The 288,358-nt window shown below is 36.1% G+C and overlaps 8 protein-coding genes and 2 long non-coding RNA genes across 20 annotated transcripts; 7 read left to right on the forward strand and 3 right to left on the reverse strand.

Moving 5' to 3' along the window:
- The first annotated feature begins 22,664 nt into the window (after positions 1-22,664).
- Positions 22,665-26,008, forward strand: LOC149936632 (uncharacterized). 5 transcript variants are annotated; one of them, XM_090154161.1, is made up of 9 exons: positions 22,665-22,731; positions 23,067-23,239; positions 23,302-23,374; positions 23,437-23,676; positions 23,912-24,089; positions 24,155-25,330; positions 25,397-25,452; positions 25,520-25,571; positions 25,789-26,008. In XM_090154161.1, exons 2-9 carry the CDS (start codon positions 23,079-23,081, stop codon positions 25,968-25,970), a joined length of 2,118 nt encoding a protein of 705 aa, XP_090010287.1. In that variant the 5' UTR covers positions 22,665-22,731; positions 23,067-23,078; the 3' UTR covers positions 25,971-26,008. The 5 variants fall into 5 exon arrangements, with proteins under 5 accessions (XP_090010287.1, XP_090010290.1, XP_090010288.1 ...); XM_090154164.1 differs by having other exon boundaries at positions 22,672-22,685; XM_090154162.1 differs by having other exon boundaries at positions 22,684-22,731; positions 23,064-23,239.
- Positions 26,009-33,040: 7,032 nt separating this feature from the next.
- Positions 33,041-175,838, forward strand: LOC149936633 (uncharacterized). The gene is made up of 17 exons (XM_090154649.1): positions 33,041-33,056; positions 52,932-53,143; positions 58,652-58,858; positions 60,347-60,464; positions 107,299-107,408; positions 114,076-114,133; positions 148,226-149,201; positions 152,279-152,660; positions 157,563-157,818; positions 159,045-159,259; positions 161,108-161,329; positions 161,885-162,046; positions 162,827-162,907; positions 164,519-164,718; positions 166,941-167,314; positions 172,237-172,439; positions 173,905-175,838. Exons 2-17 carry the CDS (start codon positions 53,075-53,077, stop codon positions 174,205-174,207), a joined length of 3,936 nt encoding a protein of 1,311 aa, XP_090010775.1. The 5' UTR covers positions 33,041-33,056; positions 52,932-53,074; the 3' UTR covers positions 174,208-175,838.
- LOC149936634 (uncharacterized) lies at positions 138,685-138,939 on the forward strand. Its single transcript, XR_016472368.1, has 3 exons — positions 138,685-138,738; positions 138,783-138,824; positions 138,906-138,939. It is a non-coding gene; the product is annotated as an uncharacterized LOC149936634 (long non-coding RNA).
- Positions 175,839-181,723: 5,885 nt separating the features above from the next.
- Positions 181,724-201,475, forward strand: LOC149936635 (adipocyte plasma membrane-associated protein-like). 2 transcript variants are annotated; one of them, XM_090181529.1, is made up of 8 exons: positions 182,022-182,213; positions 183,342-183,457; positions 183,972-184,049; positions 185,438-185,545; positions 185,611-185,785; positions 199,758-199,892; positions 200,311-200,575; positions 201,241-201,475. In XM_090181529.1, exons 1-8 carry the CDS (start codon positions 182,110-182,112, stop codon positions 201,439-201,441), a joined length of 1,182 nt encoding a protein of 393 aa, XP_090037655.1. In that variant the 5' UTR covers positions 182,022-182,109; the 3' UTR covers positions 201,442-201,475. The 2 variants fall into 2 exon arrangements, with proteins under 2 accessions (XP_090037656.1, XP_090037655.1); XM_090181530.1 differs by lacking the exon at positions 199,758-199,892 and having other exon boundaries at positions 181,724-182,213.
- Positions 201,476-208,511: 7,036 nt separating this feature from the next.
- Positions 208,512-211,150, forward strand: Marcal1 (SWI/SNF-related matrix-associated actin-dependent regulator of chromatin subfamily A-like protein 1). Of its 4 annotated transcripts, none has more exons than XM_090181506.1 (4): positions 208,512-208,876; positions 208,931-209,526; positions 209,605-209,728; positions 209,926-211,150. In XM_090181506.1, exons 1-4 carry the CDS (start codon positions 208,678-208,680, stop codon positions 211,098-211,100), a joined length of 2,094 nt encoding a protein of 697 aa, XP_090037632.1. In that variant the 5' UTR covers positions 208,512-208,677; the 3' UTR covers positions 211,101-211,150. The 4 variants fall into 4 exon arrangements, with proteins under 4 accessions (XP_090037632.1, XP_090037633.1, XP_090037634.1 ...); XM_090181507.1 differs by having other exon boundaries at positions 208,512-208,849; positions 208,910-209,526; XM_090181508.1 differs by having other exon boundaries at positions 208,512-208,849.
- A 58-nt stretch (positions 211,151-211,208) lies between these two features.
- On the reverse strand, positions 211,209-213,994 carry LOC149936637 (DNA polymerase lambda-like). Of its 3 annotated transcripts, XM_090181511.1 has the most exons (7): positions 213,646-213,744; positions 213,437-213,566; positions 213,197-213,379; positions 212,827-213,135; positions 211,823-211,991; positions 211,504-211,763; positions 211,209-211,440 (listed from the first exon to the last, which is right to left on the reverse strand). In XM_090181511.1, exons 3-7 carry the CDS (start codon positions 213,290-213,292, stop codon positions 211,333-211,335), a joined length of 942 nt encoding a protein of 313 aa, XP_090037637.1. In that variant the 5' UTR covers positions 213,293-213,379; positions 213,437-213,566; positions 213,646-213,744; the 3' UTR covers positions 211,209-211,332. The 3 variants fall into 3 exon arrangements, with proteins under 3 accessions (XP_090037637.1, XP_090037636.1, XP_090037635.1); XM_090181510.1 differs by having other exon boundaries at positions 211,516-211,763; positions 213,437-213,994; XM_090181509.1 differs by having other exon boundaries at positions 213,437-213,989.
- Positions 213,995-219,305: 5,311 nt separating this feature from the next.
- On the forward strand, positions 219,306-220,808 carry LOC149936638 (uncharacterized). Its single transcript, XM_090180974.1, has 6 exons — positions 219,306-219,418; positions 219,554-219,784; positions 219,852-219,947; positions 220,016-220,113; positions 220,177-220,444; positions 220,515-220,808. Exons 1-6 carry the CDS (start codon positions 219,362-219,364, stop codon positions 220,662-220,664), a joined length of 900 nt encoding a protein of 299 aa, XP_090037100.1. The 5' UTR covers positions 219,306-219,361; the 3' UTR covers positions 220,665-220,808.
- Positions 220,809-232,732: 11,924 nt separating this feature from the next.
- On the forward strand, positions 232,733-234,615 carry LOC149936639 (uncharacterized). The gene is made up of 5 exons (XM_090153709.1): positions 232,733-232,948; positions 233,533-233,628; positions 233,736-233,833; positions 233,896-234,163; positions 234,221-234,615. The coding sequence occupies exons 1-5, from the start codon at positions 232,733-232,735 to the stop codon at positions 234,368-234,370; spliced, it is 828 nt and encodes a 275-aa protein (XP_090009835.1). The 3' UTR covers positions 234,371-234,615.
- Positions 234,616-272,052: 37,437 nt separating this feature from the next.
- LOC149936640 (uncharacterized) lies at positions 272,053-281,824 on the reverse strand. Its single transcript, XM_090153710.1, has 5 exons — positions 281,753-281,824; positions 281,589-281,700; positions 281,354-281,496; positions 281,153-281,294; positions 272,053-272,081 (listed from the first exon to the last, which is right to left on the reverse strand). The coding sequence occupies exons 2-5, from the start codon at positions 281,638-281,640 to the stop codon at positions 272,053-272,055; spliced, it is 366 nt and encodes a 121-aa protein (XP_090009836.1). The 5' UTR covers positions 281,641-281,700; positions 281,753-281,824.
- An 895-nt stretch (positions 281,825-282,719) lies between these two features.
- LOC149936641 (uncharacterized) lies at positions 282,720-283,324 on the reverse strand. Its single transcript, XR_016472367.1, has 4 exons — positions 283,307-283,324; positions 283,104-283,251; positions 282,915-283,053; positions 282,720-282,860 (listed from the first exon to the last, which is right to left on the reverse strand). It is a non-coding gene; the product is annotated as an uncharacterized LOC149936641 (long non-coding RNA).
- Positions 283,325-288,358: the final 5,034 nt, after the last annotated feature.

The following is a 288,358-nucleotide window of genomic DNA, read 5'->3' on the forward strand; positions in this document are numbered from 1 at the left end:
CGACGGGATACAAACGTTGCGGGAGCACACGCAACGTTGCAGAGGGTACGTGTGAACGCGGCTTCAGTACCATGTCGATACTTCCTTACTTTTGATGGCTGCTAAAGTATTTATAAATGGGAAATATTTTACAAAATAAAATTTATTTATCCCAACACGTTTTACGACAACTGTCGCAACTTTTCGTTTGATTGATGTAAAAAGTAGAATGATAAAAAATGTATATAATTTGAGTTAAACACTGGTCTAATATTTTGGTAAATATTATTTTTGTGAACCTTGATTAGAGATTAGCCTTTTTGACCTGCTGTGACTGAAGTTTACTTAAAGCCAGGTTCACATTTACCCCTTAAAATAGCTTTGTTTTAGATAACTAGTTTTAAAAACCAGCGTGAGAAATCACTTCGTGTTGATTCGGGCAGAGCTGCCAGTTGGGCTCTTTTACAGCCCAATTGGGCTTCTTTTTATGTCTACTTGCGGGAAAAAATGAATTGGGCTGTTGGGCTGTGTTTTGGGCTACTTTCAGAGGTTTTCGATAATATACACTAAAATCGGTAGGATACCGATTTCTTTCAAATTAATACGCTTTAAAGCAATATTAATCTCAATATATGTACAATTTTTCTTCAAAAATTCGATTAATTTGTACTTAAAAAAATATTTCGAATAATAAAAATTGGAGTTTCTATAAACTTTCCCATGATACTTGAAACTATAACATCACGCAAACACCAATATTTTGAAAAGCGCGCCTTTTAAAAAATTAACTATCGCCAAATTGGGCTAGAATTTGGGCTTGTTTACAAAATAAGGCCTATTTATAATTGGGCTGGAAATTGGGCTCCTTTGAAGAGTTGTTTGGCGGTAAATTAAAATTATATCTGGCAGCTCTGGATTCGGGAAGCAACTCGTCCAAGTCGGTTCGCTTAGAATCGCTTTCAAAACGACGAGGCGGGGAAGTAAAATTGCTTGTATTTTGAAAAATTATGGGAATAAAATTCTAAATATTGTCAAATAATATTATTGTTTGTATAGTTAACATGATTAACTAATTGTTTTGGGATACATTCTAGTATTTTTAAAATTCTGGTCATAATTTGAAATGAAGTTAAGCCTTGGCTATAAGCGAACCGGAGTGAAGCGATTTCGCACGTGTGAACCACGAATTATCGTCGGCGTTCAAAACTGGCATTCAAACCGACCTAAGCTGGGTTTTAAGCTCTAGTGTGACCGTGGATTTTGTGTCTGACCAGTTCGAGATAGGTTGATTCAATTGACTAAGCTTTTAAATGTAAATAAACCATTGTGCTCTCATAATTCACTGACGCTACGATCCTGAAGAATTCTGCGACCACAAGCGAGTTTAAAGGGAATATAACCTGCAAAGCAATCTTTCAATTTTTCAAATTACCCTGTACAGTGGCGCCAAATATTTTTAAAGCCAAAGCTGCAAACGTTGATGTTCCACACAGTGGCGTAGCGTGTGCCATTGTCGCCCGGGGCGGAATCACAATTCCAAGGAGGATAGGAAGAGAGGCGAAGTAGAAGGGATGAACGAGCCAAAATCATCCTTGTAAAAAGGGGCAATTGTGCCGCCCTTCTAATGGTGGCGCCCGGGGCGGTCCGCCCCTTCACCCCCCTCGCTACGCCACTGGTTTAACACCAAATACCTGAGGTTATATTCCCTTTAAAAAAATGTATTTATTTATAATTAGGGCTAATGCCGAGATAATGTTTTGCCTTGATTTCAATGCCCCTCCCCCAAAATAAATCCAATAAAATTATTTTAGAAATCTTGAAATCAACTTGAAAATCACGAAATTTGGGAGATATTCAGTTCCAAAATCTCAAAATCAACCTACAAAACCAGAAATCAACGCAAAAATAGCTCTATGAAATCTCAAAATCAGTTTCTGATCTCTGAAATAACTTTGAGATTCAAATTCCTGTACGCAAAATTTACCCTCTAGTGCCAGATGGAAATTCACCAGGATTCCAGCGGATCATCCAAAACTTCTCCCTAAGTATTAACGTAAGTGTATAATATTAGTCCATAAGTGTGACACTTCCTATTCTTTACAAGCAAAGCTTTTACTGAGAGCTATGCACAAGACAGACTGCGTTACGGGCTTCGTATTCGTTTTGCGTCCGCTTGCTCCCGCGTCACACGTAGCCTTCGACAGCGCCTCGATAGCAGCCTTGGAAATAAGGTATTTTATTTAACTGGTCATTATGACCAGTGTCCCCCTAGCTTATGAATTATTGAACTGGTCTCATATAAAATGTTCTAATGTCATTTTATAAGCCTAAAAAAACCTATACATGTTTAGAAGTTAGATTATGTTGGTAACATTAATTTTAAACGTATTCAAAATAGTTAACTTTATTTTATGAGTATTACAAGAATAATACTATATAGTACTATCTCATATAAGACTACTGCCATAGCCTAGAAGACCCTCGGGAAAGCGAGACTAGAGGATTTCAAGTTTGAGGCTTTGAGGCCAGAGGGCGCTTCGACAGTTTGACTCATTCGAGGGATGCGAGCGAGGTACTCTGCAATGCCTCGACGTGCGACGGTAGTACGCGGTACATAGAAATATGGTGAATATGGAAATCAAAATTGATAGAAACTTTGAATTAATAAACTGGTCATCTCCTATTATTTGATATTATTTCGAATTAATAAACTGGACACGGTGACCAGTGACCCTCCAAATTTTGAATAAATAAACTGGTCTGAGCAATTAATAAACTGGTCTTTGACCACCTGACCACCGTTATTTCCAAGGGTGCTCGATAGGGGGAGATTTTCTTCTTGTGATGACGTCACTCCGTTACTAGCTCTCAGTAAAATATTTCCCAAAGTGACAAACTTATGAAATAATATTATAGACTTATAGTATTAATAAATACATTTGTGGTTCATGATTTTAAGATTAATTAAAGGTGCCCGCAACAATTCAGCCAGTTGTACTTTTTCGGGCAAATATTTGACTAAACTTTCTGTACATCATTTACATATTTCACCTACTTTTTTTTAACTATTAACCAGCTAGGCTAATACCCAAGGCACCACCTTAAGTGCAAGTCACCGAGTGACTTTTAATGCCTTTAAACAGGTGTGCCTTGTAGTTGGCTTATTTTACTAATAGCCACTTTATAATAGAGCCTGCAAACCGAAAATCAGTTGTAAATCGGTGTTTGCTTGATTTTTGTTTAAACATCGTATTAAATTGGGGAAAAAACAGGCATACTTCTCAACTCACCCTCTACAACTCCTTCAAATTTTTGCATAACCTTTTGAAACAACCTGTATATTAGCAAAAATTCCGAAACTTTAGAAACTGTCGTCTAATACATAATCCAAATTAAATGTAGTGTAACTACAAAATTTCGTCTACTACAGACGCATTCACATATTGCCTACAGGGAAATATGCAAAAAGGGGCGAAATCCACCCGAGGTACCTTCCTATTTAATAATGTTTGAGGTAGATGGCGACCCTATAAAGATTATGAAAAATAAACTTTTTTTAAAAAGTTATTAATTAATTACTAAATTATAGTACTTTAAATCCATATTAAATTTTTGTAATTTAAATTAACGATTAATTTTAACAGTAGTTAGCACTCTCCGCCATAGATGACACTATAATACAATTTTAAACTATCCAATCAGAGAAGATAATTTTGTATTTTAAATCTCAACGAAACCGTTCTCCACTAAAAACTGAAAACTTTCAACCAATCGTTGAAAATCAAAATTATGACGTCATGTTGCTATCAGAGCGCCATCTACTAACAAATAACGCCATCACTACGTTACCTTGGATGAATTTTACCCCTTTAAAGTCGTCTTTGCCCGTTAAAAATTGTAATTCGATCTATGGCATTTTTTTTATGGTAGGTGATATTTCTAGTATGTTTTGACTAATCTAGGCAGTGTGGTTCCATTAATTTTCTTTGACATATCGAAGTCATTTGGACATCTACATTTAAGATAAATAAATAAGTTTGGAAAGTCCAAAGCTCGGGTTACTAATGAGCCAACTTGCGTCGTTTCTGAGTATATATATATATATGTTTAATTGGGAACCATCTCAGAAATATTCTCATCTTTGTATCACGTAAAATAATATGATATCTTGTTTGCTAACATTACTCGAGTTCTGTATCCAATTTTTGTACTATTATTAGTTCTTAAAATAACGTTTTTTTGTAATTCAGCGGTCGTGTCACATTTCTGATATTTTTGGTCTTTCTTGAAGAAGCTCGGGTATAACAAAGATTCACTAACCCCAAGAATGTATTGGGGTTAACAGAGAATGTGCAGCTTCAACTATAGCCTTTGTGTTCATGATTCAATTAAGTTTTATTCAGTTTTAACTGAATTTGTATGTAGTTGTAAATAATTTTTAATTTATATTTTTCATTGGTAAATAGTGTTTTATAATGCTATCTGTAAATACTTTCCTAGTTTTTATTTGTCGTTTGCCCCCGCGAATCGAAATAATGTTACAAAAGGGATTTGTATTTTTAAAGGGACAATAAATATTCATTCGTACACGAACATTCCGTTTTTTTTTAAAGCAAAAATAAACTACGCTTGCTGAACTTGTTTTTATGTAGTTCATTCATCACGAAATTTCTGTGGTAGAGCGCTTGATCGTCGGTTGTCTGTACGATAATGGCGGCTTGGATTAACAATAGTAGTGCCTACCTGGATATATCACTTGGAAAAAACCTGACCAGCAAATGACTGTTGCGACAGCAGCGCCGCTTCGGCGAAGTTAGCGGAGAATTTCCGAAACTCCCGTAACACGTAGCCTTCTACAAGGCAGAACCCGTAACAAACACTTAGGAAATGCACGCGGAATGCTAGAGTGATATATCCCGGTAGGCACTACTATTATTAATCCAAGATGGCGGCGCCCAGTAAACGTTTCTAAAAAGAGTGTTAAGCTTCGCTTGCTGAACTGGTTTTTATGTAGCTCATTCGTCACGAAATACGTAGAAGTTCAGTTCAGTTTATGCTTAAAAACAGGGCGCCTCGTTGAATTTACTCATGTCCTGGGCTTTCCGCAGTAAAACGTCATCGATACGTCACCCGTGACGCAACAGCAACATCAAAACAAGAAGGCCAATGTTATTTTATTTAGAAAGCCCTATTCTTGTCGCCTTTACGCACCCCAGGTGTCTTCATGACGTCACTGATTTGATTTTAAAGTTCTAGGTTGTCTTCTGCCGGTCACCCTTTAAATTTACTTTCCTTCAAAACAAATAACCTGGTGGTAGGCCAACGTGTTCTGCGGTTGGCCTACCACCAGGGTATTTGTTTGGAAGGAAAGTAAACTTAAAGGGTGATAGGCAGAAGACAACCTAGGCCTTTAAAAGCACAATTTATTGCGATAATTGTGGACGCCTTAACGCAGCCCATGTCTTCGTTGCTCAACTATGTCGTGACGTCACCCAAAGCTAAGAATGGTAGCAACCTGGATTTAGAAATCTTAAAATACAAAGGGATTGATTAATAGCTCTATTGTTTAATATATAAATTTCAGCTATTAACGTAATCAGTAAAATAATGAAGAAAATTAGCGTTCGATAACATCCTGCGGATTCTTACCAAGAACGTATTCAGGTTACCGAGTACGAACGAGTCAATTCGCTTAAGCCACGGTCACACTAGAGCTTAAAACCCTGTTTAGTTCGGTTTGAATGCCAGTTTTGAACGCCGACGATAATTCGTGGTTCACACGTGCGAAATCGCTTCACTCCGGTTCGCTTATAGCCAAGTCTTAACGTCATTTCAAATTATGACGAGAATTTTTAAAATACTAAAATGTCTCCCAAGCCAATTAGTTTATCATGTCTACTATACATACGGTAATATTATTTGACATTATTTAGAATTTTATTTCCATTATTGCGTTACGTAATTTGAGAATGGTCACTTGGATAGATATTGTGCGTTACGTAATTTGAGAATGGTCACTTGGATGGATATTTTACGTTACCTAATTTGAGAATGGTCTTTTGGATAGATATTGTGCGTTGCGTAATTTGAGAATGGTCTTTTGGATAGATTTTGTGCGTTACGTAATTTGAGAATGGTCTTTTGGATAGATTTTGTGCGTTACCTAATTTGAGAATGGTCTTTTGGATAGATTTTGTGCGTTACGTAATTTGAGAATGGTCACTTGGATGGATATTTTACGTTACCTAATTTGAGAATGGTCTTTTGGATAGATTTTGTGCGTTACGTAATTTGAGAATGGTCTTTTGGATAGATTTTGTGCGTTACCTAATTTGAGAATGGTCTTTTGGATAGATTTTGTGCGTTACGTAATTTGAGAATGGTCACTTGGATGGATATTTTACGTTACCTAATTTGAGAATGGTCTTTTGGATAGATTTTGTGCGTTACGTAATTTGAGAATGGTCACTTGGATGGATATTTTACGTTACCTAATTTGAGAATGGTCTTTTGGATAGATTTTGTGCGTTACGTAATTTGAGAATGGTCTTTTGGATAGATTTTGTGCGTTACCTAATTTGAGAATGGTCTTTTGGATAGATTTTGCGCGTTACGTAATTTGAGAATGGTCACTCGGATAGAATATTTTTGACTTAATGTAATCTATGAACGACCCATAGTAGGTCTTTCTAGTCGGAAGGAAAACCTTAACGTTCTCACTAACTCGCGTACGTTCTTGGTCTCGCTGAACGCAGCCTGGAGCGAGTAAATTTCTGAAGTAAGGAAGTACGTTTTGGCTCATTTTTCGTTTTCCTCTCACGTAGATATTTTCTGCCGGTCGCTCCAAACGACCGGGAAAAAGAAAAGGGAAAAACTGAACCGCGTGGTGGCGCTACTTAATGGGCCACTCGCTTCTAGCCCATGAACGGCAGGTTTCCTCCATCGCTCTTGGGATTTCTAAAAATCCGCGGTTTTCCCGGCAGGAAAAATTCTGCCGCCAACGCTTCATTCTTGATGAAGGAACTACTTTTTCCTTCTCGCTCTTCCCGGCGCGTCTTCCTTTTTAGTCCTCCGCCACCAGATATGGCGCAGGAATTATACTCCGATAAAGAGACAAATTCAATTTTGTTGACAACATTCTCAAAGGTACAGCTGTCTTTGGATGTCTGTCAATCAATCTATAGCGACTGAAGGTATAAAAAAGATTTTGCTCTTCGTATTCGTCGTTGCCTGTTCTGGGAATTTGAACCCCTTTGATGCAGAATCAATAATATTTAGAATTATATTAAAATTAATTTAAAATTCAGAATTATATTAATATTAAATTAAAATTCAGAATTATATTAATATTAAATTAAAATGCAGAATTATATTAAAACTAAATTAAAAGTCAGAATTATATTAAAATTAAATTAAAAGTCAGAATTATATTAAAATTAAATTAAAAGTCAGAATTATATTAAAATTAAATTAAAATTCAGAATAATATTAAAACTAAATTAAAATTCAGAATTATATTAAAATTAAATTAAAATGCAGAATTATATTAAAATTAAATTAAATTGCAGAATTATATTAAAATTAAATTAAAATTCAGAATAATATTAAAACTAAATTAAAATTCAGAATTATATTAAAATTAAATTAAAATGCAGAATTATATTAAAATTAAATTAAATTGCAGAATTATATTAAAATTAAATTAAAATTCAGAATAATATTAAAACTAAATTAAAATTCAGAATTATATTAAAATTAAATTAAAATGCAGAATTATATTAAAATTAAATTAAATTGCAGAATTATATTAAAATTAAATTAAAATTCAGAATTATATTAAAACTAAATTAAAATTCAGAATTATATTAAAATTAAATTAAAATTCAGAATTATATTAAAATTAAATTAAAATTCAGAATTATATTAAAATTAAATTAAAATTCAGAATTATATTAAAATTAAATTAAAATTCAGAATTATATTAAAATTAAATTAAAATTCAGAATTATATTAAAATTAAATTAAAATTCAGAATTATATTAAAATTAAATTAAAATTCAGAATTATATTAAAATTAAATTAAAATTCAGAATTATATTAAAATTAAATTAAAATTCAGAATTATATTAAAATTAAATTAAAATTCAGAATTATATTAAAATTAAATTAAAATTCAGAATTATATTAAAATTAAATTAAAATTCAGAATTATATTAAAATTAAATTAAAATTCAGAATTATATTAAAATTAAATTAAAATTCAGAATTATATTAAAATTAAATTAAAATTCAGAATTATATTAAAATTAAATTAAAATTCAGAATTATATTAAAATTAAATTAAAATTCAGAATTATATTAAAATTAAATTAAAATTCAGAATTATATTAAAATTAAATTAAAATTCAGAATTATATTAAAATTAAATTAAAATTCAGAATTATATTAAAATTAAATTAAAATTCAGAATTATATTAAAATTAAATTAAATTAAAAAGGGATAATTTTTTATATTAAATGCATATTAAATTAATAAAATTAAAAATTAAATGAACATTAAATTAATTAACTTAAAATTAAATGAACAGTAAATTAATTAAATTAAAAATTTAATGAACAGTAAATTAATTAAATTAAAAATTTAATGAACAGTAAATTAATTAAATTAAGAATTAAATGAACATTAAATTTAGTAATTGAAATTTATAATAAGAGTACTTATTATTAAATTTATGATAAAAGTATTATTAATTTTATAATAAAAGTATTATTAAATTTATGATAAAAGTATTATTAATTTTATAATAAAAGTATTATTAAATTTATAATAAAAGTATTATTAAATTAATTAAACTAAATTTAGAAAAAAATAATACTTAATTAAGTAAATTAAATTGAGAATAAAAAGTAAAATTAAATTTATAATAAAAATTAAAACTAAATTAAGTAAATAAAATTGAGAATAAAAAGTAAAATTAAATTTATAATAAAATTAAAACTAAATTAAATAAATTAAATTTAGAATAGAAACTAATATTTAATTAATTATAATTAAATTTAGAATTAAATTTAATATTAAATTAATTAAATTAAATTTATTATAAAAATAAATATTAAATTAATTACATTAAACTTAGAATAATTCTCGGCAAATGTTCGGTTTCCAGAATGCAAATGGCGGCTTAAGCGCCGGACTATATTTCGGCTCTTAGCAATTTGTTTTCGCCATTACTGGTGCAGCCGTCGTACCGCGGATGAATATGGATGTAGCTCAATTTGTAGAAGGAGCGGGCCCTGTGAAATCCAAACAAAAGAAACTGCATCCGAGCATCCCCGCGAAAAAAGAAAAGTTTGGAGATACGTGATATTTTTACACAATGGCGCGACGAAAGGCGCAATGCATCAAAGTTTAAGCGAGACCCCAGCCATAATAAGTACCTTTGTGCGTGACAGCGCCATCTTTTATTAGCGGCGAATTCAAGAATTTCGAAGTCGCGCTCCTAATTATCATTCCCCAGAGAACTAAATAGTCTATTGGTGTTTATTTTTGTCGTTTTCCTAATTAGTATCTTTGCATATCATACCGAAGTCAGTCAAGACTTACACTTTATTCCGCCTCGAAATCCAAGGACAACAATCTCAAGGGACTAGCCACTTTCACGGATAAGAAGAAGATTTCGTTCATTCAGGATTAACTTAGCGACCCCTCAGTCGGTATAACAGCGTTACGTCAAAACTTGGAGACAGAAATAGTAAACCTCAAAGTGTACCGAATGACCTTGCTTTAAAATACGGCCATCTATATTAAATAGGCCTTTCTATAGACTCTTAAACGCGCCTCCCCAATCGACCGCCATTACCTTACAGTCTACGGGGAGGGTGATGAAAAAACAGGTTTGGGAGGGATGAAATTTCTGTGGTAGAGCGCTTGATCGTCGGTTGTCTGTACGATAATGGCGGCTTGGATTAACAATAGTAGTGCCTACCTGGATATATCACTTGGAAAAAACCTGACCAGCAAATGACTGTTGCGACAGCAGCGCCGCTTCGGCGAAGTTAGCGGAGAATTTCCGAAACTCCCATAACACGTAGCCTTCTACAAGGCAGAACCCGTAACAAACACTTAGGAAATGCACGCGGAATGCTAGAGTGATATATCCCGGTAGGCACTACTATTATTAATCCAAGATGGCGGCGCCCAGTAAACGTTTCTAAAAAGAGTGTTAAGCTTCGCTTGCTGAACTGGTTTTTATGTAGCTCATTCGTCACGAAATACGTAGAAGTTCAGTTCAGTTTATACTAAAAAACAGGGTGCCCCGTTGAATTTACCCTTATGTCCATGGCATTTCGTAGAAAAACGTAATCGATACGTCACCCGTGACGTAGCAGCAACATCAAAACAAGAAGGCCAATGTTACTTTATAAAAGGCCTATTGTTTGATCTCTGAGAAATCTAGATAGGTAGCGGCTAAAGCAGACGCTATTAGTTTTTCCTTATCGGTATTCCTAAATTTGACTTTATTAATAAAGATACTTGCATTTTAATATAATTTTGGCATCGTTTGCTTATATTTTGGTAAGTTTATTTAAGAAAAAACGTTCTTATGATATTTTAATTTGTCTGTAGCAGACGCTAGATCATAGGCGCAACCTAGACTCGTCTAAATTTTAGCAATACATTAACTGATGTATTGTTGGTTAAATTTTCGTGTTGTTCTGTTTGACATACCTATTGAAAAACGTATTTACAACGTTTATATGTATTTGAATTTATACAAAATATTGTAAAAAGTGCATAAGAAACCTCTTCATCATGAATTATAGGACGTCAAATAATTTCTATATATTATAAAAATGTAAAAATTTATATTAAATTTTTATTGACATTATAGAGATAAAGGTTATTTTCTATAGGATTCCGAATACACTTCTAAAGGATTCCGAATACACTTCTAAAGGATTCCGAATACACTTCTAAAGGATTCCGAATACACTTCTAAAGGATTCCGAATACACTTCTAAAGGATTCCGAATACACTTCTAAAGGATGTATATATTTTTGGTTTTTATTACAATCGCATTAGGGGATAACTACTGTTCATTTACTTCTGCTTAAAATACATTTATATTTAGTAAGAGACAGCTAACAGAAGTGTGTCGCTATCTGCTGTTGCGTAACAACCTGAAGCCTTTAATAACCGAAGACTTTTCGACACCTTTCAAATTTTGGTGTTGTTTTTCTCTCTCAGAAACAATTGTACTAAGCTACCTAAGTTCCTAAACTAAGTAACTCAACTTTCCGTTATTTGTTCCTTTAGACATTTATTTAAAACAGTATTTAAACCTACTTAAAATATTGTCAATTTATTTTCAAAATTATTAACTTTTTATCAATATTAAAAAGTATCGCGCAATAAAACCTTAAATGAATATTTAAATGTTTTTTTTTTAATTTATTTATTTTTGCTCTTACGATACGTTAGTTTCAAAACCAAGTAAATCGACTTAAGTTTTACGAAGAGTACTTTCAATCTTCATTTATTATAAATTACATATTTTCAAAATTAAATTTTTTTACTCAATTTTAAAACAAATATCGCGTAATTCATTATCTTTGTATTTAATATTTTTATCTTATTTAATTTCTACGCTACGTTAGTTCTAAAATCAAGTAAAATGACTTACTGGTATTTGTTCTTTTTATTACTTTTTAAAACAGAGCATTTCAACTTTCATTTACACAACACAAAAAATTATAATATTTTATACAAAAATAATAAATAAAAATATTTCAAATATATTTTCAAAATTATGATTTTTTTTATCAATTTTAAGCCAAGTAGTCTATAGCCAAAATATATTTTCAAAATTATGATTATTTTTTATCAATTTTAAACCAAATCGACTTTAAAAAATCATAAAGTGCCTTCATTTATACAAAACAATATTTACAATATGGCTCATACATTTTCAAAAGCATCGCGTAATACTATTTTTAATATTATTATTATTATTACCGTTAACCTCTGCAAGTATTTAATTAAGGGGAAACCGAAGAACTCGGGGGAAACCCCTTGAACCAGTGGGGAGAGAACTTGCAAACTCAACGCTGAAGGAGTGGTTCCGAGTTTAAAAATAATTAGCGTGTTATTTTCGAAATTTCACGTTTGTGAGATACCTGATTTTGTAACTGAGATAGAGCCAATTCCTCCCCTCCGTGATTGCATCCCCCGGGCGGATAACCTATCGAGTTAAATGAACCAATGGCGAAGGCTGGTGGCGAATACTAAACCCCGCCCATGGCGTGTGCGCCGCGGAAAAGCAGCCTCCTAGCATGCGGGAGCTGTGGCCGCGAGGCAGACCTGTTTATGTCCGACGGCAGCTGAGCCCAATACGACGAGGCCCGGCGCACGCGGAAAGAATATTTTTTTATCTGTATAAATATTTGCTTGTCTTAATTCGTGATAAATTATTACTTAAGCCTTGTCTCTTGTATTTGTTGAGTCAGAGACTGGCGTTTGTAGCATCCAGGTTAATAGAATATAAATGTAGAGCCAATGTAGAGTTCTTATTACAACAGCTGTTTCCTTGGCGTTTTGAAATATTCCCTCGAAACACGTACATTCGCGATAGACCCTCCTGAAAGCTTGTAGGATGTAGACGTAGTTTTGTTGCGTACGTCCTGCGCTGAACTTGTCTATTTTGTAGATGATTAAGGGATTTTATTAATCTATGCTATCATAAGTAACATAATCGGCATAAGTATGACAGTTCCTATTGTTTCAACGCTAATTTTTTAACCGAACCTATTATCTACACTGACCCACACGCCGAGCTCTGACTTCTATATTTCTATATCCCTATTTTAGACACTAGGGCAGGGCCGTATTAAGGAGTGTACCATGGCACAGGGGCCCCCGAGGGTAGGAGCCCCCATTTTCGAAATAAATGTTTCTATTGGAATTTTATGTTTATAACCACAATGGAGTTAATAGAGTAAAAAAGTAAGGTTTGGCATTTTTTAGGGGCCACAAATTCTGATTTCCAATAGTGTTAATCCGGCCCGGCACTAGGGGGCTCTGTGCTGAATGAAATCTTGATTGTGCAATAACTGTGAAAATCAGTTCTTTGATAATCTAGGCTATTGGTCATACTTATGATTATTATGTTACTTATGATGCTATCAATAAAATATAATTTAAAAATAAGTAAGTACGCCTACTCAGTTTAATTTCTATATTTTAGATCGTTAGTTGGGAATATATTTTGAGCCGTGGTTTGCTGGGAAAAGTGTACATTTTAGTGTCTTCTTCTCGCGTAAGACGTGTCTTATCAACTTCTGATGTAACCAATTATTTACTATTGATACCGCAGTACGAATTAAAATGTTTTTTTTTAATCCAATTTAACATACATATTTCTTATGATTAAAAAATTAACGAAATTTGGTTTAAAACTATCAATGTTTTTTTATAAGTAATACCTTAAGTTATTAAGAGTACCATGGTTTTAAAGGTAACGACTCTAGATTTTTCTCGTTAATTAAAATAAATTAAATCATTCAATTTTGTTTATTTAAGTAGATATTCTTTATCGATTAATAGCTCTTTTTCTGTCTAATTGATGGGTATTTTGCACCTATCGGTTATTTCATTGAATGTTAATTAAATTTAATTACTATTTCGTTTGCGTTGAATTGGAATTCTTACAGAATAGTTTTGAAATTTTTTTCAAAGTTATGCATTGAAATGTAATTTAAACCAACTTGCTATATTACCAATTAATAAACATCTTAACAGTATTCTTAAGTTTTTTCGTGTAAATTGGAATTTTAAATTAGGCCTTTTTCGAAATATATTTTAGACTATAAATATCGTTAATTTTAAGTCACGAAACAGCATTCTCCCATTGATTCGCCCTCGATTCTCGCCTTTGGAAAGTTCGTCCCTATTTTTGACCTAAAAAGTCCCTCTTTTTAAACTAGGGATGTCGTGCGGGTAAACTCCCTTTCCAGGCGAAACGCCTATTAAAAGAAACTTTCGGGGATACGCCTTTCGAGGAAGCACGAAGCAACTAGCCGTATATTTAGTCGCTAAGCCTAGTTCGTGCCTTGGTCTCAAAGTTTGTAAACTTCACTGAGATATAGATTTTCCGTTTCAAACTATTACGTTTATGTAGGAAATGTCGCTCTGACCAAAGTATGTAAACTCGACGATATTTTGTTGACGTTTTGGCTCGCGTGTAATTATTGATCTGCAAAATTAAGTAGGTCCGGAGATTCGCTAGTCACGATTTGACCTTTACCGAAATGCAACGAAAACCACCGAACAGCGTTTTTGACACTAGCGAAAGGGTAAAGGATACGCCGTTAAACTCCCACCAAAAATAGCAGCGGGTTTATTTCAGCGCCGTCTACATTTCTTTCCTTCTCTCCCATTTTTGCGCGTCGCCATTCCAGCGATACCGCTACTTTGGATGGTTGAACTTGACCACGTGACGTGTTCCCGATTTCCCCCTTTCGTTTCCTAAATGGCTGGCTCGCTGCCAACGATTTTTTTTTCGCCTCTTCTTTCGCTGCTCCGTCAGTAGGCGGGGGGGAGGGTTGTAGGAAGAGGGGAAACGGCTGAGTCACCCACGCGATCGAGTCGCTATGGCAACCGCCCGTGTCGACTTGAGGGAGGGAAACCGTGACGCGTTCGTCTTCGGCCTCCCCCACTCTCCACCCCCCTCGGGCGGGTTTCGGCATCTCACGAGCTTCCCGATTGTAGCTCGCGCGTATGTATTTGAGAAGGGCTTCTTGGCTCTGGGCCAATTCGTGACGTCACTTAGTAACCGCGTCGTCTTTTCTCAGACACGGCTGAAGCTGTAATGTGGCGGAAGCCCGGGTTGTTCCCATTCATAGGATACCCCTAAGCTTCGCTTCACTAGAGGGGGTGTACCAATGCTCGCTGGTGTCCGCGTACGAGTGCAGACTATTTGGACCGGCGGCCACCGTGGATAAAAATTGAGCCGGGGGAAGGGGGGGGGGGGCGGAGTGGGTGTGAGGAAAAAGTAATACCGGTTTTTTAACATATACAACTCACGATGGAATGCAATTTTTTTGTTATTGCAAATTTTTACTTTCTCGATGTGTTGAGAAAGATTATAATGGCACCTACCAAAAGATTTTTAGATGCTAAATATTATTAGGTTTGGAATGCGTATTATATTATTAGCTTTGAAATGCGTATTATATTATTCGATTTTATACTATATTAGATTATTTGATTTTATACTTTATTATATTATTGATATTTATATAGAATAGAATAGAATAGAATTTTAATGTTCACCAAAACAGTACAAATTTGCACCAACAAGTTGGTGAACGTGCGTTCAGTCATGACAGATATACCACAACACTACAAATGAGAACTAAAATTAAAATTACATAATTTTCCAGGCTCAAAAATAGCACTGGCTTTGTCGTCAAGGGTAACAGCATTATATTAAGGTCTAAAAAAAAAAATAATAAAATTTTACTACAAATTGTAAATCATTTCACGTCGTAGTTCTGAGACAGGCTGACCGTCAATAATGATAACAATACGTTTCAATAGACGATTGAAATATAAAAGTAAATTTAATTAAAAAAAAAAAAATAAAAAGTAATAAAAAATGTTCAATTCTAGAACCACAATGTTAAATATCGATAGCCTTAGAAAGGGCTATTTTGCTATTAGTTAGTTTACAATTGGAAAACAAGTTGACATTTGAACCATAAGTATTAAAGTTATTCATTAGACGGTTGATTATTTTACTATTAGATTTAGAAGTATAAAATAGATTGGGCTGTCTAGAAGGTCTTTTAGGACAATTAAAATTTAATAGCTGTAATATTTCGGAACAATCTATTCTCTGATTAGAAATACGGTGTATAAATTTTATGTCCGTTTTTATTTGTAGAGAGGGTATGGTATCAAGTTTTAGTACTTTAAGGACTTCGTCGAAGGTAAGGTTTGCGCAGCTCTTGTTTAGGGTTTTGTAAAAATAGGTAAATTTTTTTTGTACAGAGTGTAAAATTGTTAAGGTAGACGGACATGCGCTAAGGTAAATTAATGAACCATATAAAATTGTTGGAACTACTAAACTTTTATATAGCGTTAAAAAACATTTTGGTGAGACTAATTGCTTAGATATACGATAGGACGCGCACAGTAGTTGGTTACCTTTAATTTTTGACTGCCGGATATGGTTATTGAACAGTAATTTACTCTCAAAATGCATACCAAGATCTTTGACGTTTGACTCTCTTTTCAGTGTTATACCATTAAGACTATAAGGAAAAAGTATGGGGTTTGTTTTTTGGGTGTAAGTGACTACGACGGTTTTCTCTTCGTTAATGGGTATATTATTTTCGGTACACCATGTGTTTAAATTTAGGAGGTCATTCTGTAAAGCGAGACAGTCAGAAAGATATTTAATTGTGATTGCCAATTTGTGGTCGTCAGCCAACTGAAAAACCTTGGAAAGCTTTATAAGAGGCGGTATGTCAGAGGTATATATATTAAAAAGTAAAGGGCCCAACGAAGATCCCTGGGGTATACCACAATTTACACTAAAACACACATCCGTAACATCTCCATTGACCTTTATATAGTTTACTCTATTACTTAAATAGTCGAGAAACCAGTCTATAAGTGAACCAGAAAGCCCATAATTTACTAGTTTATTTATTAGTCGAGGGTGAGAAACCCTGTCAAAGGCTTTTGATAAGTCTATGTAAATAGTGTCCACTTGGCCGCGGTTGTTTACCACCGGATCAATATAGTTCACAAAAGAGACAAGGTTCGTGTCGACGGCGCGGCCCTTCACGAAACCATGTTGTGTTTCGGGAATATGGATTTTGAACCAATTATAAAAATGTTTTTGGGTAATAAAATCAAAGACCATAGCGCAAGCATTTAGGACAGTAATAGGACGGTAATTACTCGGGTCGCCTCTAAAACCCTTTTTATAGATTGGGGAAATAATACCAGTTTTCCAAGCGTTAGGGAATATTCCAAATTTTAGAGATATGTTAAAAATATACTTTAGAGGTACGATAAGTAGGTCTTTACAACCCTTAAGTAAAAAGTTCGGTATGCCGTCGCTTCCCGACGTTGTCGTCGGTTTCAGTTTCCTTATCGCTTCGGTGATATCGCCCTCCGTAATTATCAATTTAAAAATGTTGTCGATTACCGCGCTCTCATGTTTAATCGTGACAGTGGGACCGGAATTGTCACTAGCCACGTTATAATATTAATAATATTATATTATTGCGTGAATATTATATATTATTTCGTCACTTTTCGTGCATTTTATATATTATTGCGTGAATATTATATATTATTGCGTGAATATTATATATTATTGCGTTAATATTATATATTATTGCGTGAATATTATATATTATTGCGTGAATATTATATTATTTCGTGAATATTATATATTAATTCGTGAATATTATATATTATTTCGTGAATATTATATATTATTGAGTGAATATTATATTACATTATATTATATTATATTACATTATATTACATTATATTATATTATATTACATTTTATTATATTATATTACATTATATTGCATTTATTGACATTTATATATTATATTACTTTATTCTGCATTTATTGACATTTATATATTATATTGCGTTTATTGACATTTATAATATATAAATGTCAATAAAAGCAATAATATAATATATAAATGTCAATAAGCGCAATAATATAATATGTAAATGTCAATAAACGCAATAATATAATATATAAATGTCAATAAATGCAATATAATGTAATGAAATGAAATGAAATATTTATTTTTACGTGCATAACAACAGTGCAAATTACACCAGCAAGGTTACACACAGAGGATGAAATATATATACAATGGTTAAATACACTTTTCTAAAGAAATATACATCATGAATGATGCTTGAATAAAACATATTTACACACTTTAAAATTTCGATGAAGAATTATAGTTGGTAAAAAAAATGTTACAAGTGTTCAAATAAAATAACAGTTTTGATAAAGAAATATACAAAATAGAAAAATGAATAATGTGAGAATCGTAGTATAATATGATTAATTGTTTTCTGTAAGTTTCAAAATTTCGGAAATTTGACAGCTAAAAATGTCTAACGTATCAGAGTAGTGGTTACAGGTGTTCTGCATCCGTAGAATAGGAGAAATTATGGGGTCTTTAGAGAATGTAATTTTTTGTCGGGTAATATGATTGGGGACGTGAAACATTAAAGAACTAGTTAAATCTATACATTGTAAATTTGATATGGTTTTTTTTAAAAACAAGAGTTCACGTTTTCTTAAAAAAAATAAAACGGTATCCATGCTCAATATAATATAATATAATGTAATATAATATTCACTCAAGAATATATAATATTCACGAAATAATGTATAATATTCACGAATTAATATATAATATTCACTCAATAATATATAATATTCACGCATTAAAAGCAATAATATAATATATAAATGTCAATAAACGCAATAATATAATATATATTTTATTCTATTATATATTATATTATATATTATATTATTGCCATTTAACATTATATTATATTGTTCGTATTTTTATTAATTATATTGGTGCCATTTAATATAATATTATACTGTTGGCATTTAACATTATATCATATTATTGTCATTTGTATTATACATGTATTAAAATATAACACTGCGTTCTTATTTGTATAGCATCGTATTGAAAAATCAGAGACAACCTGTGTAGATACATGTTACAAGCTAAGTGACGTTAGCAGTATTAACAGTTCTATACTTATATCAAAGGGAATATATATTTTATACTTCTGATATTAATTCGGAACCGAAACGAGCCGAGGTGGCGCCTGCTATAGTCAAATTTGATAAAAATGCCCGAATCTGGGCGTGGTGGTAATTGCTCTGTGTTACCATGGAGGAAACACAGAACAGTTTAAAATTATAATAAAATACAAAGATGAACCTTTTCTAGCTTATATTTCGTAATTTTCGTTCATCATAATCATCAGCGTCTGCTAATAGGTATCGACGGCAACCAAAAGAGAGCGTAGCGATAGCTTTCGGTCGCAAATAACCTATGAATCTAAAGTTAGGTGTGTAGAAATCGAACCATAATAAATTTAAAAAAAAACACACTGAAATACATAAAATAATTGTGATAAATTACTGGAAGTTATTTCGAAAATCATTTAGGGCCTTTTAAAGGCAGGTATGTAAGCCTGCAAGACCAAAACACCTACGTAGAAAGGTAATTTTGAAATTGGTCAATAAACCCCCTAATAAAACATCTTCAAGGAAATCGCCAAGAAGTAAGGTTTCCGAGAGCTAGGACCTGCAAATTATGGTTTATATACTTAATCAAAACAACCTATGCAGTTGAATTACAAAGAAAAATTAGCATGTCAATTTACATTGAAAAATGTACGTTTTTCAAAACCAGTATAGACGCTTCAATAAAACATCATCAAGGAAATTGCCAAGAAGTAATATTTCCGAGAGCCAGAATCTGAAAGTTACTGTTTATATAATGCTTGTTGAAATAATGGAAACTTTTCACTTGTACGGTATGTAAAAAGTGTTTCCTTTTAACCAGATAGCTTTTGTTTGACATATTAAGGCTTAGCAAAAACACGGCGTTCTGTTTACAGGTGAAAAGTTTCCATTATTTCAAAAAGTACTATATAAACAGTAACTTGAAGATGTTTTATTGAAGCGCATGGTTTTATTTGGTAAACACTGGATGACGGGGTTGCCATATATTTTGGACGTGAAATAAATTCGAGCTAAAAAGGCAATGGCAACCCTGTTAAAATAGCGTCTGCTTCATGAGCTTCGGAATAAAGACCATTAAGCCTAGTTTCCATGTTATTTCTTTCATTTGCGTAAAAAAATATTGTAAGTAGCACAGTGCTGTTGAAAAACACACTATTACGCGCTCTAGGGGAAACTAAGGCTTAAGCTCAGTTGCATTTAAACGCTGATTACGTTGCGTAATAAATTATCACTTATCAGCTCTCTCGGAGATATCGCGGGTAACAATATAAGAGGTTAATAAACAATAGTTGTGGCCTAACCCTTGTATCTCACCTCGAAAAAAATATAAAGTGCGATAAAAGCACACTGAAGTGGCGGTAAATTTTGCGTCACTTTCCAATTGAACGCCTTATCCGACGCAATTTTTAATCAACTTACTTGAAAGTAGCGGTATTAATAAAGATACATTTTGGTTGCCACTGTATTTGCAAACGCTTTAGTTATCCCTCTATCGGGAAAAATCGCGAAGCCATGTTTAAAAATGACGTTAGCTACGCCACCTTACAGCTTCTAACGAAATCATTATTTCGATTAAAGAAACAGGCGCAAAAAAGGTGTTGCGTATTAATGCCCAAATGAGGCGCTAGAACGTGCGGCTAAACGTAGCAACGGTTCACAATTTTTCATTGGTCAAAATCCTTGCGCCAGCCAACCATAGTTTACAACCAAAATACCTTAGCATTAATATAGTAACCTAATTTAATCTAACCTGACCTAAATTAAAAAAAAATTGAGCGTCTCAAAAAGATGACGTAATCCGCAGCCAATGAGAATCGGTGTCACAATAGACGCTTAAATAAATCATCCTCCAAGGAAATCGCCAAGAAGTAATATTTCCGAGAGCCAGGACCCGCAAGTTATTGTTTATATAGTGCTTGTTGATATAAGGCAAACGTTTCACCTGTAAACAGAACGTCGTGTTTTTGCCAAGCCTTAATATGTCAAAAAAGCAATACCTGGTTAAAAGGGAACACTTGTAGCTGCCGTAAAGGTGAAAAATTTACATTAATTTAACAAGCACTAGATAAACTTTGACTTTTAAGTGATTAAATATGATTTGCACACCTGATTACTTAAGTGACTACCTCCTCGGTTTTTGGGGAGTCAAAACAAGAGTATTAGCGACCAAAAACTATCGCTACGCCCCCTTTGGTTCGTCATTGAAACCTAGATAGGTAACGGCTGAATTAGACGTTATTAGTTTTTCCTCATCATTATTCGTAAATTTGAATTATAAATACGTTTGCTTATATTTTGATAAGATTATTTCAGAAAAAAACGTTATTTCGCCGCTAGCTATCTAGGTTTTAATGGCGAGCCATAGGGGGCGTACCGATAGTTTTCGGTCGCGAAACATCGCCTACCGATTTTTAAATTGAATGTTCGAAAGCTGTCTGCTCATTCAAAATTATCACTGTAGTAAAGTTGACAGTTTCAGTGTAGAAATATTTAAATCGAAAAGTCGTCTGCTATTTTCTCACACATTTAGTTGACAGATTTTTACATGGACGTCATTTCAAGATTTTTAGGAGAGGGCAGAAATTGTGTGTCCGGTGGGCTGGGAAAATAGGTTTTTTAAAAGGCAAATTTAATATTTTTTTGTATTTTTAATCGATATAGCTATTGCATAATTGCAATAATAACATTCAAGACAAAACAATGAATACATGAAATTAAACAGGGCGTTTCTAATGTAGTTATAAGAACATTTATTTGTAAACGTTTTTAGCTCGTAAAAATTCAGGGGGCCAATGCCCCCCCCCCTGCCCCACCCAGATGACGTCCCTGAGTATTTACGCAAATTACAATATTTTTGTAAGCTTGAAGCCTATAGAGTTTTATTGAAAATTAAACGCCAAAAGAACTGTTGTTACCAAGCTCTCCTCACCCCAAATAGAGCCTTTGAGACGTCACACCTTTTTTGAATGATTCTTGTTTTTATTGTGGTTAGAATAGAAGTCATTTTGGCATTCACGCCGACTTAAAATGGCCGCGTAACCATGGTAACGAGACGCATTTATTATCCGCGATGAAATTTTTGCAAGTTCCTTTCTTGGTCGGTGTAAAAGTGCGAGGTCTTCGCTCTTGGGCGCTTTATAAATAGTCCTTATTTGCTAGCGAGCCCAATCGCGATTCCGTAAACGTGTGCAACAACCATAGTCTCCCTCATCAACGGAGGTGGAGTTTGGTAGTTGTAATGAGCGACTAGCCTAAGTTTGGGACGTGATTTGGCAGCTAAAGAGGCAATCTTCCAGAAGGTTTTTTTTTTCCTTTCCCGAGATAAATATCGCCTTATGTTCAGTCACATGAAATGAAAATAAAGGCTCAAAGTCACGTTCCAAACATTTTATGGCACTTTTTAAAAGAGAGGGACATACTGATTTTAGGAGAAAATATATTTTTGGAACCACTATAGCAGCCTTTCAGACAGAAATATTTGTTTTTATAGCAGCCGTTGAAAATTAAACAAGCTTAACGAAACTCATTTTATGTAGCATTGATGCATTGGCAAACCGTACTATATTTTCCCGCTGTTTTGTGTACATTATTTAAGAATTTTAGTGGTTTCCGGTGAATCAATCATCGAATAAACGTATTTTACGTATATTACTTTATCGTTACGTCTTTTTCTTTGAATTTTATTTTAGTTTTGCTGGTGGGTTCGTATTTATGATGGATAACCCGGATTTGAAATTTGTCCTTTTTATGCATAAAATAGTACACGTTAGCGCTAAGAGATGGCGGAGCATTCGTCGAAACTTCTTTTTTTAAAACACAAACACGGTATTTTATTCAACTTTCAGTTATCTCGAGAGACTTCATTTATCAAATTTGTATTTGGGACCAGTTCTCGGACTAGTTGCCAGTGGCTTTAATAAGGTCTATGGGGGGCCAGCACGTGAAACTTGTTTTGGGGCACTTTATCCAGAATTTTTAGAGGCCCTTATTCTTTGGGACATGTATTTCACTATTTACGTCACGGGATTGTAGATTTTTAATAAACAACTGATTTAAATAATAATCGTACAGATAGCTCGCTTTTTTTTTGAATAAAACAATCTTATTTCCAGGGCTATTTCAAAATAACTTATACTTGAAGCAGACGATGTTAAGGCGGATAATTTTAAAAACACGTCTTGTTGTTTGCTTTATATCTAGTTTATATCACATTGGTTTACTGTTTTTAATTAAACTATACATATTTTTGAAAGAAGGAATGAAAGAAAATGAGTTTGGTTGATCTGGACTTCGCGAGGCAAACTTTAAAAGAGGCGGCAGAGTGGAGAGCCAAAATTAAGAATGAATATCGGTATGCCTTCAAATTTGAATATCGAGTACCATACACCCAAGAACTTTATGATGCCATTGATACCATAGGAAAGGATGAGTAAGTAATTTAGTGTACAGTTACGTTATTATTTGACTAATGAAATAACCTTTCATTAACAGAGTTTTGATGGAAAAAGCTAGAATCCAACAGGTAGTTCGTGAGAGTATTGAATCTGCTGAACCAGAAATTGACGTATAACATAAAATAGGCCCCACAATCTCTGTTATAATGATAAGTAAAATATATAATTTCAGGAGATGGTTAGAGAAAAGCTGAAGTGGGACAGTTATCCATTTGATATGTCCGACCCCTTGGAGTCAGCTAAAGCTATTGTAAAAAGAATGAAACCATGGTTGCCAAGAGTGGCCTCTTTACCATCTAGAAGGGTAGCATTGGAAAGCAAAAATAAAGAAACTCAAAAAGAAGTAACAGCAGAAAAGCTTTCCAAGAATATTACCATTAAACCGAAAGTCAAAAGCCTGTCTCAATTAATGGTAAATAAATTATTATTTAAATGTTAATTCTGTACGAAACTGTTTTAGTATGCACCTTATCAGGCCTCAAAATATACCATGTCTGTTACTATTTCTGTAAATATGTCCCTATGTTATTTTTTCTTCCAAAACATAACATATTTTGAGCTAATAACATTAACAATATAAGGAGATAGATATTTATCCCATAAAGATATAATTTAGCATATTTTTAATATTATAATACGCCATGTAGGAAACCGAGGTTAAAACTCCGAAATACGACATGATACAGGCTCAATGTCAATCAGTATTTGAAACTAAACACCATGATGCAGCTGTACAAACACTAGAACCTGTTAAAGAAAAAATTGTGATACCGACATTGCGACGACCCAATCGTCCTTTAAAAGAAAATTTTCAACGTAAAACTGGTAACCAAACTTTATCATCGCTGCAAAATTTATCATGGAATTTAATTGAACTTATATTTTCTTAGCAATTGCGTTATCTTCACCTGTTCAACTAATAGCTGCGCCTGATGTTTTCAGAGATTCAACTTCTACTGTTAACGTAACGCAAATCAAACCAGCCCAAACAAACAGAACAATTCGAAGGAATGTAGCAGTTGTAAATATTATAAAAGAGGAATATCATCCTAAACAGCTTTCGGTTCAGACTCTCCCTAGTGTTAGTATCGAGTCCAAATCTAGTCAGCCAAGACGCTCAGAGAAAAATGTGGAACTTTACATCGAAAAATCTGCGGAAAATGACTCTTCGTTCACTTCTTCTCCATCAAAGAATGAGCCCGTGCCCAAAATTACCCAAAAAGACCAAATTATACCTGCTAAAACTGAAACGTCTCATTCAACTACTCAAACTCTTCGTGATATGAAAAACGCTTCAACTTCGGTTCAAGAAAACGATACTGATTCGATTGCCTCCGTTAAACCACCCGTTGATTCCACAACAATCAGACAATTACTACATCAACTAATTACAAGTCTTAAAGATGACGTGAATGATGCTACTATTCGAAGGAGAAGCTTGGAAATTAAAGATGAAAGTTCCGTAGTTCCGAAACTAATAGCGCAGCCAACAACCACTGAATCTCGAGGAATGTTAACTGATACTTCCGAAACAAAATCTCAACTTGTATCGATGGAAGTTGAAACCAGGTCCCAGGGTGTTACCACGAATGAGAAATATTCAAAAACTCAACAAGTTCAAGTTGAAATGGATCCTAAACAGTTCAAAGATGCCTCAACTCTCGCTGAAGATTTGAAGGAGATGAAAGATGTCTCCATTCCTGCCAAAGACTTTGACCAGAGAGAAAATAAAGAAATGGCTGTTCAAGTTTCTGGAAACGGCATTTCCAATGCTCCCAATCCGACAATTGTCAAAATATTGCAAGACAAAGCAACGGAGATGGATCTTGAAGATTCTTCGGAAAGTAGCGACTCTTCGGAAGTTAAAATTAGCAGTCGGGAGGTTGGAATTCAAGTATCATCGAGTGGAACAAATTTGTCTGTGTCTAATGAGGGTTCATCTTCGGCACCGGCTTCCAGCGGAACTACTACAACTTCATCGTCAACCTCAACTTCTAATTTTTCCTCTGATGAACCCATATCGGAAGGAGAAATTATTTTTAAAAGACCCTATCTTTTCCTGCCCAGTGAGAACATATTTTTAAATTTAAAAAAATTTAAATTATTATATTAATTTTTATATTATCTGTCAGGAAAAAATCAATCTGCATCTCAAAAGCACTCGGAGCTTAGTGTAACGGAAGAATATGTAAATATAATTTGTCAATTTATTATATTTGGAAATAAAACATTATTTAATATTTGTTTAACGATAGGATGAAGAGGAACTGTCAGATTGTAATAGTGAGGGTGAAACTGATATTAATGGTAAGTTTTTATTAATTTCTCACTCCACTAATCTCAAAACAGATAGCGCTAAATAATAGGTTAAATCGATATGTTTATTTTCATAGATGATGCTTAATAATAAGTTAAATCGATATATTTATTTTCATATATGGCGCTAAGTAATAGGTTAAATCGATGTTTATTTTCATAGATGGCGCTAAATAATGGGTTAAATCGATATGTTTCTTTTCTTCAGATTTAAATAGTCCCTTGGATTTGAGACGATTAGAATCGGCTCAAAGTGTGGGTGAAGTAGTTATGGCAATGGCTGGAAGTCCTGACGAAATGATTAATCAGGAATTATTAGTATCTGTATCACCAATTCAAGCGATAGATGGCGACAGCAGCTCTTCCTCTGGAGAAATAACACGTCAATAATACTAACAAAAGAAAATTATGTACATTGTATATGATAAATAAATTTTATTCTGCTTATTCAAGATTGTACATAAGGTTTTCATAAATTCGTTGGTTGAGAAAGATTAAATAATTTATATTAAAATAAGCTTTAGAAATAACAGCTCACATTCTTCAGTTTACATAAACAGCACGTTTCAAGGGTACATTCCTTTCAAAACATTAAAAATGCACTGTAGCTGAACCAGATGGCAATTTGAATAAAAACATTGCTATACATAAAATATTTATAAAAGAGGAGCTAACTTTTTGATTGCTCAAAATATTCATTGTTCCGTTTTAATTATTGAAAACTTGGTTAGTAAAAAGTATTCCTATATATTTTATAATAAGTAAAATACTTTTTAAAACTTATTAATAAATGTTTCGAGTTTGAAACGTGGGTCAATCGATAATAAAAATATTTTAAGTTTTTCAACCTCCAGATGGCGCTGCACTCAGATTTTATTTTGAAAAGTATAGGAGCATGGCAGTGGTGGACGATGTTAGCGTTCAAGGTTCTTTGGGACCTAAATACATTTTTGGTATTATTTTTAACATTTAATACCAAGAATAGGATCCCAATTAATTATTTTAAAATATCATTGTTCATTTGAGCTTTATGCTTTATGCTTTATGGTTAAAAGGGCTGTTAACCTGACTTGAGCGAAAGCGATTTCTTTGGGAAAGAGAGAACTATTATTTTTTTTCCGCGTCCGATAATCATCTGGGTAATTGTTGGGTCCTTTGTCAACTCAGGCGAAACGGCGATTTCCTGCCTTTGTTTTATTCTTCAACCCAGACATTCCTTTAAGACAATTTAACAAATTCTCCCTTCAGGCGATTCCAATGAGTTTATATTTTTAACGAACCAAAAAACGGTTTCGAACACCTTTAAGGATGTAAATCTTTTTAATTCGTACATAACCCTCATTTGCGTGGTAGTAGAGAAACTTAATTGTATCTTTAGCTATATGAAAGTTAAGTGAGGAAAAATTGTTAATTTTAAAGCCACTGAAATTTCTATAAATAGATCTTTACCGAAAATAATTATCTAATGAAGGGAGACGATAATGAATGAGATGTGGTATTTTGGTGGTGGTTGCAACACGATAAAAAATTATATTTTTTTAAGGTCTTAACATAAGTAACAAAATATTTTTAAGTAAGACACTCAAAGATTTCCAAGAGGGATTACTACAAATTACTTCCTGCCAAATTACGCAGGTTAGCTTGATGGCGATAAATACGAAAATAACTACAGGTCTTCAGAATGTAATAATTCCCAAATGTATGTTTCGATTCAATATTTTATTATTATTTGGCTAAAGTAAGCGTTATTTTTAATTTTAAAAGCGTATTCAATTTTATCTAAGCCTTGGTAATTGATTCGTTAAAAGGGTTGGCGGCGCAAATACTAGTAACGACTAGGTATTGAACCAATGAGATATCGAGCTGATTTGATTTTTTTGGGCGAAGGAACTTATCGAGCATGAGGGAGATTTCAACATATTCATCCCTAAGTAGAACCATAAGTAACATCAGAAGTCTATAATATTGTTCCATAAGTTTGTCACTTTGTGGAATATTTTACTGAGAGCAGTAACGAGGTGACGTCATCACCAGAAAAAAATCTCCCCCTAGCGAAGCGTTAACAAGCGGACGCAAAACGGCGACGAAGCCCGTAATGCAGTCTGTCTTGCGAGTAGCTCTCAGTAAAGCTTTTGCGTTTGAAGAATTGGAAGTGTCACACTTATGTTATAATATTATATACTTATGGTAACTCGGAATGATTTCGGTTAGTGATAGACTGATTGGGCTATAAAAACGATAAAAACGCGTTCAAGTCTCAAATTTCAAAATAACTAACTAATGTAATCGTAAATTCAAATCTCAATTGCTTTGTATATAATTAAAGAAGTTAGCATTATGAGAATAGGAAGTGTCATACTTATTTATTATATTACTTATGCTTTTATCCGTTACAGCGAACAGGTTAAGAAAGGCGCCTTTTAAGACGCTGAACAGTTTCTGTGTTAGTGGTTTTCTTATATGCAGAATAGATCTAGGCTTTTAAAAGATCGTATTTCTGGGTGCATCTCGGGTTACCATCTCCTTACACCCCCGCGCGAAGAGGGGTAGGGGTCGGGGGGTTTGTTTTTTCGGACCTCGGATGGAGAAGTTATTAGTGGAATCTCCGAGTCCTGTTTTCCCGGGTTCCCTCGGCAGAATTCACCACAGTCTGGACTGGCGGCAGATATTTGATCCTCTGCAGAGAGAGTTTCGGCTCGACGCGCACTTTGGGTCCAGTGGCCCGGGGCTTCATTTCACCGCGAAATATCTTGTTAAAAAGGACACTTTTGTGGAAAGTGGAGCAGTTTTTGGAACCCCTTTATCGCAACAGTTTCGACTTTTGGGAGCCATATTCTTATCGTGAATTTTACGATGCTTCGCTAGTGCCATCTCTCAGGTATGGTTCACTTTATCAATCTATTGCTGTTGGAACTAGGACCCCGAAAGTGGTCCCAGGCTCCCGTTAAAAGCCGTTATTACCATTATCATAAGTAAGGTATTACCATTATCATAAGTAAGGTATTACCATTATATTACCATTATCATAAGTAAGGTATTACCATTATCATAAGTAAGGTATTACCATTATCATAAGTAAGGTATTACCATTATCATAAGTAAGGTATTACCATTATCATAAGTAAGGTATTACCATTATCATAAGTAAGGTATGACCATTATCATAAGTAAGGGATTACCATTATCATAAGTAAGGTATTACCATTATCATAAGTAAGGTATTACCATTATCACAAGTAAGGTATTACCATTATCATAAGTAAGGTATTACCATTATCATAAGTAAGGGATTACCATTATCATAAGTAAGGGATTACCATTATCATAAGTAAGGGATTACCATTATCATAAGTAAGGGATTACCATTATCATAAGTAAGGTATTACCATTATCATAAGTAAGGTATTACCATTATCATAAGTAAGGTATTACCATTATCATAAGTAAGGTATTACCATTATCATAAGTAAGGTATTACCATTATCATAAGTAAGGTTATTACCATTATCATAAGGGATTACCATTATCATAAGTAAGGTATTACCATTATCATAAGTAAGGTATTACCATTATCATAAGTAAGGTATTACCATTATCATAAGTAAGGTATTACCATTATCATAAGTAAGGTATTACCATTATCATAAGTAAGGTATTACCATTATCATAAGTAAGGGATTACCATTATCATAAGTAAGGTATTACCATTATCATAAGTAAGGTATTACCATTATCATAAGTAAGGTATTTCCATTATCATAAGTAAGGTATTACCATTATCATAAGTAAGGTATTACCATTATCATAAGTAAGGGATTACCATTATCATAAGTAAGGTATTACCATTATCATAAGTAAGGTATTACTATAAGTATGACACTTCCTATTTTTTTAATTCTAATTTTCTCTGATCGAACCTTCTATTCTCCATCTCGGGAATATTTAGACACCAGGGGACCCTGTAATTATTTAAAAATGATTGTGGAATTTTTTTTCTAATAGTCTTACTTAGGATAATATTGCTTATGCCATTATTAATATTTTCATAAGGAACATAATAAGCCTATATATAACACAGAACGTTTTCGGGTAATAATAATCCTGAAGATTAGGTAGATAAATTTATAATAGTCAATTTTATGTTATGATTTAATAATCAATATTTTGCCAAAGTAAACGCTAATATAACTGTTGAAAGCGTTTCAATTTTCCATTAGGCTTTGGCTTATCGGTCATATAGGCTGTTCGCGACGATTTTTCTGGCATCGTTACCTGGCACTTCCAAAGACTAGTAAAAGCTCGCGGATAGTTCTCAGTCCTTATCCAAGTAATGATTTCTATGGGGATTGGAGAAACTGACTTCCGCTGCGTCATAAAGTCTACTGTTACGTCATCTTCACACGCTAGGGGAAGCGCATTTTTACCCAATGATTTACTCAATCGATCTATAGGAAGGGTCATACTTATTCGTGTTATGTTACTTGTGCTATTACGAATTCGGATGCCTGGCTTCTCCAAACGCGTTGCATGAGTAGAACCATAAGTCTACAATATTATGTTTTTATAAGTTTGTCACTTTGAAGAATATTTTACTGAGATCTAGTAACGAAATGACGTCATCACAAGAAGAAAATATCCCCTAGCGAGGCGCTGTCAAAGGCTACGTGTGACGCGGACGCATGAGAGCTAGTAACGGAGTAACGTCATCACAAGATGAAAATATCCCCCAAGCGAGGCTCTGTCAAAGGCTACATGTGACGCGTGCGGCGAAGCCCGTAATGCAGTCTGTCTTGTGAATAGCTCTCAGTAAAACCTTTACATGTAAAGGATAGTAAGTGTCACACTTAGTAATAATATTATACACTTATGGTAGAACCCTTTATCGCTACAGTTTCAAGAATTCTGAGTCCAAATTTATCGGTGATATATTTGGCAACGCGACACGGCGATCGTTTTAAGGTCAAAGGGCACATTCAGGCTGTGCCCGTTCTTGTCGGGGCACGGGGGAAGTAGCTTCGACGGGTTACTTCCACCTTGCCATAATACCTTCCCCCCCGCCCGTGTCCACTGACATTCTTTAGTACGAATGAGAAGGTGTTCCCAATCCAGCCTCGGGATAGGCGCTCTGTGGGTCTACCTGAGCCCCGGGGCCCTCAATCAGGAATATAGGTCCTTTTCAAAAACTTCCACTTCCTCGCTAAAATTTGCCAGAGATTCGGAACTGCGCTACGGGTGCGGGGATAGGGGCTACGTTGATGTCTGTCAGTTAACTTTATTTTCGGAAGATGCAATTTTTACAAAACGTTATCTCAATCTTCTGATAATAGAGTAATATCGGCGTGACGTATGTCGACGTCGTCCATACTTTTTCCTACAGATAAGAAATTGCCATAAAAATGGCGGCCATAGCTCAAAGTTACAGCGCGATACTATAAAATTAAGTTAAATTAACAAACGCGTAGAACTTTATGACAATGTTATTTTTAAAATAAAATACATATATAAATCATTTATGAGGACAATACTATATTTTTAACATGTCTTTAATTTAATTTAACAAAAATAAATTAAAATTATTCGTCAAAATAATGATGGTGTTTTATTTGGGGGGCAGATCACTCCACTTTCGGGTACATACTTATTCGGATTAAATCTGATTCAATGTCGTGTTAATCGAGGTTAAACTTTGAAATCCAATTTAATCACGATATAATCTTTTAATCTTTTTAATATTGATTTAATCACGATATAATCTTTTAATCTTTTTAATATTGATTTAATCCCAAGTTAATCAGCTTAATCGTGATTTAATCGGCTTAATCTTGATTTAATCGGTTTAATCGTGATTTAATCAGCTTAATCACGATTTAATCGGCTTAATCTCGATTTAATCAGCTTAATCTCGATTTAATCAGCTTAATCGTGATTTAATCAGCTTAATCTTGATTTAATCAGCTTAATCGCGATTTAATCAGCTTAGTCACTAACTCGATTTAATAGTGATTTAATCCTGATTTAATCGTGATTTAATCCATTTAATAATCTTATCATTTTTTAATCGGATTTAATCGAACAAGGGTGCAAACTTAAAGTGAACTGCCCCTCGGTTTTATTTTAAATTTAATAATATAAATAAGGTCGTATATTGATCACGTTTCGTTCATGGTAGATTAAGTAACATTGTAATAAGTGTGAAGTGTTGAATTTTTGGCAACGCTATGACCTTATAATTCACTACAAGGATGGATAAAACTCTCCGTGAACTATTTCAAGTCTTTTTACAGAGCAGCCAAGGCCTATTGAATATTTGAAATGCTTTCTGAAGTACGAAAATAACCCTTTCTTTGGCAAAGTAATGAATTATAGAATCGGAACATGAAACTATGGCAGTTACCCAGCGATGGCCTAAAATTGATTATAGTAAACAATAGTTTCGTTTGTGAAAGTACTTATTTTCGAATTTGTATTGATGACGCGAAAATCAAGCGCCATCTGCTTAGAAGAGCTCTAGCTCGGTCACGCCACTAGCGGCGATTCATTATTCTTAAATCCTCATTGAATGATTTCAATGCTCTTGGAAATAAATCCTGTCTAATTAAGACTTCGCGTGTAATTTAGAAAAGCTTTATATAGTTTTTAGGTGACGTTATCAGAATGTCAGTGTCACCCTTAGCGTTGGTGCGATACGTAATTACTGGCGTCTTGGCCGGAATGTTGCAATGAGGAAGAGTGGTTTCGCGTCTCCATCCACGCGACGCCACATTCCTCGTTTATCCACCGCTTCCCCGTCACGGCCCGTCCGTAAAAGTTCCCCAAAACACACCGTCGGCTGGTTCTTCCAGCACACACAACCACTCTCAGGTCGGGGGCACGCCAACGGGGGAGGGCGGTTAATATAGCGAATGAATGGGGGGTTTCAAGACGGAGAAAAATTTCCCAGCTCGTTGCTGAACCGTGGAATCTCGCCAGAGAACCTGAGATTTGATTTTTGAATGGCAACAGCGGCAGAAGGGGAAATGAAGATTGCCTTCTCAACCTGCGCGCCATACAGCCAAGGCTTAGAAATCCACCGGCCCTCGGCGTGCGTGTGACGCGACTGAAGACTGGCCATTTGTGCCTCAGTTGCCCGTTTCCCGGGGAACGAACTAAAGCTCTGTTTTTTTTGCGTCGTCTGTGTGCGGGAGCATGTGAATTCCCCGTAGACGGTCGTGTTTTTGTTACAAGCCAGGTACTTTCGCTGTTGGCATATGCCTGACGACGTTCCCGAGAAACTAGTGGAGGAATTATTGGCCCGAGAACTTTAACAGAAGCCAGGTTACCGTAGGGATTTGCGCTGCCAAGATCGTTCTTTACGAAAGGAATTTTCGCGTCTGTTAGTCGTTATTGCTAACATTGTTTATTGGCGTGTGTTTTTGTACGTGTCATGCATTTTCTGAAGGATATATCGTAGCAATTTCGTTGGAACCACTGTCTTTTGTAAGTTGCCCATGTTTTTGTTACTTAATTAGTATCATTCCAATTAATAATTAAGTTGTTTATATAAAGAAATCCACATTTTAGTTAGTCAGTTAAAAGTTTTTAACTAACCCAAGCTTCTATAAAATAAAGCTTAGTTTAATTAATTAAACACAATTCTTATATTAAACTGTGTAAAATGTGAGTAGTCTACACTCTAATTATAGCTTGAAGGATGAACCTACTGTAGCGGTAATTTTGGGATTCTTGATTATTGAAGCGTATTTCTGGGAGGCATTGTAGATGGCTAAGTGTTCCTGTTAATAACGTCTTGTGCTTAACCCATTGTTAATGGTTGTTACCTAAGACCGTGAACACATATTCATAGCTTAAATGTCCGGGAATTAGATTGAGTGGCTTACAATTCATGGAAATATCTGTGAATTAGATTGATGTCAAAAAGGTCAGTTTAAATATCAGGGAATTAGATTGACACCAAGAACGTCAGTTTAAATATCAGGGAACTAGATTGACACCAAGAACGTCAGTTTAAATATCAGGGAATTAGGTTGATGTCAAGAACGTCAGTTTAAATATCAGGGAATTAGGTTGATGTCAAGAACGTCAGTTTAAATATGAGAAAATTAGATTGACACCAAGAACGTCAGTTTAAATATTAGGGAATTAGGTTGATGTCAAGAACGCCAGTTTAAATATCAGATAATATGATTGATGTCAAATGGTCAGTTTAAATATCAGAGAATAAGATTGATGTCAAATGGTCAGTTTAAATATCAAATAATTATATTGATGTCAAGAACGTCAGTTTAAATACCAGGGAACTAGATTGACACCAAGAAGGTCAGTTTAAATATCAGGGAACTAGATTGACATCAAGAACGTCAGTTTAAATATCAGAGAATAAGATTGATGTCAAATGGTCAGTTTAAATATCAAATAATTATATTGATGTCAAATGGTCAGTTTAAATACCAAATAATTATATTGATGTCAAGAACGTCAGTTTAAATATCAGGGAACTAGATTGACACCAAGAAGGTCAGTTTAAATATCAGGGAACTAGATTGATACCAAGATGGTCAGTTTAAATATCAGGGAATTAGATTGACACCAAGAAGGTCAGTTTAAATATTAGGGAATTAGATTGACATCAAGAACGTCAGTTTAAATATCAGGGAATTAGGTTGATGTCAAGAACGTCAGTTTAAATATCAGAGAATAAGATTGATGTCAAATGGTCAGTTTAAATATCAAATAATTATATTGATGTCAAGAACGTCAGTTTAAATATCAGGGAACTAGATTGATACCAAGAAGGTCAGTTTAAATATCAGGGAATTAGATTGACACCAAGAAGGCCAGTTTAAATATTAGGGAATTAGATTGACATCAAGAACGTCAGTTTAAATATCAGGGAACTAGATTGATACCAAGAAGGTCAGTTTAAATATCAGGGAATTAGATTGACACCAAGAAGGCCAGTTTAAATATCAGGGAATTAGATTGACACCAAGAAGGCCAGTTTAAATATCAGGGAATTAGGTTGATGTCAAGAACGTCAGTTTAAATATCAGAGAATAAGATTGATGTCAAATGGTCAGTTTAAATATCAGGGAACTAGATTGACACCAAGAAGGTCAGTTTAAATATCAGGGAACTAGATTGACATCAAGAACGTCAGTTTAAATATCAGGGAATTAGGTTGATGTCAAGAACGTCAGTTTAAATATCAGGGAACTAGATTGATACCAAGAAGGTCAGTTTAAATATCAGGGAATTAGATTGATGTCAAGAACGTCAGTTTAAATATTAGGGAATTAGATTGACATCAAGAACGTCAGTTTAAATATCAGGGAATTAGGTTGATGTCAAGAACGTCAGTTTAAATATCAGAGAATAAGATTGATGTCAAATGGTCAGTTTAAATATCAAATAGTTATATTGATGTCAAATGGTCAGTTTAAATATCAAATGATTATATTGATGTCAAGAACGTCAGTTTAAATATCAGGGAACTAGATTGACACCAAGAACGTCAGTTTAAATATCAGATAATTATATTGATGTCAAGAACGTCAGTTTAAGTATCAGATAATTAGATTGTTGTCAAATGGTCAGTTTAAATATCAGAGAATTAGATTGATGTCAAGAACGTCAGTTTAGATATCATGGAATTAGATTGATGTCCAGAAGGCCAGTTTAAATATCAGATAATTTGATTGTTGTCAAAGGGTCAGTTTAAATATCAAATAATTAGGTTGTTGTCAAGAACGTCAGTTTAAATATCAGGGAATTAGATTGATGTCAAGAGTTACCATCAGTTTAAATATAAAATAATTATGTTGATGTCAAGAACGTCAGTATAAATGTTAAATAATTATGTTGATGTCAAAAACGCCAGTTTAAATATCAAATAATTATGTTGATGTCATGAACGTCAGTTTAAATATTCGATAATTAGATTGATGTCAAAAATGTCACGGGAATTAGAAATATGTAGTGTACATTATGGATATTTTTAGGGCTGTGATTATTATGAGCATAGGCTTCGAGAGTGAAATATAGCAGACGACATTAGGATTTTTATATATCTGGCTAAAAATTTCAGCGGTTTTTAATGAGATAAATTGATTGAGCACACGACTTGCCTATATTCATTTTGAAACTGCGAGCATTCATTATGCCTTTAAAAAGGCAGTGAAAAATTAAACCGAGAACATGGCAATATCAGGGAAATCGTTTTGCTGGGTGTTGAATGAACCCTAGGCTAATAATGGCAGGGAAAGCTCAACTAATTTAAATTTAAATTTAACTGAAGAACGTTTGGAAGTTGATCTTTTTAATATAAATTAAAAGTTGTCTATATAATTTTAGATTTATAAAAACCTGATAATTGGAATTCGAAAATATTTCGGCAATCTGGTTTTCGCCTCTTTTGATAATAAATAATATCATATATCTATTATTACGTTCCTTGGGTGTCTGTTAAACCTGGGGACAGAAATGTAAAATTTCTTAAAATAATTTCTTAATCTGTGAAATTCAAAATAATCGAATTAATTGTCTTATAAAATCAAAAGTAAATTAGAAATAGTAATTTCAAATCAAAAATAATCCGAAAATCTAAAGTAATCGAAAATAATTATGCAAAAAAGTCGAATATAATATTAAGAAATCGAAAATAATCGAAGTGAATCTGACAAAATCAAAATTAATCGAAATAAATCAGGCAAATCAAAAATAATCCGAAAATCTAAAGTAATCGAAAATAATTTTGCAAAAAAGTCGAATATAATATTAAGAAATCGAAAATAATCGAAGTGAATCTGACAAAATCAAAATTAATCGAAATAAATCTGGCAAAATCAAAATTAATCGAAGTAATTTTGTTAAAATCAAAATTAATCGAAATAAATCTGGCAAACAAAAATTATAAAAAATAATGTGGTATAAAAAATCAAAAATATTATTTAAAAATCAGAAATAATCGAAAATAATCTTAGTACATCATAAACCATCGAAATGAATTTTGAAAATTAAAAATAATCTAAAAAAATGTGGCAAAATCGAAAATAATCGAAAATAATGTGGCGAAATCAAAAATAATCGAAAATAATGTGGCAAAATGGAAAATAATCTTTCAAAATTAAATATTCCATAAAGAAATCCATAAAATTCGGCCAAACGTATTAATTAAAGATAATTTTAATAATCCTAAATCAATTATAATTAAAAGAAATCTGGGAAATCTTTGGTAGTTGGTAAAAAATACTTGAAATCATTTCTTCGACAAAAGAAACCTTGAAATCTTTTATAAAATTTTAAAAATTTAAGATTTTTTTTTGAAATTTTGAGAAACTGCTCTCGACAATAATTTAACGCGTGGTAAATAACTGGCACACTTACGCGAAAGATAATTATGAACTTAAGATATCATGGCAAGCGTTGCCCGCATTCTTAATAGCGCAATTTGGCGACCTTTGATTCTTTAGACCACGTAATGGCGGCTCTCCCATTGAGTTCCCGAGCGCCACGATTAGGGTCAGCCAAGTATCCGACCTCAGGCCCCAGTAATGGCCGAGTCGCTTGTGTAGATTTACCGTAATTTCGTTCGCCCTGAAACGTTGTTAATGAATGGGAAAACCTCGAAATTATGTCCTAGAAAAAGATAATACGAAAGCATTGTGTTTTTGGCCCCTCGTCGACCCGTGTTTACTTTTATCATTCGTGTGAATATTTTTAATGCTCCGAACGTTTCGAGAAAAAAGGTTTTCGAGCGCAACCAAGTCGAAAGATATTTGAACCGCCACCACGGTCCTACGACCTCCCTGCGGAGGTTAAATCATTTTTCCCGCGAAAAAGTACCGGATATCAACCTCTTTTTTTTCGACGCTACTCGACTAATGCGCGCGCATTGTACGGGGTTGTCATGGGGTATGGAAATTGCTTTAGTCCCATTCGACCGAAATCCCATTCGACCGAAGGCGGTTTTTGAGGTGTCCCATTCGACCGAATTCCGCCGAAACGTGCGGTTTTTATGTGTCCCATTCGACCGAACGCTGCTATATAAATTGGCTTTTGCTATGTTTTCAATTTAGTTACTGAAGTCGTTTGCAATGGAGCGGATAGCTAATAAAGGAGGGTATTTATACATCAATAATAAGCCATTTTAATATCTTTGTACTATGCATTTATTTGAAAATAAAATGGAATGAGCATGAATTATATTTTTATCTTCACCTAGTCAAGAAAAGTAACTGAACCAAAACTGAAATAGTAAACTTAACCAACTCTAACCTAACCTGACCTAACCTAACCTGACCTAACCTAACCTAAACATGGATCTTCGATAGTACATACCTTATAAATAAAATACCAAATCACCCCGCCAATTGGGCTACATTTTAAAATTCTTTCGGTCGAATGGGATTCGGTCGAATGGGATTTCGGTCGAATGGGAATAAACGATGGAAATTAGGAACAAATTGGGGTTTGTCAGGGAATATGAAGAATTTTTAAAAGTCAAAGTTAGGGTATTTGAAAATAGGTTTAAAAGTCAGTGGAAAGTCTGAGAATTTGTAGAAAAAAGGCTAAAATGTCAGGGAATATTAAGAATTTGTAAAATTCAAAGTTATGGAATTTGAAAATAGGTTTAAAAGTCAGTGGAGAGTCTGAGAATTTGTAGAAAAAAGGCTAAAATGTCAGGAAATATTAAGAATTTTTAGAAGTTAAAGTTAGGGAATTTGAAAATAGGTTTAAAAGTCAGTGGAAAGTCTGTGAATTTGTAGAAAAAAAGGCAAAACTGTCAGGGAACATTAAGAATTTGTAAAATTCAAAGTTAGGGAATTTGAAAATAGGTTTTAAAATCAGTGGAAAGCCGGATAATTTAAAGAATAAAAAGGCTAAAATGTCAGGGAATATTAAGAATTTGTAAAAGTTAAAGTTAGGGAATTTGAAAATAGGTTTAAAAGTCAGTGGAGAGTCTGAGAATTTGTAGAAAATAGGTTAAAATGTCAGGGAATATTAAGAATTTGTAAAAGTTAAGGGGAATTTGAAAGTAGGTCTAGAAATGGTTAAGAAATTTTAAGGATTTGTCAAGTCATTGAAAGGTTGGAAAATCAATTTAAATTTTCTTAATAAATCAACAAAATATTTATTTCAACAATGGGATTTTTCTTGGTCATGGTATATATAATATAATAGAAATAAATGATTTACGACAAATTCTCATGACTTTAATTGCTTGTAAAAGGAGCAAAATACAATAAAAACACGACGCGTTTCAAAGCGATGCTTCTTCGTCAGGTGTAGATACTATTATGAGTGTAACAATTCCCGTACAGCCACTACCCCATAAGGTTAGTTGAGAATAGTCTTGAACGGTCTAACACTTTAACTTGTAAAAACAAACCCAACTCTGTAAATAAACATTATATTTCCTTCCCGTACAGAAAAAATGATAGTGAAAAATTAGAACTTAAATTAAAAGATAAAAATATACAGGTTGTTCATAAAACAAACCCAACACTAAAAAAATTTCTGTAAAAATAAAACTAACAAGTTGGCAAGCCAAAATATACCTCTCCTCGGTAGAATTGTCCCTAGTGGTATTAATTTCTCGAGATAACCCTTAAAGATATATCTCCGCAATTTAGAGTTATTTGTTAAAAATATTAACCCATTTCTATCCCGCCCGGTATAAAATTTTAATTATAATTAAAATAATTGAGACGAAACGACCAATTTTAATTTATTCAGAATATCATAAGTTAAGTAGTTACAACAGTACGTTAGACGTACTATAACAATGCACAATTGAATTAAACCCTTTTACAGAACAAGTTTATCAGTTAAATATAATACGACGCAAATTTTAATGAAAGAAATATCTACAGAGGCTTTTTGGAATTACTGGCTTACGAAATACTTGCCGCATCTTTAACGCTCATTTTATTTCAACACTCGCCCTTGATGAAGATACCGTAGATATCTGGTAGTGGACGACTCGTTCACTTCCTGTTGACGTTATGACGCATACCACATGAAAAAGACCAATGCCGTCCAATTTCCAATATCATATAATGACTCGCACACCCAAGAAATCGTAGATATCCAAATATCCACACCAAATGTATTTACAAGAAGCAAAAACCTTACCATCAACAAAGCACAGAGAGCCACTTGACTAACCGCCAGCTTTTAAAGCAATTAACGTTAAATTATCTCCTTTGAATTAACAGAACTATATATAGGTCGTTAAGAAAGTGGACTACCCACAGGGTCTACCCTTTAACCCTCTAATCTCGGCTGACTGCGCTAAAACAAGATTTAACCTTTAAAAAATACCAGATTAGGCCTTCATAAATTCATTAATAAAAAAAGACTTTATTACCTATTATGCTTACGATGCCTGTCTTAATTTCAGTGAATCTAAGCAGCTATCGGTGGTTCTGTGGTAGAGCGCTCGACTGCCAAGCCGAATGGTCTGGGTTCGAAACCTGGGTGGCGCATTTGTTTTTAATCAATAGAGAAACGCTAAATTAGAATTTCTTCGATGCAATAATTTCAATTTCAATTCTATTTCAATTAAACCAAAATTTCGTACTCTATTAAATACGCTTCCGATAAAGCTGAAGGTCTAATTTTCAATAAGGCGTAACAAGTGTCGGTGGTTCTGTGGTAGAACGTCCGCCTGTCTATCAGGAGGTCTCGGGTTCAAATCCCGCCCGATGCGATCGCAAATTGATACTAAGACGAATACCGTGTACAACTGGTGGAAACCCTGCCATTGAACGTTGAGAGGTAGCATTACACTCAGCACTCGGTCCGTCCCAAAGTCATTAAGAAGAAGTTGGAGAGAAAACGCCCATATAAACACAACAGACTCAACATGCACATCCATCAGAACACAAACACAACAAATTCAACACTCACAACCTACGCATAAACATTACAAAAACGTAATACACCAAACCGTCACGACGGTGAGCGAAAAAACACCATCCAAACCAAACCGCAAAAGCGTCCGTTAACGCTCACCGTCACACGGTGGTTTTGCCAACCCTTTGAGAAACTGCGTACGCAGTGATTACACTTTGCACCGAAAATGCGAACGCGTTCGCAGTCCTGACAGACAGACACACCCACAGACCCACCCACAGACCCACAGACAGACACGGTCGTTGTAAAAACAACATAAATGCTAATAACAATAAAAATAAGCCTGCTGGCGTTGTTTATCAAATTCCTTGCAATAATTGTAGAGGTCGGCGTTCGATTAACTTTTATCCATGGATAAAATAAGTTCGGCGATATTTAAATAATATTTATTTAAATAACCAATATTTGAATAATAATTGTAAAATGTTTAAATAATCGAAAGTGGATAAGCCTATTATTTAAACAAAACAAACAATTATTTGAATAAATACCATTTTAATTCAAATAAATAGTTGGTTGCGTAAAAAACATAATTAAATAAGTTAAAATTATATTCTTTTTACCAACTTTTGTTAAATAAATTGGAAATTTTGTGGATAATGAATAAACAATTCCGAGCACTAAATAATTTTAACCAATGAACTGCAGTTTTATTGCCGTAAATATGCCGAAAGCTTATTTATTAAAAAATATGGCCAACTAAATTTAGAACCGGGGGGATTCAGCGATAACTTGTGGGTGGACATTGTATAATCACTTTTTTAGTTTTTTCCAATTGTTTGTTTATTATTAATTTTAATTTTTGAACTTTGAGACGCTAGTGCTATAATGAATTGTTACACTCATAATAGTATCTACACCTGACGAAGAAGCATCGCTTTGAAACGCGTCGTGTTTTTATTGTATTTTGCTCCTTTTACAAGCAATTAAAGTCATGAGAATTTGTCGTAAATCATTTATTTCTATTATAAAATATTTATTTATTTTATTTATTTATTTTTATTGTAATTGTTTTTTTTGGATTCCTAAATATTTTATGCAACTTGGAACTTCGCCTTGAAGGTCTATCGGCCGATTACCGCTTACCGGTTTAATTAAATAAATAAATGTATTTTAGTTTCCCCAAACGTTGTTGGTCTTTTTGATAAATATTTTATGCATCTTTTGTTGAAAAATCGATTAATATTTTACGTGGAGTGGTAATGTAATCCAACCCGAGAATGATTGGGTAAAAGCTAGAGTTCTTAAATTACGGTAATTTAGGAAATCAGTAAATTACGCGGTAATTTACCGCGTAATTTACCATGTTGCGGTAAATTACCGTAATTGTTTTTTTACAATTAAAACAAGGAATAAAAAGAAGAAACCGTTTGTTGCTCAAAATATTTCTGAATAACTAGGTCTACTCTCTTTTTTTTAACCAATAAAACTTTATTTACTTATTTAAATGATATGAAATTATAGAAAGAATACTATATTATTTCGCTAGACTACTTCGAAGTAACGCTAAACCAACGCTGATGCTCGGAATAACCAAGTAAAAATAAAACTAACATTTTAGCAGACGACAGATGAATCATTAATGTGATTTTTCTTAAACAGGGCTGGACATAAGTATTCTTCCTATTAAACGTATCAAACTATTCTAACACGACCTTCGACTCCTTGGAAATTCGCAACCAAAACGAATCTAGGTGGCGCAGCGGTGCCTAGCTCTTCGAGTTAGTGCGTTACGCCTATGACCTAGTGTTTGCTGGAGTGAAATTACATTATTAAACGATGCAAAAAAACACTAAAACGCGAATAACGTTAGGTTTTGAGTTTTGTAAACTTGTGGGACGTATTTTAGGTACATTTTAGCCCGAAAGATCAAAGAAAATTGAGAAAGTGAAACACGAGTACGATGGTAACTTACCACAGTAAATTACCACAGTAAATTACCCTGGTAATTACCAGGGTAATTACCATTTTCGTAATTTACCTGAGAAAATTGTAAATTACTGTTACCAGGGTAATTTACCGCGTAAATTACCACAGTAAATTACCCTGGTAATTACCAGGGTAATTACCATTTTCGTAATTTACCTGAGAAAATTGTAAATTACTGTTACCAGGGTAATTTACCGCGTAAATTACCACAGTAAATTACCCTGGTAATTACCAGGGTAATTACCATTTTCGTAATTTACCTGAGAAAATTGTAAATTACTGTTACCAGGGTAATTTACCGCGTAAATTACCACAGTAAATTACCACAGTAAATTACCCTGGTAATTACCAGGGTAATTACCATTTTCGTAATTTACCTGAGAAAATTGTAAATTACTGTTACCAGGGTAATTACCATTTTCGTAATTTACCTGAGAAAATTGTAAATTACTGTTACCAGAATTACCGATTCGTATCTCTAGTAAAAGCGCTAAAAATTGTTTCAACAAAATACAAAATACGCACGTTTTTTATCGCGGGATACGAAATTGATTGTCAATTTTATTGAAAACCATTTTACAAGAATTTGTCAAGTCCTAGAAACATATACAAAGCTGGAAATATCAGGAAATTACATGGCTGACACTTCAACTATCTATTATAAATTTAGCGAACGCTTTGTTTGCTCACAATTGGCCGCATTCCAGTTGGAAAAGAGCAGGTAAATTCCGATTAGGCTTATACAAGAACGTATTTAGGTTACCGAACACTTACGTTCCGACCCGTTTAGATAAGCAAGACGTACTATCATAAGTCTATGATATATTCCATAAGTGTGTCAGTTAATCTAAATAATTAATGTGTGGATTTTATTTTCATATTTTATCTTGACACTATAGTTAAATGTGTACACTATTTTGCTATTTAAAAAGAATTAACTTAATTAAATTATAAATTAATGTTGCACGTTTTCTACAAATATTAAAGAAAATGTTCTTACGATCGATACTAGGTGGTGCTTTTCAATATGCATAAATTATATGACGTTTCTCGAACTAGGCTCTATAGACCGATTTACAATTTGCTTACAGGGAACCAAACATTTAGAGAGAAGCCCTTAAAGGCTGGATTTTAATGATTTTATTTATACTAGATGGCGCTAATTTACACCTTTTGCAAGGAAGAGAATCAATACTCATTTTAACAATAAACAGAAAAATAATATTTTACTCTGTTTTTATATAAAATAAAACTCGTACGTCCTTCCTACCCCATAAATATGTTCTCGGTTTATCCAATTGTATTAGAAATATTTAAGTGGGTCTGAAAACTTGACTCGTACGTCCTTCATACCCCATAAATACGTTCTCGGTTTATCCCGTTGTATTAGAAATATTTAAGTTGGTCTGAAAACTAGACTCGTACGTCCTTCATACCCCATAAATACGTTCTCGGTTTATCCCGTTGTATTAGAAATATTTAAGTTGGTCTGAAAACTAGACTCGTACGTCCTTCATACCCCATAAATACGTTCTCGGTTTATCCCGTTGTATTAGAAATATTTGAGTGCGTCTGAAAACTAGACTCGTACGTCCTTCATACCCCATAAATACGTTCTCGGTTTATCCCGTTGTATTAGAAATATTTAGGTTGGTCTGAAAACTAGACTCGTACGTCCTTCATACCCCATAAATATGTTCTCGGTTTATCCCGTTGTATTAGAAATATTTAAGTTGGTCTGAAAACTAGACTCGTACGTCCTTCATACCCCATAAATACGTTCTCGGTTTATCCCGTTGTATTAGAAATATTTAAGTTGGTCTGAAAACTAGACTCGTCCGTCCTTCATACCTGATAAATACGTTCTCGGTTTATCCAGTGATATTAGATATATTTAAGTGGTTACGTCCTTCATACTCCATAAATACGTTCTCGGTTTATCCAGTTGATTTAGAAATATTTGAAGGCGCTTAAAATATAGATGGCGTGAAGAAAGGAATACGTTTCTGTAAAGTGTGGGAATTCGCTGACTTAATAAAGCGTGTTTGAGAAGAGATCAGAGTTGCGAAATTGAATAGCGTGGGAGAGATGAGCCACTGCCTCCTCCGCCGACGTTCACTGGGTCACCTGTATTTCGAATCCCCAACGTCAGTCGACTGCACCGTCGAGCGAGAGAGCGTGGGTGCGGTCTGCGTCGTGAAATGTAGCCCCCTTTTCGACGATGTCCGCTATAACAATTCCGAGCATGTTCTGGGAGTGGGAGCGTCAAGAAACAGGCGAGATTCTTGCATAATTATGACGCGGGCATCCGCCGATGTTCCTTTTGAGTCACCGTCTTTATTTTTACCTTTTTATATAGGTAGGTTTCGGGAAAAGTACCTGTATTTTATTTTGAAGCTTTTGTTAAATTTAGAAGCTTGCCACTCGAAATGGAGGTAATAAATGAAAATGAGGCGTCTGTTGTAGGTGGGGTGGCGAAGTGGTTAGCATTTTCGCCTCGCAGCGAGAAGAGCCGGGTTTCGATACCAGCTTCTGGCACTTCTCCTTCCGCGTTGAGTTGGCAAGTTATCTCCCTACTCGGTGAAGGTGTTTTCCCCCGAGATATTCGGTTTCCACTTCCTATCATAACTTGTAGAGGTAAATGTTAATAGTGAGTGTAAGGAGCTGTTGGCCCGCGTGGCATGGAGGGCCACCCGTTTAAAGGCATTATAAGTCGCTAGATGACTTGGGCCTAAGGTGGTACCTTGGGTATTAGCCTACCTGATTATTATTAGTTAAGAATGAAATTAATATTAAATTAAAGTTTAGAATGAAATTAATAATAAATTAAAGTTCAGAATGAAATTAATAATAAATTAAAGTTTAGAATGAAATTATTATTAATTAAAGTGAATAATTAAATTATTATTAATTAAAGTTAAGAATTAAATTAATATTAATTAAAGTTAAGAATGAAAACTTGTCGAGGTTAACGGTAATAGTAGGGAGCTGTTGGCATGAAGGGCTTGTCACCACCCTCCTCGCATTGTAACCCGGCCACCTGAATTAATGGCTTGAAAAATCGCTTGATGACTTAGGCCTAGCTGATTATTATTATTACAATACGCCTACTTTTTATATTACTGTCGAGATTCTATTGATAATATTTTAAAATGGTGTACCAACAGAATGGTTATGTCCAGATGATTTTTAAGTGGAGTAATTCCACATTGGTGGTTTTATTTACACAGGGTACCAAGTCACGCTTGGGATTAGTTAATTTCACCTCCTTTTCTACACCACTGATATCACACGAAAGCGTGTATTATTAACAATTAATAAACTATCTTGATACTAATAGTTTAATTAAGTGATTTTTTAAAAAAATCATTGAATTAAATCACGTATTTTACTCCAATGTATTTACGATAATGTACGAAAATAGGTTCTTTAAAAATTTAAATTCAGAGAAAATGCAATTAAATTTAATAAAGATTAATAAAAATAATAGTTTACGTTATCGCTGCTCTCAAATTATTTATCAATTATCAAGAAAACAGTCATAAAACTTTAAAAAATCAATAAAATCAAAAAATCAATTAAAATCAATAAAAATACAATTTAAATCAAATAATCCGATTTAAAAAAAATCAATAAAATGAACAACCCTATCCTTATAAATAAAGATTGAGTAATCCGTATCAAGAATATATTTGTTTCAATCGCGTTGAACCAACGAGTTGATTTGAATGACACAACAATACATTTAATTATTTCTTTAAATAAATTTAAAAAGTATTTTAATTATAGATTTAAATAAATTTAAAAAGTATTTTAATTATAGATTTAAATAAATTTAAAAAGTATTTTAATTATAGATTTAAATAAATTTAAAAGTTGTTTTAATTATAGATTTAAAAAAAATTAAAAAGTATTTTAATTATAGATTTAAAAAACTTAAAAAGTATTTTAATTATATATTTAAAAAAATTTAAAAAGTATTTTAATTATAGATTTAAAAAAATTTAAAAAGTATTTTAATTATAGATTTAAAAAATTTTAATGTATTTTTGTTAAATTATAATAGGTTTTTTAGATTCATGTCTATCGTAACTAAAATTAAATTCATTTTAACTAAAATTTAAGTATTAATAGTTATTCGGTTACGCCACCGAAAACCGAAATATCCAGGTGGAAAAAAGTAGGAAAAAGAATTGAAAATACCCGCTTGGACTAGTCAATGTGGTCAGTGTGGCAAATAAGTACCGATTTATTTAACCCCAAATTTTCAAGAAATTGAATATCTGCATAAATATGTCAGATTTCGAGTATTTATTTTTGATTCGTGCTTTCTACCTAAATGTAGTCTATTGTTATATTTTAAAACTATTGCTTAGAATATTAAATTTTCGCAACTTGTTGCGAAAATAAATATGAAATATACGACCTTTTGTTCGTCGACAAGAGGTGATCAAACACTTTTTAGGACCTCCTGTGGATATCTCAGATACTTCTAGATTTATAAAAAAAATAAATATCCAACTTTCTATAAGGAAAACGCAAAAATATATAAACTCACGATTTCGAAATCTTTCATCAAAGCGGAAATGTCAAAATTCCCCGAAATTCGAACGGAAATTGCGTCAAATTTAAAAAATAAACATATTCAATTATCCTTTTAAGATATTTCCCTCAATTCCAATGGCCCAGTTTGAAAATTACTGAAGATAGCAGTGTATCGAATTTCATTTGAGTAGATTATAAATTCTGTGCCAAGTAATTTATTTAGTAGAATTTAAGAAATAAATCTATAATTTTTAAACCTGATATGTTCAATTATCTTTCCCAAGATATTTCTCTCAATTCCAATGTCCTAGTTCGAAAATGGCTAAAAATAACGGTATATCGAGTTTTTATTGAGTATTTCTGAAATCCTGTACAAAGTTATTCATTTAGTCGATTGGAAAAAAATAATTGTTATATTGAAACCTGTTTGACCTTGAAATTAGTTAATTGTTTTTTCATTTCGGTATATCTCTTTGATTCCGTATCTCCGTTTGCCAGAGGAGGAATTTTCAACCTTTCTCGATGCAAAGATCATTAGTCGACTCAACTTCTATAGAAAGGCCTCCTTTTCAAATTCCCTGTTAAGAAATGATGTCGTTTCGCTTCCGGTCAAATATGTCGAAAATGTCACTTACGAAACCTCCGGTTACGAAGTTTCTTTGTTACACCAAATTATTTAATGTCTTGATTACCAAAAATGACGGAACACCTTTCCTCAGAATTTTTCAATTGCTTGATGGTTTTTTAAATATAAACTTAAAATTCCTACATTTATAATTAATCGAAATTTGGACAAAATTTTAATAATCCGAAATCACTTCATTTAAATCTTTAAAGTCAAAATTTTTCAAAGTCAAATTTTTCCATTTAACATTTGACACAGCTGAAATAGTTTGCCAAAATAAATATTTTTTTCGATTTATATAATCCAAAAATACTTTTATATTTACAATTTTCCAATTGTCTGAATTCACTCGATTTTTTAAAACAAATTCTTAAAAAGTTTGAATTTTTACATTTATAGGTTCTCAAAAGCATTTGTGACTAAGTTTAACTAATCTTAAACCGCTCAAGATTAACTGTTATTTCAATCAAACTGATTCTTTTACACAACTGGATTTAAATCTACCAAACCGCATTACTCAATCGTTACTCAATATTTAGTTTTAGGTTTTTAGTTACTATACATATAAAACTAAAAAATTTCTAAATTAAATAAAATATTCATTAAATCAGGGTTCATACAAAACGTGGAAAAGTTAGGGAATTTTATAAAGTTTCCAAAAGGTCAGGGAAAAGTCAAGGAATTTGAAAATGGACCATAAAAGTAAGGTAATTTTAAAATGACCCCAAAAAAATTAGGCAAAAGTTTTGAAAGAAAATATTTTTCAAGATTTTTACCCCCACCATTCATTTATTCTACATAAATGGTCTGGGAAAATTTGTCAATTTGGTCAGCGAAAACCTGGAAATGTCAGGGAATTTAATTCCGGAAATTTTGTACGAACCTTATAAATCTTTAAAAATTCAAAATGATTCAAGATCTTACCGGTTCGCTTGTGCATATAAATTAAAATAAAAAAATAATATAACCGCTATTACACAATTAAAAATTTATTTATTCACACAACAGCTGTTTCGGGACGGCTTTCGTCCATAAATTAAAAATCAAAATATATTTGTTAATTAAATAAATCAATAAACATTGAAGGTGAATTGCGTTAAAATATTAATCATGGTTTTTTGAAAGAATTGTGGATTTTATTTAAAGAAAGTACACGGCGAAATTTACTTAAGTTAAACACTTTATTTAATAATGCGATGTACGATTAATTTAATTAATTTATTAAACCACCTGTGGACTGCATTGAGAAGATTTATTAAAAATGTGAATAATGAAAAAGGTAAAAAAATCTAAACCCTAAACAAATTTGAAGACCTATTGGTACGATTTTAGGTTTGTTTGATCGAAGGTTCTTTTTATCGAAGGTTCATTTGATCGAATAGTGGTTTAAGCACTTTTTGGAGGAAGTGGGAGGTGAAGTGGAACTCGCGAAGAAAGCTATGTGCGTTCAGACGGAACTAAGAAGTCGGCGGCCCAAATTTTCCTTTTTTGTCGAAATACGTCATTACTTCTTGCGCTAGGTTAGGTTAGGTTAGGTTAAATCTGATCTATTCCGAATAGTTTGTGGTAGACCGAAGAGTTCTTACTGTCTTCCACACATAGAACTGTCTAATCATTTAAATAATACCTCTTCATTTGCCTACTTCACCTTCTAGATTACAATGGCGGGTTTAGTAGTTTCATCCTAATAGTATTTTCGTTCATTTGGCGTTCGATCATTTGAAATTTCATCAAACATACCCAAATCATTGATTAGGGCTTAAAGTCCTAGGATTTCTTCTGCCAGTTTTCCTTGGAAGGTTTCTTCCCGCCGCGCAAATATCCTGGTGGTAGGCCAACCGCAGAACACGTTGGCCTACCACCAGGATATTTGCGCGGCGGGAAGAAAACTTTAAGGGAGAACTGGCAGAAGAAATGCTAGGCCTTAAACTTTTTTATCCCTTTTTCATTGTGGACTATTAAACTTATTCGCGTTTTCAATCATGACTGTAATTGTGTCAGGGGGGTGTGGCTTACTGTTAGAGCATGAGGTGGACTTGGAGCAACGCTCAAAAGGGTCTCAAAATAGTCATTCCACCAAAGAATAAATGCATTCTTGGCGAGGGCGTGTAGTGTTATTAAGGTGCCGGGACAAAGATGATGGATTCTCTGTAAAAAAAAAAATTATGTCTTTTGAAAATGTCCAACCACGCGTAAAAAAAACAAAATGAGAATTTTTTTTTAAAAGCGAAATATTTTCGAAAGTGAATACCTTTGTTCGGTTCTTCCTTTTCATGTCTTCGGGGAATGCATTGGGTTTACAATAGGGGCCTAATCTTCGCTCTGCCGAAGGATGTGGGTAATTATTAAAAATTTTAATTGATTGAATGTCTCCGCAAATTGGGTTATTTTTTAGCAATTATGAAGGAATGGGTTTTGAAGGTTGGAGTGGGTAGATTTCGTCATAGTTATAAATATTTTTGTTTTAATAAAATGGGATGAGTTTACGAAACTGCAATATTTTAACGTAAGACATTTTCGGGGAGAAAAATTACTAGTTTACATAAGAATCACGTAGTTGATAATTATAATAAGCAGACGATTTGTTGGAAAATTTAGCAGCTTTAGAAGTTTTATATAAAAATACATTTCTAATTCCAAGATGGATGTATGCAGGAATATTTAAAAAATTTGCTTATCGTTTATTTACACCGATTTCTTGAGTTTCATTAAGATCAATTTAGCCGTTTGTACCAAATTTAACCTCTAACTCCAGTGTATATCTCGAACGGCTTGGCGTACAGAGTTAATTTCGTAGGTATAAGAGAAATAAAATTAATATTTCATTAAATTTCGTTATTTCTCCGACGGTTTTAAATGTTTGACCCTTAAATCCTTAAAAAGCCATATGTTTATTTAACGAATCTAGCGCCAATCACCCTAGCTGGTGGGCAAAATAAAATAACTAAATTTTATTTTTAAAGATTTATATCAATCAATAAGTTTTAAAGGTATTATTTTGAATTCTTGATTAATTAATTTTTAAATATTTAAAAATTTTCCCCAATTTTTCGTTTCTTAAGTATTCGAATGATACGATGATAATTTGAATTTGTATAAACATATCTGACAGTTGCGTATCTGAATTTAACTCCAGTACGGATCATTTTCAGTTTGCATTGTTCGAATATTTTTGTCTGGTCTTATTTCAATTTCCATATTTAATTTATAATTTCTCTTAAATAATTGCGTTGACAGTTCCAAAGACTAGTAACAAAGTGCGTAGACAGTTCTAAAGACTAGTAACAAAGTGCGTTAGAGTCTAACGCACTTTGTTACTAGTCTTTGGAACTGTCTAACGCACTTTGTTACTAGTCTTTCGAACTGTCTAACGCACTTTGTTACTAGTCTTTGGAACTGTCTAACGCACTTTGTTACTAGTCTTTCGAACTGTCTAACGCACTTTGTTACTAGTCTTTGGAACTGTCTACGCATTTTGTTACTAGTCTTTGGAACTGTCTACGCATTTGGTGACTAGTCTTTGGAACTGTCTAACGGTTAGACAGTTCCAAAGACTAGAAACAAAATGCGTATAATTTTTAACCATTAGCCACTTTATGATTTGTATGGCCATTGAAGAATCAGAATATCATTAAAAAAATTGAGTTGTAAAAATAGGAATTGTCATACTTATTCTCATGACGCTTTACTTTTGCTAAAACAAACAGGCGATAAAAATGGTCGTTCTCAATAGCCCCGGAAATTTTCGAAATGTAAAATCCATCGTGATTGCTTTGTTATACCCCGGAGACAAGATAAGGATAAACAAATTTTAAATGAACACTTAAAAAGTGCCGAGATCGTTGGGAAATTATGTCCCTCCGGTTTCGAATTTAAATTTCGTCAAGTGCCCTTATCTTAACCGGTTCCACTCCCGGATTTGTCAAACGCCCTGTTCGACCATTACACATTTCCTACTCGCTTTAATTATGGATTTAATATCAAATTATAGTAAACACGGGCTAACATTTGTGTGCTTAAGGTTAAACTTTATAAATGTTTAGTAACATTTTCTGACACCAGATGGAGTAGGCATACTCTGAATTTTCACTTAATTTTTCTGCCACTCGAGGCGCTCGAAAATGTAAACATTTTCGGGTAAAGTGGGATAGGCGACGGCACAAAATTCGACCTAGACTCGATTAAATGATTCAATTTAAAGGGTGAAAAATTAGCGGTTATATTTTTTAAATCATCTTAAACACTTTTCCAGAGTCGAGATCTATTAATTAATTAATTTAGTTAAAGTAGGTTTTCGCCGGAAATCATTTGTGGTAATTTACTACTGTTATCTAGGATGATAATACTATAATTCTACTAAATTTTCAATCTATAGTTAGGAGGAATAATTTATTTTTTACAGATTAATTCCGTTTAACCCTTCGAATATTTAGTAACATTTTCTGCTACCAGATGGAGATAGCATCCCCCTCAGTATTGCGCTTTATTGACTCGAGTGAGGCCCAAATAAATAGTATCTTTAATCCATTCATAAGTAATTATAATATAATTAAATAATAAAGTGTTGTTACGGTGTTTAGATGCGTTGAAACTGTAATGTGATCTAGAAAAACTATTTTAAATAAATTTTATAAAATTAATAAAAGGTCTAATTTGTAAATGCAATCGGAATCGATTTTAAAAGATTACATACTTAGCTAAAACCTGGTATTTTTCTCATGCCATTATATTAAATAATGTTTGGTTTGGAATTGGATTTTCAAGTTTTGGTATTTTTCTTATGCCATTCTATTAAAATATCAATTAAAATTGTCAAAATGCTTGATTTGGAGTTGGTTGTTAAAGTTTCATATTAAAACTTCAACTAGAGCGTTAGTCAAACACGCTCTAAACAAATTTGCGAATGCAAATATTGGTTTTGCCTTACAAAACTATTCTATTAAACACCCTTAGAAAAAACTCCTTAGAAGGATTTTGAAACCCATTTTCCATTTCCCAATTCTTGCAAAATATAACGATTCATCATGACTGCGCTTCTAGAATTAAATTTCAATAAATATTCAAGGAATTTGAAAGTTCACCCCACAATATTTTCTCTAATTTTAATATTTGGTACCGCTAGCTATTAGGTTACTTAGATACAATTCATATCAGGAAATAAAACTAACCTTGTAAACGAATTGATGATAAATTGCTAACGATTTAAATACGATCCCAAAGAACCCGGCATATTTGCTAGTTGAAAAATGAGAAGCTTATTTTGGGGTGCTGGTTATTTTATCCCTGTTTAACGAAGCATTACGGGAATGTGACTAACTTTTTTCTCTCCTTGGCAGTGTTTATTGAAGTTGGTTGAAAGTCCCGACCGTGGATCCGGGGGTGCTCCGGTTACGCAGACCGCCAACTAGCGGGAAGACCAATTGAGGTTCGGTTCTCTTCCACGAAGGGTCGCTTGTCGTTGGTCGCGCCTGGCTTGGCGATGATTGACGTCCCACACCACGCTCCGACGGACGCCGTTGCCTCCGTTCCCGCCAAACGCACCGCCACGGTAAGTTACCGCAAGAACCTCTCTAGGGTTACTGAGAACCTACCAGTCAGTGTTGCCAGATTGTGAGAAATTTCCCATAATAATTGTGGAAATTTTTGCGGTCCATTTTGGCTCTGTGGCACTGACAAGGAGACTACCCGAGGTGTTTATCTCCAATTTTGTTCAAACTCGGGTGGTAAGTAGACCTTCGTGTAACTTGAAAATCCCTAAAAGGGTGGACAAGATTGGACTTTAGTTTTGCCATGGCAACCAAAAATGTTTTTCACAACTTAAAAACTGATTACTCGTATTTACTCAATATGTGTATATTTACTCATATTTACCAAAATTGACGTATATTGGTTCAAATGTACCAGATTTAGCCATGATCTGAATTATGTATCTAATTGATGAACTTTTAATAGATAAAATTAGTTTTTAAGTTGTAAAAAACCTTTTTGGTTGCCATGGCAAAACGAAAGCCCATTCTTGTCCACCCTTTTAGGGGTTTTCAAGTTACACGAAGGTCTACCTAAAGCCACTTAGAAATGGACCCGATTAATTAAATTAAATTTTACTTATTTATCTGAGACTCAGACGAACAGTTTCTTTGTTTAATTAAACCCAAAAAGAGTTTTACGTAAAACTAACAAGGAGAGTACCCGAGGTGTTTATTGCCGATTTAGTTCAAAGTCGGCCGTAATGTGGACCTATATGAGATATGAAATTTCCCAAAAGGAGACGTTGCACTACCCATTCGATTTGCCATGGCAACCGAAAATGTTACTATATTTTCGTCTAATTCGCTTTTCAATTTCCTATTTTTTTCCATAATTCGCCTTTAAATTACCTATTTTTTCCATAATTCGCCTTTAAATTACCTATTTTTTCCATAATTCGCCTTTAAATTTCTACACCGAAACCCACCTCCATTGTCTAGGCCACTACGTTTCACGATATATCTTTGAAAACTTTGTTGACCAACGACGGTGGCCAGAAAACTTAACTCTGCTACCAAAACATCCCGCTATATAGGGGAAAAAACCTTGCGTCACCTGACCCAAATTAGTCAGTTGAAATAACGCAATCCTCAGCCTTTGCCTTCACTGCCAACTGGAATTCGCGGGTGGGAGAAATACGAGCGCTCGAGAAAAGCATTTCTGATTCGATCCAGAACACTAATTCGAGGCGAGTGCCGACAGACAGCCAGCAGCCCTCTTATTTTCTCCCCCCCCCCCGCCTCCCCCCGAACCACCCCCACGTGCGGTGCGGTGCGGTTTAAAGACGGCAGTAAATATTTACTGGGCGACATTTTAACGATGAAAGCGCAAATTTGTCACGACATTTTTCATTTGAGCTGGTGACAGCCGTGACAACATTTACTATAATTGTTATTTACGTCTCCCATTCCCGGAGATTTAACTGGCTAATCACGGCAGTTTTCGTGTTTTCGCGTAACCAAAGCCGTTTCCCTATAAATGCTATCGCAAGTAACGTAATAACGTAGAAGTATGACAATTGGACTTTTCAATTTACGTTGAACATAAGTAACATAATTATAATAAATATGATCCCTAATTTTACAATAACAAACATTTATTTTATTATTTGAATTTGATCCCTAATTTTATCTTAATTAACATTTATTTTATTATTTGAATTTGATCCCTAATTTTACCATAACTAACGTAATATACGTAAGTTACATATATTTTTATATTTGCACTTGATCCTTAATATCACCATAAGTAACACAATAACAATAAGTATGACACTTAAAATTATTTTAATGCATTTTTTCCAAACCTTTTTCGATACTTTACATTCTCGTCCAGCTCCCACTTGGACTTGCAGAGATTCACGCGCCATCTATTATCAGAAAAGATAAACTAAATCTAATTTTTCTCCAGTTTCTACAAAACCTAAGCAATATCTCTGTTTTCTAGAAACTTTCTTTAATGGCGTATTGAAATAGCGGCACCCGGTAGTGACTTAATGTTTACCATTTGAGACCAAGGCCTAGCGAAATTTTAATCGCTTCCAAAATGCAAAACTCTTATTTTGGAAAACTAAAGATGGATTACTGAGTTATTAAGTTATATGGAATTGATTTTTAAATACACTCACTTCGTTTCTAGAGATAATATTTGTTGTGTGCAGTTTCTCAACCTTCACTTGGCGATTTAAATTTCGGTATCATAAAATTGCTAAATATATTTGTATATTTTATGTTACAACAGTATTTACGCTTGTTTTTTCTAATTTGAACCATTCTCCTAATCCTAATGGTTCTCGAGATAATTTTGAATGACCTTGAACTAATGTTTCAAGGTCATCATAAATTACAAATTTCGAACTACCAAACTCAGTTTAGAGTTTCACGACAATTTTGATCTATTAGATCTGGTAGTATTCGATTTATAAGCCGTTAAATGTCGTGTCTTGAGTAGAATACCACACATGACCTTATGGTTTTTGGTCTAACATTTCTCGGCTTCCCATTGGTCAAATTAGATGGAGTCAAAGCTGTTTAGACTTAAAATTAAACGTAGAACACATTTGTAATTGGAACCATTCTTATAATCCTAATGGTTCTCGAGATAAAATTTTAATGACCTTGAAGACCTGGTTCAAGGTCATTGAAATTTTCATTGTCATTTGTCCCCCTGTACCCTCTATGTAACCTGCAAATTTCAAATTCTTACCTAAAACACATTTTGAGTAATTGGCTCTGTATCGTTTTTTAGTTAACACCCTGTATTACTGATAATAGTATTTAGTATGGGTCACACTTGTAATTAGGTTATATTACTTATGATAGTATTTAATATGAAATACTGAAAGCAACACTCTAATCGCTGTTCGTTTGACCTGCTTATAATTTTCATTTTCCCAAATTCCTGACTCACGATAATCTGAAGAGTGGGTCGGAATTGACCGACTGTACAAGATTGATCGACGTTTCAATTTCGTTTCTTATTTGTTGACAATTCGATTTCAATGAACTCGTATTGGGTTACTCCTACGCTAGTACCAAGAACATATTTAGGTTACTGAGGACGTACGACTCGTTTGCAGAAACAAGTATTACCTAGGCCTGACTGAAAATCGCAATTTTAGGTGAATCAGTAACGCTATCTGTCGTGCAATTGTTTTAATATATTTTTCTTGATAATTGATAATCTATTTACGTTGAATTAAATTAATTAAATGGTTAAATCGAGCTTTTTTGGGGTGATCGAACTAAATTAATATTTAAATTAAATTATTAATTAATTAATTAATTACCCGCATTTTCTGGAAATTAAAAGATAACGTTCTTACGTAGATGGCGCTAAGCAATTGAGAAAATTGAGAGAAAAATTTAGGTAGCGGGTATGGAAGTTAAACTCGTACGTTCTCATTAAATTGAATACGTTCTCGGTGGAAAAAGTTACTGCCTATTTTAACCTAGTTTTCGTATAGCTTTTATCAAAATTTTAGAATGATTTTTGTCAACATTTGGCGGGTGATTTCGCCTTCATCCTGGCAGTTAATTAAACTCGAAATTTGGTTCCTTTTTTCCTGTCTTTGACAGCGCAACGGAAATTGAGTCAACTCGTACTTTTTTCAACCAAAAAGAAGCTTGCTGTACTTGCTTGTTCTTTAAGAGATGTTTATAATATAATATACGTAACTTAATTGTCATAAATATGACACGAAATTACATCGGTTTATGACAGTTAACGTAGAGCGGGATTCTTGGAACCGGAAACTCGTCACTCCTTCAAATTTGAAAACAGTAACTTTCCAAGGCGAGTCTTTTTAACCATCAATTATATTTGGAAATTCAACAAGTCTTCTTTATTATTTTTTTTACTTTTGAATTTTCAATTAGCTTTGGCCCAGACAATTTTTGGGATTACCTCCGCAGGTAAATAAGATTGCAGACATAAAAGTGAGGGAAATAAGAATGTCGACAGAAATGGGAGGGAAATATCAGGGAAAATAAGATTGCCGACAAAAAATCGAGGGAAATATCAGATAAATAAGATTTTCAACAGAAAAGTGAGGGAAATATCAGGGAAAATAAGATTGTCGACAGAAAATTGAGGGAAATATCAGGGAAAATTAGATTATTGACAGAAAAGCGAGGGATTTATCAGGGAAAAAAGATTGTCGGCCGAAAACCGAGGGAAATATCAGGGAAATATAATTGCCGACATAAAAGCGACGGAAATATAATTGCCGACATAAAAGTGAGGGAAATAAGATTGTGGACAGAAAAACGAGGGAATAGATTGTCGACAGAAAAGCGAGGGAAATACCAGGGAAATAACATTGTTGACAGAAAAGCGAGAGAAGTATCAGGGAAATTTCAGTTTTTAGTAAAATCAGGGAAATCAGGGAAATTTCAGTTTTTAGTAAAAATCAGGGAAATTTCAGTTTTTAGTAAAAATCAGGGAAATTAAGGAAATTTACGAGGGTTCGTATCGTTGTACTTAAAGAGTACAAATTTACACCAATAAAGTTTTCTTATTAAAGACTTAGTTTTTTATTGAGGTTACCTTTAAACATTGGATGCTCTTGCCTTTGAAAAGCCAGGGAAATATCAATTAAAACACCTGGAAGTATCATTGGAAAAAAATCAGGGGAATATCAGTGGAAAATTCTAGAAATATTAAGGGAAAAACGTTTAAATATCAGTGGGAAAACGTGGAAATATCAGTGGAAAATCCAAGAAATATTAATGGATAGACGTTTAAATATCAGTGGAAAAACCTGGAAATATCATTAGAAAACCTGGAAACATATATGAAAAAACGTAGAAAATCAGGAAAAATCAATGGAAAACGTGAAAATATCAGTAGAAAACCTGAAAATAACAGTGGAAAATCGTTGAAATAACACTGGAAAGCCTGGAAATATCAATAGAAAACCTGGATATCAGTAGAAAAACGTGGAAATATCAGTAGAAAACCTGAAAAAAATCAATGGAAAAACGTGGCAATATCAATAGTTGTACGAATTGAGCATTACGAAGTGTAATCTTGCACGTTCATGTTCCACGAATTAATACTTTCTAGCAAACTGCCGAATTGGTGGTATCGAAGCGGTGATTTGGGAGAGCGTCTGTCCGGCACCCTGCTAGTCGTGACTGCCATTGTTGGGGCAACGAGGGGCGTCAACTGTTGCTTGCGAAACATCTCCGCGCGCTTAACATTCCTTCCAAAATCATCTTTTAATATTCTACGACGCTACTCGAATCGTGAACTCTCCACCATTAGGCCTTAGTCGATTCGACTAAGTCATGTGAAAGTAATGTTAAATCCGAAAAAAAAGGGTTAAATTCGCGATGGCCCCCCTTTTTCGGCGTGGTTTTTGACCAAAAGATGGGCACGAGAAATACTCGTCATGGAAAATGAAAGCGCGTATTTTCTATCCTACCAAACTTGTAATCTCGACATTTTAAAAGTGATGGTTGTGTTTTTAACGTCGTTTTTATTAGTAGGATGTTTTTTTTAATAGTATTTTTCATCCCGTTTTTAGGTGGATCCGTGGGACGACCCGAGAAGTTTGACTAGTTTTCAAACTTTTTCGGGCGCTTGGCATGGCAGGTCGTCTTCGGATCAAGAAATATTCGCCCGAAGAGTGGCCGCGAACAACAACGCCAACCAGAAACTTCGGAACGGTGGCGACGGAAGTTTGCCCAACAGCGATTGCTCGTCGGACTCATCCGTAGATGGCGCCACTGAGGTGAGAAATCTCTTTTCAATTCCGGGAATTCTTACGCGGTTTTTTGTCGATCGAACGGAAGCACCACTCTTAAAATGTTCGACACCTTACGACAAGTGATCAAATATGGTGGCGCCATCATTTGGCCGTTAATGTAAACTTCTAAGGTGCTTTTTAATTGTAAATAATTCGTTAAATATTTAATATTTGAGTTAAATATGAGTTAAATATGGATTTAATAAGATTATTCACAGCTATTATTCGTAATAATTCGTAAAACACTTAATATTTTAACTAATTAATAATTTACGAAGCACCTTCAAAGTTTGTAGAAGTAATCAACAGATGTCGCATCAACGTGTTCTGCTGTTAGCCTACCACCAGGGTATTTGTTTGGAAGGAAAGTAAATTTAAAGGATGAAAGGCAGAAAAAAACCAAGGCCTTTAACCATTAAAAATCCTATACGCGTTTTAGAGGGGTTCAAATACCATTTCATGGAGATAAAATCGAATATCAAATCTTAGCTTTGTAGACGTATCAACGAATAGTTTGGTCGAATATTTTTGAATGAAGAAACAGGGCCAGTTAACCGATAGCACTTCGAGTACCGTAAATTTGACGTATTTGGTTTTACCGTTTTAGTTTTATGTTTACTTGGCAGGTCTAGAAAATTCAAAAACACGCCAAGGCTTACACATCAGTTTCAAATACCAAATAGTTTCTGCCAACCTTTTCAACTATTTGATTAAAGACCGAATACATAGTTATTCGGTTTACTCTGTCTTTCACTGATAGTTGGCTGCTTGCATAGCACACGTGTCTTGCAGCGAGCCAACGTCCAGTGGAAGACAGAGTAAACCCAATGTAATCGACCTTTAAGTAAAATTAATATTGATTCAATTTGGTAATCAATTATTCGTTTTGGTATTCGAATAATCGATTTGATATTAGAATTGGTATTCAAAATATTAAATTTTTTATTCGAATAATAAATTTGGTATTCGAATAATAATTTTGGTATTCGAATAATAATTTTGGTATTCGAATAATAAATTTGGTATGGTATTCGAAAATTACATTTAGTATTCAAATATTAAATTTGGTATTCAAATAATAAATATGGTATTCAAAAAATAAAATTTGGTATTCGAAAATTAAATTCGGTATTCGAATATTAAATTTGGTATTCGAATGTTAAATTTGGTATTCGAATATTCGTGTTGGTATTCGAATATTCATTTTGGTAATCGAATATAAAAACAATCAACTACGCACACAGGCCTAATTCAACTAGTGACTTGTGAAGCCAATTACCAGGGGCCGGGCTACAATGCGTAAGAGGGTGGTGTCCAAGCACTTCAAGTCACACGAAAAAACAGATCCCTACACTTACTATTACCGTTAACCTTAACCTTTGGTATTCGAATATAATTATTTGGTGTAATCAAATACTACGGCCTTTCTCCGAAGAGCTCTAAACGTTTCCCCCTTTGGTATTTATATCTTAGGACGAGGAACTTTTAAAAATTCGGATAAATTTGTCGTCGGATGATCGGAGGTTCGGCTTTTCGGTGGTGGGAGGCTGCGAGGAAGGCATTTCGCCCCGCATTGATTTCATCACCAAAGGTAATCCATCATTTTGCATTTTCCTTTCTAATCATCTTAAAGGTAGTTCCATTAAGTTAAGCAGCTTGAATAGGCCTAATAAATAGGAAGGGGAGACGATGAAAAATTTCCTTTTAGGATTTGTTCGGGCTAGAATTGATGGTTGCCCCCCTCCCCCCGAGATTGGTTAACCCTTTCACGCGAACAGGGAAGAATGGAACAAGTTGCCCTAAGGCCAAATATAGTTCGGCGCTTAAGTCGCCATTTACAATCGTGAATACACATTTGGCGAGAAAGGCACGGAACAATATTTTAATATTAATATTAATTTAATTTAATTTAATATTAATTTCATTCTTAACTTTAATTTATTTATTATAAATTTCATTCTTAACTTTAATTTATTATTAATTTCCTTTAATTTATTATTAATTTCCTTTAATTTATTATTAATTTCCTTTAATTTATTATTAATTTCCTTTAATTTATTATTAATTTCCTTTAATTTATTATTAATTTCCTTTAATTTATTATTAATTTCATTCTTAACTTGAATTTAATATTAATTTTGTTCTTATCTTTAATTAAATATTAATTTTGTTCTTATCTTTAATTAAATATTAATTTCATTTTTAACTTTAATTTATTACTAGTTTCATTTTTAACTTCAATTGAATATTAATTTCATTCTTAACGTTAATATAATATTAATTTCACTCTTAACATTAATATAATATTAATTTCATTCTTAACGTGAATACAATATTAATTTCATTCTTAACTTAAATTTAATATTATTTTCATTAACGTTAATATAATATTAATGTCATTCTTAACGTTAATATAATATTAATTTCATTCTTAACGTGAATATAATATTAATTTCATTCTTAACGTGAATACAATATTAATTTCATTCTTAACGTTATTATAATATTAATTTCATTCTTAACGTTATTATAATATTAATTTCATTCTTAACGTTATTATAATATTAATTTCATTCTTAACGTTATTATAATATTAATTTCATTCTTAACGTGAATACAATATTAATTTCATTCTTAACGTGAATACAATATTAATTTCATTCTTTACGTTAATATAATATTAATTTCATTCTTTACGCTAATATAATATTATTTTTATTATTAACGTTAATAACATATTAATTTAATTCTTAACTTCATTTCAATACTACGCTTTTAAGATTATTATATAGAGTAGTATCACCTCGTAGCTTTGGCGCGTTTTTTTCTCTATAGGAAAAAGCATGGGTGACGTTGCGTGATGTAGCACTGATACTACTCTATAGAAGGATCCATAATCCTGGAACAGACAGCGACGAAGCCCTCTATATACTCTCCTTCTATACCCTGAGAGGCAGCTCGCCGATATTGAAAGGCCCCTCTACCTTTGGCTATGGTGTCAACCAAAACGGAACTTATGATGTTTGTCCCATTATAACTTCTGCGCCACATATGATGCTCCGCACTGAAAACGTACTATAAAAAAATACTAAAGCGTGCAGGATAAAAAGCTTTCACGCAATAATAGGGTAGAAAGAGGTTTTTGTCACCAAGGCTTATGCCTAGATGCTTTGTCGAGGCTTAGGTGACGTTTCAAAGAGATAGCTTCGAAACACGCGAACTTTACCCCACTCTGTTTCCTTGTCGGGCTTTCGCGGAGCTATAGAATGGCCAAACCTCCATCCAGAACGAGATAAGAAGCAATCATTTTTGCCAGTCAACTCGCATAAAAAGTTTTTACCCTTTTATGAATTGCCCGGTCTCTGTCGGTCGCTCTTATTGGTTTTTCATTTTACCCCTTTCGTACTCCGCCGCCATCCTAGATCCCGCCCGATCTATATTCCGATAAAAGAACAAAGGGTGTAGAGGGCTTTGTCACTTCGTCGCTGTCTGTTCTAGGAATATGGTCCCCCTCTGTCCGGTGGGGCTGGAGCTTAATCTTCAAAGCGCAATTCATTAATTAAATTAACATTTCCTTAAAAGTAAAAATGAAATTAACCTTACATTAAATGCAAGAATGAAATTAACATTAAATTAAAATTAAGAATGAAATTAATATTAAATTAAAATTTAAGAATTAAATGAAATTAATATTAAATTAAAATTAAGAATGAAATTAATATTAAATTAAAATTTAAGAATGAAATGAAATTAATATTAAATTAAAATTAAGAATGAAATGAAATTAATATTAAATAAAAATTAAGAAATAAATGAAATTAATATTAAATAAAAATTAAGAAATAAATGAAATTAATATTAAATAAAAATTAAGAATTAAATGAAATTAATATTAAGCTAAAATTAAGAATTAAATGAAATTAATATTAAGCTAAAATTAAGAATTAAATGAAATTAATATTAAGTTAAAATTAAGAATTAAATTAATATTAAATTAATATGAAGAATTAAATTAATATTAAATTAAAATTAATAATTAAATTAATATTAAACAAAAATTAATAATTAAATTAATATTAAATTAAAATTAAGAATTAAATAAATATTAAATTAAAATTAAGAATCATATGAATATTAAATTAAAGTAAAGAAATAAATGATTATTAAATTAAATAAATTTAGAATGATATGAATATTATTTTTAAACTAATTAAAATTATAATTATAATTATAATTATAGATTTAGAATTATTAATATTAATTTAAATGAATATGAAAATATTGTTACCGTGCCCATTCGTTCGGGCTTAGGAATCTAGATAGCGCTGTAGGCATCGGACTTAATTTTCCTTTTTGGCAACTTGTTTTACCGCTTCGTGGTGGGCAGACACTATAAACGGTATCGACCCCCCCGCGTTGGAGGCGGGTGAGAGATAAGAGCTATAACGCCCTCTGTTGATTTGGTAATGAAGTGTCAGCCAGGGACTAATATTTTCTACCACGGAACAAGAGGCGCTTTAGGTCTTGGCCCTTTTCATAAATCAAGGGCCAACTCTGCCTGAATGCCGTTCTCTGTCACAGTTATATCGCTTTCCATCGAACCACAATAAACGTGGTGCGTAGTTCACATTTTGCTCACAACCATCGCCGCCTTTCGACCTCATTAATGTGAAAGCTGAACCGCTGAAATTTCAGTCTAGAAACATTTAAAGCAACTGTCGGCTCTATCATTGCCACCGCTATTATGAAAAGGCCCCTGTTATTAGAGATGGCCATGAATCTATCCGATTCTTCGAAAAAAAGTGACTTTAATGGAGAGCGTGGTGCCATCTATTAATGCCAAGGGAAGCAAAAATTCAAAATAGCCAAACTATAACGTCGTCAGAGAGCCATTGTAGACTATTATATTTAGACAACTTATACTCTATTTAGAGGGCTTTAACCTAAAGTAAATATACCGTGTAAAAATATTGTTTATAATTGCGGTAATTTATGTTGTTGACCAATTTACAAACGATCCAATCAACCCGAGGGGTACCCATAAGTACAGCCTTTTTGATTTCGACGCTAGCGACATCTATTGAAAAAAGAGCTACTTGACACAATTCTACGAGTAACTGATACGGAAGTGACAGCTAGCAGACAACACGTGTTTTCTGGATGCGCTACGTTATAGCGCCATCTTTCCACCAAAAGTAAAAAATGGCACATGACTACCACTCCACGTTACCCTAGGGCTATCAACATTATTAGGCCTAATCTACCGTGTTGTTTTTTAGAAATACTAATTTTGGTCACCGATAGATAGGGTCTTCTGTTAGCTGTCTATTCCGTGTTCTTCCCCGTATGCCGCGTATTGGTATCTATGCAATTTCATATATCTAGGGACAGTACTTGCGAGAAAGTTAGGCTAGGCTTAGTTCATTAAATTTTTCAAGTTTAGAAATGAAATGGATTCCAGTGAATTTGATAAAATAAAACCTCAGCGATACGCGGCTTACTGGTTATTTTTACTTCACACAATGGTTAATTGCAATTACTTAAACTTTTAAAGAACCAATTTATAAAATAAAATGTTTAAAACTTACTAAGATTAATCATTTAACCGACAACAACGGCGCCATTTTGTCAAAATTGAACGTGAACGCTCCAGCTTCTCTACGAAATTACGTCGGAAATCGACTTCAGCGACACCAAGTTGGTCCACCTTGAACTAAAACTAACCCGTGATTTTCCTATTCCCAGTATTACAGCGTCCTTTTTAAAGCCTAAACAGTAGGATTATCATTTCGGTAATAGTTCCCATCGACTCTTACAGATGGCGACACCGTCATAAACTATCTATTTTTGTTATTCTTACGTGTAGATGATTCCGCGAGAAATTCCACGCGAATTTTTGAAACGAATTTAAAAAAATATTTAACCGACATTCCACGAGAGGCGGGTTAATATTTTGGAGTTTGGTCGAGCCGTATCAAAAATCAAAATACTGGATTCTCGTAAACAAGTCAGGCCACATACTTCAAATTCTGCTTCCAATATTTTTTGTTGATTCTCCACATTCATTCACTCGCGCTCCAAGGTACAGGGTGCTTGGAATTCCGCTGAACGAAAAATATCATTTTCCCTTTTTGGACTCTTAGCATACACTGGGCGATATAATGCTTCCAATGGCCATCTGATCAGATTATTCAGGTCATAATTATCAGATATGAGATCAGGTTTAAATTTTATACTTTCCTCCCACAGCAATCTGAACTCCAATTGTATCTGAGCATCCCAAATAACCGACCTGAACTAATCAGTTTATTTAGTTCATAATTCTCAGACATCAGATCAGGTTTAAATTTTATACTTCCCTCCCACAACAATCTGATCTTAAATGGTATCTGAGCATCCCAAATAACCGACCTGAACTAATCAGTTTATTTAGTTCATAATTATCAGATATCAGATCAGGTTTATCTTTTATACTTCCCTACCACAACAATCTCATCTCAAATTGTATCTGATGCATTATCCCATATATCTGACCGGAACTGATTAGTTGAATTAGGTCATAATTCTCAGATATCAGATTAGGTTTAAATTCTATTTATCTCCCACAGCAATCTAATCTCAAATTGTATCTGATTCATTATCGCAAATAGCCGACCTGAACTGATCAGTTTATTTAGGTCATAATTATCAGATATCAGATCAAGTTTAAATGTTATACTTCCCTGCCACAGCAATCTGATCTCAAATTGTATCTGATTCATTATCCCAAATCAGTTTCTTTAGTTCATAATTCTAAGATATCAGATCAGGTTTTTTTATATTGCCCTCCCACAGCAGTCTGATCTCAAATTGTATCTCATTCATTATCCCATATATCTGACCTGAACTGATCAGTTTATTTAGGTCATAATTATCAGATATTAGATAAAGTTTATCTTTTATATTGCCATCCCAAACGAATCTGATCTCAATTTGTGTCCGATTTATTATCCTAGATAACAGACCTGAACTGATCAGTTTATTTAGTTCATAATTATCAGATATCAGATCACTTTTAAATTTTATACTTCCCACCCACAGAAATCTGATCTCAAATTGTATCTGATTCATTATCTCAAATAGCCGACCTGAACTGACCTGCCATAATTAATCTCACCAGATTCAGTTTAAAAAGCAAATCAAAATAAATTAATTAAAATATTACAATTAATTCGGGTTTAAACCAATAGGTTTGTATTTTGATCAACTAATCTGATAATATCTGAGCGTAAATGCAGATAATCTGATATCTGATACAAAGTAATAATTTCTTCGGATCAGATTACTGTTATCAGAGAATCGGTTGTAAGCACTAACATAATACACATAAGTATTAATTAACTTATTTACCTTTAATTAACCTTGGACAAATAAACTACAGAACTGGAATCTGGATTGCACGTTTAGTTCTTTAGAGTAGCGTCGCTTGTAGCGCCATGGTGTCTAATATTGGAAAGATTTTCACACAAATCCCTTGCGCCAAATAAAAGCAAATATCTTTAGCTCGAAGTTTTTACACGCGTGCTCGGTATTTGGGTGGAAAAGTTTCGAGATTCTGTCGGCAGGGGCGGGCGATGCCTTTTGGAGAGTATAATTTTTGTTTGTTGTTCTGGTCCGGTAATTTATTTGTCCAAGATATATCCCAAAACCACATAAACTAGAACTTCGGCCATCCAATTTTTTTGACAGCTGATGCGAACATTTACTTCACTTTGATCTTAGCCTAACGATGAACAAGCTTATTATTAGATTTCAAATAATTATTTTGTACAAAGTCATATATTTTGTAAAAACAAAATTTAATTTTTACTTTTTAGGATAAATTAGTTTTTACAAAAATATTTCAAGTATACTATGATAACAAAAAACACGGTAAATAGTATTTCTATCAGTGGAAAATTTCACGGAACGTTACAAAACCATTATTTCACGTCAGACTGAGTATTTGATTTTGTAAATCATTGACGGCAATTTATTTTTACCATTATTTACCATATTTAACACTTTTTACATTTTAGGCCATATGGTTTTTTAACACAGATTAAAATTTATTTTTGTATATTAATTTATTATTTACGGTATTTACCATTTTTCGCATTTTTACCATAACATTTCTTACCATTATTTACCACACATTGTTTTAAATTTAATTTTGTAAATAATTTATGGTAATTAATTATTTAGCATTCTCTACCGTATTTACCACTTTTTTACATTTTATCCCGTATTTTTTAACCATTATTTACCACACATTTAATTAAATTCAATTTTGTAAATAATTGATTATTTACCATTACTTACCACGCATTTAATTAAATTCAATATTGTAAATAATTTATTATTTACCATTACTTAAATTACTTTTACTTAAATTCAATATTGTAAATAATTGATTATTTACCATTACTTAAATTACTTTTACTTAAATTCAATATTGTAAATAATTGATTATTTACCATTATTTACCTTACTTTTACTTAAATTCAATATTGTGAATAATTTATTATTTACCATTACTTACCTTACTTTTACTTAAATTCAATTTTGTAAATAATTGATTATTTACCATTACTTACCACACATTTAATTAAATTCAATATTGTAAATTATTTATTATTTACTAATTTGTACCATTATCTATTGCATTTAGAACGTTTTTCTTTTATTACTATTTTTTATACCAATTTGAAACACAGATATGCAACAAATTCTTTAATTTCCTCGTGTAGATATTAGACGTGATCTTATTGTCAAACATTTTATCTTCGAAGCATCACTTGGTATATGTAAGTATTTTTCATCGCGTGCACGATTCTTTTTTATTGTTGGGGGGCATAATCCGGTTCCGAATTCCCCGCCCCTACTTGATCATAATGGTCGAGTTTAAGTATCGTGTTCCAGACTTTCTATATTATTCGTGCCGTATATCATTTCCCAGTTTTAGTCTCGCCTCTAAATATATCTCCACGCGAAACTATTTATTTAACCCAAGTGTAGTCGTTGTCGTTGTCGTCATCATTGGCGTCAGGCTCTACGAGAAATAGACCGATCTGCAGTTGACGAGGGAGAAGAGGTAACGCCATTAAAGGCCGATTTTTAAATACTCGGCGTTTTACCAGATGGCGCCAGCGGTCTTAGATTTACAAAAATCGTAAAAAAAATTATTATTTTTTGTGTTCTTTTTCCTTAGTCCAACTTGGTTTATAGTTTTACATAAAACCTTTTCGCCAAATATTTACAACTGGCGCCATCTACCATGTATAAAAAATTAAAATCGAACCTCTAATGTCTTCGTTCTAAATGTTTGTTTTCCTGCAAGCAATTTGTGAAACGACCTATTGCCCTAAAAAGGGGTAATTTTCTGAGGTCTTTTAGTAAGTGGTGGATTTTGGGTACATTTAAACCCCATCCAGCCATACAGCCCACAACAGTAACTATTTCGCGATATCCCTTTTTCTAAGGTAAGTGTATTCATTTTTACCTTTGGACGTAGTGACGAGACATGTAGTATGGTATAGGTCACCGTCATTGCTATAAATCTTCGCATTGCATCTGTTGGCTTAAACTTGGGTTGAAGCAACTGTCGGCTATATCATTGCCACCTGTATTATGAAAAGGCCCCTGTTATTAGAGATGGCCGTGAATCTATTCAATCCTTCGAAAAATAGTGACTTTACTGGAGAGCGTGGTGCCATCTATTAATGGATCCGGAAGCTATAATTCAACATAAACGATAACGTCGTCAGAGAACCATTAAGTATTATACTCTACGTAGTGGACTTTAACCTTAATTAATCCCATATAAAATATATTGTTGAAAATTACTATAATTTAAGTTAATGTCAATTTTAAAAACGAGCCAATCAGCCTTGGGTTAAAATGTAGCTTAAAGCAAGCGGCAGCTCGACGTGAAGTAACTCTTTTTTCAATAGATGTCGCTAGCGTCGAAATAAAAAAGGCGGTACTTATAGGTACCTCTCGCGTTGATTGGATCGTTTGTAAATTGGTCTAAACATGAATTACAGAAATTATAAACAATTTTTTTACATGGGATTTATAGTTTAGGTTCAAGCCCACTAAATAGAGTATAAGTTGTCTATCAATAATACTCTACAATTAAATAGTTCTCTGACGACGTTATCATTTGGCTATTTTGAATTTTAGCTTCCTTTGCCATTAATAGATGGCACCACGCTCTCCACTAAAGTCGCTATTTTTCGAAGAATCTGATAGATTCATGGCCATCTCTAATAACAGGGGCCTTTTCGTAATACAGGTGGCCATGGAAGAGCCGGCAGTTGCTTTCGACGCCAGCGACATCTGTTGAAAAATGAGCTACTTCACGTTGAGCCGACACTTGCTTTAAGATTGATATGGTAATTTCATCTTAGGTCTAATATCAATTTGGGCATTTGGAGACCCAGAAAATTGGGCATTATTTTTTTCTGAAACCGTTCTCTGACGGGAAATGTAATTTGTTATTTTTGAAACCGCTAGGCTGAGAAATGTAAATAAAATATCGATATAAATAACATTTTTAATCCCGATTATTGACGGGTCAGCGCAACAAATATAATACGAGTGGGCCGTCTTGTTCAAGTCGCGTTTTCAGAGGCACATAGGGTCGATATCATTCTGGCTAGAATTGTAAGGGCGCGATAGCGGGAGAGGGTCATTGTCAGGGTTGGCAGGCCATTACGCAACTACGTCCGGCGAATACGAACGGCAGACAGTCGCGCATTCCCAAGCGTCCGCGCCTCTCCAAACGATAGTGACCTCTCACGCTGGTCATTTCCCGTACTTGGCCATTCACTTTTGCAGGCTCTTGCCCGCGCGGACATTCGCGATTGTCCCTAGCGTGGACGCTAGACGCCACTAGACTAGAGGAAGGCGCCACTGTCAAGAGACACTGTCTTCGTCTCCGCGGCGAATTTAATGGTTCTACGTGATGCAAATTCTCCTTCCATTTACGAGTCGAGTTGCGGAATGTGATTGAAGCGTAATGGAGCCAACCTTTGAATAATCATCAGAGCGCCTCGTTTTGTGACCCTCGGCGGTGTTGTCGCGATATCATTGTGCTGTGATTAAGGTAATTGGGAGTTTAACCTCACGCGATGGACATATTGAGGGTAAAACCGGGCTCCTGCGGATTAGGGAAAACTTTTAAAGACCTCAAACAAAACCAGGGGAAAGTGATTTAAACCGATTTATCTAAATATTTTGGTGATTTCCACTAATTTCTCTAAATATTTCGGTGATTTCCACTAATTTACCTAAATGTTTCGGTGATTTCCACTAATTAATCTAAATTTTTCGATGATTTCCATAAATTTATCTAAATATTTCGGAGATTTCCACTAATTTATCTAAATTTTCGGTGATTTCCATTATTGTATCTAAATATTTCGGTGATTTCCACTAATTAATCTAAATTTTTCGATGATTTCCATTAATTTATCTAAATATTTCGGAGATTTCCACTAATTTATCTAAATTTTCGGTGATTTCCATTATTGTATCTAAATATTTCGGTGATTTCCACTAATTTATCTAAATATTTTGGTGATTTCCACTATTGTATCTAAATATTTCGGTGATTTCCATTAATTTATCTAAATATTTCGGAGATTTCCACTAATTTATCTAAATTTTCGGTGATTTCCATTATTGTATCTAAATATTTCGGTGATTTCCATTAATATATCTAAATATTTCTGTGATTTCCTTTATTATCTCTAAATATTTCGGAGATTTCCATTAATATATCTAAATATTTCGGAGATTTCCATTAAATTATCTAAATATTTCGGAGATTTCCATTAATTTATCTAAATATTTCGGAGATTTCCATTAATTTATCTAAATATTTCGGAGATTTCCATTAATTTCTCTAAATATGTCGGAGATTTCCATTAAATTATCTAAATATTTCGGAGATTTCCATTAATTTATCTAAATATTTCGGAGATTTCCATTAATTTATCTAAATATTTCGGAGATTTCCATTAATTTCTTTAAATATTTCGGAGATTTCCACTAATTTCCCTAAATATTTCGGTGATTTCCATTAATTTCTCTAAATATGTCGGAGATTTCCATTAATTTATCTAAATATTTCGGAGATTTCCATTAATTTATCTAAATATTTCGGAGATTTCCATTAATTTCTCTAAATATGTCGGAGATTTCCATTAATTTATCTAAATATTTCGGAGATTTCCATTAATTTATCTAAATATTTCGGAGATTTCCATTAATTTATCTAAATATTTCGGAGATTTCCATTAATTTATCTAAATATTTCGGAGATTTCCATTAATTTATCTAAATATGTCGGAGATTTCCATTAAATTATCTAAATATTTCGGAGATTTCCATTAATTTATCTAAATATTTCGGAGATTTCCATTAATTTATCTAAATATTTCGGAGATTTCCATTAATTTCTTTAAATATTTCGGAGATTTCCACTAATTTCCCTAAATATTTCGGTGATTTCCATTAATTTTTCTAAATATTTCAGTGATTTCCATTAATTTATCTAAATATTTCGGAGATTTCCATTAATTTCTCTAAATATTTCGGAGATTTCCACTAATTTCCCTAAATATTTCGGTGATTTCCATTAATTTTTCTAAATATTTCAGTGATTTCCATTAATTTATCTAAATATTTCGGTGATTTCCATTAATTTCTCTAAATATTTCGGAGATTTCCATTAATTTATCTAAATATTTCGGAGATTTCCATTAATTTATCTAAATATTTCGGAGATTTCCATTAATTTCTTTAAATATTTCGGAGATTTCCACTAATTTCCCTAAATATTTCGGTGATTTCCATTAATTTTTCTAAATATTTCAGTGATTTCCATTAATTTATCTAAATATTTCGGAGATTTCCATTAATTTCTCTAAATATTTCGGAGATTTCCACTAATTTCCCTAAATATTTCGGTGATTTCCATTAATTTTTCTAAATATTTCAGTGATTTCCATTAATTTATCTAAATATTTCGGTGATTTCCATTAATTTCTCTAAATATTTCGGAGATTTCCATTAATTTATCTAAATATTTCGGAGATTTCCATTAATTTATCTAAATATTTCGGAGATTTCCATTAATTTCTTTAAATATTTCGGAGATTTCCACTAATTTCCCTAAATATTTCGGAGATTTCCATTAATTTATCTAAATATTTCGGAGATTTCCATTAATTTATCTAAATATTTCGGAGATTTCCATTAATTTCTTTAAATATTTCGGAGATTTCCACTAATTTCCCTAAATATTTCGGTGATTTCCATTAATTTTTCTAAATATTTCAGTGATTTCCATTAATTTATCTAAATATTTCGGAGATTTCCATTAATTTATCTAAATATTTCGGTGATTTCCATTAATTTTTCTAAATATTTCGGTGATTTCCATTAATTTATCTAAATATTTCGGTGATTTCCATTAATTTATCTAAATATTTCGGAGATTTCCATTAATTTCTTTAAATATTTCGGAGATTTCCACTAATTTCCCTAATAGACCGGGAGCTAGCGACGAAACCCTCACGTCATAGTCTATAAAAATATTTACCAGTATATACTAAAGATATTATAACAAGGTTTAAAAAAAGGTTTGTCTTACTTAGCGGACCGGGGGCGTACGCCCCTGTCACCCATTTCAGCAGCGCTACTTTCTGCCCTATTTAATCCCACAAGATATATGCAGCTTTCTTTCTTTAAATTGTAGGTGCGAATCCCCAAAATAACATGCAAAATAATAAGATATAAATTTCAGGGGCTATCACAATTTAAGATAACTGTTTTTAAATTAATTTGTTGACAAAATTTATCCCATAAAATATATACGCAATTTTTTTTTTTTAAATGCTCGTCTGGACATCCGGAATAAGAAACACAAGAGTAAGACAAAAATTTCGGGGAATTAAGTGCTTTAAGACAAGTATTTTACCACCATGTACCGAAATTTTAAATATAACCTAATACCACAGCCAAAGGCAGTAAACGTTGAGTAGAGGGAAAGTGAGGGTGTGGCATCGATCCCGGGTTCGGGTTTGGGTTCGGGATCGAAATCCGGGATTTAAGGGATGAAATGGGGGTAAAATCATCGAAAAGTCAATGTATTTAAGGTATTTCTCGCGACGATTTGTTTTCCCGTATATCAACATATTGTGTCCAGGCCAACTTATTCATTTATCTACGCTTATCTCGAAAGATACTTGAACGTATATCTTATCGCGTTTTATCGTACGGAATAAGTTGAAATGATGTAAAAATTGATAACCTAGGCGGCGCGTGCGCAGATTACCCCGGGGGACGCGGTTAATTTGAATTGAAGTGTTTTGACGTCATTGAATATTCGTTGTTAAAGTAGAATGGAAATATTTTTTAACTTCATTTTAATATCATTGTAGTACGCTTGGCACTTGAACCAATCTCACGAGTATTTCTTAAAACGAATATCTCGATCGCGTTTTATCGTACGAAATAAGTGGAAATTATGTAAGTTGTATGATTAATAACCTAGGCAGGAAGATAGCGCGCGCGTGCGTGGATTACCTGGGAGGCGCGGATTGCACGGGCGCGCGGTTAATTTGAATTTAAAACATGGATTCCCTCTCCGAAATAATTCATATACCCAAAATTGGACCGCAAGTTTTTCTTTTTAGGGGAATCTCTATGGGAGTTTAACATTACTATAAAGCTAATAGGTCCAGTTTGGGGTACGTTTGGTCCGAAATGGGGTACATAGGGCCAAAAATGTTGACTTTGGTCGTTTTAAGGGTACTTTTGGTAATTTGGTCCATTTTTGGGTACATCAGAAAAGCAGTTGGAAAAACGAAGAGCCTATTTTTTCCACCCATCTCCAAACTCCAAAAATGTATTGCTTTAATTTATTTATCCCTTCCGTAGGTATAAAATAAGATAAAAACCACTTACCTATATTTTAATTACGGTAAATTAAAAATACTTAATTAGTGTACTAAGTTACGTTTAAAAGAACCTTTTGTAACAATTCCAATATGTAAATATAGGTAAGAGACAAGGCTACCATCTATAGAAGCGTTTTACAGTTCATTTAAAAATATATATATATTTTTTTTAAATCATCATCTCGTTCGTAATTGCCTTTCTATCTCTTCAATTTTAAAAGTATCCTAATGAATTCTATATTTTTAACATTAACAAGTCTCCAAATTATACCAACTTTTAACCAATTTTCCCCAATTGTACTAATTTTTAACATAATCTCCCAAATTATTCTAATTTTACCATAAGCCAACTTAATTTCAAAACTATTGTCTATTTATGAAAATTGAGTTTTGTACGTATTTTGAATTGTTTCATTTTTATCCATAAAATGGGTGATTTGTAGGAAATTTATATTATTTTTATTGGCTTTACAATATTTCAAGTTAATTTATAAAATTTATAAATGAGTTTAATTAAATTAATAATTAAGTTTCGTTCGTATATTGAATCGGTATTTATTTATAATATTTTTTTTTCACCTAGATTAATTTTTTTATCCCCCACACTCTCGATCTAGCTCCCTACTATACGTGTCCATTTATAATATCAAAATTGAACCGTCATGAATAATCCATATAAACGTAAAAGACGCGGGCGTCTTGAAGTCCAAGTTTCGTTTCCACTGAAATAGAAACAACAAGAGGAAAGGGTCTTTCTGGTGACCTAACATTTAACATTGCTGGACGTTTTATATTTATTGTGTTCTGTTACTTATAGTCATATGGATTTCCATTCATTCGAGGAAGTTAGTGAAATAGTGGAAGAGTATAATAGGACGTGGTTAGATATGCAAGAAATAAAAGAACATTTGGACGAAATAAAAAAAAGCATTTAAAAAAGTGGGAATTGAAGTTAGAAGAAGCTTGTCAAAGGGAAATTGTACTGAGAAATAAAGTTAAAGATATAAAAACAAATACAATTGGATTGAAAATATTGCAAGATAGTTGGAAGGGAGCAGAGAAGTAAAGGGATAATATTGTATGTCATTTATTGGCTTAAGACCTGTTAAATAAAATATGAAATAAAATAAAATATAAAATAAAATATGAAATAAAATAAAATATTTCCCGGGGGACGCGGTTAATTTAAATTTAAGAGTGTTTTGACGTCATGGAATATTCATTGTTAAAGTGGAATGGAAATATTTTTAAACTTCATTTTATTATGTCGAGTGATTCAATAATTTAAAGAGATAAACTGTTATATAAGACGCGTGTGGCATTGGGTAGTGGGGGTTTTTCCGGGAACTTTCCCGCATACGAGCGCGTTTACCGCGTATATTTCCGTATAAGGGCGTTTTCCGCGTAGTTTTTAAGCGAATGAGCACGTTTTTCGACACCGGCGCGTTTTCGCGTAGTTTTCTGCATTGGGGATCTTGTTTCTTGGTATGTTGATGAAAACTCAGAAAAATTTGAGATATACTAATAAAATATTACTCTGATTGACGGGAATTCTCGTCACTGCTTATCGAATGTATAACACCTTTTAAGGAAAATAAATTTTTGAGCCAAGGCTGCCATCTTTAGAAGCGTTTTACAGTTCATTGAAAAATCTTTTTTTTTTAAATCATCATCTCGTTCGTAATTGCCTTTCTATCTCTTCAATTTTAAAAGTATCCTAATTAATTCTATATTTTTTACATTAACAAGTCTCCAAATTATACCAACTTTTAACCAATTTTCCCCAATTGTACTAATTTTTAACAGAATTTCCTAAATTATTCTAATTTTTACCATAAGCCAACTTAATTTCCAAACTATTGTCTTTTTATGAAAATTGAGTTTTGTACGTATTTGGAATCGTTTCATTTTTTTTATCCCTAAAATGGGTGATTTATAGGAAATTTATATTATTTTTATTGGCTTTACGATATTTCAAGTTAATTTATAAAATTTATAAATGAGTTTAATGAAATTAATAATTAAGTTAAGCTGAACGTTTTATATTTATTGTGTTCTGTTACTTATAGTCATATGGATTTCCATTCATTCGAGGAAGTTAGTGAAATAGTGGAAGAGTATAATAGGACGTGGTTAGATATACAAGAAATAAAAGAGCATTTGGACGAAATGGAGAAGCATTTAAAAAAGTGGGAATTGAAGTTAGAAGAAGCTTGTCAAAAGGAAATTGTACTGAGAAATAAAGTTAAAGATATAAAACCAAATACAATTGGTTTGAAAATACTGCAAGATAGTTGGAAGGGAGCAGAGAAGTAAAGGTAATAATATTGTATATCATTGATTGGCTTAAGACCTGTTATATAAAATATAAAATAAAATATGAAATAAAATAAAATATAAAATAAAATATGAAATAAAATAAAATATAACATAAAATGAAATAAAATAAAAAAAAATATAAAAATATAAAAATATTAAAATTACTAATTTTTAACAGAATTTACTAAATTATTCTAATTTTTGTCATAAGTCAACTTAATTTTAAAACTATTGTCTATTTACGAAAATTGAGTTTTGTAGATATTTTGAATAGTTTCATTTTTATCCCTGGTTAAAAGTTATTATAATTGGGGATATTTTGTTAAAAGTTAGTATAATTTGCGAGATTCTTTTTAAAAAAACTGCATAGTTTTGGTTATTTTCAAACAAAAATAGAAAATTAAAGCCTGCTTTTTGATTTTGGATACCTCGGAGCTTAATAACAACGCTAATCACTTGCATATTGTAAAAAACAGTAACCTGAGATTAGAATTAAAATTTGCCAAACCGTTACCGGAGCCGATTTCCATTCTAATTTACGCTGAGTTTCTTTAAGTATTTTTTCAATCCTTATACCTATATTTACATATTGGAATTGTTAGAAAAGGTTCTTTTAAACGTAACTTAGTACATTAATTTATTTTGGAAGTCCAAAACGTATTAAGAGCCCTTCAAAGTACTATAAAAGGATTTAATTTACAAACTAAATTAATATTTTCTTCAAACTTTCAATTCGTTATAATTTGAATTTAAATGAAAACATCATGGATTATAGATGCGTAATCTACTATTAGACCGAACGGATTAAAAAATACTTAAAGTAAGTGGTTTTACTGATAAACTCTAAAGGGTATCTTAGATTATTGTTTTTAATTTTATTCAAGTTCAAAACGTATAAAGAGTCCTTCAAAGTACTATAAAAGGATTTAATTTACAAACTAAATTAATATTTTCTTCAAACTTTCAATTCGTTATAATTTGAATTTAAATGTAAACATCATGGATTGTAGGTGCGTAATCTACTATTAGACCGAACGGATTTATCCATTTGAAAGAGTCCCTCTTTTGATACCTGCAAAGTATTGAACGATTCTATCTTATTGATTAAAATAGGTCTTAAAATCATATCTATTAGTACAATTACAACATTTGAGAAAGACGCTTTTCCCATTGTGAAAGTGGAATCCAAAATAAGAATCACTTCAATTTAAACGCACTTTCAATTTCAATATAGACTATTTTACCATTCTCGAGTATTTCTTTTTTCTTTAAAAGCTGAATAAATATTAGAAACGACATCAGTGATCAAATAATTGTTTCCGAGTATGACAGACGATTTATGATATTAAAGAGTCATTTTTCAAAAGTAAGATTGTTTTCGGGTATTTTTTAAAGCTAGCTTAGAAATTACATTATTTTTTATATTTAATTATTTAGTTGTAATGTTAAAGTTTGGTGATGTTGTTAATTCTTAATTAATGGTAGCCTTCACTATAAACTATTATAAGAATTATATATGAATTTATAACCACGCGTGTATTTACCACTAGTGAATGCAATATCTGTCGAAGAATTGAAGAAAGACGGAATCACGTCATTATTAAGAACTGGTAGCTACTTCTGTATATATTGTGACGGTTCAGTTTTTCATTTTCCAACTGACGGAGGGTTAGCATGGTACTGTGACGGATACTCAATCTGTTTGAAGTATCGTAAAGCTGTTTATTTCCATCTAAAAGAATTTTGAGTATAAGAATTCCACCAGGTGTATTAAAAGCATTACCACGCATATATTTGTGTTTAAATTGTGATATGTTAGGGACAAAGAGAGCAGCCAGTTCGTCATATTGCGAAGTAACTGGGGGATGTTGTGTATTTCCAAAAATTAAAAAAAAAAAAAAGTATGCGTGTTTTTCTAGTATTTTTTCACCTATATTTACGTATTGAAATCTATTTTAACGTATTGAACGTAGAGTCAGAGGCTTTTGCAGTATTTTACTACCTATATTTACATTTTAGAAAGCTATTTAAACGTATTGAACGTAAAGAGTATATATTTGTATATCGGAATGTAATTTAACGTATTCGTATACCCATTTGAAATGAGCTAGTCGAGACCTTTTTTATTTTCATTAACCATATCACACAAAATATAACAAACGTAACAATGGATTGAGCAAAAATCTGCTTACTAATACAATGGCTAGGAATTAGAATTAGCAAGAGTTAAAATAACTAATTTACAATCGCTTACTAGAAAATGATAAAAAAACTTTTTTTTGCATGAAAATGTGTACATTTAAATACAAAACAAAACAATTTTTTATATTTATTGATAAATAATTCAAATTAGATTATAAAATAAATTAGTTTCATTTTGTAATAACAATCGTACAATCTCTGGATACTATCGAAGCTATGTAAAAATATTATTAAAATGTTTAATTAATCGATAGTTTTTTTTTAAATCAATATACCTACTTTATAATATTGTCCTACCACCATATGTATCAACGCTATTCTAAAATAAATCATTTAACATATAGTTATTCTAAAATAAACCATTAAATTAAAATTTAAACTTCTAAATAAAACAATACTTTACCTGGACGTATACTATTTTGCTATTAGATCCACCTATAATCTATAATATAAATTAATCATTTATAAAACCTTTAATTATTTTCATATAAAATATATTATAAGTAAATTACCGCATTGTTGATGTTTAATGATTCACCTTTTTTCGAAGATAAACAAATATAATCTCTTGATGCACCGTAATCAGTCGGTTTTTGTTTATGATTTTTAATTATCTGAATACTGCTTACTGGTGAATCATCTTTTGGATTTTCCAAGTTAATATCTTGATGCATTTTCTTTACATTGGATTCAATAGATTCATTATTACTTCCTATTATCTAAATATAAATAAAATAATTACTTAGTAACTATATAATATAAATACAAAACTATTTTATTTATATAGATTAACGAATCTGTAATAGATGAAGGTGTATCAATTTCTCCAGATAAAGATCGAAGATTATTCGATGCCATTTCACTATAGAAATAATAACTAATATTTAGCTATACTATGAACCTTAGTGTATAATTTCTTTATTCTTTATATTTTATTTTGAAATATATCAAAACTTTTTTAAAACTTTTTATAAGTTATTCACATTTTTTCTATTTTTTTTTACCACAATTAGATATAATATATAATAAGAAATGTTAACGATGTTTATCAAATCCCCCAACACCCGCAAATCAATTCCGATGGATTTATGTAATTTACTTTTTATTATATTTATATATATATATTTTTTAATTTAATAAATTAATTTATAAAATAAACGATTAACCCTTTGTCAGCAGACACAGGAAATGAACAATTCCTATAAAATACATACATTAAGACAAAGTTAAGAATTATCACCGAGTATTCCTACTTACATTTTAAGATTCCTCGGAGTCACTTCCAATATAATACAGATGGTGAACTTTCGAAATCTGGTCTAACTATTTTACGGTTTTCCCTTTTTATACTCTGAAATTATTGATCTTCGATATATTATTTATTAAAATGGGGTTTAAAATTAATTCCATTCTACGTATACGCATTTTGAAGTGTATCGCGTTACGTATATAGGAATTTATCCGGTCCTCATACGGAATCACGTGTACAATTACAATACTTGAGAACGATACGTTTCTCATACTTAAACTTGAAATATTCGTTTAAAAAAATACTCGTGATATAGATTCAAGTGCCAAGCATATTTAAGTACTACAATGATATTAAAATGAAGTTTAAAAATGTTTCCATTCTACTTTAACAACGAATATTCAATGACGTCAAAACACTCTTAAATTCAAATTAACCGCGTCCTCCGGTATTTTATTTTGAAATATATCAAAACCTTTTCAAAACTTTTTAGAAGTTATTTACATTTTTTTTTACCACAATTAGATAAAAATTATTTTTATAAAGCATTATAACGTACGTACCCTCGTCCAATAAGAAATGTTAACGATGTTTATCAAATCCCCGAACACCCGCAAATCAATTCCGATGGATTTATGTAATTTACTTTTTATTATATTTATATATATATATATTTTAATTTAATAAATTAATTTATAAAATAAACGATTAACCCTTTGTCAGCAGACACAGGAAATGAACAATTCCTATAAAATACATACATTAAGACAAAGTTAAGAATTATCACCGAGTATTCCTACTTACATTTTATTTTATTTCATATTTTATTTTATTTCATATTTTATTTCATATTTTATTTTATATTTTATATAACAGGTCTTAAGCCAATAAATGACATACAATATTATCCCTTTACTTCTCTGCTCCCTTCCAACTATCTTGCAATATTTTCAATCCAATTGTATTTGTTTTTATATCTTTAACTTTATTTCTCAGTACAATTTCCCTTTGACAAGCTTCTTCTAACTTCAATTCCCACTTTTTTAAATGCTTTTTTTTATTTCGTCCAAATGTTCTTTTATTTCTTGCATATCTAACCACGTCCTATTATACTCTTCCACTATTTCACTAACTTCCTCGAATGAATGGAAATCCATATGACTATAAGTAACAGAACACAATAAATATAAAACGTCCAGCAATGTTAAATGTTAGGTCACCAGAAAGACCCTTTCCTCTTGTTGTTTCTATTTCAGTGGAAACGAAACTTGGACTTCAAGACACCCGCGTCTTTTACGTTTATATGGATTATTCATGACGGTTCAATTTTGATATTATAAATCGACACGTATAGTAGGGAGCTAGATCGAGAGTGTGGGGGCATTTATAAATTTTATAAATTAACTTGAAATATCGTAAAGCCAATAAAAATAATATAAATTTCCTACAAATCACCCATTTTAAGGATAAAAATGAAACGATTCAAAATACGTACAAAACTCAATTTTCATAAATAGACAATAGTTTTGAAATTAAGTTGGCTTATGGTAAAATTAGAATAATTTAGGAAATTATGTTAAAAATTAGTACAATTGGGGAAAATTGGTTAAAAGTTGGTATAATTTGGAGACTTGTTAATGTTAAAAATATAGAATTAATTAGGATACTTTTAAAATTGAAGAGATAGAAAGGCAATTACGAACGAGATAATGATTTAAAAAAAAAATAGATTTTTAAATGAACTGTAAAACGCTTCTATAGATGGTAGCCTTGTCTCTTACTGGACCTATTAGCTTTATTGTAATGTTAAACTCCCATAGAGATTCCCCTAAAAAGAAAAACTTGCGGTCCAATTTTGGGTATATGAATTATTTCGGAGAGGGAATCCATGTTTTAAATTCAAATTAACCGCGCGCCCGGGCAATCCGCGCCTCCCAGGTAATCCGCGCACGCGCGCGCTATCTTCCTGCCTAGGTTATTAATCATACAACTTACATAATTTCCACTTATTTCGTACGATAAAACGCGATCGAGATATTCGTTTTAAGAAATACTCGTGAGATTGGTTCAAGTGCCAAGCGTACTACAATGATATTAAAATGAAGTTAAAAAATATTTCCATTCTACTTTAACAACGAATATTCAAAGACGTCAAAACACTCTTAAATTCAAATTAACCGCGTCCCCGGGGTAATCTGCGCACGCGTCGCCTAGGTTATCAATTTTTACATCATTTCAACTTATTCCGTACGATAAAACGCGATAAGATATACGTTCAAGTATCTTTCGAGATAAGCGTAGATAAATGAACAAGTTGGCCTGGACACAATATGTTGATATACGGGAAAACAAATCGTCGCGAGAAATACCTTAAATACATTGACTTTTCGATGATTTTACCCCCATTTCATCCCTTAAATCCCGGATTTCGATCCCGAACCCAAACCCGAACCCGGGATCGATGCCACACCCTCACTTTCCTTCTACTACGTTGATTTCGCTTTACAGTTAAAACCTGTTCCAGGATTTTTCACCAAACATTTAAGTTTCATTATTTTAATTTATAATTAAATTATGGTAAATTAATAGTTAAATTACTTTAATGCAAATTACAGTTCAATTATGGAAAGATAATTTTTTAAAGTTGCCTAATAACCCCTAACCACAATTTTTCAATGACTAGACACATTATATTGGAACCAAAAATATTTTATTTAGTAAAGAAAATTAGTCATAATCTGATTCGTCAGAGTCCGAATGTAGCAATTGTTCGGTTTCTTCTTCGTCCCGGTCGTCTGTTAAGCACTCTTCTAAAGTTGGAGGCGCACACGGACCTTCAAACCAAAGTGGTTTCAATCCTTCATTATCGGTATTTTCCCAACCACAATCGGTAGGAAACAAGGGAGAAACAGGATTAGGTTTTTCTGGATTGTTCCAAATCCTGCAGATGTAGTTGCATCTTTTCACTTTTTCCTTCAAAACCTTTCTACATGGCGGAAAGCAGCTAGCCTCAGCGGTTTGTATTTTATCGAATGGTTTTAAAACATTCTTCGGAGCGTATAGGCGTTGAAAAACATTAACACGAGCTTCATTTACTGAATCGCAACGTCGTTCTCCGTAGATTAAGCAAACGAACTTTTCAATTTTACTCATAACCGAATCTTGAACTTCTATTTCGTTTCCAAGAGAGCTAAACGCTTGCTGGATGTCAGGGTGCTTTTCAAGAAGACTGAGAGGTCGTATCTTTCCTCTGCGCGCAAAAGAAGCCGTGTAATCACATCCTGTAAATACATGGAACCCTGGAAGTGATTTGCATAAAGCTGATCCCATTTTCTTAGCTATTAGTGTTAAATCGACAAATCTCCGATTATTTTTAACACCAACATCCATCCATACTGCAACTTCAGGATTTATGGGATGCAAATTCCCCAGAAAAATCACTATGACATCAGTGTCTGATGAACGCACCACTAAGTTTCCCGTTTGGTCTTTACAAAAGTGGGAAAAGTGGAAAAACATTCTAGAATCTGCTTCTTCGTGTTTACAAAGCAAATCATTTCTGAGTACATTTCCTTGCCAACTATATTCGTAACAAAGTTCATCAAATGCAGCGTGTAAAACTCGATTCCTTAGAGTTTCACGATGTTTTTCTAATTTCCAATCTTCAACTAAGAACTTAATGAACTCTTCTTTGAAACTATCGTTTTGAAAGGCTTTTTGTAAATCTTTCGGACGCTGTTGATCTGGGCCTCTTATAACGTATGTGGCCATATTTTCTTGATTAGAATTCCATCTTCTTTTACGTCTTTCGTAATCTTTTATCGAAGGGCTTTTATAAGTATCGAATACTATTGTAACTGCTGACGACCCCAAACTGCACAGCCGTATCAAAATACTTGCTGATAAATCTCCGAAAGTCAGTGGTAGGTTTAGAGGAAGACAATGAAGGAAAAACATGCCATCAACTATCGTTAAATCAACATGTGTAGGGCCTTCAGATTCAACTCGCTTTTCTAGGGAATGCAAAAGCTGCGATTTGTCAGTTTTTTTAAGTGAGCCATCGAGATGCGCTAATGACAATGGTATAGGTGAGAGAGGGTACTGTAAAATGACTGAGATATCAAGGTTCTGCTTTAGCGATAAACAGCACATTCGACCGAAAATACCACTTGTCATCTTCACTTCCAGAACTCGATCTTTGCTTCGACATTTAGCCAATATTCCCTCCGATGCGAAGTTCAAAACCTTTTGACGCTTGATGGGTTTTTCAAACCGCGAGGGAGATAATTCACATTCACGTTGAAAATCAAGACGTAGTTTTTGACCCATGTTTCTTACATTGAGTAAATAATCTTTGGTATTGGAAGAAGCTGCTTTTCCAGTGCAAATGTTATAAAGATTATCGTCTACCACGTCTAAACCGAATGGGTTAATAGCCGAGTCTGCAAATTTTAAAATATTTTTTAGATCTTTAGTATCCTTCAAAATTCTAGACGATCGTAGTTCTGAAGTCACGTCTTCTTTGTTATTTAACCCAACCATTTCTTTAGCTGTGTTAACAATTTTGGATCTTGTGCTTCTTGTGATTGTCCATCGCAATCTAGCTGAAAACGAATTGGTGAACGAGGCTATCCCGGTTAATCTACTGGCCGCGTCTCTATTGACAGTCTGTTCCAAAGTTTGATCTGTAGGAGTTCCTGAGAACGGAACATTAGTACGTTTCACAGAGAGACCACCACTTTTAAACATTTCTTTAAGTCCTGGATGCGTTTCATCAATGTTTAACAGATTGCAATAATACCGTACCATCCATCTTGCGTAGTTGTGGTGATTAGTAGCAAAGAAAAGGTTGGTCATCTGAGGTAGACAGTACGTGAACAATTCGACATCTGCCAATCTGACAGCTCGTGACATTTTTAGGTACAATTTAACTGAGCCGTCGACCCATGCTTTCCGGTTCTTGTTTCATTACTAAACTCTTGGTATTGCAGGAAAAACGTTTTGATAGCTGGCTCTAAATTTTCATCCAGAGGATTAGCCGAGCGAGTGAAACTATCTTGTAGATAATGACTTAGTTCATCTGGAACTTCGTGCATAGAAGCGAATTGACGGATATGTAAAATTTCGAGCGCAGCGGCCAGGATTGGATGCAGTCTTTTTGCACGATTGAAATGACGACCCGACTGAAAGCCTTTTAATGATCCTTCGGCAAGAACGCCAGTTTCGGTTAAATAATGCGACAGACCAGACTCTTCCATTAATTTTCCAATAGAAGAAAAATATGCCATAAATAAATGGAAAGCTCCGAAATTAATGAAGAGGTTTTCAAAACGTGGTGATTCCATTTCTTGAATTTGGCTGGCAGGCTTTGCAATTGCTAAATCGTAAGTTACCAGTCCGTACTGCTGATCACACTCTTCAGTTATGGCTTTGGTGACTTTTAACGTTTCTAATACCATCTGAGGATTCGTGGATGTTTCGTCGTAATTTTTTAAATAGCACACTGTTTGTAACGGCCTTGAGTCAACAACGGTGGCCGAATTATAGCCAATCCACATAGGTATGTTATTTAGTTCAAAGGACAAGGATAATACCCACAGAAGATCTCTTCTTTCGGCCTCCAAATACGTAGGTGGTGCTTCTATTTCCTTAAAGTTGAAAGTCTTGTTGTCCATTTTGGGTCGCTTGCGGTACGGCTCCAGAACGGTTTCCTTCGTCTGAAATTTCCTCTTTCTTTTCGCCTCAACTGATTTAGAGAGGCTGGTCCTGGAGCACGTTCAAGACGCTCGACTTCGTCTTCACATTTATTTTGAAAACAAATTCCAACGGTTTCATGAAGCGTACCTCTTCCGGAAAGGGTTTCAGTCAGTTCGTCGTAATTGTCGAATACGGTACACGTAATTAGATCGTTTTTCGATATTAAGCCCCTAGGCATGTATGAGGTCGATTCGGAGATATCAGTCGCTAACTGAGTCTCAAATTCTTCGGCACGATTATAATTCAAAACGTGACCATGTCTGTTAAGTAACTCCATGATCTTTTTGCTTCCAGTCATACTTTTTACCGCCAAACCAAGAGTAACATGTTTAGATGGTAAAATCCGGCCTTTTGATACGGTAAATAGCGTATCTTGCGCTAGTGCCTGAATTCTAGTTAGGTATTTTGGGGACGGTTTACCATAAGGTCCAGCGACTAATGCTTCAAAAAACGTAATTGCTAAAGGTGGCGGATCACCGTCTCCTTGTAGAAGCTGCTCTAACGTGTAAGAATCAGGCAATTCCTTTTTCTCCATCTGTAAAATTGCCCTTCGTATCATGTATCCTGCTTTTCTAACTAAATTTCCAGGGTTAGAGGATTTAAGTTTCTCACGCAATGAGATAATTGCCGATTCCGAAACTATTTCTTGACTGTATATAATACTTTGTTTTGGCTTTGAGGAGTCAATTACAATTTTACCCGAGAAGCGCTTAAGAAGTTTATCTATAAGATGTTGAAGCTGGTACTGACCGTTGTAAGGTTCATCGTTAAATTCTTCTTGTAGAAGCGAAATATAAAGAGAGTGTAATTCGTTTGCTGAAATTACACCCTTTTCGTCAATTACTTCTCTTTGTACTTGGTCTACAAGAAAGGAAAATACTTTCTGATGGGTTTTTCGAGATTCGTGCCAATTTGAAGTACCATACTTGGGATCAGTTTTCTTTTCATGGGCAATTTTGGCGCGTTTTGAGTACGAAGCGTGACAGTAAGGATGGTAACATACTTCTGACGCTACAAAGTCGCGGTCACCGACAAATGTAAGCAAATTGTGATCATTGAGTTTATTTGCTGCTTCACGTATGGATAATTCCAAGCATTTAGTGCAACACTGAATCAATGGTTGTTTCTTGTAGTTAACTTTCTTGTTAAGTTTCCTGCAATAAACACAAACTCGCGGCAAAACTCTATCACCATTGATACTTTCTTGGAAATCGTTATTGTTTTTTTCCCTGGATGAACGTTTGTGAGATACTAAGGGGTTTTTCTTACTGTTGCCTTTGTTTATTACCGCACTGGTGGAAATCGCGGTAAAGTTTTTGTAACAATGGTAATGGTAACCATGTTTGGTGTTGGCAACTTCCGGAAGAATCTCTAGTATCTTTTTATACTTGGAGCTTTTCTGCTTCTGACGAATTGAGGCACAGTTTTTAACTTTTTCATAAGATGTTGTTGTAAACTTGAGCACTTTTTCTTTTTCCGAATTATTTCCGATATGTAAAATGCAAACACACTCTTCCTGGTCACTACCGAGTTTTTCGAGAACCTGCTCCATTAATTAAACTATATTTTCATACTATTTAAAAATATTGAACATAGCTACATGGAAAAGAAAAACTATCTAGCTTGCTGCTGCAGTTGCTCGAATAACTTCCCAGAATAAACTGCCGTCCGCTACAAAAGGCGATTCAAAATTTTGGAATGTGGGAAAACCACGTGCAATCGATGCCCATTGTCCAGCGGTTTCTTAGAATAAAGGAGAGGTCTTCTTTCGAAATAAGCCCTTCTGGTATTTTCCAAAGAGTGAAGAGATAGATAGATAACCTATGGGTTCCCGCGTGCTGTCAATTGAGAGTGAAATGCATTGTATATTGAAATGGTAAATTTCGGTACATGGTGGTAAAATACTTGTCTTAAAGCACTTAATTCCCCGAAATTTTTGTCTTACTCTTGTGTTTCTTATTCCGGATGTCCAGACGAGCATTTTAAAAAAAAAATTGCGTATATATTTTATGGGATAAATTTTGTCAACAAATTAATTTAAAAACAGTTATCTTAAATTGTGATAGCCCCTGAAATTTATATCTTATTATTTTGCATGTTATTTTGGGGATTCGCACCTACAATTTAAAGAAAGAAAGCTGCATATATCTTGTGGGATTAAATAGGGCAGAAAGTAGCGCTGCTGAAATGGGTGACAGGGGCGTACGCCCCCGGTCCGCTAAGTAAGACAAACCTTTTTTTAAACCTTGTTATAATATCTTTAGTATATACTGGTAAATATTTTTATAGACTATGACGTGAGGGTTTCGTCGCTAGCTCCCGGTCTATAAATATTTCGGTGATTTCCATTAATTTTTCTAAATATTTCAGTGATTTCCATTAATTTTTCTAAATATTTCAGTGATTTCCATTAATTTATCTAAATATTTCGGTGATTTCCATTAATTTTTCTAAATATTTCAGTGATTTCCATTAATTTATCTAAATATTTCGGTGATTTCCATTAATTTCTCTAAATATTTCGGAGATTTCCATTAATTTATCTAAATATTTCGGAGATTTCCATTAATTTATCTAAATATTTCGGAGATTTCCATTAATTTCTTTAAATATTTCGGAGATTTCCACTAATTTCCCTAAATATTTCGGTGATTTCCATTAATTTCTCTAAATATTTCGGAGATTTCCATTAATTTATCTAAATATTTCGGAGATTTCCATTAATTTATCTAAATATTTTGGGGATTTAAAGCTGATTTCTATAATTTTTTTCTGTAATTTAAAAAAAATTGTGATTTGCACATGATTTCTCACAATTTTTCGGTGATTTCTTTCAATAATTTACAGTGATTGTCTTAATTATTTTAATGCCCTATTTTCAAATATAAAAGGTTGAAACCGTTCCACTGTTGAAATTTCTGAATCTATTTATCGTTTAAAACTACGTCTTGTAGACCTGGTAACCGAAACAACGCCTCCCTTACATGATGGGCTAGCTTCAATCAGAACACCACCTTGGATTAATTATAGTATTTCCTACCTGGAAAAAACCTGACCAGCAAATGGCTTTTGCGACAGCAGCGCCGCTTCGGCGAAGTTAACGGATAATTTCCGAAACTCCCGTAACACGTAGCCTTCTACAAGACAGAACCCGTAACAAACACTTGGCAAATGCACGCGGAACGATAGAGTGATATATCCAGGTAGGCACTACTATTGTTAATCCAAGCCACCACATTATGAAAGACCCGCACTTCGTGAGTTTTTGCCAAGCACGGACCATTTGTAAATAACGCGTGGATAATTACCGTAAATTCGTTTCGACTGGTCAGCTTGTTTTTGAGATAGTGCCGTCAAGCCTATGGACGAATACACTAGCTCTCTTTAGGAGGAGAGCTGGTGGAGCATCGTGGAATTGGGGGGAAAACAGTAAACAAGAAGACCACGTTTCCTGAGCATTCGAAGGCCCATAACTTGGACTTTAGTAGAATCTTCTTTTAAACGAATCATCTATGCATGGGCCAAATAATGATAAATCCAGGACATGACTCTGGTACCTTCATGCGTACTAAATCGGCCGTCCACTAAAAGACACAGGCGGCTATTTTAGTAGGGGGGAAAAGGAGGAAAAATAATAAAAAATTGGGGGCAAAATCAAGCAAGTTTCCGGTTTCCCGAACGCCATCTAGTGATAACTGAGTCGGAATTCGCCCCTCATTTTTTGATAAATTTTAACGATTCTAGGAAAGTATATGTTTAATATTATATAATTATATATATTATACTAATTATGAACTTAGTACGAATAAAAATAAGTACTTACTTTAATAACCACACTATATATGATAACTGTGAATAAATATTCCAGGATATTTACTACGACGACCACGTGTATTATTTTTGAAAACTGTCCCTAAAACATTTGCCCCCAAAATGACGTAGGTCCGCTATCGCGCGTTTTTCCCAATAGGGGGCAATAGTGGTCGGGTGTTAGCGCTGTTGGACGGGTTTTTCGCATAGAGTCATGTCCTGGATTTATCATTATTTGACCCATGATCTATGCTACTAACAAGGAGAGTACTCGAGGTGTTTATTGCCGATTTTGTTCAAAGTCGGCCGTAATGTAGACCTATATGAGAAATGAAATTTCCCAAAAGGAGAAGTTACACTACCCATTCGATTTGCTATGGCATCCGAAAATGTTTTATACATAATTTTATATTTTATTATTTTTCATTTGTAACAAACAAATAAATAAATAAGTGAAAATTAATAAATAAGTTCAAAAGTGTATTATTGATAACTATTAATTAGATTATTTTCAACTTATTATCTTTTCAAAAGGCCCATTTTCTTTATTAGCCACTATTTTCCGCTATTTGCCAATTAGCCACTTATTTTTTTTTAATAATAATAATAATGTATGAGCGATTTGCGAACTATCCTAACTTTTAAAATCGCGCAATTTAGGCTTAGGTCTCTTATAACTGGAACGCGCCGCTCGTGCAAAACATATTTTTTGCGTCTTCAGCAGCGCGCGCTTTTACGTTGTTTTTCTGTCCCACCGACTTATCACCAGGTGTCGCGGCGGACGCGTGCTTTTCGATTTCCCCAAATTTCTTTATTTTATTAAAAATTAACCACTCAATATGTTTTGATGCGGTTTTCGCCATAAATTTTAGTTTTTCATGGGCTATAGGGCTATCTAACTGGTTAAAGCTTGACCGTTCCCCTTTAAACTGATTTGTTAATAATTAGTTCCTTACATATTTTTAATTTTTAATTTAATTTTTTTTAAGAAGGTTCTGACAATTCTTTTAAAGTGAGTCAGGTTTGGCAAATCAGTTAGTCCCAGAGAGTTAAAATAGTTAATACCATCATAATAAATAGATTTTAACTTGATCTGGGTATGAGAAGGTGTAATACTTATACGTATTTGCCACTGGTCTGGACAAAATCCAAAAACCTGGCTTTTTAGGAACATCAAATCAAATCAACTTATATCAAATCAATCAATATATATTTGGAATTTTTACTTCAATTTGACCAACATTCGAAAGTTGAATTTGAATTCGCTCTTACTTTGTTGTTGAAAGTTTTAATCTTTTTCATAATAGTTGTAAAAACAAATTTACAATATTTCAGGGGGGGGGGGGGGTTGACAAACACAGGTGTTGTCCCCTAGTAGGAAATTTAGGACAATTCAACATGTGTTTACAACAATATTAAAACATTTTAGATTATATTAATTATATAAAACCAATAACTCTAAAACTCGGCAGAAAAAGACTACAATGTTAGAGCATAGGGATTACAAAGTTAAATCTTGAGTAAATTTTTAAGTTTTAACTGAACCCACTTGATAGGACCGTTTTGATCAGAGGGTGTGTTGTCAGGACCTTGTTCGCCTTACGATTCCCGGAAGGTAAGCCACGCCCCTCCACCTTTCCTCGTACAATCTTTCCCCTCTAATGGCGGTAAAGGGAGAAGACAAATATATTCTTGATATAACCATAAGTAACATAATATTAATAAAAGTGGGGTGGCAGCAAGAGGAGCCGGGTTCGATCCCAGTTTGTAGCACTTAGGAGCAACAAACACAAGGAGAACGCAGCTAGCCTTTAATCACGCTAACGAAGGGTTGTGTACGAATTTCATTGGACGAGCGTCACGAGCCTTTACGCTGAACGTTTTACGGGCGGGGGGGGGGGGAGACAATTTCGAATTTTCCCCTTCCGACGGCAGCAGGCGCTAAAGCGTCTAGCCAATGAAAAACGTACACAAGAAAATCCACGACTTTTGACGGGTTGCGTTCTCCTTGTGTGGGGTGTTGTGTTTGTGGCACTGGGTGGAAAATCCCAACTACTCCTTCTGCGTAGAGTTTACAAGTTCTCTCCTCACTGGGTAAAGGTGTTTTCCCTGAGTTCTTCGGTTTCCCTTGTCCAAAAAACGTATTGAGGTTAAAGGTAATAGTTAGTGTAGGGATCTGTTGGCTCGCGTGGCATGAAGGGCTGACCACCACCCTCATACGCATTGCCTTGGGCCTAAGGTGGTGCCTTGGGCCTAAGGTGGTGCCTTGGGTATTAGCCTTGCTGATTATTATTATTATTATTATTATTATTATTATTATTAATAAATAATCCTCTCCTCCCCCCACTACGATAAATAAAAAAATCTAAAAAAATATAACCATAATTTCCCGATATTTATTAGTGTCATACTTATGAGTTTTATGTTACTTGTGATATAACTTTATACTTTTAACATATGTAAATAATCCTCCCCTACGATAAATAATAAAATTAAAAAGTATAACCATCATCACCCGATATTTATTAGTGTCATACTTATGAGTTTTATGTTACTTATGATATAACTGTATACCTTTAACACACAGAAACAAACCTCCCCTTCGCCCCACTACGAGAAATAAAATAATGTAAAAAAAATATAACCGTCATTGACCGATATCTATCAGTGTCATACTTATAAATACTATGTTACTTATGATACAACTCTATACTATTAACCTCTATATAACAAAAAAAAACCTCCCCCTCCTTCCCCCTACTACAGGGGGGGGGGCGAAATAGGAAACACTTCTCGAAATTCACACTCTAAAAACTAAAAATCTAAAAGAAGAAGAATCCTTTATAGATGCGAAGAGAAACGGAGTTTTTCATCCAAATTTTTTATTTCGACGCGTACTTCAAACTCTCGGTTTTCCAGCGGCGTTCTCACGTTAACCCGTAACTTCCGTGCCCGTTCTGGTATCGCCTAATGAAGGAGAAACGTCAAGCTAACCGAGTTATGCCCCGCAAAAGGGGGTTAGTGCCGCGGAGATAAGGTACGCCGGGGAAAAAGGCAAAATATCCGGATTGGAAGAGGAGAGAGAGGATGGGGAGAAGTTGCTCGCTTTCGTCAATCGATTCGCGCGCGCCGGCCCGAGCGGCTCGAACTGATGCAATTTTCGATCCACGCTCCCTCTAGAAAAAAGCCCAGTTCCTGTCGACAGCGAAGAGACGATGCCTTCGTACACCTTGCGGAACCGAGGCTTACGGGACGCGCGATAAAGTTCGAACTTGATCGTCCTTTTTTGGGAATAAAAGTGACTCTTTCGGGCCCCACCCCTTTCAAACCCCATCCCTTGCCCCCGAATGGAAAGACCACGAAGTTAGCGAGGCGTTAAACCAAGGCATTTCTTGGCGCAAAGCGTCCGCTATAACTGACGCGAAATTTTATTATATTTATTCAATAGCGAGAAAATGTCTAAAACGCGCTTAGCATTATTCCAAGGACACTTTTAAAAACATTTTTGGGTTTAGTTTTCGGCTCTCACCGGTGGTTTATTTTCGGCCCCCTCCGCATCGGCTGTTCTCTCCATCCGCCAGCCACCCTGAAGCTCATCCCGGCCCCCCCGTTGCCAAGGGAGAAGCTCCTCGGAGAGCGCGAGAACAGTGCAGTGTGGAGGAATGGCTCGCCTTCCGAAATGCGCGTATCATGGCGGGCTCGGAACTCTCGGAGCGGCCGCCGACCGCCGCGATGGACCGTCAGTGCCGCGCCGCCGACTTCCCGCGATGAAATCGTTCCGCCCGCGATACCACGATGAAATACTACGTTAGCTTCTCCTGATATTCGTGCTTTTTTAGTAAAATTCTGGGACAATTTGGCGCTCTCATTATCTCGAAACGGTGCTAGGGCTGGAAAGGGTCTCGAGCGGGGATGGAAGATGCCTCGCCGCTAAAAATTGAACGGTGGCGCGCGCAAGGCCTAACTTTCGACTCATCCCCACCGATGTGTATATAAACTTTCATTATTCATTTTTTAATCGGATGAAAATCTTTTAATTAAACGAAATATATATACGTTGAAATAAATCGAAAATTGGTGCTAAATTTTTAACGATAGAAATAGTTATATCGCGAAGAAAGAAATATATAACTTTTTAACTGCCATGAAAGTGTCTTTATATTTTAACCGAACGTTTTTTTGGATATTTGACCTATTAAAATTTATCGACTCGATAACGGTACTGCATCGAAAGATTTATTAACAAAAAAATAATAAATATCTTCGAAGACTTTCGCCAAAAAAGAGATAATGGTTGATTTGGGTGGATACGTGATCATATTGGTCGAAACCAACGACAAGAAAATCAAGTTGTATGGTGAGTTTTTTTTGCGTCTTCGAGTCGCTGTTACACTTTCGTATATTTTTCGTACGTGATTTTGCGCTGGCCGTTTCTCTTTTATAGCACCCTATCAGTTTTTTAACGCAATCGATAGATAGAAGCTGTTAAATCCAGTTTGTTTTTAGTAAGAAGGGGGGATATTTTTAGGGCTAGCTACTGACTGTGGCTAGTAGATCATTTTTAATTTCACGTACAAGCCTTGCACCCAGAAAATAAAATATTTTTCAACGGCTTGGCTCCGTTTTCAGAAATAGCAGAGCAAAAACGCCGTATTTGACTTTGACGTGAAGAATTATATTGATATCTGTAGAGTCGCGAAAGGATTTGATGGGCGGTAACGGATTACCGCGCCTATGCAAAAGGTTGATTCGATTTTAATAGCGCGTGAATTTTCTATTTACGTTATTGATTACCCCCGTATTCATCTTTCATCGTCAATTTATACCACGTTTCAACAACCAATCAATATTTGATCGCTGAGCAATATTACGCCAATTACGTCACCTATTTATAGTATTATTTTGAGAATGTCTATTTTGCGTCAAAATTTAGAAATTTCTATGCACTATTATCGTTACGCACCTACACAAACACACGTAATACTAATACACTTACACTAACAATTTTTTTCATTAACGCGCTTACACTAATATACTTACAGTAACACACCTGCACTAACGTACATACACTAACATCTTTACACTAACGCACTTACGCACACTAACACGTTTTTACATTAACAAACTTACACTAACATGTTTCTATACTAATGCACTTACACTAACTCGTTTTTACACTAACGACACTTACACTAACACCTTTTTACACTAATGCACTTACACTAACACGTTTTTATATTAATGCACTTACACTAACACGTTTTTATACTAATGCACTTACACTAACACGTTTTTATACTAATGCACTTACACTAACACGTATTTATACTAATGAACTTACACTAACACGTTTATATACTAATGCACTTACACTAACACGTTTTTATACTAACGACACTTACACTTAAGTTTTTACACTAACGAAATAACGAGACTTACACGCTTACACTAACGAAATAACGAGACTTACACACTTACACTAAAGGAATAACGAGACTTACACACTTACACTAACGTTTTTACACTTAAGAACACGCAAACTTACACAAACTTATTTACACTTAAGAACTCGCACACTTACACTAAACGAAACTTACACTAACGCACTCGCACTCGCACACTTACCCTAACACGTTTTTACACTAACACACTCACACACTTAAACTAACTCTAACCACACTAACTCTCATATTTCTTATAAAGTGCGTATAAAAATACACGAATTTATTTCAAAATCAGATCCTATAGTATTTCGAAATTCCACTTACGAAAAGTATTATAAAACTAATTATTTTATTACGTTTGAAAATATTCCCAAATCAAGTTTTCAATCTCACTTAATACCATTAACTTTCATTAAATACCATCAACGAAGAAGAAAAAAAACTGGTTATTCTCAGGAAATTCCAGTGATCCAAAATAATACGTTTCAGCGCTGTACCTCCGCCCAAGTGGCTTCCACCAAGAATTGCATTTATTTATACCGCAGACAGAATGACTGTCCGTGTCAAGGAACCAATGGGATACCGTGCTGATTTGATTGACACTTAAGGGGAAGGGCGTATTAGCAGACCGAGTCGGGTGGATTCGCGTTCTCTTTCTTTAGAAATAAATACATTATGTCAGCCTTCGTACACGACCTGGAAAACCTGGAAAAGGGAATTTGAAAATGATTCCAAAAGGTCAGGGAAAAATGAGGGAATTTGAAAATGATTCCAAAGGGTCAGGGAATTTGAAAATGGTTGCAAAAGGTCAGGGAAAAATGAGGGAATTTGAAAATGATTCCAAAAGGTCAGGGAAAAGTCTGGGAATTTGAAAATGGTTGCAAAAGGTCAGGGAAAAATGAGGAAATTTGAAAATGATTCCAAAGGGTCAGAGAAAAGTCAGGGAATTTGAAAATAATTCCAAAAGTCCAGAGAAAAGTCAAGTAATTTTAAAATAGTCCAAAAAAGTAAGAGAATTTTAAAATGACCCAAAAAAAATCAGGCAAATATATTTTTGAAAAATACATAATAAATATTTTTAAAGAGTTTACCTCAAACCATTCATTTATTCTGCAAAAATTGTCTGGGAAAATTTGTCAATTTGGTCAGCGAAAACCTGGAAATGTCAGGGAATTTAATTCCGGACATTTTGTATGTGTTCCACGAAAAACATTTTATCGTGAAAATCTGAACTAAATCTATATGGTATTCGAGCAACTATTGAAAGAAAGTTTGTCCCCAGGGGGTATGTAGAATTTTGTCATCCCAAAATTCCGATATCCACACGCGTGAAACCTGTTGAACCACTCCGAAACCGTCCCGATAATAGCGGGCTGCTATCTGTTTTTAGGGTGGGACAAGCGGACCACTTTTCTGTTTTACCTATCTTATCATTACGCGAAGCCGGAGAGAGGACGAACGCACCAAGTTATCCTGGCAGTAAGTCAGGCTTTGAAACGACACCATCCTCTCCCTCGGGCCGCGCTGTCAGGATGACTGGTGTCAATTACCTCCTCTCCTCGACGACTCCCCGCTGTCTGAGAGAGACGGATCCGACGTTAGCTGACGCCCTCGCGAAGCTACGGGGTTAGGTCGAGTCTGCGGTGTGGTCAGCTACGCCCAAGATGTCGGCTTATTAAGCGGCTGACGATTGCGGCGTCAAGGACGGCTTACGTCTTTGGTAAAAGTTTTCGAATAGCTTAAGTTGAAAGTCTCGATTAATTGGGGGGTCTTTAAGATTGTCTTGTTTCTTGAGTATTCCTTTCCATTTCTTTGACCCGAAACAAATGTTGGTTAACTTGTCGGGATGCCTAATATGGAATGGCTTATTTTAAGAGAACATTGTGTCTAAGATAGGTTTGGAGGTTGTCAAAAAATTATTTTATTCCTTTGAAATATTTAAATTTATCTAAAGAGTTGTAAAGAGATTCTCGGAATCGGTAGACATACCAAGAACGTGTTTAGGTTAACGAGAAAGTACTTGTTTAAAAATAAACTACTTAGGGCAATCTGAAAATCGTCATTTAAATTGAATCAGTAAGGCCATCTGTCGGTGATTTTGCTTTAAAATTATTTTTTTATTTGACACGAATGTTAGAGGTTGCGCGTATTTTGAAAATAATTGGCTGGTCGCCGATGCCACCGAAATCTGGGTTGAAAACCACGCTTGTTTATATGAAAATCGTCAGGGCAAACCAGGGTTGGCTGATTTATAACAAATTGATTTAAATCAAGTGATTTTTGAAAAAAAATCGTTGATTTAAATCACACAATGTATTTCAATGGGGGAATAAAAATTTGCAATAAATAGGTTCTTATAAAAAATTAATTACGTAGAAAATGTGAGCAAACTAAAATATTAAATAGTAATTAAATTTAATTAAGATTTAATTTAATTCAAGATTAGCTAACTGATTAAGGTAAAATTTCCGGTAATTATACAATGAAAGAGCCATAAATTGTATAAAAATCAATAAATTCAATAAAATTAAATAAATTTGATTTGTATAAAAAAAAATCGATTGATTGGATTTTTATTAAAAAATGAAAAAAGTGCCAAATCTGGGGCAAACGCTTAGACTTTCTACGTATAATCTCCGAATTTAATTAATTAAATGATTAAATTCAGCTTTATTTAAAGTTGAACTAACTAAATCAATACTTCTATATCTAATTATAAATTATAATAATAATTTTTACTACAGTAACGCCATCTGTTTTAGGACTTGTTTTAAAATATTTTTCTGGACTCAATAATTTAGAATCTACGAACTAATTTTCTATTTATGGTGAATTAAAGTAATGAAATATTTAAATTCCGTTTTTTATTAGAGTGGCACGAACTAAATTAAAAGTTAAATTTAACGTTCCCGTAATTAATAATACTTATTTTCTCGAAAGATAAATGACTTAAATGCTCTTACGGCCTATAATAAATGGCGAGATACAATTGGTAAAAATGGAAGTTCATTCCGTTTAAGCTTAGATAGCAGATCATACTATGGACCAAGAATCTAAGGGTACTCACTGTTCAGGCTTTTTTAAAGCACGCCTTAATTCTGGGAATAAATCACGGGTAATTTTAGTTCAATGTAGACAACTTGGCGTCGCTGAACTAGGTTGGCAAAAACCCGGCTAAAACAGGTTTTTGCCGGGACATGTGGGAAAAACTGGTAAAAACCGAAAAAAAGTGGAAAAAACTCTTTTCATGCTAAATTAATCATTGATATATCTATTAAGTGACTAATTTGGTCATTGCAAATAGGAGAGATGAAAAAAGGCCAGAAGAAGAGTGAATAGAATAGAAGAATATACTGCTTTTATTATTCATTTTTTTTAATTTTTCCACTAGAGGTGGATTTTCCACGCGGTTTTTAAAAGGAAAACAATAGGTGCGAAAAACCGCGGAAAAATCTAGTTTTTCCACCCTTGGCAAAATTGTGCCAAGCTGAAGTCGATTTCCGGCGTAGACCTTTTATTTTTGAAATTGGTTCTTTAAAAGTTTTATTAATTGCAATTAACCATTGTGTGAAGTAAAAATAACCAGTAAGCCTTCCGATTTAGACTACACCTACCGTGTCAAAATATCGGGAACAGCGAGTCCCCCTTAGATTCTTGGTCCATGATCGAGGGGCAGGTCACTTCCTTGATTAACGACGCACCCCTCAAAAGATTAAATCCGATTTAATCGTGATTATTTTGATTAAATTCAATTTAAACACAGTTAAGTTGATTAAATCACGTTTAATCATGATTACAATGTTTAAATCTGATTTAATAATGATTAAATGATTAAGTCTGTTTAAAATGATTAAATCTGATTAAAATGATTAAATCTGTTTAAAATGATTAAATCCTGATTAAAAAATTATATCGTGATTAGTATGATTAAATCGTACTTTAGTTTTGATTTTAATGATAAATTATCGATTCGACCGATTATATTGATTAAATCGTGGTTAAAATGATTAAATCTAATTAAAAAGATTAGATCATGATTAGAATGATTAAATCTCGTTTCATTGATTAAATCCTGATTAAAAGATTAGATCATGATTAGAATGATTAAATCTCGTTTAAATCTTGATTAGATTTTCTAATCTTGATTAGATTTTTTAATCTTGATTACCCTGATTTAATCACGATTACCCTGATTCAATCATTTTACTATGATTAAGACGCACCCAAAATGGAAGTGACCTGCCCCTCGTCCATGATCCTACTAGCGGGTCTGAAAGGTAGACGTGTACTCTCTCGGCAACATAAATACGTTCTCGGAGGCGGCACTTAGAGACCTTCTCCATTACGGCCAGCATGCTTCCCTAGATGATGGCTTCCCAACATCTCTTTTTCTCGCAGCGCTGTCTTTTAGAGAAAATTATTTCCTCCCGCCCAATGTTTTCCCACTGAAAAGTAAACAAAAAAGTGACGATACGCAGAGGCCGTCTTTTGTTTACAAGAGAGCGAAGTAGTTTTTTTTATTTTTAAATTTCTTTCAAATAATCTTCATAAACCACTGCAAATGGTAGAATTTTAGATGAAGCTAGGAAGAAGCGTATCTTACTCTTACATTCACAGAATTATATAGTTCATAAAGTCACTACCTGGTTAGTGCTCGGATTTCGATTAATTTTTATCCATGAATAAAATAAGCTCGGCGATATTTAAATAATATTTATTTAAATAACTAATAGTTGAATAAAAATTGTAAAATGTTTAAATAATCGAAAGTGAATAAGCCTATTATTTAAATAAAACAAACAATTATTTAAATAAATACCACTTTTATTCAAATAAATGCTTGGTTGCGTAAAAAACATAATTAAATAAGTTAAAATGATATTCTTTTTACCAACGTTTTTTTAAATAAAACGGAAAATTTGTGGATAATGAATAAACAATTCCGAGCACTATACCTGGTGGCGCCATTCCAATACGCTATTTCAGTAGTCATTGTTGCGTCATCCACGCTAGGCCTAATTTCGAAAAAAAAACATCGAGAAGAAATCTAATTTCAGAAATTATGGTTCGCAAATCCTCTACGTGGTGGCGCTACTTCAGTATTTATTATGACGCCATCTCCAGGAGGATTTAGAAAGCAGATATTATTAGAAAATTACACACTTAAGTGTTTCTCTTTCTGATGATAGATGGCGTGTCAGTCACACAGCTTGTAAATACCGTATTCCAAAAGTTGCGTTTTAAATTGTGAAATGGTTAGTTGATTGAAATCAAATTCATTTAAATAAAAGTAAGTAAGTTTTTTTAAATGTACTTCAATTTAACAATAATGGATGTACTTCAATTTAACAATAATGGATGTACTTCAATTTAACAATAATGGATGTACTTCAATTTAACAATAATGGAAATGATAATATTAGTTTCTACAATATTTTAATAACACGGTGGCGCCATCTACTTTTGGAAGAATGAAATAATTTGAATTTAAATTCCTTCTTTCCGTTTCTCGATTAGCTTTCGAGAAACCGATGCAGATGGCGCCAAACTAAATTCTGAAGTGGTGTTTTCCAATTAAAATAAAATATAAGATAAGTAAATTTAAAATTTAATTAGATTAAAATAATTTTTTCTTTGCATTTATAAAATAATTAAATTCAAAATATAGATTTAAATAAAAAACATCTCATTTTAATAAATGAAATAATGTCAGCCCTTATGAGTCTTAACAAGATCAAATTAGGTGTCGGAGAACGTACGAGTCTACCATCCATTCTCGCTAGCGAAACTAAGAACCTTTCTCAATCGAACAGCTACCATTTTCTCAATTTTACAGCGCAATCTAGTAGAGGTCGTTAGTTTACCTTTAGTTCACAGTTTACCTTTAATTGGAGATTTTTTTAGTTTTGAGATTTGACGCAAAATTTACAAATCTTGGTAAAAACATTTTTTTTTGTAAATTCCAATTTGTGGTCCAATTAGCCCAAGAGTCCATGGCAAAATAAGCATGTGATAAGGTACTTTGTTCAGATTTGAAGGTTAATTTAGCGATATTTGGTAAGAGCACGTTGAGACCAATCGAATGATACCAATATCAGGTCATATAAATTTTCAAGGTCACCGGAAGTGACGGCACGTGGTTCATATTTCCGGAAAGCCCCCACTTTGACCCGTAAGACAAACAGTTCGTTGTTACAAATCACTAACCTAATTAAAAAATACCTTGACCCATCGTGTACCTTATCACATGCTTATTTTGTCATGGGCTCTTGAACTAAATCCATGAGTCCAATCTCCTATTTGTAAAATAAACCAACCGTAGTTGGTTAAAAATATACTAGTTATTCAATCCACATTTCGGTCATAGTAAACGAAACTTTTTTAATTCCACGAGCCTTGGTAAAGTTTTAAACATTTTACAATTTTAATAAATACATTGTGTGATCCCCCCCCCCAAACAAACAAAATACAGGCAACAACACTGTTTTTTAAACAAAACGTGTTTTATTTGTATTGGTTAATAAATACAGCAAGAACATTAATAACCACTGTCTTCAACATACCGTTAAATCTACTTGTATCGAAACCGAATGTCCTTGTGGTTGTTCAGAGAAATCTAGAACATAAATCCTGGGTTATCCATCGGTTCAATCTAACCGTAACGCCAAGAAACTGCACCCTGCCCCCGCCCTCGATAGCTCTAATCAACGTCTTAAGAGCGAGGCTTAGAAGATCCCTGGACGGTAACTGGTAAAAAGCTCCGTCACAAATTTCGCTCATCAAAAGAGGATTTGGAGATGATCTGGCGAAATTCCGGGCGTGCTTTCTTTCGACCAGAAGACCCTGACTTGGAACAAAAGATTAGATAGCAAGGATATCCCCCCATCCGGCTTAGTACCCTGGACAAAAAATACAACTCCCCAATTTCGTCTGCCGTTGAAGAAAAGCCCAGATTTCTTTGGCCTACACTCTGGGCGAACTCTTCTTTGGTCCGGTTCAAATCTCTTCGTTTTTGTCCGAACCTATACTTTGATTTTTTCCGCCGGTGATGAAAAATATTAAAAATGTGCAATCTTTTTCGAGACTTTTCCCCTTTGCACCCAATCCCCCACTTGCTCTAAACATTCGATCGTATAAACATATTTATTCTGAATATATACAAAAAATACTTTAGTTTAAATTTTGTTCACAAGTGTCGCCACCTACCGACCCAGTGTGAAATTAAATTGTGAAAGCTGTCTGATATTCAAAATTATCTTTGTACAACAGTTGAGTTTCAGCATGTAAACATTCATATTCAATAGTCGTTTGTTCTCAGGTGTCGCCACCTACCGATCCAGTTTGAAATTAAATGGTTGAAAACTGTCTGCCTAATCAAAATTATCTCTGTACAACAGTTGAGTTTTAGCATATAAATATTGATATTCAAACGTCGTATGCTATTTTCCATACATTTACTGAGTTAAAAAATGGTTCCTTGTTGTAAATATTTTAACCATATAATGAAAAGGCTGACCATATTTTGGCTTTTGGTTGCGACTATTTCGTAAAAAACCTCGAATTTTATGTTGATAACTTAACCTCTTAAAATTGAATAACTCTGATTTTACATTGATATCTCAACCTCCGAAAATTGATAACTCTGATTTTACGTTGACATCTTAACCTCTTAAAACTGAAAAACCCTGATTTTACATTGGTGATTTTACATTGGTAACTCTACCTTCTAAAATTGAATAACCCTGATTTTACCTTCTAAAATTGAATAACCCTGATTTTACCTTCTAAAATTGAATAACCCTGATTTTACCTTCTAAAATTGAATAACCCTGATTTTACCTTCTAAAATTGAATAACCCTGATTTTACCTTCTAAAATTGAATAACCCTGATTTTACCTTCTAAAATTGAATAACCCTGATTTTACCTTCTAAAATTGAATAACCCTGATTTTACCTTCTAAAATTGAATAACCCTGATTTTACCTTCTAAAATTGAATAACCCTGATTTTACCTTCTAAAATTGAATAACCCTGATTTTACCTTCTAAAATTGAATAACCCTGATTTTTCATTGGTAACTCAACCTCTTAAAATTTAATAACTCAGATTTTACATTAATAACTGAACCTCCGAAAATTTAATAACTCTGATTTTACGTTGATTTATCAACCTTCTAAAATCGAATAACTATGATTTTACATTAATAACTGAACCTCCGAAAAATTAATAACTCTGATTTTACGTTGATTTATCAACCTCCGAAAATCGAATAACTCTGATGTTACGTTGATAACTTAACCTCCGAAAATCGAATAACTCTGATTTTACGTTGACGCAAAAATCTCTCTTACGGTTAAGCCAATGTTTTTGCAACTTTTAAAAATAAGCCCTTATTTCTAGTGCCGCTTTTAGCCTAAGAGGCATGGACTAGTCTTTAGCGAACTGCTGAATCGTCTTTCTTGAAGTCTATTGTTCCATCTTGGATTAGGAATATTCTTACTTCCACGATTTTTTTTCCGTCTCGCATAGTTCGCAGCCGATCCTAAGCGTTACCTAGCAACGGCAGGTTTATTGGTGCAAGCTTAATTGCGAAACTAAAGATCTCGTATTTCCGACGCATAGCCAACTTTCCATGGAAACGTCATTCCACCCGCCCTTATCGAAAGCATGCTTTGTGGCGAAAGTTCGTCTGCTCTCATTGTTTATGACACTCTTTAACGCATGCTATCGCCATCTATGTTTATGACTGGAAAGCAGATATCTTAACGCTACGAAATATTGAGAGCAGGGTTGCCACGGGTCAGGGAAAGGTCGGTTAATTTTAAAATAGTCTTTAAAAGTCAGGGAAAGGTCGGGGAATTTTAAAATAGTCTTTAAAAGTCAGGGAAAGGTCGGGGAATTTTAGAATAGGCTTTAAAAGTCAGGGAAAGGTCGGGGAATTTTAAAATAGGCTTTAAAAGTCAGGGAAAGGTCGGGGAATTTTAAAATAGGCTTTAAAAGTCAGGGAAAGGTCGGGGAATTTTAGAATAGGCTTTAAAAGTCAGGGAAAGGTCGGGGAATTTTAAAATAGGCTTTAAAAGTCAGGGAAAGGTCGGGGAATTTTAAAATAGTCTTTAAAAGTCAGGGAAAGGTCGGGGAATTTTAGAATAGTCTTTAAAAGTCAGGGAAAGGTCGGGGAATTTTAAAATAGGCTTTAAAAGTCAGGGAAAGGTCGGGGAATGTGAAAATGGGCCTTTAAAAGTCAGGGAAAGGTCGGGGAATTTGAAAATGGGCCTTTAAAGTCAGGGAAAGGTCGGGGAATTTTAAAATGCCCCCATGGTCAGGGAAAGGTCTAGTAATTTGAAAGTGGCCCACAAAGGTCAGTGAAAGGTTTTTCACATTTTTGTTGACGGATATTAAGGCAGATGGCGCGATTTTCCCTAAGCTCGAAGCCTATTCTTTGTAACGTGAATGAACTGAATGAATTCATGCCAGTAAGCATATTTTTAAACCAAGTCCTATTTAAGACCAATCTAAAACGTGACAAACCGCACCGCCCATTTTTGGCTTGCCCAACTTATTTAACTCTTCTATAGTTGTTCCCCTTTTTAATTTCGCCCCCGGTCCATTTTCCGAGTCTGGAGATGGAGAACGCCTTTTATCGCTTTCAACCCTGGCCGATAGAGGGCGACACTGCTCACGTACAATCTCGCCAGAAAGCGAAAAAACTCTAGCCCTCTCCAAGCTTCCAATAATCTTCGATTTCCCATAACAATGGCCCGTTGCCGGGGGTCTTTTATTGTTCCAATTTTCGGGGATACTTTTGCCCTCCGACACCCCCTCCTCCTTCCACCCCCCCCCCCGATGAGTTATGGACATTTTATTAACCGTGCCGCTTTTAGGGTAGTTTTTTTTCTGAGGTGGGGAACGGGTGTTAAGCATATTATCAGTGCTACAAAAATACCACTTTTTTAAATATTATTTCGCTTAACCTGGGAAATAACTTCCAATATTTACAAATAGTAAACGTTTGTTCAATTTTGCTTAACAAGCGTAAATGTTAGTTTTTGTTGTTCAATTACCGTAAATAACGGTAAATATTGGTCAATAGTAAATAACGGTAAATATTGGTCAATAGTAAATAACGGTAAATATTGGTCAATAGTAAATACCGGTAAATATTGGTCAATAGTAAATACCGGTAAATATTGGTCAATAGTAAATAACGGTAAATATTGGTCAATAGTAAATAACGGTAAATATTGGTCAATAGTAAATAACGGTAAATATTGGTCAATAGTAAATAACGGTAAGTATTGGTCAATAGTAAATTACGGTAAATATTGGTCAATAGTAAATAACGGTAAATATTGGTCAATAGTAAATAACGGTAAATATTGGTCAATAGTAAATAACGGTAAATATTGGTCAATAGTAAATAACGGTAAATATTGGTCAATAGTAAATAACGGTAAATATTGGTCAATAGTAAATAACGGTAAATATTGGACAATAGTAAATAATGGTAAATATTGGTCAATAGTAAAAAACGGTAAATATTGGTCAATTATAAATAACGGTAAATATTAGTCAATAGTAAATACCGGTAGATATTGGTCATATTGGTCAACATTGACAATACTGGTCAATAATCCTAAATAACGCAAAATATTGGTCAATGATCGTAAATAACGGCAATTATTGGTAAATAATTATAAATATTGGCAAATAACAATAAATATGGGTAAATAATAGTAAATATTGATAAATGACGAAAAATAACGGTAGATTATGGTAAATATTGGTAAATAATGATTAATATTTTATTACATCAAGAAAATCATTTTAAGTTTTTAAAGATAATATAAAACCATCAAGAGTAGCAAAGCTTCCTTCAATACTCACTGGTGGCGCAACACTCTAGAACGAAGTAGAATATCCTATTGCGAGCGTATATCTCCCAACGATATTTGTAGCACTTCGCAACAGGATGGCAGATATGAATGTATTTCTTAATTCTAGACTGTCGCGCCACCAGTGAGTATTGACGGAAGCTTCACCTTCCCTGCTAGGGTTATACTCCCTTTAAATATTTCCATTTCAAAACATTATGTTACGATATTTGTTCGGGTGGGGTGGGGGGGGGGGGGGGTGGGAGTGGCGCATAAGCTATTGTACAAACCGTTCCTCTTGTGTTCCCCCTGGCTACGCCACTGAGTCACTGGTACGTCTTGCTTCAAATTTATTTATTTTTTAAATAAATGGTGATAATGAAATATTTACCAATATCAACCGTATTTTAAACTTTTTGAATTTTATTTATGCCATTTCCAAGAATTGATCTATTTATATATATAAAAATAGATCAATTCTTGCCATTACGTTATTTACCAATTTTTACCACACAATTTACCAATTTACCATCTGTTAGGTACCACTTCGGGACATTACATTTTTCTTTTTATTATTTTTTTCGACAAAGTTTTCAAAATATCGAGAGCATACTTTTATTTTGTTGACACGGACTATTTACTCTTGTCGTCATTTTATTTACTTTTTATTGCCCTATCTGTTAACACCGTTTTTTGTCACTAGAAAAAAAAGTGAAGCTTCCGCGTGACGTCGCCATAATTGAATGCCTTGTTTAGTAACGTGTTTTGCCGTTAGATGGGGGGAGTGTCGCCCTGAATTGATTAGTTGTGATAAACTCAAATCTGACTTACGAATAAAAACGGTACAGTTTCAAACAAAATACTGTTTAGGAAATGTATTTCAAATAAAATAGTAAACACTGTTTAAGTGTTTCAAGCAAAATACTATTTAGGAAATGCATATCATATAAAATACTAAATACTCTTTTTGAACAGTATTTAAAGTTCAATACTAAATACACTTTAAGAACAGTATTTATAGCAAATATTAAATAATATTTAGGAAAATTATTTTAAATTTAATACTAAATATTCTTTAGAAAAATTATATAAATTAAAATAATACAGTTCAAAAGAGTATTTAGTATTTGAAATCAAATTAAAAATTCCATAAAAGTATTTGAAATCAAATTAAAAATTCCATAAAAGTATTTGAAATCAAATTAAAAATTCCATAAAATAGTTGTATTTCAAATAATATTAAAATAAAATACGAAATTCCCTAAAAATATTTCAAATTCATATTTAAAATATTCAAAACAATTAAAATACTAGCCCAATGATTCCTACTTTAGATCAGGAACAAACATTTTTACAGTAACCGCCCTAAATCCACTGATTTCTATCAATATTTCGTGGTGTAGTGTAAGTAGAGTAAAATTATAAACCGAATAATTTGTAGCAAAAAGCGTACTCTTTTTATGTAGAAGCGAGCAAATAATTTCCGCCTAACATTTTAGTGACGAGTTTTCCAACTGCGGACGGTAAATATTTGATAATAGCGAAATCGTCCACCTCGAATGACTGCGCCGCGCATTCGTGAAATTCTGTAAATTATTGACGCGTATCGCGACAATGACATTGAAAAAGTAGAAATAATCCAAAACGAATGACTCGAATCCGCCAACGCGCGCTCAAATTCCGCGATGACATAATCGAATTTGGTCGCTTCTTTTTCGCGGCCATAATTTCCTATTTTATTTGGAGCGTGTAATCCAATTCTGACGACGTTTATTTCATTAGGGTCGCCGGCTGATCGGGCTGACCTGGAGGTGGGAGACGAGATTCTAGAGGTCAACGGAAGGTCGCTAGAGAACTGTACGCACACGGAAGTCATAGCGCACATTCACCAGGTAAACATCTATATTTTATATTTGCATTTCATCCCTAATTTCATCATAAGTAACTTAATTACGTAAGTAACCTCTATTTCTATATTTCCATTTGATCCCTAATTTCATCATAAGTAACGGAATATCCATAAGTAAGATAATATACATAAGTTAAAGTAACATAATTTACATTTATGGTGATATTTGCATTTGATCCCTATTTCTAACATAAGTAACTTAATTACTTAAGTAACCTCTATTTCTATATTTCCATTTGTTCCCTATTTCTAACATAAGTAACTTAATTACTTAAGTAACCTCTATTTCTATATTTCCATTTGATCCCTATTTTTAACATAAGTAACTTAATTACTTAAGTAACCTCATTTCGATATTTCCATTTGATCTCTATTTTTAACATAAATAACTTAATTACTTAAGTAACCTCTATTTCTATATTTCCATATGATCCCTAATTTCATCATAAGTCACATAATATCCATAAGTAACATATACATAAGTAAGTTAAAGTAACATAATTAACATTTATGTTTATATTTTCATTTGATCCCTATTTTTAACATAAGTAACTTAATTTCGTAAGTAACCTCTATTTTTATATTTCCATTTGATCCCTAACGTAATATCCATAAATAACCTTTGTTTACATAATATACATAAGTAACATCGATTTTAATATTGGCATTTGATGCCAAATTTCATCTTAAGTAACATAAATTACTATAAGTATGACACCTCCAATCGTCTTAATGCCAATTTTCTTACCGAACCTTTTTTCGACACTGACACTCTCATTTGATTCCGACTTGTACTCTCAACCGATCTGAATAGTATTTATTATTCGGTCCTTGGCAGGCTTGGTATAGAACCAGCCATACCGGTATAGCCACCTGGTTAATACCGGTATAGCCACCTGGTTAAAACTGGTTATAGCCACTTGAAAAAAATCCAGATTTTTTTGGATTAAAAAAAATGACAATATGAATATTTTAGTGAAATAATAGTTTTTATATAGAAATTTAGTTTATTTTTTGTTTCATATTTAGAAACTGGTTTACCTTTACCAGTTTTTCGGTAGGTTTAAAGTTCCAAAGTTCACGGTCTCGCTTCTGTCATACACAAAAACTAGGGGGAATTTCCCGAGGAAATCAAAAGAATTCAGTTATTTTATATAGTTATTTCGCTTTATTTGTTTAGTTTCTTATTTATAAGTAAAAGGTACTGTTTATATTTTAGCCGGTTATAACCGAATAAAACCGGTTATAGCCAATTAAAACCACTGGTCTGAATTTTTTCAATACAATGCGTAGGAGGGTGGTGGCAAGCCCTTCATGCCACGCGAGCCAACAGCTCCCTACATTAGCTATTACCGTTAACCTCGACAAGTTTTCATGGCAGGGGAGACCGAAGAGCTCGGGGGAAAGCCCCTTCAACCAGTGGGGAGAGAATTTGCAAACTCAACGCGGAAGGAGTAATTCCGAGTTTTCACCCAGTGCCACAAGTTGGGATCGAACTCGGCTCCTCTTGCTGCGAGGTGAAAGTGCTAACCACTCCATGTTACTTATGATATTAATAATAAAGCTGACGATACCATAGTAATAATTTATATATTTATATAGAACAGACTATCGTTAAATAGCGTCGAGAGTATAGGAAGTGTCATACTTATAGCTGTTATGTTACGTGTGATAGTTCTAATAAAACTGCCACGTCCATAGACGGGAGAGTTCCCAGTAATATTTATTTGTTTATAATTGTATTTATATATTTATAATTGTATTTATATATTTATGTAGAGCAGACTATCGGTTAAAAATAGCGTCGAGAGAATAGGAAGTGCTTACTAAAAAATGTTATGTTACTTATGATATTACTAATATTTTTTATTTATGTAAATTGGCCTATTTCGATATGACTAGACTTTACCCCATCACCAGCGCGTAATGCAACAATCAAATTTGGTTTTCGTTAAAGCATAATGATGCAAATCCCGCTAACGCCCTGTTAGAAATATTTAAATTAGGGTGTAAATCGTTTTCGGCGAGTTTTCGCAACTTTTTTCTCCCGTTGAAAATATTTCTTTTGCAAAATAACTTTTTCCCACAATACGCTTCCTGCATTATTTACAACGCTTATATAAATTCCGCATAAACCTCTACCGGTTCTAATAACTTCCGTTTGGTTTTACAATAAAAGGACATCGCACTTCTTCTATGGGATTTGGCTTTCGACAGATTTTTCTGAAATTGAAACATAATGTTAAGCTTGATCAAAGGAGCAAAATTGTTCATTGCCATTTTCCCCTAGCTCCTATAGTTTGTCCAGTATCAGCGCTCAAAAGTGGACAAAACTTAGTATAGTCCTTTTGTTGTAAGAAGTTCCGGCGATCAATTAGCGTTCTACTTTCGCGCGTCGCTAGTCCTGGCTCACTATCAATAGAGTTTTCTTGCGGTGCTTTACAAAAAACAGAGCGTCGGATTTGGTTACTTTCTGATCACACGATGAATGAACTCAATAAATAATTAAATATTGAGTTTTAACTGTCGTTTGACCGTGACTTTAGACGACTGTGTGACTAAAATCGATAAATAAGTGTTTGATATGTTGTGATGTGACTGTTTTTTTCCTATCAGCGAGTGTAGAATGGGGGATTCATCGAAACGGTTAATCATATATATTCTGATTTCTTAAGTATTTATTTTATGTTATGTTTTCTTTTATTATTGCTCAAAAAATATTGAACAATAAATTATTCCACGTACGAAAATTCATCGAATAATAAGTTGCGAGAAAATAAATAATGAAGTAGAGGTGTAAAAGTTTTGGCAAGAAAACTTTATTGATAGTGAGCCCGGACTAGCGACGCGCGAACGTAATACGCTAACCGATGGGCCGTGACTCCTTTTAACAAATAGACTATACTAAGTTTTGTCCACCTTTGAGCGCTGATACTGGACAAACTATAGGAGCTAGGGAAAATTGGCGATGGACAATTTTGCTCCTTTTATCAAGCTTAACAACATGTTGCAATTTCAGAAAAATCTGTCGAAAGCCAAATCCCGTAGAAGAAGTGCGATGTCCTTTCAATAAATATTGCCCGGAACCTGAGTCTAATTATCTGTTCATTGTTTATTTGCCAATTTTATTCTGGAATGAAAAATTGAATATTATATCTATATAAGTCCATTATTATCATTATATTACATTTGGTCATAAGGCCGTTATGATATATGAAATTCATTATATTATATTATATCTGAAGTCCAAAATCTTATATACGAAGTCCATAAATCCCTTACATTATTCCATAAGTAGGTCTTTTTGGGACATATTTTACTTTGATAAATCTTATATCTGAACTCCAACATCTTATATCTGAAGTCCAAAATCGTGTATCTGAAGTCCAAAATATTATAACTTAAGTCCAAAATATTATAACTTAAGTCCAAAATATTATAACTTAAGTCCAAAATATTATAACTTAAGTCCAAAATATTATAACTTAAGTCCAAAATATTATAACTTAAGTCCAAAATATTATAACTTAAGTCCAAAATATTATAACTTAAGTCCAAAATATTATATCCGAAGTCCATAAATCCTTTATATTATTCCATAAGTCTAACACATTATTCCATAAGGACATTACATTTTCCATAAGTATGTCTATTTGGAACATATTTTACTCTGAGATATACACGGTGTGACGTCATCACAAGAAGTAACGCGCCATCTAGCGAGGCTTTGCTAAAGCCTATTCGAGACGCGTCAGCGATTCATAGGCCATAGAGAAAAGGACAAGCAAATCTAGCTTTGACATGGCTTTGAAATGTATCTCAAGGCTCTAAAGTGTACTTAAGACGAGGCCCGATAACAGAGTGGGAAGCCGATGCAAATTACCGTGGCCAGTGCAGCTTATACTTACATTTTACCGGGGCCCGGGCCCGCTCTCGATGGCCCTGGATATGACTTAAATAATACCATTACCCATCTAAAGTACCCCCGAGACTGTGTCGCAAATAGCTCTCAGTGAAACCTTTTCGTCAGCGTCATACTTATGAAAACGATATTATGGACTTATGATTATATACTTTTGACAGTAACAAAATAAACCAATATAAAAAATGCATTAGAAACTCGAGTTTAGTAACCTTCGTTAAGCTGGAAATTATGGTTCCTTTCTACGGCATATTTTCGAAGCCGCCTAACTACATTTCACGGTGGTTCCCCCCCCCTCCTCGCTAGAAGATCTCCCATGCCAGGCACCCTTGTCAATTGTATACGCAATATTATCTACGGGACAGGTTGAAGGAAATTGTATTTCCCCCCCTTTCGTCCCTACCCCACCCCCCAAATGCCACCCGCCTTTTCCTCCCGAAAACGTAACTTTTTTATTGCCAGTTGACTCATAATAGACTCGTCCGCGATTTATACGCCGACATAGGATAGGTATGGTCGGAAAAAATGCGCCTAGGATAGTAGCAAATTTTAGTAGGAATTCCACCATAGTATCTTATTTGCTGTCGTCACAAAAAGAGCAGTATCCAGATGATCGTTTTTCTATGGATAATGAACAGAGTTGGCAAGATAAAACCTTTTTCGAATATAATATATTTACCACTGGTAAATATTGGTTAATAACTGTACATATGGGTAAATAACTGTAAATATTGATAAATAACTGTACATATTGGTAAATAACCGTAAATATTGGTAAATAACCGTAGATATTGGTAAATAACCGTAGATATTGGTAAATAACCGTAGATATTGGTAAATAACCGTAGATATTGGTAAATAACCGTAGATATTGGTAAATAACCGTAAATATTGGTAAATAACCGTAAATATTGGTAAATAACCGTAGATATTGGTAAATAACCGTAAATATTGGTAAATAACCGTAAATATTGGTAAATAACCGTAGATATTGGTAAATAACCGTAAATATTGGTAAATAACCGTAGATATTGGTAAATAACCGTAAATATTGGTAAATAACCGTAAATATTGGTAAATAACCGTAGATATTGGTAAATAACCGTAAATATTGGTAAATAACCGTAAATATTGGTAAATAACTATAAATATTGATAAATAACTAAAAATATTGGTAAAAAACTGTAAATATTAGTAAATAACTGTAACAGCAAGAGGAGCCGGGTTCGATCCCAACTTGTGGCACTGGGTGAAAATTCGGAACAACTCCTTCTGCATTGAGTTTGCAAGTTCTCTCCTCACTGGTCAAACGGGTTTTCCCCGAGCTCTTCGGTTTCCCCTTCCATAAAAACTTGTTGAGGTTAACGGTAATAGTTAGTGTAGGGAGCTGTTGGCTCGCGTGGCTTGCAGGGCTTGCCAACACCCTCCTACGCATTGTAACCCGGCCACCTGAGTTGAAGGCTTTAAAAGTCACTCGATGACTTAGGCCTAAGGTGGTGCCTTGGGTATTAGCCTAGCTGATTATTATTATTATATTGTTAGATAACTGTAAATATTGTTAAATAACTGTACATAATGGTAAATAATTGTACATAATGGTAAATAATTGTACATAATGGTAAATAACTGTACGTATTAGTAAATAACTGTACGTATTAGTAAATAACTGTACATAATGGTAAATAACTGTACGTATTAGTAAATAACTGTACGTATTAGTAAATAACTGTACGTATTGATCAATAACTGTAAATATTGGTAGATAACTGTACTTATTGGTAATAACTGTAAATATTGGTAATTAACTGTAAATATTGGTACATATTTAAAAAATAATTTTTAGACTGAGAAAAACGTTGAAAAAAGTTTCTAAATATTATTTACATTACAAAACCATTATGTGACGTCACAATGAGTAACCGGAGAATTTCGATTTAAATTATTTTTCTAAATAAACAATTAGTTCTAAATTATTATTTACCATTATTTACCTTATTTGCAACTTCTATCATTTTTACCGAAACCACATAATTTACCACCTGTTAAATGCCATTTAGATAAACTGCTAATTTTTTTAATATTTAAAATTTTTAACATATTTTTAGAAAAGTATAATTATTAAATGATTTGTTAGTTTTTTTGGTCCTACAACAAATAAGTAATATTCTAAATTTCTCAATTTGCATTCTAACTTGAAAGTGTGTCTCGAAATCTTCAAATCGGCCAAGTTTTTAAAAATTTCAAATGAATAACTATGGGGGCCATTTTCCCAGTGTGATAAATATAATTAACGATTTAGCTGGTATGGAAATTGATTAGGGGCGGTTAGATTCAGATTTCCCCCTCGGGACGCGAACGGGAGCGTCGTCATTTTGATCGTCTCGGCGAAACACGGGTTACCATGACGACCGGATGCTATCCCCGAGAGGCGGTAGTTTTTGCTAGTAGGATAGTAGGTTTCGCTCCGGGCGGCCGAGCAGACTCGCGTAACGAGTTTGGCGCTGGAAGAAGGTAAAAATATTCCGTCAGCTTTTCGCTCGGCGGCTTCATCGGTGCTGCGCGCGCTCAAGGCGTAAAATCTCGACTCGCGATTCCCGCTAACGGCGCGTGTTTTTGCGCGATCGAGTTAGAAAATTATTCGTGATTTTATTTAAACTCGGTTTCGATACGAAATAAACCAGGATACAATTGTGATCTTTTTGTGTGTTTTTTTCTTCCGTTATCACAGTGTATACGGTCTCGGACTATCTGCTTACGAGTCAAAAGAAAACCAGGCAGCAAGCTAGGTAAGTGTGTTCGTTTCTTTACCTACTTATTACTCAAATTCTTCGTAAAAAACCCGCGTTTTTAGGCCTCGGTTGCCACAAAACGCGTCGTTTAAAGTTTAACGTTGGAAACGGGGACGAATTCTTCATAAATTATAGCGTAATTGTTGGCAGCGCTTTTTTTTTCATTGTAATCTTATCCACATACCTGTTATCTTGTCATCGACAAGACGCGTAGAGTTATCGAAAGATCAAAGTATTATTATTGACGTTGCGAGTTTGTTAAATAGCTCAATTTTTATTGGGCTATGGTTTTATTGGGGGCGATGATTTTAAATGTCGTACCATGTAAAATTTCAATTTTATATCACTGACAGAAGGGCTTTAAATGTAAAATTTCAGTATTCACGCTGTTTAAAAATTTAATTCGTAATGACATTTTAAATTTCAATTTAAACAAACCTTTTAAAGTTAGTGATAAATTTACGCAGCAAAGTATAAATTTTGGTATCAGTTTTTAAAATGTTAGGAGTTGAATTTCGAAACAGCGTTATGGTAAACCACTTTGGGATTAAATTTCAAAATAAATATTTTAAAATTATTGATAAATTTACGCAGCGAGTTATCCTACGTTAAGTCATAAATTTTGGTATCATTTTCAAAAATATTAAGCGTTGAATTTCCAAACAGCGTTATGGTAAACCGGAAACTTTGGGATTAAATTTCAAATTAAATATATTTTAAAATTATTGATAAATTTACGCAGCAAGTTATCGTACGTTGTCATAAATTTTGGTATCATTTTTAAAATGTTAAGCGTTAAATTTCTAAACAGCGTTATGGTAAACCGGAAACTTTGGATTAAATTTCAATTTAAACAAATACATTTTAAAATATTTATGTAAAAGTACCCTTGGCATTTCAATGAAACTCAAACAAAACAAATTGGAAATACCCTCCCCCCCCTGACATTCTATATAAACCAAAACAATACAAATTGAACTTTTATATCTGGCGAATCAGACGTATCAAGGTAATAGGCGAGATTCCTAGAATCGCGAACGTTTTTATTGGCTTTGAAAGAAGGGTTTTCGTGGTATTCCATTTCTTGAAAGGTGACACACACGAGTTGAGCTCGCTCGAAAGGAAACTGGAAAGTGCTGCCATCGCGAACCGAAGGAATCCACCTTTCCCAGAGTTTCCGAAGGTAAGGTGGACCCCCTCCCGCTGCGAACCCAAAACTTGTTTCGCGAGAGACTCGATTTTTTTGGTGCCTAACCTCCTCCCAATTTTGTGGCTTTTTTCTGCTCCTCCCCACCGCGCGACTTTTTACGTCAAAAGAAAATACCAAAGATAGATTATAATCTGTCGACGAGAATGCGGTAGTTTTCTATTTACATGTTTAATGCAATGAACTTACGAGTGTTTTCCCCCGAAATATTTCATCTTTATTTCAGGGCTCCCAGGAATCTTATAATTCCTTTAAAATCCTATGTTTTCAAAAATGTCCTATAACATCCTATATTTTTAGCAAAATCCCCAAAAAGTCTTATAAAATCCAATAATTTTTGATATTTTGCCCATTTTCAAATCCGGCCACTCAGTTAAATTGCTAGATTTAGTTATATGATAATTTCTTATACAAAGTCATTCTAGTCTGTACTTTTGTTTCTGTTAACATGGTTAGCTAATGGTATATTTATGTGATAAAATGGTTAAATAGTTTCTATTTTTTAATCGAAAATCAAATTTGTTTCACTAAATATAGATTTGGTTTTTAAATGCATAAAGTTAGTAAATGAAAAAGCATAAAATCCTATAATTTTGAAAAATAGTCCGATAAAATCCTATAATTTTGAAAAATAGTCCGATAAAATCCTATAATTTTGAAAAATAGTCCGATAAAATCCTATAATTTTGAAAAATAGTCCGATAAAATCCTATAATTTTGAAAAATAGTCCGATAAAATCCTATAATTTTGAAAAATAGTCCGATAAAATCCTATAATTTTGAAAAATAGTCCGATAAAATCCTATAATTTTGAAAAATAGTCCGATAAAATCCTATAATTTTGAAAAATAGTCCGATAAAATCCTATAATTTTGAAAAATAGTCCGATAAAATCCTATAATTTTGAAAAATAGTCCGATGAAATCCTATAATTTTGAAAAATAGTCCGATGAAATCCTATAATTTTGAAAAATAGTCCGATGAAATCCTATAATTTTGAAAAATAGTCCGATGAAATCCTATAATTTTGAAAAATAGTCCGATGAAATCCTATAATTTTGAAAAATAGTCCGATGAAATCCTATAATTTTGAAAAATAGTCCGATGAAATCCTATAATTTTGAAAAATAGTCCGATGAAATCCTATAATTTTGAAAAATAGTCCGATGAAATCCTATAATTTTGAAAAATAGTCCGATGAAATCCTATAATTTTGAAAAATAGTCCGATGAAATCCTATAATTTTGAAAAATAGTCCGATGAAATCCTATAATTTTGAAAAATAGTCCGATGAAATCCTATAATTTTTAATATTTGGCCCGTTTTCAAATCCAGCCTATAAGACTATAGCCATAAAAAGTCAGGGAAAATCTCTTAAAATTGTCAGGGAAAACAGGGAATTTGAATCTATAAATTTTGTGGCAACCCGGTTTACCAAGATTGTTCCAAATTGAATTTTTTTTGTTTACAGAAAAAGTACTACTTAGGCCTGAATGGAATTCGGAATTAAAACTATCGACATGGATCGGAAACATGTTTTAAAATATTTTGACCGTCGAAATTCTTCTTCATCGGCTATTTCTAACGTTTATTCTTTTAAGAAGGGACGGATATTAAAAATGATTAAATCGTTAAATTTATCTTAATTTAATTATACGCTGTTTTACGATATATTAACGAAAATGTATTTTTATTAAATAACAAGGACTGCGCTATCTGAAGAACAAAATTGGCCCTCTTAGAGAATTTATGAAAGGTTTCTATTGGCGAGATAATCTTTGGACACGCTACAAGAACCGCTAGGTAGTCATGTACGTTCTCAATAACCCAAATAAGTGCTTGGTAGAGGGATTGTTAGACGGTTGTCGCATTTTCTATGGTTTCATCCAATAGTTCTTTTTATAAAATAACCTTAGCTAAGCCATCTTGTTGAAATGTTGCCTCCCCGCTTCAGCTGTGGATCCGTTTTCTCTCCCACTAAAGAGTTTATGAACTCATTCTTAGGCATTGGCTGAACTATTCCAGGGCAACATTTCAACAAGCTGGGCAAGCGTAAAGACATTTTATAAAAATCAACTATTGTAGGGCCCCGACTCAAATAGGACGTTAAATGTAATTTTAAATAATTCACAAACTTGACCCTCAGCGTTGCTTTAGATAACCTTTTTAAAATCGCAATGTACCGATAACGGGCTTAGCCACGAACATTTTGTTTCAAACCTTATCTATTGTTAAATGTAAAACCGTAAGTTTATAATTATTTTGCATAAGTGGAACAGTTGGTTATCTACCTCATGTTGAATTTTACACTAACAATGGGAGTACCCGAGGTGTTTATTGCCGATTTTGTTCAAAGTCGGGCGTAATGTAGACTTATAGGAGTTATGAAATTTCCCAAAAGGAGACGTTGCACTACCCATTCGATTTGCCATGGCAACCGAAAATGTTTTTGACCTACAAATGTTAAATTTTTTTTTTAAATCACGAAATGGGTAATTTATACCACATTTAGGTAAATTTCATCAAGTTTGGAACATTTTTGGGGGTAAAATTGTAACAATTTTTGGGCAAAATTTTGTTTTAAGTGGTCAAAAACATTTTCGGTTGCCATAGCAAATCGAATGATTAGTGCAACGTCTCCTTTTGGGAAATTTCATATCTCATATAGGTCTACATTACGCCCGACTTTGAACAAAATCGAAAATAAACACCTCGGGTACTCCCCTCTTGTAAGATCCATCAAGAATGTATTGAAGTGACTAAGAATATTGGACCACAGGATTCTGATTCCCATCCTCGCAGCCTTTGTAGCTTAAATTCTACATTCTTGGATCCATTTATAGAATAACCACAAATTTGTGGTGGAGTTCGCACTCGGTGATAATTGTTTTTATTAATAAAACCTTTTTGGTTCTGAAGCCAATTTTCGATGACTTGACTGTAAAAATTTGTTACGAATTATTATCACTATTAGGCGCTTATCATTTTGATTATGACGTCAATTGTAAGTCACTCCACCCATTAGTAATTATTACAACTAACACACTTATGGCAATATTTATGAACTTATGGTAAAAGATAGTAGGCTCTATCACGCTTGTAGGTAGGTACCACCGTTATCTGAAATACGTAAAATATATCTTGATCGGTGTTTTCATGACTGCCTTTTTAATTAAGATTGCTTCGATAACAAAATCATTGGAAGTAATTTCCGTCCAAAATTCTTCCATATTTATTAGCGGCAAAACCGTAACTAGAGGTTGGCCTTGGGGAGAGTGGAGAGTTACCGCCTATTGTTAGGGCGAGTCGAGGCTTTTATTTCGGGTGCTCCAAAAAGCCTTTCGATTTTCATCGACCGTGAACTAACATCTTCAATGTAGGTCTAAGCAAATAAAAAACCATAATAGTAAATAACGTTCTTAGTTTTTTTTTGAGAAAATTCTGATAACTTAGAATTGAAAATTATTAAATGGTAATATGAAATCAAATTAATTTATTCATTTATATCATTTAAATTAATATAAATGAAATTAATTTATTCATTTATATCATTTAAATTAATATAAATGAAATTAATTTATTCTTTTATATCATTTAAATTAATATAAATGAAATTAATTTATTCATTATATCATTTAAATTAATATAAATGAAATTAATTTATTCTTTTATATCATTTAAATTAATATAAATGAAATTAATTTATTCATTATATCATTTAAATTAATATAAATGAAATTAATTTATTCATTATATCATTTAAATTAATATAAATGAAATTAATTTATTCATTATATCATTTAAATTAATATAAATGAAATTAATTTAATATGGTTTTAAATCATTTAAATTAATATGAAATCAAATGAAGTAATATTTAATTAATATTAATATGAAATCAAATGAAGTAATATTTAATTTATAATAATATGAAATCAAATGAGGTAATATTTAATTAATATTAATATGAAATCAAATGAAGTAATATTTAATTTATAATAATATGAAATCAAATGAGGTAATATTTAAATAATTTATATTAATATGAAATTGAAATTTATAATGCAAATCAATGAATGTATGAAATCCAATTAAATTTAATAAAGTTTTATTTAAATTTTAGGATAGGTTATCGTGTTTCTCTAAAACAAATTATCTATATATGATTTAAAAAGACTTAAATTGTCCAAAATCATTTAAAATACTGGACGGAAATCGGAATCAATTTTAACTCGTTTTTGCTAAAGAGTAAACCAAAAATCAGTTCTTTAATATTTAACCAGTAATGGTAATTTTTTCAAATTTAATATACAGCTCGCAAACCGCTCTCTATCATAATCAACCCTGATAAAACGGGTTTACTGATAGCTCATCCCTTCGTACTTATATCAATTTGTTACTTATGGACGTATACTAATAATAGTTTGAGGGCATATTACGAAATCAATTTAATTATCTTTTGACAACCCCTCTTGGGTTGCCTGTCCCGCGAAATGAACAATAGAAATATTTTAAGTACCTGTATGCCGGTGATCTTTGACTCGAACGTTTTTTCCATTTTCACAATGCGTGCGCGTAACCTGTTCAGTTATATTTCTGCGTAAAACCCGCCACAGGGGTCGCTGTCTCCTCGTATTTGCAATCTCATTATTCCTTTTTAAGTTGTTCTTCATTTGGCCTTCCTCTCCTTTCAAAACCAATTTCATTGTTTAAGAGACAACCTTTTTTGAAGCCGTTAATTTTTTTGGACAAATTTCTTCCCTCCTGATTACACGTATTTAAACGGCCGGGTCATTTGGTAGCGCTGATTACGCGACAGGTGGATGCGTAATACCAGAAGTTAATAAACAGTCTACCGCAGTACGTATAACAATTAATATGAATAATCAGCTAGGCTAATACCCAAGGCACCACGAACACGTCTACCACAGGTCTACAGTACGTATAACAATTAATAATAATCAGCTAGGCTAATAATTATCAGCTCGGCTAATAATTATCAGCTAGGCTAATACCCAAGGCACCACCTTAGGCCCAAGTCATCTACTGACTTTTATTGCCTTTTTAAACAGGTGGCCGGGTTACAATGCGTAGGAGAGTGGTGGCAAGCACTTAATGCCACGCGACCCAACAGATCCTTACAATAACTATTACCTTTAACCTCTAAAAGTTTTTATGGGAACGGGGAAACCGATGTACTCCGGGGAAAACCCCTTTAACCAGTATGGAGAATGAGAAATTCTTTGTCTTGTTCAACTTGTTAAAACGTTCCACGCGCTCCTTAATATTTTTATTTAATTTTAGGAAGCACGCGCGAAATCTCTCGAGCCCGCTTACGCTAAAATATCAAGACGCGCGTGGAACATTTTAACAAGTTGAACAAGACGTAGGGTTTATGCATTGACTAATTAACACAGGGACACTCCGAAAGACCCTTGGTAAATGCTCTTCCTCTTTTTATCCCCCCAACAGAATTTTACTCGGGTCAAAACATCACAAGAAGGAAACGGCTACCGCCATCTAGGAGTTTTCAATATAACTTCTGAATTTTGAAAAATATAGCAGACGGTTCTAACTTCTATCTCAGTTTTTACAACGGTCTTTTTTTGCCGCGACAATACGTTTTATGATAGTTTTTAGCATTAGATTATATTTTTATTGGGAAAAATGAAAAAAACTCTGTTTAAATAAATCGTGTAAAAGTGAATCAAGATACAGCAGTAAACAGCATATAAGTGGATATTTTTATACCATTCCCTAAACCAAAATTCTGAAATTGATAGCGATACAAAAGCTGTTTATTAAGCCTTGGTAAACACTTATCAGAAACAAAATCGACATCCAATTCTTTTTCTCCCTTATAAAGTTGAGAAATGAATATCGTTTCGTAAGTTAATGAAGAAAAATTCATTGTTAATTAGTCCATGGTTTATGCTGGCGACTATTGAAAAGTATAAAATGTTTTTACCCGCATCACGAAGTTAAGCTTTTTAGAACTTTATTGGCACGTGGACTTAATCGACTCCAGCGCTCTCAATCTTCAGTAAATTTAGCTAGTGACGTAGAAAAAACATTTACACGTGAACTCTCGTATTTTATAGAAACAAACTAAATTAAAAGTTAATTGAATTAATGATAACTTAAGTATATTATAATATAATATCGCTCAATGCAATGCAATTATCAAATTGTCAAATATAAGGCCATTTATATTAAATATAAAAATCTATAAAAATCCGATTAATACAGGGTTGCCACGGTACCTGGAATTCCTGGAAAAGTCGGGGAATTTTAAAAAATTAGACTTAAAATCAGGCAAAAGTCAGGGAATTTAATTTCGGTTGCAAATAGGAAACTTTTACTAAAATATAGGTTACAAAATACAAAATCTGGGCTCAAAATAAGTCAGGGAAAATCTTCGGATATGGTCAGGGAAAACATTGAAAAGTCCGGGAAGTTCATTGTGAAAAAACTGTGGCAACCCTGTAATATGAAATCGATTTTTTCCCCCAGTAAAAAATTAAGTCTTAAAATCAGGGAAAAGTCAGGGAATTTAATTTCGGTTGCAAATAGGAAACTTTTACTAAAATATAGGTTAAAAAATACAAAATCTTGGCTCAAAATAAGTCAGGGAAAATCTTCGGATATGGTCAGGGAAAACATTGAAAAGTCCGGGAAGTTCATTGTGTAAAAACTGTGGCAACCCTGTAATATGAAATCGATTTTTTCCCCCAGTTTTTAGAAAGTATTGTAAATATGAGATATTTTATGAACTTCTGGTTCTACACTTCGTGCGTATTTACTGATTGAATTTTAAATTGTTTCCAGAACTGTTCACGAAAGCCCAAAGGGATACCACAAAAAAACCATTAATTTCTTTTAAGACGTTTGGCCCATTTTACGTGTACTTTTTAAACGCTAAGAGTTCAAACGTACCAAATGAAATTTCAAAAGGTCTTGTTTTAAATACGTATACCTCTAAACGGAATATTAACACGTTTATTTCGTGTGGAACAACATCGCTTAATTTTCCGCCACTCGCGGCGCTAAAATCGTATTGTATGATAGCCAAAAAAAGCTAATTTTTCGGATAAAGTGGGATACGCGAAATTAGCCTTAGACTTAACTCAACGATTCCATTTAAATTAATTAACGGTTATATTATTTTAAATCAACTTCCACTTTTCCAAAGTTTAAATCTATTAATTAATTTATTTAAAATTGCAATAATTCTTCGAAAACTTTAGATTTTCGCCCGCAATCATTTGACTAAAATCTCTCCACTCCATCTGTAGAAAACTCCTGTACGGTGGTATTTTCCTACTATTATCTAGGATGGTGCTACCATAGTTCTACTAAATTTCCAATCGGCCTGGGAGGAAGATTTATTTAATCCAGATTCACCCGGAAGTTATATTATCTTTAAAGTGACGCCGTATTGACTAGAGTAATGCCTTAATAAATTATAAACTTATTTCAATTCGTATTTAAATAATAGGTGTTCGAAATGTTGAAACTAATAAATATTATACAAATTTCAGCTAGGCTAATACCCTTTGGCCTTTGCACCACCTTAGGCCCAAGTCATCTAGTGACTTATAATGCCTTTAAAAAGCTGACCGGGTTACAATGCGTACAATAATTTTTATTTAATAATTAAGGGTTTAAATTGGAAATGCAATCTGAATGGACTATACGTTATTACCTATTTTTCAAAATAAGACTAATCCTATCCATTTATCCTTACGCCATTCTCATAAAAAATGAATTTAAAAATTGGACAAATAAATGGTTTCCAGTGGGCTTAACCAATATCTAGATGGTTAAAGAATAAATTGCTTCGAACAAATTCGAGAATACATCACGGTTTTATCGCCAAAAAACAAGAAACGTACACAGGGTTTCCCCTTAAACCATCTAATTCTTTCCGTCGCTTTTAATTTCGTTATCTGATCGTTACACTGAGGTCAATTCCGAATTTGACTCTCATTTGAAATATATTAGATAAAAACACATTTCCGATGGAACGAGTTTTTATTTTTCCCCATCGCGCCCTCAAACGGTGTAAAAGTTCGGCTCATTTGACATTTGATTATCCGGTAATAAATAAGCATCCTTTCATTGAATTGATGTTGCCTCAGCCTCCAAATCTTCTTTCTCCGAAAAAGCTACTTTTCCGTATTTCTTTTTCGTGTCGAATCTAAGCCCATCGTGTTCGGAATCTAATTACGTTTCCTTTCCGGGGCATTGAGTATCCTTTACTCGACCCGAACTTCCGCTTCTTATCACGAACAAACTTTACCTCCCATCTCGACTTAGATTAACAAGGTTAACTGATGTTACGTTTGACGCCCCGACAGAGTTGCCAGATGAATTATAATTATCGTACACTACGATAATTTAGAGACGATTTTTTGGCTATACGATAATTACAACGGTGTTGCAATAAAAAGCTATTTAAATTATTTATGAAAATGAGCTAGGGTTTCTATAGCAATACCAATTTAGAGCAAACTAAATTATAAGTATTAATCAAATTTAATTCGGATTCTTTTAAATGGTATTTTTATTGATCAATTGGCAGGGCTCCCAGAGTTCCTATAATTCCTATAATTCCTATAAATTCCTATAATTTCAATATTCTCCTATAATTTCCTATTTTCTCAAGATTTTTCCTATAAATTCCTATTTTTTCGAAATTTTCTAGTTTTTCTATAGCTATATCCAGAAATTCCTATAATTTTAAAAATAATGTATTAGAAAACAACCTTAACGTTTGGGAAAAATTTGTTTTCTAAATAGAGCTTAGCTCTGGCTTAGGTCCGGTGTTCCCGAAACTCTCAACGATTGGGCTCCCAGAGTTCCTATAAATTAATATAATTTCAATATACTCCTATAAATTACTATTTTTTCATAAATGTTCCTATAAATTCCTATTTTTTGGCTAAAAATGTTCCTATAATTCCTATATTTTCTATGAAATTTCCTATAATTCCTATATTTTCTATGAAATGTTCCTATAATTCCTATATTTTCTATGAAATGTTCCTATAATTCCTATATTTTCTATGAAATGTTCCTATAATTCCTATATTTTCTATGAAATTTCCTATATTTTCTATGAAATGTTCCTATAATTCCTATATTTTCTATGAAATTTCCTATAATTCCTATATTTTCTATGAAATTTCCTATAATTCCTATATTTTCTATGAAATGTTCCTATAATTCCTATATTTTCTATGAAATTTCCTATAATTCCTATATTTTCTATGAAATGTTCCTATAATTCCTATATTTTCTATGAAATGTTCCTATAATTCCTATATTTTCTATGAAATGTTCCTATAATTCCTATATTTTCTATGAAATGTTCCTATAATTCCTATATTTTCTATGAAATTTCCTATAATTCCTATATTTTCTATGAAATGTTCCTATAATTCCTATATTTTCTATGAAATGTTCCTATAATTCCTATATTTTCTATGAAATTTCCTATAATTCCTATATTTTCTATGAAATGTTCCTATAATTCCTATATTTTCTATGAAATGTTCCTATAATTCCTATATTTTCTATGAAATTTCCTATAATTCCTATAATATTTAAAGAAAAATCGCTGTGAGCCCTGAATTGGTCAAAAAAGGGGCATAGGTTTTAAAAATTAATAAAACCGATTTAAATCAAATTTAACGCCAATATTCCCGAGAAAATGCACATTTACCGACTAATTTTAAGCGTACGATATTTTGATGAACTCGATAATTTTCGGGCCTTTGTACGATAATCTGATTTTCAGTGCCTGGCAACTCTCCTCATTCGCAAACGTTCCAGAACCCACCAGCAGGGCGGCGCTGGCGGAGCCTTCCCATTAAAATCCAGGCTCATTTCATTATTCCATTTGCTTATCTAATTCCCAACCCCCGCTTAATATAAAAAATAAATTATTGTCAGAGACATCTAGCGGTACGAGAATCGGTTGACGGTGGTACTAACCTGACAATGTACCCAAAGGTTTGGATAGCCGCTCTTAATACCTTACGGGTGCTAAGTAACTTTGTCGTGTAATTTTATTTTGTCGCGGTCGGTCCGACCTAATCAACGAAAAAGTAATTATCACCCTCTTAATATTGGGTTTCGATCGAAAGTGAAATGACCTCGGTAGCCACCTGAAAGTTGCTTTCAAAAGTGGGTTCGATACGCGTGCCACTATCAATGTAGTTTTAGGTAACGTAACGCGTGCCTGGCGCTTAAGATATCTCTACAGGGGCTTGATAATTATTCATGAAACGGCAGTGGAGGTGTTAATCGAGTTTAGGGCAGTTTTACTGCCAAATGAGGAGATCATTATGCGTCGCAATTGATAAAAGTAGACTTTTTTACGTTGACAGAATTGAAATTTCTTCCATTAGTAATACAGAATTAAAATAAATATATAGAATTAAAATAAATATATTTATTTTATGTATATATTAAATAAAACGTTTTGGCGTAAAAAGAGCACAATTTAGTCTTATAACAGGCGAAAAGAAACGACCTATAGTTTTCTACGCGTGTCATCATAATTCGGACATAGTTCTATGACATTTTATAATTATTTTTATCCTATTTTGGTTAACATCTACAATAAATATATTTACTTTGTTCGTAATAAGGTACAGATTTTTCCTAAAAAAAGACTTCAATATTTTGACGTTCTATATTATATCGAGCTGTTTAGGCGAAGTGGGGTGGCGGAGTGGTTAGCACTTTCGCCTCGCAGCAAGAGGAGCCGGGTTCGATCCCAGCTTGTGGCACTGGGTGAAAACTCGGAACAACTCCTTCTGCGTTGAGTTTGCAAGTTCTCTCCCCACTGGTTTAAGGGGTTTTCCCCCGAGCTCTTCGGTTTCCCCTTCCATAAAAAACTTGTTGAGGTTAACGGTAATAGTTAGTGTAGGTAGCTGTTGGCTCGATCTCGTGGCATGCAGGGCTTGCCACCACCCTCCTACGCATTGTAACCCGGCCACCTGAATTAAGGGCTTCAAAAGTCGCATGATGACTTAGGCCTAAGGTGGTGCCTTGGGTATTAGCCTAGCTGATTATTATTATTATTATTATTAAGTCCGTGAAACCATCAGGCTAAGCCCACTCTGAGTAACGCATACGGAGAACGTTAATACGCCTAATAAAACTACGTTTACAATACTAAAGTTAAGCCCAAGCTTAGTGACGCGTAGGGAAGAACTTGTAGAGGACAGTCTGCGCCAAATAAGACTACGTTTACATTATTCAAGTTAAGCCCAAGCTTAGTAACGCGTAGGGAAGAACTTGTAGAGGACACAGTCTGCGCCAAATAATACTACGTTTGCAATCCTCCACGTTTTCTCTACGCGTTTAGGAGGCCGGGCTTAAACTGACTATTATTAATGGTTCGTAAATATCTATAGTGTTTTGAAGAAAAATATTTGGGTGGGATGAAACGCACTCTTGACGTCACAAGCTCCCGGGGGAGGAAGAGAGTGAAAAGATTGGCTGTTTGGGAGCTCCAACTCGACATCTTATGACGTAGAACCAGAGATAATGGGTACGTTCAGTCGGTAACGCAAATCTGGGAAAAATCGGTGTTTGCTTGATGTTTGCTTGTCGTCATAGTGACGTAGAAAGTTACTGAACGGTGTTATTTCTAGTCAGCGCTGTTTTTAAAGATGGCGGCTATAAATGTTACGGGGCCCGAAATCGGAGGAAGCGAAAAATATTACTTTCAATAATTAATGAGTTGGTAAATGATGAAATTGATGACGACAATATTCTTTATTGTCGCAACGATCAGTCTTTTATTAAAACAGCGAACACGCCCATTGCAGCAGTTGAGGCATTCCAATTAAATGATATGCCTTGGACCAAACCAGGAGAATTGGTGATTAAAACTATAGTTGTATAATTTTTACTCCTCCGCCAGCTAAACTGTAAACACGGACGCGTTTGACTTCAAGACACCACAAAAATCTTCTCTAAGAGATGGGTTTTTTGCTGAGCAACGGATGCTCATCCTGACGTCAAATCGGAAACGCGAAAAACCGTACAGTAACAAAATGTGGGCATCGGTTACTCGTCGACGTTTTTGATCAGCGTAGTGCTCGGAATTGTTTATTCATTATCCACAAATTTTCCGATTTATTTAAAAAACGTTGGTAAAAAGAATATCATTTTAACTGATTTATGTTTTTTTACGCAACCAAGCATTTATTTGAATAATTGTTAGTTTTATTTAAATAATAGACTTATTCACTTTCGATTATTCTAATATTTTACATTTTTTATTCAACTATTGGTTATTTAAATAAATATTATTTAAATATCGCCGAGCTTATTTTATTCGTGGATAAAAATTAATCGAAATCCGAGCACTAGATCAGCGTTATTGAACGTACGCAATATCTCTGGTAGATCGCGTCTGCGCAGCTGGTTACGTTAAACGACTCCTCCCCGTGGCGACTATCGCAATAAATTCCGTTCTCCGAGTGTTTGCGGCTCTCCGACTGCAATTTTATAATTAAAAGAGAAAGTTCTCATTTTTCTCGTTCTTAGTGCTCGCTTTAATGAACCTTTTTAATTATAATTTTCGTCATTAAGATCGCACGCTCTTAGAAATGCTTTCCTTCCAGCTTCTTATTGGGCTCTCTCTGCGGAGGAATGTGGCCGACTTATTATACCAACATTGAAAATGGTACATTTCGTTATGGGCATACTCTGCTCATTTTAGAGCCAGTCTGAGAGTTTCTAGTCAGAATGAGCGGGACATTTTAAAATTTATTGAGAGTAACTGTTTGCAGTGATGGGCACCGCTCCTCTCATTGTGAGCGCTTTTATTATTGTAAGCGAAATTGAGCGGCAAAATGATTTTTTCAAAGAGCGCGGAAAGTAAATTAGAGGAGCCCTAATTTCATCGCCCTAAAAAGAGCGAAAAGAGGAGCGCCTATTTTACCGCTCAAAAATGCGTGAGCGTGAGCGGATATTAGGCTAGCGAGTGCGAGTGGTGAGTGAGCTCAGCGTCTCTTTGACGAAAATGCCCAACACAGCCGGTTTTATGAAAAGAACTTAATCTTTTATATCTAACGAGTTGAGCGCGATAAAAGCTCTAACTGCAATCAATTAGAAATTGAGCAAATGAGGGAGCGGGCGCTCTCTTTAGAAAAATGAGCGAAGGAACGACTGAGCCCGTGGTAAACTAACTCAATCGGAGTGGGGTATGATACACGACCATTATCTTAACCATTCTTTATAAACATGAGCGGTTTGTGAGCTGAGCGTGGATTTAGAAAAAAATGCCCATTACTAGGGCGAAATATAGAATAGAGTAAGGACATTTTCACAAATGCATCCATTAATGAAACGCCTTTTATAATAAGCGCCAAAGTGTGTAGTTAATGAGTAGCTTTGGCGCTGTAAATTTGCATCTATTATCAATCTATTTAAGCGACCATTAAAGTCAGAAGCCGTTCGTGGAAGATCTACGGGCCCTTTAAGACACGGTTGGCCGCCATTGTCCAGCGGAGAATTTGGCCTCATCGGTAATGCGGCTAATTTTCAACGTTTCATCCAAATGGCGTTACCGTTACTTTAGTCTACTCTAAAGAGGCACTCTTGCTCGGAAATTTTAAGTGCCTTCATTATCTGGATAGAACTCAAAATGGTCGAAGTCTTATAACGACCGAAATTTGCTTATATAACGTCATTTATTCTTGAGTTGATCTATATTTAGACCACAATATTTTTAAAATTTTATATTTTAATGGCCTAGGTTGTCTTCTGCCTGTCACCGTTTAAATTTACTTTCCTTCCAAACAAATACCCTGGTCGGGACCTGATGATGTGGCCGAAGGGGCAAGAGTCGTCGTTTTAAAAATAAAAACTTTTTATTGTACAAGAAGTGGATGTTGTTGTTTTTAAGTTATCTTATGTACAAGTGTCATTATTAATTTTAAATTGTAAAATTACCCCAAAAAATCAGGAAAATATATTTTTATAAGTAAATTTTTTTCAAGATATTACCTCAATGGTCAGGGAAAATTTGGAAATTTGGTCAGGGAAAACCTGTAAATATTAGGGAATTTAATTCCGGAAATTTTGTACGAACCCTGATTTATTAAAAAAAAACAACAAAAATATTTGCCATCTTCGACTTATATCCCGAGGAGATGTTTAAAAATTAATTAAAACGACTACAGATAAGTTTTTTAAATGACATGCATGTATTTTCTCGATAAAAATCAAACCACCCTTTATATTGGCAATATTCGACGTTTTTCGTCGCCGATGTCACCCCGCGACGGGGGCTATACAAGAATACCAACGTCCCCAATTTTGGTTGTTGGATCGCGAGAACAGCAAGAAGAAAGCAATCTGAACTGAAGCGTGCTTTTCTCTCAGAAACGTGCTCGACATCGAAATACTTCTCTTTCATTTTTTCACTTTCCCCCCATTTCCACGCAGAAGTTGAGCCCTCTATTTTTTTGTCGAATTCTGATATACCCTTCAATGCCTTTTCTGGCTGCGAACAACGCATTTTATTTCTAAGGGACGAAATTCGAAAGTTTTCTCCACTTTAATAACTTATTTTTCCGGAACTTTTCCATTCTGTCGGGGGAGAATACTTTTAACAAGGACGTCTGTGTTGCGGAAATAATTTCGTATTTCAATATTATTTATTGCTTCAGAAACGTTTCAGTCTGAAAACAGGGAAAAGTCGAGGAATTTGAAAGTATCTTGACAGCCTGAAGTTCCAGTATAAATTGAAATCATCATATCACAATTTATTCCAATTTTATGAATAATGGGACAGTGAACGTATTTCAATCTCGAGTTTTGGCGGAAAACAGTTCGCGATGGACGTTAATGCAAATTCGTTTTGGTCGCGTCTCTGAATTCAAATTAGGTATACAGGTGTCTGAAATTTCTTGAATATTAAAATATGATTTTGGTACTAGATCGATCCAGTTCCTCTACTTGGAATGCTTATCCTGGCGTATCGCGTATGGTAAGATCACTCTGACGGCTTTGGTCCCGCCTACGAGATAAAAAATCCCCTCTGCGCGCGCTCCCCTCTCACGTTGTTGATCGTTAAGTTAACATAGTGACGTCAAAAAAACCGTCAGCCACATCGAAACGAAAATCTGCCGCGATAAGCATTCCAAGTAGACGTATGGATTCCTGTCCAATTCCATTTGTTGGCGTGGCTGGTGTAGAACAAATACTACACTTTAATCTGAGTCAAATTAAATTAGGGTTGCCACTAGTCAGGGTATTTAATAATGAGCCTAAAAAGTCTGGAAAAGTCTGGGAATTTAAAATTAGGCCTAAAAACTGCGGAATTTTCAAAATTGGTGAAAAAAAAACTAAATTTAATTTATCGTGAAACGTTTTGGAACGGAATTTTACTATAGTTCAGTGACAAATTTTGTGATAAATTTAGTTCCTTGAAATTTCTGGTAATTTTTTAACGTGGCAATAAACGTTTTTTGTTTAAAATATAACATTTAAACTAAAATATTAGTTATGGTCTGGGAAAGTCAGGGAATTTGAATTCTGCATTTTATTTAGTTTAGTACACGAAAATCCAATTAAGAGCTTATCGCTTTGACCTTTACGTGACTGGTATAAACTGCTCAGGCTCATTCGTCGTTCAGCATTGGTGACTGGATTTTGTCTCAAATGTGATCTTGGAAATCTAATCTTGGAGATTTTTATAGTATAATTTTAACGTTGATTTTCGTATTTTTGTCCCGAATTTAAGGTTATAGGATTGATCCCCCCTGATATTGGGATTTTAGAATCGATTTTCCTCCCTGATATTGGGGTTTTAGGATCGATTTTCCTCCCTGATATTGGGGTTTTAGGATCGATTTTCCTCCCTGATATTGGGGTTTTAGGATCGATTTTCCTCCCTGATATTGGGGTTTTAGGATCGATTTTTCACTCTGATATTGGGGTTTTAGGATCGATTTTTCACTCTGATATTGGGGTTTTAGGATCGATTTTCCTCCCTGATATTGGGGTTTTAGGATCGATTTTCCTCCGTGATATTGGGGTTTTAGGATCGATTTTTCACTCTGATATTGGGGTTTTAGGATCGATTTTTCACTCTGATATTGGGGTTTTAGGATCGATTTTCCTCCCTTATATTGGGGTTTTAGGATTGATTATTGCCCTGACTTTGGGAATTTAGAGTTATTTTCGCCCGAATATTGGCATTTCGCAAGTGGTTTTCGAAATCTTCTTTTTCTGTAAAGTGTACGGGATTCTGATGGATTTCACAACCATTGCTCATTTGAAAGTATGATTGGAGCCTGTCTCCATGATTCAAGCGGAATGTGACCAAATAAGCATTGCTTCCGTCTAAAAGGTGTCGTCATAACCAGGCGGATGAACCGCGAGATGACTCTGCATAATTGGATGGCAAAAGAGGCCTTTGACTCGAAAGATAAACAGACTCGGGCGTTATAATAGTATCATAAGTTACATAAACAGACTAAGTATGAAAATAAACCTAAATTTATCCCATTGAGTGTTTCAGTAAATTATAATAATTTTATAATAATAAATGTTAATGTGTAAATTGTTGTAGAAATTACGGCACACCCAAAAAGGTAAGCGCCTCTAGTGAGAAAACACGCAACTTGAAAACAAATTTTAACGCCATTACCTCGGTGACACCAATAATTAAATTTTTTTCAAGAAAGTTATTATCCCTCAGTAAAAATACTAAGTTTTCATTTCTCCCGTAAAACCAACTTCGTGGTCCGACCCTGCAGTAGTAAAGGTCAGTGTTGCCAATGTTCTAAAGTTGAAATTCCCATTGCTGTATAGTAAATTTCCCATGAATTCCCACACCCAAATTTAACCCTGCCCCCAAAGAAAACCAACGTATAATATGGCATAATTTAAAAAAAAATGGAAAATGGAACTTCTTAAAATTAAATTTTATTGAAATTAGAAATATAACAACCAAAATGTTTCAAAATTGTAAAATCCCAAGGTTCACGAAAATACACGGCTCTAGATAATCTTGAGCTTTCTATTGATAGTCAAATTAAAAAAAAACCTACGATAAATACCCGAAAACATGAAAATTTCCACAAAATCAACGTTTTTGAAAAAAAAATCTTTCCCACAGAGCCAAAATGGACCCCAAAAATTCCCACAATATGGGACGTTTCCCGCAATCTGGCAACACTGTGCCTCGTGTTAACTACTTGTATAAACTCTCATTGAAACCGTTATTATAGTTGTCAAATACCCTTGACTGTCTCCGGTTAGACGATATATCGTCAATGTCCAAGTTTTGCGAATTTCGGAACCACCTGTGGTTAACCTCCGCTAACATTCCAACGCTTTAACCATCGTTAACTACGCGTACACGTATACGTTCCATCTGGGAACTCTTATTCTTCTTTTTTTTTTGTAACTCACCGGTCGGCTACCTCAATTTGCAGCTATTTCCCAAAACTGAGTTTTGTCGTATCCGGCGAAATGCGTTTTTCAGTTCCTTCTTTAATAAAAGCTAGCTTCTCACTCGACGGAAAATACGACCGAAAACTCGCAACGGAAAACGTCAAGCGGAAAATTGTTTCCCATTCAATTTTATTATTTAATAGCGAATGTGATTACTTATGACATCGGTTTTCCTGGAATAGTTTCCTTATTTGAGTAACTGTTTTGGTTTGAAGATGGGCTATTTGTTTTGTTAAATAGGTAATCACTAAAAATCTGTTCAATTTAGACACTTAATTATTTTAAGAAAATTATTTAAAATAGTGGTTCTAAATCATTTAGCAATCGTTGTGGACTCTTTTCATAATATTTATTAGTTTCAACACTTCGATACACTAACAACTTTTTATTATTATTATTATTATTATTATTTTGTATTATTTAATTAGCTTATTTGATAGCTGTGATAGGAATGAACTAAAAGACTACATAGCAAATTTTAACTCTCCTATTTATAGACTGTTTGTGCCATACTCTAGCAAGTCCTTATCAGGAGCGTCACGAAATATGTTAAATTCGGAGGGGAGAAGCCCTATATTAATTTTGCCACTGCAGGGTTCCCATCGATAATACAATTTGAAATGGTCTTATAAAATCCTATAATTTAATTTGTATTCTATATTTCCTATATTTTCGGCATATTGGTAGATTTACATACCAAAAAGAAATATATTTAGTCATTTCTCGGAAAACACACGCCTTAAAACTATATTCTATTAGTTCTATTATATTTCTATATTTTAACCCTATAAAACTCTTCAAATGTGTAATTTAATTTAGTCCTAGAAATTCCTTTTTTTTTAGCACTTAACCTTATATTATAAAGTGGGTAAAAATGTCGAGGGAGACACTTTCCCCTTACTCCATCTGGTGTCCAAAAACGTTACGTCATCAAATATTATCGTCGCTAATTTAGCAAGCAGTGTGAACGCGACTTACCGAATTGACGGTTGCATCCTATATTTCCAAATGCAACGGTGTGTTACCTTTCGGGGGAGGATGTCCCAAAAGTAGGACCACTTTTCCGGTGTCCGGAATAACGCGCCCATAGAAGCGATCTTTTTTTCAGACAGGGAATTTGGTTGTGTTTATTTCGGGTGTATTTATTCTTCGCGGTTGGCTGACTTCCTTCCGTGGGCCAATTTCCCGTCCAGCCCGTTTCTTTATTGGCGCCGAAAAACTAATAAAAAATAATCAATATAGAAAATATTTTGACTTATGTAAAGAAGGGGTTAAAAGTGAAAAATACGTTTTCTCAGGCTTGAAGGCTCCAGGATTTCATTTAAGTGAAAATTCTTTTAAAGAAGAAATAGTTCGATATAAGGGTGGACTCTTTGTTTATACATGAAAGTCTTACGCGGATCGAGAAATGCGTATTTCCAAAGCCCAACTACAGGCCGGGTTGACACACATCAGCGGAATCAGGGAATTTAAAAATAGGCCTACAAAGTCGGGGAATTTTAAGAATTTGTAAACATTGAGGGAAAAGTCGGGGAATTTTAAGAATTGGTAAACATTGAGGGAAAAGTCGGGGAATTTTAAGAATTTGTAAACATTGAGGGAAAAGTCGGGGAATTTTAAGAATTGGTAAACATTGAGGGAAAAGTCGGGGAATTTTAAGAATTGGTAAACATTGAGGGAAAAGTCGGGGAATTTTAAGAATTTGTAAACATTGAGGGAAAAGTCGGGGAATTTTAAGAATTTGTAAACATTGAGGGAAAAGTCGGGTAATTTTAAGAATTTGTAAACATTGAGGGAAAAGTCGGGGAATTAAATTTTATCTTGACGCAATAGTTGTATGAACCCTGACTTAAATAATAATATTTTGACTAACGATGGCGAGACTCTTATTGAAACGGACCAAATACAAGATTTATGAAAATATGAGCCTTGAATAAATATGTGGCGCGTAATGGAATGGAAACTTGAGGTAATCAGTGTCACGTCCAGAACCGCTTCTCGGGTAAATCCTCCAAATGTTTATCGACTTCGGTGACACCCTTTCCTGGAAATCGTTTTCATATATATCATAAGTAAGGGTATAGCCTAAGTTTAGCGCTTCTTGATCTTCGCGTGATAATGTTTCAAGGTCTGATCGTCAAGGACCATATAAATTATCACGTGACTAAGGACTGACAACGCTCCGCGATTTGTTACTAGTCTTTGGAACTGTCAGATAACGGCCACAAACTAACCGGCCCATCAAGAAAGTAGGGCGTGACGGAGTTGTCTGTTCGATATCAGCCCATATTAATATAAATTTAGTTTCGCTTCACACCATTATTGCCAAAGATAGTCAAAGTGGCCCTAGATCATCTGCAAACTTCCTACCAGATAAATATTAACTTAAAATTTTGAATTAAATTAATATTCACTTAAAATTGGGAAATTAATGATTAATTCGAATGTGGGAAATTAATATTATTTCAATTCAAATTGGGAAATTAATATTATTTCAATTCAAATTGGGAAATTAATATTATTTCAATTCAAATTGGGAAATTAATATTATTTCAATTCAAATTGGGAAATTAATATTATTTCAATTCAAATTGGGAAATTAATATTATTTCAATTCAAATTGGGAAATTAATATTATTTCAATTCAAATTGGGAAATTAATATTATTTCAATTCAAATTGGGAAATTAATATTATTTCAATTCAAATTGGGAAATTAATATTATTTCAATTCAAATTGGGAAATTAATATTATTTCAATTCAAATTGGGAAATTAATATTATTTCAATTCAAATTGGGAAATTAATATTATTTCAATTCAAATTGGGAAATTAATATTATTTCAATTCAAATTGGGAAATTAATATTATTTCAATTCAAATTGGGAAATTAATATTATTTCAATTCAAATTGGGAAATTAATATTATTTCAATTCAAGTTGGGAAATTAATATTTCAATTCAAGTTGGGAAATTAATATTATGCCAATTGACAAAATATTTTAACTTTCCGTATTCGCTGTCACTGAAGCGCCGAACTGTATTTTTCCTTTTGGCAACTTGTTAGTTTTCGGTAGCCACGATTTGAAATGGCGAGGAGAGTGGCGGTGAAAAGAGCGGATTTGGCTTTCAGGCCCACCCCCGAAAACCATTCTATTGTTAAACCTTCGATTTATTTCGGGAGCTGCCCCGATGGAGACGAAAATGATCCAAGAACGGGGACCCGTAAGCGATTGTGAAAGAAAGGGGGCATGTTTTATATCCTAAAGGTCATCCAGGGTCACGGCAGAGTTGTCAATTCTTCGCTTCACGATTTGCACGATCGGTTCCCCCGTCGAAAAGCTCCCTCGGAATACCTGTACCTTTTTTTCTTTCTAAATCCTTCCGTTGAAACGTCATCCCGCCGGTATATTGCACCGGCGCTACAATACCTAGCTGGCGTTTCTTTCGCAGCGGGGCACAAGAATCTTTTCAGGTGTAATTCCGTCGTGAGAGATGCCAATTTATTTATATTTTTGTTACCTTGCTCGTCTTTATCTGGCATGGGGGGGTCTTCCATAAATATTCAAAATCGTAGAGCTTAGACCAGCAAATGAGGGACGGCACACTCAATTGGGAGCGAAGTAGCTAAGAACAGCGCCCTGGTGGGGGTTTATCTACTCAAACAAAACTGTATGGTATATTTAAATAATGATAATAGAGGTTAAGCCCGTGCCGGCAAAAACTCAGTTTGCACTAAATTTACACTTCAACGCGTTCTCCGTACGCGTTTATTAGAGAGTACTTAACATCTCTAATAAATTGAAACTAAACTCTATGTTTCAATATCGAAGCTTAGACCAACAAAAATGGTCTGCGAACACAATAGGAAGTTAAGTTCGGTTGTATTAACGGCTAACGTCGGCAAGTTTTCCAGAGCCCGGAGTTGAATATTAGAATAAAACTTCAACGTGAATTGCTGGTTTGAATCGCGGGGGTTTTCGAAAAAAAAATAACAATTTCAAGTCATCGCATATTTCAAGAATCGACAATTTGAAGCTTAGAAAGTGCTTAGAAAATCTTGGATGTTATTGTGTTTGCTAAGGTACTTAACGTTCTTCGTGTTATTGCGAAGTTCAGGTTGTCTCTTTCTCCATGTTGATAAATGAAATCGTGATATTAAATGAATTTTTCCATTATGGAACAACAGTCCATTATTATGAAGTACAATGCGTAGGATTATTTCTTCAATTCACAGTGTAATCTTAATGCTACGGCGAATCATTTGAAAACTGTTCTCAAGAATGTGTTTATTTTTATTTGGGCGGGGGCTCCTAGTGGTCCTATAATACCTGTATTTCCCTATACATTTGAAGTTTTGAACTGATAAAATGTTAAGATTTACACACCGATTGTTATTATAATTTATTTTATAATTCCTATAACCTCCCTATAATTTCAAAAATGTCCTATAACCTCCCTATAATTTCAAAAATGTCCTATAACCTCCCTATAATTTCAAAAATGTCCTATAACCTCGCTATAATTTCAAAAATGTCCTATAACCTCGCTATAATTTCAAAAATGTCCTATAACCTCCCTATAATTTCAAAAATGTCATATAACCTCCCTATAATTTCAAAAATGTCATATAACCTCGCTATAATTTCAAAAATGTCCTATAACCTCGCTATAATTTCAAAAATGTCCTATAACCTCGCTATAATTTCAAAAATGTCCTATAACCTCGCTATAATTTCAAAAATGTCCTATAACCTCCCTATAATTTCAAAAATGTCATATAACCTCAAATCCAGCCACTCAGTTAAATTGCTAGATTTAGCTAAAGTATCAATTCCTATACAAAGTCATTATAGTCTATATTTTTATTATTGTTAACTAGTATATTGTTGTGAAAAAATGCTTAAATAGTTTTAAGTGTAATCAAAGATTTATTCCATTAAATATAGGTTTTGTTTTTAAATGCATAAAGTTAGTAAATGAAGTAGTATATATAGTCCTATAAAATCCTATAATTTGGAAAAAATAGTCCTATAAAATGCTTTATTTTTAGAAATATAATCCTATTTTCCCTATAAAAATATTTAAGATTTGAGTGGGGGGCCTGTAAAAGAAAAAGTTAAATCATCGAGCAGTTTTTTTTGTGGTCTGTCTTACGTGTTACTCCAAACTTACGAATTTCTATATTTTAACCCTACAGAACTCATTTAAATTGGTAATTTAGTCCAATAATCATCCCCATAATTTGGAAATTTGAATCTCATTATTCCTATATATTTTCAAGCACCTGGCGTGGATATGAACACTGTTTTTCGTGGTTTTGAAATAATCTAGTAAGACTTGGTGTATTTAAAATCAATCCATATGAAGGAATCTGTTCGTAAATTGATAGCTTTTGCGCGAGGTCATTGACCTTTGCAAATGAATGTATCCATCTCTCCATATTCACCCTTCATTTTAATTACAACATTTGGTGGTGACATTCCTTTATTTCGGTGCTAAAATTATCCGATTAGCGAAATTATTGCAACGTCTAAATGACGAGTGTCACCTCCCTGGCAAACTCTCCTCTGTCATTATCCCATTCCCCTCCGAGAAAAAGTTATTAAACTCTCTGCTAATTCCGACCGTCTTCGTCTTCGAAATCAGTCGACCTCGACGCGGTTGTCACGTGGTGCCCAGGAGGAATGTAACGAATTAAAAAAATTCCAATTCGATTATTTAGAATTGTCACCGCACCACGAAATCTAGCTGGGTTTCTCAAGTGTCGGGGAAAGGCCTGGTAAATTTTATCATTCTTTATTAGTTAGGGAAATTTTAAAATTGACGTAAAATGTCCTGGATGATGGGTCAGGGGAAAGTATGGGAATTTCGAATTTTAAGCCTCAAAATCCAGGGGGAAAGTGTGGGAATTTCGAATTTTAAGCCTCAAAAGTTGGGGGGAAAGTATGGGAATTTCGAATTTTAAGCCTCAAAAGTTGGGGGGAAAGTATGGGAATTTCAAGCCTCAAAATCCAGGGGGGAAAGTATGGGAATTTCGAATTTTAAGCCTCAACATCCAGGGGGGAAGTGTGGGAATTTCGAATTTCAAGCCTCAAAAGTCAGGGAATTTTGATAAATTGTATTCACTAGGGGAATTTAAATTTATCGTGACAATTAGACTGATCTTAAAAATATAAACTTCGATAAAAGTAAAATATTAAATTATCTAATTTTGACCTTAAAATGGTCAAGGTAAATCTCCCAAAATGGTTAGAGAATTTTAAGAATTATGTAATAAGTCAATTTAAACTGTTTATGAAGGTGATCTAAAGAAACTGAAGTTTGAAACGTTTCGAGAAAAAAACATTTTTAATTACACCATCACCTGGAGATTCATATTTATAATAAAATATAAGCAAATTCAAAAGTAAAATAAAAAATTTAAAAATAGTTCAATTTGTTCAAATTGGGAATGGAATAGAATAAAAATTAGCTATTTTTAATCTGAAAAGTCATTTTGTTTTCGCTCAATCGGGTGTACCCGGATTTCATTTTGAACTAAATATTTTATCTTCAAATCGCGAAGAGCAAAACCGGAAGACATTCTCGCGACGAGTTTATATTAAGCACGTTTTTTGATCCCCCTTTTGGTCCGATGTAGGTGCGCCTAATCATTTATTTTGACTGGTTGATGGCAAGCCGTGTAATGCGGGAAACGCCCACTCCGGATTGCACCGTGTCATATCACTCGCGTTGACTTCGTTACAAATATGCTAATCTTAACCGGTCCTCAGTTAATTGTCCCCTCTTCACTGGGTTCTTATCAGTTGGGGGACGTTCGTAAATTACGTAGAGGCGATTCGCCCAAGCGCTACCATAAGTATATAATATTGTACCGTAAGTATGTTTCTTTATAAGGTATTATAAAAGCCCGTGAACATCGACGTGACGATTTGCTTCTTCGCTTCTGATTCCCGTTAGATGGCACTGGTAAGAGGTTTTCGAAAGCCTTTCTTATGAAGGACAAAATAATTTATATTAAAGGGGAACGGCCAAGCTTTTCCAAATATGGCCTTATTTCCGTATCAAAAGATTAACAAGACGTTCAATATAGGTACCTTTTTTGTCTTGAAAAAATAGCTTTTGGCAAAAAAGGTTGAAACGAAAAATACCGCCAGGTGTTTGGGTTTGAATTTTCGCCGCCATTTTAGGGGCTGCCGCCAGCGCCCCCAACCCCGTATGAGCGATTTGCGAACTATCCTAACTTCTAAAATCATGCAATTTAGGCTTAGGTCTCTTATAACTGGAACGCGCCGCGTGTGCAAAACAAATTTTTTGCGTCTTCAGCAGTGCGCGCTTTTATGTTGTTTTTCTGTCGCACCGACTTCTCACCAGGTGTCGCGGCGGACGCGTGCTTTACGATTTCCCGAAATTTATTTAAAAAAAAATTAACCACTCAATATTTTTTGATGCGGTTTTCGCCATAAATTTTAGTTTTTAATGGGCTATAGGGCTATCGAACTGGTTAAAGCTTGACCGTTCCCCTTTAAAACCATTTAATTTAATGGAATACGTGTTTTTCTTGGAATAAAACTTTTCAGAAGCTACAAGTAAATTACATGCCAAATTTGTTATAATGAAATAGTTATAGTAACAACGCCGTATATTTATGGGTCTTGAATATTGAAAGTTGGGAACTTCGCTGTTGCTTAGGCAACGGGGTCAAGATAATTAATTTAATTACATTTTTCCAAAATATTTATAACACTTACCTCGCTATGAGGGGCTGGTCTAAAACTACATTTATATTGCGTAATTTATGAACGACCCATTAAATATTATTTTTCTTTGACTATAGATGAAACTAGCTGCTTGTTTCAAGTTAATTGACCGATCTGTCAACGTCAATTTCTTCGTAGGAGTGTTTTTTTATTACTTTTCGAAGTTCTTGACTTTAAAGATAACCCGAATTTGTTTCCGGCCCATTTATTATCCATATGCAAAAGCGTTCGTTTGACATCGCTTCGTCTTCAGAGCGAAAGGGTTCAATTTGTTTGTACGAAGAAGTCATTAGCCAGCCAGGCGTAACTTTCTCTTGGGTGGTGATATTTTGATGATTCATTTTTATGATTATAAATGGAAATAACAGGTTTCTTCTAATGATAATCTCAGCAGTATGTACACGAAATAACAAAATTATTACGCTGAAATTTTTCAAATAGTTTCGATACATAGTTAAATCGTCTTGAATTAAATCAAGGACGGATCGAATCCACTGAAAACAAATGAAAGAAAAATAAATATCTTTTTACAATTTTAATTAATAACAATTTCGGTTTAAACAAGATGGTAAGCCAAAATATACCTCTCTCCTCGGAAGAGTTTCTAATTTTCAGTGAAATGTACAATGTATCCGTGGTTCTGTGGTAGAATGCTCAACTGACGTGCAGGAGGGCTCGGGTTCGAATCCCGCCCGGTACTAACGCAAATTGAAAAATATTTATACTACACCCAATGACAACAAAAACGGGCCCTTTTGGAAAAACCTTTTCCCTAATTCTAAGAAACTGCGTACGCAGCGATTACCCTTTGCCCCGAAAATGCAGGCCTGACAGACAGACAGACCCACAGACAGACCGACAGACACGGTGGTTGTATAACCCCTCCTAGGGTACAAAGTCCCCTCGGAGAGGTAAAAAGTTTGATATGAATAATAATTATTGGTAATGATACGTTAAATAATAAAATAATAATAATAATCAGCTAGGCTAATAAATATCAAGCGACTTCTAAAGCCAATAATTCAGGAGGGTGATGGCAAGCCCTTCACGCCACACGAGCCAACAGCTAACTACACTAACTATTACCGTTATCATCAACAAGTATTTATGGAAGGGGAAACCGAAGAGCTCGAGGAAAAACCCCTTAAACCAGTGGGGAGAGAACTTGCAAACTCAACGCGGAAGGAGTTGTTCCGAGTTTTGTATCCAGTGCCGCAAGCTGGGATCGAACCCGGCTCCTCTTGCCGCGAGGCGAAAGCGCTAACCTCTCCGCCACCCCACCTTAAATTCAATATAAATAATTATTGGTCATGACACGTTAAATATTTAAAAATTTACATATTAATAACGTACTAAACATTTAAATAATATTACTATTAGTAACTTATAGCATTAGCCTCTGATATCATCCTTACATACTTCGTAGTGAAAGTTCGTCTACTTTTTATACGCGAAAAATAAACATAGATGGCGATATTCTGTGGTGAAAAATCGAAGGCGGACGAACTTTGGCCACAAAGTAAGTAAACAAAGAGTAAAAACTCCGTTGTCCCATATTCTTGGGTACTTTCATCTAGCCCTACTCGATAAGATAGTCTAAAACCAATTTTACGAGGCAAGCTGCCATAAATACGAAATTCTTCTCGTTTATACGACTGCCGTTAAAATGGATCTGGCTTTGATACGGGCTCGTAAAAAGCGCCGATTTAGGCCTCAAAGCCACCTTCGGGAAATATTGCAGCCGCTACACGTTTTACCTTTCCCTTTAAAACGATGCGCTCGCTTCTACTTGACGAAATAGCGTAGGTGGATTTGTTGGAATTTGGCCTTTACAGAAAACGCGACTGAGAGATGCCTGAAACCTAAATTCTCCCCTCTCCCTTACTTCCCCCCTGTAAGAATTTTCGTAAGGGGGGGTCTGAATTAAGCTGCAAATTTCGTACAGTGTTTTAGTCTTCATTTAACGCGTACATTTCGTATTATCGCCAGCCGCGCAGGTGTTTCGCTTTGTTTTATTGTTGTTTGGTCCCGTACCCGGTTCGAGCTCCCTCTGGCGGTGAGAGGCGGCGTTTTTTCATTCTTCTAATATTTCAAAAATGTTATTAGCTGAGGCGTAGAGATTGACTAATATAGAGATTGATAATACAAATACACGTTTCTTAAGCTATCACGCGAGTTGGTTAGGCTTATCAAAAGCCTGCGAGAAAGTATGATGTTCTTGACGTTTTTTTAGTGCTTAATCTCTCAATGTGTTCGTTCGTATTATTTAGTGTCCTGGATAATTGGGTAATAGACGCTTCAATAAAACATCTTTAAGGAAATTTCCAGGATGTAATATTTCCGGGACCCGCAAGTTACTGTTCATGAACTGCTTGTTGAAATAATGGAAACGTTTTATTTGTACGGTATGCAAGAAGTGTTTACTTTTAACCAGGTAGTTTTTTTGACATATTAGGGCTTAGCAAAAACACGGCGTTCTATTTACAGGTGAAAAGTTTCCATTATTTTAACAAGCACTATATAAACAGTAACTTGCAGGCCCTGGCTCTCGGAAATATTTAGTCTTGTATGTCGGAAAATGACCTAGGCCTTTTTTCCGGAAAAGAGTTTTCATTCCATGATTAGACTAATATTGTTTGCAAATTTAAATAAAGCGGTATTTTCGCCTAATTTTTTCGAATCTAAAGTAAAACTAAACCTCTAGACTAGCTTTAAACTGATTTACAATGTAACACTACTAATGTTTTTAGTATGTTTACTGATATTAGACATTTTATATCGATAAAAATATAAAAACATTAAAAACCCTTAAAAAGTAATTTGTTTAAATTTTAATTATTTTTGCAATTTGCGGAGAATTTTCTGTTAATTTTTCCGCATTTTATTATTCCGGAAAATTAACAACTCAAGCAATATGTATTGTTTTCAATTTCCTGGAAGATATTTTATTGAAGCGCTTATTGGTGGGCGTTGATGGCTTGGGATGATTAGGGAATGACTAACGTTGATTTCTATCCCATTGTCTGATTATACGCGTGTACCCTTACTTGGTGGCGAAAGGGAAGGAGTGGTTGAGGTGAATGCCGCGTTTCTTAATGGGGGGCGTCAAAACCCGGTTAGGCACGTGGTCTGCTTTCCGAAGTGCTATCTCCACTGGATAGATGGCGCGTTGACAGTTTTTGTTCAGCTACTTGTCACTGAGAAAGAATAATCGTGTCTTTCCGAACCAGCTGTTTTAATTGAACCTTACCTGTGATAGGCGTCATTTTATTTATGATGGTTTGAGTTCGTTGACTTACATGAAGGGCTGTTGACATAAGCACCCGCGGGGGGAGACACCCCCATTTAATCAGCTATCAGGGTGACCAGACTTCCTGAATTTCCTATATTTTTAATTCCTGCCTATAAATTCTTATATTTTAATGCCTTCTTATAAATTCCTATATTTTTAATGATTTTCTATATTTTCCTATATTTTAATGCTTTCCTGTAAATTTCTATATTTTCCTATATTTTTAATGCCTTCCTATAAATTCCTATATTTTCCTATATTTTTAATGCTTTCCTGTAAATTTCTATATTTTCCTATATTTTTAATGCCTTCTTGTAAATTTCTATATTTTCCTATATTTTTAATGCCTTCCTATAAATTTCTATATTTTCACCTATTTCCTATAATTTCACGGCCTCTTGAAAATGAAAGAACTTTTTTGTACATGTCATAGAATATAGTATAGTTCTATCACGGCCTCTTTCGAACCAAATCTTGAAAAGTGCGCGCTTTGTAAATCCGCTAAGTGATCCAATAATGCAAGAAAGCAGTGTACAAAAGGTTTTCAATATTCTAGGTTAGATTAGAATCAAAATATACCGATATGCAATAATTAACTTATTATTATTCCAATTTTAGTTTCCTATATTTTCCTATAATTCGCCTATTTAGTTTCCTCTGTTTTCCTATAATTCGCCTATTTTATTTCCTATATTTTCCTATAATTTGCCTCTAAAATTCCTATTTTTCCTACAATATTTTCAAATCCTTTCCCTGGTCACCCTGCAGCTATGAATAAAGGTATAAAGATACCCACCCCCTTAGAAAAATGTGTACAACGCAAAATAAGCTACGCTTGCTGAACTTATTTAAATGTAGCTCATTCGTCACGAAATACGTAGAAGTTCAGTTTAGATTTAAAAATAGGGTGCCTCGTCGAATTTACTCCTATGTCCAGGGCTTTTCGTAATAAAACGTCATCGATACGTCACCCGTGACGCAACAACAACATCGAAACAAGAAGGCCAATGTTACTTAATTCACGAGAAATATAGATAAGATGACGGCCATGGTTCTGAGGCAGGGAGTAATGGGTTACAGGGGGATGACAAAAGCGCTGACGTCACGAGAATACTTAATTTTTTTGTCAGATTCACGATTATACAAGGTGTTATGCAAAAATTTTAAAGAGTTGTCGGGGAAAAGCTGGTGAAATGCCAAATTTTCGTCTGCTAAGCAAACGCTTTGTGACCAAAATTCAGCAGTTTAATGACTTTTCGCATTGGCCGCTAGGGTGTTTCAAAAGGTTATGCAAACATTTTAAGGGGTTGTAGGGTGTGAGTTGAGAAGTATGCCTGTTTTTCCCATTTTCCTACGATGAGTTAAAAGAGCGCCAGAGAGCTTCAAAGTGTGGCCTACTAGCCCCTGGAAGTAGGCTGCAACGAGCGCAAAACCAAACAGCGGGGAAACGCTAGCATTAAGGTTTGGGTTCGTGTGATAGGTAAAAAAGGACTTTGTAAACAAATCGAGGTAACCAGCGTAAAAAAGTGAACTTAAACAGAATTTTAGGTCCCTACTGCTTGGTTTTGCGCTCGTTGCAGCCTACTTCCAGGGGCTAGTAGGCCACACTTTGAAGCTCTCTGGCGCTCTTTTAACTCATCGTAGGAAAATGGGAAAAACAGGCATACTTCTCAACTCACACCCTACAACCCCTTAAAATGTTTGCATAACCTTTTGAAACACCCTAGCGGCCAATGCGAAAAGTCATTAAACTGCTGAATTTTGGTCACAAAGCGTTTGCTTAGCAGACGAAAATTTGGCATTTCACCAGCTTTTCGCGTTGGCTAATTCAGAAAGTTTTATCAACCAATTATTTGTTCCTTGGGATAGTGTTTAAAGAATAGTCATTGTCCGCATCCAGTTTTACACAAATATTTTGTTGAAATGTCTCTTCGCGAACTTTAGTTCCTGTGAAAGCAAAGAGTTCCTCTTGTCTAACCTTGATATCCCGGTGTCAGACTAGAAAAAACCGGAAAATTAAAACACTTACAATGTTAGTCATTCTCCCTAAATAGAAACATGTCGTATGAGACGAATTTTACCGTGTTTCCCCTCTCATGCTCGAAAAAAGTTCCATACCCTTGAAAAATATCAAATTATCCCTCAATCTGACGTCCTCAGGTAAAACGAGGGAGGGGAAGCAGGTCCAAATTATTGAGGCCCGTCAAATTACAGGGGCCCCCCGGTAGTTTAGGAACCCGTCAAATTACAGGGCCCCCCCGGTAGTTTAGGAACCCGTCAAATTACAGGGGCTCCCCCCGGTAGTTTAGGAACCCGTCAAATTACAGGGGCTCCCCCCGGTAGTTTAGGAACCCGTCAAATTACAGGGGCTCCCCCCGGTAGTTTAGGAACCCGTCAAATTACAGGGGCTCCCCCCGGTAGTTTAGGAACCCGTCAAATTACAGGGGCTCCCCCCGGTAGTTTAGGAACCCGTCAAATTATAGGGGCTCCCCCCGGTAGTTTAGGAACCCGTCAAATTACAGGGGCTCCCCCCGGTAGTTTAGGAACCCGTCAAATTATAGGGGCCCGTGTAGTTTAGGAACCCGTCAAATTACAGGGGCCCGTGTAGTTTAGGAACCCGTCAAATTACAGGGGCCCGTGTAGTTTAGGAACCCGTCAAATTACAGGGGCCCGTGTAGTTTAGGAACCCGTCAAATTACAGGGGCCCGTGTAGTTTAGGAACCCGTCAAATTACAGGGGCCCGTGTAGTCTAGGAACCCGTCAAATTACAGGGGCCCCGTTAAATTACACCCGTTGTTTATGGACCCGTGTACGAAGTATACTTATCCGGTGCTTATATCCGAAAAAGTATAGCTATCTCCAGTAGTACCGGCTCTCTTGGGGCCCGGAACTTATATTTTCCCGGGGCCCGCTGCTGGCTTCCTTGCACGTTCTCCGAAGCGATTGAAGTCCGCTCACGTGACGTATTAACTCCCCCCTCTCGTAGGAATGGTTCCCGTCAACACATCCATTAGTTACACCCCTGTTTAACTTTGACAATGAAACCATCGAGAGGAATTGTACGTTTGGCAGCTTGCTTTTTAAAAGCGTGAAAAACGTCTTCATTTCCAACAAATATTTAGTTTTTTTTTATGGTGTTGAGGAATTTGGCACCATCTCATTCGAAAAGAAATATATAATGATGTAATACATCGTTTCGACTCTTAGAGATGAGCCCAGTTAAAATAATTTGGCAAGATTTCCTGCCCAAGAATGTGATATCCTCGATTCTTTGTTAGCGTCCAAATTTATCTTACAAGAAATCTTCCAAGGTCTTCCGTTTTCCAAGAACATAGTCGTCGTTAGTATTTGGTCGTGCTTTAAGTAAATCTACAAAGGGGAAATCTCTAACGTAGGCAAATTTATTCATAGAAGACCTTTCGCTGGTTTTAGCATCATAATAGCCAGAAATAATGGACTTTAATTTCGAGAGGGTACCCTTTCAGTTTGTTTTTCGCTTGTTTTTGAAAGGCCCGAATCTATGAATCACCAATGATCGCTTTTTTAGTCCGCCTCAACATAGATGGCGTCGGGGCTATATTCTGAATAAGAGACAAATTTTATAGATTTCCGTTTTTGGTGACACCATTGCGAAAGTTAGAGCGTCCTTTGCATGTCTGCAATCTGTCTCCCAGGGTAAGAGTGAAGCAGAGTATGTAGAGGGCCTCGTCGCTGTCGGCTCAAGGAATATGGAATAATGGAGCCATCTATCTAGTGGGGTAGGCGTAATATTAAAATTAAACTCATATTAAATTCAATTAAAGATTAATGGGAATTATATGAATTATATTAATTTTGATTTGATTTTGAAATTAAAATGAATTCAAATTGATTTTGAAATTAAAATGAATTCAAATTGATTTTGAAATTAAAATGAATTCAAATTGATTTTGAAATTAAAATGAATTCAAATTGATTTTGAAATTAAAATGAATTCAAATTGATTTTGAAATTAAAATGAATTCAAATTGATTTTGAAATTAAAATGAATTCAAATTGATTTTGAAATTAAAATGAATTCAAATTGATTTTGAAATTAAAATGAATTCAAATTGATTTTGAAATTAAAATGAATTCAAATTGATTTTGAAATTAAAATGAATTCAAATTGATTAATAGTGAATGGGATGAATATTAAAATAGTTTTGCTTTTCTCGAGTTGGTTCGATTTCGCCAAAAATCGATGTAAGCGCCGAACTACACTTTTCCCCTTTCCAACTTTTTTCTTAACAAGTCGCCGACTAAATTAGCCGTAAATGATGATACTTATACGGAACGCATTTTTGTCTTTGTCAGCTTTGGACCTCGCGCAGAACAGCAACGTGCAAGATGCGTTCGTCATCGCGGTCGAGCAGCAGGCCCGCGACCGCCTCGAGAAGCTGTCGGCTCTCAAGAAGATCAAGCCGGTGGACATGACCAAACTGTCCCAGGAACTGAACGAATGCCCGCACACTAGCGCCGCCGACCTCAACGGGGTCATCGAGAGCAACTCGATCTACGTCACGTCCGTTCCGGACATCCAGAACGCCACTTTGGAACGCGCCCGCAAAGACCGCCTGAGCATCAGCAGCAACAACGGCTCCTTGCGGCGCACGCCTTCGCCGTCGTCGCCCAATTCGTGCACCGGGTCAGCCGGGCTGCCAGTCGATTCGCGCCTCAGGAACGGCTCCGTCAGCGGCGGCAGTCTCAACGGCGCCGAACTGGTCCATTGCGGTACCCTCTCGGAGGAGCCGGAGCCCGATTTCGCGGAGGAAGACTCTGTTTACGATCCGGATTTCGACGAGGAACTCGACATCCCCGATCAGGAATTGACCTTGAAGCAAGAAATCTTGGACGACCCTGCGCCACCGACTACTTCCGATAAGAAGGTCGAGGAACCGGAAGTTCCCGTCGCCGCGTGTCCCCCCGCTAGCGCGGTTTCCCCCGCTAGCGCGGTTTCGCGGGTGACTGTCGAGGAATCTATTCCCGTCAAGGTCAAAGCGGTCAGCGAGCTTAAACCGGTCGAGAAGACTGTGGTCGAAGTGAGCGTCCATCGGGCCGAAGAGAGCCCGACTTCGAGCCCGGCCACCGACGGTCAGTTAACGGTGACGGTCAGCGGGGCTTGCCCCGTCAGCGATCCCAAACTCGCGACGGACAAATTAGTGAGCGCATCGACGAAGACGCCCTTGACCGCGGTCAAGGTCAGTCCCGCGATGACGGACTTAGAACGTGGCCCTCATCGGGAGATGGCCGTCGACGTTCCGGACACTTTCGTTGGAGTCTCCAAATTTCGGTGAGTACTTGTTTTACGCTAGGGGGGAAGTATGGCCTACCAAACGGTAACGCTAAAGCACCTGCGCTAGAAATCATTGGTCAGTATATTAAAAAAAGTGTAACACTATTAGGGCTCGGCGTTCGGATATGAAATTTTCCGTTCATTTCTTTTATATCCATATACGAATAAAAATTAAAATCGTATAATAGTCGCGAATAATATCCATAAATAAACAGTTAATCGCATTTTTTATGGTTAATTGAAATTTTGGCGGTTAATTTATCCGTTTCCCCGAGCTCTAACACTGTCGCGTTTTTACTAGAGATGTAAGCCGGTAATGGTAAAATTACGGTAAATTTACAGTGGTTTTACCGGTAAATTGATCAATTTTTTTATTAAGCAAAAACCACCCAAAAATATTTTATTAACTTCAAATAAAAGAAGAAACAATTACATTTTACATTCCACCTGAAAACCAAATCATTTTCCTGTTAAAAACCGATTTTCAGAATTAGTTCAGAATCAGATACCAAAGACTCCGAATTTCCGGCACTGTGATTTTATGTTCCATACAGTTAAATGTATTTCCAAGGGGTTATTTAGGAGGTTTATCTAAGTTTAATGTAACGAAAGGCTATGTTAAAATAAAAATACTATTTTAATAATTATTGTGACATCAAAACATTATTTTGATTAATTATAAAAATTCATTTTAAATTGACAGTTTTTATTTTTACCGGTAAATTCACATCACTAGTTTTTAGTCAATCGAAAGCATATACCATGCTTTTCATTTTCCCTTTTCGTGGGTTTTGGCGATTTTCGTAGTTAATTAGAAATAATTATTAGAACGGCCAAATAATTTGATTTTTAGCGTGGTGATTGACGTCATTGACACGTAATTTCTTATGGCCGCTATCCCCAACATAGAGTTTAGTCTTGGATACAAAATGTAGATGCTACTGATTTCGTGGACGAATCCGAAAAATATCCTGTAGAACCTTGGAGGAATAAAACAAGTATACAGGAGTTGCGGAGAGCTGCGAAATCGGTTTCGTCAGTGACCGTGAACTCGAGCGAGACGGAGGGGTTCAAACGCGACTAGCGCCAACTGCATTCGGAATTTTGCAACTATTATCATTTTATAGCATTGTTTTCACGTCGTCTGGTTTGTTTTGAAACATTTCTAAATTCTTTGCGCCTTTTTCCAAAATGACTCGTATATGTTTGGAGGAATAAAACAAACCAGACGACGCGAAAACAATGATATAAAACGATAATAGTTGCAAAATTCCGTATGCAGTTGGCGCTAGTCGCGTTTGAACCCCTCCGTCTCGCGCGAGTTCACGGTCACTGACGAAACCGATTTCGCAGCTCTCCGCAACTCCTGTATACTTGTTTTATTCCTCCAAGGTAGAACCATGCGATTCGACTACTGAATTTTGTACGTGGGTGTTCACGTGGTTTTAAAACACGCGCTCACTCTTATCCTTTAAAGCGCGTGCTAAATTGGCATCGACATATCTAGCAAGGATATTACAAGAATGATCTTGGTGGGATAGTTGGAACTATGTAATCTACCAGATGCAGTAGGAAAAATTCTGGCAAAATCGTAGTCAATGACGTCACAAACTAGGCGCGGTAAAATTATCGTTCATAATAAAATCCGCGAGATCGGTGAAATCTGAGATATTAGAGTTCAGAAAGTTTGACCTAATGAATACAAATTTGCATCAATAAGTTTTTCTTATTAAAGATTTGACTTTATTAATTCTTTTATAATATAATATTGAACCAATTTAACTTAAATGACAATCATGAAATGAGTGGCTATGTAAATCTTAGTTTTATTTTATCTTGCACCTGGAAAAATCAGGGAAATGTTCGTGGGAAAACTTGGAAATATTAGGGAAAAATAGTCGTGAGAAATATCAGGGAAATAGTCGTGGGAAAACTGAAATATCAGGGAAATGTTCGTTGGAAAACCTGGAAATATCAGGGAAAAATAGTCGTGGGAAAACCTGGAAATATCAGGGAAAAATAGTCGTGGGAAATATCAGGGAAATAGTCGTGGGAAAACGGAAATATCAGGGAAATGTTCGTTGGAAAACCTGGAAATATCAGGGAAAAATAGTCGTGGGAAAACCTGGAAATATCAGGGAAAAATAGTCGTGGGAAATATCAGGGAAATAGTCGTGGGAAAACGGAAATATCAGGGAAATGTTCGTTGGAAAACCTGGAAATATCAGGGAAAAATAGTCGTGGGAAAACCTGGAAATATCAGGGAAAAATAGTCGTGGGAAATATCAGGGAAATAGTCGTGGGAAAACGGAAATATCAGGGAAATGTTCGTTGGAAAACATGGAAATATCAGGGAAATGTTCGTGGGAAAACCTGGAAATATCAGGGAAAAATAGTCGTGGGAAAAAGAAAAAATATCAGGGAAATGTTCGCAGTGACGGCGATCCCGTGGGGGCTCTGGGGCTCGAGCCCCCACAGGGAAATCCAAACGAGGGCAGAGCCCCCACAGAAATTAAATTGAGGAAAAATAGCAACCAGGGTAAAATTTATAATATCACTGCCTTTATTTGGGTCCGAATTCAGTCTTTTGACAGAAGTTATTTTGAGATTGCAGATGCGAGTAGCATTAAGATGATATAACCGTAAAATTGATTTTGATAGATTCGTCCAAAGAGAAAATCGCCCCGTCGTGTACCCTATTTTACCTCAAATACCTTCGTTAACTATGTGGCCAAGAAGGGCTTAATTATCTAGCCATGTACACAGATATTTTTCTAAAGATATCGACTTAACTTTTATTATCAATGTAATCCATGCCGGATGAGATATTATAAAGAACACTTTTAAAAATATATAGAAATTTAGAGCTGTACATTTTCTTGCTTCAGTTTTAAGTATATGCATTTTTGGATGAAAAAATAATGGCCCGGGCCCCCACAGAAATATTTTCCGATCGCCGCCGCTGAATGTTCGTGGGAAAACTTGGGAAATATCAGGGAAATCGGGTTATGAATAGCCGTATGGGCCCTGTTACTCTTGAAGTGTAATCTAAGTATTAAACGTGAAATTTGCAGACCTCGATACCCGCCTCCGAAAACGAACGTATCTCTGAAAGACGGACAGAAGGAGAAGCAACAACGCAAGAACGTCAACAACAACGGCATCCTGCTGCAAGAGCTGGGCCCGGCAAAGAGCTCCCTCAGGCCCAGCCTGTCGCACGACTCGTCGCGCTCGTCCAGCGTCACCAGCGAGATCCGGCCCCCGCAGTCGTTGTCGTCGTCCGCCTCGGTCGAGAAAATGGCCAAGAACGCCAAACCCCCCCACGCCAATGGCCGGACGCTGACCTCCGTCGCCCCGACCCCCCTCAAACTGGTCAACGGAGTGACCACCGTCGATATGAACGTCAACCAAAAGAACGTCAAGGACGATCAAATTGAGAGGATACGCAAGTACCAGGTCAGTCTCATTACCTTCATTACTAACGTCACACCATAAGTGTGTAATATCGTTGCATAAGTGTGACACTTCCTATCAGGGTTGGCAAGAACCAGCCAGACTGGTTTAATCCACTCTGGTTAAGTGCCCATGGTTAAAACCACTTTTTTTTATTAAATATTGAAGAAAATAAAACTTAACCATTACTTTTTGTCGTAATTATGTAAGGAGAGCTTATAAGCCATATTATACACTTCTGGTAAAACAAATGAGGCATATTATACACTTCTGGTAAAACAAATGAGGCATATTATACACTTCTGGTAAAACAAATGAGGCATATTATACACTTCTGGTAAAACAAATGAGGCATATTATACACTTCTGGTAAAACGAATGAGGCATATTATACACTTCTGGTAAAACGAATGAGACATATTATACACTTCTGGTAAAACGAATGAGACATATTATTCACTTCTGGTAAAACGAATGAGACGTATTATTCACTTCTGGTAAAACGAATGAGACGTATTATACACTTCTGGTAAAACAAATGAGGCATATTATTCACTTCGGGTAAAACCAATGAGACATATTATTCACTTCGGGTAAAACGAATGAGACATATTATTCACTTCTGGTAAAACAAATATGCGATAAATATTTTCCGTCTTCAAACCCACGGATATGTTTCTAAATCCACGCGAGGAATTTGAAAATGTTTTTGAACGCGTAACGTAAGCAGTATCCTTCTGGGTATGAGTCTTATTATAAAATTCCGCTATTATTCGTCATTTATAATTTTATTGAATCACGCGTTTGATCGATAGCTATACAGGTAAAAAATATCGATCTAAAATGAAATGAAATTTTAAAAGTAGGTCGAAACTGCGCTGGGCCAGATGTTACTCCTATAGAGGGGCTTCCTTCGATAAAGAATGGCTCTCTTAAACGTTATTTCGCCGGAACCCCTTTAATACGACGTGGATAGCGGCTGAGTTTGACGTTGCCCCGGAAATATACAGCCGTATTTCAGTCTACTTAATCTTTACTCAAATAATTCTTTGCCATTTCTTTCAAAACACCGCTCGATATATCACGTTACAGTTTCGTTCGATAATCGACATTAAAAGTAGCAAGTCCACATCGTATGTGTTTAGCGATTTCCTCAAGCATTCGCAAAACACTGTACTCAAAATTTTATTTCAAAGGGGAACCGAGTATCGTTTTAAAACGCTTACAGCGTTATTTCTTTTATATTATTTATGATTGTACATTGCGCAGAGCTCTTCACTTATTATCATACTTATGGATATTGTTACTTAAGATTGTACGTCAATCGTTTGGCTCACAGATTCATTTAGTGTCATATTTATGGAAATTATTACTTATGATTGTAAGTTAAACACTGCATTTTCAGCTTCATTTAGTGTCACACTTAAGGATGTCTACTTATGATTGTAGGTTTAACACACCATCCACAGCTTAATTTAGTGTCATACCTAAATGTATGGTTACTTAGGATCGTACGTAACACGCTTTAGTCCCATTCGACCGAAATCCCATTCGACCGAAGGCGGTTTTTGAGGTGTCCCATTCGACCGAATTCCGCCGAAACGTGCGGTTTTTATGTGTCCCATTCGACCGAACGCTGCTATATAAATTGGCTTTTGCTATGTTTTCAATTTAGTTACTGAAGTCGTTTGCAATGGAGCGGATAGCTAATAAAGGAGGGTATTTATACATCAATAATAAGCTATTTTAATATCTTTGTACTATGCATTTATTTGAAAATAAAATGGAATGAGCATGAATTATATTTTTATCTTCACCTAGTCAAGAAAAGTAACTGAACCAAAACTGAAATAGTAAACTTAACCTAACCTAACCTAACCTAACCTAAACATGGATCTTCGATAGTACATACCTTATAAATAAAATACCAAATCACCCCGCCAATTGGGCTACATTTTAAAATTCTTTCGGTCGAATGGGAATAAACGCGTAACACAGCTTCATTTAGTGACAATAATTCCTGCGTCATTAAAAATATATAGATTTATATTTCTATATTTTTAATGACGAAGGAATTATTACAAGTATAGAAGTTTCTTTTAAATTTTAACCAAAGAATACTTTGGTTTTAACTTCTGTAATTGTAGTATCTCTGCCTACGTGAAAGGACAATCATAATCATAAGTAACAATATCCTTAAGTATGACACTAAATTAGCTTGATAGATACTACATTAAATCTTATTTAAATGGTGGAGCAGACTATGATGAAATCTTTCAAAGGGTGTCGCATATATGACATCTAACTTATACTACTACTACTACTTCTACCACACTTCGCTCCTAGCAAAAGCTCCACCCGAAATATATATTTCTAAAACTAAATTGCAATGTTGTCATTACCAGTAGTAAATGAATGAAGTTATCGGAACGCGGTTCCCGTATTGGAGATTATTAATCAGGGTTAAAATTGGTTAAAAAAAGGTCGTGAATTATAACAACTACTGTATAAATGTCAGGGAATGTAATGGTTTTGTTACAAATGGTAAACGTTTACTAAAATATAGCTAAAAATTACCAAATTTTGGTGTACAATTCGTCAGGAAATATTTCTGGAAAAGACCAGAGCAAACCTGAAAAAATCCTGCAAATTTAATCTGACTGTGGAAACCCTGAAATAGTTTTAAGAAATTTTAGAAAGTAGAATGGTTTCCGTCGTGACAACGCAGTTGCGCCACCTATCGCTTGATGCGAGAAACGCAAATATATCACCTCTCCGTGTTATCTCCGTCCGCTATCCATCTTTGGGAGCTCAAGAGAAAATGGTTAGGAAATACTTGTGGATGCAATCAAATTTTGATCAATTACATATCATTTTACGTGGAAGTGGCGTGAATACCCACAATTCCCTAGTGCAATGTTTAGCGGGTTATGTAACTTTCCGTCCGAATTTTCGATATCATTTACTTCTGGTAATAATACGATTTTCAACATTTACTAAAGTATTTTTTCGCCTTATGTTCTATATTCTACCATTGAGACAATAGATTTTGAGATAAAAAATTATTATCAAATAATATTTTTCTAATATCACGGTTCTTAATTTTAAAAATCGATTAATTTGATTTAAATCGAATTGTAATTGTTTTACTAATTCATTGAAAATTGGATTTTATTCGTAATTTGAAGGAAAAATTTACTTAATCTAATTTAAATTGAATTAGAACTGGAATTAATTTGAATTAGGAGTGATATTTATTTTTGCTAAAAATTATTTTCTACCGCTTTTATTAATTTTATTAAATACGTCAGTGATTTAAATCATTTTTAAAAATCATTAACTCAAAATTTAAGTTACTTATTTAAATTAAATTGATTTAAATTTTAAAATCTTAACATTTTAATGTCCATATAATTCTACTTTAGTTCTGCGATAAATTGTTATTATTATTATTTTCAAAAGCTACAATAAAAATATCTTTGTTTATCAAAAAGTAAAATGTTTTATAAAGTGGTTTTATTTCGCCTGTTCTGGGTTTTTTGAGCAGGTTAAAAAGTGTAGCCATATGACGTCATTTTACTTCAATTCTGTCTTGACGAAAAAAACGAGTTGGAGTAAGAAGGGAGTAGTTAAAAGTTATTTATAAAAAGTTTCCCGTCATGTTTTCGTGAAACGAAATTTAAGCAGACGAATTTTCCATATAAGCTAGATTTCTCCCTCTACACCTCCTTTCGAGGAGGAGTCAAAAGTGTAACCTTAGAGCTCTGGAACAAGCGAACAAAATTCGGGACAGGGTAAATCTTACCCCGAGAACAGGCGAATGAAACGTCTTAGGGTAAAAAGTTTACACTTTTTGTCCCCGGACAAGCGAAAAAAAAACCACCTATTATTATGAGCCTTAAAGGTCTGGTAAAAGTTAGTGAATTTTTGAGCCTGAAAATATGGAAGCAACCTTATTTTAAACCTTGAATTTTAATTTATCTAAATCTTAATTTTTTCGAAGTTACGATGTTTTTAAATTAGCGTAACATGACAAACGCCCACTCTTTTGATGAATTCAACTAGGAAAATCATTGTTGTACAAGCTATTGTGTAACATTTCTTCTCGGTACGTCAGTAACCCATTCAAATCGGGCAGGTTCAACTTATCACACCAAAAGGAAAAAAAACTCCCCAATATTAGTTACGTTGCGTTTGAGAAACCAAATACCATTTGCTTGACTCAGCAAACCAGCCTCCATAACTTATTAAATCGGCAGGTTTCGCGTCTTTCGCTGACTAATGGACTTTACCCGACCACGGGCTGTTTACCAAACTGGCAAGTTACTTCAGCCGTTACCGGGCGAAATGAGTTGGCACTGCTGCATTATTAATAATTCCATAATGTATGCAATGTCATACGCCGACGGCTAACTCATACCCAGAATGTATAGCTATTTATCCTTAGCGAGAATAAATAAACTCCGACGATATTTAGGGTCTTCACGGTCTGCGTGTAGGCTCCGCCCCTTTAAAAACCAATCAATCGCCATCCCTAAAACTTGAATTGATGGGCACACGGCTGACGTTTTTCATTCCCCCCTCGAGTGACGGTGGTTAAAACTAGACCACGCAACTCGACAAGTCATTCTCGCTATAAATAAATAAATACTTCCAGCTCAACGTTTGCGCCGTTTTGTCAGTTATCGAGGTAGAACTTGAACCGGAAGGTTTACAAAGTCAGTCCTCTTTATATCGCTATTTGAAAGTTAAAAGAAAACATTATCCGGAGCTCTCTTGAGCCGTAAACAGGTTTCGGTCGAGATTTCGGCGAACACGGGGCCAGGGAACTCTCTTCTATAGAAGGGTTGATTCCGCGCGTATGGCGTTGTAAATATTAAAGTCTCTGTCGGGGTTCTTTCGCAGGAAGACATCCGCAAGCGAAAGGAGGAAGAAGAGCGGATTGCCCGCGAACAAGAGTTCCTGCGCTCGTCGCTTAGGGGCTCCAAGAAGTTGCAGGCCTTGGAGAGTGGCCCGCCCAGAGCCGGAGTGGACAACTCCGCCTTCGAACTCGAGGAAGGCGACCAGGGGAACACTTTGCCCATCGGCGAGAAAGTGACCAGACTCGTCGGAGATGTGCTGGACAACGGGCCCGAGCCTCCGGAACTAAGCCGGATCGTCGGTGAGTTGACGCAATTTTGTTATACACTATTATTAATATAGTATTATAGATATGAATATTGATTTAAAATTATTTTAATATTATAATACGAATATTTCGATCCTCAAATTTGTACATTGAACATTGACATTAATCTCGGCAAGATGGGCGTAGTTCGCTTGGTTATCTAACTCCTACTTTTAGAAATAATGATCCACATATAAATATATATTGATGTGGAACCTAACTATATCCCAAATAAAACTATTTTTTTACGCAAATCCCAAACATGTTCCAAAATAAAATAATTAAAATTAATTTTGCCATAAATCACAACCATATCCCAAATAAAATAATGAAGTAATATAAAAACAATTTTTTACGCAAATCCCAACCATAAAAATAATTTTAATAATTTTTGACGTAAATCCCAACCATATCCCGGATAAAAAAAACACGCGATTTTTGACTAAAATCCCAACCATATCCCAAATAAAATAATGAAGTAATTTAAATACATTTTAACGCAAATCCCAACCATATCCCGATTAAAATAAAATAAAAAACAATTTTTGACGCAAATCCCAACCATATTCCAAAATAAAATAATTTTAATAAATTTTGACGTAAATCCCAACCATATCCCAAATCCAAATAATTAAATTTAAATTAATTTAACGTGGACCCTATCCACATCCCAAATAAAAATAAAAATAATAAAAATTACTCTAGTCATATTTGTGTATACTATTTAACATTTAAATTTAGATTCGCAATACCATTAAAATCAAAATGCAAAAATATTATTCCGATATGAATTTAAAGTGAAGCAACCGTCTTTTTGATGAATAATAGGATCATGAAATCGCTATTACCGTTTGGAAGCAAATATAACTCGGAATGCAATTTTCCCGGTGCGAATTCCCGCAGTAATTATTCATTGGGGTTTTAATTTCCCCCGTAAAGGGCGCGTGTTCCCGGGAGTAACGTCAACAGTCCATTTATCATGGACCCCATTTTGGGAACGTCGAGAGATATAATATACCTTTTCCGGTCGGCTGATTTTTAATGATGAAAATAAAGTTTAACTCTCTCTCGTCTAATAATATCGGAGTTTCCCGCCAATGGCGCGTAACCGACCTTCCACATCTATCACGAAGAAATATCTTCGGAGACGTCAAGCGCACTCGTTCCAAACGCCGTGATCAACGAGTTTACTAAACTCGCGATGATTTCCTCCGTTTTAGGCGCTCCGGAACTGTTGCAGTCGCTACATCGAATCGAGAGCCAACTAAAAAGCAACGGTCACTCGCTGAACGAGAACTTGATCGGCGTCGAGAACCTCTTGCGGAACGCGGACTTCAAGAAGTTGCTGGCGGTCCACAACAAAGTCCAGGAGATTTGGTGCTTCAAGTGCCCGCCCAATCCGCTCTGCGACGATGTCGAGAACCTCACTCAAGAGGTTGGTTCTTCGAATATATTTAACACTAGAGATAATTTACTAACGCATCTCTTGGCGACAAAAGTATCCATCTATAGTTTACAGGGTTCGTACAGAACCGGGATAAGTCAGGGATCTGTTAAATGGAGGGAAAATGTCAGGGATAAGTTAGTTAGTCAATCAAACCACACATTCAAAAAGAATTTTTGACCTAAAATAATAAAACAATATTGGCAAAAATTGGTCAGGGATTTTAAATAAGAAATTTTCGTACGAACCCTGGTTTGGAAAATTTACACTATTACGTAAAGGGAATAATAATAACGTTATTTAAATGACTTATTTCGCCTGCTATGTTACGTCTTTCAAGTTCAAAGGTCCACAGAATCGTTTTAAAAAATTCTGGCATAATTTTAGGTAGTCCCACCCTGAAAATTCAAACTATTCTATGCCCCTTTAATAATATTATGCCTCAGAATAATATTTATATTGAAAAAATTTGAATGACACTTTGTGGACCGTAAATGGAAATTGTTTATAATCCTTGCTTTATTGAAAAGGTTACCATGCTAACGAAATCTCGTAATCAGTATTTCGCCCGAGTAATATTGGAGCCCACGTGAACCTCGTTTTACAGATGAGAGGGCCATTGAGATCTTAAGCCACCATCGAACCAAGAACAACTTGGTCGCCTCTTACCCAAATAGCGCCTAGCCAGAAACTTATTTAGGTTACTGAGAACGTACGAGAGTGCCGAATGATCATCTATCAATCTACTCTAGAAAACCTTTAATTTTCCTAATTGTATCGCGCCATCTAGTATCGGTCGTAAGACCATTTTCTATTATATTTCAAGAAATATTTATTGAAAAATAAAAATTAACTATTGATTTACTTGGTGCAATTTTAATAAACTGAATTAATATATTAATTTATCATAAATGGCAAACTATTTAGTAATTCAATTTTAAGCTATTGTATTGTGGCGGAGTGGTTAGCACTTACGCCTCTCAGCAAGAGGAGCCGGGTTCAATCCCAGCTTGTGGCACTGGGTGAAAACTCGGAACCACTCCTTCCGCGTTGAGTTTGCAAGTTCTCTCTCTACTTATTTATCGGTTTCCCCTTCCATAAAAACTTGTTGAGGTAACGGATAACGGTAATAGTTAGTGTAGGGACCTGTTGACTCGCGTGGCGGGAAGTGCTTCCCACCACCCTCCTACGCATTGTAACCCGCCCACCTGAATTGATGGCTTCAAAAGTCGCTTGATGACTTAGGCCTAAGGTGGTGCTATCAGCTATTAGCGTAGCTGATTATTATTAGCCTAGCTGATTATTATTAATTGTTCTACGTACTGTGGACCTGGGGTAGACGTGTTCGTGGTGCCTTGGGTATTAACCTAGCTGATAATTCTTAATTTAATTAAAATCAATTTTAAAGTCCCCGATTGAGGGCGTTAATGTTTATCTTTCAATACCGATTTTTCAACGTGAGCCTAGGTAGTGCTAAGAATTAATTTATTTCTGCCATGGGATAATGACTAGCTGAGACGACTTTTATCGGTCTGCCAGTAAACCCCACCCCTTAACTGTCAATCAAATCAGTCGCTCTTCCCTTATCTCGTAACCGGGTCGACGCGTACGTTCTCAGTAACCTATATACGTTCCTTTATAGAAATTATATTAAAATCTTCTTCCTTTGTACTATATCTCTTTTGTTTCATCTGGAATACGAACGTCGAGCGAGAGGGGCCCGTAATTCCCAAAATATTAAAGAGTCCAGTCACGAAAAAACGTGATTTGGCGTAGATACTTCCTTCGGTGTAATATTCGCAACGGACCCTGAACTGACGGTTCTTCTATTCGCTACAGGTGATGAACTCTCTGCAGGAATGTTCTCTTCCCGAAGCGACCGAGCTGATCGACCTTTTGAGCAAGTACGAATTCGAGGGCCTGATGTACAGCCATGACAAAATCGCCGAGCGGCAAGTGGTGGCCGCCATGACCCCGGACGAGGAGCTGCTGGACAAGGCTTCCCAGTACACGGACGAAAGCGTCAAGATTGTCCGCATCGACAAAACGAACGAACCACTCGTAAGTCGCGAGGACCGTATGTAACCAAGGACGGGGACTAAGTTAGCTTAGATAGGGAAAACCTGGAATTCCTGGAAAAGTCGGGGAATTTGAATATGGGTATAAATTTCAGGGAATTTTAAACATTGATCTAAAAGTCAGGGAATTTAAAAAAATAATCTGGCAATCGGGGAACTTTAAAAATTAATCTGGCAATCGGGGAATTTTAAAAATTATTTTTACAATCGGGGAATTTTAAAAATTAATCTAAAGATCAGGGAAAAGTTAGTAACGTCGTCCGCTAATATTGGGCACGTGGTTAGTATTTGGATAGCAATTTTAAAAAAATTATATCTTCAATTTATACCGTTAGAAATTGTGTACAATTGCCCTAACAGGATCTAAACATCACGTGACACCATTACGTCACTTAGCAAGTAGCTATCGCTAATAATTTCGACTAACCGTCACACTTATATAACGACATAATAGACTTACGCTTGTAAGAGTAGTTAATTTTTGGGGAAACCGTTCGCGTCAAGATAAACGAAACTAATGGATCTTTGTGGTTGAAAGGGTGCTACTGTCCGAAACGAAGGAGAAGCGGTGGTCATCGGGCGAATCGTGAAGGGCGGAGCGGCCGAGAAGAGCGGGCTGCTGCACGAAGGCGACGAGATACTCGAAGTCAATGCCATTGAGATGAGGGGCAAGTCCGTTAACGATGTCTGCGATATACTTGTAAGTACACGTGCCACCTAATATTCGTTATGGTTGGAATCTGATATAGAGGCGTTTTTTGGTCGGGTTGGAACGAGCCAGCTACGTTTTTTGGTCGGGTTGGAACGTGCTAGCTACGTCTTTTGGTCGGGTTGGAACGTGCTAGCTACGTTTTTTGGTCGGGTTGGAACTAGCCATCTACGTTTTCAGTTGGTCGGGTTGGAACGTGCTAGCTACGTTTTTTGGTCGGGTAGAATGAGCCAGTTACATTTTCAGTTGGTCGGGTTGGAACGTGCTAGCTACGTTTTTTGGTCGGGTTGGAACGTGCTAGCTACGTTTTTTGGTCGGGTTGGAACGTGCTAGCTACGTTTTTGGTCGGGTTGGAACGTGCTAGCTACGTTTTTTGGTCGGGTTGGAACGTGCTAGCTCCTTTTTTTGGTCGGGTTGGAACGTGCTAGCTACGTCTTTTGGTCGGGTTGGAACGAGCTAGCTACGTCTTTTGGTCGGGTTGGAACGAGCTAGCTACGTTTTTTGGTCGGGTTGGAACGAGCCATCTACGTTTTCAGTTGGTCGGGTTGGAACGTGCTAGCTACGTTTTTTGGTCGGGTTGGAACGTGCTAGCTACGTTTTTTGGTCGGGTTGGAACGTGCTAGCTACGTTTTTGGTCGGGTTGGAACGTGCTAGCTACGTTTTCAGTTGGTCGGGTTGAAACGAGCTAGCTACGTATTTTATTAAACCAGTCAAACCCTTACAAAGGCAGAAAAACCCTAACATTAATAACGTTTCTTTGTGATTTTGCAGGCTACCATGACCGGCACTCTAACATTCCTAATAATTCCTACGCAATACGAGAAAGCCAAATCAGCGCCAAAAGAAACCATGGTCAGTATACTACCCTCTTCAATTGTCAGTTTAAGCCTACTCACACGAGCCAACATTTTTGCGAAGTCTTTTGGCCAATATGGGTTGTTCCGCGCACGACCGGTTTTTCCGGGCCCAGGCTTAGCTTCGAGTATTTAAATTCATAATATTCATACAAATCCTTTCGATTACGCAAAACTAAATAATAATAATATTAATATTATCTTAATTAACGTATTCAAAGAAGTTGGCCAAAAATGTTGGCTATTGTGAATATAATCCTAAAGGCCCAATAAACCTAATTGGCAATTAAAAACATGATTTGGTAGTTAACATATACGCCGCGAGCGAAAGTGGCGCCTCGTGTAACTTCCAGGTAATCATAGCGAGGAATGTCCTTAACCAGGTTTAATTTTGTTTGAGACCAAAGTTTAATTAAAATTAAAAAGTTTTCATCAATTAAACTGACGCTTACTTCGCCAAACTAACGACAAATTAATAAATTGGAACATAATTATCGATTATTATGAACATTAGCTTCGTTTCTGAAGGCATTTATTTTGAAATTGGAAAAACGTTTTAAGTTATATTTATCTCCAACGTAACCTGTCATTGTTTCAACTAAGAGAGATACTCAGGGTTGGCTGAATTAAACCAATTTGATTTAAATTTTTAAATCTAACAACTTGTAAGTGATTTTAGGAAAAAATTATTGATTAAATCGTATAATGTATTTTAAAGGGGAACGGCCAAGCTTTTCCAAATATCGCCTTATTTGCATATCAAAAGATCAACAAGACGTTCAATATACTTACACCTTTCTTATTTTGTCTTGAAAAAATAGTTTTTGGCCTAAAAAGTTGAAACGCAGAATAACGCCAAGTATTTGGGTTTGAATTTTCGCCACCATCTTAAGGTGTGTCGCCAGCGCCAGCAGCACCTTAGTGAGCGATTTGCGAAATATTCTAACTTTTAAGATCGCGCAATTTAGGCTTAGGTCTCGTATAACTGGAACGCGCCGCGCGTGCAAAACGAATCTTTCGCGTCTTCAGCAGCGCGAGCTTTTGTTATTCTGTCTAACCGATTTCTCACCAGGTGTCGCGGTGGACGCGCGCTTTTCAATTTCCCGAAATGTCTTCATTTTATTAAAATATTACCACTTAATATTTTTTGATGCGGTTTTCGCCATAAATTTTAGTTTTTAACGGGCTATAGGGCTATCTAACTGGTTAAAGCTTGACCGTTCCCCTTTATTGTAGGAATATAAGATTGCGAATGGTTTCTTAAATAATTAAAATACATACATACTAAAATGTTAAATAGTAATTGAATTCAATTAAAATTTCATTTAATCCGATATTAGCTAACTCATAAAAGTAAATTATCCGTTAATTGTACAGGAAAAGAGCAATTAATTGAATAAAAATCAATAAATTAAATAAAATCGATTGATTTGATTTTTATTAAAAATAAATAAAAAAGTACCAACCGTGGAGATACTTTGGTAGCTTGTCCTCAGTAGCTGAAGTATAATGTATCGTCAACGCAGACAATGTTTATAGGGCCTTTTAAGACTCTCTGGTTGGAGTTTGGACAACCAATTAATAACTGGGGTGGTTGTTTGCTTCACAGATGCACATCAAGGCCCACTTCGATTACGACCCGGACGACGACCTGTACATTCCCTGTCGCGAACTGGGCATCTCTTTCCAGAAGGGCGACATCCTGCACGTCATCAACCAGGACGACGCCAATTGGTGGCAAGCCTACCGGGAGGGCGAGGAGGACCAGACGCTGGCCGGACTCGTCCCCAGCAAAAGCTTCCAGCAACAGTTAGTATCAATGTTTTATGCCACTCACTATCTTGGACTGTTCCCATCCCTACTGGCGAAAAATGGCCCATTATATATGTTAGCCAGCGCTTCTTGTGGGTATTAACATTCAACGCCCTACATGTTGAGACGAAAAAGTGGAAAAACGTCATATTTATGGAACCAATGAGATAACGCGGAATTTTTAATTGGTCTAAAAGTCGGCGGGATTTTTTTAATTGGTCTAAAAGTCGGCGGGATTTTTTTAATTGGTCTAAAAGTCGGCGGGATTTTTTTAATTGGTCTAAAAGTCGGCGGGATTTTTTTAATTGGTCTAAAAGTCGGCGGGATTTTTTTAATTGGTCTAAAAGTCGGCGGGATTTTTTTTAATTGGTCTAAAAGTCGGCGGGATTTTTGTTAATTGGTCTAAAAGTCGGCGGGATTTTTGTTAATTGGTCTAAAAGTCGGCGGGATTTTTGTTAATTGGTCTAAAAGTCGGCGGGATTTTTGTTAATTGGTCTAAAAGTCGGCGGGATTTTTTTAATTGGTCTAAAAGTCGGCGGGATTTTTGTTAATTGGTCTAAAAGTCGGCGGGATTTTTTTTAATTGGTCTAAAAGTCGGCGGGATTTTTTTTAATTGGTCTAAAAGTCGGCGGGATTTTTTTAATTGGTCTAAAAGTCGGCGGGATTTTTTTAATTGGTCTAAAAGTCGGCGGGATTTTTTTAATTGGTCTAAAAGTCGGCGGGATTTTTTTAATTGGTCTAAAAGTCGGCGGGATTTTTGTTAATTGGTCTAAAAGTCGGCGGGATTTTTGTTAATTGGTCTAAAAGTCGGCGGGATTTTTTTAATTGGTCTAAAAGTCGGCGGGATTTTTTTAATTGGTCTAAAAGTCGGCGGGATTTTTTTAATTGGTCTAAAAGTCGGCGGGATTTTTTTAATTGGTCTAAAAGTCGGCGGGATTTTTTTAATTGGTCTAAAAGTCGGCGGGATTTTTTTAATTGGTCTAAAAGTCGGCGGGATTTTTTTAATTGGTCTAAAGGTCGGCGGGATTTTTTTAATTGGTCTAAAGGTCGGCGGGATTTTTTTAATTGGTCTAAAGGTCGGCGGGATTTTTGTTAATTGGTCTAAAAGTCGGGGGAATGTCAGGGAATTCAATTTCGCTTGCCAATGAGAAACCGTTACTGAAATTTAAGTTAAAAATAAAAAAATATCACAAAATAAGTCAGGAAATCTCCTGGGTGGTCAGGAAAACCTTGGAAAAGCCAGGGAATTTTAATCGGAAACCCTTGTGGCAATCTTGTAAAACCATTCTCCCGAAGTAGTAATTAAAACATGCTTGATAGTTTTTGCGTATTTTTTAAACTAAAATAATAATGTTACCCCCCGAAAGGTGGCCTAGCCTACGCCATTTTTTTAAAATGTCAGCGCTTATGAAATCTCCGTTGTACCCATTTCCCTCGATGTTGGAACGTTCATCTAGTTAAAGCAACTGTCGGCTCTATCATTGCCACCTGTATTACGAAAAGGCCCCTGTTATTAGAGATGGCCGTGAACGTATCCGATTCTTCGGAAAATAGCGACTTTAGTGGAGAGCGTGGTGCCATCTATTAATGGCAAAGGAAGCTAAAATTCAAAATAGCCAAATCATAACGTCGTCAGAAAGCCATTGTAGAGTATTATATTTAGACAACTTATACTCTATTTAGTAGACTTTAACCTAAATTATATATCCCATGTTAAAATATTGTTTAAAATTACTGTAATTTATGTTATTGATTCAATCAACGCGAGGGGTACCTATAAGTATTGCCTTTTGGGTCAAAATTTAGCTTAACTATCTTGTTTTGATGTCGACGATAGCGACATCTGTAGAAAAAAGAGCTACTTGACGTCGAGCCGACACCAGGGTTGGACACAAGGATATTTATTTTAGTAGTCAACGATTAGTGGGGGTAAAAAGGGGGGTAAAAACAAGGACAAACAACATTTTGCATTACCGGTCCGATTTTAAAAAAATATTATTATTTGAGTTACAAGACTTTGACAATCCAAAATTGTGACTAGTGAGCCCCCAGATTTCAATTAATTTTAGTAGTCAGAGCATTTATTTTAGTAGTCAAATGCCTTGACTAGTGCCTTACGTCCAACCCAGGCCCGACACTCGCTTTAATTAGCGTGACTGAGAGCATTTTGATGGAACGCGTGATATAACGATTTTAACGTCCGCCTGATCTTTAATTAGGAGAGAAGCCATGAAACAAACAATCGTCGGCGAACAAAACAACAAAGAGAAGTCGAAAAGGGGGAAGTTTTTGTGTGCCAAGAAACACCACAAGAAGAAGAAGAAGAAAGTGATGTACAACGTGCACGCTAATGACGGTATGTCGCCCTTCGTCGGCGGCAGGGGGCGCCCCTATCTCTCCGCCGCTGACGGCTTTGTTTGTGTTCTCGCAGAGCCCGAGACGGAGATCCTCACCTACGAAGAGGTGTCTCTGTTCCGGCCGAGGCCCAACAAGAAGCGGCCCATCGTCCTCATCGGCCCTCCCAACATCGGCCGCCACGAACTCAGGCAAAGGCTCATGGAGAACACCGAGCGCTTCGCGGCCGCCGTTCCACGTAAGCAGCGCGTCTTTCACCATAAGTTTATCATTCTCTTTTTCACACAAGTGTGGCAGTTTACTATTTAACGCATTTTAACTGAGAAACATGTTGACAATAACGACGCGTGTTTGGTGAATTCCAGGCTAGTAGGCTACGTTTTTAGGCCTAGGTCGTATCGGGAGCCATGGCATGATCATTTGTTTTTAAAGGCAGTTTATTTGTGGTGAATTACCGAGATTCGAGGCTACGTTTTTAGGCCTAGCTCGTATCGGGAGCAGTGGCATGATCATTTGTTTTTAAAGGCAGTTTATTTGTGGTGAATTACCGAGATTCGAGGCTACGTTTTTAGGCCTAGCTCGTATCGGGAGCCGTGGCATGATCATTTGTTTTTAAAGGCAGTTTATTTGTGGTGAATTACCGAGATTCGAGGCTACGTTTTTAGGCCTAGCTCGTATCGGGAGCCGTGGCATGATCATTTGTTTTTAAAGGCAGTTTATTTGTGGTGAATTACCGAGATTCGAGGCTACGTTTTTAGGCCTAGCTCGTATCGGGAGCCGTGGCATGATCATTTGTTTTTAAAGGCAGTTTATTTGTGGTGAATTACCGAGATTCGAGGCTACGTTTTTAGGCCTAGCTCGTATCGGGAGCCGTGGCATGATCATTTGTTTTTAAAGGCAGTTTATTTGTGGTGAATTACCGAGATTCGAGGCTACGTTTTTAGGCCTAGCTCGTATCGGGAGCCGTGGCATGATCATTTGTTTTTAAAGGCAGTTTATTTGTGGTGAATTACCGAGATTCGAGGCTACGTTTTTAGGCCTAGCTCGTATCGGGAGCCGTGGCATGATCATTTGTTTTTAAAGGCAGTTTATTTGTGGTGAATTACCGAGATTCGAGGCTACGTTTTTAGGCCTAGCTCGTATCGGGAGCCGTGGCATGATCATTTGTTTTTAAAGGCAGTTTATTTGTGGTGAATTACCGAGATTCGAGGCTACGTTTTTAGGCCTAGCTCGTATCGGGAGCCGTGGCATGATCATTTGTTTTTAAAGGCAGTTTATTTGTGGTGAATTACCGAGATTCGAGGCTACGTTTTTAGGCCTAGCTCGTATCGGGAGCCGTGGCATGATCATTTGTTTTTAAAGGCAGTTTATTTGTGGTGAATTACCGAGATTCGAGGCTACGTTTTTAGGCCTAGCTCGTATCGGGAGCCGTGGCATGATCATTTGTTTTTAAAGGCAGTTTATTTGTGGTGAATTACCGAGATTCGAGGCTACGTTTTTAGGCCTAGCTCGTATCGGGAGCCGTGGCATGATCATTTGTTTTTAAAGGCAGTTTATTTGTGGTGAATTACCGAGATTCGAGGCTACGTTTTTAGGCCTAGCTCGTATCGGGAGCCGTGGCATGATCATTTGTTTTTAAAGGCAGTTTATTTGTGGTGAATTACCGAGATTCGAGGCTACGTTTTTAGGCCTAGCTCGTATCGGGAGCCGTGGCATGATCATTTGTTTTTAAAGGCAGTTTATTTGTGGTGAATTACCGAGATTCGAGGCTACGTTTTTAGGCCTAGCTCGTATCGGGAGCCGTGGCATGATCATTTGTTTTTAAAGGCAGTTTATTTGTGGTGAATTACCGAGATTCGAGGCTACGTTTTTAGGCCTAGCTCGTATCGGGAGCCGTGGCATGATCATTTGTTTTTAAAGGCAGTTTATTTGTGGTGAATTACCGAGATTCGAGGCTACGTTTTTAGGCCTAGCTCGTATCGGGAGCCGTGGCATGATCATTTGTTTTTAAAGGCAGTTTATTTGTGGTGAATTACCGAGATTCGAGGCTACGTTTTTAGGCCTAGCTCGTATCGGGAGCAGTGGCATGATCATTTGTTTTTAAAGGCAGTTTATTTGTGGTGAATTACCGAGATTCGAGGCTACGTTTTTAGGCCTAGCTCGTATCGGGAGCCGTGGCATGATCATTTGTTTTTAAAGGCAGTTTATTTGTGGTGAATTACCGAGATTCGAGGCTACGTTTTTAGGCCTAGCTCGTATCGGGAGCCGTGGCATGATCATTTGTTTTTAAAGGCAGTTTATTTGTGGTGAATTACCGAGATTCGAGGCTACGTTTTTAGGCCTAGCTCGTATCGGGAGCCGTGGCATGATCATTTGTTTTTAAAGGCAGTTTATTTGTGGTGAATTACCGAGATTCGAGGCTACGTTTTTAGGCCTAGCTCGTATCGGGAGCCGTGGCATGATCATTTGTTTTTAAAGGCAGTTTATTTGTGGTGAATTACCGAGATTCGAGGCTACGTTTTTAGGCCTAGCTCGTATCGGGAGCCGTGGCATGATCATTTGTTTTTAAAGGCAGTTTATTTGTGGTGAATTACCGAGATTCGAGGCTACGTTTTTAGGCCTAGCTCGTATCGGGAGCCGTGGCATGATCATTTGTTTTTAAAGGCAGTTTATTTGTGGTGAATTACCGAGATTCGAGGCTACGTTTTTAGGCCTAGCTCGTATCGGGAGCCGTGGCATGATCATTTGTTTTTAAAGGCAGTTTATTTGTGGTGAATTACCGAGATTCGAGGCTACGTTTTTAGGCCTAGCTCGTATCGGGAGCCGTGGCATGATCATTTGTTTTTAAAGGCAGTTTATTTGTGGTGAATTACCGAGATTCGAGGCTACGTTTTTAGGCCTAGCTCGTATCGGGAGCCGTGGCATGATCATTTGTTTTTAAAGGCAGTTTATTTGTGGTGAATTACCGAGATTCGAGGCTACGTTTTTAGGCCTAGCTCGTATCGGGAGCCGTGGCATGATCATTTGTTTTTAAAGGCAGTTTATTTGTGGTGAATTACCGAGATTCGAGGCTACGTTTTTAGGCCTAGCTCGTATCGGGAGCCGTGGCATGATCATTTGTTTTTAAAGGCAGTTTATTTGTGGTGAATTACCGAGATTCGAGGCTACGTTTTTAGGCCTAGCTCGTATCGGGAGCCGTGGCATGATCATTTGTTTTTAAAGGCAGTTTATTTGTGGTGAATTACCGAGATTCGAGGCTACGTTTTTAGGCCTAGCTCGTATCGGGAGCCGTGGCATGATCATTTGTTTTTAAAGGCAGTTTATTTGTGGTGAATTACCGAGATTCGAGGCTACGTTTTTAGGCCTAGCTCGTATCGGGAGCAGTGGCATGATCATTGGTTTTTAAAGGCAGTTTTTTTTTGGGTTAATCACCTAACTGAAGATTTGACTACAGTGGCGTAACTAGGAACTCCCCCCCGCGAAAAACGACTCTGAATCGGAAATGACACCGAGTTTAATCATAAACGTTTGGGACCCCTAGTTCTCCCGCGCCGCGTGGTCTGCGGGGGCGCTATTTACGCCACTGTTTGACCAAGAATGTATTTATTTATATTTAGGAAGAATGATTATGTTGCGACAATCGCCGGGCACGTTGAACGCCTTTCCCCCGTCTCGCGCGGGAGGAAAGACAAAACGTCACCGGCGTTTGATTTCCATCGCGTTAGGTGACGTAAATTTTAAGCAGCCAATGAAATACCGGGACTATTCGTTTTATTTTAAGCGGAGGAGCGTACTGAGGGGACCAACGGGTGGATTGAGAGAAAGGCTAAAAACCGTCTCGACATAGACATTTTCCCTAGGTATAAATAAATACATTCTTGGTTTGACTAACTGCCGTTAGTTATGTTTAAAATTAGCTTGGTAGATCATCCCCATAATTAAGTTGCTTCTTTTGTGGCGGTTTTGGGTATGACGTCACTGGGGTGTAATAAAAACTTTGGCCGCTAGTGGCGTGACCGAGCTTGAGTATATCATTTTAAAAATACACTTCGTCAAAACTACCAATTGAATCAATACTGGTTATCAATACAGAATCGGTTAAACGGTGTCCAATTTAATTAACTGCGAATTGCGTCGTTTATTAATAATATTGCGAATTGATGGCTAGGCGGTTTTGAGGTATTTAGATTAGGGTTAGTTTAAATTAGGTTAGTCTATGAATACCAAGGGCTCACGTACAGTGTAGCCGATGCCGCCGTATTCCACATAACTCTCCAAGAATTAGGCTTACCAGGGCCAGGGATATCTCAATCGAAAGGATTTTGGATATCAGTACCCACAAGTTGGTCATTTGCCCATTTTAGTGCTATATATAGCGATATTCGACTTTATATCTACATACCTTTTTTAAATTAAGACCGACATGGTTGAAAATTATATTTTTAGTTTGTACTTGTTCGGTTGCTTTAAGAAATTTTAATTTTAAGTGCGATTGCTGGCCAATTCGCGGGACCCCACAACCCCCGTACGCACTATTGTCATATTGGAATTTCGTGCCAATTTATACAGGCGCCATCTAACGTGTTCGAGTTTCACTACCTTATTTCCAAAACCAGGTAACTCGACAAATTCGGTTTGTCTAGAAACTAATTGAAATTAAAGTGTTCGTGTTTCGCTTCCTTATTTCCAAAACCAGGTAACTTTTTAAATATTCTGTTTGTCTAAAAATGAATTTAAATTAAAATGTTCGTGTTTCGCTACCTTATTTCCAATACCAAGTAACTCGAAAAATTAATTTTCCATAAAATTCCTCTTTGGTTTATTAAGTACAAGATGATTGAAAAAAAATTAAAAAATATTTAATACTTCGGGGGACTGTGTGTACTTAAATGTCCGTGACATTTTGTTTAAGCTGATTTCAAGATTTCTAAAACAAGAGGGGGCTTACTAAGGTCTTTTGTTTGAAATATTAACATTGGGGTGCTAGAAGATTTTTTAGCAATGACAATTGGGAACCACTGCTTAGTTTAGTCGCACGTTCGTCGTCATAATGTATTTCTCTCGATACGTCACCGTCACACTTACGCAAACAATTATGAACTTATGGTTTAACTTATCGGTTTGTCGAAATAAATTAAAATGCGATTGGTACGTTTTCAGATACGAGTAGGCAGCGGAGGGAACCCGAATTGGACGGTGTGGATTACCACTTCATCTCCAGGCCGCAGTTCGAATCCGACATAGTTTCCGGGAAGTTTGTCGAGCACGGAGAGTACGAGAAGAGCTACTACGGCACCAGTTTGGACGCCATCCGCGCCGTCGTCCACTCTGGGAAAATATGCGTGCTAAATTTACATCCTCAGGTAATTTTTTAAAATACTTTCCTTAAAGGGGAACGGTCAAGCTTTAACCAGTTAGATAGCCCTATAGCCCATTAAAAACTAAAATTTATGGCGAAAACCGCATCAAAAAATATTGAGTGGTTATATTTTAATAAAATAAAGAAATTTCAGGAAATCGAAAAGCGCGCGTCCGCCACGACACCTGGTGAGACGTCGGTGAGACCACGGCCAGCTTTGATCTATCGCGCTACAGCGGCGATCTCATTCGTTGTTAACATATGAACTAAAGATATGTATGACGTGAGCGCCCCTAGCGGATTATTATTTTTAGAATAGTGTTTACATTGAAGCCAATATAAAAACCGAGCGTGGCGCTGAACTCCTACACGTTATAGTACAGTTTATAAGGGGAAAATCCTTGCTCGCGGAATTTTGACGAATGTGTTTGCCGCTGTAGCGCAAACAGCGCGTGATCAAAGTTAGCCGTGGTGAGACAGAAAAACAACGTAAAAGCGCGCGTTGCTGAAGACGCGAAAAATATTTTGCACGCGCGGCGCGTTCCAGTTATAAGAGACCTAAGCCTAAATTGCGCGATTTTAAAAGTTAGGATAGTTCTCACTTGGAGGAATAAAACAAGTATACAGGAGTTGCGGAGAGCTGCGAAATCGGTTACGTCAGTGACCGTGAACTCGCGCGAGACGGAGGGGTTCAAACGCGACTAGCGCCAACTGCATACGGAATTTTGCAACTATTATCATTTTACAGCATTGTTTTCACGTCGTCTGGTTTGTTTTGAAACATTTCTAAATTCTTTGCGCTTTTTTCCAAAATGACTCGTATTTGTTTGGAGGAATAAAACAAACCAGACGACGCGAAAACAATGATATAAAACGATAATAGTTGCAAAATTCCGTATGCAGTTGGCGCTAGTCGCGTTTGAACCCCTCCGTCTCGCACGAGTTCACGGTCACTGACGAAACCGATTTCGCAGCTCTCCGCAACTCCTGTATACTTGTTTTATTCCTCCAAGGTTCTCAAATCGCTCATACGGGGTTAGGGGCGATGGCGGCAGCCCCTAAGATGGCAGCGAAAACTCAAACCCAAACACTTGGCGTTATTTTTCGTTTTAGCTTTTTGGGCCAAAAGCTTTTTTGATACGTGTTAATCTTTTGATACTGAAATAAGGCCATATTTGGAAAAGCTTGGCTATTTTTAATAATAGGTACTTTTGTTTTTTTTGCATTACAATAATGCAAAAAGTTTTAACCGCAAGTTATTATTTAGAAAGATATGATAAATATAAAATTGTTACTTGCCAACAATTTTTACCTCGGAAAATACGACATATTTCGTGATTTGTGTGTTGGATGAGGACAAACCAAAAAAAAACAGAAAAAAAAACAAAAGTACCTATTGTTAAAAAATCCCTTGGGTTTTAATCAAGGTAATGAATAGAAATTTAAAATTTGGTTCTTGTCTGTTACAGTCGCTGAAGATTCTGAAAAATTCCGACTTGAAGCCGTACATAGTGCTGGTAGCTCCGCCATCGTTAGAGAAGTTGCGACAAAACAGGTTGAAAATGGGAGCCAGCGCCAAAGACGACGAGTTGAAAGACATTATCGAGAAAGCGCGTGAAATGGAGGAGAATTACGGTCACTATTTCGACATGATAGTCATAAATTCGGACGTTGACAAAGCCTACGCCGAGTTACTCAAAGAAATCAACATCCTCGAAAAGGAACCGCAATGGGTGCCGACATCTTGGCTCAAGAATGAAACGGGCAACTAAACATGACCGCAAAAGGACTTTTTCTTCAACGGTAGAGTTAATTGCAACCTCTGAGGTTTCCACTCGTACCTAAAACTCGACTTAGGCTCGAGGACCCTTCGTAGGTGTACATATTTAATGAAAAAGGCTGATATTCAAATTGAAAAACAGAAACTTTGAAAAACTATAGAAACGAAAAAAAATAATTCCATCAGCTCAAATATCTGCCTTCAACAGTCCAATTTTATAACGATGAAATAAAAAATACTTCAGTCAATGCAACGTGAAAAACCAATATACCATCGTGTCTCTTCGCTGTTTCACTCGATAGTCTGTTTTTTTTTAAATGTTTTCCAGCGTTTGTTGGCCCTGGTTTCGTGATTTTTAAATATTCTCAGAGTTTGAAACTTTTTGAGTGACGGAGTGTGCTATTCAATTGATAACTTTTTATAATTTGAAAGTTTAAATAATTGGTGAAAAATAAGGCCAACACCCCCTTTTTTGTACATAAATATTTATTTAAAATAAACCACCAGCTTATCGTTAGAGAATTTGCCACGAAAAACTACTTTTCCAAGGTGTGTCAAAGCGGATATTTTTGTTTCGCCTATTAAATTCTTAAAAATAAAAAGACACTTAATTAACGTCACTACATCCTCCCTACCGGGGCCTTATTCATAAATTAATTTAAATTTAAATTTTAACTACGAAATTTAAAGCTCACTTTTAAAAAAAAATAATAAACGAAAATAAAAATTAATTTTTTTACTAGAATGAGCCCCGGGAGTAATCAACCAATGAGACTGTGCCAAAAGAAATAAATCCAAATAACTGATAATGTAAACTTCTCGAATCAAAACGAAATAACCACTTTTATTTTGCGAGAGCTCTGAGATAAACAAAAAAAATTGTAATTAAGATGGAGAAGAATATTAACAAAACGCTGCGATAGTTAAAAGGTGTTTATATAATTGTAAAATTGGTCATAGTTTAAGGTCCGATTGAGACCTATTTAGGTATATCATGTCTAAAAAAACCCCGAAACGTTTATGTTTAGCTAATTGATATTGAAAAAATTCCTCACAACTAAATTTAATTGTCAGCCAGTAGTAATGTTTCGAATTCGGTTAATTTTTACGTAAATGTAATACGAAGGAGACACAAAATTAATTTTTATATCTAAAAATAGATAATTTAACGTTTTAAATGTTTATCGGATCCAAATTAATATAGAAATATATCACAAATTAGATTATTAGAAAAAATTGCAGACCTGTGGAACAAATTACTTAAAAATATGAACAATGCAAAAGAAACGAATCCTTTCTATATAACCCTCAAAAATACCGAACAAGCAAAAAAATATTTAAATTCATATTAAAAAAAAAAGTTACGTTTTTGGGATTTTAAGCAACCGTAAATGAATAACATTTTTGCAGTTTAAAAAGAAACAATGGCAAAAAATATTCTAAAACCTTGTATATATATAATCGACGATGGAAATTCCTTTTTGTTATATAAATATATACAGAATTTAAAACCCCATTTTTTCATGTAAGACGAAGTTGAGGAGTGAAAAACAAACAAAACAAATTTTAATTTTTATTCTTGTAAATAATAGTTGATTGTATTGTGTAATAGATTGAATTTTCCCAAAAAAACACGTTTGTCTTTTATTTCCTGTAGTGGATAATTATTTTAATGAGTAACGTTTTGTAGGCAGACTTTCGATAATTATCGTACACGACGATAATTTGAGAGACAATCGTACGCTATTTGCGACAAAAGATAATATACCAAAATTTCAGAAATCTTGGGAAACAACGGTTAACATTGTAACCGTTTTGGTTTTCAAGGCAAACTTTTTAAATATTAAAAATCATTTTCGATCTCAGACCACTTACCTCAAAAGGGACTCGTAACACCACACTAAACTATACATCAACTCTGGACAGCGGATAAATTTTGGTGGCGCCATCATTTATCCCAATGTCTGTTAGTGTAAACCTCTGTCGGTTCTATCATTGCCACTAGGTCCTGTATTATGTAAAGGCCCCGTTATTAGAGATGGTCGTGAATCAATTCAATCCTTCGAAAAATAACGACTTTAGTGGAGAGCGTGGTGCCATCTATTAATGCCAAAGAAAGCTAATATTCAAAATAGTCAAATGATAACGTCGTCATTGAGCTATTGTAGAGTATTATAGTTAGACAACTTATATTCTACTTACAAGCAGAGTACCCGAGGTGTTTATTGCCGATTTAGTTCAAAGTCGGCCGTAATGTGAACCTATATGAGATATGAAATTTCCCAAAAGGAGACGTTGCACTACCCATTCGATTTGCCATGGCAACCGAAAATGTTTTTGACCACTTACAACCAAAATAAGATTTTTCTCTTATTTTACCCAAAATTTGTTTTACCCTAAAAATGTTTCAATTTACCCAAACTTGATGAAATTTACCTAAATGTGGTCCAAATTACACATTTCGTAATTTTCAAAATTTTCGTAGCTAGGACCTGTGAAACCGAGAAAATCCCATGCTTTTTTAAATGGAGATTTTATTGTTTTAAGTGATCAAAAACATTTTCGGTTGCTATAGCAAAACGAATGGGTAGTGCAACGTCTCCTTTTGGGAAATTTCATATCTCATATAGGTCTACATTACGCCCGACTTTGAACAAAATCGGCAATAAACACCTCGGGTACTCTCCTTGTTAGTAGGCTTTAACCTAAGTTATACATCCCATGTAAAACATATTGTTTAAAATTACTGTAATTTATGTTATTGACCAATTTACAAACGATTCAATCAACGCGAGGGGCACCTATAAGTATCGCCTTTTGGCTAAAAATATAGCTTAACTATCTTGTTTTGATGTCGACGATAGTGACATCTGTCGAGAGAAGAGCTAAACTGGCTTAAGTCATATGAAGATTTCCTGCGTGTTTAAAGTAACGCCGCCTACTGAACGAGTTTTAAATTGAATGTATGAAAGTTGTCTGCGCGTTCAAAATTCTTTCTAAACAACAGTTGGAAGTTTCAACTGTAAAAAACATTGAAATTCAAAAGTCGTCTGCTATTTCTTCACATATTTAGTTCAAGGATATTATTACAGCACATGGCGCTATATTTCTTAAGCTCGAAGCCTACACAATTTTGAAATTTATCGCCAATTCACGAGCCTACGAATTCCGCTAATTGTTTTCTGTGATCGATACTTGTTGCGGTCTGGCAACGCTGTTAATAGGGTTTTCGGGCTTACTGCAGACCTGATTATTGAATTGGGAATAATACTGCTAGAATTACAATTACGGTTTCGGTTGCCATAGTTACGCGGGACCTGTTCTGAGAAGACTGTACGAAATTCATCTTTATAATTAGGCGGTAGTACCATCTATATTTTGTAAAGATATATGGCAAAAAATAAATAATTATTAGCTAACTCACCGTAACTTGTGTTAAAAAGGATCGTGTTGACAGATAAAAATTATTTTTAAACATTTTCAAATGTTTGTTTGTTACCAGTAATCATACATTTCAATAGGCGCTTAAATAAAACATCTTCCCAGAAATTGCCAAGAAGTAATATTTCCGACAGCCAGGACTCATAAGTTATTATTTATATAGTGCTTGTTGAAATATTAGAAAGCTGGAAATTTTCTCGAACGTAACATCGGTTTTTTGCTAAGCCTTAACATGCCAAAAACGTTACCTGGTTAAAAGGAAACACTTGTTGCATACCGTACTGCAAAAGTAATATGTTTAGTTCTAAATGAATGAGTTTTCATCTTTTTCCAAAAGATAATTTTATACGAAATGAATTAACTCTGCCTACATGAGAAGCTTAAAAATTGCCCGGTATTATAAAAATATTACATGTAATTTTAATTATTTATACCATAAGAGGATGATAATAATAACAATATTATCTTCTTATACTTAGTTTTAGTAACATTATATATTTTACCTTAAAATATATTATCGAAAATTAACATTAGTATGTTCCTTATACACGTGAGCCGACGCGTTTCTTATCTGACGCAAAATTCTCATGAGGGCAAAAACGCGTTTCAATTGGCTTAAATATTCCAACCGTTTAACCGACCGACCGGAAATAGCTCCTTCCCAGATGAATTTGGAGAGGGGAGTAGAAACCGAGGATCTTTTATTGAAGCGTCCATTTCGCATCAGATTCGCGAAAAAAATCAATTGCAATATAGTTGCCACCACCAGAGACAGATGCCGCCACGGTAGAACGATAAAGTTAATGAAGTTTCCTTATTGAAAGAAATTGGTCCCGCGCCAGCCAGATTTAGTTGTACCTCTATTTATTCCCAACTCAATGGACCTGATGAAGCTCTCGAATGGGATAGCCAAACTAGTTGTCCCTTGTTAATAAAATCGATTTTTTTTTTTATTTTAGGCAAATAGTAAGAGGGAAAAATAGACGAAATCCGGTTTCAACTCCCAATAGTACGGGATATTGTTTTTTTATTTTATAACCTTGAATTATTATGATTCAGCTGCGACGTACATTCTTGTGTATTTAGTGAAAACCAAGGAAGTTCTATAATGGTTTGGTAGTTTTTCAAATTATCTAGTCTTTCACGTAAGTTGTATTTTCACTGTTTACTGTGTTATTTTGCAAAATCCTCTATTAACAATCAAAACCACTGAGTTGGTATTAGTCAATCAAAGTGCATTCCATGGACAATGGAACTATTTTTGTTAATTACTAACCAGTGCCGTCTTTCCCATTGGGCAAATAGGGCACTGCCCTAGGGCCCCAAGATTCTGGAGGGCCCCATTTTCAACTTTTGTAAGGTGAAGAAGATGAATCTTACAAATATTGTTTTTCACATTTTTTAAATTGTAGTATTGTCTATTTACATTTTACACATTTTTAAACTATCTAAAACATGTCTTTTCGTGATATAGACGGTGTAGACCATCGCATTTTTTTATTTGAACCAATATTTGAAGATTAGGGCGACGATGGACTTTGCATTGGAGGTTAAAAGCCTAGTTTTTCTTCTGCCTGCCCCCCTTTAAATTAGGCCAACATGTTCAGCGGTTGGCCTACAACCGGTTTATTTGTGCTCCAATAAGTTAATTTAAAGGGGGACCAGCAGAAAAAAACCTAGGCCTTTAAGAAATTGTCTGGAATTATTAGGGGCCCCGCGTATCGCTTTGCCCAGGGGCCCCCAATCACGTAAAGACGGCCCTGTTACTAACTAGGAATTAATTGAATCTACGAGTTAGTAGATTCATAAAATTTTAATGGCGAATGGTAGAGAGATTTTTAACGGTTAATGCGAAAAGATGCTGGCCAAACGACGAACAAGCTTATTAAAATTAAAAAAATATTTACACTAAGTTATATATTTTGATTATGCGAGAAGATTTTACACTTTTATCGTAGCCAACGACGAACAACCTCATTATTTCACTTCAAGAAATATTTTAATACAAAGTCCATTTATTTATGTATAAAAAACGTATTTTAGGTAGGTGTTTCAAAAAGTATTAAAAAATTACACCAATCACGATCTAGCTAAAATGTCAACCTTTTCAGATAAATCTAGCGTTAGTTATGGACTATGGTGCCAGCTAGGAACAACAAGCACAAGGAGAACGCAGTTAGCCTTTAAACGTACACAAGAAAATCCACGACTTTTGACGGGTTGCATTCTCCTTGTGTGGGGTGTTGTGTTTGTTGCTCCTAGCTGGCAGCTAGGAGCAACAAACACAAGGAGAACGCAGCTAGCCTTTAAACACGCTAACGAAGGGTTGTGTACGAATTTCATTGGACTAGCGTCACGAGCCTTTACGATGAACGTCTTACGGGCGGGGGGAAATCCACGACTTTTAACGGGTTGCGTTCTCCTTGTGTGGGGTGTTGTGTTTGTTGCTCCTAGCTGGCAGGAACTCACTCCACAAATTAACTTTATTTTTCCTAACAATATATTATCTGATGATTATTAGCTTTGCTTCCAATCCACCTCACGTTCAAGCAGTATGTAGGCGGATAATATCTCGCAGCAGAGTAGCCAGATAGGCGGTTTTCCCGCCAGATTGGGCTCCTTTTCCAAGCACTTGCAGGGGGAAAAGGCTTGGAGGGAGGCGAATTTTTGGTCTTGGTTTTGTGGTTTCAAAAAAATAGCGGCTGCCCAGCTGGTTAGGGAATAATTATACCGTAAAATATGTAAAATGGAATGAAAATTGAACGAAAACGAGGCTATCGCGGAAGAAAATTCGCGCTTCTAAAAAGATGTCCACTCTATTCCGGACCGAGTCTAGGTGGCGATAGCTTCTCCGAGGTAGTGCCCATGATCTAGCGTCTGCTACAGACAAATTAAAAAGTCATAAGAACGTTTTTTCTTAAATAAACTTATGAAAATATAAGCAACTGATACAAAAATTATCATTATTTATAAAGACAAATCTACGAATAACGATGAGTAAAAACTAATAGCGTTTGGCGAATCAAAGGGGGCGCAGCGATAGTTTTCGGTATCGAATTTTGTTAAAATTTGGCTTTAAAATGGACAAATATTTACGCTCTTCTTCGAAACAAATTTTGGTCGGTGGGAGCTCTTTTGGGCTAGTTAGTTTTAGATTATGCTGCCAAATGTCACTTATACCTGGCAGCTCTGTCTCCCAGGAATTCGTCAACTCTAATATATTTTTAATATAATCAGGAAACTATAGAGGTATACACTTAGAATGTCTAAGGTTCCATTGGGACGGTGATACGAAAGCGCGTCGAGAAAAAGGCGGGGCTTAACTACGTCAAGTGTAAGACGTAACACGACATTTCAAATTCATTGGCTCGAGGTTTGACGCGAAAAGAATGCGTCGTCATGGTAACAAATAGGCGATCTTCCCGCGCAAAAAAAGGCTTATAAAACAATGGATTTAAAAACCTCAATTTGTTATCGTACTTAATTTTAATGTTATTCGCGAAAGAAGTTTTGTGATACCTAATTTCAGGTATTTGTATGGTTGTAAAAGAGATCATAAGGTAAGCTAATAACCATGAATAGGTTTAAAGACGAGTTTTCGTCGAATTAGGGTAGCGAGGCGCGGGAGTTATTCTCGTGAGTTTTCCCGCTGTAAGACATGCCCATTTCTACTAGCTTCATCACGGCCGTAAAAATCTTCCTTAGACATTCCAAGTGTATACCGCCATTACCTTACAGTCTACGGGGAGGGTGATGAAAAAAAAATTGGTTTTGGGGGGTTGAAATTTCTGCGGTAGAGCACTGTCTTGCTCGTTGGTTGTCTGTACGATAATGGCGGCGCCCAGTAAACGTTTCTAAAAAGAGTGTATATAGTTTCCTGGTATAATAAATACATTCTTGATCTCTTGTATGGAAAAATATCTTTCGTAGCCTTTGGAGTTTTGCGTATCAAATCGTGTTATCATAAAAATAATCGCTCCGAATAAAGTGCAACAATAACCGATTATAATCCAATCGATGGTTTTTTGTTTCTTATTGATGCAAGTGATCAAAGTCAGGGTTATTTGCGAGGGATAGGAGGTCGTTGAACGGTATATTAACGAGGAATGTCTCGCTAGAGAAAATTTTATTTCGCGTCTCCTCTGGCGCTTGCCCTACGTTGCCGCTCGCGGGCTCTTCAAAACGGAACGAAAACCGGTTTACCGGCTAGATTCTGTATTCCGGTATTTCCTAAAACTTTTCATTACTAAAGGTTATCACTCTCCTTGAGTGATAAACTCAGCTCGGCATTGGTGGATAAAACTAGCGGATTAAAGATGTCCCTGTTGAAACACCCCTAGTTGATAATAACGATAAGATTACGGGCTTTTTAAAAATTGATAACATTTTCAAGATCATCGAAAACTCTACGGATTGAAAAAAATCTGTTGCTTTTTCGCATTCGATTTCATCCATGGCTGGTGTTGGTCTGCTGAAGTGGTTCGTCATCGCGGGAGCCTTGGCGCTCCTGCTCGCCAACCTGGGACTGTTTCCGGACCTCCAGTTCAACAGATTCAAGTTCGTTCCAAAATTCTCGTTTTTATCATTTCACAAATGTTTTACAAGGGAACAAACTTAAGAGGTTTACACCAGATAACGCCAAATTAAAACGTTTTGGCAGGAAGTAAATTATAATTTACAGATTTTATTTAAACGCTATAAATAAAGGTTGAAATTATTAAAAATTAGGCATTAAAAACGCGAAAAGAGTAATATCATGCATGGATATTTCCCACGGTAACCAAGTTAATGCCGCGGGAATGATCGGGAGTCTGATCCTTATCCTATTTCCGGTTAGGGAATGGACGGAAAGGGTAATTTTGAATTCGGGAATTAGTCGGAAATGGATGGAAAGGGTAATTTTGAATTCGGGAAATTAGTCGGAAATGGATGGAAAGGGTAATTTTGAATTCGGGAATTAGTCGGAAATGGATGGAAAGGGTAATTTTGAATTCGGGAAATTAGTCGGAAATGGATGGAAAGGGTAATTTTGAATTCGGGAATAGTCGGAAATGGATGGAATCATGGATAGGGTAATTTTTAATTCGGGAATAGTCTGGAATGGATGGAAAAGGTAATTTTTAATTCGTGAATAGTGTGGAATGGATGGAAAAGGTAATTTTGAACTCGTGAATAGTCTGGAATGGATGGAAAAGGTAATTTTGAACTCGTGAATAGTCTGGAAACGATGGAAAAGGTAATTTTGAACTCGTGAATGGTCTGGAAACGATGGAAAAGGTAATTTTTAATTCGTGAATAGTCTGGAATGGATGGAAAAGGTAATTTTGAACTCGTGAATAGTCTGGAATGGATGGAAAAGGTAATTTTGAATTCGGGAATGGATGAAAATGGTAATTTTAAATTCGGGAAGAGTCTGGAAAGGATTTTTCTTCTGGTCGCAATAATTTGTATCAGGAATGGGAATTTGCAGTAATGAGGAAATTGGTCAAAGATAATGGTAATGGTTGGAAGAAAAATAACGGAAATGATCGGGAATAGTAATGTTTCTGCTTTAAATGCAGCTCTCTGTTGTAATTTTTCTAAAAATTGGCCGTGAATGACCTCACCCAATCCCATGTGAAAGTACTTATCTCTTGTATTATGAGAATTGGTCTAGATCGTAATGTTGTCGTTCTTCTTTGACAGACCAGATCCGTTAATAGAACTTCGAGGTCCGTTTGAGTATAACGAGAAGTTGAGGGATTCCGAGATACTCTTTCGGGATAAGTTACTTGGACCAGAATCTTTACTCGAATACCAAGGTATGTTACCATTAAAGGCCTTAAAATAATTACCTACCTTATTTCGAAGTCTGCACTCTATGAGTAACTTCTAGATTACATGACGAGGAATCTCCCTAGCCAGCTTAATTTTTGTTCGCGACCAAGGCCTACTGAAAATTAAAAAGTTTTAATAATAAAAACTGACTTTTAGTTCACCGAAGTAATGACAAATTATTGAATTGGAACATGAAATTGACCTTTATAAACACTCGCTTTGTTTCTGAAGGTACTTAATTCGAAATACGCGGTAAAAAACGCGTTTTCATTGGTATTTATCGCCATTGACACAACCTGTGTGGACATTAAACAAAACGTGATAAACCGTTGCCTACGTTATTATATAATAACGTATAGGCAACGGATAAACTATTAGCTTGTCCTCGGTAGTTGAACTGTAGTGTTTCTTCTATGTATAAGAGGTTTATAGGGCCTTTAACCAACTAATAATTTAGAACAATTACTCGTTAACTTAAAATTGAAATTGTTTCCATAGGCGCTATATTCTCCGGACTGGAGAGTGGCGAGCTAGTGAAGATAGAAGGGAACAAATACACGGTACTACCAGAAATCCGTAAGTACTTCGGTCAGGAATTTATATATGTATACACATGGAATGTCTATAGGTACGTTCAGTAACGCAAATCTGGGGAAAATCAGTTTATACTTGCTTGATAAGCGCTTGTCGTCATAGTGACGTAGAAAGTTACTGAACGGTGTTATTTTTGTAGTCAGCGCTGTTTTTAAAGATGGCGGCTATAAATGTTACGGGGCCCGAAATCAGAGGAAGCGAAAAATATTACTTTCAATAATTAATGAGTTGGTAAATGACGAGATTGTTGACGACAATATTCTTTGTTGTTGCAACGATCAGTCTTTTAATAAGAAAGCGAAAACGGCCATTGCAGTAGCTGGGGCATTCCAATTAAATGATAGGCCTTTGATCAAACCAGTAGAGTTGTTGATTAAAACTACAGTTCTATAATTTTAACTACTCCGCCAGCTAAACTGTAAACACAGACGCGTTTGACGTCAAGACATCAAAAAACCTTATCGCCAAGATGCTTTTTTGCTGAGCATCGGATGCCCATCGTGACGTCAAATCGGAAACGCGAAAAACCTTACAGTAACAAAATGTTGGCATCGATTTTTCGTCGATGTTTTTGATCAGCGTTACTGGTCTCGAAAAATAAACTTTACCAGAAAATGGGTTTGAGAATCCCTGATTTTTTCTCGAAATTCATATTTATTTAGAAGGTTAAAATGAGCAAAATAATGCCAAGGCTTAATGTTGAATCGCTGCCGAGTTAATCGTACCACGATGCGCCCGCCATTGGAGCAGCTAGTCTTCCTTGGACATTCCTTGTGTGAACCAATGAGGTAGAAAATGAACTAGAAGTACAAACAAACCTGAGATTCGCGGGACACGTTTTATTTGAGTAGGAGAATAGGTGAATAGGCTTCAGTTTCAACTTTATCCAATCTTGTTGGCGCCATCAGTTTCTATAAGCAGACACTTTTGCAAAATATATTAAGGTTTAGTTTTCCAATAACACGATAGATGGCGCCCACACGATTTGATTAAGTTCATTTACTAGGCCTAACTCTCCAACTCAACAAATACGGTCCCGCGAAACGGTAGGTCCTGCATGGAAGGCGGATTTGAATCTCTATTTATTCTACCTCATTGGTGTAATAAAAAACATCTTTCCTAATTCTCCAAGAAGTAATATTTCCGAGAGCTAGGACCCGCGTGGTACTGTTTATATAATGCTTGTTGAAATAATGGAAACTTGCATACCGTAGAGGTTAAAAGTTTCCATTATTATAGCACTATAAACAGTGGCTCTCGGAAATATTATTTCTTGGCAATTTCTTTGAAGATGTTTTATTAAAGCGTCTATTACCTAGTTTATCCGATTATTTTCTATCGAAATAAATGTGCGTCTTAATTTGAAATAGGAGGAGGTGTCCATCCTCGAACTCGAATTTTGGGCCTTCGCCTTTACAAGGATAAAATTCTGGCCGTCTGCGCTTTCAACGGTCTATATTCGATCGATCTCAAGACACGTACGTCGTCCACAGATGCTTCTTCATCCGTTTCGCCAACGTTTGTTCCATTGTAATTATTTCAGACAAATCCGAGCTGTTACTGGCATCTCACGACAAAAATGGCAAAGTGATTTACCACTTTATGGACGATCTGGACGTCGACCTCGAGAGCGAGACGCTGTACATCAGTCTGGCCAGTTCCAGATACAGCGTTGAAGAATCCTTCCTGTCCTACATTGGTTTCGATAACTCCGGAAAGTAGGTGCATAAGTCCGCAACTATGTCAGAGAGCGATTGACGGTTTTGAAACCAACCGATGCCGATTGCCAAGAGACATAGAAGAAAAAGCAAAGTCTATATATACGCTTGGCTCTATACAGGGTGTTCACTAAAAAATGAACCAGGGCGAATATCTCAAAATCTGTTTTAGGTACGATTTTGAAATTTTCAAGTCATATACAAGATGTAGGGGGAAACCTAATGCGAAAATGTCGATGACCTTGAACCATGTCTTCAAGGTCATCCAAAATTCACCCTGGTTCATTTTTTAGTGGACACCCTGTATATACGCTTTGCTTACTAGACAGGCGTCTCCGTACAAAAAACTGTTAATACTTTCGAAACACGGGAGAAGTCTTGACCAGCCGTTAGAGGCGCCACTAGTAGCACTGTTGAAGCGCGGGGAAAATTTTGACCAGCGTCTGCTATCGTATGCAAGTTGAGCCATTGAACACGCCAGTCTATTTAGCGATGCGTATATAAAGTCTTTGAAGAAAGAGAGTCTGTCTCGACGCTGCCTCCGTGTGCCATGAAAATTTACAACTTCTCCGCCATGTTCTTTCCCCCCTGGCGCGTGATTACATTACGAGCGTAGCACTTTTAAAATACGTTATTCGTCAGTTCTCCGGAATTCCTAATAGGGTCGCGGGTACTATTTAAAACAAGATGTCACGGACATTTGAGTACACACAATCCCACTGATGTATTAACTTAATAAACCCAAGAGGAATGTTATCGGAAAAGAATTATTCGAGTTACCTGGTTTTGGAAATAAGGTGGCGGAACGCGAACACGTTCATTTAAATTAATTTGTATAAAAACCAAGCGTTTCGAGTTAACTGGTTTTGGAAATAAGGTGGCGAAACGCGAACACGTTAATTTAAATTAATTTTTATAAAAACCAAGTTTTCCGAGTTACCTGGTTTTGGAAATAAGGTGGCGAAACGCGAACACGTTCATTTAAATTAATTTGTATAAAAACCAAGCGTTTCGAGTTAACTGATTTTGGAAATAAGGTGGCGAAACGCGAACACGTTCATTTAAATTAATTTGTATAAAAACCAAGCGTTTCGAGTTAACTGGTTTTGGAAATAAGGTGGCGAAACGCGAACACGTTCATTTAAATTTATTTTTTATAAAAACCAAGTTTTTTGAGTTACCTGGTTTTGGAAATAAGGTGGCGAAACGCGAACACGTTCATTTAAATTAATGTTTATAAAAACCAAGTTTTTCGAGTTACCTGGTCTTGGAAATAAGGTAGCGAAACGCGAACACGTTCATTTAAATTAATTTGTATAAAAACCAAGCGTTTCGAGTTAACTGGTTTTGGAAATAAGGTGGCGAAACGCGAACACGTTCATTTAAATTAATTTTTTATAAAAACCAAGTTTTTGGAGTTACCTGGTTTTGGAAATAAGGTCCAAGTTTTTCGAGTTACCTGGTTCTGGAAATAAGGTGGCGAAACGCGAACACGTTCATTTAAATTTATTTTTATAAAAACCAAGTTTTTCGAGTTACCTGGTTTTGGAAATAAGGTGGCGAAACGCGAACACGTTCATTTAAATTAATTTTTATGAAAACCAAGTTTTTCGAGTTACCTGGTTTTGGAAATAAGGTAGCGAAACGCGAACGAGTTAGATCAATTGGCACGAAATTCAAATATGACAATCGACCAAAAACACTAAAGAGGGCAAATCCCGTCGAGGCTATAATAGTGCCTACCGATTGAGATATCGTGTGTACGGCAGCTGGTCAAAAAAATATTTAGTGGCATAACAAATATTTAGGGTCACACTTATTTTTCACGCGCCTGTTCATACGTTATTGTTATTGCAGGCAGGCTTTCAATGGAATGCGAATATAGCTTCAGCGCGTAAAGAATTCAGGTATGACGCGAAATGGCTAATTAACTCACTTAAAATTAACTTTTTCCAACGCGGCTGCAACCTAAGCTGGAATTGGCCTAGAAGTAGCAAAACTGGTGATTTTTGATCAAATCTTACTTACCTACTTCCTGTCGTACGACGTGCGTAAAAAGGGCGTTAAACGTGCGTAAAACTTTGGGGGTCACACTTATTGTTACTTCTGGGAACACGTTGAAAGCTCGGCGCGAACAGCCTTGAAAAATGCGAGAGGGAAACTGGCGTTTAGAACTCTATAGACACGCGGATTCACCATGTCGGAATTTGCGGGGGTCCGCATACGCTGTCGAAAAAACCTCACTTAGAATTAAAATTAAGCAACGTAATTGCAAATCTAGGGTTAAGGGAAACCACAGCTATTCAAAAATATAACTCTCATGAAAATCGGACTTAAATTAAAGAACGTTATGTAGACTTTTAGGCGAAAATATAAAACCGCGAAAATTGGGGTCCCGTAAATTAACCAGGAAACTATACTTAAATTTAATATTTACTGATATAACTGAAGTTGTATATCCGCTGAATCCTAACCTTACCAAAAATATTTTTTTAACGTTATCGGACTTAATTTTAAATAAAATATCAACCACACAAAGCGAAACCACAAAAAATAGTAAATTGGGCATTTGCCCAACTTCTCGGGCTCCGATCCCAAAGTTACGAAAATCCCGTCGAGGCTATAATAGTGCCTACCGATTGAGATATCAATCGCCTTTGTACCACTAACGTACCGCGAGCAATCGTGTGTACGGCAGCGGCGGCGGCGGCGGCTACACAGTAGGTGATCGTAATACACATAAATCCCTAAGGATTGTGTGTAAAAAACGATTTGAATTTGAACAATATGATTGGCTCGCTGGTATAGAGGTACGAGGGAGGTTGGCGAAGTTCGAAGGTTTCAATGTCTCTCGCGATTCCCCACTTCTGGCTCGTGACCTCTGAAAAATCGCCCTCCTAGGAGCAACAAACACAAGGAGAACGCAGCTAGCCTTTAAACACGCTATTGCATTGGACGAGCGTCACGAGCCTTTACGCTGAACGTTTTACTTGGGGAAGACAATTTCCGAATTTTCCCCTTCGGACAGCAACAGGCGCTAAAGCGTCTAGCCAATGAAAAACGTACGCGAGAAAATCCACGACTTTTGACGGGTTGCGTTCTCCCTGTGTGGGTAGTTTTGTTTGTTGCTCCTAGCTGTGTAGAAAAATCGGCGATTAGAGCAATTGCGCAACGCTTATAAATTTAATTCAAATATTGTTGTCAAACGTTTGTAAAATAAAAAGCATTGTAAAAATTGTCAGACTTAAAATCCAAAGCTAAAATTAAAAGTAAAAATAATTGTAAAACTGTATAGAATTTAAGAAATATAAATGTATGCCAAGTATTATAATCCCTTTGAAAAAAAAAACTAAATAAAATAGTCAACGGCATTTTCAACACGTGGTGCAATATCCCGTGTATTGTGTGAAGGGAGCGAGAATTCTCCGAGGAAAGAGTGGAAAATTTGGGCATTACTAACCTCGGGTCCGCTCGGGGTCTTCTTCCCGTAGCATTATAGAGCCTACGCGCTGTCCTTGGCCGAATTCTCGCACCCCCAATTTCGACCCCTCCTAAAGGGGGATAAACCCTTTGTATCTTAAAAGAGAGAAACTTTTTGAAAAGAAGAAGTACTTCTCCTCCAAATTTTGTAAGGAGCAACAACATTTCTTAGGGCTCATTCTAAACGAGCCACCAATAGTAAAAATAAAGTTTAGTTAGCTATAGAAAAATTGTGTTTCATTTATTCTAATTAGGTCTCGCTTATCGGTGTTTCAGTCCGCCGCAAGCTCTCCCCAAAAATTAGTCTCGGACCCGAACTTAAGCAAGCCGCTTAAGTTCAAACTTTGTGGGAACCCTCAAACTCAAACTCCCCCCAACATTTGGTGCCGAAACCCGGGACTAATTCAAACCTCGCGATAAAAAGTTCGCAGTGCGGGACTCAATATAGAGTAGTGAAAAAGAAATCAAAATGGCAAAAAATAAAGATCAATTAACAAAACAAAAGGACCAAGCTGCAAACCACAACGGAGAGGAGCCTTCGGGATCGGAAACCGATTACACGGACGCTTCCGGAGAAGAGGATGCAAACCCAAAGGAGTCAATGGCTGTCCAACGGCTGAAGACCCAAAGAAAAACGGCAAGGTCGCAAGTAACAAAAATTACTAACGAACTGGAGGCGCTGATGCTGGACCCAAACTCAAGCGTCGTAGAAATCGAAGACAACTTACACCTACTCACGCAAAAGGAATCAGTGCTGAGTCCTCTGGAGAGGAACGTACAAGACGTAACGATCAACCTCAAGGAGCTGCGCAAGGAACTAAAGGATGCTGAAAAATATGCCGACAAAATCACCCTAGCCAAGTCAAGGGCCAACCGAAAACTACGAGCCGCCGCGACGCAAGGGAACAACGCCCCTCAAAACAATAACAATCAACAAACTCTCAACGCAACTGCTAGTGCTTTCGTCATGGGAAACAACGGACAGTTATCAGTGACTAAATTACCCGAACTAAAAATGCCAACCTTCGATGGAGACCTTCTCAAATTCAACGGATTCTGGAGCCGATACAAGGCAGCAGTGGATAACACCAATCTTCCGAAGGTAGAAAAATTCAATTATTTATTGTCTTATTTAACTGGTGAGGCTAGAAATTTGGTATCGAGTTACGAAGCTGATTGTTCAGATAGTTCTTATGATGAGGCTGTAAAATTGTTGAAAGAGACTTATGGGCGTACAGACGCTATGATTCATCACCATCAAAAATTAATGTTAAAATTAGAACCTGTCACTAAAGTAAGGGATATAAAAGCGTTGCGCAATTTGCTCTTGTCGTGCGAATATCATATTCGCAGTTTAAAGGCTCTCGGTAGCGATACTAGCAGTAGCAGTTCGTGTTTGTGCCCCGCTATTTTACAAGCCTTACCCGAAGAAATAAGGCTCGAGTTTAGCCGTACGCGTACGTCGGACGCCGAATGGAACGCAGACACGCTCGTCGCGTTTCTGCGAAAAGAGGTTGAAAGCCGCGAAAGGTGCAGCATGTTAGGCGGAAAAATTGAAAAAGAAAAAAGTGAACCCCAACACCCCGCGAAATCGTCAAAACCGGAGTACCGGAATAACAGTGCCAATCATTATTCTGGTTCCGCGTCAGCTCTTTCAACGCAAGTAGTTTCGCAAGGCGCCCAGGGCGTCTTCTTCTGCATTTTCTGTGAAGTTGACACCCACGGATCGGGAAATTGTTCCACGCATTCAATAAATTCAAAGCGGGAAAAAATTAGCGCGGATGGAAGATGTTTCAATTGTCTCAAAAGAAATCACGGTGTGAGAAATTGTCCATCAAAATATAGAACGTGCCGTATCTGTAAAAAAAATCACAACATGGCTGTGTGTCCGGCAAGCCACGCGAATCTAACCCACCAAAAAACCTTCAAAGGAGCGCCGAAATTCGAAGAAACCGCGAGAACCAAGGAAAAGGCCTCCGCCGAGCTCAAAACCTGCACCTCCGTAACGGTCAACCGGACCGTATTTCTTCAGACGGCGCACGCGATAGCGAGAAACCCCCGCGACTCAACAAACAAAATGTCGCGTGTGAGATGCCTCCTGGACGGCGGAAGCGAAGCCACATTCATTCACGAAAGAATATCGCGTCAACTCAACCTCCCAGTAGTAGGAGTCACTCTGCTTACTATCAACAACTTCGGAAATGAAAACCCAGAGTCCTCGAGAAGAAGGAAGGTATTGCTAACCCTGGAAAACGTCAAAGAAAACGGAAGCAAAATCCAAGTCGTAGCAATCGAGGTTCCTTACCTCTGTCAAGCGGTCACGAATGTAGACTGTGAAGAAATGGAAAAGTTTATCAAAACGAACAACTACCAGCTGGCGGATGAATTCGGTCAAGGACCAAAAACGACCTGCCACGTAGAAGTATTAATAGGAAGCGACTTTTATTGGCAGTTCGTCACAAACAACCTCCAGAGGTTAAGTCCGTCGCTAGTTGCGCAAGAAACTAAGCTAGGATGGACTTTACAAGGACCCATAAACGTCAATCAAACTGGAGTCAACAATTGCGAAATAATCCAAGTACTACGTATCAGTACGGAAGAAAAGAAAGTATCGGACACAATAAAAAACTTTTGGGAACTGGAGTCGCTTGGCATCAGTTCTAACGAAGACCTAGTCCCTACAAACGTCAAAATAGTGGAAGAATTCGAAGCCAGCGCCATCTTTCAAGGAGAACGCTACCAAGTCAAACAACCGTGGCTCACGGGAAAATCAAACCTACCTAACAATTTCAACGTAGCAATCAAACGCCTGAAACCATTAATCAAGAAATTTGAAGAAAACCCGCAATACTACGAAGATTACAAAAGCATTATCAACGAACAGCGAGAAAACGGGATTGTTGAAATAGTAGAGACGCCAGAGAATCCAGGGACGTTTTATCTCCCTCACCAAGGAGTCAAGAGAGAAGCCAGTAGCACCACAAAGCTACGTGTCGTGTACGACGCGTCAGCTCACGCAACAGGAGCGCCTTCACTGAACGATTGCTTGGCCAGTGGGCCGAACTTAAACCCAGAACTTCTTACGCTTTGGCTGCGCTTTCGCAAACACCCTGTAGCCATAACCGCAGATCTAGAAAAGGCCTTTCTCCAAGTGGAGTTGGCACCAGAAGACAGAGATTCCCTAAGATTTCTTTGGGTAATCGAAGAAGACGGCAAAATAAAAAAAGACGAATTCCAGGTTCTTCGGGTCACACGGGCTGCGTTCGGAGTTACCAGCTCACCATTCCTTTTGGCAGCTACAATCAAACTGCATTTGAAAAAATACGACCAAAACAAGGAGGAAGTTATTGCGCTTCTCAATGATGTCTACGTGGATGACTTGGTGACCGGAAATAAAGATGAGAAAAAGGCCTACGAAATGTCCTCAAATGCAAATAAAATCATGAAGGAAGCAGGAATGCGCCTACGAAAGTGGAGCTCAAACTCAAAGGCTTTAGAAAAGAAATGGAGAGAGGACAACAATTTTCCAACCGAAGAAAATTCAACAGAAGCCAACGCCTCGCACAAGGTCTTAGGACTACAATGGGATACAAATCAGGACGTCATCACTTTCGACTTCGCCAATATTTTGGAGGGTCTCAAAAATCCAAAGAAAACCAAACGATTTATTCTAAGTACCGTCGCACAGATCTTTGATCCAATAGGCATCTTAGCACCCTATACCATACGGGCGAAGATCCTTTTTCAAACACTTTGGGCTCTCGAAAAAACTTGGGACGAAGAGCTTCCAATCGAAATTATTAAGGAATTTCAAAAATGGAGCAATGAAATGGTAGAGCTCCAAGAATTAAAATTACGAAGATGCTACTACAACGAGAAAATCAAAGCCCAACACTTACACTGTTTCTGCGATAGTAGTATCAAGGCGTATGGAGCGGTGATATACGTCAGATTTGAAACGGAAAGCGGAAAAATAGGAGTTTCTTTCGTAACAGCAAAAGCAAAAGTGGCGCCACTGAAAAAAAAGCAACCGGAAATGTCACTTCCAAGGTTGGAGTTATTAGCATGCCTGTTAGGAGCGAAGCTGGTCAACCACGTCAGACAAATATTCGATCAAAACAATCTCGAAGTCTACATGTGGAGTGACTCAACAATAGCGCTTCATTGGGTGAAGGATACCCCTAAGACTTGGCTTCCGTTCGTATCCAACAGAGTTGCGGAAATACAAAAGTTAGTGGAGCCGCGTTCTTGGTCACACTGCCCCGGCAGTCAAAACCCAGCCGATCTCCCGTCAAGAGGGGTTGACGTTAAAAAATTGCTGAAAGAAGATATCTGGTTTTTAGGCCCACCGTGGCTGGTATCAGACAAGGAACAATGGCCGAAGAACCCGACCGAGCAGCCATCACAAGACATCCTGGACGTCGAAAGGCGGAAAACGACTGTATTAGCTATCAAAATAAAAAACACCTTGAACATTCAAAATATAATTGCCTTAGAAAATTTCAGCACCTGGAAAAAACCTCTACGAATAACAGCAATGGTACTTAGAGCAGTGGAGAAATTTAAGAAAAACGAAATATCAACGGATCCATTAACCGCCTCGGAACTTTGTAACGCAAGAAACCTTTGGGTAAAATCAACCCAATTGATGGATTTCCCTTCGGAACTGGAAGCCTTGATCCGCGAAGAAAAAATTCCTTCTAACTCAAAAATTCTCACGCTAACGCCAATCTTAGGAACGGACGGACTATTACGCGTAGGTGGGCGCCTACAACAAGCCGACCTTACCTACGAAGAAAAGCACCCGGCGATTCTAGACAAAGCTCAACGACTGGCTTATCTTCTTGCCGAAGAATGTCACGGACAAGTGCTTCACGAGGGAATTCAGGCCACATTCACGCAATTAAGAACGAGGTATTGGATTCCCGCGGGAAAGCAATTAGTAAAAAAAGTGGTCAACAACTGCGCCACGTGCAAAAAATACCGGTCAAAACCCGGTGAAATGCCTTTCGCTCCCCTGCCGGCGGGACGAAGCAACGTAACAGAAGCGTTTACGGTAATTGGAGTGGACTTTTGTGGACCATTGTTTGTCAAGGGTCGAAACCAAGAAAAAGACTTGCACAAAGCTTACATATGCCTTTTCACGTGCGCCGCAGTCAGAGCGGTACATTTGGAGCTAGTTCAAACGCAGTCCACGAGAGACCTTCTACTAGCATTCCGACGATTGATAGCTAAAAGAGGTCTGCCAAGTCAAATAATCTCAGACAACGCCAAGAGCTTCATAAAGGCAAATTCAGAACTCAAGGCCATCTGGCAAAATTTAACTCAACCGGAAATAAGGAATTATTTCGCCAACCACGGAATAACTTGGATTTTCAACGCGGAAAGAGCCCCATGGTGGGGAGGATTTTTCGAAAGGCTTGTCCGCTCAACGAAAACAGCGCTCAAAAAAGGTCTAGGTAAAACTACCCTTGACTTTCCAGAAATGCAGACAGTTTTAGCAGAGGTAGAAGCAGTCATCAATTCAAGACCGCTGACCTATACGTCATCGGACGCAAACGAGCCAGAGCCTCTGACACCTGCCCATCTACTGATCGGGAGAAGATTAACCAGTTTGCCACCACAAAAAATAACAATCGACCCCAAAAATCAAACAAGAGAGGAGATGAAAAGAAGAGAAAGGCATCGTCTCATTTTAATGGAAAGACTCTGCGCGCGATGGAAATCGGAATATTTAATGGCACTGAGATCCGCGCATCACACACCTACAACTAAAACTGAAACTAACTACCAGGTTAACGACGTGGTTTTGGTACACGACGATAAGGTATCGAAACACATGTGGAAAATGGGTGTTATACAAGAACTTCAGATCGGACGCGATGGTAAAGTTAGGTCGTGTCTCGTAAGAACCTCGAACGGAACAGTGTTGAGAAGACCGATCCAACTCTTATACGGATTGGAAATTAGAGATTTACAAGCGCGCGATTAACGTTGTCGAAATGCTGTAGTCGCATTTCGGGCGGGAGTGTAGAAAAATCGGCGATTAGAGCAATTGCGCAACGCTTATAAATTTAATTCAAATATTGTTGTCAAACGTTTGTAAAATAAAAAGCATTGTAAAAATTGTCAGACTTAAAATCCAAAGCTAAAATTAAAAGTAAAAATAATTGTAAAACTGTATAGAATTTAAGAAATATAAATGTATGCCAAGTATTATAATCCCTTTGAAAAAAAAAACTAAATAAAATAGTCAACGGCATTTTCAACACGTGGTGCAATATCCCGTGTATTGTGTGAAGGGAGCGAGAATTCTCCGAGGAAAGAGTGGAAAATTTGGGCATTACTAACCTCGGGTCCGCTCGGGGTCTTCTTCCCGTAGCATTATAGAGCCTACGCGCTGTCCTTGGCCGAATTCTCGCACCCCCAATTTCGACCCCTCCTAAAGGGGGATAAACCCTTTGTATCTTAAAAGAGAGAAACTTTTTGAAAAGAAGAAGTACTTCTCCTCCAAATTTTGTAAGGAGCAACAACATTTCTTAGGGCTCATTCTAAACGAGCCACCAATAGTAAAAATAAAGTTTAGTTAGCTATAGAAAAATTGTGTTTCATTTATTCTAATTAGGTCTCGCTTATCGGTGTTTCAGTCCGCCGCAAGCTCTCCCCAAAAATTAGTCTCGGACCCGAACTTAAGCAAGCCGCTTAAGTTCAAACTTTGTGGGAACCCTCAAACTCAAACTCCCCCCAACAAGCTGGAAGGGGGTAAACGCTATTGACTACGCGCGGAACAGTGATTTCGAATCTATTTTACGAGCTTTATATACTCTTTGGTTCTATGACGACGGGGCAGAACGCGTATTAGGGCCTAAGGATTTATTCTGGGCAAGAAGCTCTCTATTTGTACTGTCGGGAGAATGACCATGTTGAGACTAGAGGTCGGTAACGGTTAATCATTATCCATGATTAAATTGATTTTTTTGAGAAAAAAATTTAGACAAAGAAATTTACCGGTTAATATTTCGGAAAATGATTAAAAAATATGTATTATACGTAAAATTTGAGCTTTTTATCGAAAAAAACGTCGTTTTTCCGATTAATTTTACAAATTTATCAAAAAATTAATCGGATAATACAGAAATATAAATTACTTGATAAAAAAGTTTTACGAATATCTTTGAGAGCTTTATCTATTGAATAAAAGTTAACCATCACCGACCTCTAGTTGAGACGACTTTTAGCTCGAACCGTAAGTTCCGTCTTCCTAAATCAAATCAACGTGGTATCTCGTTGGTTCCAACAGGGTTCGTACACGACCTGGAATACCTGGAAAACCTGGAAAAGTCAGGGAATTTGAAAATGTTTCCAAAAGGTCAGGGAAAAGTCAGGGAATTTGAAAATGTTTCCAAAAGGTCAGGGAAAAGTCAGGTAATTTGAAAATTATTACCAATGGTCAGGGAATAGTCAGGGAAATTCATAATGGTCCAAAATAGTAAGGGAATTTTAAAATTGTCAAAAAAAATTCGGCAAATAAATTTTTGAAAAATGTATTAAAAATACATAATTAACATATTTCAAGATTTTACCTCAAAACATAAATTTAATCTACAAAAATGGACAGGGAAATTTGGCAATTTAGTCAGGGAAAACCTGGAAACGTCAGAGAATTTAATTCCGGAAATTTTGTACGAACCCTGTCCAATTTTCGTCTTTTAACACGATTGAAGTGCATGCTGGTGACGTTTTCCGTTAGCATCTCTCGTACATGGGAAAATGTCCACCAAGGTCGTCTCAACCTAGTCATACTCCCTAATATACATGAATACGTTCTTGGTTTAAATGAATACGTTCTTGGTATAAATGAATACGTTCTTGGTACAAATGAATACGTTCTTGGTACAAATGAATACGTTCTTGGTACAAATGAATACGTTCTTGGTACAAATGAATACGTTCTTGGTACAAATGAATACGTTCTTGGTACAAATGAATACGTTCTTGGTACAAATGAATACGTTCTTGGTACAAATGAATACGTTCTTGGTACAAATGAATACGTTCTTGGTACAAATGAATACGTTCCTGGTACAAATGAATACGTTCTTGGTACAAATGAATACGTTCTTGGTACAAATGAATACGTTCTTGGTACAAATGAATACGTTCCTGGTACAAATGAATACGTTCCTGGTACAAATGAATATATTCCTGGTACAAATGAATATATTCCTGGTACAAATGAATATATTCCTGGTACAAATGAATATATTCCTGGTACAAATGAATACGTTCTTGGTACAAATGAATACGTTCTTGGTACAAATGAATACGTTCTTGGTACAAATGAATACGTTCTTGGTACAAATGAATACGTTCTTGGTACAAATGAATATATTCCTGGTACAAATGAATACGTTCTTGGTACAAATGAATACGTTCTTGGTACAAATGAATACGTTCTTGGTACAAATGAATACGTTCTTGGTACAAATGAATATATTCTTGGTGCAAATGAATATATTCTTGGTACAAATGAATACGTTCTTGGTACAAATGAATATATTCTTGGTACAAATGAATATATTCTTGGTACAAATGAATATATTCCTGGTACAAATGAATATATTCCTGGTACAAATTAATATATTCCTGGTACAAATGAATACGTTCTTGGTACAAATTAATACGTTCTTGGTACAAATGAATACGTTCTTGGTACAAATTAATATATTCCTGGTACAAATGAATACGTTCTTGGTACAAATTAATACGTTCTTGGTACAAATTAATACGTTCTTGGTACAAATTAATACGTTCTTGGTACAAATGAATATATTCCTGGTACAAATGAATATATTCCTGGTACAAATGAATACGTTCTTGGTACAAATGAATACGTTCTTGGTACAAATGAATACGTTCTTGGTACAAATGAATACGTTCTTGGTACAAATGAATACGTTCTTGGTACAAATGAATACGTTCTTGGTACAAATGAAGACGTTCTTGGTACAAATGAATACGTTCTTGGTACAAATGAATACGTTCTTGGTACAAATGAATACGTTCTTGGTACAAATGAATACGTTCTTGGTACAAATGAATACGTTCTTGGTACAAATGAATACGTTCTTGGTACAAATGAATACGTTCTTGGTACAAATGAATACGTTCTTGGTACAAATGAATACGTTCCTGGTACAAATGAATACGTTCCTGGTACAAATGAATATATTCTTGGTACAAATGAATATATTCTTGGTACAAATGAATATATTCCTGGTACAAATGAATATATTCCTGGTACAAATGAATACGTTCTTGGTACAAATGAATACGTTCTTGGTACAAATGAATACGTTCTTGGTACAAATGAATACGTTCTTGGTACAAATGAATACGTTCTTGGTACAAATGAATACGTTCTTGGTACAAATGAATACGTTCCTGGTACAAATGAATACGTTCCTGGTACAAATGAATAGTTCTTGGTACAAATGAATATATTATTGGTACAAATGAATATATTCTTGGTACAAATGAATATATTCTTGGTACAAATGAATATATTCCTGGTACAAATGAATATATTCCTGGTACAAATGAATATATTCCTGGTACAAATGAATACGTTCTTGGTACAAATGAATACGTTCTTGGTACAAATGAATACGTTCTTGGTACAAATGAATACGTTCTTGGTACAAATGAATATATTCTTGGTACAAATGAATATATTCTTGGTACAAATGAATACGTTCTTGGTACAAATGAATACGTTCCTGGTACAAATGAATACGTTCCTGGTACAAATGAATACGTTCCTGGTACAAATGAATAGTTCTTGGTACAAATGAATATATTCTTGGTACAAATGAATATATTCCTGGTACAAATGAATATATTCCTGGTACAAATGAATATATTCCTGGTACAAATGAATACGTTCTTGGTACAAATGAATACGTTCTTGGTACAAATGAATACGTTCTTGGTACAAATGAATACGTTCTTGGTACAAATGAATATATTCTTGGTACAAATGAATATATTCTTGGTACAAATGAATATATTCTTGGTACAAATGAATACGTTCTTGGTACAAATGAATATATTCTTGGTACAAATGAATATATTCCTGGTACAAATTAATATATTCCTGGTACAAATTAATATATTCCTGGTACAAATGAATACGTTCTTGGTACAAATTAATACGTTCTTGGTACAAATGAATACATTCTTGGTACAAATTAATATATTCCTGGTACAAATGAATACGTTCTTGGTACAAATTAATACGTTCTTGGTACAAATGAATACATTCTTGGTCGGAAGATCGCTAGAAATTTGAATTCATTCTAAAAATGGTTCTCAGTAAAAACTTAACAACTGACACTATTATGTAAAAGATAATTTTAATCTTTTTGTCGAATACTGTTGATACATATGAACCGTCAACTAGAGCCCTAATCAGCAAACTCAATCTTTCCAGAATTATAAAATTCGACCTGAAAACCAAGAAGGTCGACGTTGTGTTGGAAAATCTGCATTTTCCCAACGGTATCCAAATCTCCAAGGATCGCCAGAGTCTATTGTTCTCGGAGACTTTCAAATTCCGAGTCATGAAGTATAGTTAACCTTTATAATTATAATTTATAATCCCTATAAACCTTGTTGACACCTGAAAGAATTATCAACCTAATATTGAGGTTCACACGTGCTCCGCGAGCGAACATGGCGCTGTGTGAAACGTTAAAGTAACGCTGGCTAGGAATCTCCTTCCCGAGACCAAGGTCTATTGAAAATGTAAAGGCTTTCTTCAGTGAAATAATTTACTCTTATAAGGTACTTTCAAAATTTGAGGTCAAAATCACATTTTCACTGATATTTATCGCTATCAACCTAATAACCTGGTAGTTATTCTACTAACAAAATGAGATATGCTAGCTTGTCCTTGGTATTTGAAGTATATTGCCGCGTCTATGTATACGAGGTTTATAGGGCCTTCAAGGCCAACCGAGTACTAAATTGTGCCTTTTGAGCAGGTATCATTTGAAAGGAGTCAAGAAAGGCACGGTGGAGGTGTTCGCCAGTCTGCCAGGAAGTCCAGACAATATAAGGTCTAATCCTCGTGGAGGATATTGGGTCGCTTTACCAGTTGCCAGAAACAAGACAACGCTGATCGAAGATTTAGCTGATTATCCCGAAGTCAGGAAGTATCTCTACCGGACGTCCGTCGTCATTGGAACCGTTCTGGAGAAAATCCACAACTATTATCCCAATCCTACCCTGCAGAGGCTTGCCGGAGCGGTAATGCTATATTTTCACTTTCTTATCTATTTGATTTAATTGAACCATCCTTAAAAGTTCGTAGCTAGCACGTAAACGACTATCCTTGGTATAGAGTGGAAATATGTTTTGATATTAGTTAAAGTTTTATAGCTAAGGAAACTTCCATGAAGATAATATATTTCAAAATATAGCTATAAAATAGATGGTATATTGACGAAATCAATGAATAATCGTTATTGCACTGTATACAAGGGTGTGTTTAAAAAAATCCGTTAAATCATGGACACTGTATCTCTAACCGGACGGGAAACGCTGTAGCTTCCACCATACATAATCACCTGTCGCCGCCACCGTCTCTCTGTAAAGGCTATATAATTCGTCACGTGGTCGACAAAAAGTTCCGTTTGAAATGGGGGTTTACATTCTTTCAAATGACCTTGACGGCCCTGCGAATCGAGTACGGCCGAGTACGCAAACGGACAGTGAGGGGGTACCTATTTTAGGCTGCTTTTAGAGATACAGTGTCCATGATTAAACAGATAAAATAAGTTTTCAGGGTTGCCAGATGGGATATGTTATTTCTCTTTACAAGCCTCCCTGGTTTAAAAATAAAATCTGTCCAAACCTTGGCCAATCACTGGCGGACGAATTAAATATTAACGGTCTTCCTTCTCTCTTTTTAGTGTAAATCGGGCGCCGGGCTATTATTTTTTAAACCAATCCATTGTATGATTGTGGAGTTGGACGAGAATGGAAAAGTGAAGCAGACGCTGCAGTCATCGGACGGGGAACACTGCGGTGTGTCCGAAGTGCTCGAATCTAAAGGACATTTGTATTTAGGCTCTTATTCCAATCCATACATCATCAAAACCAAATTGAAATAGTTATTAAATACCATTTTTTTATTATTCTCCAAAATCTTTGCTGCTTATGTCTATTTTATAAATTTGTCTAATTTTAATTTATTATTGCTATGAATTAATTAATTTCTACCATGAAATTGAAGTACGTTAGGTAGTCTGCCCTCAGTGGCGGGGAATAGGCGGTTAAATAAACCCCTCTATGACTGTCTTGCCCCCTTGTTGAAAAATGCTGCCAGATCGATGCATAGAAAATTCTCAGCTTTGGCAGTATAAAGATAAACCATAGACAAACTAGTTATATGTCCAGTCGCAGCAGCACAAACTCTATAATCGGCTATGTATGATCTTTTATTTAAAGGACTATTGATAGTCTTCGGTATTATGATGTTGATCACGAGACTCACAAAAAAATTGTTTTGAGGGGCAACGATTGGAAACTTGGGCAGCCAAGGCTTAACTCGAAAATTTATTCGTAAAATTTTAGTACGTATCTTTTCAACTGAACAATAATAGGTTAAAATATTAAAGGGGAACGCAAGTAACCACGCAGGGGGGTAAATTATCTTGTAGATAAAAAGGACGACTGCGTATGTGCTATCTGCCATAACGAAATTAGCCTTTTCAGTTTACATAGAGCCACGTAGTGGCAAATGCAAGAAGCTCATAAACTGCTGGATTTAAAAATCGTCTGCTTAGCAAATGAAAATCCAGCAGTTCATGAGCTTCTTGCATTTTCCACTACGTGGCTCTATGTAAACTGAAAAGGCTAATAGCGCCACGTGGCTTCACCAAGGAGAATAAGGGTTTCGCGCTGTATAAAATCCTCCTTGGAAAACCAACTTACGACTTGTAGAAGAAAACATAGTTCCAAACCAAGCGCCCCCCTACATGGCCACTTGCGTTGCCCTTTATTATGTGTAAATACCTTTATTAAATCAACTGACTTTCTAGTAGTACAGGTATTGTTCTTAGAATTACAATTAGTAATGTATTCATTTCAATTACAACAACGCTATTTTGTTTTCGCGTTTATTGAAAAAACGAAAATGGTGCCCCTTTCGTTTTGCGCTCATTGAAAATATCGTACAGCGCTATTCTGTTTTCGCTTTCATTAAAGAAGCAAAAGTGGCTTCTAATTTAATTGAATCTTGCTCATTATTTGGCACATGGAATTTTTAAGGTTCAAACCCCCACCCGAAACCTAACATTTGTTTTATGATTCTAAAGAAGGACGCAAAACCCTTAACACGCTCAGTGCTTAATATGTGCTCAGGGAACTTACTATCCTCTGAGAACGTTCTTCACAGTGGTGACCACGATGCGAAATGAAATAGAAACTAAAAGTGGTCGTAAATAGGGGCGCAAAAAAATTGCCTGAGGCGACAAAAAGCCTGGCGACGGCCCTGAGTACTTACAGAATTGATAACGTTCTTGGGGGAGGGGCAAAAGCAGGCGAATTAACTTTCATTCTAGATGAGGCTTAATGTCAACTAGGAGCCGTGTTTGGCTTAACACGTCGCGAGCGAAATCTCCGCTGGAAACCATGGCCGTTTCTATGAAAATCATCAGGACCTCCAGAGCAGGGCTGCCAGAAAATCTATGGAGTGTGACGCCCAATTTGTCGTAAATCTAGCCCAATTACCAGCCCAACAAAAAACCGCGAATTTTAAACTAGTCCAAAATTTCGCCCAAGCAAATTTAGTAGGTAGCCCAATTTTTCGCCCCAAAAATTGTATATATTTCTGCAAACGCCAAAAAGTAAGCCCAAAAATACAACTTTTGGCAATGCTTAGGCAATTTTTAATACGGATGTCTTTTAAAAAACAATTTATGAGTAAAATTCACATTTCGAATTCACATCAGAGACCCTATTAGTCAACTATAATAAGCTTCGAGCTTAGGAAATATAGCGCCATCCTACCTTAATATCCGACAATTAAATATGTAAAGATATAGCAGACGGGCATATCCGTGGCTATTGCTAGCAATGTAACTACATAGTGCACTGTAAGAAGCCAATAATTCAATAGTTATTCTACAGACAGTAAACAATAGAAGCCCAAAAACCGCCAAACAGCCCAATGACCAATTTCTCGCGAGTGAGCTTTTAAAGAAGCCCAATTGGGCTGGAAAACCGCCCAACTGGCAGACCTGCTCCAGAGTCTTCCTTAGGCATTTCGAGTGTAAACAAATCTAGTTTTCAGGTATAACTAATTCTGTCTCCGCCATTGCTCCTGGATCAGTGCTCCGACCGTAATTAGGATGCATGGAGATCTTCTCGTTATGCCTCTCCTGACCCGGCCGTGCTACATCGGTCTAACCTGCCTACTTCTGACTTGGAGAAAAGCTTTATAGAGTTATAAAACAAGAAGCGTCGAGACTACCACCATCAGTAAGATAACCAAAACGATGAAAAATACCAAAAATTCGGCCGAACTGTTTTTCATAGTTATTACGCAATAAAAGTTAATTTCAGCACCGAGCTCATCTATAGAGTAGTATCGCTCTGTAGCTTTGGGCTATGGCCGCCATTTTGAGGGCAGTATTTTATCGATAGGAAAAAACATGGGTAACGTCGACATACGTCACGCCGATATTACTCTATTGTCTAAATATGCCCAATATATACTACTACTAAGGACGATAGTATTCTACAGAATTAAGTTGCGAGTCCAGGTCGGAGGTGGGCAAGAGTGTCATTGTTGAAAAAGGTTAAGTAAGAAAATTATAATTAAAACTATGGGGAGTGTCACAACCCATGACATGACCTACAACATCCAGAAGAGTGGGATTAGCCACTTGGGTCCGAAGAGCTCCCACTACACCTATGTTATCAATGTTGTGTCTCTCCCCAAGAGCGAATCACCAATCAAGGACTTGATTCCCTTACTACGAAAGTTGTTAAAATTAAAGTGGAACGGTCAAGCTTTAACCAGTTAGATAGCCCTATAGCCCATTAAAAACTAAAATTTATGGCGAAAACCGCATCAAAAAATATTGAGTGGTTAATTTTTAATAAAATAAAGAAATTTCGGGAAATCGAAAAGCGCGCGTCCGCCGCGACACCTGGGGGGCGATTCTGTAAGAAATCGAATGAGAATTCGATCTCGATACCCTATACCATGTCGAGATCGACTTCGACAATTTGCATTGATTTATGCTTATTCGAAATCTTTACCGAATACCATTCGTCGAGATCTCGAAGTTCGAAATCTAGTTTTCGATCGAAAATTGGATTTCGAATATTTACAGAATAGGCCCCCAGGAGAAGTCGGTGAGACAGAAAAACAACGTAAAAGCGCGCGCTGCTGAAGACGTGAAAAATTTGTTTCGCACGCGCGGCGCGTTCCAGTTATAAGAGACCCAAGCCTAAATTGCGCGATTTTAAAAGTTAGGATCATAGAGATGGAAAAGAAATAGAGGCACTATTGTATCTGGCGAAGTTGACCGCGAGTGCCGACCCCCTTTTCGCCAGTGTAGGAAGCCATGAGATGGGCAGATTACGTGGCGCCATCGACGCGCGGTGAAATGAAATACATTATGCCTTTTTGAAAATCAACTGTCATTTGATGTAGACAAAGGAAGGATAGATGGCGTTGCAAAATCTGCCCATCTCTGCTTTCATACATGCGCGGGGGGGGGGATGAATTTTCCTGGTCAAAAACAGGGGTGCCTTAACGCGGTAATCTTCCCTCTATTTCTTTTCTATCTCTATGGTTAAGATAGTTCGCAAATCGCTCATACGGGGTTAGGGGCGCTGGCGGCGAAAATTCAAACCCAAACACCTGCCGTTATTTTTCGTTTCAACTTTTTGGGCCAAAAACTATTTTTTCAAGACAAAAAAAGGTACGTATATTGAACGTCTTTTGATACGGAAATAAGGCCATATTTGGAAAAGCTTGGCCGTTCCCCTTTAAAGGCTATCATTTTTCAAAAACCTATTTTTTTAAATAATGTTTAACTATGAACCCATGAACCTCCCACTTTGAAATTTGGCCAATAATTTAACGTAGATGCAAACTATTCACTGTATTTTTTTTTAAATTTTGAAGACGCACTTTTTTAAAAAATAATTTGAAATTTGAAAAATATTTTTTAAACAAAATGTACAAATCGTTGTAAAGGGCATACATAGCCGTGTAAAATTACACAATTCGCAACTCTGTAGCTTAATTAGAACAGAAGCTATGAGGAATAGAAAATATACAGGGTGTCGACTAAAAAAATGAACCAGGGCGAATATCTCAAAATCTGTTTTAGGTACGATTTTGAAATTTTCAAGTCGTACACAAGATGTAGAGGGAAACCTACTGCTAAAATGTCGATGACCTTGAACCATGTCTTCAAGGTCATCCAAAAACTAACGCGAGAACCGTAAGTGTTAGAAAGTTGGTTCCAATTAGAAACGTGTTCCACGTCACATTGTAGGTCTAACTAGCTTTGAATTGATCGAATTTGACCAATAGGAAGTCGAGGAACTGTTGTTCAAAATCACAAAGGTCGTTAAAATGAAAATTGAAAGAAAACGCACATAACTCGAAACCCATTCGTGTTACATCGAAATTTTCTAGACAAACTCATTATGGTGGGAGTTTTTCAAGTTTGTAAAATTGGATGACGTTGAAGACATGGTTCAAGGTCATTGAAATTTTTACACTAAAGACCCTCAATCTTGATGAGGATGTGTAGCAAATTTCAGTACTCTAACACGAGTATCTTTAGAGTTATCAGCTCCGGAACCTCGCTTTCGACACGTTATCAACTTAACGACCTTCTTGTTTTTCATCTAGCATTGGTCAAATTCGATCAGGTCAAACCTACTTGTACTTAAAAAGTCACGTTGAACACTTTTCTAATTGGAACCAACTTTCTAAAACTTACGGTTAATTCTCGAGTTAGTTTTTGGATGACCTTGAAGACATGGTTCAAGGACATCGACATTTTCGCAGTAGGTTTCCCCCTACATCTTGTATACGACTTCAAGATTTCAAAATCGTACCTAAAACAGATTTTGAGGTATTCGACCTGGTTCATTTTTTAGTGGACACCCTGTACAAGTCATGTGATTTTGGCCATTTTTTGAAAATTTTAAATAGCCATATTTTTAAACACGTTTGGGATAATTGAATAAAACTTTGTATTTTCTTTGAAATCCCAAGACACTATCTATATGCAAAATTCCATCAAAATCCGAGAGGGATTTGAGTGTGCCGATTTCACATGGAATGCCCCCCCCCCCCGGAACACTACTTCGTGTTTTAGCTCTTGAATCTCCACCTAAATTTTATTTTCTTTATACTATCTCGTTCTCTCATTGGGTACGTTCAGTAACTTTCAACGAAAAAAACATGGATTTATATTTTCCACCGATGAGCTTTTTCGTCATAATGACGTCTTAAGTTGCTGAACGCTTTTATTCAGTCATCGATGTATTTTTACAATGGCGTTGAATTTATAGTAGTTTTACGTCAGTAATGACGTCAGTCATCGGAAAAACCGGCTCTTGAAGCCGATGACTTGGGTGAGCAACAGATGACTATCGTGACATCAAAACCGGAAACGCGAAAAAGCGTACAGTGAGGGTACGTTCAACACCGAGGACACCGGTTAGCAATCACTGACACCTGTTTTCTCTTGTACGCTTTTTCGCGTTTCCGGTTTTGACGTCACGATAGTCATCGGTTACTCACCGAAGTCATCGGCTGGAACAGTCGGTTTTTACGATGACTGACGTAATTTTAAAACTACTATAAATTCAACGCCATTTTAAAAAAAACATCGATGACTGAATAAAAGCGTTCAGCCACGGCCAACTTTGATCACGTGCTGTTCGCGCTACAGCGGCCAAGGAGGATAGGAAGGAAGGTGAAGTAGGAGGGATGAACGCGCCAGAATCCTTGTAAGAAGCTTAGCGCGCGCTCGGCGGGAAAATTTCGGAAAAATGGCGGCAAAACGTAGCGTAGCGGCCGCAATCTTGCCGCCATTTTCCCGCCGAGCGCGTGCTAAGCTTCTTACAAGGATTCTGGCTCGTTCATCCCTCCTACTTCACCTCCCTTCCTATCCTCCTGGCAGAGGCCAACACATTCGTCGAAATTCCGCGAGCAAGGATTTTCCCCCTATAAACTCTACTATTATCGCCACGCTCGGTTGTTATATTGACTTCAATCAGGGGCGTAGGAACGTTCTAGAAGTTGGAGGGGGCAAAGAGAAACAAAAAGGGGTCTGGAGAATGGTTTTGAATTTTTAATGGAGTGTAGCTTCTCCGAATGCATGTGTACTTTTTACTATAATGTAAATGGGCGGGAAAAGACTGAAATTTAAACACAGTTGAGGTTCGATAAGCTTTATATGCTTTTAAAATGATAATTTGAGCCTTTTGAAGATTTCAACTGACCAAAAAGTTGGAGGGGGCAATAACATTAGTTGCCCCTCCCAGCAAAATTCTAGGGAGGGGCATTGCCCCCCTTGCCCCTCCCGGTTCCTACACCACTGACTTCAATGTAAAAACTATTCTAAAAATAATAATCCACTAGGGGCGCTCACGTCATACACATCTTTTGCTCATAGGTTAACACAGAAACGTTAACGAATGAGATGGCCGCTGTAGCGCGAGAGATCAAAGTTGGCCGTGGTTCAGCTTACGACGTCATTATGACGAAAAAGCTCATCGGTTCAGTAGAGCTCATCGAGTAAACAAATCCATCGGGTTTTTTTCCCGTTGACAGTTACTAGGGTACCTAGGAATCCGATGTCAGCGATTACAAATCGGTGAGTCCGATCACTCCGGTGAGCGCTGCTGAACGTACCCATTGTACCCTGATAATATCTAATATATTTGTTCAACTACATAAATTTTCTCTTTATTGTTTTAACTATTCTTTGATGTCACTGTATAATCTTCACTAACCTCACTGTAGGGCTGCACAAAAGATAAGTATAGCTTGACAACCTGTATATTGTTCTTAAATAAATAAAGCGTATTTTACCACTCTTTAATTAATTAAATAAATAAATATTAGTAAAAAAATTATACTTCCCGCGTCAACTCATTTAGCAGACAACACCATTACGAATTTTCTATTGGATTAAAAATTTAAACCGAGGTTTGGGCGTAGATATACGCGTGAATGCGCTGTGAAGAGCCTCTAGCCATTAGCCAATCATAGAGCTTTTCCAAACAGCGCCAAATAACGAAATAATTATTTTCTTAGTAGTTTCTCTAAATTTCTTTACAAGAGAAGTTCTAACTTCTAAGAAATGGATCAACCAAAACCTTCCGTTTTAACCGAGGAACAACGAAAAAGGATTGAAGAAAATCGAAAGAAAGCGCTAGAAAAGAAGAAAAGTAAAGGATTAAGCCTTGGAAATTCAAATGGGTTGCAAAAAAACTCTGTATCAGCCGCACACAACTGTAACACGTATAACAAAAGTGAAAGTCTTAAACTTACAAATTTATGTAAGTCCCATAATTCAACTGTGACTGTTTCAGCAAATAATGTGCCTGTTTCAGCAAATAATGTGCCAAAACCAATTTCCTTACAAGCAAGTGCTAGCGTAAAACCGACATTTACGGGAAATGCGAAATTCCGGCCCAACAACAATACTAAAATAGATGTTGGAACCTTTTTTGGAGCCACAGAAAAACGTTTGCATGCATCATTTAGTTTGATATCCAGGAAAAGGTTCAAAGTGTTTGTTCCCTACAATGTTCAAGTATTAGATACTTTTAAAACCATTCCAAGTAGAACTTATGAAATGCAGGACAAAACTTGGAATTTTGCTATCGAAGATCATGATAAGCTGGTGAAAGCACTTACCGAGATCAGTCCCATTGTCTCATTTTCTCCTTTGCCTTTGGGTGTTTTGAAGATTTTCCAAAATGCGCCCACAGAACACAAAATCAAAGAAGCAGATATATCGATGTTAGATACAAAATTAAAGGAATCCTTGTTGCCTTTTCAAAAGACTGGCGTATATTTTGGGATTAATCATGGTGGTCGAGTCTTAATTGCTGATGATATGGGGCTTGGTAAAACAATAGAATCAATTGCCATTGCCTCATATTACATAAAGGAATGGCCACTATTAGTAGTGTGCCCTTCTTCGGTAAGAAATTAAAAAACTTGCTGATGTATTTGTAGGTACCTGAGAGTTAATAATAAATTTATTTTTTTTATTTTCCAGGTTCGGTACTCGTGGTTGGAAGCGTTTCATACCTGGTTACCCTCATTACGAAAGTCAGATGTCATTATGGTCAATAATATGAAATCATCCATGGATTTTGGAAAAGTTGTAATTATGAGCTACGGTAAGTTTTCTTTCTAGTGTATCTCTAACCAGCACTTTAACTCGAGGGGCCCGATATTTTAATATAGTGCGAAAGATTTAAAAACTGATAATCAAATTGAGATTTTTATGATTTTCTTGACGATTTACTGGATTTTTGAATTCTTAACCAATCTTCCAAATTTCAGGATTTTTGTTTTAAAGATTTCTTTAATATAGATATTCTTGGGCGTAAAAAAGCTGAAATTGAAGCCAAAATGTTCCAAGTCATAATTTTTGATGAGAGTCATTTCCTTAAAAACTACAAAGCTGCCAGAACTAAAGCTGCCCAGAATGCTTGTAGGCATGCCAAACGAGTGTTGTTACTCTCTGGAACACCAGCTTTATCACGACCCAGTGAGCTTTATACTCAAATATGCATGGTTAAGCCTTTCCTCTTTGGAAATCTGAATGACTATGGGATCCGTTACTGCGCTGGAAAGACTACAACGTTTGGCTGGGATTTCAGTGGCTCGTCGAATATGACTGAACTTAATCTAATGTTGCAAGAAACAATAATGATCCGTCGTTTGAAATCTGAAGTAATGACTCAGTTGCCACCAAAGCGAAGGCAAGTGGTGATGTTAGATCCAAGCAAAGTTAAATTCAATAAGAAACACTTTGAAGCTTACTCGAAAGAGATGGCCAATGTTGATTTAAAAGGTATGGAGAAAAGAGGAGTACTTCTTCAATATTTCAACGATACGGGGGCGGCTAAAATTGAAGCTGTGTGTGATTATGTGAAAGATATATTGGAAGCTGACTACAAATTCCTTTGTTTTGCCCACCATAAAATTGTTCTAGACGAAATTGGTCGCATGCTTTCATTGAATAGTGTGGGTTTTATGCGAATAGATGGAACCACTCCGGCAGAAAATAGGAAACTAAACTGCGATCGGTTTCAGTTAGTAGATTCGTGCAAAGTGGCGCTTCTTAGCATAACTGCAGCCAACGCTGGCCTTAATTTAAGCTCAGCTAGTCTTGTTGTTTTTGCTGAACTGTTTTGGAACCCTGGCATTTTAACTCAAGCCGAGGACCGCGTTCACAGAATTGGTCAACAAGATTCGGTAATAATTCAATATTTAGTTGCTGAGGGTACTAGCGATGACCACATTTGGCCTATGGTACAAGAGAAACTAGAGATTTTAAGTAAAGTGGGGCTTAGCAAGGATAATTTTAAAGATTCTGATACTGTCACGTTGCCAAGGGAGGATAAAAAATCAGATGGGCAAACTACACTGGAAGATTATTTTATGATTAACGATGAAGACGATTCATTTTTAAATAATTTGAAATTCGAGGACATTTGTGAAAATATGGAACCAGCTGAGAAGAAGATGCATTTATCTACCTGAGTATTTAAAAAAGTTATATAATATATAGTATCAAAAGTGACATAATTAATTATGTCACTTTTGATAGTATCAGTATCATTTTAATTTCATCCGCGATAAAATGCAAAATTCTGCAATTTTGTAAATAATTAAACCTTTATTAGCATTTCATTAAAAATTTATAATTTTATACATAAAACATTGATAAATTATAATCTAAAAAGTGTACATATTATAGTTAAAATAGTGATATTTAAACATCCCTTTCTTCCGGAGTTCGATATTCTAAACCCAAATGATGAAAAACAGATTCTTCAGTGGGAGTGTCTAGTCTACACCCACTGTGAATCTTTTCAGTGCCCTAAATTTGATGAAAAAAACCTTTAGACCCTTCAATTTGTCTCAAAGTGAGTCTAAGACATACTTTTCTTATTACCCCAGTTGTTAGAGACTGATCTGACAGCGCCATTCCCTTTTTTCTTGCCAGTAGTCTCATGGATCTGTTGAAGTGACCCGACCCAGTGTAGGCCAATAATGCAGTGGCAAATTCTTCAGCTGGGGACACGAAAAGATCTATTCTGCGATACTTTCTGTTATCTCCTTTCAATTTGCAAACTCCCATGTACTTGCTACGTTGACCTTCTTCCTTTGAATCTGGCATGGTTAAATCATCAGTTAAAAGACCTGTAAAATAATTTAAGCTCAATTTACATTCATTACCTAAAAATGTGACACTATTTTACCATTTTCATGCAACAGCGTAACCAATCTTTTCAAAAAATTGGATTTCAGCTCTTCTTTTAAATGCGATATAAGGATATCGATATCGCCGCAAAATGACCTTCCCCTCCGAAAAGAACCACAACCAATTATTTCTAGACCCGAATGCAAAGATAAGGCAATTTCTTTCACCTAAAATTAACCAATTTTATATAATAAGTTTTGAATAAAACTGTATTGCAATAGGGGCTTCAATAAAAACCTCTCTTTTAACTTGCTAAACATACCAAAAATCTGAGGACTGGACAAAATATTTTTAGTTATTAGACCCTTCAATAAAATATCTTCAAGGAAATTGCCAAGAAGTAATATTTCCGAGAGACAGGACCTGCATGTTACTGTTTATATAGTACTTGTTGAAATAATGGAAACTTTAATAATAATCAGCTAGGCTAATATTCAAGTCACCACCTTAGGCATAAGTCATCAAGCGACAAGTGTTTCTTTTTAACCAGGTAGCTTTTTTGACATATTAAGGCTTAGCAAAAATACTGTGTTCTATTTACAGGTGAAAAGTTTCCATTAATTCAACAAGCCCAGCATTAACCATAACATGCAGGTCTGGACTCTTTTTGGTGTCTAAGGAATTTGGCTGACACCATAAGTTTGTTTTAAAAAAAGGAAAGGGGGTGGTCCTGGCTCTCTGAAATATTAGTTCTTGGCAATTTTCTTGAATATGTTTTATTTAATGGGAATATAACCTCACGTATTTGGTGTTTGCAGCTCTAGTCGCTATGGACTTTGGCTTTAGAAATGTTTGGAGCCACTGTACAAGGTAGATTTACGGGTTATATTCCCTTTAAGCGCCAATTGATTAAGAGATTAGACTGTCTAGCTAAAAAAACATCTACAATCCATACATGGCAAGGACCATATAAGTGTAGATTGTATATCCAGGATCTGTGTATTAACACTTCCTAGCAAATTGCTGAATTGGTTTTATTGAAGCGCATAATATAAATATTACAATATCCATAATTTGAGAAGCTTCCTCTCTGGGCATTTTTTCCAAAAAGTCATGGTAGTGTTTGAGGCCTATTTCTTGTTGTTTATTTAAAGTTGCTTTCTCCCTCAGATCATCCAGTGTTCTAAAACCTTGTTGCGTCCATATTTCTGCAGTTGATGGACCAGCGCCCCAAACTTGTGTGAAGAGGTTAGTGGCTTTAATTTTTTCATCTTCATTAACTTCATCTAATTTTCGTAACTGTCCACTTTCTATTATTTCTAATATTTTCAACGCTAATCTTTCTCCGACTCCTGGCAGTGCTCTTGCTTCCTGTCCATTAAAAATTTAATATTTACATTTACAAAATCAGAAATACGAGGGTTAAAGTTACCTCATATGTGGTAATTTCTCCAGGATATTTCTTCAGAGCACTAATAGCTTTAGTGTAACCGTATTCGCGCCAATGATCTTTGGTATTTTTGTACATTTCAGATAAAATCTCCAGTTTGTCAGTAATGTGCTTATTGAAATTGTGTTTTTCTACGGAAGGTTTAGAGCATGCAAAACCCGAAACCTACAAGAAAAACGCAAGATTATAATCAGATAGTTTAATATTTCATTCTAAATATACTTTAATCTCCCTAGGGCTTTGATGAGTAGACGTAGAAACACTAGGAGTTTGCTTTGAGGTACTTGGTTCTTCCTTAGATGGTTTCAATTCATATCCCTCTGTGCTTAATAAGGCCTTATCTTTAAGGCAACTGCTTAGCCATTCAGATTTAAGAATATATACATTATTAAATAGTATTTCATCCCACTTTGATATCTTGCAAAATGTACCCCACTGAAGTGTATCATCTATTATGACATGAGTGGTATCCTTAACCAGTGATTTGGTTATTTTTCCACCAAACTTTTCAATGTTCTCAGTGAATATTTTATGTCTAAATTTCGTTATTAAACCACTTTGCAAAACGAAAACATTCAGGTCTTTGAAAATCAGTGGTAAGCATTCATGGTTTCGTGAAATTTTTGCTGATATAGTGGATGTATTACTTAATTTCCTTTTTTTCGATTTAAAATTTAAAGTACCTTCCATTGAATAGATAGTGCGCGTTTTTGATTACACGAAGGACTTATTGATGGAGATATAATTTGTGGGGGAAACTTGTTTCGAGCGCTACTTGAGTTTTTTCCCTCTTAACTGGGGAGGAGTCCGAAAAAGGGGAGAAAATTATAACCGGAAACTCTCCTCTGGCTACGCGACGCCATCTACCTGGAAATAAAAGCTAGTTTATCTGCAAACGCCGGTAAATGATTTCCTGAATCAATGTAAACAGGGCAGGAAATAAGAAATTAAAGTTATCGGACATTTGTCCAGTGACCCCCCCTTAAAAAAAATAGTAAAAAGAGTTGAAAAACAAGTTTAATATTTATTTAAAATGAGATCTATGCAAAGTTAGTTTTGATAAATATAGGAACTAATTTTTACAGGCAAGTCTTCTTCCTTTTTCTTTGAACCACTGTGTAATAGATTTTTCTGACTGAAAATCTGTTATGGAAGGACCAAAGACTATATATACGCTTCGCTCAACTTGCATACCGATTGTGGCTCCATCTCGACGCTGGTCTAAATTTTCCCCTAGCTTGAGCCCCCCCCCCCTTACTAGTGGCGCCTCTAGCCGCGGGTCCAAATATTAACCCAGCTTTTACAGTGCTACAGAGGTGTTAACAGGTTTTTCCTAGGAACATGCCTGTCTAGTAAGCGAAGCGTATATATAGTCTTTGGGAAGGACCATGTAAAATAATAGTCATACATCGACTTAAATGTTCATTAGTTATACTAGCGCGTTTATTGGTTTTATATTATTCATAATACTGAAGCCTCTTTCTGCTTCTGCATTTGAGGCTCCAACACAGTTTCCCCGGGCCATAGAAATCTCATAGGTAACTAGAATGCTGCCGCCTACGGCCGAGCTTGACGCCAGTTCGCCTTGAACCTTCAGCCAATGAGAGGCCGTAGAGTGGTTCCGCCAAGGAGGTTAATAATCCTCCTTCGTTCCGTTACTATAGCGGGAGATAGGTGACGTCATTCTCTCCGGTGACATTAAATTCTTGGCAGAACCGCTCTTTGAGCTCTGATTGGCTGAGATCTGGCGTCGTCTGCCACGGCGTTTGGGCCATTTGCCAGTTACACGGCAGCATTCTAGTTACCTATGAGATTTCTATGCCCCGGGCCGCCACTGCCCGCCAGGCGGCCATCCCTCTCTCTTTAGCACAGCCACAGCACAGACTCACAGTTACAGAATAGACTATCAAGTATCAACTTCAGTAACTCGGTACTTTCTCACATTTTTTGTAAAATAATTGTTAATATTTTAATTTTGTAGAAAAAACATTCCCAGTTTATTGAAAAAGTTATCGGACAAAATGTCCAATGATCCCCCTAACATTTTGAAAAGTTATCGGACATATGCAAAATTTATGGGACAATGTCCAGTGTCCTGTGCTTATTTCATGACCAAATAGTTTTCTTCAAATTATGCAATCGTATGGGATCAAAGATAATATAACTACGTACCCTAGGTTCGAAATCACGGCGTTTCTCGATGGTGCGTTTTCTCGTGAGGCTTTTACTGAGTTCGCGCCCGAAGTCGGAAAAATCGGGCTCCATAGCAGGGTGAGAAATAAGGAATTTCAATAGATAACCCAAGATTATATTAGTTTTCTTTCGTTTAGAAACATTTTTAGAGCTACAGGCATGATCCATTATTGTTTTAAAACAATATAACGCAAAAATATCTGGTATCTTGAAAACTGCATGTCAAAAACCACGGCGCAATTTTCACTAAAACTCTACGTTTTAACTAGATGTCGGTAGCCCTGCCAGCTCCATGGAGGCAGTTTTTTCCAACTTCCGCCGGGAACTCAGTAAGAGCCTGCGTTACGTCATGGACTAATTATAGTACTTCCATGGTTACGTGAAAGGAGCTTGATTTCGAATCTAGGGTACGTAGTTATATTATCTTTGATGGGATGCATGCAAAAAACGTGAAAATAACTGATGTCGATGATAAAATTATTTTAGCAACAATTATTTGATTAGGCCGTCCAAAGTATGAAATTTCGTCGAATTTCGACGCTTTTGAAAAAACTGAAGGCATTATTTTCTTCTATAAATTCTTTATAGACAGTTAAGGTTGGATTCTGTAATTGAGTGAATACAGTAAGCAACTAAAATATATAAAATACCTTTATGGCAATTACAACAAATAAGAAATATGTTAAAAAATACCTTTTGAATAAGTTATTCTCTGCGAATTTGCTGGTTTTTTGGGAATAATTGTGAATGACCATGTTCATGACTTTTAATTTTTAAAAAAAGGTGGTGGAAGTTGATATACCTAGCCCTAAAAATAAATTGTTTACTTCACTGCCTAATATATGTCACGTTCGCCTAGCCAGACGAGCGTTTCCAGCTACATTCTTCTCCCCTTTTTCTGACATCCCTCAGGGCACGGCCAACTTTGATTTCTCGTGCATCTCTCGCGCTACAGCGGCCATCCCATTCGTTGACGTTTCTGTGTTAACCTATGAGCAAAAGATGTGTATGACGTCAGCGCCCCTAGCGGATTATTATTTTTAGTATAGTTTTTACATTGAAGACAATATAACCACCGAGCGTGGCGCTGACCTCCTACACATTATAGTACAGTTTATAGGGGGAAAATCCTTGCTCGCGGAATTTCGACGAATGTGTTGGCCGTAGTAGCGCGAACAGCGCGTGATCAAAGTTGGCCGTGCTCAGGGAAAAGGGAAAAAACTCGCGTCGCGATCGGAAACGATTTTCCTCCACAATTTAAATCTCCAGTGCTTCTTCGTCCAGAATTATAAAATCAGGGGATAAAATATAAAATGAATTATTTTTTTTTGAGAAAGAACAAATGATGTTAGCCAGAGGCCTTAGACACCAAATCAAACAAAATATAGTTAAGAGTTAACTAATTAAAAACACAACAAAAGTAGTAGGCCACCGTTCTCATTCTTCCTTCTGCGCTTAGAATCTGATAAACTTCAACTCCAAAAAGCCCAAAATCGGTTCGCAAAACTTACCACTAAACTTAATAAACTTCCATCCCCAGCCCGCTCAAAATTTCTAAATATTCAGTCTACTGGGATAGGTACTTGTTAATTCCCAGGTTTTGTAATTTGTATTATTTGGTTTATATTTTAATTCTATTTGTGAACTACTTGGCCCCGTGCTTTACTATTTTTCTAAATCTACTTTGCATTTTTTGTTGCAATTTTCATGTATCAACACTATTTTTTCGTTCAGTTTGATTTCATTTATGTATTATTATGTTGTATCTTTTGGTATGTTTGTACTCAAGCCGAGCTCCAAGCCGGGAATTGCAAAGTTGGCACTGCATTTTACCTGAGAGTACTCTTTATTTTCGTGTTTTCACGATAAGCAGACTGATAAAAAAAACCCTGCAAATCGAGTCTTCCTGTTGTGGACATAGGCTACGTTCAGTGAAGCTTAACGGTCTTACGTTTGCGTTTTCCGTTGAAACTTTTGCTGAACGCTTTTTTTTTAGGATTGTTGTAATTTTTATAAAATATCGTCTGCTGTTCCGTCCGCAGCTAGCCTTTCCGTGTGCTGTGACGTCACGATTCCGTTTAACAACGAAGAAACCTGGGGTACGTTCAGCAGCGCTCATCGGTTTCCTACTGTACGCTTTTTCGAGTTTCCGGTTTTGGCGTCACGATAGTCATCGGTTACTCACCGAAGTCATCGGCTGGAAGAGTCGGTTTTTCCGATGACTGACGTCATTACTGACGTAAAACTACTATAAAAGCTACGTCATTTTAAAAAACATCGATGACTGAATATAAGCGTTCAGCAACTTAATTACGACGTAATTATGACGAAAAAGCTCATCGGTGGAATATATCAAATCCATCGGGTTTTTTTTTCCGTTGACCGCTACTGAACGTAGCCCTGCTCTTTCAATCGTTGAGTTTGTTGAGCTAACGTTGCCAACGTGACGTCAAAACCGGAAATTACAAAAACCGTTTAGTGAAAAATAGTTGTCAACGTTGAGACCGTTGAGCTTCAGTGAACGTAGCCCAGGTGTCGAATCAAGTTGCGTTATAGCCTCAAGCCATTTCTTTACTAAAGTCGGTCTTTTAACTAGGAATTTAAATATTAAATCATTGCTTCAGATAGATCCCTTCTATTCCTTATTTCTATACATTTACTTAATATGCATTGAATATTTTTGATTCTACCGGTATTAACACAACCTTTAACTAAAACTTTTCGACCCATTATGGTGTTAATTAAACAATTAAAATAGCCTATTAAAAATAATATTTTTACATTAATATACTTTGTCCATAGACAAATAAAAGATTATCCAGGAAAGCTATCCTTTTCAAAACGCGTCTTCTCAACGTAACCCACGACTACTAGCGCCACCTTTTGAAAAAATGGTGAAAGCGTAGAATTACGTCACTTTGGGTACAACTTACGTCACAGACTTTTTAGATAATTTTTAAACCGACGAATACCGACCGGAAAAACCAGCCGGATATTGTATCGAATTCCGGTTCATCCCCTTCCCCACCTCCAAGTGGAGGGTTACACCATTGAGTTGGGAATATTAATCTAGAGATCCAATCAAATCTGCTCCCCGCGAAACAAGTTTTTGAAAAATACGGATGTGCCGTCTGCTCTAAAATGACGAGCAAACGTTATCATATGACCCGTGGCGCCATCCATTATTTTGAAGAAAAAAAATCTTTTTGCTTGAAAACGCGTCTTATTTGAACGAACCATTGAGAGATAGACGGCGCCACGGGTAAAATGATAACGTTTTCTCGTCATTTGGGACGCCGATGGGAGCAGACGACAGTATTCTTATTTTTAAAAACTTGTTTCGCGAAATACTGAAATCCGACGTTTTGATTGGACCTCTAGATTAATATTCCCAACTCAATGGGTTAATAATAATAATAATAATAATAATAATCAGCTAGGCTAATACCCAAGGCACCACTTACATTGCGAAGACGACAATATTAGTACGGGATTGCTTTGTCTAATTAATTACTGTAGCTTCGAGACGCGTTTAGTTTGCTAAGCCTAATTCTTGGTTTCAAATTTTGCGCCAATTTCGCGCGAAATAACGTCGCCTGGAAGTAAAATCCACAAATTAGACCGATATACGTGGATTTTGCTTTCAGGCTTTAAAGATTCCCACCGCTAGAGATAGATGACAACATCGTCGAGTGATAACTTTTCAGATTTTAAGCTAAATTTTGTTCTATCAGATTTCCTCTATTTCATAGAAATCTAATAGGTATATGCCCGGCCATAGACGGCAGCTTCTTTCTCTATGATTCTAGTTACCTATGACATTTCTATGCTCCATTTGGTCCCAGCTCAATGATCCCATCTATACTAAAAAAAAAAATAATAATAATTTAATAAAGCAGACGATTTCTGATTTTGCATGTTTTGCCCCAATTTAAAACCTTAAAAGCCTCCAAAATGAGAAAACAACCACTTATTCAATCTTTTTTCAAAGTTTTATCAAACGATAAAAACGTAAGATAACATTCATTTTAAATTTAAACTTTGGTATCAAGAAACGCATGCAAGTACTAGAAGATGTTAACTGTTCCAAAGATAACATGGAAATATGTCAAATGTTTTACATAATTATAAATCTGCATGCCCTAGGAAAGTACACCGCCGTCGAAACGGCGGAAACATAGCGACGCTGGAGAGAATAATAGTGGAATGTCAAACAGTATTAGTCTATCACCTGAACAAAAGAAGGAAGTAAATGACAAGAAAATGAAGGCTAGAATCCTGTTGTACTCCAAGAAATATACTGCTCTGTCCTCAAACATTGGAGTCACGTGGTTCTCAGCTCTTGAAAATCATTTTCAAAAGGAGTTTTTTGTCAATGTATGTCTAATAATGTCCCAATTCTGTTGTTATCCAAACAAATTAATTAAGGAAATTTTCATTTCAGCTTAGTAACTTTTTAGAAACAGAACGAAGAAATCATACCATCTATCCCCCACCAGAAAATGTATTTTCCTGGACCAGAATGTGTCCTTTAGATGAGGTATGCCAATTTCTTTATGATAAAAAGGCTTTTGGCATAAAATCTAAAACTTTGGAAACACTTTTCAGATCAAAGTTGTCATTCTTGGTCAAGATCCTTATCACGGACCAAATCAAGCCCACGGTTTAGCTTTCAGTGTTTTGAAAGGAATTAAACCTCCACCTAGGTAACTGTTACACTTTTACTTTGATATAGTCTCTTTTATTAACCGGCTTTTCCCCCTCTTAAGTTTACTCAACATGTACAAAGAATTAGCCCAAGATATTGAAGGTTTTGAAATACCAAAACATGGAAATTTAAGTGGATGGGCCAGGCAAGGAGTTTTACTTTTAAATGCTTGTTTGACTGTCAGGAGTGGACAGGCAAACTCCCACAAAGATAGAGGGTGGGAAAACCTAACTGACGCAGTAATTAAACACATCAGTGATAATCTAGATCAAGTTGTCTTTCTGTTATGGGGAGCTTTCGCGCAAAAGAAAGCGGATTTAATCAATAAGGTGACTTTTAAAATAATCTTTTAATCGTTATGTTTTATGCAGCAGAGCATTTATAAATAGTCTCTTACAGAAAAAACACCACATTCTAAAGACAGTTCATCCATCTCCACTTTCAGCTTGTCGAGGATTCTTTGGCTGCAAACATTTTTCTAAAACAAATGAGTTCCTGATTAAAAATGGCGAACAGCCCATTGACTGGAAGGATCTTCCTCCGGAATAGTTAATCTCATGATGTTAACCTAGTCTTCAACTTGCTGTTTTTTTCGAAAATATTAACCTCATCTCTTTTTATACATGTTTAAACGTTAAAGCTCCCGAAGCAATGGGAAGCATGCTTTTAATAAATTTATTTTTGGTATTACAATTGATAGATTTAGTAAAAGCCAATACTTAACACCAAAACTGTATTTAACTGAAACAGGGGGTAAATAATGTTACAGTATAAACTGCAAAACGTGGTGAATAATAATTGATTTTAATTTATTTACAATATTTAATTAAAATCAATTATTCATTTTAGAGGGGGATATGTGACTGTCGCCCCCCACTGGGCACGTCGCGTACTCTGGCGTAGCAGGTTCCATACCCGGCCACCTTTTTTTTTCTCAATACAGAGTTATAGTGAAAGACAAGTTAAAACTGTTTATGTATAATTTTCTTGGTTTAACAAAGGGTATATTTATTTATATTTAGAAATTGAGAGAAATTGTTGAGACTATTTTAAGCATTGCTCTCAATCATGGATAAAAGATAAAGGAGGTGGTGTATGTGGCCTTCACACCATAATCATAAAACAAGCATTTTGTCATTAGGCGCTTCAATTAATCATCCTTCAAGGAAATCGCCAAGAAGAAATATTTCCGAGAGCCAGGACCTGCAAATCACTGTTTATATAGTGTTTTTTAAAATAATGGAAATTATTCACCTCTACAACATCTACAAATGTTCCCTTTTAACCAGGTAGCTTTTTTGACATATTGAAGCTTGGCAAAAACACAACGTTCTGTTCACAGCTGAAAAGTTTCCATTATTTCAACCAGCGCTAAATAAACAGTAACCGGCAGGTTCTGGCTCTTGGATATATTACTTCATTGTGATTTCCTTGAAGATGTGTTATTGAAGCGCCTATTGAAAATTATAAGGAACTACAAATAAACTATACAAAAATTTCAAAGTTGAAAGAGAGATCGTTAAGAATGTCGAATGTGAGGTGCGCGGAATAATAATAGTGCTTGCTCATTCAATTTAACAAAATGAAAAACACCGAATAGGACAAGGCAAACATACTGAAACGGGGAAAAGGACGTGATGAACCGTCTCAATCGTAGCACACTGGCTGTACCGACAAACAGCCTAGGACCATAGGTGAAAACGAAAAAGCAGTGTGCTAGTGGTAACTTAGAAGCCGGTCGCAATGGTGCACGCCATAGACCTTTCTATAAATTAACGTGGCCTTCTTGTTTACTGTTTTTTACTCAATTCTACAATGCTTCCCCAGCTCTCTCACTAAAGAGAGCTAATGAATTCGTACATAGGTTTGACTTCACAATTTCAAGAACAAGATGGGCAGTCGTAGCGATCTTCTGGAAAGGCCTATTAAGGACTCTAGCCTCTTGAAGGATCGGCTTTATAAAATCCCGCACCAACCGTAAACGTTCCCACGGAAGGGCGCCAAACGTCCTTAACCAGGGCCTAAGGTGGTGCCTTGGGTATTAGCCTAGCTGATTATTATTATTATTCCAGAGACCGCCTGGTTAATGGAAAAAATTTCAACACAACGCTGCGTTTTGGACGCGGTCCAGTTGTTGGAGGTGAGTATCCGACGCTGATCGAGTTATATACGATGCCGCAGTAGTCAATGGGGGAGTTGAAGGGCAACGCAAGTGACCATGCGGAGGGTAATTTAACTTTTAGATAAAAAGAACGAGTGCGCATACGCTATCTCAGGGTTCGTACAGAACCTGGATAACCTGGATAAGTCCGGGATCTGTAAAATGGAGGGAATATGCCAGGGATAAGTCAGGGATTTAAATAATTTCGTAGAAAGTTAGGGATAAGTCAGGGATTTTAGTTAGTCAACCAAACCACTCATTAACAAAGAATTTTTGACCTAAAATAATAAAAAAAATGTCAAAAAATTTAACCAAAAGGTCAGGAATATTGCCAAAAAGTGTTCAGGGATAACCTGGAAAAGTCAGGGATTTTAGATCCGAAATTTTCGTACGAACCCTGTATCTGCCATAGCCTTTCCCTCTATAAAAAAAGCAGAACCATATTTGCCGAATTTATTTGGTATAAATGCGCCTCTCACGGTTTTTATGCAAAATCCATGCATTCTTTAGTCGCGAAAATGGCCGAGGAAAGAGAAGTTTCCGAGCTTACAGAATACCGACAAATCGGATCCTTTATACAAAAGAAATGTAATAAAACAAAGTTAAATATTCTGTAGGGGTATAATGATGGGGAAATTGTTAAGGGAGACGGGATATAGGTCCAAGTGTGTGAGGTCTTGGATTTTCTTAATCCAAGGTGAGGCTAGCGGCCGAGATTTACCGCGTCCAAGGCCTAATGTTTCAACCTCCATAATTTAAAGTATTCAATTGGCAAATAATTTTATTCCAAAACATTGTATTCTTGCGGGAAGAAAGAATCTTGTGAAGTTCCACCAAAGTGAATGGGGCGTTGTTAGGCGCCTCCGAAGAGACCGTCGAGGGGTACCTCGACCGAAAACCTCCTTGTCGACGGAAGATGAACAGAGGAGGACTGAGTGGAGGCGGCCAAAATAGTGGCAATATCAACCGGCTCGGTGTACCTGTGACTACCATTAATCAACGTTATACCTTAAGGAGGGAAGGACTCATAGGTGAACCAGTTCACTCGGTCCCAGACTTGAGTGAGATACGAGTAACTATTCAGCCTATGACAGTACCCATGAATTCAAATGACGCACTCAAATGTGCTCCGAACACCAGGGAGGGGGAGGGAGTGCTATGGATATAACCAGATTACTTCGGCTTCCGTATTCGGCTGGTGCCCGAGGCCTATTGCCCATTTTCCCACCCATTAATCCGGACGCCAAAAAAAAGAATTTATTTTCAAATTCGTTTACCTTTATTTTGGTATTTACTCTTTATTTGAGAATTATAGTTCAAATTAATGCAAAAATGTATTAATACGATTAAGATTTTGACAACTTTATGTAGTTAGTCAGTAGGCCAGACTCTACAGGGTGTTTTATAGAAGTGTAGCACAAATTTACAGGCGTGTTCTTTGGGTAACAAGGAGTGAAAAGGTTATAAGAAACGTTTGCCTAAATTGAACCGTATCCGAGTAATTGGCGGTAAAAAATCGGCCTCCAGAACGTCGAAAAACGCGCAAATGTGCAGTTTCTATTATTTCTTGGACCCAATGGTTTCCTTTTTCTAAACATTAGTAAAAACTAGTATCGAAAGTGCCTATTAAAAAAAGGGAATTATTGAATTTCGTTTTCTAATTCTTCTAATGCCATAAGTAAGTACAAATTTAACACCTTTTTGTGAGGCGTTTTAAAACGTATCTAGCTCATCTTCTGATTTTTTTTTCCCCAGAATGTTAGTACACTGAACGTAGCTGGCTTGTGTAATTAATGGTCTCATTAAATAATTACCCACAAACAAATGGTTTTAGTCTACAACACATGTTCTAATAGTTTTTTGGACGGGTATGAGGCTCGAATTTGTAATAAATTGAGGGGCCTCAATAACTAAATTAACATTTCGTATCTTAAACCTGCTATGCTATGGCGTACTTCACGAATGCAGAATATGCCGATACGCATCTTAGATATGGACTCACTCAGGGAAACGCGGTGGAAGCGCGGCGCTTGTATCAGGAGCACTTTCCTCAAAGACAGCTTGAGGAAAACGTGCACGGCGGTTGACAGACGCTTAAGAGAAACTGAAAAGATACAACCTACGGGACCTGCTACTACAGAAGGAGACCTTCCAGAAGACTTTGGAGGAACAAGTACTTTATTATCTCCAAAGATGATCTTACGAAGTTGGACGTCAATTGCGAGTCAACCATGTACTTGTCTGGCGTATCCTTCGAGGACACCAGTATCACCCATTCCATTTACAATTACAAAAGGTTCAATCTTTAAATGAGGCCGATTATCCAAGACGAGTCGAATTTTGTCAGTGGTTTCAGGAGCAGACTAACGACGTCAATAGGTTAAGTACGCTCCTAGTTTCTGTCTAGGTTAATTTTTCCGGTTACATAATCGTCATGAGTGGCAGCAAGAAAATTCCGACCATTTATTTGTACATTATTTTCTACCACCCAGACTAACTGGTGAGTCGTACTTAACCTTCCTACAAGACACTTTACCAGAGCTACTTGAAGATGTACCGCTAGCAGTAAGACAACGAATGTGGTTTATGAAAAATGGAGCACCCCCTCATTTTAGCTTTCGGGCTAGAGCTCATCTTGATGCCGAGTTTCCTCAGAGGTGGATAGGTCGAGGCGGAACTGTTGCATGGCCAACCAGATCTCCTGATTTGAACCCATGTGATTTCTATCTTTGGGGTCTTATCAAGTACTTGGTTTACATCATTGAAGTTCAAGACGTTGAAGACCTACGTCAACTCATAATTGACGCCTGCGACATAATCCGATACACGCCAGAAATCTTTCATCGTGTTCGAGAATCTTTCCGAAGACGCGTCCAAGCTTGCCTACGCGCCAATGGGGGCCATTTCTAACAATTTTTTTTAAATACAATGATCAATGTAATGTTGTTAGGTAACCATAAGAAACCATAAAACAAAGAAATGAATTTTGTACTGTGTCTCTTGGTAATTTAAATCACCTTGTCATTATATTAAATCGTAACGATAACATACTTCTAGATGCGGACGCTTAATAAGCTTTTGCTAGTAGAAATTTTAATCACTTATCTCATAAGACGTTTTTACTCCTTGTTACTCAAAGAACATACCATACCCAACTTCTAGTTCTGGGGATATCTTGAAAAATAGGTACAAAAGACTGAAGTCTGCAACATTGACGACCTAGGACAACGCATTATTGATTGCTGTGAAACTATTCGCGACCGAAACTGGTCTAGATGACGCAACGGTGCTTAATTTTCTAAGTTTCTAGCTTCCACAATGCGTTAATTTTGACCTCCGACGAGTAGTTCCGCCCGCCGCCGTTAGGGAGCGCAACCATAGCTTTCGGTCAAGAATTCGTAACACGCCTCGAATCTTCGAACGGGTTTAACAGTGATTTGCGTGTGCCCCAAGTGATAATTTTGTAATTCAGTTAAATTTGTACTAATGATATTTGAAGAAAAATAATGAAATTCAATAACTAACTTTCTTTCAATTGACGTGGTCACTACATGTATGTAACAAATTGTTATTGTTTATTTCTACACATAGAAAACTTCTTTCAAATAATAACGAACTTTTGATAAAAACCAAATTCTTAGTAAAAGGAAACAATTGGGTCCAAGGACTAATAGAAACTGCACATTTAGGTGTTTTTGGACGTTTGAAGGCCAATTTTTGACGGCCAATTACTCGGATACCGGGATACGGTTCAATTTAGGAAAACGTTTCTTAGGTCCCTTTTCACTCCTTGTTACTCAAAGAACAGGCCTCTAAATTTGTGCAAAAATTACCGGAAACACCCTGTATATTGGTTATAAAGTATCATTGATTCTTACCCGAATATAGCTCCCCGTGAAAAGTAGGCTTCTATCCGCTGTGATTTAGAGACATTTTTTGTATTGGGCCTCTCATTAATATTTATTTAATAGTATAGCTCGATCATTTCCACTGTTGCTTTTATCATACCAAACAAATTCTACTATTTCAACCACTCATTAGCTAATTATTATGACGTTGGTCACGCGCTGTCGCTCAGAAACTATTTGGATTTTGGCTAGTTTCATTACCAAAGTTTAGTGCGAAATTTATTTTGAAAATTTTAATGCGCATCTTTTTGGTAGAACGAAAAGGAGTAAAAATATTGAAAGTAAATACCTGAATTTATTTATGATTATCAAATCATTTTGTAGTAGTAGAGGTATTTTTATAAGAATTACAACTAATTTTCGTGGTGCCTTAAGACGCTCAATCCAGAAACTATTTTGTGGTTCGAATCAACGAACAGCTCCTGTCTCTGGATTGACTTTAGGGGTTACGTACAGTAAGAAAAGACACCGCCCATCCTAGCCCAGAGGGTAGAAAGGGTAATGATTTGGACCAATTAATACAGGGACGTTTTGGTGCCAAAAAACGTCTTTAGCAAACTCCAAACACTCTTCTTAATATCCCTCTAAGGGCTCAAGGAGCAGTCATGTTTTAAAAATTAAGACGCAAATAATTATGAAGTTCTCCCGATTTTTTAAAATGGCCGTTCCTAGTGCTACCTTCCGACATGCGCATTTTTAGGCGGGAGAGGGATGGGAAAAAGTGTTTTACGTTACAGGGGAGCAGAAACATGCTTGTACTAATTAATACAGGGACAGTAACATAAGTATTGCACAGAACGAATTCGGTTAATGATAGTCTGTCGTGGAGTGATTGCGAAATAGGAAGTTTCCGAACAGGAAAATCGTCGCTTCCTACTCTTTCCGTTGGCAAGATAGTTGGTTAGTTTGATGGCGAGAAATACGAGCATACGCGCGTTTAGTTTCGAAATTAAAAAAAAACTAACTTCTGATATGGAGCCAGTGTTTATAATAGTTATTTTTATCTTCCGATTCAATAATTTATCATTATTTTCCAAAAGTAAGCGTTATTTACACCAGGGAGTACAGAACGGGAGATGAAAAGAGGGGTTTTTTTTGGTTCTGCTGCAATGAGCTACACTTCAGCCGGCGCCTCTGCAAAATACGGGACACCTCGACTATTTAACGCCATCTATTATCAGCGGCCATGCGGTTTTTGTTGAGAAATTCAAATTTGACACACGTGGTGAAAATAAGCATGGACCATTGTTACATAAATCGACTTTCAAAAGTTAAAAGAAAAAACATTGTAATTATTTTAACAGATCTTATAATTATTTTATATCATTTTATACAATTTATTTTTCTATTTTAGGGAATGTGTTTAAAAAGGCTTGTTAATGGCAAAAATGGGAAATATATTAGCCAATAATTAGGATCTACGTTATCTAATGAAAGACGGCAGCATGCACTTCCTCCATAAACAGCAAAGCCACAAAAATTAGGTAGATGGCGCAATAAGCCGTATCTTGTCCCGTATTTTGCCAACCTTTCCACCCACTTTCAACCCACCCCACCTCGATTCTCTGGCGTCTTGGTTGAGAACCCTAAAAGATCTGTCAAAACGACTCCCGTTCTGTACTCCCTGTTTACACTTTGGAAAGCATTTATATTTTAAATAGGCCTTGGCTGGTCCGTCGAAAAGGCTGCCGGCGGACCGTCGCCGATTTTACGGGCATCCTCCAAATACTAGGAGCAGTTCGCGGAGAGTTGTCAGTCCACCGGTACGTAATGGTTTACGCTGTCATTGGCGAAACAGACTATCATTAAAAAATTGCATTGGGTGAATTGGAAGTGTCATACTTTATTTATCCGCTAGGTATTATGTTACTTATGGTACAAGGTAATTATACTACGTGGAAACGCGACTAAGACCGACGCACTTCACTCTCTGGTGGAGAAACTTACTCCTGGTCACTTTTTCGGCCCCATCCAGCTGTCCCCAGGGATGTTAATAATAATAATCAGCTAGGCTAATACCCAAGGTACCACCACGGACTGTAAATTTTAGAGGATCGGTATTCCCGAGGTATTTTACGCCCCGTTCACCGATCAGGCTGACGGGAGTCGCTCAAGGTCATAAAAAAAAACTAAAGCGCGTGTCATTCTGTCGGCCAGATATCCAGATAACATATGCGGGGGGGGGGGGGGGGGGTCTATCTCTATGCGTTGTACAAATGACCTTGACGGACTCTCTCTCTCTAGTTCGAAGTGATTGATGCTCGGGGAAACCAAAATTCTACAGGGGAAGGCTACGCTTTACTCGTCCTCTAAAATTTACAGTCCATGATACCACCTTAGGCCTAAGTCATCAAGCGACTTTTGAAGCCTTTAAAAGTCAGGACTAATCCGCTCCTGAGATTTAGCATTGCCAGCTCTACGACGCGTTTGCATGCCACTCCTGATGCAAGGGCAAACTCTTAGTTTACAACAGTAGAATGTAAATGACCTCCTTTCGCAACTTCTCGACATTATTAACATTCTCGGCGATTTTCATCCGGCTGTAATAGCTTTCCTCAAACACTTTGGCTTTTACCAAGTCTTCCGTGCGGATAGAGTTTCTGGGACCAGGGACAGTTTGGCGACATTTAAAGACCAAACAATCTCTGTGATTCGCCTTCCATCTGCGGTGTTTGTGGGAGCGAATCTCTGGTTTCGAAACTACGCCTTCCTTCGGGTTGGCTCACGCTATTGAACCCTTCTAGTGTGGCTCGGCGGACTACCCTGCTCACCTTTCACGCAATCACGCTTTGGGAATGGCGCATGCGCAACACCCCCAGGAGGCATTTTTATTTTCGGAATACCCCGACTTGGAAACCTCAGACAATGAGAATCGTCAATCGTCTCTGTGACTTTCTGCCCATAAAGAAATCCACAGTTCGGATAAGTTGAGTCAGCTCTTTATCGCGACGTTACACCTTATACTCAGTGGCGCCGATGGCTTTTTTTTTTTCAATGGGGGCCGAAGCTCACTAATAAACTTGGAATGAGGCTGCTGGCAACACTGTCTTGCGCTACCATAGACATATTAAAGAAATAGATACCTTACGCGGAGTGTTATTCGCCTAAAATATACGGGAGCGATAACTACCAGACAACCCCGTATCAAGTTCTATAAACCTTGCCCGTATTACGGGTGTACTACGTGTAAAGCGCCACCTAACGCTTAACAATATTTATCGAGTTTAAAATCACGCTATGATTTTTTTATAATCTCACCTACTCGACAGCCGAAATTGATTGTCTTCTTCCGTATTAACTAAACAGCTCACCTTCCTCAAAAACCTTTGATAGAAGTTGAAACGTATTGAAAACGTATGGCAGACACGTTGCGCCGAATTAATTAGAAATTCTGACTTCCTACTTGATTTATCAGGCTAGTGTTTTAAATATTAAAGATATCGTAGGCCAAATAATGCTCATTATCACAACCACGCGTATGTCATTTCTTTAATATCTGCTCTTTGTTCTCATTGTGACGCGAAGCGTTATAGTTTATTGCTCTTAGGAGACTTTAATTATCCCTCTATAGACTGGCTTAATAATATTCCGCGGGTAGGGGTCTGTGCCCAAACGAAACTCTTTCTTGATTGTATAACTGATTCCTCCCTCTCCCAGTTTGGTAATTTCCAACTAGATCTGGCGGTGCACTGTGTCGCGACAATATTCTTGGTTTAATTTTTCCTCTGACCCCGGTCTGGTTTCGAACATTTCTCTTTTTTCTCCTTTGGGTACTAGTGTTCCTGGTATTATTTTCTTCAATTTCGCTTTGCTTTGTATGGCTTCCATTTTTAGACCTAAACCTAATTTCTACAAAGGGAACTATGACGCTTTTAATGACTTTCTTTCGCGTATTGATTGGTGTCTGACGCTTTCCCGTGATTCCCTCGCTGACTCTTGGGTTGCCTTTCCTACCCTCTTAACTGCCGGGATTTCGTCCTTTATCCCATTTAGTAAGCCGAAGCATCGTAATCAGGCTTGGAAATAAGCGGTGGTCACTGGGTCAAAGACCAGTTTATTAACTGCTCGGACCAGTTTTTTTATTCAAAAGCTAGGGGTTAACTGGTCCAGTGTCCAGTTTATTAATTCAAAATTATCTACCGTATTATTAACCGACTGGTCTACGTGACCACTTAAATAATTCAAGAGTTGGGAGTCACTGGCCAAATAGACCAGTTTAGAAATAAACCTTATTTCCAAGCCTGATCGTAATAGTACCTTTAACCGCTGCTCTGCCTTAAGCAGAAAAGCTAAATCTATAGCCTGGTGTCGCCTAAATCAATCTAATAAACGACACGCTTCCCAGTCAGTTATCTCTGGAAATGTTGCCTCTTATCGTAAGGCTCGCAACGGCCACACTAATCACTCGCGTAATTTGAGGAGAAAATCTGAGGCAGCTCTTTCCAGTCTCGTAAAGGTCAACCTTAAAGCTTTCTATTCTCACGTCAATCGATTTCGCATTTCTCGCCATGAAATAATTGAAATTAAAAAATCTGATGGCTCCTCTACGACTTCTTCCTTGGAGTCCGCCAATGTTTTAATCAGTATTTTGCCTCTGCTATTCAACCTCTGCCTTTTGTCCCGTCTCCTTCTTGCGCTGCCCCTCTCTACTTTTGACAATTTTACCTGTACGCCTTCTCGGGAAGCTAAATTTTGACAAGTCTCCGGGTTTCGACGGTATTCATCCACTCTTATTACGCAATTGTGCCCCTTCCCTTGTTTTTCCCCTTTACCTTTTTATTTCGTTCTCCTTCTCGAATTTTTCGTTGCCTCCATGGGATCGGCGCCACTGCCTTATACTCCAAGCAAGACGCGTTTGTTTTTGGATACCGACTGCGCAGGATTCGGGGATGGCAGGCGCGGAGTTTACGATTCTGGTTCTCCAGATGGGCACCTCAACGTTGGTAGAGTCCAAGCATCCCATCAACCGCATTGAAATTTTTCATACAAATGGTGTTGTACAGACGCGATCCTTCGCAATATCCATGATCTTTGCGATGGTTACCCTAGTGCGATAACCCTTTTGGTGCCTCGCTCACGTTGGCGTCCCAAGAAACGACACGGTGGACCATCTCGTAAGCATAAGTCAACGCCAAGAGCTGGGCTCAAGCTCACCTCACTGAATTCGTATATGAGCTTACGGATGGTCTCGGGCTCACCTTGGTCTCACCAATTATTGGCCGGGTCTCGGGTTTGAGCTCGCAATCTAAATTTCTCAGCCGATGTGAGATCTCGAGCTCAGTAGATTTAAAACCTACAAACCGTCTCGGGCTTGGACTCACTATAGTTACTTACAAATAAAATGGTGTCCTCGAGTTCGGTCTCATGATGTTTTAAAACTAATAAAGGCTCAAGCTCGAGCTCGATGTTTCGTCGCACAATTTATTTATCAAATATCCCAATTAGTGTTTTCAAGCTCTATTCCGGCATCACTGGCACACCTGGAAGACAGTCCGGAGGGGGTCATGCAGCTCTGAGCCCGGGAATCCAGACGGCGCCAAGTCGCGATAGCTTCTAACGCTTTTTTTTGTAAAAATAAATTTTGAACGTGGGCTTAACAATATCGCGAATTGGAAGGAGATTGAGCTCATAATTAAATACAAAAACAGAATTCAAATCGGTCTCGGGCTCGGGCTCAATCGTATTCTTGAGTTGAGCTCGGGCTCACATCAGATATGAAAACTACCAGAATCAGTCTCGAGCTCGGGCTCAAGTATTATGTCGACCTCAAAGTTGAGCTCTTAGTAAGTTAATTTTTAATACGAGCTCGAAGTAATTTGCATTTTAACAGGGACTCAAGCTCGGGTTCACTAGTTACAATATGCGTTCCACAATCCCTCAGCTCGGGCTCGTCTTTAACGTGAAAACTTATCGGTCTCGTCTCAGGCTCATAATTTATATCAAGACCGACTTCTTTTAAAATTATACTTTTAGTTAGTGCGATCATTTTGGACGGTTGCATTCGAAATTTTATTTTAAATAAGAATTCTGGTCAAATCTCGGGACCCCACAACCCGCTTGCGCACAATAATGATATTTGAATTTTGTATCAATTGATACAGGCGCCATCTAACTACAAAAAATTGAGTGCGTTCGTGTTCTCTTTTCGCTACCTTATTTCTAAAACCAGGTAACTTGAAAAATTCATTTTCGATAAAATTCCTCTTGGGTTTATTAAAAGATGTACAAGATAATTGATAATGATAATGTGTTCAAATTTAAATTTAATTTTAAATATATATAATACTAAAATGTCCGTGATATTTGGTTTCATATCATGTAATTATGAATAATTAAAATAAAAACAACAACGACTTATTCAATCTGTTTAAAACGATTTATCTTTCTTAGTACTTGGGGTTTTCTCTGACCTAAACAGCGTTAGTGTTTTTTTGGTGACAAAATATTTTATCAATCGATAAAGAGTAAGATAACGATAAAAAGTAAGATAATGATTATTTTATATTTCATAAATACTAGATGTTAAAAGTTCTAAAAATTACGTTATAATGCAACAGGAAAGTCAACCACCATCGAAAAGGCAAAGGCATAGTGAAGCTGCAGAGAATGATGGCGAAATATCGAACAGAATTAGTCCGTCACCTGAACAACTGAGGGCTAGAATACTCTGGTACTCCAATAAATATCCCGCTCTGTCCTCAAACATTGGAGTCACGTGGTTCTCATCTCTTGAAAATGAGTTTCAAAAGAGGTATTTTGTCATGGTACGTCTATTAATGTCCTAATTCTGTCGTTATCCCATAGACCACCTACCCCAAGAGGGACATGTAATTTAATTTGTTCTACTTCTCGAATGTGATGCGGCTTTTTTAAGAGTGCGCCATCTCATGGCAAATAGAGGCAGTTTTGAGGGTACAAAGACGAGCACACGCGACAATTAAAAATGTATTATAGAATCATAAATATTAAATTTTCGTTCCATGGTTTAAAATATAATTAATTTAAAATATTAAAAGATCTGCTACTATATGGATTTGCAATACTAGTTTATTTAAAACTCGGGAGCTTTCAGACCGCGGTCCTTCTTAAATAAACAAGTATTGCAAATCCATGTAGCAGCAGATCTTTTAATATTTTAAATTAATTATGTATTTTAGAAGCTGACTCGCGCACGACTTTTTATTTTAATTTCGTTAAAATCCATTTTCATGCTCTATTTTCTGTTTGCTGTAAAAAAAAAGCCGCATAACTTTTGATACACTTTTTTTTCGAAGTTGATGCAAGTCCTTCTTGGGGTAGATCGTCTGTGGTTATCGAAACAAATTCATTAAGCAAATTTGCATTTCAGCTTAGTAACTTTTTAGAAACAGAACGAATAAATCATACCATCTATCCGCCACCGGAAAATGTATTTTCCTGGACCAGAATGTGTCCTTTAGATGAGGTATGCCTATTGTCATACGAAAAAGTCGCCTTTGGCCTAAAAGTCGCTCGATGACTTGGGCCTAAGGCTGTGCCTAGGGTAATAGCCTGACTGATTATTTTTCTCAGATAAAAGTGGTCATTCTTGGTCAAGATCCTTATCATGAACCAAATCAAGCCCACGGTTTAGCTTTCAGTGTTTTGAAAGGAATTAAACCCCCACCCAGGTAACGGTTACTCTTTCACTTTGATAAATTTTCTTTTATAAATCAGCTTTCCCCCTGTTAAGTTTACTCAACATGTACAAAGAATTAGCCCAAGATATTGAAGGTTTCGAAATACCAAAACATGGAAATTTGAGTGGATGGGCCCGGCAAGGAGTTTTACTTTTAAATGCTTGTTTGACTGTCAGGAGTGGACAGGCAAACTCCCACAAAGATAGAGGGTGGGAAAACCTAACTGACGCAGTAATCAAACACATCAGTGATAATCTAGATCAAGTTGTCTTTCTGTTATGGGGAGCTTTCGCGCAAAAGAAAGCGGATTTCATCAATAAGGTGACTTTTAATCGTTATGTTTTATGCAGCAGAGCATTTATAAATAGTCTCTTACAGAAAAAACACCACATTCTAAAGACAGTTCATCCATCTCCACTTTCAGCTCGTCGAGGATTCTTCGGCTGCAAACATTTTTCTAAAACCAATGAGTTACTGATTAAAAATGGCGAACAGCCCATTGACTGGAAGGATCTTCCCCCGGAATAGTTTAAAACAGAAGGGGCGTTGTATTTTATACTTATCAGAATGAAAACGTGTTCGAGATAAAACCGGAGAATGACTTTGTTATCACTACCGGCCGAAGATTAGTTCCCTCCTCTGTTGGTGGATAATTGTTTTCATTATGCCCTCTGCAATCTATATTCCATTCGCTCAATTCAGTTCTTGTTTTCTAAAAATGTTCTATTTCGTTAATTTACTATGTCGTTATATTAAACGATTTATTTATTTTATTACTTGTCTTGGTTAATTCCAAAACGGCCAAAAAACGTCTGTAGTGCCATCAGGAAAATTCTAAAGCGGGACATTTTGAACCGTTCTGATTAACGATTTAAAAATGGTAATATAATATGGCCACCTGAATGAGACGTTGCCAGTTCACCTGCCGAGTTGCGGTTTAGAAGGGGCGCCATAACTAGTGTGCCTTACCAGGGTGTCGGGGTCTGGCATTTTTAACCCAAAAAGATGGTTGCGTACCTAGGTCACTTGGTAAAAACCGATTTGGTTAAAAAATATCAAATAGTAATAGAGACGTGCAACTAGTGCTTCTAGCAGCCAACTGATCAGGTTATTAAGGCCAAAATTCTGAGATATCTGAAGATAACCAGTTAGTCAGTTGTATAGTTAGTGTAGGTAGCTGTTTTCTCGCGTCGAATGAAGGGCTTGCCACATGTCCACCCTCATACGCATTGTAACCCGGCCACCTGTTTAAAAGCATTAAAAGTCGCCTAAGTTAGTGCCTTGGGTATTAGCCTAACGGATTATTATGTGATTCATTACCAAAATAACCGACCTGAACTGGTAAAGTAAGCTAGAGATAAAGTTGCGGCAAGACAATGAGAACGGTAGCGGCGTCAGTCAGAATAAAAATTGGGTAAAGACAGTGTGGTCGCTAGCACAAAATTGGTGCAAGACAATAAAGGGGTAGCAGCGACAGCCAGAGATAAAGTTGGGGCCACTGGCGTAGCGTGGGAGGGGCAACGGGGGCCATGGCCCTGGGCAGCTTAGATGTAGGGGGCGGCCAGTGGCCTGGAAAATTGAAACGAACGCGGCTGGCCTAGATAGTGGATCGAAAAAGTGATAAGAAATTATTTAAGGTCTACAATGTGCACGTTGAGATTAACAAATCTGGGTATCTTGGCAATAGAACAAGAGGTACAAATTAATATTGACCATTGCATTAAAGAGTTCGCGTTGAAAAAAACACGCACAGTAAAATTTTAATTTTTAAATGACTTGAATCCTTTTACAGTCAACAGAGCAACAGAGTACCACAGAATTTTCACCGATTTTTTGCTTAGTTGCGAAAATAGGTGGGAGGGGGGATTTAGGGTTTGCCCCGGGCGGAAGAAATACACGCTACGCCACTGGTTGGGGCAAGACAATAAGGGGGTAGTAACGTCAGCCAGAGATAAAGTTTGGGCAAGACAATAAGGGGTAAGTAACGTCAGCCAGAGATAAAGTTTGGGAAATACAATAAGGGGGTAGTAACGTCAGCCAGAGATAAAGTTCGGGCAAGACAATAAGGGGGTAGTAACGTCAGCCAGAGATAAAGTTTGGGAAAGACAATAAGGGGGTAGTAACGTCAGCCAGAGATAAAGTTCGGGCAAGACAATAAGGGGGTAGTAACGTCAGCCAGAGGTAAAGTTTGGGAAAGACAATAAGGGGGTAGTAACGTCAGCCAGAGATAAAGTTCGGGCAAGACAATAAGGGGGTAGTAACGTCAGCCAGAGATAAAGTTTGGGAAAGACAATAAGGGGGTAGTAACGTCAGCCAGAGATAAAGTTTGGTCAAGACAATAAGGGGGTAGTAACGTCAGCCAGAGATAAAGTTTGGGAAAGACAATAAGGGGGTAGTAACGTCAGCCAGAGATAAAGTTCGGGCAAGACAATAAGGGGGTAGTAACGTCAGCCAGAGATAAAGTTTGGGAAATACAATAAGGGGGTAGTAACGTCAGCCAGAGATAAAGTTCGGGCAAGACAATAAGGGGGTAGTAACGTCAGCCAGAGGTAAAGTTTGGGAAAGACAATAAGGGGGTAGTAACGTCAGCCAGAGATAAAGTTCGGGCAAGACAATAAGGGGGTAGTAACGTCAGCCAGAGATAAAGTTTGGGAAAGACAATAAGGGGGTAGTAACGTCAGCCAGAGATAAAGTTTGGTCAAGACAATAAGGGGGTAGTAACGTCAGCCAGAGATAAAGTTTGGGAAAGACAATAAGGGGGTAGTAACGTCAGCCAGAGATAAAGTTCGGGCAAGACAATAAGGGGGTAGTAACGTCAGCCAGAGATAAAGTTTGGGAAATACAATAAGGGGGTAGTAACGTCAGCCAGAGATAAAGTTCGGGCAAGACAATAAGGGGGTAGTAACGTCAGCCAGAGATAAAGTTTGGGAAATACAATAAGGGGGTAGTAACGTCAGCCAGAGATAAAGTTCGGGCAAGACAATAAGGGGGTAGTTAACGTCAGCCAGAGATAAAGTTTGGGAAAGACAATAAGGGGGTAGTAACGTCAGCCAGAGATAAAGTTCGGGCAAGACAATAAGGGGGTAGTTAACGTCAGCCAGAGATAAAGTTTGGGAAAGACAATAAGGGGGTAGTAACGTCAGCCAGAGATAAAGTTCGGGCAAGACAATAAGGGGGTAGTAACGTCAGCCACAGAGAAACTTTGGGCAAGACAAATGAGGTCGGTAGCAGTGTCAGCCAGAGAATAAGTCGTTGCAAGACCGTAAGGGGTAGCAGTCAGTAAGAAAGTTTAGATAATTTCTGACGCGTTACAAAATATCGTTAACAGCACCATGTCGAGACAGCCGGACGCAGCCTTGTATGCCAAATAACCCAAGTGGGTCCCCAAAGACGGCAACGGAATTTTATCGTTTAACAAAGCTTTAGATATTTTAATCACAAGCAACATATAGCTTCTTTTACTTATTTAATATCTAAATTAACTCCTACGTATTTTTGCGCGTATCTTTTTGGGTGTGACGTAAACCCTCATACTTTACTTACAAGGAGACTACCCGAGGTGTTACACACCTATTTTGTTCAAACTCGGGGGATTAGTAGACCTTCATGTAACTTGAACAATCCTAAAGGGATTTTATTCAATGGGCAACGGTTTTGACATGGCAACGAAAAATGTTTTTGACAACATAAAATGGAAATTTTCCCATTGAAAATAACATGGGAAACATTTTACAAAATTGAAAAAAATTAAAATACCAAAATTATAAAAAATATTGATAAAAATTGACGAAAAAAATAAAATTGATCACATTTTGATAAATTTTTTAAATATTTTTCACAGGGAAATCGGTCAAAATCCCATGTTATTTTCAATGGGAAAATTTCAATTTTAAGTTGTCAAAAACATTTTTCGTTGCCATGGCAAACCTGTTGCCCATTGAATAAAATCCCTTTAGGATTTTTCAATTGTTAGTTTTTCCTTGTTAGTGTTTAAAATTGGGAAGTAATCAGCTTAGGAAACGAAAACTTAGCAGCTACTGAACATTTCGCTACGTCAATTTGGTCATCCGAAATCGGTTCCTATCCTATGAGGCTGACCAAACTATGTATCCCCTTATTGCATAAAAGGGGATCGATATCATCTGTATTGATAGACGAGATTTTTTTTGGATCCAAATTAACCTAAAATTGTTTAACATAAGAAACATAGTAAGAATAAGTATGAAACTTCCTGTGGGTTTAATGCCAGCTTTCTTACCGAATTTGTTTCAACACTTGCAACCGAACATATTTGGGCATAAATAGACACTAGGGGGCTCTGTGCTGTAATAAACTTTAATTGCGAAATAACTCTAAAATTTAGTTAAGTATTAATTTTGGCGAATTTTCATACTTATTTTATTATGCTTCTTCTTTTACCCAAGGCATTCTACTAACAGAAACTGCTTTTGTAAATTCAAAAATATGAATCCCACAAACCAAAAAATATTGGAGGTATCTTTACGAAGCTCAAAGGTAATTATAATATAACAGCGCTATTATACAAAAATGAATGTGTGTGGACGTGTTTAAACAATTGCACGTAAAATACCGATATTATAGATATAGCATAGAAACTTGTTATTTGATAGAAAAACATATGTTTTTGACGTACTACTAGCACCCGAGCTTTTAGAATTTATGGGTCATCCAAAGGGACAAGCCCGGAGCTAAAATTATGGAGCGTCTCATCTTACATTAGTAAAATTTAATTACATGTGTATACAAAACAAAATTTAATTCTGGAGACACTTTTTGAGACATCGTAGGTTGTTGTGCACACTGCTTATATTATCTGTCACGTGGGGTCAGACATTCAGAAAAACAATTACGTGTTTTTCAAATCAAGTGCAATTTTTGGATTTTTCCTTGGATGTGCGGATTTTCAAAAATGCTACTGTTTTTGTTTTTTTTTTAAATCCCCAATAACCTTTGGGGATTTTTTCTTGACTCTTTCGGATTTTCCCTTGAATTATATATATTATTATTATTAAAAAAAGTGCTCGTGCGTGGAAGGGTATTGTAGTTATTTTACACTGTGTACAAAAAGTTTCTTTTTAGTAAATTGAAAAATTAACAGTTTTTGTTACCACGGACTTTTTTTTAAAAATAGGTAGTTAGTATATTACAATTTTACATTAAGAACGTATGATATCATATATATTATTGTAACCTTTTTCAATAAGCCATTTTACAATTAAATTTTTGAACGTTTTAAATTTTTGATCTAGGGTTGTTAATTTTCCGCAAATCGGAAAAATTAAAAATTTAAACATAAATTACTTTTCAAGGGTTTTTAATGTTTTAAACTTTTTATCGATTTAAAATGACTAATATCAGTAAACATACTACAAAACATTAATAGTGTTACATTTCAACCAGTTTAAACTAGTCTATAGGTTTAGTTTTACTTTTAGATTAGAAAAAATGAGGTGAAAATGCCGCTTTATTTAAATTTGCAAACAATATATTAGACAAATTATGGAATGAAAACGTTTTTAATATTTTTCGGAAAAATACGGAACATTTTCCGGAAAAAAGGCCTCGGTAATTTTCCGCGGAAAATTTTCCGACTTACAACACTAAATTTTTCACATTTTTTCAGATCAGAATTTAATAGGTTATATTTTTCTCTAGAACTTCGAGGATTTTTCTCTTTAATTTATTTTATAGATTTGATAAAAATAGAGTTTTTTTTTAACAAATACAAAATCATTGCGGGAATGTTTCGTGGATTTTGTATTTTTCGGTGAAAGTACGATACTTTGATCTCTCATTTCAAGACAAATTACGAATTTCTTTGAAGGCTTCACTGATATTGTGTTATGTTCGAAATCGGGAGAGTGGCTATCCTCATTCCTGAAACCTGATCTAGCACGATAGCCCTACCAAATGTCGTCGTAACGACGTCCACCCAGTTTGGGGGCCTATTCTTGTCTCGGTTACGAAATAACGACTTCGACTTATCACTTCGCCATAACGACATACGAATAACGAGATCGAATGAAAATTGAGGAAATAAGGGCACAAATCGTCTCGATTTAGTCCCTTACCTCTAAGTAAATTACCTTTTTGTTTATAAATAAAATTGAATTGAAATTGAAATTGAACCCTATTCGGAGATGTCGTAAAAGCATAAATATCGCCAAATGATTTTTGACGTCAACATCCGGTGACTCGCTCCTCTAATGGGCCAATAAATATCGCCAAATGATTTTTGACGTCAACATCCGGTGACTCGCTCCTCTAATGGGCCAATAAGATTCGAGCTTTTGATTTATCGTTAATTTTTGACGTCAACATCCGGTGACTCGCTCCTCTAATGGGCCAATAAGATTCAAGCTTTTGATTTATCGTTAATTTTTGCGTTCGATTAATAGTGAATATGGCTTACATTAAATTGTAGTTTCTTTTTAAAAATAACAATGAGTCGCGCCGCGAAATTCTCAGGAGATCAAAATGTTTGGATTTCGGAGTACATGGAGGCTAATGAACGTTTCATTAGCCGGAGGTGTGACGCAAATTTCCCAAAAGAGGCGTTCACTACGATGTGGATATGTTCTGTCCAAAGGTTTAATGATTGTGTTGGAGGTGCTTCAAAAGATATAAAGCAATGGAAGAAGGTATTTTTTGTAATGTAAATACTGTTACTTCTATTACGTATACATTAATATTCCAGAGTTTGACGGACTGGAAGTCCCAAGCTAGGGCTAAGGCACTAAAGATTGCTAAGGCAACTGAGGAAGGTGCAGCAAACGCTGGGCGGCTCTCGTTGATTGAGCAGCGTTTGATACAGGTGATTGGCCTAGGAGGTACTGTATTCATTCATGAAAACATTTCATGGTAACATTTCTGGGTTTTAACAACAGATAATTGAGGAAATAGATGCGGCATTAGCTGCTTTAGATCAAAGTCCCGCCGCTTCTTCAATCATGGCTCCTCCATTTTAAGTCCCTTCCGCACATGCGTGCAATCTATTGCAGCAATGAACCCTAGAAATCTGGTCTTCTCCATAAATCTATAGTCATTGTTTAATAAAAAAATAAATCTTATGTGAGAAGATTTGATAATTACTTCAACTTTGTGGCTTCAATTTCAACTAATTTACTCAGTGCAAATTTTATCAACTTTGGCATTAAAATTCTGTTTATTGCATCGGTGAACTTGATGCAGACAGCGACTAACGGTTGCCTGACTGACATCAAGAAACAAATCTTGGCCAATCGCTTTCTGGGAACACCCAACAGCATAAAATCATACAGCCACTAACACCTAATGAACCATATCATTATTAAAACGCTAATAACTACGAAATTTAATTCTTAAATTCATGGCTCACCATTGAATCTAGAGAGAGATCCGTACCTCTTACGTTGGACGCCTTAATTTAGGTTCTCACAAATTTCTATTACCAAAAACATATCTAGGCGAAGTAAACTTCGAAACTGATGTTCCGAAAGTTCAAAAGCCTTAAATCTATCTCTAAGAACTCTCTCCCTCTCCAAACTCTTCATTTCTTCCATTTCGGACAGACGCAAAAACTCAAAACAAGCGAGCGGTAAAGCTGCCATTTCGAAAATACCACGACTCGCAGCTGAAAATGACGTCACAACGACCAAAAAAAAAAGCGATTCCAACACCGCTACCCTTGTCGTTAAAATTAGCTAGCAATACGGTGATGTCGAAGTTTTTGAGACAAAAATAAAGTTTTGCCTGTCGATGTCGTTATGGGGATATTTTCTTGATTCCGCCATAACGACACGTTTATCGCCAAGACAAGAATAGGCGTCCAGGATCGCACTCCAACTTCGAAACGACGTAGTCAAATGTCATCCGCGAAGGACGATGTCTCTCAGTAAGTGACAGACTTCGGCTTGGACGAGACTAGCCTCTTCGGAGGCACTGGTGACGGCGAAAAGCATGGCGGACGAATAGGCCATTAAAATAAAAAACATGACCCCGAAAACGGAGAACTCTCTTTGCATCAAGAAAAAGAAAACTGGAATCATAAGGCCACTCGCGAAAACGAGATAGAAGGCGAAAATTTCCCCTAAGAAATGACTGGATATCACCCAGAAATCTTTTAAGCAGCGGTATAGAGGATATCGTAATGAAGCATTGATGGTACCAGAATTTATTCGACTCAAGGATTTCATATCTCGTAGAGTGATTTCCAAATCTTTTAGCGCGCCCAAGTGATAAGTGTATTGTTGGCTCGCGTGGCATGAAGGGCTAGCCACGACTCTCCTACGCATCGTAACCCGGCCACCTGTTTAAAGGCATTAAAACAGTCGTTCGATGACTTGGGCTTAAGGTGGTGCCTTGGGTATTAGCCTAGCTGATTATTAAGTCAGAGAACGTTTAGAAATGTAGTGATGAACGATCCGTATGGACAACCTGCGAAACAGCCACAAAACCGCGTAAATTTGGATTATTACCGTTATATTCAATTGATTTCTTACAAAATAAGTATCAGTTCATCGAAATATTTATAGTATTAAGTAATTTATTTTTTACTATTATTTTACAAATAATTAAAATTAGTGTCCCGATTGCTTTAAAATTCCAAAAATAGAATATTTTAGAAATAAAATAGTTTAGAAAGGGAAAGAGGTCGATTACGATAGTCGGTGGCGTAACTTTTAATTTCGGGCCAACGGTGCATCCAACCTGTATGGGACCTTTTCAGTGACGTTTCTTAGAGAATTCGCAAACTTTTTAGTCAACTGCTGACGACTTCCATAATATTAACTTATTTCGTCAAGATCGACTATGGGGGTGCTGCCATATATGTACATAATTGCCTTAATGCTAGACCCCTTTTTCTTTGTGATATTAATTTACTTAACTTTGCCTCTAACATTATAATTTTACATGATTCCTATAGTTCTAATTATCTGGTTGTTTGTGCCATTTATCGTTCTAATCACCCTAAATATGACACCCATAATCTTCTCAATACCTGTTTTACTGAGGCCTATTTTCGAGTACTGTGATAATATTCATATTGATGTTATTATTTTAACACCAATCAACTGGTCTCACCCGGGCCTTTTGCCCGTAGCTGTAAATATACCAAACTGTTTTTTTGACTGTACCCTTGATAACTCCTTAACTCAAATTATTTAATTCCCTACTCGTAATGGTGGTCAATTCTCTGACAATGTCCTAGATTGGATTTTTGCTAGTGACCCTTTATTGGTTTTTGACCCAGTGCTTTGGGAAAAAGTGACCATGGTGCAGTTGTTTTTAATTTTTCAATTTCTGGTAATTGGCAGTTTTTCGCCCTAAAACTATTTTTTAACTGGTAATTATGAAGCATTGGGTAACCTTCTTTCTTAAATTAATTGGTCACTTGTCATCTCTCCCAGTATTATTGAAACCTCTTGGACTGCCTTTCATTCAATTCTTAATGCTGGTACTTGTTCATTTGTGCCCCTCACTCGCCCACCTCGTTCTCGCACTGGTAATCCCAGGTTGACTCGCAGCCGTTAATTTAAAGCTGCAGCTTGGTCGCGTCTCCTTCGCGCTAAAAAGCGTGGTGCTAGCCCTACAATTGCTTATCAGTTACTCTCGCACGGCAGGGGTGCTAGGAACGCGTTTACTAATCATTGTAGAAATACTTGTCGTGCTCTCGAGACTAATCTTGTTTCAAAGCTTGGTTCTAACCTCAAGGCTTTTTATGCCCACATAAATCGGTTCCGCTACACGCGATTTAAGTGCACTGAACACCGCAATTCTGATGGTTGCTGGACAACTTAATGTTTTTTTTGGCTCTACCGTTAAAGTTTACACTTGACTCTGGCTTCAGCATCGACGTCATTTACCTTGATTTCTCCAAAGACTTTTAAATTCATACCCCATGATTCCCTTCTCTCTGCCCTCAAGGCTGCTGGTGTGTCTGGTCTTGCCCTAGATTGGTTGCGTGATTATCTTCGATACAGAAAGCAGCGTGTGGTCCTATACGGTCACACATCTGATTGGTGTGACGTGAGCCAGGGTGTCCCGAAAGAGTCTGTCCTTGGTGCTCTTTTATTTGATATTCTTAGTAAATACAATAACAGACGGGAGAGAATTGATATCATTCTGCTGACGACTCGAAACTTTATAGTATAATTCGCAATTCTGCTGAATGTTTCAGTGTTCATTCCGACCTTGATGCAGCAGTTGCCTGGGCTAATTCTCACGGTCTATCCTTTAACATTGACCAATTTCTGTCCTACACTAGGGGAAGCATAACCCAAATTTAATTTACAATATTAAGGGAACACCGCTACGCACCACACTTTCCGAACTTAAAATTATCCTCTCAATCTAATAAAATAGCCAAGCGCATCAGGTTCTGTGCTGGTATTGCACGCCGTAATCTTTACTTCCGTTCCCCCGTTTAGTTAAAGTGTTGTATAATTCTCTTGTTTTGCCTCTAGTCGATAACTGTTCTCCCATATGGTCCCCCCATCTAGTCTCTGACAAGCTTGCCTTGCAGAAAGCCCAAATTAATCCACCAAATTATCCCATAAGTTATCCTTCCTCTCTGCACTCTCGCGTTTAAAAACCCTTAAAATCGATTGTGTAGAAATTCGACATAAGGTCAATAATTTGTGTCTCTTGCGTCAAAACTCTTTTGCCCACAATGTTATCGACGGTTGGAACACGCTACACGTCAATATTGTTAAAATTACTAATCGTGCTGCTTTCCGTACAAATGGTTCAGACTTTTTAAATCTCGTCCCTGTTTAACCATGGTTTCATTTTTAATACTTTGAATTTTTGTTTTTACTATATGGCTTATCCCCCTATTTTTATTCTTATTTTACTATTGTTCATTCTCTGGTTCTGTATTTCCGATGCTTGTACCAAAGCCTTTGGCTTAACGAGCAGTCTATTTTTATTGAAATAAATAAATATTTTAAACCCTAAATTAATCTGAATTCACTGTAAACCGACAGACAGATTTCTGATGTCTCCAGTTATCGGTTTTACAAGTTCTCCTCTTTAAATTTCTTTTGGAATTTCTATTAGTGTTGTTACAAACGTATAAGCCATATTTACAACTGAATCTCGTCAGATCAGTTCAGATCGGTTATTGGAGCTAATGAATATAATTTGAGGTCAAATTGCTGGGCAAGGGGAATATGAAATATTAATCTGATCTAACTGTTATCTTCAGATATCTGAAAATTACGGCCTGAATGATCTGATCAGGTGGCCGTTGGAAGCACTAATTCTTATAAAGGCATCAATTTTTTCCTGACAACAGTGTTCTTAAAAGACGCCTCCAGAAGTAGTCGACTTAATATGTCTCTTTAAACCGGTCATACAGCCAGCGTAGCTCTAGTGAATATACGGAGTAACCCGAACAACAATACCATCGGTCGTAAATAGGTGGTTTTATTTCGCCTGTTCTGGGTTTTTGAGCAGGTTAAAAAGTGTAGTCCTATGACGTCATTTTACTCCAATTCTATCTTGACGAAAAAAACGAGTTGGAGTAAGAAGGGAGTAGTTAGAGGTTAAAGGTTATATATTTGTTTTGTTTTTAAGATGGTGACCGGTGGTGAGATCATCAATATAAGACTCATTTTTCTTATTTATTTAATAATAATAATAATTATCAGCTAGGCTAATACCCAAGACACCACCTTAGGTCTAAGTCATCAAGAAACTTTTAAAGTCATTAAATAGCATTTAACAATTGGATATTCGTTATTAAAAGCTTGCCACATGTGAAGATGTTCAAAACCCGTTATGTTTTCGTGAAACGAAATTTAAGCTGACGAATTTTCTATATAAGATTGATTACTCCCTCTACACCTCCTTTCGAGTAAGAGTAAAAAGTGTAACGTTTGAGCTCTGGAACACGCGAACAAAATTCGGGACAGGGTAAATCTTACCCCGAGACCAGGCGAATAAAATGTTTTAGGGTAAAAAGTTTGCACTTTTTGTCCTGGGACAGGCGAAAATAAACCACCTAATGTTTGCTGTTTTTGTTACTACATTTAATACTATCATATTCTAATCTGAGAATCGATCTGGAAGTGAGCCGTCACAAGATAAGAGGAAGATCAATTTTCACCTACTGACTTTCGGAATCGAGTTATACGCAAAAACATTTCTTAGCAGAGCAGGCAACTTTATTTTTCAGATTGCATTCTCACTATTAACTTCGTCATGTTACCGTTATCGGTACGAGCTATTTGTAAGTTTTTAAATTTCTTCAAATTTGTTTAGGGTTTAGCTTTTTTATCCCTTTTCATAATGGACTAATCTACTTATTGGCTAATTTGATCATTCTTTGAAATGGTGGTTCCTTTTAACTTAACAGTTATGTAGAGCCTAACGCTGCCGATCCACCGCCACCATCGCCGAACCAGTGGCGGCTTAAGAAGGCTGGGTCCCCGGGGCGGCAATGTTTTGTGACACCCCCCAGGACTATGCAGAAGTTTTCACGGGTCCATCGTTTTGCACCCCCCCTCGAGCTTCTCCTTGCACCCCCCCTTCAAGCCCAAAAACATTCTCCAAGTTTAATCGTTCTGATTTGCACCCCCCCTCGAGCTTCTCCTTGCACCCCCCCTTCAAGCCCAAAAACATTCTCCAAGTTTAATCGTTCTGATTTGCACCCCCCCTCGAGCTTCTCCGATAGCATCTCTGGCTAGCCTGGTACCCGGGTGGACCGCCCTCCTCGCCACCACTGCGACGAACCGCCTCGTCATTTACTTTTCAGCACGCGGCCGACACCACCGCCGATACATTTTGATACCGCCGCCGAATTGTTTTTGAGATTTTCTAAATAACTTTATTTTATTTCTTTCAAAAACGTTGAGGATTTTTTTCCTCAAAATTTTCAAAAGCGGGCCGAAACTCTTGTCCATTTACGCAGCCACCTAAATAAAATCAACGTCACCGTGGATTTTTGAAAAATCGGCGCGCCGCTCCGCTTCCTGGTGATTTTCGCGAAACGCCACCGCCGAGCCAAATCAAATGGGCCCTTTTCTCCAATGTTATGGAACCTTGCCTTAAGTAAGTGATAGTATTTTGCAAGGGACGACGCTCTTTTCGAGATTTTCCATGTCTTCTCCACTGAGTCCGCAGCTGAGGAAGTTCACGAAGAGAGCCCCGAAGCAAATGAGCACATCCATTTCTAGCTCGCAGCGGCACCTTTGGGAAGTTTTGGCATATACTTTATCTTCCACGCCATCAGAATGGACGAAGCTAAAGTAGCGAAATTGTAACAGTGCAAATGACGTTCAATGAAATTTTCTAATACCCCGATGCTCGCAGCTTTCAATCCCCAATATCCATGTAAGATTACGGTCGATGCTAGTTCCACTGGAATTGGAGCAGCTCTTCTTCAAAACGATAAACCTATTGAGTATGCTTCAACGACACTCAACCAGACGCAGCGCAGACGAGATAAGCCAAGATAGAAAAAGAGCTACTAGGAATCATATATGCCTGCGAAAAGTTTCACTGCTATATTGTGGGATGCATGTAGCCATCGAAACCGATCACAAGCACTTATACTTTCAATTATTCAAAAACCAATGCAAATACTGTCGCCACGTTTCCAGCGCATGGTATTACGTTTACTTTGTTATAAATAAAGATACCAATAGCCGATGCTTTGTCCCGGGCATCTCTTCCTCTCTCTAAAATCGACACATCGAAAATGGAAGGTTTATACGCTGCTGTCCACACGCTAACGGTCCTGTTTGAATCTAAACCCTTAGAAATTCAGAGAGAAATACAACAGGATGCAACATATCAAACTTTGGTGCAACATATTTATCAAGGTTGGCCAGCGTCACAAAGGAAATTACCCCCGGATCTCTCAGCGTACTGGGCATACAAAGGGCCGGAAGGACTTATTTATCGTGGCACCGCTTACTGATACCCCCAGCGCTTAGAGACGAGGTCATGAAACAGCTGCATTCACAAGGAGACTACCCGAGGTGTTACACATCGATTTTGTTCAAACTCGGGGGATTGGTAGACCTTCATGTAACTTGAAAAATCCTAAAGGGATTTTATTCAATGGGCAACAGGTTTGCCATGGCAACGAAAAATGTTTTTGACAACATAAAATTGAAATTTTCCCATTGAAAATAACATGGGATTTTGACCGATTTCCCTGTGAAAAAAATTTAAAAAATTGATCAAAAATGTGATCAATTTTATTTTTTTCATCAATTTTTATAATTTTTTTATTTTATTTTTTCAATTTTATAAAATGTTTCACAGGGGGGGCCTGGGAATCGGTCAAAATCCCATGTTATTAAAAAAAAACGTGAAACTCGGACCAAATAGATCTTCGAAGATCTATTTGGTCCGAGTTTCGCGTTTTTTGTTCGCTCGAAGACCTATCGGTACGAGCTATTAGTAAGTTTTTTAATTTCTTCAAATTTGTTTAGGATTTAGCTTTATTATCTATTTTCATTATGGACTTATCTACTTATTCGCCAATTTTATCATCCTTTTAATAGTGAAAACAAATTCTATATAAGAATGCTTTTTAATTATTAATCCGTTTAAAATAAAAAAAATTACAAACGTGTTCCAGACTCCCAGCCCAATAAAAAGAACCGAAGCAGAAAAGTTTAAAACGTTTGCTAATTTTCTACGCTAGAGAGTCCAAGAGTTTGAGGTTGGCATGGACATTCATTCTGCACCCCGACTTCCACTCCAGAGGTTGCAACGCTAATTTCTTAATGTAGAGAATAATTTCTCTTGAACAAAAAAAAATAGCTTTCGGGTTTCCTAGCGTTAGCAAAATCAAGAAGGATTCTCGTTAAATACTATTCCGGGTATAGGAATGTCTCGGGGTATAACTATACACTAAAGAAATAAATAAGCAAGAGATTGGGTGTCCAAGCAATATAATATAAAAAGAATTGATAACAAATACACTCAAATAAAAATATACACACTTAATTAAAAATATACACGACACTAAAATGAACATGCAAATACACTAAAATGAACATGCAAATAAGTTCGCGAGGGATAACACGGGGGAATACGCGGGCTCTCTCTCGAATAAAGTGAATGCCGATTGGCTTTAGCTCACCACGGAAGTTCTCGTTGATTCCTTTTCATTTTTGTAAGTAGACGGCTGGATAGGATGCTGCCGGGTTGATAAGATAGCTGTTCTTTGGATCCCTCTGTCTCTAGGCGGATAGACTTTGGTCTGGGTTCTTCTTCCTCCTTTTTCCCGGGAACTCTTTCCTCCGGATTATCTCATCCAAAACAGTGACCTACCAGGTCGGGTCTCCCTAATCTTTCGTCCAACTCCTTGCTTTTGTCATTTCGCCTGGTCACGTGACAGTTTCCGTTGAATTCGTTTTAATTTGAAAATGGAGAACTGCAGGCTTTTCATTTGAGAAGGTCAAAGGTTAAGCGAAGCATGACAGAGGTGTCACCAATAATTGTCATTGGCGGAAGTGTTTTTTTATTATAGGAAGCGAAGGGATGGCGGCTTTTTAGACAAAGTGTTTTAGCGAGGCCATGTTGAAGAATAGAGAAAGCGCACAATAATATCGTAACTTTCGGCGCGCACAAACACTTCAAACGAGGAGAGAGTCAAAATAACAAAGGGGGCCAATTCTAGGAATGTTAAAATCACGAAGTTGTACCATGGTACCGAAAGTATACTTATAGCTATTTGCGCTAATGGTAAAATACTGGGCCGTTTCAAAGTGAAAGAAAACAATGTAGTAAATCTGCTAGGGAAAAAATTAGAAAACACCCTCCTGGGTCATTCCATGTGAAATCGACCAACGTCCCCACGGCACCATCTCCGATTTTATTGAAACTCCATACACAATTAAAATGAACATATTTAGGAAGAAATCCAAAGTTTTAGAACCAAACTCTTATAACTTTTGGAGAAATGGTCTTTTGAAATTTGTTAGTGCACGTAACTTTTTTTTGCGCCGTTTTAAAGTGCGATGTTTGAGCCTTTATAATTAATTAATATAAAGGAGTACATTTATGAAAAAAATTGTAACCTTTAAAGACTTGTTGGAAATTCGCTTAAAAATATTAGTTTTGTACTGTGGGATATATATAATTTTTAAAAAAATGTCAAAGTCGGCGTAATTTTCACCGAAACTGCAAAATGAGATAAGCTAAAAGGTCAAGATTTTCAAATTTTTTCTTTACGGTTACTATAAAACTTTGAATATTTTTGCTAAAGGATGCCTTTCACCGGAAAATACATTAATATTCAGGATCTCAGTAAAACTTTTCCAATTTAACCTCCTTCAATATAGACGTTTTTACCAAAAACGTGAAAACATGGTAATACGTTTAGTGTTATATAGACTGTTGGGAAACTAAAAATCACATAAAATCTTATACCAATAAAAAGGCAAGATTTCTATCTACAACATGTAAAAATAAAAATGTTGACTATTAAGGTTTTTCTGGTCCAAATTTAAACGTCAACTTTGACCGTTTCTCAGATATTTATTTGTTGCTTTTGTACAAAGATACTATTTTGTCATAGTCTAATTTTTTTAGAACGTATTTTTTACAGTCTGAAGTCGTTTGTGGAGCAAGAATTGCTAATATGTTCTGTGACGGTATCCAACATACATCCATTCTGCGTGGAAAGCCCTTTCTGTTTCATGCAGTTTACCGAGACATCTTTCTGCTCTTCTGATCGTTCGATAACGTTTCCTACGTAACGTACCACTCTTCATCATAGGTACAAGCAATGAAAACCCCTTTGGTGTTGTTTGAACATAAAAATCATTGATTTTGGGTACCTTTCCACATTGGTATTAAGTCTATTCCGCGTGGCTTGCAGGGCTTGCCACCACCCTCCTACGCATTGTAACCCGGCCACCTAAATTAAAAAAGGCTTTAAAAGTCGCTCGATGACTTAGGCCTAAGGTGGTGCCTTGGGTATTAGCCTAGCTGATTATTTATTATTATTAGTATTATTTAACGCGATCACAGTCTGAGAACGAGATTAATATCAAAAGAGTATCTGCCGATAATTTTTGTACAAAATTTGTATTATTTCGTCCAGTCGTCTTTCAACTAACATCATGGGAAGATTGCATACCAGGGGTTTTCATTGCTTGTACCTATGATGAAGAGTGGTACGTTACGTAGGAAACGTTATCGAACGATCAGAAGAGCAGAAAGATGTCTCGGTAAACTGCATGAAACAGAAAGGGCTTTCCACGCAGAATGGATGTATGTTGGATACCGTCACAGAACATATTAGCAATTCTTGCTCCGCAAACGACTTCAGACTGTAAAAAATACGTTCTAAAAAAATTAGACTATGACAAAATAGTATCTTTGTACAAAAGCAACAAATAAATATCTGAGAAACGGTCAAAGTTGACGTTTAAATTTGGACCAGAAAAACCTTAATAGTCAACATTTTTATTTTTACATGTTGTAGATAGAAATCTTGATTTTTTATTGGTATAAGATTTTATGTGATTTTTAGTTTCCCAACAGTATATATAACACTAAACGTATTACCATGTTTTCACGTTTTTGGTAAAAACGTCTATATTGAAGGAGGTTAAATTGGAAAAGTTTTACTGAGATCCTGAATATTAATGTATTTTCCGGTGAAAGGCATCCTTTAGCAAAAATATTCAAAGTTTTATAGTAACCGTAAAGAAAAAATTTGAAAATCTTGACCTTTTAGCTTATCTCATTTTGCAGTTTCGGTGAAAATTACGCCGACTTTGACATTTTTTTAAAAATTATATATATCCCACAGTACAAAACTAATATTTTTAAGCGAATTTCCAACAAGTCTTTAAAGGTTACAATTTTTTTCATAAATGTACTCCTTTATATTAATTAATTATAAAGGCTCAAACATCGCACTTTAAAACGGCGCAAAAAAAAGTTACGTGCACTAACAAATTTCAAAAGACCATTTCTCCAAAAGTTATAAGAGTTTGGTTCTAAAACTTTGGATTTCTTCCTAAATATGTTCATTTTAATTGTGTATGGAGTTTCAATAAAATCGGAGATGGTGCCGTGGGGACGTTGGTCGATTTCACATGGAATGACCCTCCTAGATTCCGCGTACTACGATTGAAATTGCGTTGAAAGAGGATAAATACCGGTATGAAGGAAAACAAATTTATTTTATTACAAATCAAAATATGAAATTTAAATGAAAGTAAGTTTTTTTCTCAATAACTAGAAGCGGTTTTCTTCCGTGCCAAACTCCATCTTGACCAAAGTGTCTTGGATCTTGGAGACAGCCTCGTCGCTATTGCCAATTGACCCATACTCCAACTCTTCCCGCTTCACGACTGATGAAATCGGCAAATCACAAATGAACTCTTCTTTAATGGAGCTGAGGTCCACTTTGAGACATTCGGGGCGGAACACCATTTTTGTCTCAATGGAGAGGATCCCGGTTGTGTCCGCGTCCGGGTCGAGGACGCGTGTGCAGTCGGGGTTTGCGGTGCAAGATTGAATCTGTTCATCCGCCACGCGTCGAAGTGGCACCGAACAAAGCTGAACTCCCGCGTCACGACAAAGGGTGTCGACCAGCTCTACTTGTGACGGTCTTTGCCGCGATGGCAGTCGATTGTTACTTTTCGGAGCGCCACGTTCGTTACCGGGAAGACTATGAAGTCGAGTGTGACGTTGGAAGGTATTTTTCGTCGCCAATATCCCGACGCTAGTTGGGCTTTTGCGGGGTTCTGTCTCCCAAGCGTGGTGCGCTAAATTGCTCCTTTGTCCGGCCCGGTATAAGCGCTTGGTGCATCCAAAGGGTTTCTCGCCTGTGTGTATTCTTTTGTGGACTTTCAAATCTATCTCACGCGAGCTGGTATAGTTACACTGACTACATGTAAATGGTTGCTCACCGTAATGCACTTTCTGGTGCTCAGTCAAATTACTCTTACGTGCAGCTGCGTAGCTACACTGACTACATTTAAATGGTTTCTCACCTGAATGTACTTTCTGGTGCACAGTCAAATGAATCTTCTGTGCAGCTGCGTAGCTACACCGACTACATTTAAATGGTTTCTCACCGGAATGAACTTTCTGGTGCTCAGTCAAATGAATCTTCTGTGCAGTTGCGTAGCTACACTGACTACATTTAAATGGTTTCTCACCGGAATGAACTTTCTGGTGCTCAGTCAAATTACTCTTACGTGCAGCTGCGTAGCTACACCGACTACATTTAAATGGTTTCTCACCTGAATGCACTTTCTGGTGCACAGTCAAATTACTCTTACGCGCAGCTGCGTATCTACACTGACTACAATGAAAAGGTTTATCTCCCAAGTGTTTTCTTTTGTGGATAGTGAAATAATCAATTCTGTTCGAGGCGTAGACGCACTCTGCGCACTGGAACCTCATCTCTTCCCGGGTGCTCATTTGCCAATTTTCCGCCGAACAGTGACCCTTTAGAAATTACTTTCGGATTTATCAGTTTTTCTTGCTAATACGACCAAAGTTTCGAAGTGATGCTTATCCGTGAAAACCACTTGTAGAAAGACCTAAGCAAAATAGAGTTCCAATTTTAGTCATATTAACCAAATATTTAAAAAAACCAAATCCGATAGGCGGCCTCACCCTAGATATCTTATAGTGTAGAATGATTATAAATGAAAAATATGTAAAGCACCGTTGCAGACGATCGAAAAGTTTCAGACAATCAAAGCTCAATGATTGGTTCGCAAATTTAGTTAAGTTTATATTTCACATTTTTATTCACATTTCTAACCCAGCGTCAATCTCCCAGAATTCTGAAAGATCAATTTGCGGATAAAGTAAAGTACGCGACTGGTAAATCTGAACTTTGTAATTTCCTAATTAGCGTCATATCGGTAAGACCAATTAATCATAGATGTCGCGAGTGAAACAAGAACTTTCTAGAAGCAGGATTAACCGGCTGAAGCGGGCAAGAGGCAACGCTCTCGGCACGTCTCCTAATGTAGCGCATGGACGTTGTTAATTAGTTCATGTGTAGCGTAAGCACGCTCTTCAATGTAACATAAAATGTATAAGTATTATTGTTAAATAGATTATAGTCAAAATAACCAACGTCTTATGAAATCAATCTACGAACTCATGAACACAACAGCGACAAAGAAGAATTCATCTATGAACTATTGAACTTAACTAAAACGCGAAACAACCATTTTCCACTAAGATATTTATCGTAGTTATAGCATTAGCTATATTAGCGAAAAACCCTAGATTTAAACTTAAGAATTAAAATGTAAGACTCATTAAAAATAATTAATTAAAAATAGATCAAAGGAAAATATATAAAGTATAAGCAAGAATGTATTTATTTATATTTAGGAAGAATGATTATGTTGCGACAATCGCCGGGCACGTTGAACGCCTTTCCCCCGTCTCGCGCGGGGGGAAAGACAAAACGTCACCGGCGTTTGATTTCCATCGCGTTAGGTGACGTAAATTTTAAGCAGCCAATGAAATACCGGGACTATTCGTTTTATTTTAAGCGGAGGAGCGTACTGGGGGGACCAACGGGTGGATTGAGAGAAAGGCTAAAAACCGTCACGACATAGAAATTCTCCCTAGGTATAAATAAATACATTCTTGGTATAAGTGTGTCGTTTACACACAAAGAAAATGGACGTTTGAAATTGGAACAAAAAGAACAGTCATCGAAGAAGCTTAAATGAGCCAATATGAAATGGGCCGAATCGGAAATTTTACATCAAAGAAAATTGGTTTAGTGAAAGTGCATAAAACAGGATCCACTCAAAAATCTGGACGAGGGTGGTCCAAATGAAAAATCTTGAAAAAATGGGTAGAATTGTAAGAACCCGGGTGGGAAATTATACAGTTAATAAAACGAACCGTTGTAAACGATAAAATATAGAGGCAACGCCAAAACTTAAATTTAAAATAATTTTAGTTACATTTTATTACTAATTAATTGAGTATGCTCGGAAATAAACACATAATAGTTTTTAAATCAGTGATTTAAAAAAAACACTAAATTTCTTTCACAAAGTGACTCTTAAAAATACTGGTCAAGTTATCAAAATTAGGTTTTCTGAATTTATCGCCCAATCCAAGCTCTTCAGTACTAAAATTGTATTAAAATTGCGGAAAATGAAGATTCAGTTCTATGTAAACATGTATAGCCCACAATTCACCCTGAGCCATAATTAATAAAAAGTAAATATTATGTTCCCCTGTTATTCTTTAGATGTAGACCTATAACAAACAGGGCCGCCTTATCCATAAGGCAGACTAGGAAAAGTGCTTAAGGCCTACAAAAATGTTCGGAGACATTAGGGCCTACGATTCCATATAATAGGGCCTACGAAGGTCCGAAAAGTCGCTAAATGAGATATTTTTGCCTAAAGCCTACGGAACGGTTAAAACGGCCCTGATAACACACTATATAAAACGATTAATCCATAAACGCGTGATTTTGTTGACTCAGTTTTGAAAAAAATTGCCTAATGTTTTTGACCTAGCTAGGTTTAGCGTTACTTCAAATTAAGAACGGTCTACCTAATAGTTTAATCTTATAATTTTGGTACACACCCTTTTGGTTGAATAGAACTAAATTTTAATATTAACATTACCAACCTTAATTTATGTTAAAAATTGTAAATTTCTATATTTTAAAGAAGTAGAGGCATTTCCCAAGAATTTGAAGTAATTGACGGATTTTGAAATGACGTTTTAGCGCGCGACACTACAGGTACAGGTTTTGGCACACAGCCTTCTTTGCGTGCCTTTTTGACCTTAACATGTAGAGGTATTTTCACGTGCAAAATTAATTTTAAAAGCCGTCAATTATCTATTTGGTTATTATAGCGCGATATTTCGTCGTTTAGCAAAAACTAATTTTACCAAAGATTTTGAAGACATATCTTCGATCAGGTAGAACTCACGATGAACAAAAGAAAAACAATCAAATGATAAACTTAACAACATAACTAAAAAAAATACCTATTTTTATTTAATGAAAAGGACTCGTTTTGATATTTTACGAAATACAACTTGGTTTTAAGCCTTGGCAATAAGAAATATACACGTTTTACGGGTTAGCGCTAACACCCGACCACTATTGGGAAAGACGCGCGATCGCGGACTTACGTCATTTTGGGGAAAATGTTTTAGGAGCAGTTTTCAAAAATAATACACGTGGTCGTCGTCAGTGGCGGATTACCGCACAGGCGCACAAGGCGCGTGCCAGGGGCCTCAAAATCGTTGGGTGCTTGATCGGGTGAAGCATCCAACGATTTTGAAGCCCCCGCTTTTGATGAAGTTCATCCTCGAGATCAAGGTGCGCTTGGGGCCACACAAAATCAAGATCCGCCACTGGTCGTCGTAGTAAATATCCTGGAATATTTATTCACAGTTATCATATATAGTGTGGTTATTAATGTAAGTACTTATTTTTATTACGTACTAAGTTCATAATTAGTATAATATATATAATTATATAATATTAAACATATACTTTCTTAGACTCGTTAAAATTTATCTAAAATAGAGGGGCCAATATAGCAGGATTTTCGAATTAAAATTACCGCCACTTATTACCGAATTCCGACTTAGTCAACACAAGATGGCGTTCGGGAAACCGGAAATTTCTGCTTGATTTCGTCCCCCATTTATTTATTTGCTCCTTCTCTCCCCTACTAAAATGACCGCCTGTTACTTTTGGTGGACGACCGATTTAGTACGTGTGAAGGTACCAGAGTCATGTCCTGGATTTATCATTATTTGGCCCATGCATCGACTAACTAACGGATGATTCCCTCTAGTACATTTTACCTTCTAACAGTTAGTTTCTGATGAGGCCGACAGGGATTATGGCGGGAAAAGGATAACTACAACCTTAGAATTTAGAAACGGAAAACATCCTAATAGAGGAATCGCCTATACATCCGTATTGACCGAGGGGCAGGTCACTTCCTTGATTAACGACGCACCCCTCAAGAGATTCAGAAAATTGTACTAGAGGTTTTTTTCTTTTTGAGCTTCTAAATGAATATAACAAAGATGGCCGCGCTGCGAATTCTCGGAACCCCTGTGACCCTTTTACGGAACCCCAGGGTTCCGCGGAACACCTTTTGGGAACCGCTGATCTAGGCTTCCAACGGCTACGCTTTGAAGAAGTTTATAGCCGTGTTCACACTAGACACTTTGAAAGCGTTCTTAAACGGTTTCGAAAGATAGAATTGAACATTTTCGGTGTCAACTGTATTAATAGCCATACGATAAATACATTCGACCGCCAAATTTTACAGTTTAATCTTTCGAAACCGTTTTAAAAGGGTTCCAAAAAGCCTAGCGTTATCGTGGCTTATTTCATGGCATAGGGTTAGTTCCGTACACCTCCTTTCCATTGAAAACAAAACAACATGAACATAGAATCTTGCCTACCGTGATTAATTTTAATTTTTAAGAATGATGAGTAATCCAGGCATTTTCTACCCCGAATGCGCCGCACTCACATCGGCCAGCCTTAACGTCTAAGAGTATGAGTCATAGTGATATTGGGTAGCGTAGCTTCGTAACTAGAGATCTTGATCAAACAAAGTGCAATAGATTTTGTTTAGTCTCTGCGTGTTTTTGGCGGGGAAACGTTGTTGTTGGAATTAAAAAAATTATTGAAACAAAACGAGTTTTCGATTTTGTCCATACTCTTTTAAAGCGAGGGGCTGGTCACTTCGCGTAATCGGTGTACAGAGCCGTACCTTTGACTGTACTAATGGGACTACGCATAATCTTTGAAGTCCCTGCCTTTGGCAGTGGTAATCTTAGCGTAGTCCGGTGTACAGACTTTCTAAGAGTGGTTAGCCCCTCGCTTTAAAGGTGGAACCACATCCGAAAGGTTAGTCAACTAAATTTCGTTGGGACCACTTATTTTTACTGGAATTGTAAACATTGTACAGGGCCCGCAAATAAAAGGCCCTGAGCTTTAAGGGTTGTTGTGCTTGTCTATCCCATTCTGGAGTCCTATCTTTTTCTATATGTATATATCGATGTGGAACTATTGCTATGATCAAAATGTAGTAGTAGTAGTTGTTGTAGTATTTTAATGCCTCAACAGCATTAGAGATGGCGCTAGCCCTGAGTGAATTTTTCAGTATAACACAGTAAGAAGTAAACAAATTTTGGGCTAATCTTTAGTCTCAATGGTGGTCGCGGTGGCGTTTGTGCCACAGACCTGGGTGGTATCTTCCATATTAATCTAGTATTTCTTTGTTGTAATTAAAAGACTATACTTTTTTTTAATTCAAGGAAGAAAGGGCTGATTTGAGTCTGAGAAGACCGCGAGCCCGGCGAAACACCATCTGATTAATCAGGGCGAGATATGTGTAACGGACACGCCAACGGGGGGATACGTGGGGACAGTGGTGGGGACACCCGTGGCGGAAGTATTCCGACCACCCGTTAAAAGACTATACTACTCTCAAGAAATGGAAACCGTTTTAAAATAGGTTTTTCTTATGCATTGAAGTAAAAAAATTATATTACGTCATACTGATAAATATGCCCAAAATCTTTCCACCGCGTTAAACAAAATTGCCTAGAGGTCAAAGTTAGAGGTCAAAATAATTTATGTTCACTTATTATACTATCACTACCCAAATATTCAGCTTTTATTAAGTTGCACGTAATAAACTAATAGTTAACTCTAATTTTGAGTAACTAATTATACATTATACTAATTCCACAATTTCGTAATTTAGTATCAGAATTCATTTTCGGCGTTTAGCTCTCTCAAAATTCTTAATTGGTTATGAATTTTTTTGTAATTTTTATTAAATAATTTTTGTAGCGTTTTCTAATCATAATTTTAATTTATGTTTGTATTGCCTTGGTAACCACTACGTATAGGCTTTGCCTCAGTGGTTGCCAGCAAATTTTTTTGCTAAATAAATATTATTATTATTATTATTATTATTATTATTATTATTATTATTATTATTATATATTGTCTCTAAGTATAAATAAAAACCAATACTTGATGGCGCTTTACAATTTGGAAAATTAATGGTTTGCGATTAACTGAAAATCGTAGGTAGAATCCTACGTTCTTTTTTTGATTAGATGAGATATATAGTCCACTAACCGCTACACGATTAATCAGGGGGTGAGATTTGTGTCAAGGCCATCCCAACGGGGGGATACTTGGGGATAGGGACGGGACACCCGTGGTGGAAGTATAACAAGCACCTTTTGGCAAATTGGTGGTTGTCCTCGCAAGGCCGGACACATTCTTTGTCCCCCAGACGCTTGGGATTAGAGGACTACGCCACTATCCCGGCATCCTACGTTCTCAGCAACCTAAATACGTTATTGGGGTGGTACATCGTTACACATTCTAAATTTACTCTGCTGAGTCTGCTCTAAAATTGCCAAGGACTACTTAAAAAACGTTTGATCAGAAGTGTTGGGTAAAATACTTCTTGGGATTTAAAATAAAATACCAAATTCTTGCTAGAGAAAGTATTTTAAATAAAATACTAAATACTTGCTTGAAAAAGTATTTAAAATTAAAAACTAATTACTCTTTCAAAAAAGTATTTAAAAGAAAGTACTAAATAGTATTTAGTACTTTCTTTTAAATACTTTTTTGAAAGAGTAATTAGTTATTAATTTTAAATACTTTTTCAGTATTTAGTAAATACTTTTTCAGTATTTAGTAAATACTTTTTCAGTATTTAGTAAATACTTTTTCAGTATTTAGTAAATACTTTTTCAGTATTTAGTAAATACTTTTTCAGTATTTAGTAAATACTTTTTCAGTATTTAGTAAATACTTTTTCAGTATTTAGTAAATACTTTTTCAGTATTTAGTAAATACTTTTTCAGTATTTAGTAAATACTTTTTCAGTATTTAGTAAATACTTTTTCAGTATTTAGTAAATACTTTTTCAGTATTTACTAAATACTGAAAATGTATTTCAAATAGTATTTTAAAGCGAAGTACAGCTGCCCGCAAATCAGTGGCGTAGCTGAGAACTCAGAGGCCCCCCCCGCAAAAATCTCTATGAGGCCCCCCCTTTTTTTATGGTTAGCGCCTCCCCCCCCGAAGCTCGAGGCCCCCCCGCACCGCGGGCCCTGCGGACCATCAGCTACGCCACTGCCGCAAATATATGTTGCAGGGGCTTTGTAATTGTCGATGCTTCTCGGATGTCCATAGTTATTTATTTTGATGTCAAACTCTTTATGCCTGTACAATTTCTGAAGGTCTAGACCATTTAACCTTAGAAAAAGATAGGACACCAGAAAGGGATGGACAAGCACAAACCTTAAAGCTCAGTGTCTTTTATTTGCGGGCCCTGTACAATGTTTCCAATTTAAGTAAAAATCAGTGGTCCCAACAAAATTTCGTTTACAAACTTTTCGGATGTGGTTCCACCTTAAAAGGAGTATGAACAAAATCAAAACTCATTTGTTAATACGACTTGTCTTTAAACACGAGTAATATGATAGTGCGGTACACGTGGGGAAAACGGCGAGCCAGTCACCCTCAAACACGTGTTACAGCAAGATTTGATAACGTTTTTCGCATGTGTGCATACACCGACCGTCCACGTGTATATTCATCAATCGCCACGTGTGTAAATACGTACCATGCACGTATGTAAAAACGAACCATGCACGTGCTTACACACCCATTTTTACGTGTTTAAACACGAATCGTTCACATAGTGGTCCAAATAAAAATACATATAATGAAAAATAGGAAAAGGTATATATTCAATTAGAGTTACACACACTAAATTAAAACTTAAATTTTACAATGAAATTAAAATTATACACTATTTAAAATTAACATAACTAGGAAAACGCTAATTAACTTTTTACATTATTAACAACTACCGGCCCAAGATTAGTTCCCTCCAGTAGCGGCGCTAAGGTTTTTTCACGGGTGGGCTAAATATTTTGTGGCCCCTAAGAATTTTGTGGCCCTTACCATTTTAGTTACCCCTTATAATTTGGTGGCAGCTGTGGCTTGCCCTCCAATATGTCTCTTATAGCTTCTACATATTTAAAAATTTTAAAATTTAACTCAAAGTATAAATTGCACTCTTCTCTTTTTTTTTACTAAACTCGTCAACAACCAACAAAGGATTGTCTCTTAACCTATTAGATAAATCTCTATTTATAGAGAGCAAGGCTAAATTTGTTAATCGATTTTCAGACATTGTTGTTCTTAAAAATGATTCGAGTCTATTAAGTGTACTAAAACTACGCTCTGAAATAGTATTAGCAACAGGTATGCATAATACAATTTGGAAATATTTTACGAGATCTGGGAATGCCTGCTCGTATGTCAATAAATATTTATAGCAATCGGAAACATTTTGCAAATTTTGAGGTTTAAGATATTAATTGGTTTCAAGCTGCGTTTGCAAACTTTCTGTGTTTATGTTTTCACCGCTTTTGGTACTAAATAACATTTTAGCAACGTTGACCTGATTTTTCAGAGACTATATTTCAAAATTAAATCTTTTGTAGTTTTGACAAAACGCAGTAATTTTTTCAACGTTCAAAAACTCGCTCGAATTTGGGTCTGATGCGCAAAGTTCTTCATAAATAGAACAATTTTCTAACAATCTTTTTTTCATTTCTAATACGAATCTATCTAAAATTTCAATATAAGTTGCTTTAAGTTGGTCGCCAATAGTTTTGAACTCCGTTTCCCGACTTCCTATAGTACCCGTTATTATGGTACCTTTTAACCTTTTGTTTTTAATAATTTTTATTTTCATTTGTACTTTGACGGAACTATTCTTTTCTGGTACTGGAATTGAGGCTGAGAGAGCTAATTGTTTCGCAACATCCCAAATTTGATCGAATCTTTCAGAATTTCGGTCTGTTTCTAACTTTTTTATTGTGGCACCGCAAATTGCTACGGCTTGAGTTATAACTACTTTTGGATTTTGCAAATATTCAGACAACACATTTGTTACGCCTAAAATCCCATCTAATGCTACGACCATTAATAAAATGCTGAAATTTTGAAGCTGGGAATGGTACCCTCTACATTCGGCTGCTTCCTCAGATTTGCCACTTTCAATTAAGTTTTCTAAAGCTAAAACTACAGCATTATATCTAGTTCTAAAAAAATGTATACTTTTTTTTTACTGGACCATCTAGTGTCACAACTAATTTTAATATTACATCGTATTCAAGCTCTTTTTGGGCCTCTTGAAAATACTCACTTCGAAGTGACGAATTACTTTGAAATGTATAAATTGCCAAGTGTTTCACGAATTATTGGTACATTCTTACAGGTATCCACCAAAACTAAATTTAGGCGATGGGCGTAACAGTGCACATATGGACACATCCCACCCACAGCATCCTTAATCCTAATGTTCACTCCCGACTTACTTCCACTCATTACACTCGCTCCGTCATATGTTTGCGCTACACAGTTTGATATTTTTTACCTATTTGATAAAAGAATATTAATAATCGCGGAAGATAAAGATTCAGCGTCAAATTTATGTAAATCAACAAAAGAAAAAAACCTTTCAAGAACCTCTCCCTTAGTGGTGGTAAATCGAACACAAACACTTAGTTGTTCTACACCGCCTTTGTCCCTAGTTTCGTCAGCAATTATTGCGTAAAAACCACCCGAATCATTAATATCATGAATAATCATTCTTTGAACAAGTGCACCACTAGTGTTAATAAGCTCGTTTTGTATTGATCCGTGGGTATATTTTGCTACATTGGGCATGCTATCTACTTTTTTCTTTAAGTCAGGTGAAATGCGCTTTAACAATTCTAGGATTTCAATGAAATTTCCACGATTTTGCTGATCGTCGTTCTCTCGATGTCCTCTTAACGCGATATCCTCTTGAGCGCATGTTAAAACAATTTGCACATGGGCGGATAAAACTTCTCTGTTTCGAATAGTATCTAAACGGTGTTGCTTATTTATCTATGAAGTTATAGCTCCTCGTTTCTTAGACTGTAAAAAATGTATGTACTTCGTTTCCGCTAATTGGTGGGTCGATTTCTCGGAAGTAAAATGTTCGTGAAATTTCTCATTCATATTTTTCCAATTTTTAAAACCAGTTGTGAAATATGTTTTTTTACCACTGAATATTCCAAAAAGGGATATTTTACATAATAAATACTATTGAAACTTCGTTTTTGACCCCTAATAATAGTTTGGGGAAATGATAAGAGCCTTGGTTGAGCGAGTGGAGAATCCATGTCGATACTAATGTCAGGAATAATTTGAGTTGCATTTAAATCAGATAGAGCAGGAGTTAAATGGTGCACGATACTGCTATTCTCATGGAGTTCTCGGGAATTCCTGGAAGCGACAAATGAAAGTGCAATGTCATTTGAATTGTTTGATTCACTTTCACTAGGAGCTCCTATTAAGATATTATCAATAACTGATTCTTCAATGCCTTCTGCAACTTTATCGAAAACATTTTGACTCGTTTGCAACATAGAATGTTTATTTATAACATCGTTCGATTTATTAGTGGAAAGATTACTTTCAACATGAACCCCTATAGCGTCCTTCAATAAGCTTATTTTATTGTCAGTACTATTTTGTTTTGGTTCGGATTCTAGCGATTTGTTTTCGTTGTGGGAAAGTTGATTTTTTAAAGATTCAGTAGTGGTTGGTAAGTCAAGTTTGTTCGCAATTGCATTTAATTGAGTTTGTTCTAAGACTGGAATTGATGTTTTGAAGTACTTATTTTTATAGCCCCTTTTTGAGAATTTAAAAATTCTTGACTGGCTTTTCGCTTTTTGCGACTTTGGCTTCCGGATGGAAATTTTCTCCCACTCATTTCTACAATTTTTTTTTAATTTGTCAATACTTAAATAGTTAAATTTACCGGATATAATTATCTAAAATGTATCTCTAAAATCCTTCTAATTCTCGAAGAATATTTATCTTAGTAAATAATAAGACTAAGTTTCTAAGATATTAGAAAAATAACTAATAATAGTAATTTGCCTTGACAAAGGCGGTTTGGAAAATATATATCTACTAATAGTTAGCTAGCCCTGAAAAATGCTTTTTGGAAAAATTAACTATTAATAGTTAATTAGCCTTTAAAAGGCTGTTGAAATAATTTGAAATAAAATCAAACTATCAACTAGTCATTTAGCTAAGTGTTTATATTTTAAACAAGCGCATTAGGGCTTCTTTAAACCTCGAGGAGGTAGAAGTCCGCTCTTGCTAAAATATTAGAACAGAAAAGACTAAACTACTTATAATTCGAGAAAGACTTTCAAAATATATATCTACTAATAGTTAGCTAGCCTTGAAAAAGGATGTTTGGAAAAATTAATTATTAATAGTTAATTAGCCTTTAAAAGGCTGTTGAAATAATTTGAAATAAAATTAAACTATCAACTAGTCATTTAGCTAAGTGTTTATATTTTAAACAAGCGCATTAGGGCTTCTTTAAACCTCGAGGAGGTAGAAGTCCACTCTTGCCAAAATAATAAAATAGAAAGACTAAAGACTTAAAATTCGAGGAAGAATTTCAATATAGACCTGACTCGTTCTGGAGCTCAAGACGAAATGGAAAGAAATGTTTTAAAAAAAAAAGCAGCTTAGCGGTCGAGCCTGGGATTGACCATATTTCGCAAAAGTGGTGAAATCGAAAAACCGCAGAATTTTGCAGGAAGCGAGAAGAGCAAGGTCGTTTTATTGTTGTGGCTATCGTCGCGTTTACTGGACCCCCTTCTGAGCTTGTATCCGAGCGTCGGATTCCGAGCATTGACGTGCATGCCCGCTGGGGTATTTCCCGAAATTCCCTCAAGCCCCTTTCTTTTCTTTCAATTGTTCATTAAACTTTCTCTCCATTTCCGCTCCCTTCGCCTCCCGAATCTATTTGTTTATGGTCTACTATCTTTTTGAGTAAACGAATTGATTTTTAAAGATTTTTCCCCCCGAAAAACTTTACTTGGCAATAAAAACATAAAGAAATTTCAAATATGTGGCCTCTTAAATATAAATATTTGGCCCTTTTAATATAAATATGTGGCCCCTCTCAGAAAAACATAAAGAAATTTCAAATATGTGGCCTCTTAAATATAAATATGTGGCCCTTTTAATATAAATATGTGGCCCCGCTCAGAAAAACATAAAGAAATTTCAAATATGTGGCCTCTTAAATATAAATATGTGGCCCTTTTAATATAAATATGTAGCCCCTCTCAGAAATGCAGGGGGGCTAAAGCCCACTTCAGCCCACCCTTAGCGCCGCTACTGGTTCCCTCCTCTGTTTGTACATAATTGTTTTCTTTTACTGATTTCAATTCGGTCAATTTTGTTCTTGTTTGTTCTGTTTCGTTAATTTACTAAGTCGTTATACTTAATGATTCAGTTTACTTTATTCTATTAATTACTTGTCTTGGTTAATTCCACACACTCTGATGGTAACTTGGTAAAACCCGATTTGGTAAAACCATTCACAACAGTGGTGGCAATCCTGCTGGTTCTCTGGGGCCGGAGGGAAAAACACGCGGCGGAGAGCCCCCACGAAAATGAAATTGAGGATAAATAGCAATCCGGGACAAATTAAAAATATAACTGCCTTTATTTTGGTTCGAATTCAGCCTTTTTATTTTGATATTGAAGATACAAGTAACATTAAGATGAATAACATTTTGTGGACTATTTCACGAAAGCAATTGAATTAGTAGCAATACAGACGGCTACGGCTGTCGAGGTTTCTAAATATTTTTTTGGGTTGATTATTGGTCGATGGAACGCCCCCATTAAAGTTTTTGGTGTACAATTTGTAAGTTAAGTGTTTCAAGACCTTATGATTGTATTAAAAATAGAACAACGCTTTACTAGCCTTTATCACCCCAATCTTATCTTACGGAAAGAGTCAACCAAAATATAACGAGAATACTTGCAACTTACATCAGGTGCGCTGCCGTGCAAAGCACAAAAGCATTAACGACCAAATTTTCGATTTACAGATTTTGATTTTATTTCTCCTTATTTTATACGGTAACTTCAATTTTGAACTAATTTTCGAATTTAAAATTTTTGTTCTTAGAGAAATGACTTGTTTCAAAACGCATTATTTTAGGTTTTTGCATTATTTTCAAACCAAAAACGCATTAATGTGTTTATTATCTTTAAAAGGCAAATCAAAACGCATAATTTGGGGTATCTTAAGGCAAAGAAAGTTTGAATTTCGCGGGTTTTCTCCATATTTTGGTTTTGATCGTTAATGCTTTTGTGCTTTGCACGGCAGTGCGACCATAGCAAGTGGGATCCGGTCCTTAATACTCATTCTAATGATTCGACTGGGTATTTCCCATTTTTTCTATATTATAGGAGGGAAATTTGTCTACCAGGGGATTTGGCTTTAACCCAGTTTAACGTAAAAGACGCTGGGGATATCGAATATCTATAACAGCTGAGAACCGATTATCTATAACAACTGAGAACCGAGTATCCCAGGGAGAATACTAGTAAGATCAACGCCCTGAATACCCAATATTACGACCAGTACAAAATAAAACCGTTTTTTAATATAGGGCAGTTAGTATGGGTTCGTAACCACCCCGAATCTAAGTCCTCCAGTAGTTTTACGAGAAAGCTAGCCCCGAAATTCGATGGCCCCTATAAGGTGACCAATCGAATAAATGAGACAACCTATGAGGAAACGTCGAACGAAAAAGCAGTCACGGGATTGCGAGGGGTTAATGTACCTCAGACAACTGCAACATCAACGAAAGTCAGGACCCAAATATCGACTGGATAGCCTGCGATCAATGTAACCGATGGTATCACATGTTTTGTATAAATAGAATAGACAGAACCAAAGGGAGAAAGTATTTTGTGTGTCGGCAATGTACTAATAACAACCCATATGGGCACAAATCGAGAAGGGAGATGGTGATCGGTTTACCGATAAAGAAGCGAACCCACAGTAGGAGTACACAATTCCGCAGCTGTGGAGTAATAAAGAGATCTCACCGTACATCGACTGGGATGTTCCTCAAGTCAACCCCCCGACCCGGACAGGGAAGATAAGGACCAACAAACTACAAACGGACTTTCCTCAGTTGCCACCCATGGAGCCAGGGGTTAGAGTAATGGATAGTGGGGGAAAGCTGCCGCTCGGAGTAAAACTCACCAAAGCCTCCGAAATACTGATGACCGGGAGGGGATACCTAATAAAAAATCAGTAAGACCTCCGTCAGCACCTCCCCTTGAAAATTTTAACTCAAAACCTCCCTGAAATAAAATCCTAGATACGCCCTTGGCTTGGGGCGATGAAATGCTATTCCACTGGGCATTTCCCGAGTGGTTTTTAATCTCATCCCGGTCGTTAAATCAAATCTTTTTGCCATTTTAATTTCACTAATTGGGTTTTCCCTTTCAAGCGATTTGAGTCTATTTGATCGATTCCCAATATATCGAGCGTTCCCATTTGATCGAATTTGCGTTTGACCGATTGTACCTTTTGATCGAACGAAATCTGATTGAAAGCTGCCTTACGGTAAAACTACTAGTTTTTGGGAGAAGTTCGAAAAGGCAAAATCTAGTCAGAATGAGATACAGTATAGATTCTATGAAATACTAATTATTTCTTTATACTGTATTAAATTGATAGTACTTAATGCGTGATCTTTAACCTTGACGTTTATGTTTTCGAGGACTGTTTGAAAATAGTCGTAGGGTGAAATTATTGTGGAGTTGACATATACAACGTAGAATTGGCGCCTAACGGCAACGCGCACTCGCTTCGCTCGAGCGCTCAAGTATTGTCCAAGTCGATATTAACCTATTTTCCGAAACAATATACTTATTACATAAATATGATATTCAACATCGACCTTCGAGGTTCTTTCTTTGACGTGTAGGAAATCTTAAAAACTAACATATTTACCGACGACACGATAGTTAAATGCCATAATAACAACCTAAACTACCAGCAGTGGCGTAGCCAGGATTTTGTATCGGGGGAGGGGGGAGGCACACCATTGAAAAAAAGTAAAAAAATAAAAATATTTTTACGTACCACCATACGTTTCGGGGGGGGGCATGTGCCCCTGTGCCCCCCTGGCTACGCCACTGACTACCAGAAGACTAAAAAAACCGACCAGAAAATAAAAATACACGGCGGGTTACCGTACCTAACCCAAACTATATCCGACATTTCCGAACAATGAAAATTTTTGTAAACTTACCTTCCCCGATAAGGATTCAAATCAAGATTTTCTGATTGACAATCCAATGCTTTTCCTCGAGACCACGGTGACAATTTAGAAATGCTTTATCGACGGGGAAAGTTTTCGAACTCAAACGGTCATTGCCAAATGGATAAGCAGTCAGTCCGTCGCTTCTGTTAGAAATTCTAATCTATGCAAATGACGAGACCACAGTAACAGGATGAACGTTTAATGCAAGTACTGATTAAATGTAACATGAACCAACGTATTTATATACAAAAAAAATATGTTTAAACAATAAAACGTTTGATAATACAGTGCCAAGGGCGGTGTCGCTTATATCCGCTAATCTAACACCCCTTCTCGACGTCGACCGGTACTTGTAAGACCAATTTCGTTTAGCTTGATCGTGGAGAGAGGTTTCGTTAGAACGTCAGCGACCATAATTTCGGTGGGGCAGTACTGGATATCGTAAAGGGCCTTTTTCATGCATGTCACGTAACTTGTGATGCCTGACATCGATGTGCTTTGTGCGATTGTCAATTCTCTCGGACTGGCTGAGTTTTATGCACGCTTGATTGTCTTCAAAAAGAATGGTTGGCTTCGAAATAGGTAGCCCGACGTCTTTGAAAAGTTGTCTCAACCAAGAAACTTCAGAGGCTGCGCTGGCTGCGGCAATGTACTCGGACTCGGTTGATGACATTGATACTGTTTCTTGTTTACGGCTGACCCACTGAATGGTACTCTTGCCGAGATGAAAAATAATTCCGCTTGTTGATTTACGATCAGAATGATCTCCTGCGTAATCGGCGTCAACGTATCCAACTAGCTCAAGGTTTGGTGACGAGGATAGCCGTAGAGAGAAATCGATCGTGCCTTTTAAATATCTCATCACTCGCTTCGTCGCAGTCCAGTCTCGTTCTCTTGGGTTGCTGACTCGACGACACAGCATACTGGTAGCGTAGGCGATGTCTGGTCTGGAAACTGTTGTGATGTGAAGTAGGACCCCCACGGCTTTTCCTTACTTCGTATTATTGGGTAGCTGGTCTTGGTCTCCAAGGAACTTTGGGTATTCTGAGTCCATGGGCGTTTTCGATGGTTTGGCATCGACCAGGCCGAAGTCTTCCAACATCTGCTTGATTTTGCAAGATTGATGGATTCCGAAACTCCCGTCTTCTGACCTCTCGACTTGGATGCCAAGATAGTATGAGACATTGCCCAAGTCCTTGATCTCGAAGTGCTGATTTAGGTAGGTGTGGAGTGTTTTGATTGTATCGTAAGACTCGCTGACGATGAGAAGGTTGTCAACGTAAAATAAGATATGGGTCCAAGCTTCGTTTTCGTCTCGCTTGCTGTAGAGGCATGGATCGGAATGTCTCCTTGTGAAACCTAGGTCGACCAGAACGTGATTTGCCTTCTGATTCCACGCCCGTGCCGACTGTTTCAAGCCGTATATGCTGCGTTTCAACTTGCAGACGAGGTCTTCTTGTCCTTGTTCGGCAAAACCAGGCGGCTGCACCATGTACAAGTCCTCTTTGACGTCTCCGTACAAGAAGGCTGTCTTGACGTCAAAATGACGTACTTGCATTCGTTTCGAGGCGGCAATTCGAAGAAGGATTCGAACGGTTTCATACTTGACCACAGGTGTGAAGGTTTCATCATAGTCTTCACCTTTTTTTTGTGAATATCCCTTTGCGACGAGACGGGCCTTAACCTTCCCATGCTGATCGTATTTGATCTTAAAAATCCACTTGCAGCCAACGGCATTACGAGTCTCAGGCCATTTTGTTAGACTCCTCGTCTCTCGCTCTCGAAGGGATTTGATTTCTTCTTTTGCCGCATCCGACTATTTGACTCTTTCGCTGTTTGGTAACTTCTCGACTTCTTCCCAAGATGCCGGTTAACTTGAGTGTTCTGCCGTTACTCTGTATGCTAGTCTTGGCGGTGGTACGCCTTTATTAGGCCTCAGTGACCTTCGGGGACCTGGACTGGATTGATCTTCATCTGCTTTGGACCCTGACTCGTGTTTGTCTTGAGGATCCGGTGCAATGTCAGGACTGACCAATGAATCGACTGTTGCTTCGGATGGAGTCGGATCGGAGCTCCTCTTTTCCCCTTCTGGCTGTGATGATGTGTTACTGCTACTGGACTCTTTCATTACAAGGTCAAAGGAATCTTCAATGAATTTTACGTTTCTGCTCATGGTGATCTTGTTGGTTTGTGAATTGAAAATTCGATAGCCTTTAGATGCTTCACCATAGCCGACCAGGATTCCTTCGATGGCTTGATCTCCCTATTTCATACGCCTTTCTTTCGGAACGTACGCAAAACCCTTGCTTCCAAAGATGTGGATATGACCAATTTTCGGTTTCGAACCCTTCCACAGCTCGTACGGCGTCTTCTCTGTAGGAGCGGTGGGGGGACGATTCTGAAGATACGTCGCTGTTCAGATTGCTTCGCCCCAGAAACGGTCATCAAGTTTGGCATCTAAGAGCATACATTTTGCCATCTCTACGAGACTCCGATTTTTCCGTTCTGCGACGCCGTTTTGTTGGGGTGAATACGGTACGGTCTTTTGATGCTGGATTCCTTCTTTGATGAGAAGGTTTTCAAAGTATTTTGCAACGTATTCTCCGCCATTATCAGACCGGATCGCTGTTGGCTTTCTCCCGAATTGGTTGCTGGTGAGCGCAATGAACTCCTTGAATCGGTCCAACATCTCTTTCTTCTTCTTGAGAAGATACGTGTGCGTGAATCGAGTGTTGTCGTCGATGAATGTCAGCAGGTATCTGTTTCCACCCAAGGTCGGTGTCGTCATTGGCCCACACACGTCAGTATGAATTAAGTCCATCGGTCTTCTACTCTTGGTTGCGGAGGATCTTGGATAAGGGGTTACTGTCATCTTCCCCTTGATACAACACTCGCATATAACGGTGGTTGTGCATTTGTGAAGTTGTATCCCAACGGCCAGATCATTTGATTGCAGCTGGATCTCGATGTCCAAGTCTTCGGTGCCATAGATGGAGGCACTCGTTGTGCGATGAATTTGTGACAGTGTTTGCGCTAGTCTTGTTTTTCAGCCGAAATAATTGACCATCCTTTTCTGTGACTGCAGCCACTCTTTCGCCTTCGCAAATGGTGCAGATGTCGTCTTTAAAGTTGACGCTGTGACCGGACTTCATGAGGCTCTTGACAGACAACAGACTACCGCCAAGTGACGGTACGTATAAGACTTCCTTGACCATGATGTCGCGGACGTCCAGGCTCCCCGCCAGCAATAGGCACAAGTAGGCACGTGCCTACGTTGAAAAAGTGTAAGCCTACTTGGGGGCCTCCAAATTTTTAAAAAGGTGCCTATGATTGGGCCTCCAAAATCGAAATAAACTTTCAGTTCATAAGATTTTTACATTTGGGCATTCTAAAAATGCTTATTTAGAAAGCAGGTTTCTTTGCCAATTTCAAGAGGGTTAGAAAGAATGACCGCGATTCCATATTTTTCCCTTAAAAACTTGATCTTTTGAATCGACTGAAATACTACATGCTATGCAGAAAGGTGCACCTGACACCTGTTTACCGTGGTGTCAGTGAGAAGCTACAACACACTGCACCCCACAAAAGGATAACGCAACCCGTCAAAAGTTACGCATTTCGTTTTTCAAGACTACTAAGCTATTACAAGACACATTGGATTTTGAGGTGTTGAAGGATAAACCGAATTTTTTGCCAAGATTCAACTTTAGAGAGATCCTGTTGTAACTCGGCGTTAGATGTGTTTGTACTAAGAATTTTTATAAGTTTTGTGTCATCTGCAAAGAGACTGGGAAAAGAATGGTTGACAGCTGAAGGTAAACTATTGATGTACATTGCAAATAAGAATGGTTAACATTAGGAGCGCACAGCTATGAAATTAGATATAAAAAAGGTATAAATCATTCTAACGCCGATGGACTAAGTCGTTTACCTTTATTATCAAAACCAATAACACCACCAATACCATCCGAGTATGTCTTCGCAATTAGCCAACTCAATCAAGGACCTCTCGACTCGATACAAGTAGCTGAAGAAACAGCAAAAGACCATATTTTTAAGCAAATCTACAAATTTGTTCAAAAAGGGTGGCCAAACAAATTAGAAGAACATTTCAAGTCATACTGGAAAGTAGAAGGAAAGTAAGGTCGACACGCCGATCCCGGGATCGGGATCGTCGGGATCGTCGGGATCCGGGATTTAAGGCGTGAAATGGGGGTAAAATCGTCGAAAAGTCAATGTATTTATGATATTTCTCGCGACGATTTGTTTTTTCGTATATCAACATACTATGTTCAGGCCAACTTGTTCATTTATATATGCTTATCGCGAGTGGCACTTGAACGTATATCTCAATCGCGTTTTATCGTACGGAATAAGTTGAAATGATGTAAAAAGTGATAACCTAGGCGGCGCGTGCGCAGATTCCCCGGGGGACGCGGTTAATTTGAATTTAAGAGTGTTTTGACGTCATGGAATATGGGACGCGGTTAACGTGCGCGGATTGGGGCGCGGTTAATTTGAATTTAAAACATGGATTTGAGTGTTTTGACGTCATGGAATATTCATTGTTAAAGTAGAATGGAAATATTTATAAACTTCATTTTAATATCATTGTAGTACTTAAATATGCTTGACACTTGAATCTATCTCACGAGTATTTCAAACGAATATTTTAAGTATGAGAAACGTATCGTTCTCAAGTATTGTAATTGTACACGTGATTCCGTATGAGGACCGGGTAAATTCCTATATACGTAACGCGATACACTTCAAAATGCGTATACGTAGAATGGAATTAATTTTAAGCCCCATTTTAATAAATAAGATATCGAAGATAAATAATTTTAGAGTATAAAAAGGGAAACCCGTATAATAGTAAGACCATATTTAGAAAGTTCACCATCTGAATTGTATTGGAAGTGACTCCGAGGAACCTTAAAATGTAAGTAGGAATACTCAGTGATAACTCTTAACTTGTCTTAATATATTTATTTTATAGGAATTGTTCATTTCCTGTGTCTGGTGATAAAGGGTTAATCGTTTATGCAGATGAAACCATCCACTGCGGTCTATTAGATTTAACAAAGGGTATCAAACTAACAGAAGCAGAACTGCAAGAGCTATGGACAAAGAAAGATGCCATTGAAGCTTATTTCAATAACGAAGCTGAAACTTCGTGGGTTTTCACAGGTTCTGAAACCAAACGGTTTTCGGTTCATAGATTTGCCGAACAAAAGGTTTTAGATGTTAGACAAATGTACCATGGTTATGGAGTAAACTATGGAAAACTGTTACCGACTAATGAGGGGGTAGCTTTCGCTCAATCTTCTTGGTTGAATTTCCTCGACCAGTACGAGTCGATTCAGAAGTGTTTAAAGAAAATCAAGGAAATAAAGGAGGCGATGACTAACGTTGTAATTAAACAATTACACGAAGCTCTGAAGAAAGCGTGTAATGGCTGTCAAATTGATCATCCACCTCAACTCCAGCATGATTGTATCATGACGGATTATTCTAAGCGTGTAGATTTGCATTTTTATGAAATAATTATGTCGGTAGATTGTGAAAATATTATTGAAATGTTTACTATTCGATGTGAATTGTCGAAAGAAATTTTAAATAATATAATGTCACTAATAATATGCAATGCTAAAAACTTGTTAAAAAACTAATAAAATTGATTGCACTAATGTTCCGATTCTCATTTACCATTATGGATTTAAGCTTACAACATCCAATGAATGGGCTTGTAGCCGGGTCCACCCAATGCGGAAAGTCATTCCTGGTGGGACGGTTGATTCAATATAAGAAGACCTGTATATCCCCTCCTCCGGAGAGGATAATATGGTGTTATACCGAGTATCAGCCGAAACTATTTCAATCAATATTAGAACACACACCTTCAGTCGAGTTTCACGAAGGGTTACTCGATGTTAATATATTAAACCCGCAAATTAGGAATTTAGTTATTTTAGACGATTTGTTATGCGAGATATCTAATAATAAAGATGTAACTAATTTATTTATTCGTGGATCTCATCACAGAAACACCTCCGTACTAATTTTAATGCAAAACCTTTATTACCCCGGAAAAGAAATAAGAACTTTAAATTTAAATGCTCATTATCTATTTATTTTTAAATCACCACGAGATAAATCAACAATTTATCATTTCGCGAGGCAGATATCTCCAACCAATAGCAAATACGTTATTGATGCGTTTCAACAAGCTACGTCACGGAAATTTGGGTATTTATTAGTTGACTTGAAACCTCACACCCCAGATCAGTATTTACTACGAACAGGTTTAATACCGGGTGAAGAATCGGCTGTCTTTATTCCAAAATGAAGTGTATTATAGAAGGGAATTTTTTTAGGGTTAATCGAGAGTGGATTATTAAAGAATTAGCTTACGTAGTATTAGAAACTGAAGAATCGGAAGTGTTTACTTTCAAATCTCCATGCCCTTTCAAAGAGCTTTCAAACGAAAATAAAAGACAATGCAGATGGATATCTCATAACATTTGTCATCTTCGATGGGATGACGGCGAACGTCCTTACAGAACGAGACGTGACATTGCAATCAGATAGCGGAAAAAGCTACTTCGTTTTTCACCAAAGGTTTAGAAAAAGCTGCAGTATTATCGACACTCCTCGGTGTTCCAGTAACTAACATCGAAGATACCGGCTGTCCTAAATTATCAGAACTAGAAGACGTTGAATTAAACTGCCCTTTTCATTCCGAAACTGTTCATTGCGCTTTAAGAAAGGCTAAGAGAATCTCTAAATGGATGTCTCAAAACGAGTTAAGAAAAACATAGACTTTCCACGTTTCCTAACATCCTGTAATCTAAATCAAAGAAAGACAGCTATTAAATACGCTAGCCAGGAGGCTATATTGGCTCTCGTTGAATGTTGTATAAATGTATTGCACGGAACAATTGAACTGTCAGAACGTCATCGTAAGCGGTTAAAGAAACATAGCGCGGTTATACGAAACGTGTCGAAGAAGAACCCTATATCAAAACGACGAAAGATACTGGTACAAAAAGGTGGTTTTCTTCCATTTTTATTAGCGCCACTGCTATCTATCGTTAGCTCAGTCGCCGGAAGTGCAATTAGCCGAGCTATAAACCGATGATGGCTCGAAAAATGCTTCTAGTACCTGAAGATGTAATGGAGAGATTAAAAAACACTACACCTTCCAAAACAGAAGAAACACCTGAACTTCAAAAAGAGAAGACACTCGATGATGAAATAAAATCTATTCTAGATAATCCAGATTTAAACGAATCAGAGAAATTAGCATTATACAATCAAACTCTCCAACGACGGTTAACTTACGTACTTAAAGAGCAAATCTCTCCCGTTATTGAAAACTCTGAACGACCTAAAACTTGGTTCGCGCAAATATCTTATTATCTACCTGCAACTTATGATTGACACTGTTAAAAACATTCGCCGTATTTCATACACCACCATGTAGCTCAATGTTATCATCATCTTCACCTAGTCCTCTAAGACCTTGGATGTTGTTCTCATTTCATAGTATAAGCCTACTATGGAAGGTTGTACAGAAACGGTCTCTTTAGGACTTTTAGCCTATTTATCACCATCATTTTCAAAATCACCGAAAATTATCACAGCTGTATTAATTATCATAGTTATTATAATATTAGAATTATTTAATTTCCTTTTTTGGCGTTACATGCCATTACATCAAAATATTACCCGATATGGAGAAAATCTATACTAATCCCGCAGACCCAGGGTCATTCGCTGGAGTTCGAACGCTCTATAATTCAGCTCGACATAAAGGTTTAAAGGTTTCATTGGAAAAAGTAAAACAATTTCTAATAAAGCAGGATACATATACGCTGCATAAACCTGCTAGAAGACGATTCAAACGAAATCGAACTATTGTTTATGGAATTGACGAACAGTGGTAAGCGGACTTGGCAGATTTTCAGAAGCTGTCTAAATATAATTCAGGATCTCGCTACGTATTATGTATTATTGACATATTTAGCAAATACGCTATGGCTGTAGCGGTTAAAAATAAGAAAGGTGTAACAATTTTAGAAGCGTTACGTAACGTTTTTGAAAAAGGTCGTCAACCGAAAAGAATTCAAAGTGATCATGGAAACGAATTTGTCTGTCAAGAAGTGCAGAGTGAATTACAACGAAGGGGTATTAACTTTTTCGCTACTCGATCAGAAATGAAAGCGTCCATTATTGAAAGATTCATTAGAAGTTTTAAATCTCGTTTATATCGCTATTTCACGCAGAATAACACCCTTAAATATATCGACGTTTTAGATGATATTATAAACGCTTAAAACAATAGTTATCACAGATCAATTAAATGTAAATCCGCGGAAGTTACTCTAGATAACTCTGCTAAAATATGGAAAAATCTTTACGGTTCAGTAAATTTTTCTCCTCCGTTAACATACGCGTTTGAAATTGGAGATATTTGTAGAATAAGTAGAAATTTATCAATTTTCGATAAGAAATATAACCCGAATTTTACTACAGAATTGTTTAAAATAGCTGAGAGACTACCACGTGACCCACCTGTATATAAGCTGACGGATTTAAATTCTAACCCCATTTTAGGAGTATTCTATCGAGAAGAGGTTCAGATTGTTGGTCGAGATTTAAAAGACTGTTACTTCATAATCGAAAAAGTAATAAAAAAGAGGAAAAAATCGAACGGCCGCGTAGTACTGTATGTAAAGTGGCAAGATTACGAACCTACATTTAATTCTTGGATACAAGAAGTGGATTTAAAATGAGTTTTTACGTAACGCTACCTTCAGATTCCTCGTCATTATATTACCAAGATAATAGCGTTGGCAAATTTCGAACGTATTTAGCTGAACCGTTAAGATTTGAGGAACAGTACGAAGTTGGGTTAGCGGAAATAAGCAATCCTCGGACATGGCATAACGTTCGAAAACCTAATCTATTGGTTATTAAAGACCCTCTCGAATATGATAAAATAATTGAAGTTCCCGCGGGTTTTTATAAAACTCCGGAAGAACTATTACATGTTATGAACGTCCACAACCAAGAAGAACAAGTTACATTCGCTTATTTAAATTATTCTAATCGAATTAAAGTTAAATTGCAACCGAAAATCAGAGCTGTAATTGGCCCCGATCTATCGATTTTACTAGGTTTTAAGGATAGAAGAGATAATGATTTCACCATTTTAAATTCAATGATAACCCCCTACCCAGTTGATATGAACGCTGGGTTACATTCCTTATTCGTTTATTCTGATCTGGTTGAAAATAGCGTTGTTGGGGATAGTTTAGCACCTCTATTAAGAATCATAAGCGTCGAAGAGAAAGCCGAGTCTAATGGGAAAACAACTACAAAAATATTTTCACAACCTCATTACCTACCAGTCGTGTGTAATAATATTAAGACTATAGAGATTCATATAACAGATGATTTATTTGAGCCAATACAGTTTCATAGTGGAAAAGCTCACGTTGTATTACATTTTAAACCCCGTAAAATGTGGACTTCACTATAAACCTTTAATCATTCAGGACACACCCTCATTCTAGCTTAAGAGAGCGAACAGTTAACATCATGATGTCTGAATATTCACCTTCAAGAACTGATTATGAAAGTTACTATTTAAACCAGGTTGGTTTCGGTGGAATACCTGTATATAGAGGTTTAGCTGTGCAAAGAGGACATGGACTAGGAAATATATTATCTTCAGCGTTTAGATTCGCGGTACCTTTACTGAAGAAAGGCGCTTCTTACTTGGGAAAAAACCTTTTAAGTACCGGAGCGAAAGTAGCGACCGATGTTGTTAGCGGAGTCCCAATTAAAACAGCGCTTAAATCGCATTCTATTAACGCTGGAAGGGAAACTTTAGCTTCAGCAGCTGATGAAGCCATGAGACTAACATCTTCAGCTACGGATCATATTAAAAGAATGATGGGTTCCGGAAATAAAAGGAAACGAACTCAGTCGAAAAGCGCCATTTCAACAGCAGGCAGGATAGCGAAAGGACGGTTCCCTAAACGTTCCGATATATTCTCATAATGTCCCTTTTACACCCGCACTCAGTTGAGTGTATACATTCCGAGCTAGATTTGTTTCAAGTACCTATGACACAATCTTCGATTATTGGTGGAGAATGGGTTGAGTATAATCCAATATCAAATATAGTTGATAACGCATCAATTACATTTTCTATCAACGGTAACTCTGAAACGTATATAGACCTTTCACAAACTTTGTTGCACGTTCGAGTTAAGGTAACTAAAGATAATGGTCAACTACCGCAACCCGTGGTTCCAGGTGTTGTGGGTGGGGCCGCCGGAACTCCAGCCGACAATATCGCCCCCGAGAATTTGTTTCTTCATTCGCTTTTTAGCGACGTCCACGTATTTCTTAATGAAAGATCAGTAACACCTTCTAGTCAAAATTACGCTTATAAAAGTATGATACAAACTTTATTAACGTTCGGAGATTCTGCGAAAAAAAGTTATTTAACGAGTTCACTTTTCTATCGGGATACGCCTGGAAAGTTCGATTCATTTTTCGATAACGATGGTTTCTCTAAACGAGCGAGTTTAGCCCAAAAAGGGGCGATTGACTTGTTAGGCGTAGTCCATACTGATTTATGTCAACAACTACGCTTTTTATTAAATATGGTTGATTTGAAATTTAAATTCGATAAAAATAGAGCAGCTTTTTGCGTTCACTCCGACGTAATATGTAAAGTGGAGATTTTATCAGCTTCCCTTTATCTGAGGAAAGTTAAAGTGATACCGGAACTATCGCTCGCTCAAGCCAAAGCGCTACAATATGGAACCGCTAAATATCCTGTAACTCGTTCGGAGTGCACCTCATTTTCTATACCCGCTGGTCTTATGGCTAGTGTGCAAGATCAATTATTTACAGGACAAGCACCCAAGAAAGTTGTTATCGGGTTTGTGGAACAAAAAGCGTTTCTAGGAGATTTGAAAAAATCACCGTACAACTTTCAACATTTCGATTTATCAAGCATTGGATTGTACATTGACGGTAGCAGCGTCCCTCATAAGGCGTTATCTCTAAACTTTGAGGAAAATCAATATATTCAAGCGTATTGCAATCTTTTCATGCAATCTTTTCATTCAAACTAATCAGTGGAACGTAGATGAAGGGAATCAGATAAGTCGGGAAGATTACCCTAACGGAAATTGTTTATTCGCGTACAATTTAACCTCGGATCTTAATAACAACGCTAATCACTTGCATTTTGTAAAAAACAGTAACCTGAGATTAGAATTAAAATTTGCAAAACCGTTACCGGAGACGATTTCCATTCTAATTTACGCTGAGTTTCAAAATTTGATTGAAATTGATAAAAATCGAACCGTGATTTTCGATTACAGTAATTAATGGATTCGCTACAGATAACTAAAATTCTTGAAAAAGATTTAAGTACTAAAAGTATATTTCAAGGCGTGTTCGCGGCTGACAAGCTACCTAAATATGTAAAAATATTCCCTTTTCTATTTATTGTAAATACCGATACGAGTGGTGGACCTGGAGAACACTGGGTTCTAATATATTTTTCTAAACATAAAAATAGTGAATTCATGGATTCCTTTGGAAACCCGCCAGATTATTTTAAATTTAATGACTTTATTGAACGAAACAGTAAAACTGTTACTTTTAATTCTAATCAATTACAGAGTAATTCTAGTAATACGTGTGGAGCATTCTGTAACTATTTTGCTATAAACAGGTGTAAAGGAATAGAAATGTATAACATTGTGTCTAGGTTTAAGAAAGATAAAAATGTAAACGATAAAATGATTAAAGAGTTTATGTGCAAAATGTATTCAATAAAATAATTTTTACAATTTATAGCAATAGCAGTTTTTATATATATATAAATACAAGCATTCATTATCAATTTTCAATATCTTTATGACCGTGCTCTAATGTACGAACCCCGCCGGGTAGAATATATCTCTTATCATTTGGTGATAAGCAAAGTTTTCTAGTATTTAAAGTAAATAGCTCATGCTTGAAACTAGCTATACGCATCATCTCGGCTGACATGGTTTCTTGATTAAAAAGACAACGTTCATAGTCTTCGCGGCGGATGACGTTTCTAATAACGTTCATGGCAACGCCCTTACAAACCTTTTTATGGTTTAAAATTGACTGTAAAGATTTCCTCAATCGCAACTCCTTTTCTATCTCTTCAGCGGTCTTAGACTCCCCGTACAATTTAATAGAATAAAGCTTTGGACGAAGTCCTACAAAGCTTTGAATTAACTGTGAATTTGTCTCGTCTTTAAAATAGCCGAGAGCTTTTTTATTCTGATTAGAATGAAGGAAATGCGAAGGTGGATAATCAGAGAAGTCAAAGCGGTTTTTATGAACTTCAAAGTCTTTATAAACATCATCCGTCTTAATGTTGTACGTTAAACTGTCTGTAAATATTTTATATATTAGTACTATTTAAATAAAAAAATTCATATTAAATTAAATTACCAGTGTCTGTAAATAATAGTGATGCTTTGTTCCCGTACGTATTTTTATGAATCCATAATGGAACCGATACATGAGCTCCTTGGATAAATCTAGAATGGTGAATCCGGTAAATATAGGCCGGTTAAGAACAATTTTAGCTCTCTTCTTATGAGCGCCGGCTAACTCTTCATTAAAGATGGTAAAGTGTTCAAACTGCGGGGAACTTGTAACTTTTAACATTCTTTCTGGTTTATGAATCAACTCGAAATTTATATGCTTCCGTAAATTTTCCATTGTTTTTCTAAAGAATTAAATGAAGTAAGGGAAAAAACAGCAATAAATTATTTAAATTGATTTACCCGAAAACCGAGTTAACCATAAGTTTCCAGAAATTCTTTTCAAATGAGCTCTTGGATAATTTCCTCTGTTCAGTGTTGAATCTAACATATTTTTCTAACCATTTTCCTTGAGTGAAGGCTAGAGCTCGATGAACCTTGGTTATTTTCCAACCTAATTCTACATAATATTTTAAATTGCGGTAATGTACTATGTATTTCTCTTTATTATTTAAATTAGGAAGAAGTTTTGGTAGACTTTGATTCTCCTTAATATTTAATTTTCCTAAGAGATCTTTGGAGTATGGAGATAGCATATCATGTGTAATAACTTTAGATTCCACCGCTACTGGGAGATCGTTATGTAAGTCATGCAACTCTGGAGGATATTCAAGATCCACCTGCAAAGGAAACAATTCTTTAAAAATATAATTCAATAATTATAACACTTGTTATTTACCTCTAAAATGTATCCGTTTTCAACGTTATTGGGAAAACTCAGAATATTTTCAGAGAGTGTTTGCAAATCATCCTCCTGAACCCACTGGAAGTCGCCTAGCGGTAGTGGTTCACACATAACAGCACCGTACAAATTATTCGCATCTTCAATTAAGTTAAATTAAGTTAATTAAAATAATTAAAATTAAAATAATTAAAATTAAAAAATATTACAATTTTTTTTTAATGTAAATTACCTAAATAGCATATATAACTGCTCTCTTTAGACGAATCATGTGTGTCGGGCATATATTTGTTATTCGCTTCAGAAAAAACGAGTTGAGATCATTGAAACACCGCCTCGAATACCTTAAAAATTTAATGTAAATACAATAATATTTAAAATATCAAAAAGCGTTACCCTTTTCAATAAATAAGTGTTGATCTATATCAAGTATGAGATCGAGGCGAACATCGGTCATCTTCAAAGCTGCTTGCCAGGCTAAACCTGGTGCGGTGTAAGCGTGAGAGGGATCTAATTTATAATGAGTTATAGATAATGTTCTAAAATTTTCAAAAACGTCGGCTAAGAGCAACGCATCGCTTTTCACATAGAGGTCGGTGTATTCCCCTACGAAAACCGAGGTTAAGAGATTTGAAATATTTATACTATAGTAATTTTACCTAATGTTTGAATATTAAACGCTGTCCAAACATTTTGGGCATGTAAATAATCAGATTCTAAAATATTTTGATTTTTCAATGAACTGAAAAACGCTTCTCTAGGTGGCAGCATCATCTCGTCAAATTTCTTTTCATCATCCATATACTCGTACGGGTAGACCCCCTTCCGCACAAGCAGTGGAACTTTCTCACTTTCAAAATAGTTCTTAACAATCTGAAATTTACTGGCTCCTTCCAAAACGAGATTAGATACTAACGCATCGAGGCTATGGCTTAGAAATCGATAAGAGTCTAAAAACCGAAATCTCCCTAAAATAATAATAAAATTAATATTATGGTTAAATTCACAATAAAATATATTTACCTAGTTTCAGCGAAATATAATTTTCACTAGTGGAAGGAATACAGTCAAGTGTCTGTTCCTTAAAATGACCAATCTCCTGACATATAAGATGTAAATCGTATCTATGAAGATTTATTATTATTATTAGGTTTATTTCCTGGTTAATTAACTTAATAAATTCACCTGCTAAGGTTATGAAGGAAAATAGGGATAAATTCTGGAACTTTCTTTTGAAGATTACAGAGGTTATGCGCTGGCCCCCTATATTTACCGCTGAAATGACAATGATCTCGAACAGCGGGCATATTTCCCTGATTTAGCTGCTTCTGACAAATGTAGCAATGCGTAGCAGCTTGAAACTGTTCCTCCTCCACCGGGGTAATAATCATTGGTACATTGGTCTCAATGAGTTCCATCAACTCCTTCTCTAATTCCAGAATAGACTCCAGAAATCTTCGAGTTGCATCTTGTCCTCGATAGCAATCGGTTCGAACAGGTACACCTATAAGTATTCTCTTATAATATATCTAAAAGGAAATTTTGCCAAATAACTTACCGTTAGGTCCAACAAGCACCCACGAATACGCGCAGCTGATATGCATGTTTACTTTGCTGGTATTTAAATCGGGATCTAGATCTCATCCTTGAACTCTCGGTAGGATTGCTTCAAAATCGGCGTAAAATACATACTGCACCTAAAAATTTCATTTCATTAAGAGTTAAATTGAATAATTTTTATTTTTACTTTTTCCGTCCACTCATATTTATCAAAATAAAGCGTCTTCTTCTTGGTAGGGAAAACTGTTTTTTGGACGCCGTGGGTGGCGCATTCTTCGATATGCGCATCACGTCGCTGTTCAGCGTTATTACCGCTGAATCGGTGAAGACACATTCTAATACAGAAAATAATTAGCACATTGCAAACTAATATATTGGAAACTAAATTACCTGCAATAATAACTTGTACTTCTGTGTTTTGTTAGATGCTGTAACAGTTTTCCTAGGTCTCGTATAAGACAGTAATGTCTATTCCCATCGTCAATATCCTTAGTTTCATCGGTGATGTATAGTAAATCAACCTCCCTTTCCTTACCACACTTGTTAGCGCTTACGTAAAGGGGGAATATATCTCCCGAGAAGCCGAACACAGATATTGATAAATTATTCATTAATACAAATTTTTTAAGTTCCGTAGCGTTTAATTTGAAAGGGAAAGATATATCACTGGTATCAAGTTCATTTTCATAAGGTGTATATTTGGAAACCCTGTTAGAGTGATGAAGCCAAGAAACTGGGTGAAGTTTAGCTAGAATTGACCAGAGAAAACATTTCTCATCATTTTCGTTTCTAATATTAAGAATCGCACGATGTTGAGAGAGTTTTTTAGGTAGTTCCATATACGATGACCCCCGTAGCGGCTGTTAAGATGCTACATTTAATTCTACATACAGAATACGATCAATTACCCAACCCGATCCTGTTAAAAATATAATGTTTTAGTTCAAAATATAACTTATAAATTTTAGTACATACCTGTCGCTTCAAAGTTTTCCCCTGCTGACTGTATTGTTTCAATGCAGTCATTCAGCTGGTTTTCAATGACGTCGAGCGTTAGTGTTGTTTGCATAGTGCTCCGGAAATAGGGTCGTTCTTCCGCTCTTTGTTCCGCACCTCCTAATGGTCTCATATAAACAGATCTTACGAGTAGGAACCATTTAATTCCACGTTTACTGGCGAGTCTTTCCATTAGAAATTTACTGAAAGCGGCTCGGTAACGTCCGATAAACATCCCCGCATCAATATCATAGTCTTCGGCATTATAACGAATAGAAGCTAACGTATCATTCAAGGCCTGGACCATACTTGGAGATGCTGGTGGTGTTTCATCAAGTATTGGTGAGGCGGGAACAGGTGATGGTGTTAGGTTGTTGGGTAAAGCTGATGTAGATGGCTGTGAACGGGTAGATTCCAGTTGAATGTCTTGAAGCAAACTAGGTGATGGTGTACGGGAAGATGCTGGCGAACGTTGCATTGGTGATGGTGTGCGAGACAGGTCCATGGGTTCGGAAGGGCCGGGTGCGTTCAAGTCATGAGTTCGTTGATGGCTCTTAAAATGCTCTAATCTAGCAACATTCTTACCACATACTTCACATATAAACTTATGTCTATCACCGTGTACTTCTCTAACATGCCGATTTAAATTTGATTTGATAGAAAAACTTTTCGCGCACGTAGGACATGTATACTGAGCTTTAGGCATATTGAATATAGCTACCGCAGTTAACTGTGGAATGACCTCCCACAACGCTATACAACCCCTTTTATAGTATATTCAAGTATCATTTGAGAACGATACGTTTCTCAAACTTAAAATATTCGTTTTAAGAAATACTTGTGAGATAGATTCAAGTGCCAAGCATACTACAATGATATTAAAATGAAGTGTAAAAAATATTTCCATTCTACGTCATTTTAACAACGAATATTCCATGACGTCAATACACTCTTAAATTCAAATTAACCGCGTCCCCCGGGGAATCCGCGCACGCGCCGTCTAGGTTATCACTTTTTACATCATTTCAACTTATTCCGTACGATAAAACGTGATAAGATATACGTTCAAGTGTCACTCGCGATAAGCAGAGATAAATGAACAAGTTGGCCTGAACATATATGTTGATATACGAAAAAACACATCGTCGCGAGAAATATCATAAATACATTTACTTTTCGACGATTTTACCCAAATTTCACCCCTTAAATCCCGGATCCCGACGATCCCGACGATCCCGATCCCGGGATCGGCGTGTCGACCTTACTTTCCTTCTACTCTGGAAGAGAAGATATGACTTAACTATTCATGAAGGAGTCTTATTAGCTACCGATCGGGTGTCATACCGAAAACTTGCCAAGAAGTTATTCTGGATGAACTGCATAGTTCACACCAGGGAATGGTGCAAACAAAACGATTAGCCAGGAGCAAAGTTTGGTGGCCAGAATTGAACACCAACATTGAGGACAGAATTAGAGCACGTTCAAGTTGTTAGCAAAATGCAACCATGCCAAAGGCTGAATACTTGAAGTGGCCCGAGGAGATCCAACCGTGGACTCGTGTCCATATAGACTTTGCCAGACCGGTAAATGGGAAATATTTATTAATATTAGTGGACTCTACCTCGAAATGGATGGAAATCGGAGTCACTTCAACAACCAGTTCAGCCATAGTCATCACATTCTTACGACAAAATTTGGCACGTTATGGAATTATGAAGACCCTGGTGAGTGATAATGCCTGTAATATCTTCGGTTTTTTAAATTTAAAAAGAAAACACGCGGGATTTGTTACGTGGCTCGCGCTACGGTTCGGGCCGCGGTTCGGGCCGCGGTTCGGGCCTAACATTTGTAACGGAAGCCAATAAAATCTCTTAAGCTAACCGAATCAAGAAGTTTCATTTATTAATATATCGTAAGACACTACAATGCCACTTGTTTCACAAGTAACGAGTTCCAAATCTTCACGCAGAATAACGGCTTCAAGCATTTGACCATTGCACCGTATCACCCTGCTTCAAATGATCAGGCTGAAAGGGTGGAGTGTGCCGTGAAGACATCATTAAAAAAAATAGATGGTACTTCTAACTCTGCCATTGATGTCATTGACGAAGGTTTAAAAAAATTATCAAATGGATCTCTCGACGTAAGACTAGCAAGATTTCTCATAAACTATCGCCGCACTCCGCAAATTAGTGGTAAATCTCCAGCGGAAATCATGTTTGGAAGAGAAATCCGCACCAAACTTGACGTGGTCCATCCAACGAACTTTAAAGAGGGAGAGGTAATGAGAATATCAACATCGATAAACCTATAATTGAAATGCTAGAAGTAAATAATAATAGCGATAAAACCATTAGTAAAAATTAGTGATGTTACCTATAAGTTTCATCCTAATCAAAAAGTCTTTGTAAAAAACTATGGTAAGGGAGAAAATTGGATAGAGGGAACTGTAAAAAATCTATCGGAATATGATGTATGGGATTGATATTGGGAGAGGTATTATTAGAAAACATCAGAACCAATTGAGACTAAGGAGTGAGAAGTTATTAAAACCAACCGTGTCTGAGACATCAACAACTGGAGCCAGTAAAATGAATCCAAATCCAGATGCAGGGTACAGATCAGTATTACAACCACTGATCCAGAGTCATCAACAACCACCAATCCTGAGTCCTGACAATGAATCTCCAAGCTGGAGTAGCAAATCATCACCAAGTCGATCACCGAGTCGCAATCCTATCTTATTACCACGACAAGACTCGAGACCAGAGCAACAGCCTACCACAAGCATCTCTATTCCTAGTGTAGCCCCATCATCAGAAGGAGCCCGATCAAGGATACTTATTAGACAAGATTTCGACAAAGAGCCTCAGTCGAGTAGACACAGACCACACGTACGAAGATCCAGTCGAAGACGTAAATCAATTAAAAGACTTAATTTATGAACTGATATGTTTAATCGTTAATGTAGTTAAAATACACTATAATCAGTCTATTTAAAAAAGAGGTGATGTTTTGAACTATAATAGCCAGGGGGCGCCACTGGGTGGGGAAGCCGAGGGAGCTCTAGTTTTATGACCACCTAAACAGTGGTCTACCGGCTGCCGACATGTTCGGTACTCTTACTTAAAACTTCACATGTAAAAATCATCATCATCATGGAAATAAATCTTATAGCTTCAATAGAGAGTGTTTAATTATCAAGGACAAACACACCAGATTGATTAAATCTAGATTAAACTTTTTAATCTTGTTTACCCAGATTTAATCTTGATTACCCTCATTTAATGACGATCACCCTGATTTTATCACGATTACCCCGATTTAATCATTTTACTATGATTAAGACGCAGTCAAAATGGAAGTGACCTGCCCCTCGGAAAAATCTAATCGACGAATGTCATTCCTTGATTAAAATGCCTATAAAAAAATCCATTGCAGGGGAAACTTTTAGAAATCATGTCAAAATTTAAAAACAATCGTTTAAAGTCTTGGCGGGGCTACTGCGGACGTCTCCTTCTGGGCCGATACATTGAAGGGTGCCATTTCCAACGCCTTCAGCGATGATCACCGAATCGTCCGCCAGATATATTTTCTCTCTCTTGGCCTCTAATTGCCGAAAGAATGCTTTGTCGCTGGTCATGTGACTACTCGCACCAGAGTCGATATACCAAGCGCCTGGTGACATTTTAGTCGCTACTTGAAAAGCGGTAAACCCTGAACCGTGTGATTCGACGGCGCTCTTAGATTTCTGTTTTTCCCCATCGGATGTTTGGCCTTGGCTTGTCTCGACCGGACTGCCGCCGATTCCACCTTCCTCGACCAGAGTGACGTTGACTCATCTTGCCTCTCAACGACCAGCAGTCTTGTTGATAGTGTCCAGTTTTTCCACAATTAAGGCAGCTTTTTGCTTTCCTCGATGAGGTGTTCAAGGCGGATTCTGCTTGACTTGCCTCTTCATGGCATGAGTTTTCTCTCCATCGATTATATTCGTCGATCAGTTTCGCTTGTACGAATTTCAGGGTGACATCTGCTGCAGGACGGACCCCCATCGCTGTGACCAATGAGTCATAGGAATCTGGAATACTGCACAATATCATACTGGCGACGTAGCTATCTTTGACTGTCTCTCCAACTCCACGAAGATGCTCAACGACCTCGAGCATGGCTGTAATATGGTCTTGCATAGATTGTCCCTCTTTTAGCCTCATCTTGTGAAGTTTTCTAAGAAGGAAGAGCTTGCTCGTCATATTTGATTGCTCGTGTAGCCTCTGCAGGGCGAGCCACATCTCTCTTGCCGTTGACTTCTTGGCTATATGGACAAGCTGGCTGTCTTCAACTGTGAGCGCGATTGCTGCCTGAGCCTGTTGGTCTGGTCTGTCCCAGTCTGCGGGGACGTCTTTCACAGGCTTGTCCGTATTGACGACTTCCCAAAGATTGTCCCTA

This window comes from Leiobunum rupestre, chromosome 7, assembly GCF_980474605.1.
Source record: "Leiobunum rupestre chromosome 7, qqLeiRupe1.1.hap1, whole genome shotgun sequence".
NCBI lineage: Eukaryota > Metazoa > Arthropoda > Arachnida > Opiliones > Sclerosomatidae > Leiobunum > Leiobunum rupestre.

Excerpts from the sequence above, each read along its gene's own strand:
- LOC149936632 (XM_090154161.1), top strand. The coding sequence starts at position 23,079 with ATGAGTTTGGTTGATCTGGACTTCGCGAGGCAAACTTTAAAAGAGGCG. Across the intron at positions 23,240-23,301 it reads GATACCATAGGAAAGGATGA|AGTTTTGATGGAAAAAGCTA; the intron begins GTAAGTAATTTA and ends TTTCATTAACAG. Across the intron at positions 24,090-24,154 it reads AAATTTTCAACGTAAAACTG|CAATTGCGTTATCTTCACCT; the intron begins GTAACCAAACTT and ends ATATTTTCTTAG.
- LOC149936633 (XM_090154649.1), top strand. The coding sequence starts at position 53,075 with ATGATTGACGTCCCACACCACGCTCCGACGGACGCCGTTGCCTCCGTT. Across the intron at positions 149,202-152,278 it reads GTTGGAGTCTCCAAATTTCG|ACCTCGATACCCGCCTCCGA; the intron begins GTGAGTACTTGT and ends TGAAATTTGCAG. Across the intron at positions 164,719-166,940 it reads AGCAAAAGCTTCCAGCAACA|GAGAGAAGCCATGAAACAAA; the intron begins GTTAGTATCAAT and ends ATCTTTAATTAG.
- LOC149936635 (XM_090181529.1), top strand. The coding sequence starts at position 182,110 with ATGGCTGGTGTTGGTCTGCTGAAGTGGTTCGTCATCGCGGGAGCCTTG. Across the intron at positions 185,786-199,757 it reads GGTTTCGATAACTCCGGAAA|AATTATAAAATTCGACCTGA; the intron begins GTAGGTGCATAA and ends CAATCTTTCCAG. Across the intron at positions 200,576-201,240 it reads TGCAGAGGCTTGCCGGAGCG|TGTAAATCGGGCGCCGGGCT; the intron begins GTAATGCTATAT and ends CTCTCTTTTTAG.
- Marcal1 (XM_090181505.1), top strand. The coding sequence starts at position 208,678 with ATGGATCAACCAAAACCTTCCGTTTTAACCGAGGAACAACGAAAAAGG. Across the intron at positions 209,527-209,604 it reads TAGTAGTGTGCCCTTCTTCG|GTTCGGTACTCGTGGTTGGA; the intron begins GTAAGAAATTAA and ends TTTATTTTCCAG. Across the intron at positions 209,729-209,925 it reads AGTTGTAATTATGAGCTACG|ATATTCTTGGGCGTAAAAAA; the intron begins GTAAGTTTTCTT and ends TCTTTAATATAG.
- LOC149936637 (XM_090181509.1), bottom strand. The coding sequence starts at position 213,904 with ATGGAAGGTACTTTAAATTTTAAATCGAAAAAAAGGAAATTAAGTAAT. Across the intron at positions 211,992-212,826 it reads CTTCTCAAATTATGGATATT|GTGAAAGAAATTGCCTTATC; the intron begins GTAATATTTATA and ends GGTTAATTTTAG. Across the intron at positions 211,441-211,503 it reads CAACTGGGGTAATAAGAAAA|GGCACTGAAAAGATTCACAG; the intron begins GTATGTCTTAGA and ends CATCAAATTTAG.
- LOC149936638 (XM_090180974.1), top strand. The coding sequence starts at position 219,362 with ATGAGAAAACAACCACTTATTCAATCTTTTTTCAAAGTTTTATCAAAC. Across the intron at positions 219,785-219,851 it reads AAAAGGAGTTTTTTGTCAAT|CTTAGTAACTTTTTAGAAAC; the intron begins GTATGTCTAATA and ends TTTTCATTTCAG. Across the intron at positions 220,114-220,176 it reads GGAATTAAACCTCCACCTAG|TTTACTCAACATGTACAAAG; the intron begins GTAACTGTTACA and ends CCCCCTCTTAAG.
- LOC149936639 (XM_090153709.1), top strand. The coding sequence starts at position 232,733 with ATGCAACAGGAAAGTCAACCACCATCGAAAAGGCAAAGGCATAGTGAA. Across the intron at positions 233,629-233,735 it reads GAATGTGTCCTTTAGATGAG|ATAAAAGTGGTCATTCTTGG; the intron begins GTATGCCTATTG and ends TATTTTTCTCAG. Across the intron at positions 234,164-234,220 it reads AAGCGGATTTCATCAATAAG|AAAAAACACCACATTCTAAA; the intron begins GTGACTTTTAAT and ends AGTCTCTTACAG.
- LOC149936640 (XM_090153710.1), bottom strand. The coding sequence starts at position 281,640 with ATGCCCGACACACATGATTCGTCTAAAGAGAGCAGTTATATATGCTAT. Across the intron at positions 281,497-281,588 it reads CAGTTATATATGCTATTTAG|ATGCGAATAATTTGTACGGT; the intron begins GTAATTTACATT and ends ACTTAATTGAAG. Across the intron at positions 272,082-281,152 it reads AAATATTAAGGAGAATCAAA|CTACTTGTATCGAGTCGAGA; the intron begins GTCTACCAAAAC and ends CTGTTTCTTCAG.